This window comes from Crocodylus siamensis, chromosome 4 (genome assembly GCF_052110815.1).
Source record: "Crocodylus siamensis isolate JL-2025a chromosome 4, ASM5211081v1, whole genome shotgun sequence".
NCBI classification, from domain to species: Eukaryota; Metazoa; Chordata; order Crocodylia; family Crocodylidae; genus Crocodylus; species Crocodylus siamensis.
Window position 1 is genome coordinate 50,840,897 of NC_143398.1, and position 286,143 is coordinate 51,127,039.

The following is a 286,143-nucleotide window of genomic DNA, read 5'->3' on the forward strand; positions in this document are numbered from 1 at the left end:
AGGTCTTCCTGATGTCTAACTCGAATCGGCTCTCTGTCAGTTTGTGGTCATTATTTCTAGTTACAAAAGTCATTATTTCTAGTTACAAGAGTGTCCTTTGGAGTAACTAAAAACACTCTTGTCTGGACAGGGCAATCCAGGAAAGCCTAGGGGGGAAAAATAGAGGCATACAGGCTGTGGAAGCAGGGGGTAGCTACCTACTTGGCTCGCACTTGCCATACCAAAAATTTCAAAAAAGGGTAAACCAATGAGCCATACTGAATAGGAGCTACCTTCACTTGTCCTATGGTCATACATTGAGCATACTCCATAGAAACACTGCAACCATAACCTCTTTAGTTTTATGCACAATGCCATCTACCGCTACACTTTAATTTACCCTTCATTAAATCTACAGACCACACTCATCTCCAAACTACCTGCTGACAACCCCTGTGGTAAGGGAGTCCTTGCGTCTCATTACTGACACAATTTTACATGATATAGTGCTGAAATGAAGGATCCTGTCTTGTGGGGGAGGGAGGGAAGTGAATCTTCTGCCTAATCCACATCCTCCCTGCAGCTCTACCAAGATGCTCCATATAATCCCTCCACCATTCAATACAGCTGAACTTAATACAATGAACACAGCACTTGCAGATATTTTTTATTGGCTGTTACAAGCTCCAGGGAGGGAATTAATCAGGCATGGATATACATAAAGTGACAGGCCCTGTGGATTGGGGGAGAGCAGTGGACATGATGTACTTTAACATTAGTAAGGCTTTTGTTTCCCATTATATTCTCATTAGCCAACTAAGGAAATACAAGCTAGACAAAAGTGCTGTAAGGTGGATACAAAATTGGTTGGAACATGATGCTTAATGAGTAGTCATCAGTTGTTCAATGTCTAGTTGAAAGGAGGTATCAAGTGGAGCTCCCCTGGGGTCTGTCCGGGGTCCAGTATTAACATCTTAATTAATAAAGTGGATTATGGAATTCAGTGCATACTTAGCAAATTTGCTGATGACACAAAGTTTGGTGGAATTACAGACACTCCAGGGGGTAGAGCTACGATCCAAAATGACCTGGATAGCCTGGAGAAATGGTCTGCAATCAATTAGATGGAATTCAGCAAGGATAAGTGCTAAATCCTGTACTTGGGACACAATAATTGCATGTGCAAACACTGACAGGGAAATGACTGGCTAAGCTACAGCTCTGCAAAGAAGGACCTGAGGGTTACAGTAGACCACAAGCTGAATATGAGCCAACAGCATGCTCTTGTTGCAGAAAATGCCAACAGCCCCCTGGTTCAATTAACAGGAGTGCCACTTGCAAATCAAAGGAAGGAATTCTTCCCCCACATTTCAAGACATTGAATGTCTTGCATTCAAAAGCTTGTTAATTCTATCTATCCCAACTTTACAGTTGGTCCAGTAAAAGAGATAACCCTGAGAAATCCTTGTCTCTCACATAACTTCTGCACTACCACACCTACAATAACCCTCTTTTGCTAAATAATACAGGCTTTCAGTTTTAACTCCGGGGCGCTGGCACTGCCTTATGACCAAAACTATCTGAATATGTTCCCACTGATTCTTAACCACTCTGTCTTATGGACTGCCACATACCTGTAATAAACTTAATTGATTCAATGTACTCTTGATGAGTCCAAATTTATGGTTAGTTTTTCCATCGTTCTATACATTTCCAAACAAATGTTCCAGAACACTTTTGTATTATTTTCCTCTATGTTAAAACAACATGGTACATACAGTCCCTCATCTATACCACAGGGTAAATGCTATCAGATCAGCCTAAGAACTATGATCCATATTTATAAGCCATATAAAGGATATAATCCACCATAGCAATAGGAGATTATAGAACTGTAGGAAGAGGTGTAGTGTACAGAATACTAAATCCATACTATCCCTATCACTGTTTTTAGTGGATGTTCCAGAGGCAAAAACAGAAACTACTCTAAAAGAATATACAAGCTAATGTAACTCTCTGGTACAGTTATAGGAAAACTAGTGACCCTCTACTTGCAGCATACAGCCTATGCCCCTGAAGCAACACTTATATTTTCTGTTTATATTTGTCCCACCATTCTACTGCACCTTCAGTAGTCTAACTTCCAGCCCCTCAAGTATATGACAAGAATAATAATCCTCCCATTGACCATCATTATGTCACTCTTAACAGTTGTAATATTAGTGTAAGGGCCTGATTTATCCATCCCTAAAAAATGTAACCACAATATCCTTTGCCTTCTGGAATTGCTCTACATATTGAGCACAATATTTACATGTTAAGTAAAGCAGCATTTCCACTATCTTTTTTTCCAAAATGTATTATTCTCCACGTTCATCAAATAGCCCCTGTTCTGATGTTTTATGAATACAGTAGCCTTTGCTCTTCTCCCTTCACCTTTTGGGGATTAACAGGAAACCTTTAACTTCACTTGAGTTCAGAGCACCAACATTCAGCAGCATACAAAAAAAGAAAGATACTCTCAAGCTTACTCAATTATTTCAGTAGGAAGGGACCACACAAGAAAACAGTTAGTGCATATCCATATCATGCATGTCATATGCAACTCATCTGTAATGTACATCAAAAATATTTTCATATGCCCATTTAAGACTCTAGGAAGACACAATGGAGCCAAACACCTAAGCATTCCACAGTCTGACTTATGCCACATTTTTCTGTAAGTACTAATATATTGAAAGTCATTTGAGACAGAAAAATTACACATTTCTCATGGTGCTTTATGCACCTTCTGTTTCCTTCTAACATGTGCAACTCCATCCAGTATGTGAGGTCAAACTATTCTCTGAGTCAACCTATTAGAGCTGCTACAGTATAATGCTATAGAGACTCTGCAGTGTCTTCCAAACTACAATGAAACTGGTCTTGTCAGTAGTTGTAAATTGGTAACAGCCAAAAGTATGTGACTTCATTTCTATATTTCATAGATTTCATAGACATTAGGGCTGGAAGGGACCTCAGGAGATCACCGAGTCCAGCCCCCTGCCCAAAGGGCAGGAAGTCAGCTGAGGTCATAGGATCCCAGCAAGATAAGCATCCAATTTACTCTTGAAGGTGTTCAATGTAGGTGCTTGAACCACCTCCAATGGCAGACTGTTCTAGACCTTGGGGGCTCAGACAGTAAAGAAATTCTTCCTTATGTCCAGCCTGAAACGGTCTTGCAGGAGTTTGTGACCGTTCGACCTCGTCATCCCTTGGGGCGCTCTGGTGAACAGACGTTCCCCCAGATCCTGGTGGTCACCCCTGATAAACTTATAGGTGGCCATCAGATCACCCCTGAGCCTGCGCTTTTCCAGGCTAAAGAGTCCCGTAGCTCTCAGCCTGTCATTGTAAGATCTGTTTTCCTGACCTCTGATCATGCGTGTGGCTCTCCTCTGGACTCTCTCAAGCTTCTCCACATCCTTTTTGAATTGTGGAGCCCAAAACTGGACGCAGTACTCCAGCTGCGGCCTCACCAAGGCCGAGTACAAGGGGAGAATGACGTCCCGGGATTTGCTCAAGAAGCATCTATGGATGCACGCCAGCATTTTGGTCGCTTTACTAGCTGCAGCATCGCATTGGAGGCTCATGTTCATCTTGTGGTCAATGATGACCCCTAAGTCTTTTTCTTCTGTAGTGCTAACCAACGTAGCACTGCCGAGCCTATAAGGGTGCTGCAGGTTTTTCCTCCCAAGGTGGAGAACCTTGCATTTTTCGGTGTTAAACACCATCAGGTTCTAGTCTGCCCATTTGCTGAGCTTGTCCAGGTCAGCCTGGATCACCCGCCTATCTTCTGGCGTGGATGCTTTGCCCCAAAGTTTCGTGTCATCAGCGAACTTGGCCAGTCCACTCCTAACTCCAATGTCCACATCATTAATGAAGATGTTGAACAGGATGGGTCCCAGGACAGAGCCTTGAGGGACCCCACTGGTCACAGGGCACCATGATGATTGACTGCCATCAATCACAACTCTCTGGGTCCGACCACGAAGCCAATTTCCCAGCCAGCGGATCGTGGTGGAGCCAAGGCCACAACTGGGCAGTTTGGCCAAGAGGTGATCATGGGATACCAGATCAAAAGCTTTTTTGAAGTCAAGATATATGACATCAATCTCGTCTCCCTTGTCCAGGTGATAGATCACCTGGTCATAGAAGGAAATGAGATTGGTCAAACAAGACCTACCCACAACAAACCCGTGCTGGCTGTCCCTTAGAATGTTAGCCTGGGCCAGTCCCTCAAGGATGGCCTCCTTAATAAACTTTTCTAAGATCTTCCCCAGGATAGAAGTCAGGATAATGGGCCTGTAGTTAGCCGCATCCACTCTCCTCCCTTTCTTGAAGATCGGCACCACACTGGCCTTCTTCCAGTCTTCAGGCACTACGCCAGAGCGCCAGGAGTTTTCAAAGACCCGTGCCAGGGGCTGGGCTATGACGCTCGCCAGCTCCTTGAGTACCCTGGGGTGCAGGTTGTCAGGGCCGGCTGACTTGAAGGTATCCAACTTCTCAAGGTGTTCCTTCACGAGGTCAGCATTGATGGAGGGTAGGGGATCCCCCTCACCCAGATTTCCCTGTCCCATAGCAGGCATGGGCATCCCGTGTGACTGATGAAAGACTGACGCAAAGTACCTATTTAATAGGTTGGCTTTTTCCTGGGCGTCAGTTGCCCCATCTGGTTTAGCAGGGGTCCAACATATGAGTTGCAACCAGTGGCAACACATACAGGGTGCGCATGCACAACCCTGAGAGCGCTGACACACACCGCTGAGAGCGCTGGTGCACCCACTGACAGCCAGCGCTTCGGGGCAGGGAGCAGGTGTGTGCCAGCCAGAGAGTGAGGGTGCCAGAAGAAGTGCCACTGGCACTTCTGGGTCAGTGCGATCAGCTGCTGGGGGTGGGGGGACCTCCCACCCTACCTCCCCCAGTCAGTGCAATAGGCCAAGGGAGGGATCCCTCCCCACCAGTCACTGACTGGCCGCTGACTCAGGAGGCACCAGTCACCTGTAGCTGAAACTTTTACATATCTGAACTATACAAGATACCTATAGGAAAAGATGCTCAGTTCTTGGGATACTGATGCTGTCAACTTCATTAGATAAGATAAACAGAAAAAAATAGCAGAAGAGTTTTTTTCCAGCATTACTGATTTTTTAAAAAGATGCTACATTTAAATTGATTAGTTGGCAAGTTTATGCATAAAAGGTGACAGAAATATGAATCAATGTTAAACCACATACTTTTTTGACTGACATGGAGAGAAAAAAAATCAGTTAGACTTTCTGGATGTTTTGACAACCCTTCCTAAATCAAAATGGTTTTATAAGTTAATCTCATATAGCAGCAAGAATGCAATACAGAAGAAACTCAATCTGAGGTAGAGAATAAGCAGCTGTGTGTTAAAGCAATCTTTTTATGTTCTCTCCTTGTTAAATAAGTAATATACAAAAAAAATTCTCAGATGAAAATAGAATTATACAGACTGATCAAGAGCCAGATCTCTAAAGGGATTCTAGGTTAGTGATCAATCAAGCAACATTTATTGTATTATGAGAATTTTTAATAGTTGCCTCATCAGAAACACTGGTCATTTAAAAGCAACCCTAATTCATTGCAACACAAGTGAATAATATCCTATTAACATGAAAAAGCTTTGGGCTTTTATTACAATTGCCCAAAGACAAAATGTTTCAGAAGTATCAAAATAAATGGGTTTTGGCTGTTCCAAAACAGCAATTTTTGGCAAATAAATGATTCACCAAAATGTTCACCTAGGTCCACTTACAAATTCATTGTTTTTAACACACAGCCCTCAAAAAAGCATTATTTTTTGTCAGCAAATAGGATTATAGGAAAAGTAAGGCTGAAAGGGACCCTCATGAGTTCATCTAATCCAGGCCCCATGTTATATCTGACCAAACATGACAAATTCATTATTACTTTTCTGAGTTTGATTTACTCAAGAGGCTTTCATTCGAGTTACTGGTTAAAATATCAAGTGATGTTACTATATTTGCACATAAACATTTTACTAACAATGTAGCAATGGCATTGTTAACTGGGGAATTGCAGAACCAGAGTTGGTATCAAGGAGGGGTGTGAAGCCATCTGACTTTTGTGTACCTCTGAGGCCTGCACTAGGGATGGAGAAGTGGCAGGATTGGTCTTCTTTGAGGGATAGAGTAGTCATCATAGAGGACTGCCAGGTTGTCCTCTATTAATACAAAACTGGACGCCTTCTATTTTTCTCTTCAAGAGAAAAATTGAGGACATAAAAGGTGTTCAGTTTCATATCAATAGAGAACAGAGGACAACCAGACTGTCCTCTGCGATGGCCACCCTAATGAGGGAACATCACCACAGGGAGTGTACCGAGCACAGATGTAACTGCTGAATATGTGGTGCCATGTGAAATACTACTATAAAAAGAATTTGACCTCAGAGTTGGGGGTCTGTGGGTGTTACTGCCTGGGAGGGTAGTTGCCTGGGACATAGAAGAAGAATGCCCTAAAAGGGTGGGAGAGAGCGTGCTTTGGAAAGCTGGGTCACCCAATATCAGTGCCATAGCAGAGGAGTTTGGTGCCTGGGGCAAAGCCTGCAGCAGCAGCCTGCCCTTGCCCCATGTACAGATCCAGGAGGCATATGCCCCACCCCCACGCTTGCCCAGGAGTGCACGCAGCAGCAGGAGCCGGCCCCTCAAGTGAGCCACTTGCGGCTCTACCCACACCCCACCCCAGCTGGGCAGTGCCTGTTGGCAACCCTTTGCTTCGGTGCCCAGGCTGGTCACCTCGCTCCCTCCCCCACCCTTGCTCCAGCACTTCCCAATATTCTCTAAAGTATTGTGGTGTCGCCCTAGGGTGGTAGCTGGCTGCCATAGTCTGGGTAGCATGCTTGTAACATCTATGTGCTTGGATGAGAAGCCAGCTTTTGATCTTTATTTTGTCTGTGATTCAACCTGGTGTACATAATTCTACTGCTCTTCATTTGTATTTGTACTGGTGTTTGTTCTACATACCTGCTTGCCATTATTTTGTGTTTTACATATACATGCCGGGTCTGTAGTTTGAGCACTAATGAAATACTGGGTCAGTTCGAGTTGGGCAATAGACTTACAACCCATGCTTAGAAGAGGCCCCCCCCGCCCCACTGGTTCTGGCAGTGTACCTGTAGGTGTGATTAGTTTGTTTTGGATAATTAGTTCTGCTGCTAACAGCATCAGATAGTTACCTTTGATATGCAAGAGGAAGAATATTTTGTATTCATTAGCAAGAGTGAAGTGTCTTTCTTTGTGAGGAGACACTGATGATTTGCCTTTTTAGCAATCTACAGTAGCTATGTCCATATTCACAACAAAACCTTGCCAGAAATATTCTATGAACAAACAAATTGCAATAATTAATATAGAATTATCTAACATTACACAAAATAAGTTCTACAGAATATTATAACAAAATAAAAAAAAAAGTTACAAAAATCCAAGAGTTTATAATTAAGCCTGGAGAGGATAAGTACAGTTTTGTGAGTAAGGAGGAGATATGGGCACATTTGTTCTCCTCATTTACTGTAATAATTACAGAAACTACTAGGAAATTTCTGCTTCATCTTGAATATTTAATAAGTAATAAAAACATACAGATGTGAACTGTTATTTGTCAAGTGCCACTTGTCTGAGAGTAATTATAAATATCTTCTAAAATTCAATAAAGAGAAAAAAAAAAATCAGAATTACAGTTCAAAATTGCTATTATAAATTCTCTCTTACTAAGTAAAACTCCTTTTACATAACTATAGAATTCCCCCCACATGAAAAAAAAAGTCTCCACAACTTAAAATCTAGGAAGATTTATTACATGGAAAAATAGCCTCCTACCAACAGCCTGTCATGCAATAATAAAAAAAAAGGCAGGGATTTGCTACCCATTAGTTGCTCAGGGTACCAGCCGATTTCCACGTTCTTGCCCCCACAGTTAGTGAAAGCTAAATCAAAGCAGCTTTTACCTTCTGTGAAAGGCACCATCTACCACAGTGTAAATGTGGACACAGAGGCTATTACTGTAGAGCAGCTGACATGCAGTTAAGCCTTACACTCTTTTATGAAATGGTAAGTTGTTCATATGCCTATACCCCAAGTTGTACCCAGACAGGGAGAAACAAGGGCTGAGTGTAGACAGGCTCACTATTTTCTAAACCATGTTAATTGATTCACATCACATAGTTTGAATTAAATTTCAATTCAAATTGAGAGTTAATAGATGATCATTGACCATCAAGGGAGCTTTTGTGCTTTTCTGCACTTCTGCAGTAGAGATGGCAGGGAGCACTGGACACCGGAAGCAAAAATACCACTCTGTCAGGGACATAAAGTTACACCCACTAGATGGCTGCTGCAGCTGGAGTGGAGAGTGGAACCTGGCATCACCTCCCGTAAATGGCAGCCAGGGCTCAGACACTGCTGGGAGGAAGGGATAGAGGGCTGCAGGCCATGGCCACATAGCTGTGGCAGCTGGGGGCAGGAAATGAGGGGCCATGCTGAGGAAAAGGTTGGGAAACACAGCCCTAGATACCTGCCCTCATGTTCCTCAATGTGTTGCTCAATACAATTTAAATTGCTTAGTTCAGACTGCCATAGTCTGCATTAGCTTTAATACTCATTCAATGAGGATTAGTTCATTCAGACTACAGATGCCCACATGTAGCCCAGATTAAACCTAGACAGGGGTGACATGAAGGGGGTGTATGTGCACCCCATAAATGTGCTGATGCACCCCCTACAAAAAGGAACTGCCGACACTGTCGCCAGTGTCTGTGGGCAGTTGCTGCTTGCCGTCCTGCTTCCGACACTGCTGGTGGCATCTGCAGGTGGTCTGTGATCGCTGCTGGCCACCACCTCTGCTGCCAATAGTGCCTGCAGATGATCACTGACCCCTGGTCAGCACTCACCACTCCCCCCAAGCACCAGTGATGTCTGCAGGAGTGCCATGCTTACCACTGCCGCGCTCCCACCACAACACTCCTGCTGCCACCAGCACAGCCATACCCCACTGAGCCACTGGGGGCACGCATTTTTCATGAACCTAGAAAAACATAACGTCTGTAAATGTCCAAGGTGCTCACACAGACAAATATCTTTGCACTCGTGCTAGGAATGGTGCATAAACAGAGAATAGTTCCTGTTTAGATCCTTTTTGTCTCATATATTGTAGAACTAAGGAAAATCAGCTCTGAAGCAAGATTGTTTCAACTTGTACTATCTTATTTGTATACAGCCTGCATGGAATCATAAAACAGGCCATAACGATGCAGCCCACTGCCACTGAAGGCAACATGCATGCAAGCAGGGATGGGATTCGTCATGACAGCAATTTGAACAGGAAGCAAAACTACCGCAAAATGCCCATTTGATTAGCCACAAATAATTTTATTCAGATACTGAGGCACTCAAGTTTTCAAACACAAGAACACAGAAAGTTTCAAGGAGTATTAATATGCAACGCCTTTTGTGACCTAGTGGGAAGATGTAAACATTCAAGTAAGTGCCAAGTAGGGACTTGTAAAGTCTGAAGAAAATTCACTATACTTTAAATTACAACAGCATTTCTCCCAATTTACAAGACAGCTGTCAATTTTTAGGTCAGACCAATTTTCCAAACTGATGTTACTAGAAAGATATCCTGGGGCTTTTCAATAGAATAAACAACAAAAATCCATGAGCCCAGAGAGGGAGAAAGCAAGCAAGACCAACTACAGCCAAGTGATTAGGGTCACTGCCCAATGCCTGTTCAATGTAAAATACAGAAACAGATCCAGAGACCACAAGCCAGGACTAACCTTACCACATAAAGTGCCATTTCCAACAAGGATAGTCAGGCTCCTCCTTGCTCTACCCAAATGAATCCTGCATTCTTTTCTACAGAGCAGTACAGTTTCAACAGGAGGCACAGAAAATGCCTACACCCAAACTCACCATTGTTAGGCATCTACCAAATTTGAGGAAGTGACTAACCAATTTTATAGACAGATCACACAGTCAGTGGCCATTTTCATGGGCTGAGCACGGCAGGGCCTCCCTATGCCTCTGATTGGCTAAGGGGCCCTGGCAAGCCCACCCCACCTCACAGATTTACAGATGGCCTGAAACCATGGCTTAATTACCCTGATTAAACCCAGGGAGGCCATAAATCCATGCATTATTAAGCATGGATTAATGGCTTTTGCCAGGCTTAATCAAAGTAATTAAGCTATGGTTCAGGCTATCCCCAAGCAGGGAGGCTGCAAGCAGCTGTACCAAGGTCCTGGGCCAGCTGTGGCAGGCAGTCAGGAGGCTGCAAGTGGCTGCACTGGGGTTCGCAGAGCCCTGACTGCTCGTGGCTGGCAGCAGAGCCCCAGCCCCTTCCCCACTGTCCACCTCCCACCAGCAACAAATGGAACCAGGGCTCTGCAGCTGCTGGTGCAGCTGCTTGCAGCTTTCTCACTGCCTGCCACAGCCAGTCAGGGCTCCATGGCCAGTGCCAGGGGCTTACCCAGAGCCGGGCCTCCCGCTTCCTGCATGAGTGCATAAGCCCTGGAAAGGAGTGAATTTCAAAGCCTCCTCTCCCCCTGCCCATCCACTGTTGGTTGTTGTGAATCCCACCCAGAGGTGCCTAACTCTCTCTGTGTTGTATAGACCCCTTAACTCAGGGCTACGGATTCCCATTATGGATCCAGTCTCTATGAATCTCCCTCACAATTACTACTGTGTTACCAATATCTTTGTGATACAGTTGGAATGCTCTCATCTTCGAGGTATTCTTTAGCCTCAGACATCTCCCCACCTTCTACTGCCTGACCACTGAGAAAAAGCTGAGATTTGCCAATAGGCCATCTTAACGCACTGCACCTCAGCTCCACCCATCTTATCTAGGCCTTATCACCTCTAACAAAGAAAATTTTGACAGCTTGCCCTTGTCTGGCTTGTGTAAAATATGTGTTCTTGTAGGAGCAACTCACCTCAAATTGCCAATTGCTCTGAAATTATATGTAGCACAGGTAGTCAGTAAGGTAAAAAGATTGCAAAAAACTATTATTACATATACAAGAGAATTCATAAAAACAATGACCATATGTTGAAAGAGACAGAAACATATGGAAAATGAACATAAGAACTAGATTATGATTTTACCCTGCAGTATAATTGTAAATCCAGCTTCTACCTCTGACCCTTTGTTGGAATTACCCAAAAGCAGCTTGTACTACTCAGGTTCTGCCAGCTGAGGGGCTAAATCACCCAATGCACAGGGATCCTTAAGGTGCCTACAGATGTTTAGGGGTTGTGCTCTAATTCATGCTGCTTTACGTAAGCCCAAAGAGGCTGCCAAACCACCCATCTCCCCAGTCCCACTTCCCCACCCAGCAATGTCAGTGGGGAAGGGAAGGGGAGGGAGCTAGCTGGGCTTTGCCTGGCTGAAGATGGAAGTGGGGGCACAGAGTGGAACAGAGTCCTGTCATCTTGTGCCCCCCCCAGCTACGCCAACTGGGGTATTGGAGGGACCCAGGCCAGGTCCATGAGGTGAGGGGGCTCCATTCTACCCTGCCCCAACCCCAGATCTAGCCACAGCAAAGCCAAGCTGGCAGCTGTGGTTGAGAAAGGAGAAAGGGTAGGAAAGGGAGCCTCTCCCCCAGCTGAGCTTTGCCTAGCCAGAGCTGGGGGAAAGAGGGCGGAGGGCTGGAATGCAGCTCCCTTGCCTCACAGGGCCTCCCCCAGCTACCCCACCTGGGGCACTGGGGGCATCCAGGCTGGGCTGACAAAGTGAGGAGATTCCTTCCTCCCAGCCCCCATCTGGGCCTCTTGACAATGGCAGCAGCAGCAGCTGCTGGCAGTTTAGGGCTACCATATATCTGGGTTTTCTTGGACAAATCCTCTTTTTCAGCCCCTTGAACTTTTCTGGGCAGGTTTTTAAAATGCCAGCAAATGTCCAAGTTTTTGCTCTGTCTCTGCTTTCCCGGGCTGGCTGCTTGGGGCTGGGAACAGTGGGCAAGGCATTTGGCTACCGGGGATCACATGCTCGGCTGGCAAGCCGCTCCATGTAAAGAGGGGTGTGTGGTGGGGGTGTGTGTGCACACTCATAGCAGGACTGGGGACACAGGGTGCTGTTAGAATTGCCCACCTTGCATCTTGCTCTTGATAAGAAAAGAACGCTGCCCAAGGTTCCTCCCTCATCCTCCTTACTCTTTCACATGCTGATTACAGAAACTGGAATTTAACTGCATAGCCTTGGGGAATGAACTGTTGAGGAACTCTTGTGGTATTGAGCATGCTTAATTAGCTGTTGCATATTTACCTCTCCGCCCCCCCTACTCAAATAACTAATTATACTATACATGTGATGTATGTGATGATGTAGTTACATGTATGTTTGTATGAAACGGAAGTAAGCTGCAAGAACTTCTGTGTCTGCACACGTGCCCAGGAGATTTGAGAAGATAAATGCCGCTTGCAAACACAATCAAGGGTCGGAGTTGATTTGAGCATCTAGCTCTGCTCTGACCTTTGCTTGCAAGCAAATAGACCCTTAAGTGCCAACTGATGTCTGTGTGTCTGTGATCTCTGCGCGCCTCCAGGGAACGAACCGCTGTTTGTGCAACAGTGCTACAGGTCAGGAGTGAGAGGCACCAGCAAGGCTGGGAGAGTAGAGGGCTACAGATCGGGAGTGAGGGGCACTGGTGGGGGTGGGGGCAGGGGGCTCTGGGTCAGAAGTGAGGGGCACCAGCAGTGCTGGGGGACACCGAGCTGCTGGTTGCAAGTGAGGGGCACCAGCAGCACTGGGGGGGAGGGAGGCAGAGGCTTAGGAGTGAGGGGCAGAGGCAGGGCACATCACTGCCCCCCCAGTCATGTGCCCCACCCCTCCACCTCACATGTGCCCTCTTTTTTGATACTGGAAATACAGTAACCCTATCTGGCTCAGTTTTGCCATGGCCAGAGCTGGGGAAGGTTGGGGTAGGGGGAAACAGAGCCCCCTCACTTCATGGGCCTGGCCCAGCTCCCCCTCAATACCTTAGCCAGGGTAGTTGGAGGAGGCCCCTTAAGACAAGGAGGATCCATTCCACCCTGCCCCCACCACCCCAGGCAAAACCCAGCCAGCAGCTGCCTACTGCAGCCTCCCCACCACCCCAACTGACAGCCCTGCCAAGGCAAGAAAAATGAACTCAGGTGGGAACATGAGTTTCCTAAGGTGCTTGGTTCTATAGTGCCTTCAGCTAATACCCGATTTAATCAAGGTGTAGTGTTTTATGCAACTGCCTTGCCATTTTAATAGCACTCTTGTATCAGTGTACATGTGTTATGCCATGGCTATAGATCACTTTCAGGGGCCTGAAAGAGGTAACTTGTGTAAGCAAGCGCCTTTAGATAACTATTTGCCTTTCAAAGCAGGTCTTGAGCACCCAACCTTATTCATTCATCTACATTCTATTATTCAGTTCTTGGGAAGCATGCATGTTAAGCAGATAACATCCTCCCTTAGATATGCATCTGGAAGGTGTCTTTCCTGATCCAATTTTATATAGGAAATATTTACATAGCTTTAGACATACAGGTCACTAATCCCATATCCTTTGAAATGTACACCACTGTGTCAGGTCTGAGCTGACTGTATCCAGGTCATGCTGCAGAGATGGTTGTGCAGCCTCCTGGTGACCAAAAGTGGATTGCAAGAAGATTTTAAAGAGTGACGGAGAGGTCTGAGATGCAAAGCTGCATGGAGCCAGCAAGGGGTGGGGGAAGGGGAAGGTAAGCAAGCCACAGAGCAGTGTAAAGGAGCTCAAGAGAGCATGGGACTCTGTAGGTCAGGGACTGGGAAAGTGTGGGTCACAGCAAGCCAATAGTTATGCTAATGGGTCCCTGTGTGAAAAAGGTTGAGAACTGCTGCTCTAGTATACCCTTCCCTTTTTGTCACCAGTCACACTCCACGTACTCATTAGATTCAAAGGGAGGCTGTCTAAGGGTCTTAGTGAGACTCAATCCGTCTTAACAGCTATCAGGTCCTTCCTGGACTCTGCTGGTCTCAATCCTACCCTTAGGCCCTCAGCTCATCCATGAGCTCATCTCAGCTCATCCCCAGGGCACCTGTAGCTTTAAAGGCTAATCACATGACTCTGGTCATCCCTTACACCATACCCATGCCTGCATATGTCACTGTACCAACATTTCCTTGCCAGGGCCTCAGCCTTTTCAGCCTCCACCCCTTTTTTCTAGGGGGACCTTCCAGCCCAGGCCCACTGTACCGGGCCTGGCTTCTAGGCACCAGCTTTTATTTTATTTTAATTCTGGGCCCCGCAGCCCAGCCTCAGCCCTGCTCTAGTTCTGTCTGGGCCCTGCAGCCCTATATAGCTTGAGTTGCAGTCCTTTCCTAGGCTGCCTGCCTATAAGACTAAAGCCCTGTATATGTCTCAAGCCCCCAACCCCTGGCAGAGCTCCAAATCCTCTCATGCCTCAAGACTGGCTGGGAACTCCATACCACCCCTACTAGTCCCAATCCCAGACCACCAGTAAACTAAAACAAAAAAATAAGCCCTCTGGCTATAACATCAACTAATCTATTCTGGATCCAAACAAACAGTAGCTACCTGTCTGTTCAACCAGGCTTCCCCTTACCCTGGTTCACGTTCCTCTGCCAGGCAGTACTATTTCATTTGCCTCTCTCAAGAAAGCACTAGCCCTGACTCAGGCATTTAAGCTCTGAGTTCTAACCAAGAAGGGGAGAGTATACCATAGCCAGTCTCCTGCTCTACAACTCCATCCCCAAGACCAGACCAACTGCTCTGGCTCAGGCCCAGGGGGGTTATATTGCTGGAATCCACACCCCAGTTTGTCATGTGGCTCCCTGAGCTGCCACAGCTGTTTCCTGAGGAGGCTTGCTGACTAATCTCCAGTGCAGTTTACTGCTGCTGGTCTAGCTGCTGCAGCAGGGCTTGTTCTTCCCGAACAGGGTTCTCCCCTGCTGGATTAGTGCAGAGTAATCAGCTCTGTGGTAGCTTTTGCCTCTTCGCCTGGCTGGATATTTTCCTTGTAGCCAGCTCCACCTGCTACACTTTTCTCCTCAAGAGAAAAGAGTAGCTTCCTGGCCCTCTGTTACACTGACATATGCACCTTCCTGTTTGACTAGTATGCACAGCCACCCAAAATGCAAATTTTCAGTGATTGCTCCTGGGATGTATGAACAGTATTGTCTGGAGATGAGCACTTAACTATTATTACATTGCCCCAAACCAGTTATATTATAAAAGTACACAATACAGTCACATCAAATACTGCAGTTCATAGAAACATAAACTTAGTAAAAATAAACATACTTAACATTAGCTACAAATAGAGACTATGTTAGCAAAATTAAGTCAGGAAAATATCTGTGCATAACATCCCATTGACACCCCAAAATATTCCTGTTTTTGGGGTGGATTTATGACAGCCCTTAACAGATGTGTCTGTTTAACTTCTGGGTTCGGTTCCTCTTTTCTTGCCTGCCATTGCCCAGTTCCTTGTTAAAACACTCATTCAAAATCCTATTAATTTTAAATGCCAGCAATCCAGTTCCATTTTGACTAAGGTCAAGTCCATTCTGAACTTGCAGGCTGTCAAGTCCCCCAAATGTTCCTAAATCACTTTAAGCCACAGTTTTATCACCTTCTCACCCCACTAGTAAAACCATGACTTTCCCTCTGATTAATTAAATTCTATGTAAAACTGGAAGAATGTCATATAAAGTTACCACAGAGACCCTGGGGCTAAGCCACATTCCTAGTTATCTAAATTTAGTTGCCAAGACTGTTTTCATGATCTGGAGTAATACAGCCTACAGTGGAAGCTGTTTGCCCTCCCAGATTACATTTGTAATTAGCACACACTGATTTTATTGGCACGTGTGACAGGGACAGCTCCAGTATTTGAAGAAAGGCATAACTAAAACAATAAACAAACCAGCAGACATGCTTACATTCTTTGTCTTCATGTCAGAAGCAGGGAGTTAATTTACGTCTTGTTCCATTTTTTTTGTTATTGTGTTTTGAGGAAAATATAACTGAAAATGAGAGAGTCTGACATACCATAGACAATATAAATTAGCAGTGGAAGATCTGTACTATCCTATATAAAATATCTGAAATTGAAGCTTTTTAGAAATTTCTGGTCAGGTTTAAATCAAACTTGCTCCTAAGTATCACAACACCAAAAATTTAGACACCCTACTCCAGAAGAGTGATCCAAAATGACAGAGCTGTGTGTCTAGTATCCCTGTGCTATGAAGGGGGAGAGCTAATCATATCCCAAGGGCATCTGCAGCTGAGCAAAAAGGTGTGCAGAACTAAACAACAGGAAAAACCAAGCCTAAGGTTGTCTCATCTCCTGCTCATGCTCAGAGCTTAAATGCCTGACTCAGGCCTACAAGTTAGGTGCCTTCGTCTTCTCAGGCTCCAGAGTGGCCAGATGACATTTAACTGACGGTAGCAATCAATTCAGCTTAAAGCACACCATGATCATTTATTTAACAGAACTGATAGTGGTGGTGACCAAAAGCTTAGATCTTTCACAACTTGCCAAGGAAATGGGAGACCTGGGTTTTGGATCCTTCTCAGGCTGAGGAGACCTAAATTTATAGTTTTACTTTTCTAGAAACATGAGCTATTCACCAGACTACAGACTAGTTTGGGTAAGGGGAGCTGGAATGCTGCCAAGAGGACATTCATCGAACAAAAGGAAAGCAAGAGGATACAATGATGGGTGAGCACTCCCAAGGCAAAGATAAATCATAGCTTCTAGTCCTGGCTTGTCCAACATATGGCCCGCAGGCCACCGTGCAGCCTGCCAAGCCGTTTTCTGAGGCTCAAGGTGCTGCATTAGTTTCGTTCCCACCCCTTGTCCCTGCCCCAGCCCCTCAGCGGGTCACTGGCGAACACGGACTATGAGGCAGTTGGCTGCACAGTGACTGCTGACCCTCTCCCTGGGGGGAGCAGGGCCCCTCTCTCAGCTCCCCCAACCGCAGCCATGGAGGCTGGGGTGGGAGCGCTTGCACCAGGAGGGTCTCAGGGCCTGGGCCGAGGCACCCCTCCCCCCTCCCCTCCCCCTGCCATGCCCATAACACAGCTCCTTTAAGCTCCACACCGGGGGCGGTCCACACTGCATCAGCGGGGAAAGGGCAGCGTGGGGCGGCACAGTCCAGTGTGGGGATGAGCATGTGAGTGTGAAACATGGCTGCCCAGCTGTCAGTGGGGCCGCATCTCCGGGCAGGATGCTGAGGAGCCCGCGTGGGGGTGCCACACGCATGTGTGTGCTTGTGAGGAGGAACCACAAGGTCACACTCGCGCCTTCCTCCTCTTCCTCCTCCATGGGAGCTGGGGGCAAGGAGGGAGGTGGGCTGCACACGCATGGCTATGTGTGAAGACCAGGCTCCTCATCCCCAGTGGAGCCAGGTAGCGTCCTGAGGCACTGCTTCTCCTCCTCCTCCTCCTCCTCGCTGCTGCTCCTGGAAGCCAACAGCCGGCTGCTCCTCCATGGCTTCCTCTACCTGGCGCTGTATGTCCCAGGGCAAGCCTGCATTATGCTTCTTTCATTCATTGAGAAGTGACTAGAAGTGAAAGTGTTTATTTTAGTCAAATGTTTGGTATTATTCCATTGTTGCTTTGATATTGTTTTTATTTTGGATTTTAAACCACATTTCCAGACCCATTTCATTGTCACTTCTTGCAACTTCATTGGTGTCAAAGGTCACATGACATCACTTCCTGATGTGATACCGCTTTCTGTGAGGTCTTTGAATATGGCTCGCCGGCCCCTAAACAGTTTATAATCCGGCCCCACATTCAAAAAGTTTGGACACCCCTGTTCTAGTCCCTCTTGCCAAAGTTCATAGAATCATAGAAGTCAGGTCGGAAGGGACCTTGTAGATCTTCAAGTCTGACCCCCTGCCTCGGCAGGAGAAAAACTGGGCTCAAATGACCCCAGCCAGGTAGGCTTCAAGCCTCCTTTTAAAGACCCCCAGGTAGGAGCCAGCACCACATCCCTTGGTGTTGTTATTCCTGTTTTTTTCTGTTTTCTTTCTAATGCAAGAGTGTCAAACTAATCACGTCTCTCAAAGGGGCATGGGGTTGGTCTGTAGGCTGCATTGGACCCACAGACCAGCCCCATGCACTAGAGCCAGTGCACAGAGCCAATTTAGCATGGGCAGCTTGTGCAGCATGTATGCCAAGACAGTGCTCAGTGCAGTGGACCAGCACTAGCTCAGGGGTTGTGCGTGGAGTCAGCATGACGCATGGGCAAGGGAGATACCATGAGGTGGTTTTTGGCCCAGGTAGTTTTGTTTGCCTGGCAGGGGAGATACCCTTCTCCTTGGCTTGAATGCCTTGGCATAGTTAGTGGGTGAAGGCAAGCTGTCCCCCTCTGAGTGTCTACAAATGCCCTCAAATGCGAGGATCGTGGCTACACAATTTATAGCGATGAGGGATTGCTGTCAGGTTTGCCTTCTAGCTTGCTCCTTTTGGCTAGGGCAGGGATGTTCAACCTTTTTTAATAAGTGTACCCCCAGCAGCTGGACGTGGAGCCGGAGGTGGTGGAGGGGCGTGGCACGTGGCCAGACTCAGAGCAGTGGCAGCACTGGGTGGTGTGTGGTGGGTGGTGGTGGTGGCCATCGCATGCAAGCTTCCCCTCCCACCGCCATGTCTATTCGGCCAGGCAGTGCCAGTGCAGCCTGCAGAGAGACATTGCTGCCCTTCCACCCTCCCCCCCGGCCCTGCTCCCAGGAGGTTGTGGCGCAGGGTGGTGCGTGGGGGGTACCCTAGGACCTTCCCAAGTACCCCCGGAGGTATGAATACCCCCAGTTGACAACCCCTGGGCTAGGGGCAAGTGAGACTAGGGGGCATCTGAACTCCAAGGCCTCTGAGTTTGGGGCTTGCATGTAGGATGCCTACCATGGATTTAGGAGTATCTGAAGTCACAGACTGAAGTCTGGGAGGTAGGATAGTTGATAGTGGTAGCGCTACACAGACTTGAATGACTAAGCTCTGCTTTGCTGATAAAATTGGGAACTGATTTGACAGTTTTGGCCTGAGACACATTTCCAAAAAAAAAAAAAGAGGCATGTGCTTCATCAGGTGCCTGTGCGCTGCTTGTGATGTGTGGGACTGTTCTACCTGTCTGATCCATTCCAGCTGCGGCGCCAGAACACAGGGTCTGTCTGGTGTGGGCACTGCATGCCATGCATGCCCTGGGTTGGCCCTCTAGGCTGCATGCAGCATATGTGCTGGGTCTAGCCCCATGCGCTGGCCCCAGTCCAGGGGTCCAGTTTGCAAGGACAGTCTGTGGGCTCTGCTGCAGGCGAATTGAGCTGTGTTAAGGCTCTTAGCCACAGTCCAGGCCTTCTGGGAACTAAGCAATAAAACTGAACAGAGCACCTTCTGTGGCACCGGGAGACGTGAATGCTGTGATTAGTGCATGAGGTGAGCAAGGCACAACAGTTTCCTTTTAAGGAATGTGCCTGGAACAGTGCCAGGGGATTGGACAATTTGGAATGATAAAATTACAAAAGTAATGAACGAACAAAGCAATAGGTGTGTTAACATGCAGTGATTCTGAGAGGACAGACACAGCTGCTGCATCCCTGCTCAAACAATGGAGAAGCCAGAAACAAACATCACACACACCCAATGGAGGATCCCTGAAGGATGCCACTGAAAGTCCAAGCAGCCACTTGCCAGATTGCATTATGGGGAGAAAACCTGTAATATTGCATAGCAGTTACTATTGAAGTTCACTTGGTAGCACATCAGACAAGTTGCTGTGTCAGTCCCTGGGGGGCTCTGGCAAAAAGAAATCCTATTGGTAATAGGCCCGTTCTGGCATGACATCAGAACAGCTTTGCATGCTGCATGCCATGTGCAGGACTGGGGCTGGCACATGTCGCATGTGGAATGCTGGGTCAGTCCGAGACCCATGGTCCAGAATCTTGGACTCCATGGCCCACGTCTTTGACACCCTGGTCTAACGTAGAATTCTGGCCCCATGAATCTGGTATTGTTGGCTATACAGTGGCTCGGTTTCAACAAAACCAATGGAAGGGACTTAGACACACACTAAGCCCTGGCCCAATAGTTAGGCTATTTTTGGAAACAGGAAATGTGGGTTTGAATCCTTCAAGGGCTTAGATCCTAGGTCTCCCATTTTGTGAGCAAGCCCTCTAATCTCTAGGCCAGGGTTATCAACAGACTGCTGCCACCCACCACCCCACACTGCCACCTCCCAGAAGCAGGGCGGGGGGGAATGAGGGCAGTGGCATCCCTCTGCAGCCCACATAGGTGCCACCTGGATGTGGGAGGGGAGGGGAGGGAAGCTTGCACACAGTTACCAGATGTTCTGTGTGTGCTTCAGAAATCACAAACCTCGAAGGACTAGTAAGTTCTCCACACTGACGTGCATCACAGCAGAGCTGAGGCATAGGGCAGCAGTCTGGATGGACGCTTCTGAGCAAGCACCATAGCCAAACTGAACCATCTAGATATCCTCTTTGGCTAATATGGAGGTGTTTAACCATTCTGGGTGTATATACGTTTTGTGGTCTATACGGTGCATCTGGCACAGCTGCAGTTATTTCTCCAACGACCCTAAAGGCGCTAGGACCTGGAGGCCTGGACTGGTCTGGACGGGGGAGGCTCTTCGACTCCGACACTTCAGTGTCTCCCGCCCCTTGCTGAGTACTCGGGGTCTGCCTCAGGCACCGACCGAGTAACGTCAGGCTTGGATTTGCACATCTGCACGCAGCTGCCTGAGGCCTGGGCTGAGGTGCAGGGCCCAAGCCGAAAGTATGGGAGGCCAGGCCGGGCCCAGGCAGCGAGAGGACCCCACCCCTCAGAGGCAGCTCCTCAGAGGCAGCCCCGCCGCGATTCGGCTCAGTGTCCCAGCGTTGTGGGCGCAGGGGGCGGCCAGGCCGCGGGGGAGGAGCCTAACCCAGCTCAGGCCCCGCCCCGCCCCCGGGACCCGTCCCCCGCGTCGGCGGCTTCGGACTGCGTCTCCCAGCGGCCGGCGCGCGTCACGTGACGGCGCATGCGCCGTGGGAGCAAGGGGGGCGGTGCTGCTATCAGCCCGGTGCGCGCGGCGGAGCCGGGGACTATGGAGCCACAGCCGCAGCCTCCGGCCGCCGCCGCCGGCGCGCCCCTTGCGGCGCTGGCTGAGCCCCGCGAGCAGGCGCGGAAGCTGGAGCAGGAGAAGCTGTCGGGGGTGGTGAAGAGCGTGCATCGGCGGCTGCGCAGGAAGTACCGAGAAGGTAGCGGCGGCGCGCGGGGGTCGGGCCCGGGGAAGCGGAGCGCGGGCCTCCCCGGCCTGTCCCGCCCCGCCCCTTGGCGGGGGAGCTGGCAGGGCCGGGCCGGAGGAGGAGCCGGCTGAGCAGTAGGGTCGGCCGCGCCCACCCTCGGCCCAAGCCCCCGCGGGCCCCGGCGCAGCGCCGCACTGGAGCGGGGTTGCCGCGGACAGCTGGGATCCGGGGGGGAGTGGCACTGAAGGCAGGTTTGGCACTCGGGGGCCGGCCTGCTGGCAAGGGCGGCCCTCCCTGCTGTAGCCTGCCCTGCGTAGCTCCCTGCTGGAGGGTCTCGCTCAAACTCCCGCATTGAGCTGCCAGGGGATATTTTCCCAGACGACTCACATACAACGGAAATTGGTCACATCCCAAGGACTGTTTCTTTTTTCTTCTTCCTTCCTGCCTGCTTGGCAGCGTTTCACTGGGCAGTGTCCACTGGCTCCTTGGACTCATTGTGGGGCCCGTGGGTGCTGTTGGGCATGCTACGTCCGCTTGCTGTCCTTTCTTGGCATGCTAGTTCCTGCCCTTTGGCCTCCACTCCTGTTCCTGTTTTCATTATTTTTTGTCCCAAGTACTCAGTAACACATCACTAGTGCCCCCCAAGTATTAAAGGGGGCTTATAGCTTCCTTGATGGGCACCCTGGCCCGTGTTTTGCCCTGATGTGCTAAAAGTCCTTCCTGGCTGCTTGGCTGAGTTTCACTGGACAGTGCCCACTGGCTCCTTGAACTCATTGGAGGGCCACAGGGCTCTGACTGGTGTGCTCTGATCAGTGTCCGCTTTTGGACCACTTGCTATTTATTAACTTCACTGCTCCTACCCTCATCCTTGCTTTTACTTTTTTCCCTCATAATCTGTTGATGCAGTCTTAGTGACCCTCTCTGATAACAGCCAGGGCTCACAGCTTCATGTGGGCTCATGCACATGTTCCCTGTGTGCATTAGATAGGCCTTCCTGGCTGCTGAAGATCATCTGGAACTGATACTAGATTGCAGTCTGGGCTTGAGGAACTCTTACAGCAGGGGCACTTAATCCTAACCCAGCTCTGCTTGGTTATCTGTTCATGGTGCTCTTGTCTACTGGCCTATTGTTAGTCACGGGGGAGAGCCATTATGTACTGGAGAGCAAGGAAGATTGAGTATTGATTCATCCAACCCTAAGATGACCACAGAAGCTTGAAAAGAAGGCTCCTCAATTCAGGCATCGTTCACAGCACACATTACCATTTGAGCAGTTGGGTTGAAAGCTTAAATTCCCCAGGAATCTAGGTGAAATTCTCTCTTGCCAGCACAATCTTGCTTGCCAATAGCAGGTAAACATGTTTAACAGATACTAATATAATTGTTTTTAATTCAGAAAAAACAGTTATTAGAGCAAGGTAGATATGTGATGTATGATAATGGTTTGCCTTTCTTTGTGTGCCAAATATTGCGTGTTAGCAAGAACTTCATAGTGAGTCTTCTCCCAGTCGGTGCAAATTAGCAGAGTTTACTGTACTGTACTGGGGAAAGTAACAAAACAGTTTAACAGCTCATACTTATGCAGTAAGGGTATTTCTCATTATATATATAATCAGTTGTAGTTCCTATAAATTATTCATTAGTTGGTATGATGAGGAAATGGTTATCTTCTTTCTAGAGTTTCATTTGTAGGTTGGAGCTGAGTTTTATTTTCTTCACTCTCCTCCCCCTTCTTAAGACAGGCGGAGACTCTTAGGAATCTCCCACCGTAGTGTTTGATCATATTCAGATCATACCTAAAATGTTTTGGTTTTGTTTTCATCAGAGCTTTGCAGTACCTTAATGTATATGTAACTATGTTGATAAAACCTAAGATGGTATTTACTGAACAAAAATCTGTGGTCACATTAGTATGCTGGGGTTACATTTTCCATGTAAGCATGGAAAATTCAGAAAATATGGTAGAATACACAGTTAAGAATTTTAACTTAAGGCACTGGACCCAGCAGGCTACGTGTAGAATAGAATCAAGCTGTTTATGTTATTTCAAAATCTTCAGTTGCTCTAAGATTTTATTGCTTTTGTAAGTGTTGTGGGTTTTTTCTTCTGTATTTCTTCCTTCCTCATTTGCCAAGGCTTGTTCTGTGAACTAGTCAGCAAGTTCCTCATCTCATTTGAATGGTATCTAATAAACAACACCAGACTTGCTGTTGCATGGATTCTTCAGCAGCACTTTGCCATCTTATTTTAAAATTTAAGTGGCAGGTTAGTTGCAACAAAAGAGAATAGGGATATGCTCAGTTTCATTAAGGAACATATTTCTCACATTGTGCAGATGATTGAGGTGCACTTTCATACTGTTACTGGGATCTTAAGTTACTCTGGTCTGATGAAAGTATTGAAGTAGACACTTACTTAAGACATTTAGATGTGTTTTCCCATAAAATGTGCACAGACTTTCATTCTGTTATTTTGGAAATTGATGCAGGAGTGAGAACAGAACTGTAGTGAGTTAATTAAAAAGGCAAGTTCATGCTTTACTTGATTTGATTACAGTTGGCATCACTGGACTGGCTTTATTTTTTAGCTCCCCCATGACTCCTTTTTTTCCTAAAATGAGTCGGTGAAAAAATGACATTGGCATGCTTCAGAACTGCATTAGCTAGCGGTATTTAAAGCATTGTAGATGTTTGTTGAAGTGAGAGCCAAGTTTATTTTTAATGTGATGTTTCTAATTTAAAAAAATAAAAGCAAAATCTTCCCTAGTAAAATGTAACTTTTGAGAAGGGGCAAAAGGTTTGTTTTGCATCAGGTTGCTTACAAGTCTAAGCAATTCTTTCAAAAGTTGATGCTTTCCCATAAAATAGCTTTCTTCAGAGTTGCATCTTGGCTGACTTGCATATTTGTCTAATTCTTCCCTTCCATTTTTGTCCTCAATTGCATATTAGATTGTTGGTCCACTTATTTGCTTCATTTTCGATTTGTCACAATACAAATATGGAGGTTGTTTGGGGGTATTTTGATTTATATGTGGAAAACATATACCATATTTAAACACCTGTCATTTAAATTTGGAAGAGAAACTGGAAAATAAGCTTGTTTTTTTTTTTTCCGCACTTATTAAACTTGTCACAGAAATGCATATTTTTAGTTCTTTCCCAGTTTTACTTTAAATTTTCACACCAATATTCCCTTTTCTGTTTGTAAAACGTAGTTGGGCTGGCCCCGTTTCTAATGCAAGTGATGGTTTTTCCTTTAGATTTCAGTTGGTAAATAGAAGGGAGAAAAAGTTTTCTCTAGAGAAACTGTTAGGAGTCTACAATATGGTAATGAAATCGTCAGTGCAAACTTTGAGTTATGAGGGGTATTGGCCACCTTAACACACACTGGCACACACATACACATACTTACACATGCAGTTGCTGCAGTAGTGTAGCACTGATGTTGGTTTATATCCGGGGCACTGGAGGAAGCTGACCTTCAATAGCAGACTCCAAGATGATATCTTCTCCAGAAGGAGGTTGCCTGCTTATCCTTCTTTCTCAGAAGGTAGGGTGCTAGATGAGAGGGTGCCACTGAGGGGATCACACACATCTGCCAGAAAGGGATAAACATGCTTCGCTGTGTTTATCCTTTCTGGCAGATGTGTGTGGTCCCCTAGCATCATCTTGGCTGCCCAGTCTGGAGGTTGCTGTGCCGCAAGTCTTGAGTAGTGCATGACAGCTGTCAGTCACAGTCACTGAAGGTTCCACCTGATGGTGCGTTGCAGTGCAGTTTCGGTCATCCACCCTTGAATTGATTGACTCAATGGCTATGTGGTTGCAGGTTCCAGGTGGCTCGACTAGCTTAAAATGGCTTTTAGAGTAGAGTTTTGTAATGGTAAGTTCCTCTGGCTAGGCTGTTGTTAATTAACAGCCAGAGGCTCTTGCTTTGTCATTCAGTTATTTACTGACTCCTACATACTCCATTCACGCAGGGGACCAGCCCAATACAGCAATATAATTCCAGTGATTGCAATTTCAGTGTATTCTTATAATAATAATTTTAGTAATACAAGGTATGGTTTACTCTAAAGAATGCATTTGTTAAAAGGTATAAAACACAAAATACAGAATGCCAGGGCAAAGATGAGACGGATGAAATATAAAAATGCATTGCGAGACAGTGAGGATCAAAGTCCACTGGGGACAGTACGTGAGTTAGGATAGATGCAGTCGTGTAGACTGATTTAACATAAAACTTTAGACAGCTATGGGAAGTTGCTTTGGGAAATAGGTTTTAATTAAAGAGGAAATGTATTCACTGGGAGATATTTACAGTCATGCTTTCAATGCACCTTGGCTTTTTTTTTGTCTCTTACAGACTTTGCTTTGAAGTGGATATTTTTGTTTCTTTGTCATGTTTAGTAACACTTAGCTCAGTTGATATGTAGATGTAGTTTGTAGGTTTCTCCTACAGAAAGCCACTGCAGCTTTCTGGCTTGCTCCAAGCCTTGCCACACGCATGCAATGAGTGTGTGAGGTCTGTGCCAATACCTAGAAGGAAAAAGAAATGCAAAAATGGGTGGGGGTGTACAGGCAAGAAGGGTCTTCTGTTGTATCAGTGCCCACGAGGGGAGTGTACAAAGGAGGATCTCTGTTACAATATCTGTCCTGAACCTATAATGTTTTAATGGGTTCATGGGATGCCATGCATGTTTGCTTGAGTTTGTTGTGCTGATATGGCTTGTTTGGTCTCAACAGATAGGTGGAATTAAGATGCATCATTCTTATATTTATGCATTGTAGTATTGATATAAAATGTCTTTCCTACAATATAACAAGGCCAAGATTGCATAATATGAAATAATTCTCAACTGTCACTCCCAATGCTGTGACCAGGAGCATGTTTACCCATCAAACAGGTCATTGCAGATGTGGCTGAGGCACTTGAGCCAGGCCTTTCCAGACAACCATGAATTTGTATTTTAGAAGAGGAGACCCATAAGAATTAGCACCTGCTGAGGCTGTTCAAGGAAGGACATTCTTCCAGCGGGGAAATTAAGTGAGACACAGAATCTTTGTCTCTGACGGACCTTTCTTACACTTAAGACGTGATTAACTAGTTAATCATATCTTAAGTAGTGACTTGGCCACTCCATTAAATCAATGATTGGTGTGATGAAAGGAAGAATAAGCCACAAAGTTATTACACAAAATATGTGTAGTAATGTGTGGCTGGTTCCTATCATATGTTTGTGACCAGGGCTCCCAGCCTTCAAGACTGCATTATGCTACAGAGGCTGGAGTGCATGATGTGTTCCACTAGCTGGGTGTGCCTGTCAGCTGGTGGGTGCTCAGAGTTGAAGGAGCATAGGGAGCCAAGGTTACTACTTTCCAGTGAAAGGGAAACCTGGGATCGTGATCCTGGGCTCTGCCTGCACTGGCAACATGGCATGATGGGGTATGCTACACGATTCCCTGCAACCGTGCCTCCAGCATGCATGGCACAGCAGGAAGTGTGGTTGTTGGGATCAGGCATGAGATCCCATTGTACCTTTATTTTAACCTCTGTCAGGGGTGTTTGGGATATGTTTGAAAGGATACAAATATTCTCCTGATCATTATAAGTCTTTGTAACAAGTCAAGCTTTTTGACTGAAGCAGAAACGGCAATAAGTAACAACAATAACAACTTGGGGTAACCTAAAGTATTCCTACAGAAGTCAAACATGATTAAATTTCAGATTGTGCTTCAAGTCTGAACTAACATCTCATTTTTAAGATTTCCAATTCCAATTAAAATGGTCATTTTTTCTTCCTAACTCACTGAAGCCATGTTTGCTTTGCACAACTTGGCAGACGAGGTTCTTTGCGTGACTCTGTTATCTTTTATTAGACCAACTGAAATAGTTGAATATTTAAGTTAGTCTAATAAAAGATATCAGATTCACGCAAAGAACCTCATCTGCCTATGTCCTTACACCACCACGGCTACAATGTTACACCCCTTTGCACACCATGACATCTTATTGACATACTTTGTGATCAAACTTTAAAAGGATTTCACGGATACTTGTGAAAAAGAATACAAGCAACCTTTCCTGTAGGTCAAGGGTGTCAAAGGTCTTGCTAATAGGCAGAATCTGGCCCAGAGAGCAGCTCCATCTAGCCTGCTAGGTTACCAGCAGGCTGGGGAAGTTGTGGCTAGGGTGAGAGCATGGTATACCGGAGAATTCAGGGACTCTGGTCCCCCATGGACATGGCTCTCAACAGCCACTTGGCCTATTGCTAGTGCTGCAACAAGTGGCTGCTTGCCCTACTGCCTCTCCTGCCAGCCCCACCACCGCTACCGCCCCACCGCAGCCAACTCATGGCTAGATTTGACTCAGGACATGGGGCAAGTTTCATATCTTTGCTGTAAATGCACATTCCCCTCTGCCAGCCACGATAAATTTCTTCTGTGTATAAGCAGTGTAAACTGGGGTCAATGCTGTGAATTTTCTTGCAGAATCTGAGCCAATCACTTCATTAGTTATCCCCCCCCAGCCCTTCAAGTCAACCTGCAGTAAAAGTTATTTTAAAATTAATTCAATCTTCATGAAAATGAACTCAAATTGCAGGACCATATAGTTCTCAGAATATACAAATAACTCTGCTACTGCTGAGACAATGTTAATAAAACAACTTTGCACAACCTATGACCCAAAGCTGGTGCTTATGCTAGTTGATTTCATCCCATAGATATTCAGTACTTTTAGACTATTTATACAGAATTTAATAACATGTTTTAACAAGAGATATAATCAGACTACTTTATATGAGAGAGAATACAATCAGAGCTCTAACTACATACTCAGCATGATTACACAGATCAAAGTACAAAACTAAGAATATTAATAAAACCCCCCAAAACAAAAAAACCCAGTTGTTAAATCAAATACATTGATTTGCAATACCAGTTTGAAAATCCGATGAGCAGCACCAGATATATGCCATATTTTTCTAGTACATAGGATGCAACCTCAAAAAGATACAATTATAGAAAAGTTGAACATAAATATGTTTGAATTTTGGTCAGCTTTTATTATAATGACAATTATTTTGTTATATAAAACTTTGCACATAAAAAACACATTACATTTTAGAACTTTTTCAGGAAAGAAACCAGGTCTAATGCCATGAAAAGATACAATAAGCCAAAAATGCAAGTCTAAGAATAGCTTTCTAAAGTAAACCTAGGACCACAGATTCACTTATGGCCTATCATTAGTTTGAGACTACAGGAGGTTTGTGATATTTTTTACAACTGCTTGACTCCATAACATGCCTTTCAACAGTTCCAGATGTTCTTTTCTTGCGATACAGATGAAGCTTTTGTTTGGTTTCTCTTGTCTGCGTGATAGGTTCACCTGTGATGTTCCTGCTCATGATTGGCAAAGCAGCCCCCTACCCCTACAAACGTCATTTAACTTGTGCTCCCTCTTTGTGATTTGCATGCAGAGCACAAATCACAGCAGATCACAGAAAAATGAATGCTCTTCAGAAGACAATTCTAGAATATTTAGAAATGTAAGGTCTCGTGTTTTGGAGGTGGACAATTAAAAGCATTACCAAACTTTCAGTAAGTACTTCATTAAAATTATTAAATCTGATAGCTGTGTTGGAAATACTTGATAATGATTAGATTTTCAATCTTTTGGAACAGGATTAATGAAAATGGAACAGGAAGAATGGAAATGGCCCTGTAGTGAGATTTTATTAAATAAACAAAAATAATTTTGGAAGATGGAAGCAGCAATGCTTGCTGGGTTGATGTGATGTATAAGAGTCAAAAGGAGGAAATGGTTTTTATGTCCTTTGAATATTTTCACTATTTTTATAATTTGGCATTAGGAAGAACTTGAGATCTTTCAAGGCCTCCCATGAAATAGACAAAGAGGGACAACCGAGTATAGCAGACTAGGGTACTCAGCAGGATTAAACGTGTATCTCTCCTACATCCTAGGTGTGTGCTGGATCTCTCTCTTTCTCAAAGTTTCTTCAGGGACCTGAGAAACCCTTCCTTATACAAGTTTCACCAAAGCTTATATTTTTGGAAGAGCTAAAAAAAAAAAAAAATCCATATCCCTAACTTAAGACCCTTCCTTCTTTTCTACATTTATTCAGGAAACTCCCAACCAGCTTTTGTGAGGTGTTACATTAAGAAATTAAACCGTTTTAGTACTGATAATCTCTATATTTATATTTTTGTAAATCAGAGCCCCCCCTCCATGCGTTAGTGCAATTTGCTGTTCATTTTACCTGTTGCACCTTCCTGTTTTTTTAAAAACTTAGTAAGATACTTTAATAAGGTACCTAGGGGAAGCTTTTCATAATCTGCTGAAGTTCAGGATAGTGTCTTGTGGAGTGAGATCACGTCTCATTGCCTATGACAACCAATGTTCCCTCTAGGGAGTAGCGGTCCATGAGCGTGCTGCTTGGGACCCACCTCCCATTTCAGCACTGTCTGCCAGTAAGTATCTCACAGTAAGTGTTCAGGTGGGAGCAGGCAGAGTTTGGCCACCTCCCTTCTCCATGCTAACCGCTGCCCAGAGCAGCATAGTGGAGTGCTTTGGGGCAGCCATAGGCTGGACACAATCAACTGATAGATGGCAGTACAACCTTTGTCCTAGCGCTGAGCTTGCCAAACTTGTGATCCCTTCCCAGTGCAAGGGAGACGCACCCTAATGCAGCCAAGAGCCATGGGACGCACGGCTTGCAAGACGCCTGCGTGTTCCCTAGGGCAGCAACCTGGGCGCAAAGCCACTGCTCCAACAGTCACTTGCTGTTTAATGCCTTCTTGGGATAAATCATCAGTAAGAACAGAAGAAACCAGAAAAATCACCCAGCAGAGACAAAGTGTGCTCACTCTCTTTAACAACACTTTTTTGCAAAAATCTTGTTGGTTTAATAAAAGGTATCATCTCCAATTGATTGAACTGAAAGGGCCGCCATGGGACACTTAACAAAGGTAAGCTCCTTGCTTCTCATGTGGGGTAGGCAGCGGCTCTTCCCCAAGGTGAGGTAAGGCAGGGATTGGGGCTGGCATGAGCTGGGGCTGGCATGGGCTCTGCCAGCTCTGGGGAACTGCTCCATTCCCCAGCCCTGACACCATGTGCCTCTTTGCTCCCCAAGGCGATACGGGGGAGCAGAAGGAAACTTGATGAGCACTCTGCCAGTCACCTGTAACCTGCAGTACAATCTGCAGGACACCCAATAAAACCAAGCTCTTAATACAGTACATCAGTGGTTTTCAAACTGTTTCACAAGGGTTCCACCAAGAGACTGGGGGTAACAGTGGCCACCAATGCAATGATGGGTCACCTAACTCCACATTTGCTCACACAGGGCCCAGGCACAGGGTTTCCACAGCAGAAGTGATATGAAAGAGTTCTGTGACTTGGGGGGAGTAGTAGATATGGTGGAAGATAGGGCTAGTATTCAGAAATACCTAGACAGATTGGAGGATCACACCAAAAGAAATCTTATGACGTCCAAAAAAGACAAGTGCCAAGTCCTGCACTTGGAATGGTATAGGCTGGGGATCAACTGGCTAAGCAGCAGTTCTGCAGAAGAGAACCTGGGTGTTACAGTAGACATTAAGCTGAATATAAGCCAACACTGTGCCCTTGCAGCCCAGTATACTGTTAGCCTTCTTGGCAACATTAGCAGGAGAGTTGCCAACAGATCAAGTGAAGTGATTCTTCCTCTCTGTTTGGCACTGGTGAGGCCACATCTTGGAGTCCAGTGTCCAGTTTTGGGCCCCCCATTACAGAAAGGATGTGGGTAAATTGGAGGTAGTCCAGGAAATGGCAGTGCAAATTGTAAGGGGCCTCAGGAATGATTTACAAGAAGTGGCAGAGGAAACTGGGCTTATTTAATCTGGAGAAGAGAAGACTGATGGGATTTAAAAGTAGACTTCACCTACCTGAAGCATGGTTACAAAGAGGATGGAGCTAGACTGTTCTCAGTGGTGGCAGATGACAGAACAAGGAGCAGTGGTTTCAAGCTGCAGTAAGGGAAGTTTAGGTTAGCTATTAAGAAAAACTCTCTCACTAGGAGGGTAGTAAGCACTAGAACAGGTTACCCAGACAGTCTGTGGAATGTCTATCCTTGGAAGTTTTTAAGCCTGGCTGGAATAATACAGCTTGGGATGGTCTTGCTTTGAGCAGGGTGTTGGACTAAATGACCTCCTGAGGTCCCTTTCAACCCTAATTTTCTATGATTACAAATCCTGGGCAAAAGTTAGTTATCCAACTACTAATTTTCCAAGAGTAAAAAGTTGCATAGCTGCTTAAATAACTGTATTTTCCCATCCTAGTTAAAAAGAAAGTCATACCAAATCTGGTGGAAAAATTGCTTAATTCTAAACCTACATGTTTTAGCTATTTTATCAACGGCAGATAAAACTACTGAAATATATAAACCATTTAAAATAAATTATTTAAACAAAGACTTTCCATTTGATTATTTAAACTGCCCGATTTTAAAAATCAATTTACCCTGTTATAGAAAATCTGCATGACTAGGGATGAAAATGTACAGCACGCATTTGATAATATGTTTTACTTCTACAAAAAAATGAGTTCACCTAAAGGAGATCTGTCAAGAGTTTTTTGTGAGGGAAAGTTTGGAACAAACTGTGGGCACGGCAGAAGTATTGGGAAGGGACAAGGAAATGTCTGAGCACGTGTACTGAACTCTTCCTTCCCATTATTATTCCTAAAAAAGAACTGACAAAACATATAGAAAGAATGTTATTTTCAAAGATTTACAATGATTGAGGAATGAATCTATTTTAAAAAAAGAGGAAAATTATTTGGACTTTGACAAGTCAAACAATTCAAACAGGGAATTTAGCACAGGCAAGGGAACTCAGAAGAGCTGAGCAGTGCTGGGTTAAGTAGTTATTAGAGGGAATGCAGGAAATGCTGCCTGTATTTAGGGTTGACATTTCATTATGACACACTTTTGGCAAATAAATAAAGCAACTGAAAATAAACCATTTGAGCTTCTATTTTTTATTCTGGGTATCTGTTACAGTCTGATCCTTTTTTTGCTTTTAGGGTTTCAGGTTTCTGAGAATGAGGATACAGAAAACAAGTTAAAATTGTTATAGTAAATTAACTGAGAAGCTTGATCACCACCCACGTTGAAGCTAGGATTTGAAATTTGACAGAAGGGTCACCCCAGGACCAGAAATATACATTCTGCCACACCTGTGAAAATTTACCCAATCTGACAAATTAACAAACCCCTGAAAAAAGACAGTATAAAAGCCCTAACTTTGCACATGTACAAGAAACTTTCTCCCACCTACACTGACCATGCTTCACCCCTACAAAGCCTTGTCCCACCATCCCTATAGTGACCAAGCATGCTCCAACATACAACTGCCAGTGATAAGCAGGCCTGTTCTTACCACTACTCTTCCTAGCTGCTGTGATGCTAGATACAGTTAAGCACAGTAAACCTTTGCCAATTCACATTGCCTCATTGTGAAGTTCTTGCTAATAACAATACCTAGTACGTAGAGGCAAACCAGTATCATACATCACAAAATGGACTTTGCTTTAATAGCCACGAATAAGGAGAATATCCAAGAATAAGGAGATTCTTTTGTGTTCCTCTCTAGAATAACATAAGGACATAAGAAGTGCCATGATGGGCCAGGCCAATGGTTTATCTAACCCAGTATCCTGTCTCTAATAGCTAAAAAGAAGGAAAGAAATGTATGGGAGGTGGAGGAAGGGAGAGGGAAAAATGTAAATAAAAACCATCATGATATGCAACTACAAGGAGACCACAGTAAGGTTTTCAAGGGTAATGTTAATTTTCTGCTTTTTAAAGTTTTCAGTGCTACCCTTGTAAATTCAATCCCAAAGTAATTTACAACAATGTCATACTTTGAGAACTATGGGTGCTCTTAGCATACTCCATTTAACTAAATAGCCTTGTGACTGAAAAGAAAACAAAGCGTTTGGCGCCAATTCAGTATCATCAGCTGTCATTAAATATAACTTACTGTGTTTTGGAGAGGGCCTATGTCTTTAATAGCAGCACTGATACCGATAGGAACCAGTCGTTTCATGGCTACTTCAGCAGACTTGAAATTAACAGTTTCTAGACAGTTTTATCCAAAAAAAAAAAAAAATTATGTAGTTGTACCAAATACAAATAAATTGAAGCAGAAAGTGGGGCTGAGAGTTATTATGTAATTAAGCATCACTTAACAGCTAACGAGTGTTTGTTACAATGTAAATAATATATAAGCTTACATTTATTTGTTAGGGACTGGCATGATGCAATGTAGTTAAGTAAATGGTGTGCCTGTCTAATATGTATATAAAAGTAGAGTGCACTGTATTTTCCTTGTTAATTTAGCTAAATTTGTATTGCTGATTGTCTGTGATAATTAAAGATATTTAATGGAGGTAGGACCTAACCATTTTATATCATCTAAAAAACAAAGCTTTTAATCACATACTGGTTAACTATGCCATAGTAAAATATTTTAATTTAAAGTGGTTTTAAACTAGCTTTAACATGGCTTTATGACAACGTGTAGATAGCTGGATGGTATTGTGATGCACCCTGACCTCAGATGAGGCTGGGTACACTGCAGGAATGCATCTCAAGAGGTGTTCTCACACCTTCAGGAGTGCCTTTCAGCTCCAAACTCCTCCCTGCTGTCTGCTGCTTGACTACTGAGAACAAGACTGAGATGTGACAGGCGCCAACTCTTTTCCCATCCCACCTAAGTCTTGCCAGCCCTTAGCAGAGATTTTGCCAGGCAGAAGGATCGTATCCTCATTTGGTCATGCCCTCTTCCATGGAAGAGGCCTGCCCATATGGTCAAATGTTTTGAGTTATTCAGGGTGGATAAATATCAACAATTTAAAAAAGAATTAAAAATCAAATTTTTAAAATTTAAATCAAAGGGTTTTTTTTTTATTTAATCATAGTTTTTGTTAAGATGCTTTAAAAATAACCTATATAAAGATAGTTTTAAGATATGTTAAAGATCAAATATATCATCATGGAATGGGGATTATAACTCCTAATTATATACTATTTGAAATAATATATTCATGTAAACTTTTTAAAAAAGGTCACAACCACAATTTTATAGGCCATGGACTATATTAGGGGCCCAATCTTATGGGGTTCCTAGAGATTAGTAGAGATTAAAGAAAACCACTCTACCCAATGGGACTCGGTGCTCAATCTAGAAGATTCCATCTGTGGACAAGGCAAGAGCCCCACAAGAGGACACTTGCCTGCCTGTACACAAATGCCAGGAGCTTAGCAAATAAGCAGGAGGAACTCGTCCTCCTGCTTAATGCAAATAATTATGACTTCATAGGGATAACGGAGACCTGGTGGGACTCCACCCATGACTGGACCTCGGGTATAGATGGCTATATCCTGTACAAGAGGGACTGAGTAGATAAAAGGGGCGGGGGTGTAGCTGTCTATGTCAAGGAAAGCTACATGTCCCTGCAAGCTAATATTGGTGACCAGGGTGGATGACTGGAGACCCTCTGGGTTAAAATCCGTGGGGAACACGGCACAGGGGACACAACGGTGGGAGTCTACTGCAGACCTCCCACCCAAAGTCCTGAGCTTGACCAGGAGTTCGCCCGGGAACTGGCTGGGGCTGCATGCCCCAGGACAATGGTGGTCATGGGTGACTTCAAATTACCAAGACATCTCGTGGGAGGATCACTCAGCAAAATCCAAGTGGTCGCGAAGCTTCCTCTTGTGTGTGGATGACCTCTACCTGACTCGAGAAGTCTATGGGCCAACAAGAGGCAAAGCGCTGCTTGACCTGGTACTGGCTACTGGGGATGACCCAATCAGCGATCTAGTGATCAATGGGAAGCTGGGTGACAGCGACCACAAGCTGATCACCTTCACCATCCGCCATAAAGCTCGCAAGTCACTCAGCAACACCGAAGCCCTTGACTTCAGGAAAGCCAATTTTGATGAGCTCAGGAGGCTCAGGCCCTAAGGGACTGTGACCCCAGGAGGAGTGGAGTCCAGGAAGAGTGGTTGCTCTTCAAGGGAGTGATCCTCAGTGCACAAGCTAAGTCTATTCCATCTCGGAGGAAAGGCAGCAAAAGGACACGACAGCCCCCCTGGCTCTCCAGGAACCTAGCAGACCTCCTGAGGCTAAAAAGAAAGGCCTACAAAGGATGGAGGACGGGATTCACCTCCAAGGAGGATTATTCTGCACTGGTCTGGTCCTGCAGGGATCAAACCAGGAAAGCCAAGGCTGCAACTGAACTCCAACTAGCTTCAGGCATCAAGGACAATAAAAAGTCCTTTTTCAGATGTGTGGGGAGCTGGAGGAAAAGCAAGGGCAACATAGGACCCCTGCTGAACCAGATGGGGCAACTGATGCCAAGAAAAAAAGCCCACCTATTAAATGGGTACTTTGCATTGGTCTTTCATCAGTCCCATGGGACGCTCATGCCTGCTACAGAACAGGGAGGTCCGGGCGAGGGAAATCCCCTGCCCTCCATTAATGCTGACCTCATGAAGGAACATCTTGAGAAGCTGGATACCTTCAAGTCAGCCGTCCCAGACAATCTACACTCCACGGTACTCAAGGAGCTGGTGAGCTTCATAGCCCAGTCTCTGGCACGGATCTTTGAAAACTCCTGGCGCTCTGGTGTAGTGCCCAAACACTGCAAGAAGGCCAATGTGGTACGTATCTTCAAGAAAGGGAGGAAAGTGGATCTGGCTAACTCTAGGCCCATTAGCCTGACTTCTATCCCAGGGAAGGTCTTAGAAGAGTTTATTAAAGAGGCCATCCTTAATGGACTGGCCAACCCCAACATCCTGGGGGATAGCCAGCTTGGGTTTGTTGTGGGTAGGTCTTGCTTGACCAATCTCATTTCCTTCTATGACCAGGTGACCTATCACCTGGACAAGGGAGAAGAAATTGATGTCATATGTCTTGCCCTCAAAAAAGCCTTCGATCTGGTATCCCATGATCACCTCTTGGCCAAACTGGCCAGTTGTGGCCTTGGTCCACCATGATCCACTGGCTGGGAAACTGGCTCCGTGGTTGGACCCAGAGGGTTGTAATTGATGGAAGTCACTCATCATGGTGTCCTGTGACCAGTGGGGTCCCCCAAGGCTCTGTCCTTGGACCCATACTGTTCAACATCTTCATTAACAATGTGGACATTGGAGTCAGGAGTGGACTGGCCAAGTTTACCGATGACACCAAACTTTGGGGCAAAGCATTCACGCCAGAAGACAGGCAGGTGATCCAGGCTGACCTGGACAGGCTCAGCAAATGGGCGGATGAGAACCTGATGGTGTTTAACACTGAAAAATGCAAGGTTCTCCACCTTGAGGGAAAAAACCCCCTACAGCATCCTTATTGGCTCGGCAGTGCTATGCTGGCTAGCACTACAGAAGAAAGAGACTTGGGGGTCATCATTGACCACAAGATGAACATAAGTCTGCAATGCAATGCTGTGGCTAGTAGAGCGACCAAAACGCTGGCTTGCATCCATAGATGCTTCTCAAGAAAATCCCGGGATGTCCTTCTCCCCCTGTATTTGGCCTTGGTGAGGCTGCAGCTGGAGTACTGCGTCCAGTTTTGGGCTCCACAATTCAAAAAAGGATGCGGAGAAGCTTGAGAGTCCAGCGAAGAGCCATGTGCATGATCAGAGGTCAGGAAAGCAGACCTTACGATGACAGGCAGACCGAGAGCTATGTGGCTCTTTAGCCTGGAAAAGTGCAAGCTCAGGGGTGATCTGATGGCCACCTATAAGTTTATCGGGGGTGACCATGAGTATCTGGGGGAACATTTGTGCACCAGAGCGCCCCAAGGGATGACGAGGTCGAACGGTCATAAACTTCTGCAAGACCGTTTCAGGCTGGACATAAGGAAGAATTTCTTTACTGTCTGAGCCCCCAAGGTCTGAAACAGCCTGCCATCAGAGGTGGTTCAAACACCTACATTGAACACCTTCAAGAGCAAATTGGATGCTTATCTCGCTGGGATCCTATGACCCCAGCTGACTTCCTGGGGGGCTGGACTCAATGATCTTCCGAGGTCCCTTCCAGCCCTAATGTCTATGAAAGCAGCTCTATGATTCTTAGTTTCAGTTATCAAAATGTGGATTTGCATCTCCAGAGATAACATGCTTGTTAACAGCAGTATAGGGAGATGTGAGAGAGCAGACCTGATTACAGACTCATCAGCTCTCTTGACTGTGTACACAAAAGTGCAGAGACAAGCCCTTTCCTGTCTCTAAAAGTGCAAAGTTTCAAGAAGTTAAATGAATAGAGAATATCAAACAACAAGAGTGTACTTTTTGTAGAAAACAATGATTAAATCAAGGCTTCCTGCTCGGTGATTTAAATCAAATTTACCCTGCAATTATCACTGACAATATGTATGCTATAAAAGATAACAAAACAATTTATTATAAAAATGACATCAAACATAAGGTATCAGTAACCAGATGAGGAGATGCAGACAGAGATAAGGAACAAAGAAACAAAACTAAAAAAATACCAGAACAATTACCTGATTTTATCCTGCATCTTAAATATAAGAATTCAATTTCTACTCAGCCCATAGCTGAAGAACTCTAGTTTTTCTAGGCACAGAAACATAGTGAAGACTAAGACTTACTCTGCTGGCAAGGCTTAAATATAATTTAATTTCTTACTTGGCTCTTTCCACATTATCCACTGGGTTCTTGAGGAGCCCACATAACATAATACTCTGCCCCTGCCAAGGTGCATGCTTACCAGACTAAAAGCCTTTCAGGATCTAATAATGATCAGGAGAATATTTGTATCCCTTCAAACATATCCCAAACACCCCTGACAGAGGTTAAAATAAAGGTACAATTTAACCTGATCCCAACAACCACACTTCCTGCTGTGCCATGCATGCTGGAGGCACGGTTGCAGGGAATTGTGTAGCATACCCCATCATGCCATGTTGCCAGTGCAGGCAGAGCCCAGGATCACGATCCCAGGTTTCCCTTTCACTGGAAAGTAGTAACCTTGGCTCCCTATGCTCCTTCAACTCTGAGCACCCACCAGCTGACAGGCACACCCAGCTAGTGGAACACATCATGCACTCCAGCCTCTGTAGCATAATGCAGTCTTGAAGGCTGGGAGCCCTGGTCACAAACATATGATAGGAACCAGCCACACATTACTACACATATTTTGTGTAATAACTTTGTGGCTTATTCTTCCTTTCATCACACCAATCATTGATTTAATGGAGTGGCCAAGTCACTACTTAAGATATGATTAACTAGTTAATCATGTCTTAAGTGTAAGAAAGGTCTGTCAGAGACAAAGATTCTGTGTCTCACTTAATTTCCCCGCTGGAAGAATGTCCTTCCTTGAACAGCCTCAGCAGGTGCTAATTCTTATGGGTCTCCTCTTCTAAAATACAAATTCATGGTTGTCTGGAAAGGCCTGGCTCAAGTGCCTCAGCCACATCTGCAATGACCTGTTTGATGGGTACCCAAAGTTTTCCTTTCTTGGGCTGGATGAACAGTGCTCAGTTCATCTGCTAGACTGATCCAGCACTTGGGGCAAGACCCAAACCAGCCATATGGGAGGTTAGCCCAGTACCTACTGGTACCTACCAAATAGCCCAGTACCTACTGGTCTCCATGGTGGGTAGGGATGTAGTCTGGTCTGCATCCAACACCACATGTGGGATCATGGCCTGGCTCTGATCTGATACTCTGCAAGGGGAAAGAGGGGTTGGCCTGGCCCCATTATGGCCTCACAGGGTTTGGGAATTTGGTAGCAGGACGGGGTGGCAATATCTCTTGCCACTGCTCCCCCACCAGCAAATATTTCAACCTGTGTGGAGCCCCAAAGGCTGAATGCTATGGCTCCATAGGCTGTGTTCAGCCTATGGGCTGGAGGTTGAACACCCCTGGTTTATGAGATGTGTTGGTTTTATATACGAAGGCATCAGGGAAGTCCCCCCTTTTTTTGATGTTGTCATGATTTGAATTAGACTTTATGTGGCTGGTATAATAGTATATCTTTGTTAACCTAACATATCACAAAACACACTTAAATGGGGAATAAATAGTTTATACCTGAAATAGCAAACACATGAACACTCAAACATTACAAGGGTAATATGTAAATAGATTATCTTTTTCTTTCATCGAAAGTTTTAATTCTTGTATTCTTTTTTTTTAAGTCCTACTGGCTTCTTAGTGTTGATTTTTTTTAAATAACTTTCAGTGTATTTCATATTTCTTGCATTTTACTACTATGTTCTGAGAACTAGTTTTTATGGTCTCTTATTGGTTTACAGTATTTACCTGAATGCAAGATGACTTTGAATTTAAGATGAACCCCAATAATTAGCTTCTATGCATAGAAATTTGTTGCAATTGTGTATAGAATTAAATTACTGGAAAGTTGTGTTAAATTTGTGTGGGTCTCCCTTCCCCCCTCTGCTACAGTGGAGATGCAGGTGATGGGGAAGTGAAGCAGTGTGATCCTCACCTCTTCCTCTCCTCCAGCTTGGTCTCTTCTCAGCTGCTGTTTACCCCAAGTCCAGCTCTGACCCTGCTCTGGCCTGGGGCGCAGAGCACCTACTGGCTCTGGCCTCTACAGCCACGTCCACACGTGCAAGCACGTGTGCTTGCAGCAGCTCAAATAGAAGCGGTGCAAATCTTTGAGCCAGGGCTTTTTGCCTCAGCGCACATGCTCAGACATGCACTTTGTCTCTGGAGCAAAGTGCTGGGCAGCACGAGTAGCCCCAGGACTGGCTGGACACGGCTCGGCTCTGCAGTCCCTATGTGCCAGGCCAGGCAGCATGAGCAGCCTAGGGCCAGCAGGATCCAGCTTGGCTCCACATGGTCCCCAGCCAGAGCTGCAATTGGGGAGGAGTATGGGAGGGCAGTGGCTAGAGCTGCAGCAACCACTTGCCCCCCTCTGCCATTTTATACTTCAATTCAGAATGAGGGGCTTTCCCCTGATGTAGAATGGGGGAACCTAGTCTTAGTATTGAGTAACTATGGTATCTGTGTTTGTAATCAACACTCAAACCAACATAAGAAAATTAATGGCAGGCTTGTAACTGCACAACAAATAAGAACACAAACAAAATAATGGAAGTCTTTGTCCAGATACTTCTAGTTGTTTTAAAATTCAGAATAAAAATAAAACCTGGGTATTTCATATTGTAACAGTCCAGTAGGTAAAGTAAAACCTATTGGGAAAATTAAGCAGTTAAGGTCAAGAACTGAGATGGGGGGCAGGGGAGAGTCATGTTTCCTTGTTAGTGGAAAGCAAGCCAACATATATGTTTTTTAAAATAAAGTCTCTTCAGGGGCTTGCTGAGCTTGTAAAATCATGTTGTAAGCAGTCAGTATAAATCAGAATCTTTTGTTTTTTACACTTCCACCACTGGTTCCTTTTATTTGAGGAATGGGATATAGAACAGCTTTTCTTAGTTGCAGCATCAATGCTCATTTAAGATTTAAGTTGCAAGAAAGGGAAATGGTAAACAGGAAAGGCTAGTTGGCATCTTGTGAATAAACTTAAAGAAGCTTTCCTTTAAAGGTGAAGTAGTTGCCATGACTATTTCAGGTGAAAAGGTTTAATGAAAGGAGCAAACAGTCAAGGTAGCCCTTCCAAATTTTAAACAGAAATTCTGGAAGCTAACTCTTTTAAATTAGTCTTGAATATAAACTCAGACCCATCACAGCTGTAATCTTCAGGTGTTTCAGAAAAACATACTGTACTAGTGAGACACCTTTCTTTTTGAAGTTAGGAAGTCCAGCATTTCTCCGCAGAATTTTTCCTGTATATTTTCTACGTCTATGTTTGCCTAAATTCTGAGTCATAAATAAGTTTCTAAACAATCCAGCTTTGGCTGTACATTAGCTTATGCTCAGCAGTCAGTGCTGCCATCTGAAGACAATGCAAAACTTGGCCTATGAAGTCAGAGCATATTCATTTAGTGCTACGGCCACCTTGAAATCCAGATATTACAAATACCTCTTGCAGTTCCCAACTTGAAATTCACAAATGATGGATCTTCTCCAACCATTATTACCTATTCAGAATGCATTGGGTGTTTGTTCTGATGCTTTACACGTCACAATTTAATGTTATTTAAGGATGCTTTTGAATGTAGAATCCTACAGATGTAGGGATGGAAGGGACTATCCCCTGACTGTCTGAGAGAGAAACAAGTATTTCTAGATCATCCGCGAAGGATGTTAGTCTAATTTGTTGTATCACACTAGAGGCTTTTAAGATTTTGCTAATTCCCTAGCTAAGCACTAAAAAACCCTATCTGTCCTCGTAGTTAATTAGGAAAAAAGTCATAATTTAGGTATTTGTTGCAGATTGGTCTCATTTCTTCTTTCCCTACTCAAAGTGGGCAGGGAAGTTTGTCACTGTCTACTTCGTAAGTCATTCATGAAATTGGAAGATTGTTCTGTGTCTGTCCCTCTTCCTGATCTGAACAAACTCATTTACTTCAGCTTTTTTTGTGGATTCTAAGCCTTTTATATCTTCTTCTGTTCTTTTTTTAGGTTCTTTTCAATTTGACTATGCCTTTCTTAAAATGTGTCGTCCAAAACTGGACATATTGTTTTAGCTGAGGCTGCCTGACTGCTAAGTAGAGCAGAATAATTAGGGTGATGTTTGCTGCTTTGGTTAATACTTCTCCAGAATGAAATTTGCTCCTCTTTCCCCCCCCCCCCACCCCATACCCCATTTTTTGCTACATCACCACATCGACTCAATGCATCTATTATATTGCCTTTTATGCTTTTCTAGTGTACTGTTCCCTAATCAGTTTTCCACTTTAGCTATGCATTTGACTTCACCTTACTAAGTGTAGTATTTACCAGTTATCTTTACTGAATTTCATTGTTTATTTCAGACAATTTCTCCAAATGATCTTGCTGCATTTGAATTCTGGTCTTGCCACCAAAGTGGTGTAACCTCTGGTATCATCTGGAAGTCTCTATTCCATAGTCAAGTCGCAATGGATATTTACCTTATTTACTTATCGCATGCATCATTCCTGTCCCAAAAAGTCATCCAAAGTTGGGGTTTGTCTTTTAAGGAAGGTAGTTGATTTCTAATGGAGATGAGGATGCTGTAATGGCTTCTGAGGGATGTGTTGGCTTCTGAGGGTTGTGTTACCTTTCATGAGGGACAGGTTAGTCAGAGGGTGTGAAAATGATTAGTAGCTATTAGGCACTGTGCAACTAGAGATAATATACTAAACTGAGAGTGATACCATTAAGCTAATTCAATATCTCAGTGGGTTTTTTAATCTTTCCATCATTAATCCCCCTTACCCCCTTTTTTGTCTTGACTCATCATGTCTGCTAGGATTTTGTGTGTATTAAGGAAAGGATTGTGTTCTGTGTATCTACATGATGTGTACACCTTTCTCAGTTCTCAGACAATATGATCTTGTTGTTTGACTTCTGTTGTTAACATCAACACAATTTAGATTCAGAGTATTATGGCAAATTAGTTGGTAGAACATATTGGCACTTGCATAAAACTGCTAGCTACTGAGGCTATGCTTCAACCTTATGTTGCGAGTGTCTGGCTTTTTCCCAAATTGATGCTTTATAACCACCAACACATTTGTACTAATCCAGGGAGGAAAAAATTACAAGTTTTATGCTAGTGTCTTATAACACAGGGGAAGGCAAAATAGTTTTATATCATGTTTCATTCTTCCTTTATCAGGGTCTGTTCTGTTCTAAATGAACTGCTGTTGCAGGAAAGCCTGCTGGAAGAAACAAACCTTTTTTACCAAAAAACTTTTTCATGGGCTTACTCTGCTCCAGACATGCTCCCAATTTAATCTTCTGATCATCAAATCTAATTGGTCTGCTCATTGGTCTTAAAGCATGAATTATGACTCAGATGAGAGAGGCAACTGCCCACTTAAAATGCAGTGCATTCTGTTCATGTTGGCACCCATACCTTCTAGAGCTTTTCCAAGTGAAAGATGTGGTTCATGAACTTTAAGCCAAATTGAACAGATAGTCAAGGAGTCTGCTGCTTGCCCTAAATTTTCAGCTACACAGGTTATCAAAGTTGCCTGTGTACTACCCATACTTACTGTAATTGGAGATTAAGCTAGAGTGGGAGTATTAGCATTTCTTTACATATGACACCAAAGTAAATTGCTGTTCAAAGTAGATTATGCTAATTGTTTGATTTGATCAGCAGTAAAATGAACAGTTCAGATATCAGCATGCTTATACTGTATGTAGGTTTCATCAATTCCTAATTATGCAAATTGGAGCAAATTTGAGTCTCCTGTTTTAAGTTGCCTTCAGGTTTGGGCTGATACTGTTTTATTAGCTTATGCTTGGTCCACATGTTTAATGATTTAATCAGAACCATTAGTTTTAAACAGTGGGAGGGGAGTGGCAGCTTACCAGAAACTAAGATTCATGAACATGACAGTACTGTCCATGAAATGTACTGATTTGCTAAGCCACTGAATTTAACCATTCAGTGACAGTTCAGATCTATCCATAGAATAACAGAAGCAGGGTTGGAAGGGACCTTATAGATCTTCAAATCTGACCCCCTGCCAGGGCAGGAGAAAAAACTGGGCTCAAATGATCCCAGCTAGGTAGGCATCAAGCCTCCTCTTAAAGACCTCCAGGGTAGGAGCCAGCACCACTTCCCTTGGAAGTTGGTTCCAGATGCTAGCCACCCTAACTGTGAAGTAGCTCTTACGGATGTCTAATCTAAACCTACTCTCCAACAACTTGTGGCCATTATTCCTTGTTATGCCAGGGGGCACTAGGGGAAACAAGGTCTCTCCCAAACCCTTCTGGTCCCCCCTAGTGAGTTTATAGATGGTCACCAGGTCCCCCCTCAGCCTTCTCTTGTGAAGGCTGAACAGGTTCAGGTCCCGCAGTCTCATTGTAGGATCTGCCCTGTTGTCCCTGGATCATGTGGGTGGCCCTGCTCTGGACCCTCTCAATGTTGTCCACATCCCTCCTGAAGTGGTGCGCACAGAACTGGACACAGTGCTCCAGCTGTGGCCTGACCAGTGTCGCGTAGTGGGGGAGGATCACCTCCTTGTCCCTGCTAGAGATGCACCTGTGGATGCACGACAAGGTCCAGTTAGTCCTGCCAGCCGTGACCTCGCATTGTCAGCCCATGTTCATCTTGGAGTCAGTAATGACTCCAAGATCCCTTTCTGCCTCCGTGTTCTCAAGAAGGGAGTTTCCCATCTTATAAGTGTGCTGCTGGTTACTACTGCCCAAGTGCAGCACCCTGCGCTTGTCAGTATTGAAACGCATCCTGTTTTTGCTAGCCCACCCCTGTAACCTATCCAAGTCTTGCTGCAGTCTTTCCCTCCCTACTGGCGTGTTCACCTCACCCCAAATTTTGGTATCATCAGTGAATTTAAACAGCATCCAAATGCTGTTTAATTAAGGAATTACCAGACATGTGCTGGTGTCTCAATACAGCATGCTAATAGAGAATAGAGCTACCGAAAAACCCTTTTTCTTTTGTTTCCCTTTTTGGCTGTTTAAAAGAAGGAGCGTTCCTTGCTCTCCTTCTTTGCTTTCAGAAGCTCCATCAGTTCTTTTTCACATACCTCTTCAACAGTATGAAGAAAGAAAGAAAAGAACGCTTCTATTTCTTTATCTCTTTTTACTTTATTGATTCAATAGCTCAGCTGTAGCAAGATATTTAGATGCATACTTTTTTAGTAGGGCAATAACAAGAAAGGTGCTGTCATCTACTTTATCATTGCAAGTTGAGATCTGCTGCTGTTTTAGACACTCTAAACCAGTGGTTCTCAATCAGGATGCTAGGGCAGCCTGGGGTGCTGCTAGATCTCTTGAAGGGTGCCCTGTGCAGGCTCACGCTTGTTCCTGCTGGCTGATTCCCAATTCCTACTGCCAGGACCTCTTTTCAGGCACACAAACTGTGATCTGTAAATTAGTTTTTGAAGTGGGATGCACTCAGTTCACAGAAGTTGTAGAGCGATATCTCAAGTGTAGTGGGGGGTCTCAAGTTCAAAACGGTTAACAACCGCTGCTTGTAGAGATGCAGAAACTTGAAGCATAGCAACTCCTCTGAGTGTCTTTCTTCTACCGTTTTACTAATCAAGTGGGCTAGCATAGAACTTGTCTGGTGCTCTTGCACCGTAACGAATATAAATCTAATAAAAAGCATCTAGCTGAAGTAGGAAAATAAGATATTTGAAATAAATGTTATGCAACTAATATGGTCCAGTGTATTTTAGCCTTTTTTTGTCAACTGGGACTCTTTCTGTCTCTGTGAAGCAGTGCCTAGTGCTCTGGGGGGGCCCTAACTAGTGTTTGTAGTTACCTAGCTCTAATGGAATTAATCTTGTTTCTGTTTGGGAAGTAGTAGTATGTAAAGCAGCAGGAAAAGATCAGATACTATTTATTATGCTTATATGAATACAGTAAAAGCTGCATTAACCGGCATGAGTGGGGAATGCAGCGTGCTGGTTATATAAAAATCCCGATTGCCTGAGGCAGGAGTTTTTGGCTGGATGCTGTGGGAGGAGTGGTGGCCAGACGCAGGGTGGTGGGTGGCAGCAGCAGCCATGTGCAAGCTTTTGCCCCCTGCTGCCCCCTCCCCCCCCACTGGGCGTCTGACCGACCAACCAGCTGGCTGGAAATTCCAGTTAATAGAAATGCCGATTACTAAAATGCTGGTTAACAAAGGCTTTTACTGTACCTATTTGAATGTCCTATTTGGTGGCCCCCCCCCAACCCCTCCACTGGCCATGCTGGTGCCCCTCACTTTCCACCCACAGGGCCCTGGCCATCCTTATGCCTCTCACCCCCTGCCCCCACAGCCTTGCCTGATGCCTCTCGCCCCCTACCCATAGCCCCTGCTCCCCCATCCCTGCTGGAAGGGGCTCCCAGCTGCCAGGGCTACAGACCCTGGTCCTTGGCCTCCTGCCCCTACTCTCCCCTGCTGTGGGCTCAGGCGAGGCAACTCCCTGCCACCGCGTGCACTCCCTGGGGGTAGGGGGGACCTGTGCCCCCAGATCTGTATGCAGGGCAGCTCAAGCTCCCGCTCTGCTTCCCTCCCCCCAGGGCCTCTGCAGCCCTGCAAGCACGACCCGATGCAGCTGGGGACAGCAGGGCCATGCAGGGATCTCGTCGCTGCTGCAAGCTCCATTTCCCCCCTCCCACCCCCCTGCCATTACCTTGGTGACATGCCCCCTGCACATCTTGCTGCTTTGAGGGATGCATCCCCATGCTGCTGCCCTCACTGCAGCCCCATGCACAAGAGGCATGTCACCAGGGCAGCGCAGGACAAGAAGCAGTGAGCAGCTTCTCCGCGTGGCTCCTTTGCTTCCTGCCATGCTGGGTGATGCCTGGTGGGTTGCGAAGGCCCTGGGAGAGGGAATGGTGTGGGGGTATGGGTGTGGAGTAAGGGAGCATGTGGATGTGTGGGGGGAGGGTGGCTGGAGTGTGAGGGCCTGCATGTATGGCAATGTGAGGGGTGGTGTGGGTGCATGTGTATGGTGGGGGGAAGGGGAGGACTTGCCCTATGAACACATACACCTGCTCCTGGCCCTGGAATTCCAGTACTGGTCTTGTGGTCCCATGGTCCAGCCATGCAGCTGGCAGCCACGCGGTGCTGGAGCAGCTAGCAGGAAAGCAGGGAAATGGCAAGTACAGGCAGGGGAGAGTGGGAGGGAGCGGGTCCACAGGAGTGCAGGGCCTGTGCCAATTGTCCTGGGGCCAGTGGCAGTGGGCGCTCTGCACACCCACTCACCCCCACTCCACTGTGCCTGTAGCTGCCATTTCCCTCCTTTCCTGCTGGCCGCTCCAGCACCATGTGGCTCCCGGCTGCACGGCCTGACAGCGAGACGCAGCAGGAGCTGGCTTGGCCCAGCCCCGAGTGCATGCAAACCTGAAATTTTCATAGATTTCATAGACATTAGGGCTGGAAGGGACCTCGGGAGATCATCGAGTCCAGCCCCCTGCCCAAAGGGCAGGAAGTCAGCTGGGGTCATAGGATCCCAGCAAGATAAGCATCCAATTTACTCTTGAAGGTGTTCAATGTAGGTGCTTGAACCACCTCCGCTGGCAGACTGTTCCAGACCTTGGGGGCTCAGACAGTAAAGAAATTCTTCCTTATGTCCAGCCTGAAACGGTCTTGCAGGAGTTTGTGACCGTTCGACCTCGTCATCCCTTGGGGCGCTCTGGTGAACAGATGTTCCCCCAGATCCTGGTGGTCACCCCTGATAAACTTATAGGTGGCCATCAGATCACCCTGAGCCTGCGCTTTTCCAGGCTAAAGAGTCCCATGGCTCTCAGCCTGTCATCGTAAGATCCGTTTTCCTGAGACCAGCTAGAAAATGACACCTTAATGTTGTTGTCCATGCTAGTAAAAATGTATTCTATAAATGGCAAAAACCCTGGGCTTTATTAATCCAGGCCAGTGGTGCTCAACCCTTTTCACCTAGCAGGCTAGATGGGCAGTGCCTGGTCTGTCCATTGACTAGATTTGGCTGGTGGTCCCAACCTAGTTCCTAAGACGGGCACAGCAGGTACCATCTGGCTGCGTAGAGGGGGGCAGGGGAAGACTGGTCCCAATGTGACCCTGCAGAGGAAAAGGGGGTCACTTCCACAGGGAGGAGAGGGGGCCATCGTCCACCTTGATCCAGCCCAGCCCCGCAGGACTTGGTGCTGGGAAATGTGGCAGCAGGGGAGGGAGGGTGGTCATATTAATGGCCAGTTTCCCCCCTCTGCTAAACTTCCAGACCGGATGGCTACATTTGGCTGGTAGGCTGAAGGCTGACTATCCCAATCTAAACTGTTGTAACAGGAAAACTTACTAACTTTTTATCTGACTGCATGCCAGCTGAGGAAATTTCTTTTGTTCTATATTCAAAATGTTAAGTTTGTAATATTACTATAATACATATAATTCACACTGTGTCTTTTGGGATTTTTTTAGTGGGAGACTTTGAAAAGATCTGGCGAGAACACTGTGAGGATGAAGAAACGCTCTGTGAATATGCTGTAGCTATGAAAAACCTTGCAGATAAACACTGGGCAAAAACTTACGAAGGGGAAGGCCGAATTGAATGGTGTTGCAGGTAAATCCTTATCTGGACTTTTAAGATAGGTTTTAAGCTTTCTCTGTCTCAAAATTCTTTAGTCTATGCATAGTATAGGAGTAGCTTCCTACCTACTATACTTATCTCCAAAATATATGTTTTAATATGTGGTTATGTTTTAGTAGATGTCAAATTTTCTATGAGGTTGTCTTGCATTTAAAATTAGCATGTGATATCCCCCCCCCCTTCCTCCCTGCCCCACTGTAAATCAAGATTTAAGTTCTAAACCATTCTTAGGTAACTAATCAGGTTTTTTCCTAAGATACTGAGATTTGTTTTCAGGTAAATGTGCTATTGAGCAGAAAGCATAATTCATTCTAAATCTGTCCATAAGACCTAGAGGTAGTATACTGTTACAACATTTCAGGTTTAATTTGTATAGGCTTTTAAAGGACTGGTTTGTAGCATATTGATTTATTAAATATGCTAATTTTTGTATATTTGTCATATATTCTGATCACTTTCCAAGGTATTTTTAAATAATGTGTAAATTTTTGTAAGAGTATTTGGCCCCGAGAGATTTAGATGTTGTCTGACTCCGTTTATATTACAGATTGCGTAATCTTCTCCAGTTACCCCTAATTAGAGCATAGTAACTGTGGTTTGATGAAAGAACTTCAGTCCTCAGTTCCTGAAGTGTGTTCCACAAGCAGAAAGTAGGAGACACTAAGGTGTCACAAAGGCACGTGAATCTGCAGTTGTATGGAATTTCTTGGATGACCAGATTATTTTATCCGGCCACGCCACAGGAGGTGACACCTTCTCTCCCATGAAAAACTGTTACTCCCATTTAGGGCGTATTCATCTGAATCCCAGTTTAACAATGAGTTTGAATATGTGAACAAGATGCCCCAGACAAGCATCTGAGGACAGAAGTTTTTCTGTACCACCTTGGAGCACTTGCTTCCTGACTTCTGCAGGTGACTGGCTTAAAGCCCTGAAGCATAAGGCTTGATTATAGTTGTCTTAAAGCACAGTCACATTTGCTTTTACAGATAAATATTAACATCCTGTTCCCAGTGACTTATGAATTAACAAGAGGATTCATAAATTCAGAGGCCAAAAGGGACAGCTGTGACCATCTAGTTCTTTACACAATTCCCTGCGACCCTAGATTTTAACACACTTTTTTCAGAGATTTAATCTAATCCTCAGGACTCGTAGTAATGGTGCATTTATCATTGCTTCTGATAAACCTATTATAATAGTTACTTATTAATATAGCTAGAATATTGCATCTTAATTCAGATTTGAATTTCTTTGACTTCAAACATTTTATCTTTATCCACAGGGCTGAAATCCATCCGGCCCCATTTTAGAAATACCTCTTCCAAATATTAGTACCTATGCCCAGCAATCAGATCATCTTGCATCTTCTTTTAGTTTAGCCAATTCAGCCTCACATTATGAAACAAGCTTTACAGTCCCTAAATTTTTCTGGGACACTCCTTTGAACTTTCTCCTATTTGCTAAATGTATCTCCAATGTCTATACTGCAAGAAATTTCCAGTAGTGGTTTTAACAATGCTTTGTACACTCAGGATCAAAATCTACTTGTATAAAAAGATTAAATATATCCATGATGCCATAATCTTTCACCGAGAATGATGTCAAGGTGGCTATCAGTAAATTCCCAAGTCCTTCTTTGAATCGCTGCTTTCAAAGAAGTTTTCCCATTTTCAGGTGTAGTCTATATTCAGTGTTCCAAGGTATCTTATTTTGACTTTGACTTTGGACATATTCTGTTGAATTTTGACCATTTAAATGGATGATTTCCAATTATTCTGTAATGGCAACTTGTCCTCCTTTACTGCCCCCCTTGCAGATGATACCAAGATCAGACTTGTTAGCAAAGATGTAATGTCAAGTTTTGCATCTGGTTTAATCAGGTTTAAGGCTTGCTTCACAATGTGAGGGTGAAAAGAGGTAGGTGAAGTGGATTTGGAGTTCTGTAGAGGTGGAATTCCATGTTCATTGTTCTTTTTAAATCCAGTCTGGATGTTTTCATAGTGATGGTTGGAGGGCTGCAGATTCTTCCATCTAAAATTACTTTGATTTTGCAAGTTGTAAATTGCATAAACAAAATTGGAGCAATTGTGTGTGGCATCTGAGTCTCAAAATGAATTTGTTTTTCTAGAACAGTACTTGGAATTTGCAGGTAGTAGAAGAAACTGCATCCCATAGTTGTTTCTCAAAAATCTGGTATTTGTCATAGTTGAAACTTGATTATAATGCTTAAAAGCAGTGACTGAAGACTTGAAGTTAGATCCAGCATCAAACATATATGTCCTGTCTACATGGAGATGCAGTGCCTTTAATGTATGGAAAAATAGGTTGTATAAAGATTTTTCTCAGCTTGAATATTTTTCTGTTAATTAGATCCCTGAGTTTGTTAGTAAATAAATCAGAGGTGCCCAAGAATAAAATGTAGTCTATAGTGTCCTTATTTAATCTCCCCCCTCCCCGCTGCCACACCCCTCAAAAAGTACAGTGAAGGTAAAAACTAATCGAGGATTAGATTTACTGTTATATAATATGTAACAACCATAAACTTCTAAAATATCAAGGAATGTGCTACAAACATACTAGCTGTCAGATTAGTTTTGTTTATGCATAGGGATTCATCGTTCTGCTTCCTAGAAGAGTACAGCAGTCCTAGAGCCTATTGAAAACGTAGGTATTTCATGGAAATTTGGCTAATCCCTTTGTTCAGCCTCAGTGAAGAGAAATTAGAGATGCTTGAATACTACTGATATCTGGTTCTCTAACAGGCCTTAGGCTTCATTATCAAAATGGTTATAGAGCCAAGTGATTGTACAGCAAGTTTTGTGCCTTTGTAAAGGGAAGAAATAAAAATTGAATTGAAAAACAGATATCAAGAAATGGGTGCAATGCCATTCCTACACTATAAGGTTTATTTTATTAAGTGGTGTAGTCAGCACTAGATATATGCAGTAAAAGAGGCAGAATTAACCTGAGGCAAACAGCTCTTATGTTCTAGTTAAGCATTCACATGCCAACTTCTGCCAAAAATGATCAGTGTGAAATGAAGGCAGATATTTTACTCTTGTTCCTTAGATGTACCTTAACTGAGTAAGTTGATATCAATGGGAGTTTCTGTATGACTGCTAATTTTTTTTTCATGTGAACTTCTATTTTTCTAGAAAAAAATTGAAAAACTCAGGTTAGAATGAAGATGAAAACATCTTCAGGATGATGGCTAAGGTAGCTGAAACAATCAGGAAGGAATTTTTTTGAAACGTTAACTTTTTTAATACAGACTGGATTTGGCAGTTATGAAAGGCATAATCTTTGAACTGTTAATAAGCATATTAACCAGCTGCCACATAGCCAATATAGTGTAATATTCAACCCTTCTCATTACCGTTTCAGCAGTAACTCGCTGGGTGTTTTCCCTTGCCTTATTGCAAAAGTTAAATGATTGGTCAAAATGGAAGGTACTATTTTTATTAATTATGGTATTGCTACCATAAAATCTGAATAATGCATCCTTTGTATTAAGGTTAAAATGACTTGTGTTTGCCAAGAAAGTACAAATAAGAACTCGATACCAGTTGATTCGGCAAAATAGTATATTCGTGGTATCTCATCTGGCTTTAGTAAGAGAACAAATTAAGCTGGAAATCTAAACTTTACTTCTCTTTTTTTCTGTTTTGCCTGATGGAGAGATTAGCTTTTTAGTTTATGCGTGGGGAATCACTGTTAAGAAAACAAGGCATGTTTATATTGGAGATGCCTGTGTTGTTTCTGTTATTGGTATGACACTTCATGCAAGTCACCTTGTCTGTTTTTTTTCTGATTTGCAGTTGTGTGGCATTCATAGATAATGGAACTGCTATGCTATCATGCTTTCCTACTTTATGTATGGACTTGTTGAAAAATACTTTGAACATATTCTACCACACTGAGTTTCTTAAAACTGTCAAATTTGTGCAACTTTATTTTGGAAAGAATAGTAGATATTGAGCTACAAGTAAGTTGCGTTATAAACTCTGAGTTCTGAAAACAGTGCTCAGATACCTGTATTTGTTAAACCTCTAAGTACATTAACTGTATTTAATCAGACCAAACATTTAATTAATTGTACAACACAACTTTTTTTAAGACCATCACATCAACTATAGCCGTGCAGTTACAGAAACACATCCCCATTTCAACTGATTGTAAAATTAATTTACCTATACTGGTCCAATGTGTCAGGGTTAGCCAATACATTTACGCACACAATATGTCCCCAAGTAAAACCTGCAACTTCTATTTAGAAGGTAGAACATAAGGAATTTTTTTCTGGAGTCATGGCTGACTGTGACCTTAGAGTAGGTCATCCTGGAAACAGAGTGTTAAGGAAGTGTGGCATCAGGAACTTCCTGATATGTCAGTCTCTCCTGGGATGCCACACTTCATGGACACTATGTTCCTGCGAGGACTGACTTAGTCTGTCATTGCAAGGGCAGTTCCAAGACTGTTAACTCTCTTTGTATAAGTACCTTTAAAAAAAGAATTGTTTTCACATCATGAGCATCATCAAGACCCTACCAAGAACTCACTTGCTGCTTTGGACAAAGCTACCATGCTCAGCCAAGCTTTGGCACTGACAGGGTTAATGCTGCATCATTTTGCTGAGCAGACACCAGCAGTAGCCATCTTGGCATTTGCATGGCATGCCTGGTGTCTCCAGATGTGCTGCTTTTCTAGTGAAGAAAACAGCTGGCCCACTTAAAATGCACATCTTTATTTTTTGGGGGGGGGGAGGGTGTTGTGAGAAATATGACATTTCTCCTTTGTGTTAAGTGTCTTACCTGGCACTTACCATGCCTCTTTGGTTCTGGAGATGATAAAGCATGTGGGTATGTGGTGTGTGTATGTGCTTGCTGGTTTGGAGCAAGATGCAGGGAAGGTTTGAATTCACTTCAGTTGTAATCCTGATAAAGGTATACTAATTAGATGCATGGTCCTTCTCCCTTGAAAGTTAGCCTTTATTTATGTGTAGCCAACTTGGAATTTACCCATATACCTCACTTTGTCCGGCATTTAATGACTTCCTTTATCAAATCATTTAGAAAAAAGGTTGCCATTTCATCTGTGCACCATGTGGAAAATGCACAGACATTAAAAATATAAGTAGCTTTTGAAAACTAGTAGAAATAATGCATTTTATATGTTAGGCTGGTTTCTAGCATTATGCATTTTTCTCTCAGTATGTACTGTCATTTTAATGGAGAACTTTGTTACAGAACTTCAGTGCTTTTATTTTTGTTTTGTATAGTAAAGCAGATTACATTTAAAACCATTTGTCATCCATATTTAATATGGCGTTGTCCTGCTGATACAAATTAATGATGTTTTATGGAAGTATTAATTGTATGAATTCTTGGTGTAATCAGGGTTTTTTTTAAAAGCAAATCATAGTCTTATTGTAATTCTTAAGTAATATGGAAATTCAAGTACCTTTTAGTCTCAATTATAGCTGTTTCATCAAATTGCATCAAATACACTAAAATAACTTCTGGGAGTTTTTTTTGTTTTTAGCGTGTGCAGAGAATATTTTCAAAATGGTGGAAAAAAGAAGGCACTTGAAAAAGATGAGAAAAGAGCACTTCTTGCCTCTAAGACCCCAGCAGCCTTTAATGTTCACCAGACTCCTAAAACTGAAGATCCATTGCCCAACTTCAGCTTCACAAATCATGAAGCCATAACAGAAGAGTAAGTTGTAACTTTCTTTTTACTATAAAAATATTTTTTTTCAATTTTATGGATTTGCAATGCCTTACTATATAAAATCAGTCTAATCCAACTTTTCTAGGAAAGAAGTTCGTGAAAGAAGGAAATATATGCACTGCTATAGTATTTGTCATTAGGTGATGATTTAAACTAGGGGTTTGTTTGTTTTTTAAATATAGCCTGATATTGACAGTTCAGTCTATTTAATTTAACAACCATTTCCTCAAGTGTAAAGCTGTTTAACTTCATTAGTGTTCTTATGTACAGACAGAAGAAACATTGGGGGGGAAAAAAAGGTAATTCATTTGGAAACTGAGGAAACCAGTCCACTTATTTTAAGAAATATAATATGGATGGTAGGTACTTCTTCATGGACAAGGATTTTTTTATCTTAATTGTTTACTGTTAATGAACTATTTGATATGTAACCTTAACTTTGAATTACTTAACTTTCTGTAATATTTATCTTTTTAAAAATGCAACATTTTTCTAAGGTATCTTTCCGAACTGTTCTGCTTCTATTCTGCCTTGTCACTGCTCTGCAATCCCAGACCTGCCCACCAATCCTGCTGGATGTCACTCCCCGCCTGCCCATGGCCCCATCCCATCCAACCCGCTGCATGACCGGCCTGTGCAGGCCTCAGCCAGTTTCCATGGTGTCCCTGTCTGCCTGCCCCATCCAGTGTCCCCAGCAGTGGCTATGGAGTAAATTGGCTGAAGTGAGTGGGCAGCAGCAGCTGTGGGGACTGGTAGCAGGGGGTCTGGCAGTGGCAAAGACTGGCAGCAGCACCAGGAAGGAGCTGCCACCGCTGGGCTGCTGGGAAGTGAGTATGGCTGCTGCAGTGCCCCAACCCTGCTGCATGCTCAGGGATGCTAGGACTGGCTGCATGTACCATAGCCTGGGCTGCCTCCTGCACCTGGGTTGGGCAAGGCTAAGGGTTTCACCACAGGCTACACAAAATCCCTTGGTGGTATTATAACCTCATTATGTATTTCTTTACCTCTCTGCAAAAGTTGTCTACTCTGTGGCACTACTCAGGTGACCTTATGAATTCCCTTCCAGCCCTACTTTCCTATAATCCTAAGAAAGGAGGGAGAACTGGGTCAACTTGTGTCCCACAGGATTTTTTATCATGATGAAACTGAGACCACGTGACATTTCTACCCAAAATAGCCTTGCGGTTCCATTTTAATCAAGCTATTTACTTAACTGCATATTTTCCTAAACAGCATAACATTAACTGGAATTATTTATTAGCTATTAAGAGGACTGTGTCTTTTATCTTTGGCAAAATGAAAGGTGGTGCAGTCTGCACCCAAATATTCCCAGAAATGGATCTCTCTTTGTATTATACTTATTTCTGATTTTTAAGAATTAAAGCTAAGGCCTATGCAGCTTCAGTTGCTTTCTTTTAAAAAGCCTCCTGTCACTGACATGCAAGGCAGTAGCCTGGTATTCTGTGCATTATGCTTTAATACATTTCCATTGGATGCCTCTTTTGGCAGGGTATTTCTTCAATCTACATGACAAGATTGCAAACACCTGTCTACTTCTTTAGCTTTCTGCTCAGGAATCTCCTGCAGTTAAATGCACACAAGGACAAACATTTGAAGAAGAAAAATTGTGTCTTTTAATTAACTGGAATTTTTAAGCATGATCGCTTTGTGTGTGTTCCACTACCTCACCTCCTTCAACACTGTCATGTTCTACTTGATTCAGGAGTTCAGGAGAGAAGAAACTGGATATAGAGTTGATTCTCAAAACACCTTTTCTAGCCACAATGATAAACAAGGGGGTTGGAGCCCCATGCACAAACCAAGTGATACATTTGGCAACATTTTCTGGTTCTAGCTGTGCACAACCTATATGATAAGAATCTTTTCTATCCTTTGAAAAAGGAGGCAAAGTACCACTCATGGTATAGCTACGGTAACTAGCCAGAGCTGTGGACATTCTAGAGGGAGGTTTAAGAAGGAAGGCTAGGTAGATCTTGCAATGAGAAATATGTTGTGGATTAATTATGGTTCTTGACCATAACAAAAACGTTGTCTATTCATTAAACATGCTTGTGTATTAAGTTAAACCTGCTGACTTTAGTGACAAAAAGGATTGCACTGCTTGCTTTCTGGCTGCTAGTGTTGCAGACCTAATATGGCTGTAGAAGAGTGAGATGATAAATTCAGGTCTGATTTATGATACAACAGGGTTCTTTACTGCAAAATTTCTATTTTTTGATTTATATAGAAATTGAAAAGAACTTGGCTAAGGTTCCAAGTTGAGTTTACAGGGTTGGCAGCTAAAAACATAGTGGTCTAGAAGATATGCAACTGCAAATAATAATAAAATAGAAAACTTATGTTGTTATGACTAGATCTTTATTTCAAGAGTAAATAGATTTCTGTGTTTAACTCATTTTACAAGTAAATGAGCTGATATTCAGATAATGCTACTTCACAGTATTTGCTCTGTTTTTGAGATGTACAGTTTATAGTGGCAGTTTATGGATTCTTAGCATTATTATGAATCTTAACTACAGTGATCTCGTCTAAACCTTGTCAAAAGTGGAGCCATATTCTTAATATGCCTTATCTTTTTAATTGCTAGCTTAGGTTTGGTCCAAGTCCAAAGCTACTATTGGTCTTGCTGTATTATGGCTTTGCCATTTTGTTCCAAACAAACCAGAAACTGCCTATTTCTTAATGGGGAATTTTTCTACATCAAATAATACATCATAGTTTACACTAATTTGACTCTCAAGAATATGTATTACTGATAATAGAGATTGCCTTAATGCCATTTTATAGGTGACCCTTCTTTGACAGAATTCAGGGAAACTTACAGTAATTTAAGAACTGCATACCAGTGCTTATGCTGTCCCTGGTTTGACAATAGCATGTTAAATAACCCTTTTAATGAACAGGGATACAGGTTTTCCCTGTAAAAATGGGGGGGAAAAAACCCTGAGAATTTCCCCCTTTTGACGGGGGGCCCGCATACCCTGCTGCTGGGCAGGTAGGGAGTACCTCACCAGGGTGGTGCAGAGCTCCCAGCAGTGGCATTGAGCTTCCCTGCCCAGCTCCTCTCTGCTCTGCTGCACTGGGCCCACTCGCTGTCATGGAAGCCCCCAGGGAAGGGCAGCAGGGTGGAGAGCCTGAGCCTGCAGTGGGCATCTTACACAGCCTCCTCCTTCCCCCCTGCTCCCATGAGCTCTGTTCTAGCCATACTACCCTCAAGTATGGGGAAGCTGGGCTCTGCACTCTGCTCTACCGCAGTAGCTACCACCTCCTGCAGGTGACAGCCAGGACTCAGGCACTGGTGGAAGGGGTGGGGGCAGAGGGCTGTGAACCTGGGTCTCTGACTCCATAGCCCTGGCAGCTGGGAGCTCCCTCTGGCAGGGGGGAGGGAGTGAGGGGGCACTGAAAGGGATGGGGGGGCTGTAGCTTGGGAGTGAGGGGCCTGGACCTGCATCCTGGTGAGTGAAGGGGGCAGGGGGAGCTCTGATTTTTTTTTTCTCCCCCCCCCATGATAAAAGTCCCAAAATCAAATACCAGAATTTATAGGTATTTAGAATTTGTTTTATTATAGTGTTTGAGGCACTGGTATTTTTCCAAATTGCTTTAGAATTGTAAATATATCTGTAAAACATTGTGTTCAATTGATAGGGAGAGGGAGAGATTTCACTTTGCAGATTTGGGGTTTTTTATCAGAGAATTTGCAATTTTTAAACAGAAAAACAGGATCCCTGTTAATGACTTTGTATGTCTCTTGCTATATGAACTGTAATAGCTTCATATTTTTGATTATATACTCCATGGTAACTATGTTGTTTTTGTCACTTTGTAATGTGTATTTATGCTGGATTCAAGATCAGAGACTACTGCCAAAACCAGTTTGGTAGCATTAGAATGAATACAATTAGGAGGCTGCTTTGAGCTACACCTCAGATGCATAAAATATGTTTTTGTATAAACAAAAGCCTCCTTCATTTTCCTGCCTAGTATTTAAAAGAATGTGAACATACGTCTGCAGGAATGCAAGGACTATGGTGAACAAGCAAGAGAAGCTCGGACTACTAACACACAGATGTTGAGTTGTGGTTGCATTTGGAATATAAAAGAAATACTTGTAACTGTGATATGAAAGTAGGTGGGTTTGATCTCTGCCAGAGAGCTTAGCAATGCTGGACCCTCCCTGTTGGTAAAAGTGGGGAAAAATAAATCAGTAGTGGAGTGTGATAACATCTTCAAAGTGCTCCTGAGTGAATAAATGTGTAAAACTGAAAAGGTACCTGTAGGAAGTGACTGGAAAATATGGTAATGAGAAACTTTATCCCAATGGCAAGAAGTTAATTGAATTCAGCATAGAGGGTTCACAAAATACAGAAATAGTTATTAAAATTCAAGAAACTGAGTTGAGAGGGAATTGAAGTACCTAGGAAATATGATGCACTGGAAGGGTTCATCCATGAATGTGGAACAAAGCAGCATATTTATGGGGCAAGAGACTACTGTTCCTCTGGGAGAGAACGGTCACTTCCTGCAGAGTGGCTTCCTGAAAGACTTTTCCAAGTACCCAAGACTTAAAAAGTCCTAACAAAAAGCTGTTAAAGACTTGGATGGAAATGGGAACAAGCAGAATCTTAGATAAGTTAATTACCATCTGAAGCATGTAAGAGAAGTTTTTAAAAAATATTTGGTGAGAAAGGTAGTACTGAAGGAGACTGTTCTAAATTGAGATGTAGGTAAAATTAATTATTTAAGTAGTTGATATACAAACAACCCCTCCCTGTAAAAATCTTCAAGAAAAAGTGAAACCTGCTAAAAAGAATTGAAAGAAGACCTTTTAAGGGAGTAGTGACATTTTAATTAAATAATCCATTTTATGACATTCTTAATTTCATACCATGTAGGACAAAGCATTAAAGGAATTACAGGCATACCTTGGAGATATTGCGAGTTCGGTTCCAGACCACTGCAATAAAGCAAATATCACAATAAAGCGAGTCACACGAATTTTTTGGTTTCCCCGTGCATGTAAAAGTTATGTTTACACTATACTGTAGTCTATTAAGTGTGCAATAGCATTATGTCTAAAAAAAAAATGTACATACCTTAATTAAAAAATACTTTATTGCTAAAAAATGCTAACCGATGGAAAAATGGTGCTGATAGACTTGCTTGACGCAGGGTTGCCACAAACCTTCAATTTGTAAAAAAAAAAAAAAAACAATATCTGTGAAGCGCAATAAAACAAGGTATGCCTGTAGATGAAATTTTGGTGGTCTTAGTGGAACACTGTATGATTGGAGGAAAGTAATATGGAATGGATGTTGAAGATAGATCCTGGAGGGAAACATCCAGGCTACTTGCCAATCAGTAAATCTTGGTTCAGTGCCTTGTAAGATAATGACACAAATATTTTAAGAGAAACTATTGCTTAAATAATGAGATTATGAACAAGAAATAGTCAAGTAGATTGATTTCTTTTGACTACCAGGCTGGTAGATTAAAGGAGTAGAACAGTACTAGGCAGGAACTTTAGTAAAATATTTCATTTCTACTACAATTTTGATCTTAAAGTTCTGCGAACTGTCTCCATGCTGACTGGTCTGAGTATTTGCAAATGGCTGAAGGAAATAAATGCTAGCGTATTGCATGTGGAAGATGCGTCTCTAGCTTGACCATGGAGTAGATGGCATACCAATAACATTTGGAGCTATGTGTTCATGTGTCCCTTTGTATGTTTTTTTTTCTTTAATTGTGTAGTACTTTGAATACCAGTAAGGAGGCTAGCTATTTACAAAGCTAGCTTAAAAAACAGCAAATAGAAGCAGGAAAATAAACAGAATTATAATTTTTGCTGGTTGTGGGTGAGGGAGAGAAATGTGAAACCATAGATTGAGTAAAAGGGAGAAATCTAGAAGCCAATATTGCTGGAGAAAGTCATTCTCTATAATAGTAGTCGGCAACCTTTTTTAGGCTGCCAGCTGGAGTGACCCAGTTTGGGTCAGGGGTGGGCAGGTGCTTGGACCCAGCTGCTGCTGCTGCTTCCCATGGCAGCACAGGAAAGCCCTGGCAACCGTGTGGCTGTTCCCCAGTGCACTCTCATGTGAGAGTTGAAATTTAAATAAGAATGGGCAGGGGAAGAGCGCTGGGGATTGCCCCAGTCCATGGGGCTTGTAGGACTCTGGCTCTTTGCCTCCGTGTGCTGCTCCTGGCAAGAGTGCCAGGATAACCAAGTGGAGGCACGCAGCTGGCCCAGCCTGATGGCATGGGACCTACCGTTACTCTAGTGTGCAGCCAGGAACCATGTGTTGCTAGGAAGGGATGAACCTGGCCGGTTCTGTGCTGTGCCATGTGGGTCCCAGCCATGCAGTGGGGCTGTGGTGGAGGGGTGGGAACTTGTGGTGGGGGCTGTGGAAGGGTGTGGGTGTGTGTTGGGGGTATGGTTGGAAGTGGGGAGCCAGCCCCATCCATTCTGTCCCATCTTGGATGCAGCATGCAGTTCCTTGCTGCAAGGTTGGGTTGCATATGGCATGGCAGGGGCCATCCTGGCCTGTCCCAGTACCACGGCGTTCTGGCTGTAAGGCCAGGACCTGCACAGTACAGCATAGAGCCAGCCTGGCCCAGCCCCTCTGTGCCATACTGCATGGGTCCCTGCCATGCAGTAGGATACCATATGTGCTAGGATAGACTGAGGAAGGCCAGGTCGGCTCCTTGTGGGTCCTGGCCTTGTAGCCAGGAACCATGTGTCAGCGCCAGGCTAGGTCAGCTCCACACTGTGCCATGTGGGTCCCAGCCTTGCAGTCGGGAACCTCACGCTGCAGCCAAGATGGGATGGGCAGGGCTGGCTCCTCACTTCTCACCCCACCACCATAACCCCGCACACACTCCCACTCCCCACCATAACTCCCCACCATATCCACATGCACACCAACACCCTCCCACGCCCCCACCATACCCCAAACACACCCTCCCACAGCTCCCACACACTCCCACCCCACCATACCCACACTCGCATCTTCCGACACATGCCAACCACATATCCCCAACCACATATACTCCTTTATCCCTCACACCCAGTAAGAGTAAGAATGTATTCTGAGCTGTTATTCAATTGCTTCTAGATATGCTATGCAAACACAAACCATGACAAAAATATTTTTTAAATAAAGTTAAAATAAGTTATAGCAGATGGAGTGGGTATTATAATAACACCTACTGAAAGCAGGTACATCCAGATTTCCAAACAGAGTACTTCTGGGGCAAGGGGAGAGACTTAGGGCAGCAAAGGTCAGTGGTTAGGGGTGGGACTTCTGATCCCAAGATGGGAACCAGTGGGCGGAGCATCTGTGGGGCTACCCTTGCGGCCCTTGACAACTCACCAAAACTTGTTAAGCAGCCTTCCAGCCAAAATAATTACTCTCACCTGTGCTAAACTGAACTGTCTTGTGGTCTGCTAGACTCAAAAGCATGGTAGCATCAGTAATTCCCCTCCCTCCGAAATACGGGGTTAAAGACCTTAAGCATTCAAGGTCCTGTTTCTGAATTATTAGCAACTAAAACTGGGTAATTGCATTTTTATATATTCTTTTATTACCCTGTTACTCCTAAATAGCCAGTAACCAGTACTGTGTTTTGAGGTTTTAAATTTTAAGTTAAACCTTCAAGTTTAGCACTTTTTTCTTTGGTGGGGGTGCAGTGGGGAATATTTACATAGTCATAGAGAAGTAGGGCTGGAAAGGACCTCTAGAGGTCATTTCCAACTCCTTGCCTGAGGCAAGATCATCCCTATATAAACCCATTGTCTCACATTCTACCAAAAGTAGACCGTCAACTTGGACATAACACCCTAATCTGCCCTAGGTTAAGCAGGGGAACCATGGGGATCATCCTGTGGCTGCAGAGGTGGTTAAAATATGCTAAAGAAATCCTGGGAAGAGGGCCAAACCCCCTGCTATAGAAGGCAAAAACTCCCACAGTTCATACCAGTCTGACCATGAGGTAAAATTTCTTCCTGATCCCAAATATGGCATTTGGTCTGACCCCCTGAACAGAGGTGAGACCTGCCAGAAACCTCTGGATTTGAGTCCTAAGAGGACCGTTGGTGCACACCTGTCAAAATCCCCAGCCTGGGCTGCAGCCAACAACACCCAGTGCTTCCTCAGTGCATCTGAGGAAGGCTTAAAAAACTCCCTAACCTATATAGTAACAGGAAGGGAAAATATTTCTTCCTGGCCCTAACCAGCAAAGCCCAGAAACATGAGAAATACCCATACTAGAACATAGACACGGCTATGACTATGTCATCCCTGATCAATGCCTATCCAGCCTCTTCTTGAACACCTCCAATGATGGAGATTCAACAACTTCCTTAAGCAGATTGTTCCACTTACTCACTGTTCTAACAGTGAAGAAGTTTTTTCTGATGGCCAATCTAAACCTGCTTTGCTGCAATTTCAAGCCATGGGTTCATGTCCTACCCTGCACAAGAAAAGAAAAGGTATTTGCTCTTTCCTTTAGGGCAGCCTTTCAGGTAGTTGAAGACTGCTATCATGTCCCCTCTTATGAACCTATTCTGCAAGATAAACACAACTTGCTTTTGTCTCCTCATATGGCTTGCCTTTCAAGCCCTAATTACTGTTTCCAGCCTTATATAAGAACAGTCGTTTATTGGATCAGAACATAGGTCTTTTTTGCCCAGTATTGTGGCACACTAGCAGAGTGGATGCTAAAAAGGAAAATGAGCAGGGTATGACTGGGGTTTTTTATACTGTTTCTCTTCTAGGTTCAGCCTCCAGCATTTAAGGCAGGGGTGGGCAAAATCTGGCCCATGGGCCAGGTGCAGTCCATGAGGCTATTAAAATATAGAAAATCAGTATTTCTCTGCCCTTGGTTCCTGTCAAAAATGGACAGCCCCACGTGAGCTGCGAGCACCTGCAGTGTGGGGTACCGGGCGTGGGGCAAGGGAGGGGCATACACTCAGCTTTTCCCTGGGATGCACTCAGATTTTTTCCCTGCTTGGAGAAAGGCAGCCCCTTGTCCGCCCCAAGGTTTTGTCTCTGCTTGGAGAAAGGCAGCCCCTTGTCCGCCCCGTGCCTGGTGCCCGACACTGCAAGCACTCGCAGCCTGTGCCGGGCTATCCAGAACAGGCAGCTCCAGGCAGGCTGTGAGTGGCTGCAGCATGGGGCGCTGGGCATAGGGCGCGCGAGGGACTGCTTTCTCACACCTGCCCCCACCCGTGCTCAGCACCAGCTTGTAACCCAGCCCTGCTGGCAGTGGGGTGGGTTACAAGCTGGTACTGAGTGCACTTGCGTGCCCCATGGCCAGTGCCCTGGGGTGCAGCCACCTGCAGCTTGCATGAGGCTGCCTGTGCCTGCTCCAGACAGCCCTGCGTGGGCTGCAAGCGCCTGCAGTGCGGGGCACCAGCCATGGGGCAGACAAGGGGCCGCTTTTCCCCATGCTCAGCACCAGCTTCTTCCCTGCTGGCAAGCAGGGGGTTGGGGTTGAGTGCTGCCCCCAACCTGTACCATGGGTCTGGGGGGTCCTGGGTGTGAGTGGACGGGTAGCCAATGGGAGCACAGGGCCTGCACCAGTGTCCTGGGGCCAGTGCCGGTGGGGCCCAGAGCAGGGTGGCAGGAACACGGGGTCCCAGCTGGCAGCGGCTCTGTGGAGCTGGACCAGTTCACCCCTCCCTGCTGGTGCAGCCCAGCCCGGCCCCACAGACCCCTGCTGGCCTGTGCCCCACTCTGGGCCCCACCAGTGCTAGCCCTGGGACATTAGTCCCAAGATGGTGACCAGGGGGTGGGGTACCCATGCGGCCCTCGACAGCCTGCCAAAATTGGGTAAGCAGCCCTCTGCCCAAAATAATTGCCCACCACCAATTTAAGGTCTAGGAAGTTCTAATTCAAAGACTGTATCTATAACTCCCATTCTCAGTGGTTGCTAATATACCTTTCCTCAAAAAAATTGTCTGATCCCTTTTGGGATCAGCAAAAGGTTTCTGTTGCTGCATCCCAGAACCACATTCATCTTCTGTATGGCTGCATCACACTGCAGACTCGGAGTCTGTCATCTACCAAGACTCTTAGATCCTTCTCAGTAGAGCTGCCATCCAGACAGGTGTCACCCATTGTGTTTGTATTTTTGATTATTCCTCCAGCAGTATAGCACCTTGCGTTTGTCAACACTGAACGTCACCTTGTTAGCTCCAAGCCAGTTTTCCAGTTGAGGTCCTTCTAAATTGCATTCACAACCTTCAGTGTGTTGCAGTTTTTCCCAGTTTCATGTCATCTGCAAACTTGTTTAAGCTTTCTATGCCAGCATTGAAATCTGGCATAGAAAGCTTAATATAAACATGTTGAAAAGCCCTGGGCCCAAAATAAACCCGCTTGGAACCTCCTGCTATTCTGACATGGGTCCATTTATAATTACCCTTTGCATAGAGCTATTGAGCCAGTTGTCTAGCCACTTAATAGTGGTTTTGTCTAGCCCACATTTTTCCATATTGCTTTTGAGATGGTCTTGTGGGACTTTGTCAGAAACCTTAGTCCAACTATACTATATCCACAGCATTTCCTTCATCCACCCAGGTGTAGTTACTTTGTCAAAGGACATCAAGTTTGTTTGAAACTACTTGCTCCTGGTAAATCTCACAGTGGATGTTTGTGATAAGCATTTCCATTTCCAGATGCTTGGAAATGGACTTCCTTGGGATATAGTCCAGTAACTTACCAGATATTCCAGTCTGTAGCTCCTTAGGTCTTCCTTTTTTTGCCTTTTTTAAGGAAGGTGGTTACTATGTTAGCCTTTTTCCAGTCCACTGATATCTCGCCCATCTTCTACTGTTTCATGAGTATTATTGCCAAGGGCTCTGAGATCTCCTCTGGCAGTTTCTTTGGTACGCTGGAGTACTACGTCCAGTTCTGGATGCCACACTTGAAGAAGGATGTGGAGAAGCTTGAGAAAGTCCAGAGAAGAGCCACTCATATGATTATAGGCCTGAAGAGCAAACCATATGAGGAAAGGCCTGTTCAGCCTAGAAAAGAGAAGAAGGCTTTGGGGGGGATTTGGTGGCAGCTTACACATGTATATCAGGGGCTAGGTGAACAATTATTCACCAAAATGCCCCGGGGAAAACCAGGAGCAACAGTCATAAACTCCTAGAAAGAGGTTTCAGACTGGATATCAAGAAAAATTTCTTTACAGTTTGTGTGACCAGACTCCCAGTGGGGGTGGTGCAGGCACCTACCCTAGAGATCTTCAAAAGGAGACTGGACACACACCTTGCTGGGGTTATTTGACCCCAGCAGGCTTTCCTGCCCAGAGCAGGAGGGCTGGACCCGATGATCTCACACGGTCCCTTCCAGCCCTAAACTGTGAATATGTGAAGTTCATCAGGCCCTGGTGACTTCTCGTAACTTAGACCCATCAAAAGCTCTCTAACTGTCTCTTGTTATCTCATCCCTGAGTATGTCCTCTTCCTTATCCAGATAATTCTTATTAGGTGTCTGGTTACAGTTTGTTTTTGTTTTTTGTGAAGACAGGCGAAGTAGCAGTTGAGTAGTTCTGTCTTCTTTGTATCTTCTGTTAAGAGTTTGCCCTGGACCTGCAGTTTTCTTAGCTTTTTTTTCTGGCATACTTCTAGAACATCTTGTTGTCTTTAACCTCCCCTGCCAGGTGCAGCTCATTCTTTCTTTGCATTTCTGATTTTGCCCCTTGCAGGTTCTTGCTATTTTCTGGTATGCTTCCTTGGTAACCTGTGCATTTTTCCATTTCCTGTACAATTCTACTTAAACATTTATCCATGCTGCTAATGATGGTATGTAAGTAGTAAAAAATTATTTCTTTAAGTTATTACATTATTAGTCCTGCTAAAAGACAAAATCTAATGTGAAGCATGTGTTAGTACAGGATACAGACCTTACTTTATGTTAATTTATATATATTTTATATATGTAATTTATATATTTATAATATATATTTCATGCCCTTGTGGTTAAAGACTTTATTCACTGAAATACAAGACAACAAAATAGAACCTGTAATTTTCTTGAATACCAAGTGAACTACTTTGTGGTTATTAAACTTGATTGTTTATTATTTTAAAAAGGTTGCAAGCTTATTATTCTGGTCTTTACTGGTCTTATTAAATTGTTCAGCATATAAACAAGTCTTCTAGACCCATGTGAAGTTTCTTCATCTGACCCTGCACAGGGGACAGGCATCTCAAGGGACATAGACATATGTAACACCTAGACTGGTTTAAGCATGGTTTAAACCAGCATGTTAAACCAATCTAAAGCTGCCTGAAATGGTTCAGATGTATACTTGGAAAATCTAGTTCTCTTTTTAAACTGGTTCACAGTGCACCAGTTCAGTGTCGGACACAAAGCATTCTATGATACAGATCTGATCAGTACTTCAGGCAACCCATGCTACATCACTCCCTGCCCTTCCCTATTCCTCCCCTCCCCTCCCCTCCAGCTGGTGGCTCCACTACTTTCCTGTTCCCTTTTGTTGGCACTTTTTACTAAGGAGCCCCCTTGCACTGCATGTTCAATAAAAACTATCTTTTTCTAATGACCAGCTGAATCCTCACTCTCTACTTGACTACAGCTGTTCACCACGCCCTCCCAGCCTCTCAGAACCCAAAAGTATGGAGCCAAGTATTCCCCTTCCCCTTCTCAACCCCACCTTCTTCCGGGCTGCCCCAAGTCAGGAAAGCGTGGACTTTGGCCGTTTGCATGCTATTGAAGTATTTAAGTTCCTCAATCATTTGCATGCTATTAAACTTGTATTTAGGAAAGATGGAAAAGCTGAAAAATGAAAATGCCCAGCCACAGGCCACCTCCACTCCCCCATAAGCCCCAAAGCATGGGTATAAGCACTGTTCCCACCTCCCCCCCACCCTCTTACTCACCCACAGAGAGACATGGGTTGCATCACCACTCCCACTCCCTGGTGTCAGAGCGCCATAGGACTTCAGTGCTTAACAGGTGACCATTCCAGCAGGAACACATGGGTGAGAGAGACTGGAGGTCTCTAATTTTTCATTAGTGCAATCACTAGCCTGACCTGGTTATATTAATGACTTTTTGAAAGGAAGAATATATTTTTGTTAGGCAGTATTGTGTAAGTATATTGTGAGATCATCACTACCTGTATACGGAGGGAAGAGAGAAGAATGCTCATTAGAGCAAAACTTTGAGTGTCAACATATTTTGCAATAGGTAAGAGGAAGAGGATTATGAAAGATCACTTGATTTTGATTTTCCAGCCTGACTTTTGAGGGGGGAAAAAAGGAAGGTGTATGCTTCCATCAGGCCTCTGCTCTATGTGAAAATCTAGAAAAGTAGTTCATGGAATGAAAGGTTGAGAATTTCTCTGCAGTCTTGCGAAAGGTCTCATCATGTTTTACTTGAAAACGCAACAAAATCACAGTACTTCTGTTTCAGTCTACAGTGTCAAATGTGAGCAAATATGTAGGATAATAGGGTAGGGCTAGAAGAGTTCTTGCAAGTGAGGATCATACCTGACGACATTCCTGACATGTCTGTCCAACCTGCTCTTGAAAACATCCAAGGCACAAATTTCTGTAGGTAGTCTGTTCAGATGCTTGACCACCCTCATAGTCAGAAAGGTACTCCCAATCTCCTACCTAAGTTCCCTGTGCTGAAGCTTGAGGCTGTTGCTCTTAGTCCTGCTCCTGTGGCCACAGAAAAAAAGCAGTCTCCATAGTCCTTGTGATCACCCTTCAGGTGTCTTAAGACTTTCAAATCCCCACTTAGTCTTCTCTTCTCCAGGCTAAGTAACTCTAGTTCTTTCATTCTTTCCTCCTAAGTTGCGTCTTCCAGGCCCCTAATCATTTGTATTGCTTTGCACTTGACTCCTTCCAAACTGTCCACAAGCTGTATAAAACAAAGATGACAGGATCACTGCTAGGCTTAAGTGGGGAAAAGAATTTTATATCTTCAAATTTTGTGATGAAGTCAATTGTTACTGACCAGTACTAATGTGAATGTGTATAACGAGGATAAAATGTGGAGTCCTTAATACAATATCTGTTGACTATGGTATTACAGTTTCTATTAAGGTAATTTTAATCAAATACACATTGTTTGCTTAATATAAAACAATTGGAGCATATTAACATAATTTAGTATTTATGGGCTTTAACATTTGACCTGCTTATACCAGTTTAAGCAAACACAAGGCAAAAGATGTGAATGTCTTCACTAGTATTAAGTGCCACAGTTTCAATACATTTTTACCTTGGAGAGAAATGTGTAGTAAAAGTAACATCATCCTAAGTTATATCAGTGTAGATCACTCTCCACTTCCGGCTTGTGGTAGTAGTCTGGTTATTGCAAACAAGTTATTGCATGTTCCTTGCCTGGTAAGAAGGCAGGGGAGTGTGGTACCTTATAGACTTATGCTTTGAGGGGCATGATGAGCTTTTGTAGGCTACAGCTTGCTTCATCAGATGCTTAGCAGGCAGCTTATGGCTGTCTGAATAAATTAGTTTCTTAGGGGCCACACTGCCCTGCCTTCTGCCTAACTTCACACTAACATGGCTAACTACCTCACTTGGCTAGTGCTGAGCTCATTATAACAACACCTACTGTAAGCAGCTACTTTCAGATCTCTGCTTGTCTGTTTGCTTTGCATCCCGGTGTAACTGGAATTAATGTACAAGAGGCATGATTTTTTGTGATACCGTTATATTGGCCCAGCAGTATAGTTGGGAGAGCCGTTGGACAAATTTCCAGGCATCAAGTGCTTGTGGTGCACAAAAGCTTGTCCAACTATACTGTTGGTCCAATAAAAAAATCACAAAAAAAATCTGTATTTCTCAGACACTTTCTGGACCATTGTGGCTACAAGAACATTGTAGGCTCCAATCCTACTTAAATTCAAAGCATATAAATGATGCTGATGCAAATATGCTGTGTGTCCAGCCCTTTTTTTCCACAAAATTGTCTCCCAATTTGAGGATCTGTAATTTCCATCTCAGGGTGAAACTTTTATCTCCTAGTTCTGTAAACTAATGAAAACTCCTAGAACCATAACTGATGAAGTTATAGTCATATATTCTGTCTTTAAATGTTGCTCTATGGGATTTTGTGCTAATCATACAGGCAACATTTGCAGTAATAGAAAGGTCTAGAAACTCAAGCTCATAGTTCTGTAGAACCAAATAACTGAAGCACTGGTTTGACATGACTAAAACTGCTGCTGTTATGCAATCAAACACATCTTTTATTGCAGAAGCTTGCATGGAAAAAGGCTGCCAGCTCCTTTAGTGGTTCTTATCAACATCTAGGACTTTTAAATGGCACAGAATTCATCATCATTTTGGTCCATTGGGATGCTACCAATATTAAAACATGGTTTGTTGTATGTCATTTCTAAGAACTTCTAAAGTGTGTGTGAATAGCTTAGAAATAACACTAGCTAAATTGAGTTTAAACTGGTGCCTTTTATGTCTACCTTACGTCTTCCTATATTTTCTGACTAGTTCAGAAATAAGCATATGTGCCAGTGCTCTGGAAGCTTATTTTAGTGCTAGAAAAAATATTGAACTTAATAAAATGTTTGCCTTTTAAAAACAATTTGCATTCTATAGCGTCTTATCCAAAGGAATCTCAAATCATGCACTTACTGAAGTTTAGTCATGTCTGAAGTGAATACTTGCAGGAATAAAAACTTCTAATGCATGTTGCTTGCATTTAAAGACAGGAAATAAATTATGTTTATTAAGATTTCTTTTGCATCTTCACCTCTGTAGCATGTGAACACTCAGAGGGAAACTTGAATCTAAATCCATTGCATCACAGTGGCACATACAAGTTCTCTTGTGCTTCACATGGGCGAAGAGGGGAAACTGAGGACTCCTAGTCCTGAGGAGTTAGGTTGAAGAGCAGGAGGCTGGACTAGAAGGCCTTGCAAGAACCTTCTAGTTCTACTCTATTATCCTACATATTTGCTCACATTTGACACTTACATATATTTTAAGAATTCTAGGGTTAGAGTTTAAGCTTCGGTCTGGATTTGTGATAAAGGCTGCCCCCACTTAACTCATCTGTAAATGATTATCACAGCTTTCAGCAGACCATTCAGCCTGTGGGAAGTCAAAGGCAGCCAGATGTGATGCTAGCCACAAAGCCTAGATGTACCCTGCAGAAAATTTACTGAAAAGTCATATTGCGTGAGCTTATTGCCTGTTTCCAAAATATATTTTATTTTAACACATTGAGGCGACATTTCATTGAAAAAATAAGTACAATTGAACCCAATTTTTCCATATTCAGGTGGTCACAACTTGCTTAATTCATAGTGGGTTGCTGAATATAAAGAGGAACCATTCAGCTGATTGCTGACTCTTACTTCAAAAGATGCTGCTCCTCCACTCAGCTGGAGTTCATCAGCAATCTGATGCAGCTGATTGGAAGAGTGGTACCCTTGGAAATAAAAGCTGTAGTAATCAGCTGGAGAACCTTGGTGATCCCAAACTGCAGCTGTAATACAAATACATCTCTCAGTAGTTCATGTACCCCCATCTTCCCTGGGGGATAAGGAAGAATCCTGGGTTTACTGTATATGTAAAGCTTACCTTTTAGAATCTTAAAAGTTTTGGTTCAGATACTAAAAAATTGTCTTAATATTCATGTTCTTACCACCCTCAGAATGATTAAATGGATTTTGCCATGCTTTCTGAACAATATAATTTACCGTGGGGCCAGGAATTGAGCAGAATTCTTATTTTTAAGAGTGTTTGCAAATTTTTGCATCTTCTTTCTCTTCTCTCCCCCCTCCCAACTAAATAAATTAAGTCACTGTGGCATTCATTGATGCCTGCACAGTTGGATGGGTAAAAAATTGGCTGATGGGGCGCACCCAGAGAGTAGTGGTGGAGGAGTTGTATTCAACCTGGCGAGATGTGAGCAGTGGGGTACCCCAGGGCTCAGTCCTCAGGCCCGCACTATTTAACATCTTCATCGGCAACTTGGACGAGAGGGTAGAAAGCATGCTGTCCAAGTTTGCTGATGACACTAAGATGCAGGGCGAGGTGGACACACTTGAAGGGAGAGAGAGGCTGCAAACAGATTTAGACAGACTACAAAAGTGGGCAGATGAGAATAGGATGGGGTTCAACATAGACAAATGCAGGGTGCTGCACCTTGGGAGAAGGAATCCACAGCATACATACAGGCTGGGGAGTTCCCCTCTTGAAAGCACAGAGGCAGAAAGGGATCTTGGAGTCATTATTGACTCTAAGATGAACATGAGCCGCCAATGCCTGACCGCAGCCAGCAAGGCCAGCCATACCTTGTTATGCATCCAAAGATGCATCTCAAGCCAGTCCAGGGAGGTGATACTCCCCCTCTATGTGACTTGGGTCGGGCCGTGCTTCAAGAGGGATGTGGCCAGCCTGGAGAGGGTTAAGAGGAGGGCCACCTGCTTGGTGAGAGGGCAGCAGGACAGGCCCTATGAGGAGAGACTGATAGACCTGAACGTGTTCAGCCTCAGCAAGAGGAGGCTAAGGGGGGACTTGGTGGCTGCCTACAAACTCATTGTGGGGAGATCAACAGCAAATAGGTAGAGCCCTTTTCTCCCCAGCACCACCTGGGGTGATGAGGAACAATGGTAATAAGCTGATGGAGAATAGGTTTAGGTTAGAGATCAGAAGGTAATATTTTACAGTTAGGTTGGCCAAAATCTGGAATGAATTTCCCAGGGAAGTGGTCCTTGCCCCTACCTTGGGCAAATTCAAGAGGAGGTTGGATGATCACCTGTCTGGGGTCTTGTGAACCCAGCATTCATTCCTGCCTGTGGCAGGGGGTCAGGCTAGATGAGCTGTTCAGGTCCCTCCTGACCTTAGCTACTATGAAACTATGCTACTGTGTGCTAGTGATGCAGCAGGCAGTCCCTGTCCACCCAAATGTTGGACAACCCTGTTCAGAACATTAACTGGAGACTTGATTTTCAGGACTTAAGGTTTCGGTACTTTATTTCTTTCCATGCTACACACTTGGAAATATGTATGTATGTTAGTACAAGTTTTAATTCTTACAGTTTATTAGAGAGACTTTTAGTGTTAGTTTTTATTTTTAGTATACCCTGTATAAAAGGACACTCGCTGAGCAAACAGGGACAATAAACAAGGCAGTTTGCAAACAGTTTGCAGGTCAATTCCACTGTGTCTCTCTTAGATTCTTCTGTCATGTCATTCAAAATTCGCAGTATCTTGGACTTGATAAGCCTTCTGAGAGCTGATCATTTCTAGCAGCTATTTTAATGAAGTTATTTCCATTTTGCAAAGTGCACCTCTTTATTGTACTCAGAACCTTGGAGGCTTAACTTATTTTAGATTTAGTTAACAAATATTTCCCCTTGATTGGTTCCATTATTTCTTTTAAGTGAAAAATGTCTATCTAGTCTTCCCTCTTGTTTCTCATTTCACAAAACAATTGCATATATTTCATTACAGTGGCATATACCAGAAAAATGGAGTTCAAAACCTGTCAGTTCAAAACCTGGCGGGTTCAAGCATGCTCCCTTTATACTATCTCCCTTCATGAAAGCATGGAATCTGTGTTAGTCTTGTAATCCTTTGAGTCCTGTTTCTTCCCTTTTTCATTTTTTCCTTTATTTGCTTGTTAGAAATACTGATGAAAAGGGAACAGCCCTTAACAATACTTTTTAAAAGGAAACTTCATGGTGGACCCTTTGCAGGTGGATAACTACTGTCTTTTAGTGCACCACCTGTCATTCCTTCTCTCCATCTGCATTCAATAAGCTGGTCTCTTCTATGAGCTGTCTTTTGTAATGGGGATATCACTAAAAGTCTAAAATAGGCCAGCTGTTCACCTGCTGCATAGAGAGCCGTTAGCTGAATTCAGCTTCTCAGACAGTATGATACAGTTTAGATTTTCTGCTCCCTCTCTGCCCCACAATTATTGCTTAAGTAATTACTGGATCCTAGAACTAGAAGTGTTGGCTTTCATTATATTGTTTGTTCTACCACTAAGCAGCTGTGTGACCTTTGGAGTGGGGGCAGGAGAGTACATGTTTAACCCCTTTTTTGTGCTTCTGTTTTGTTTTTCTTCTGTTTTACCTACTTACAATATTTTGGTGTTATCTACTACAATCTAGTTGGTTCTGTAATGCAGCTAGTAAGGAACTGTATTCTAGTTAGGGAAGTTGTCAAGAAGGAAGTTAATGTCCTTCATCCAGCTAAATAATTATAGTATAGGACTTGAGCAATTTACAGAGTGAAAGTGTGCATTTGAAATGGTCAGGGCTTAGATCAGGAGTGGGCAAAATGCAGCCCGGGGGCCAGATGTGACCTGCGAAGCCATTTTATCTGGCCTGTGGGGCCCCTAAAAAATTTAGGAAATTAATATTAATCTGCTCTGGGCTGCCTGTCACGCGGCCCTCAATGGCTTGCCAAAACTCAGTAAGCGGCCCCCTGCCCAAAATAATTGCCCGCCCCAGCTTAGATTATCTTTCTTCTCAGTGCTAAAAAGATAAATCTTAGGAATTGGAAGTTAAATCTGTTTTTGTGTTCAAATCCCATGGGTAACTTTGAAAACTGCCAATATGGTGTGTTTCATAATGCATACAGTATACTTGGAAGTACTTGGTTTTATCTTCTGGATGTTAGGACAAGGTATATCTGTATATATATTTATATCTAGAGCTCTGTATCTAGTGGTTTTACTTTTTTTGCTTTCCTCAACAAAAACGTAGATTTTAAGAAGGGTCCACACAAAGCAGTTCATACTAAGGTAACGGTTAGCATGTGTTGCATACAGCATAATCCCTACAGGAGAGTAGAACAAAGCTATGCTGTTTTTCAGTAATGCAAGTTTTAATACAGATGTCAGGGTAGGGCCCCACCATTAACACTAAAACATTTTTTAACTAAAATACATTGACCAATGCAAGAGCTTGTAACCAACAGAGTCCTTCATAAGCTGGGCCTTAAAACTAGTAAAACCTGTCTGGCAGAGAAAAGAGGAAGCTCAGTGCTCAGGATAACATATCTAGTTTCTCAAGGCTGTAGAGCATACACAGATCTTTAGGGCTCAGTTTATGGGGTTGACCAGCCACGTAGAGCAGGGGTTGGCAACATTTTTTGGCCGGAATGCCAAAAACACCTAAACCCTGACTGATGCCTTGACTCGGTGTGCAAGGGACCTGATCCTTGTTGCTGGTGGTAGCTGCACACGTGCCTCCAGGTGGATGGTGGGAAGGGGGCTGGGGTTGCATTGCCCCGGCCCTTTTCCCGCCCTGCAGCCTAGGCCAGCTGTGGCAAGCAGCTGGAAGGCTGCAAACAGTTGCACTGGGCTCTACAGTGCTGGCAATGGCTCTGTGGTGGCAGCAGGTACATGTGTGCCTCCAGGCAGATGGCAGGGAGGGGCCTGGGGCAGTGCCTTTCCCCTGCCATCTACCTGTAGGCGCATGTACAGCTGCGCCACTGCCAAGCTCAGTCAAGGGCTCCAAAGCTCAGTGTAGCTGTCTGCAGCCTCCTGGCTGCCTGCCACAGCTGGCCCAGGCTCTGGGCAGGTGGAGCAGGTGGCCAGCAGGTTGCAAACAGCTACACTGGGCTCAGGAGCACTGGCACCAGTTCTGTGGCAGCATGCATGCCTCTGGGCAGATGGCAGGGGCGGGGCCTGGGGCAGGGTAACCTCAGCCCCTCTCCCATAGTCCACCCAGAGGCATGCGTGGAGCTGTGGCTGCCATGGAGTCCAGCTGCTGCTGGCCCAGGCTCTGGGCAACTGCTGCCTGATCTTGAGGCTGGGTTGCTTGCAGCCTCCTGGCCACCTGCTGCAAGAGCTCAGGCTTCGCGGCCGGTGGCAGCTGCCCAGAACCCAGGCTGGCTGTGGTGTGCCAAGTAAAATGACCTTGCATGACACACTCTGGCATGCATGGTGGGGGGTGCCAACCCCTGATCTAGAGCAAAAGAAAAGCAGAACTGATGTTTTTTTCAAGAGGTCATTCATGCTCCACCTTGTTCTAGTCATTGCTTCTCATAGCTTTTATTGTACAAATGTTGTCAGGTAGACTACACCAGTAAACTAGTCTCTAAAAGGAATCTCCTGTGTGCTTTTCAATCTGTGTTTTAAAGTGATGATTTTTTTAATAACTTGGAAGGAAGCACCGCATATCTTCTCTACAGTTTCATTAAATCCTAACTTTTTTTTTATTCCCTAAAGAGAACCTACTGGAAAAATTTCATAGATTTCATAGACGTTATGGCTGGAAAATGAATTCTTATTTTTCTGCCTTAAGCTAGATGGCAAAATAATTTTGTTTTGGCCCTTGAATAATCTTCTGTGAACTTCTTGCATTTGTGAAGAATTAATTTAGCACAACTACCAGCTGCCAAAGACCTTGGAACCATTAAGATTTTCCTCTAAAAGAATTAGGTTAGAAACTGGTGTGTGCTGCTGATTTTTTTTCTCTTAATGTTTTATCCTCTTATAAAGTGCTTTTCATTATAACAAGGAAAAACAGGCCAAAGCTAAATACATTTCTGAATAATGGCATCTTTTATGTCGCCTTTGATCTGCTGTTGAAATAGCCAAGTCCTCCTATATCTAAAACTGCCCTGTAAGAAAAATAGGATGTGAACCTTCTTCTTGCATCTTATCTAATGTGTTTTAAAAGCATCAAAGGTAGGATTTGTACAGACCTCTATTACTGTTTTTTAATACTACAGGTTCAGGATTGGGCTCCATAATGAAAATAAAGAATATGTGGTCCTATGCCCAAGAAATTCACCTTTTAAATAGATTTTTAAAAATGTGGTAAAAACTAGAATATGTCAGTAATTAGGGTGTCCAGTATGTATTCTGTTAGTTTGTTTTATTTCAAAATTTTCCAAGCAGTTCCTACTCAACAGTAGATAATTGTTTGTAGCTGAGAATAATAACTCTGACTGGAGAAGGGTAGTTCTTGTCTTTTCCCTATCGTTTGTATTTAAATTACTTTAATGCTTTTAGTTTAGTACTTCTGCCCTGTGCAAGTCTGTTCATAGTGTCTGACAAAGTAGACCAGGGTTGCTCAGCTTCTTGCTAATGGGCCAGATCTTCCCTGCAGAGCCATGTCATTTCAGCCCACAGGTCTCCCCAGAGGCTGTACATTTGGTGGGGGGGGAAGTGGTGCCTGTTACCACTGTCACTGCTTCCCTGCCATATTTCCATACCCTACAGGCCAGGTGGCATGGCCCTGAGCACAGGCCCCAGGGCCCCAGGTGCAATCTGGCACACAAGGCTGTCAGGGCTGGGGCCTGATCTGGCATGCAGGTCTGGGACCACATGCCAGACCAACCCTGTTTGCTGGATCAGGACACATGCCAGGTCAGGCCCATGGACCAGATCTGGCCCACAGATCAACTCCACCCCACTTACCTGGCCTGTGGGACCAAAAGGCCGGATACCACTGAAATAGGCTATAGCCTACAAAAACTAAGGCCTTCTTGAATGAGATGCCACCCTGTCTGCCCTGCCTTCATTTCTGACTAGTGAAGTATTAGTTTTAGCTATTACTACTTTGTAGCCTGTATCCAAGAAAATTAATTCAACAATACATTGAATTGTCCTTTTTGAAAATGGAGTCTTTCAAAGATGATATATTTCTCTCATCTACAGTAAACTCAAATGCAGTATGCAAAATGCTGTCATACAATAGATGTTTCAAAATCCAAAATTTAAGAGCCGTTCATTTCTAGTGCACATTGGATGATCTATTCAAATGATGTAAAAACAAATCCTGCAGTACAGATAAATTATTGTTATACATACAATACTGATAATTGGAAGTTAGCATTGATCTTAGATTCATTTTAATAGGATTTCTGCCTTCAAACATTACTATGGCACAAATTTAATATGTAAGGAACTTCCAGAAAAGTGTGTGTGTGTGTATAATATAATTTACATTAAATGCTTATTGTAAAATCATATGTGTTTGTAGTGCTTCATAGAAAGCAAAAATAATGTATGTGAAATATAAATCCTTACGTATTTAGAGATTTATTTTTCTTCATTATTTTCTTTGTATCTACTTGTTCATTTGGAAACATTTGAACTATAATATGAAACTAGCTCAATTTTACTTTTAAAATATGATCATGAAAATAACAAATTAAGGCAATCAAAGTGTGGACTGATGCCATTCATTATCTTTAGTCTGTTTTAGCAAACTGGTGCAGTCTCATCCTTTTTCATACTTTGTACTAGTTAAGCCAGAATTGTTTATATAAAAAAGTACTATATTTAATCAAATATAAGATGACCCTGAATATAAAACTACTCCTCCAATAATTAAATTATACATGTGGAAGATTTATAAATCCTTTTTTAATAAAAATTCCAATCATCACCTAGATTGGAACTGCATGAGGGCTTGAACCCCCTTCAGGGTCAGCACTAAGGTGGGTTTGAGCCCTGGTGTAGTCCCAGATTCAGTTGATGATCAGCTGATTTTTCAACCAGCTTCCGGGACTTCAACAGTGTTAGTTCAGTGTTGGTGCACTCCTGATCCAGCCAACAGATAGCTGATTTTTTAGCCAGTAGGGACCATGCCAGGGGCCAGTGGAAGCTACCGATGCTCTCCTCATCCTGCCATATGTTCAGTTTAAGGCATGACAGAAACCAGCAAAAAAATATTGCACAGTATTTTGGGGGGCTGGTTTCCCTTTTTTTGCAAAGCCAGTAGTTTCCTTAATGTATGGCCAGGTTACTATTCAGGGCTTGGTTAACATGTCTTAAGTGTAACATGTGCCAGGGGTCTGAAATTCTAGAAGCTGTGTTCTGAAGTAGTATTTGATCAAACTGGATTTCTGCTTCTTTTTAGATTGCTCTACCCCTCAGGAAAGATCAGATTGCTTGACGTTGGCAGCTGCTTTAATCCATTTCTAAAGTTTGAAGAATTTTTGACTGTTGGTATAGACATTGTCCCAGCTGTTGAGGTATGTAATATTTTTCTGAGTTTATCTTAAATTTTGATTGTTATGTATTTTACAGCTATTACATTTGGTAAAAATTCTGCATAGCTTAAGGTGTAGAAGGGGTTGTTTGTGATGAAAGTTAGAAGAATAAGATGGCTACCAGCAGGACCAAATTGAGGAAAATCCTAAGATAAATGTCTTTTTAAAACTGCTAGTGTATTGCAACCCCCTAGTGTGCTCCCTTAAAAGAAATGAGAGGAGAAAACTGGAAACCCTTGGCTGTCACTTTTTTTTTTTTTTTTTTTTTTAAGATTATTAGGTTGGTGAGTCCAGGTGTCTAAATGGTAAGGTTAATTTATTTTAAGAAGGGTCATGTCTAGGCATGAATGGTGGGGGTTGCTCTTTGGAGGCTGTTTTACACTGACAACTTAAGAGCAGGAGAGAAAATGAACAGATGACTTCATCATTTTCTATAACAAGATGATGCATTAGAATGAGACATTTAGCTGGATTCAACAAATACTGCTCAACTTGCCACTTGATCTCCACATAGTTGCACTGCTTTCATTAACCTTGTGCAACATGTACTACCCATAGTTAAAACTGTTCATATTCAGTGTTTGGACAAGTTCTTAAATGCTTTAAACCTGCTGGAGTTGTGTGCTCTCTTTGGCTCACACATCTGGACAGTTAACTTTGGGTGCTGACAGGTATGCAGGTCCATGCTCTAACGGCATGTCACTTAAAGCACTATATGTTAGAGCACCATCCCCCCCCCCAACCCAACAAACATTCACCTGTTGGGTTAGAGGGGTGGGGGAGGATTAAGCTCCACTTTGGAGCCTAGTCTGCCATAGCCCTGCCCCCTCATTTCAGTGCTGTCTGCAGGAAGGGAGGGGGAGCAAGCTGCAGGTTGGGATTTGTGCAGCCTGAGCTTGAGGGTTGTGGGTAGGGGCTATGAAGCAGGGTGGGGGGCTCCAATCCACCTGCCAGCTGTCCAGCTCAGGCTGGGCAAACCTCAGCCTACAGCTCACTCCCCCTCCCCCATCCCTTCCTGCAGACAGCACCAGGGGTGGGGCTGGGCTGGGCTGCGCTGCATCAACCCAACCCTGACTGCAGCACAAATTAATCCCAGAAAACAGAAGTTCCCTAACACACTCTGAAGTGGAGATCCTTCCTCTTACCCTTCATGTGATGTTGGTTAATTTATTTGTCACACAGTTGGCTACTTTTAAAGCACTCTGCAGCCATGCACATCACAGCACACCTGTAGGGTGCTTTCGGAGGGCTAATCATATGTCAAATGTCACTTCTGTTAGCACCGTCTGTTAATTTTGATTAGTGCTCATTGACAGGGTAATAAGTGCTTTCAAAAGAAGAACTAAGGATAGAGTAGGAGGAAGATGAGAAGATTCAGAAAGGAATGGTATTTTTAAAGACTTTAACCACATCTACAGTGAAGAACAAGTTTTTTTTGTTGTTGTTCTGTTTTTTTTAGGTATGATTAGAAGCTAAAGATTACCAAAAAAAACCCCTTTGACTGCCAAAACAAAAATGTAAAACCAGCCCTATAAAAACAGTCCATAATGTGAAAAAAAAAAACAAACACTGGGTTTTTTCCTCCCCTTTTTCCTATACATCCTTTGACATTCCTCAGTGTGAAAACCCTTTTTTTACAAGGAAGGATTCAGAAGTTTTCTAAGCTTCAGTGGCACACCAGGATGACAGACATAAAACAACCAGCCTGATAGTCTTAAAAACATAGCTAGAGAACGTTATTGCATTTTATCTGCAAGAAAGCTGTCTCTCTGGGATGTATTATGATGATAGTCTTTAATTGAGTTTTTAATGAGTAGGGTTTGAACGCAGGGTATCATAGAAGAGCTTTTCTCTAACGTGTTAAAGATGTTAGTATGAACAGTTTTTAAACAGTCTGACAAAACAGTTTGGTATGTCTTATCATAAGCCTACAAGCTTATGAATCTTATGCAGTCTTTCAGGGTAGTAAAAAACTGAATTTTTTCTTTTAAAAAAAGAAGGGAAGGGGAGGCATTTTCAAAGGGACATGTTCCCAGACTTTCTTTTTAACAATGCATACTTTATTTTTAATAATATTTTTGTCATAAAAAAACAAGGATCATTTTGAAATGAGTGAAGAAATATGGTTTCCTACCACATCATGGGTTACTGTGCCATAGTCTGAGATCTTGTCATGTGATGCTTTTGACTCATTTTCCCTAGTGTAAACTTTCTCGTATCATTAATTTTAGGCCATGGACAGATGTTGCATTTGTAACTCTACAAGCAGCCCTCCCACCCCCTGGGAGTGCTGACAGGCTCCCATTCTCCCCTTTTCCCCCCCTCACCCCTCCTGCCAGGGAGGATGGAGGAGCAGAGCCACAGGGCTGAGTAACTGTGTCACATCTTCTTTTGGAAAGCACACTGCAGCATGCGTTCAGTTATTTCATAGCGCTTTGGCCTGGAGGCTCAGAAGGGTCACATCACATCTATTCACACCTGTAATGGTACATTTTTTGTAGCACTTTGAAGTGCAGCAGCACTGCATATGTAACATCTGTCCATAACTAATTATTTACACAAGTGGAACTAAGTCACTAGTGTGACTATTGTAGCTGAAGGGTTTGTAGAATTTGCCAAGTGATGGGGTGGGGGATGTTCCTCTGTTTTCAGGCCTTTGGATGCTATTTCTCAGCAAAAAAATTTTTTGCCTGCATGTTTTTCCAAGTTCATGAAGTTCCAGGCTCTGAACCCTAGCTACTGAATTGTGACTTAATGACTTTGTTACCTGGTATTAAGATACATTAATCTTGTTAAATGAGAGAGTGAGGAGAACAGAGTAGATTTCCTCTTGACCTTGTGCTTTAGTTTCTCTGAAATGTGAGGATTGATAACCCTTGTAACACATCTTCCCAATGTGACTGTAGGTTATTAGTTTCCCAAGTGGAGGCTGATCAAGAAGAAAGCCAGATCAAGGGAGGGAGAAGTCTCTTCCTGTATATGGGGGGACAGTGTTGGTTAAATCTATCAAAATAACCTGGCATTTAAGAAAATAACATGTTGAAGAGACAAGTTATATTATCAGCAAATATAATATATCACTGAGATAGGGAAAGAGTTTAAGAATATTGAAGTGAAAAATGGAAACCTAAATTGGATGAAGGCTCAATGACAACAGCTTCCTTGGTTGTATGACTACTTCCTTAGTAAACTATTTGTGACCAGTCAGTAGGAGGCTCAAGCATCACTGAGTTCAGCAGTGGATAGGCTTTGTATGGGTTGTCTACACCTGAAGGAGCTTTTTGTCCTTACAATGTTGCATGGTGGCCAGGCAGTTATGACTTTTTATCAAGTGCAGTAATGTTAAGAACTCTGACTTAGACATGCAATCTAGCAGGTAGCATAAGGAGAACTACGGTAGTTCTTGACTTAATTTTCAGTACCTAAAAAGTAGTTTATCAAACTAATTTTTTGAAAGTAGCGCATTTTGAAATTGTTTTAAATCCCTCATTTTTTCCTATATTCTGTTCATATTGAAGAGGTCTATCTCCTCACAATCATTAAATTAACCGGAGAAATATTGGCAAAGGTGACCTACATACAGTGCTTCTTTGGTGTGTGTATATATAGTTTTATTAGTTTTAGTAATGTTTAAATATTAAAACTGAAGTATGCACAATTGGCAGATAGAAACAGTGTTTTCAGAGTTGCCACACTCCTTTTAAAATTCACCAATTACAGTAAGCAACATTTTGTTTTGGATTATCTCTTACTGGACCACCTTTAATTGGCAGGAGTGCTGAGAGGCACAAAAAGTCTTCGGTCAGACCTAACATCTTTCCCATTATAAAATTGGTCCAGTAAAAGATGCTATAAAACATAATATTTGGGGTGTGTTTTGCATTTTCCCTGAACTGTCCTGGATGCAACAAAACTACAAGGGATGTGAATTTTTTTTTAAAAAAATTATCTGTTTTTAATCTCTTCGAATTATATCAGTTAACCATTTAACCCAGGGGTAGGCAAAGCCCATCATGTATGCCAGTATGTGGTAAGTGAAGGCATTTTGCTTGGGATGCATGCCTTGAGGAAGGGGCTGGGGCTGTGGTGCCACAAGGATTGGGCCCCTTGCATCTCCCCTTCCATCTGCCCTGGCACGCAGACAACTTACAGGTTGAGGTTGCAGGTGTTTCTGGTACTCTGCCCAAAAATGTTGCCAACCCCTGGTTTGACCAGTAAGTCAGCAGCTCAGACATAGCTGCTACCGGGAGCCCTTCCTCAGGCCCTTTGGCCCTGTGGTGGTGGCAGGAGCAGTGGCAAGCCCTGCCAGACAACACAGCTCAGGTGAAGCCCATGTGCTGGGAGGGAGCAGCTAATTGTTTAATTGAGGAGTCATTAGGCTGCCCACTGTTTTCTTCTTTAACCTCAAAGACTATTGTCCCTTCCTTCTGCCTGCCTGCCCTGCCACCTTGTGGTTCCTCCTAGGGTACCATGTGGCTTCCCTCCTCCGCCCCTTCCCTGTAGGACTGGGTCCAGCCCCGCACTAAACAATAACCAGTAAGCTAACCAGTTATCATTGAGCTGATCAGTTAACCAATTAATTGTTTAACCTTTCATATCCCTAAAAACTACAGGACTACCACCAGGAACTGCAATATAACCACAATGGTCAATTCCCTATTTAAAACAAAAGAATAGGGAATGTGATACTACAGGGTCTTCATAAAGTCCTTGTGCACTTTTAAACTTTAATTTGCTTTTAAATGTCGTTTCCAGATTATTTCCATCATACCTACAACATAAGTTATTAAAGTTTAAAAGTGCACAAAGACTTTATGAAGATCCTGTATATGGACACTGCTATGTGGCTACTGCTAATTTTAATTAAACTTCTGTAAACCTTTCAGTTGGTTTCTGACAACAGGATACCACATCTTACGCCAGTGTGAAGCAATTGAAAGATTTGTGGAGCACTGATTAAATCTTAATTCTTTGCACATTCTCTGAGAAGGAAATGGTTATATACATGCAAATGCTTTCTTTCTCCTTTCGACTGCTGAAAAGTCCCTTGCAAGGAATTTGTCAAAAAATACGCTACAGAAGGTTTTGTTATATTGTGAAAGATATCAGATTACACTCCACTTGTCCTACTTCTTCACAAAATAAGTTTCTATGTTTAATTACCAATTTGCAACTCAGACATTTATAATTGGCCAAAGCAAATTAATGAGACTGTTAAGGAATTGTGTTTTAAGGAGTATATTTTCTTGAAATAAGTCAACTAATGAATCTTTGTGAATATGAAGTGCCATTAAACTAAAACATATTGCACTGCATATTTTAACTTCTAAAATACTTTTATAGCATTTAATATTTTGACGGAAGTATGAATTGGATTCCCTGGTTTGTCATTTTCATGCTCTACCTCATGTATTGAATAATGCTTTGTAATAATAGGTTTATTCATATCCTTCAGTAATTTGGACCTAATGACTTTTGTGAATTTCATTAATTCTTTAACCAACTTCTGGAAAACTTTAGGCATCTTAAATTTAAAAGGTTTGAAAAATGTAAATAGTCTGGGTAGTAGCCCAGTGATTGTGTTAGTCTTGGCTGCTACCATGTTTTTTAAATGCATAACTACCAGTACATTGGAAGGAATATAGAAGAATTTTGCAGTTAGGTATAAAATGTTTGGCTTGAGCATTTGGAGAAATGTGGAAGACTGTTCAGTTTTCTTATTGGGTGACTATATTAACTAGTTTTTTTCCTACCAAATTAAAATAGTTTCTTGGCTCTTTAAATATGAGTTAACTCTGTTTTGCTAAAAATATTTAGTTCTGTGCCTCAGTCCACATTTTGAACATTTTCTTTGTAACTGAGAACTGGAAATACAAATACTTTTAAAAGCTGAAGTTCAGACTCTACAGCACAATTTGGTAGCATTAGGTATGCCCCACAATGGCTGATTATCAAGGTGTTTAGCTATTCATGATCATCTTGTGAGTTTACATGACATCTTTAGTAAAAGTATTTTTTTTCCTTCTCACTAGAGTGTATACAAATGTGACTTCCTAAATCTTCAGATTCAGCAACCTCTCCAGTTGGCACAAGATGCTATAGATGCCTTTCTTAAACAGCTGAAAAATCCCATTGATTCTCTACCTGGAGAACTCTTCCATGTGGTGGTTTTCTCACTTCTCCTTTCATACTTTCCATCACCTTATCAACGATGGATATGCTGCAAGAAGGCCCATGAACTTCTGGTGCTGAATGGCTTGTTGCTTATTATCACTCCTGACTCCTCCCACCAGAATCGCCATGCTATGATGATGAAAAGCTGGAAAATTGCCATAGAATCACTGGGTTTTAAACGTCTCAAGTATTCAAAGTTTTCTCATATGCACCTAATGGCATTTAGGAAAACTTCCCTGCAAACAACAAGTGACTTAGTTAGCAGGAACTATCCAGGGATGCTGTATATTCCACAGGATTTCAACAGTGTAGAGGAGGAAGAATATTCTAACACTTCCTGTTATGTCCGATCAGACACAGAAGATGAACAAATAGCTTACGGTTTCATGGAGCTTCCTGAAGCCCCTTATGACTCAGACTCTGGAGAAAGCCAGGCTAGTTCTATCCCTTTCTATGAGCTAGAAGATCCTATATTACTTCTAAGTTAATATAACATCTGAAATGCCCTTTAAGTCAAAACTTTATCATTTAACTAATTTCGCTATACTAACATGGGCTCAGTACATAAAAATGGTTTGCATAGAGAAAATGCAACGGTTTACAGAGTTTGCTATTTTTTTCTATCTTGAATTTTAAAATTTATTCTTGTATAAAGGTGAAGAATACAAGTTTTATGCAGATGACTTGTCATAGCATAAATTCTTGTTACGTTCTTTAGGATTTGTATCACCAAATTTTTCCAGAAAGGTACCATTCTTTTCTTCAGTGCTGTGAAGTGTGTGAATTCTATTTAATTTGCTAAATGTCTTGTATCGCTATTTTAAATGCTTATTACAGTTGAAACTTAAGACACTGGAGTTGGTGGACTCAGTGTACGTAGGAAGGAAATAATTTGCACTTTGATAGTTAAATGTGCAGATAGTTTGGAGTAAGATGTTGGGTGAAATTTGTCCTTTTTTCTCTTTAACTGAACAAAGCATTTGCAGAAAGCTATTTCATTCCGGTTAAGCTTGGGCTGAAGAAACTAATACTTATACATCTGGCTTTACTTATGTTGCACTTCCTACAACAGTTTGAGGTAATGGCAAAATGCAGGGGGACATTTTCTTCTCGATATGCATTGTAATGTCTAATTGCATAAAGAGACGTTAGGCAGACATGCTGACTAGAAACTACCCCAACAGAAAACTATGGTAGATCTAGACAATCTTTTTATCACTTCATTTGGAAAGTTTAGGTAATTTTATGGTTTTGGTAGCACTAACATAGCAGTATTGCCCATATTGCATATTCCACTCCCCACCCCACCCCCTTGGAAATCATCTTTTGCATAATATTTTAGAGTAAAAAATTGAAGGTGAAAAAGATCAGTTGTATTATTTTTTTTTACATCTTTTACAGATCTTATTTGCAGAATTCCCATATTGCAGTTATGACAGCTGGCTGACTTTTATAAATGGTGAGGCCTAATTCTACAGCTACCTAAGGAAATATGCACACTTATTTGAGTAGTCACTGTGACCACTCATTTGAGTTCCGTTATACATAGCCTTAAGTGTTTGCAAGATCGAGGCTTTATGTAGTGAATATAGCATTTTGTTAAAAAAATTTAATTAGAGTTGTCAAAAAGTTGCTTTCAAATTAAGCAGCTGAGAGAAAAATCTGCTCTGTAAACATGCTGAAATAATCTGTATAAATCCATAAGAAATACCTTGCAGACAAATAGTATTTAGAGGTGGAAACATGCTCAATTTATAAGTACTGGGGGGAGGGGTATTTTGTTTTGTTTTTCCCTTCAATTTTTTTGTTTTGCTTTTTTAACTTTCTTCCTCTTGGCAAAACTTAGACCTGGATGCCCAAAGTTTGGGTCTTCAGTATTTTGGGGTACCTAAAAAAGCGACACAAATTAGATGTCAAAATATGGATTTAATATCCTAAGAAAGAACACGCATTGAAAAATGTGGTCCAGAAGTCCTAGGTAGGAAAATACTAGTTTCCTAATGATTACAATAAAAACTTCATAGGTCATGTTATCAAACTGTAGTCTTGTATTCATCGGCCAGAAATTAGCGGGTAAACCTTTTCTAATATGGATTCTTCAAGTGGTTCTTTTAAGGACAATACTTAAGTTTCCACTGGAATTTCACAATTTGCTGTAGTTGTTTTTCTTTTTAAAGACTGTATATTCTAGATAGCTGATCCTATTTACACTAATATTTTCACAAACTATATTAAGTTTGTTTAACATAAGCTTGTTGTACCTTTTGCACATCACATAAGGAAAATCCCCTACTCAACCAAACTTGATTGCTCTTAAATGGGAGTGATAGGTAGTTGGAAACTAAAGAAAGTTATAATTAAAAATGGAAAAATGTTAAGACTAGATGTAAGCATTATGAATTAAAGCTCATGCTGTTTTAAGATATAAGAATTTAATAGGAAGCTACTGATTTAAATGAAATTAATGGTATATTTTCAAATTAAGTTACATTACATAAATTAAGTACAACTTAATGTTCACATCTAGTGCTTAAAATACACTTTCACTAAATTTAAGATGCCTAGCAGTCAAAATCCCCTTCTTCCCAGTTGAGCCCTGCTGGAGTCAGTGGTTATATTAAAGCTAAAATGTTGGTGCTATAAATTCTTAAGTGTTTACACAAATTACTGATTCTGCTCATGCTCAAGTGTTCATGGCATATTTCAATTGGTATTTTTAAAAAGCTATATAAAACGTATTTATTGTTTAGCATTAATGTATTGATATAAACCTGGACAAGTGGTTTGATTCATTCGAAGAGTATAGCTAAAAATTCAGACCAAGACCACCTCAGTAGAAATAGCTTAATCTTTGAATGTAAGAATTCAGCCTGTCTGGCAGCTTGTGACAACGTTTTGTGGTTCAGGGACTTCAAATGATCATAAAAACTCTGTTCTTTTGCTGCCCAATCTAAGTATCTTAATTGCTTTCCGGATGTGGGCGAGTGTGTGTGCGCATGTGTTTTTGGGTGAAAAAAAGGGGCTTCCTGCTATTTCTTCAACCACCCATGATGGGAGAGAAATATCAGAAACTTCTAGACAAACAGCTTTGGTTCAGGAAGAATGTATATATTTTGAAACTCCTCAGAATCATGACTGGATGAAAGATGAGGAAGATGATCCCCATACTCTAGGTGTCAGGAAAACAGACATACCATAATGTTTTGTTTGCATTTTGTTGTCTTTATTTCACTCCTTTTTGTGAACAAAGCACATTTATTAAAAAATATTTTTAAAGCGTTTTGTGAATTGTGTTTCTTGGGGGATAATGAGGGTAAATATCAACATTTTATAAACCCAACAATTGTAGTAAAAATACAAAATTTAGTTCTCTATTTCATTTTTATAGAACTGTTGTTCTGTCAAGAATCCTTTTCCATACCTCCAAAATAATCGAGCTGAAATCAACATAAAACCCTTCCTTTTGTGTATCTGTCTATTTAGCATGTCTCCTCCCATGGTTGTTCCTTTTGCCACTGCAAGCTGGGATATGTTCTGCACCCTCCCCACTCTGGTGCCCTCCCTCTGAAGCACATTGGCTATACTTATACAGAAAACTGGGCTTTGAATTAACATCTTCCTTCTTCATACTTGGAATAGCTTTCATAACCCATTGGGAATATCCCATAAAGACTGATTACGTTTTCCTGTCAACTGCTCCAGAGGCTGAGACATTTTGCACTGGAATTCGTTGTGCAGAAGGTAAAGAACAAGAATGAAGCTTGTGGTAACTATGAGTCTTCACTTCTACTGGTAAGGTTCTCCTCTTTCAAACAGAAGCAGTTGTAATTCCCAGTCTCACACTACTAAAAGCTAAATCCAGAAAAGGATGTGGTAAATCCCGAATTGCAATCCAAAAGTGTAGATGGGGCAACTTCCTACACCAGTATGTATATTTGTTACAGTATAAAATGTTTACAACGTAACTTGCATGCTACAGCAATACAGCAGTGTTGCTACTAAGTTAAAGTTGCTGTGCCTTTTTTGCTCACTTTCTCACCAGAAAATTGTGCAAATTTAACAATTGTAATAGCTGACATAAGCTCCCAAATGGCCACTCCTCTTTTCCCTTTTAAAGTAATTTAAAATGTCTGTCTACAGTGAGAGTCCCTGCTTACCAGTTTTGTCATTCTGGAAGTACCTAAACTCACAAACTCACTCTGCTTGATAGAGGAGTTCTCAGAGTACCTCAAAAAAATGCTCCTGGAAAAAAGTACCCAAATCTGAACAAGGAGCAAGTGCTTTGTTTGGACGTAGGGTAGCCAAGTACTTACACCAGGGGCTGACAATTATTTTGAGTGGAGGGCCACTTACAAAGTTTTAGCAAGCTGTTGAAGGCTGCATGGGCAGCCTCTTGATAGGTGCCTCACCCCCTGGTTGCCATCTTGTGACCAGAAGTCCCACCACCTGATCTTAGCCACCTTTCAGCAAGGGGTTTTGCCATCTCAGAACCAGAAAAATACCAAATTATATTCTAAAAAGTGAACACCTACATAATTAATTTGGTTTTACAAAATATTTTTGTCCTGATTTACATGCTTTTGTGTAGCATACACAGAAGCAATTCCACAATTGCTTAAAATGAAGTCTTACTCTTGTATATTGTGGGGTGTGCATATAGGTTTGTGGGGGAGGGTATGGGGTGTGTGGGTGGATGGTGGCTGGGGTGCATGGGAGGGTGTAGGTGTCTACATAGATGGCAATGCTGTGGGGGGTACATGTGGATGCTGGGGTGTGCAAGTGGGATTCACCCTATGAACACACACATAGGGCAGGAAGACAGTGAAATGGCTGGGAGTGGAGTGGGGCAGGGCTGGGCTGCTCAGTTTTGCTGAGGGCTCCCCCTGGGTCCTACTGCCCTTGTCTCCTGTTAGCTTTGACAGGTAGCCAGGAAAAAATAAATATTAATTTACTAATATGTTTAGGGGCCCCATGGGCTGGATCTGGCCTGCGGGCAGTATTTTACCTGCTCCTGGCTTAAAACAAGCCAGCTTCCCTACCCTTCTCACCCTTCACTAGCCAGCAGCCTACAGGCAAAACTGGGAGGTGGCTTTTGCTCATCCTGCTGAGGCTTGTTTAAGAGGAGAAAAGGTCCAGAATGAGGACAGATTCTGTAATCTAGTGACTTAGGTCATTGCTGAGAAAACAAAAACCAGGTCTCCCTCCTAGATGAATACAGTAGTCATTGGAAAAGGCTCCTGCTCCATCTTCTGTTCCTTTCTGCAAAGTAACAGTTTAAACTGAAATTTGCAGCAGTTGCAGTATCCCAGAATTATGGAAAATGAGGGTTGGGAGGAACCTCAGGAGTCCGTCTAGTCCACCACCTGCTCAAAGCAGGACCATCCCCAACCAAAGCTTTTGTCTACCCTGGGCTTAAAAAACCCCCAAGGATAGGTAACCTGTTCCAGTGCTTCCCCACCCTCCCAGTGAGAGAGTTTATCCTACTACTTCACCTCAACTTCCCTTGTTGCAACTTGAGACCATGGCTCCTTGTTCTGCCACTGCTGAGAAAAGTCCAGCTCCCTCCTTGCCGGAACCGCCCTGGCTGCTGTTCGACCCCCTTAGTCTTCTCTTGTCCCGGCTCGATAAGCCAGTTCCTTCGGCCTTTCCTCACAGGTCACGTTCCCCACCACCCTAACCCTTTTCATTTCCCTGCACTGGACTCCCCAGTGGGTCCGTATCCTTTCTGTAGCGACGCTCCCGATGTGACCTCACCAGCGTGGACCCGAGGAGCAGAATCGCTTCCCCTGACCTGGGGGCAACACTCCTACCCCTGCGGCCCAAGAAGGCTAAGGATGCCCTTATCCTTCTTGGCAACAAAGGCACATGGCCGGGCCATACCCAGCTTACTGTCCACTGTAACCCCTGTCCTTTCTGCAAAGCTGCTGCTCATCCCTCCAGCCTGGCTTTCGAGTTGGGCCTCCTCAGGCTGCAGAAAGCAGCGCAGGCAGATTTCCAGGCCGGAGGGACCGAGCCCGTAAGAAAGGGGCAGGGCAGGTGCGCCCCCAAGGCAACATGCTAATAAGAAACGAATACTGAGGAGCTGCTCCGCTCCCCGCCCCGGGAGCAGGCCCGTCTCTTCCCCCTCCCGGCCGAGCGCCTGCGCTTGTGAGCACCCTGGGACCCACGTGGCGCGGCCGTTGCTTCCGCGCTCGCGTCACGGGACGGGGCTTCCCCGCCTCCACACCCCTGCCCGCCTGAGCCCTCGCGCGCCCCGTAGCCGGGATGCTCCGGGGGGGGGCCCAACATGGCGGCGCCGCTGCCGCTCGTGGGGCCGGGGCTTGGCGGGGCTGCGTGGGGTGAGTCTGGGGGCGCGGGGGAAACTCGCGGGGCGGCCTGGATGCAGGGCTGAGCCCGCCCGGGAGGAGGGGGATCTTGAGCGGCTCCTCCGCTCCGGGATACCCACCCACCCTGTCCCCTCGGTCCCATCGGCTCCTTTGGGCGTGAGGCGGCGGGCAGCGCCGAGCCAGGCCCCGCGGGCCCACCCGTGGGCAGAGTCGCTGGCTCCGGCCCTGCTCTCTGCCCGGCGCCGGGCTGCAGCTCGCGGGTCGGCACACGCTGCGCTGCCGGGTCTACCATAACTGCCCTGTTTGTACGAGCGTTTCAACCCTTTGCGACCAACAGGAGTAGAAGTGTCCAAAATGTAGGATCGTTCTTGACGCAGCAGGTGCCAAACCCAAGTCGCTCTCCGGGAGCCTGCGCTGATTTCGGGGTTTGCTGTCAGACCTTCCTTACTGCTTGCCTCAAAATGAAAAAGTGCTTCAACTTCGATGACTCAATCCTGGCTTACTCAAGTTACAGTGAGCAATAGAAAGTAAATAAGAAGGTTTATTTGCCTACTTATTTGCATATATTTTCAGTGTACGATAGTTTTTCAGTAAATGCAATAATTTTGAGCTTCCCATACGATGATTTCCTTTTTAAGACCTGGCAACACTGCTTGCATTGCATCAGTTGTGCAGGTGAGCCGTGGGGGAAGTGCTCCATGAGCTGAGGCTGGTGCCACCTGTGCAAAGTAATCGGGGCAAGGGAAAAACATCCATCCAGCAATAGGAGCTAGCTATGAAGGTAGTGCTTGGAAATGTGCGGCCGCTGTAAAGCAGGTTTCTAGCAGGTTTCCTTTGAAGGTGTAGCAGGATCGTCGGGTTTCAAATGGATCCTTAGCTAGTTTGGGTCCCAAATTTCAATTTAGATTCCCCCGCATGTTGTGGACTTGCACAGCTTGATTATAACAGAGGTGTTTTTCCTGGATGCAGGTATTCTATATATTTTTTTCATTTTAAATATTATCACATGTGCACCTCAGATGTGTCAGCAGTGCCTCAGGAAATGAGAACTTGAAAGCTGACCTGAAGGAGCTACAGCTCTACATAAATAAATGACATTTGATTAGTCCAGTTTCACTGCCTAGGCATAATGAAATGCAAAAAGTAACAGAAGAGTGGGCATGTTCATGGAGAAGTTAGATTTTGCGACACTCTTAATTTATTACAATATAAGCTGATACAGGTTATCTTGATGGTGCCTTTTTAATCATGAGTCCAGTTGTTGTTTATCTGTCCTTCTTAGGGAAAAGAGTGAACCTACTTCTCTACTACTTTAATCTTGCCTGATTATCTGTATGCAGATAATAATAAATGAGAGAGAATCACATTTAGGTGTACTGGGTATCCATAATGATTTAGCAGTGCGTACAGAGGTACACAGCTGTCTTAGCCTGAAGTCAAGCAGAAAATAAGGAAGGGTAGATATGGATCTCATAGACTAACTAAATAAGATTATATAGAGAGCGTAAGCTTTTGTGAACTCTAGCTTACTTCACCAGATGATGCCAAGGAAGCTCAAGTACACAAAAATTTGTGCTTTCCATATATTTACTTAGTTTGTAAGTAGAGACCTGAATTTGAGGAGGCTTCCCCCCAATTTTGCAGGCAGAATGTGGGGTGGGGGCCATGAACGACTCATGCCCCCAGCAACTGATTATCTGTCATACTGAGGCAAGAAAAACTACATAGTATCCAGTGCTTGGTGGATATCACCTGGTTTGTTGGCTGCTATGAAAGGCAAATTATATGTGGAGGGCTAATTATAAGGGGCAAATTGCATTGTGATTTAGTATGCATGTACATTTGGGAATGAATAATTACACTTTAAAGATGACAAATTAGTCAAAGTGTTTTGTGTATAAATCAGTGAGACTGACAGAGATTCAGTGCACCAAGTAATAATACCCTAGTGATGAGTTATCCCTGTGGCTAATTAATCAGATTTCACCAGATTCTTTTTAAAAAGGTAATTTATCAGCAGGGATCCTGGTTTTAAATCCCCAATTTTTGTTTTTAAAAAAATTAACCCCAAATCCAGTTTTCCATGATTAAAATGAAACACCACTATCTATAGATCTAGATCTATAGAACTTCTTTATCCGTCTATTATATATTATATTCACAGCCCCCACACCACTACTATATATCTATGTATAGCTATATAGCAGTGGCATTTTGTTTAAATCATGGAAAAATGTGGATTTTGGGTTACTGTTTTTAAATCGAAAATTGGGGATTTTTTTAAATCGGAGAAAGCCAGAATCACTGTTCTTCATTCACCAAAGTATCTGGAATGCACTGACTGGTTAAGATGTGTTTACAATGGTTTTACTTTTGCCAAAGTAACTAAAGTTTATGGGTAAATCTGCCCTTTAATTTACACTGTTTTATTGATATGAAGGACTGTATTCTGAAAGTGGCTTTGTGTGCGAGGAGATATTGGGAAGTCCAGTTTTTGAGACCCAGTATCTTTATGCTTTAAACGTGATCTCTTATGCCTATGCCTATACCCAGGCAGTGCTGCCAGTTTAAGTGCTGGTGGCCAAAGTAATGGTAGCATGGAAACCTCTAAGACGTAGTGACAGTTGAGCCAACAAGTCTTCCAATGAGAACCTTTGACACAGTCTCTCTCATACAAATAACTCATGATAAGCGGGGATCCTGGTTTTCTTTGTTTAAAAATCACAAATTCTCTGATAAAAATCAGCAGACACAGTTGTTTGAGTAAATAGTTAGAAAAATTGTTCTTTGCAAGCTTTCGGGTGCCTGAAGGAGAGTGTTTGTACCCAAAAGCTTGCAAAGAACAATTTTTCCAACTATTTGATTGGTCTAATAAAATATATCACATCTGCCCAAAGAACATTGTCTGCCTATGTCCTTAAACCAACATGACTACAACCAACAAAAAAATCACAAATTCTCTGATTAAAACCCCCTAAATCCATGTTTTTCTGTGATTTAAAATGAAACATCACTATATATATATGTAGGTATCACTTGAACACAATGTTTTACTGATATATATACAATTTTAAAGCAGTTTGGAAGCCTATCAGTGCCTCAATCACTATAATGAAATACATTCTGAATACCTCTAAATTTTTGTGTTTCATTTTGGGGTTTTTATTATGGAAAATCAGTTTCCCCTGCACCTTTCCCTCACCTGGACATGGGTCCAGCTTCAGCTGTCCCCCCTCACTGCTTTGTGGTGCTGAGCAGCCCTGATATGCTGGTGCCCTTCCCCTGCTGTTGCCCCTCACTCCTGACCCGCAGCTCCCTGGCCCTGTTGGTGCCCTTCACTCCCCACTCACAGCCCACCCACCCCCAAACCCTGCTGGAGGGGCCCCCAGTTGTCAGGGCTATGGGGCCAGGAACCTAGGTCTGCAGCCTGCTGCCCCCCTGCAGAAGTACCTGAACCGCAGCTGCTGCATGTGGGAGGCGGCAGATGTTGCGGTGGAGCGGCACACAAAGCGTGACTCCCCCTCCCCCACAGATAGCACAACCAGAGCAGAGGTCGTCGAGAGGTAGGGGCAGGCTTGGGCTCCCCTCCCTGCTACCTCCCACTGGGGCCTCCATGGCCCTGTGGACAGGACCCTGCACAGCCACAGTGAAGCACCCCTTGCCTGTCTGGCAGCAGTGGGCGTGACAAGGCAGAGTTGTGCCCCTTGCTGCTGTCAGCTGGGCAGGGAGCACTTCGCCAGGGCTTGTGGCCACAGCACCGAGCTTCCCTGCCCTGCTCTGCCTTGCCATGCTGGGTCCCACCCACTGGGCCATGGAGGCCCCAGGGAGAGGACAGCAGGCTGGGCAGCCTGAGTCTGCAGCAGGCAGCGTACATCATCCCATTGCATGCACGATCTGGGGTGGGGGGCATGTATCCCCCATCCCCCATTGTAGCGGCAGTGAGCTGCCTCTCTGCGGGCCCTGTCCTGCTCCCCAGTTGGGCCCTGCAGCCATGCACTCTAGCCCCAGCCCGGTCTAGCTCCCTTCCTCCCTCACTATGGGCGCCTCAATGTTCCCCTACTCGCCCCTGCACCAAACTTGCATGTGGGAGCTGCTCTCCAGGCTGCCCTGTGCACGTGTACATACACAGATGCATATGGTGCCCCCTGCCTGACTGGCTCCTCCTGCTCCCCACTCCCCCTAGAAGGCTGGAACTCTGCCAGCCTCCAATGGGAAACCCACTGTTTGTCACAGTTTTCTCCTTAAAAGGAGAAAATATAGGTTTTACTGCATTTTTCAGTCATGGACAGAAAACCCAGATCCCTGATGATGAGCAATTGAATTATTGCTAAGTAGCTGTAGCAGAAAGGCAGTAATTTGTTGAGTTGTCTTAGATGATATAAGGCCCCAGGTAAGACTTTATTTTTAACTGATCTAGCTTGTAGCCTACATACATCTGGATAAAACAGTTATTACTAACTTTGTTTAGGCATGGCCTAATTTCTTTATATTCAGGATTTCAGTGCATTTTAACTATGAGAATTTGGAAGAGTTTGAAACAGTTGCAGATTTGTTTAAAGGCCAGATTTCTAAGTTTGAATCCACTTACTATCTTAGACTTCGGAAATTCTAAAGTATGGACTTCTTTTTCTTTGTTTGAGCACAGTTGGATTGTGCTTCATGACTGGAGTTTCCAGGCACAACAGTGATAATAATTATTCCCCCATCTTGGTCTTTCTTGACATATGTTAATCCTAAGCAAGGGGTCAGCAACCACCGGCACGTGTGCTAAGCATGGCACGCGAGGCCATTTTGATTGGCACGCCACGACCAGTCCCGGCTCTGGGTAGCTGTTGGAGCCCAGGCTGCTCCCAGCAGGGCTCGCAGCATCCCAACTGCCTGCTGGGAGCAGTCCAGGCTCTGTGGCTGGCAGCAGCTACCCAGAGCTGAGGCTTACTGCAGCCAGGAAGCTGCAAACAGCTGTGCCGGGCTCCGGAGCCCTGGCATCAGTTCCGTACTGGCGCATGCACCCATGCGTCAGAGCAGGTGGGGTTATGAGGGGCCTGAGACAGCACAACCCCAGTCTCTCCCCTACTCCCAGCACAGAGCTGGTGACTGGGCCCCGGAGCCTTGTGTAGCTGGCTGTAGCCACTCTGGGCAGCTGCAAGCAGCAGGCAGGCTGCAAACAGCTGAGTTGGGCTCCACAGCTCTGGCATCAGCTCCATGCTGCGGTGACTGCGTGCACACCTCGGGTGGGCTGCACTGCCCTACTGTCTGCCCTGAGCTGCACGTGCAGTTGCCACCAGCATGGAACTTATGCTGGAGCTGTGGAGCCCAGCACAGCTGTTTGCAGCCCGCCTGCTACTTGCTGCAGCTGCCCAGAGTCCAGGCTGGCTACAAATAGCTGTGCCGGGCTCAGAAGCCCAGTCATCAGCTCCGTGCCAGAAGCGGGGGAGAGACCAGGGTTGCGCTGCCTCAGGCCCCTCCCCCACTGCCTGCTCCAACACGCGGGTGCACACTCTAGTACAGAGCTGATGCCAAGCCTGGCTGCAGCCGGCCCTGGCTCTGGGTAGCTGCTGCCAGCCAGGAGCCCAGGCTAGGGGGCAGGGGCTTTGTGTGGGGGACACAGGGCAGCAGGGCTGGCGGGCAGGGGTTTGGGTGGGGGGCAAGGAGCACAAGCAGGGCATCCTGCCCTGTACCCCCTGCCCTCATTTTGTTTTTCTGGCATGCCGGCGCTCTAGCAGCTTCCAAGGTAGGTATTGTGGGGGGTTTTGGCACTCCAGCCAAAAAACGTTGCCTACCCATATCCTAAGCTAATTACTTAAGTTCTTAGAATACATACTATAAATCTAGGGAATGTACACTCCATTTTTCAAACATGGCATGGTTTCAGCTTCTCCAGTATAAAATGAAAATCATCCTTAGCTATGGAGCTGTAACCTGTGCCTCAGTCAAAGTTTTGTAACAGGCAAAAGGATATTAGTAAATGTAATAAAATCAAGGCTTTTTAAAAAAATACACAGTGAAATACAAATTTACTCTATATAAGTAACTTGACAGATTTTGGGGAAGATAGTTCTGTTAGCCATAATTAAGACATTAGATATTTCTTGTACACAAATAATATAGCCTATTAGGTAAACTAGCTATGATTAAACATATAAAGTGTTACACCAGTCATCTCATTTCAAGCTAGAGATGGGGTTATAAGAAATTGACCCCAGAAAATACTACCTGAATCTATTAGAAGTAGGATACTGTAGTTCAGTTCTACATGCAGCTTTTATAAATCTACATGTACCAAAAATATTTTACTCTTAAAAAAATAACAGCATCCTATTTTCTGTTCACCTACCATTTCTAAAAACGATAATTGAACATGCAGGCTAAAAATTAATGTACTTAGTGGTTTAGGAAATTGTGGAATGTTTGTCATGTTTTAAGGGAAGGTAGGTTTGCACCTTATAAACTAACTAAATCAGAGATGAATAATAAGCTTTTGTGAGCCTTAAGTTCACTTCACCACATGCTGTTAAGGGATATGAACAAAACAGTGTGTCAGATGGAGAGAGTTGAGTACAAAGACAGAGAAGGCGGGAGGGGAAGCAGTGCAGGCAGAGGCAAGCAATAAACTCATGGAGACAAAGGGGTCACAGGAACTAATCCAGGTAATGGATTATGTCACATTCCAAACATAATATTTATTCTTTCCCAGTGGATGGCAAGTATTAATTTTTGTAATATCCATCAGCTTAAAAACATTTTATAGTTATTGGCCTTTTAGGCAAGAGTTTAATTGTTAGGAAAGGTGGCTTTGTGATTAAGATGCCGGTGTTGGATATGGGTTTTCTTTTGTGATACTGGTCAAAACAGTTTGTTTCCTCTGTTCATCTCTTCTCCCCCTCTGCAAAATCAGATCAATAATATTTACATATTTTGCAGTTTGAGATGATAACCAGCAATAACTGAGAAGTGTTCAGACACTTTAGTAATCTAATAGATATAAGTGTCTTGATAACTCTCATGGAGGATAGTGAAAAGAGTTAGCATAAAGCAGGTTCTTCATTTTGTTAAATGAAAGAAGATGGAGGAAGGGTAATGATAACAGATCTGACTTAAGGAGTTAAGATGTTTCACATAACTTTTTTCATATTTTCATTGAGTTGGATTACAAAATATGTTGAAAGACAAGACATAAAAAATGTACATATATGTTACAGGAATGTTTGGAACCCCTGGTAGATGCTTCATAACAATTACATGTTTAGCATTTGATTAAACACCATTCCTTGTTTATCCAAATATGAAGTAAAAATATGAGAGAACCAATCAATAATGGATGATCTTCTCCTTATAAAATATGTATTAAAGAAACCTTCAAACCATGCGTTGTATTTATTTAATCAATATTTTATGTTTTAGATTTTAAACTTTGGGAACAAAGCACATGTCGTTATCTGTGTTTGTAAGTAAATTCAACATGTATGACTTAGAACTAACATTTCTATTCATTCTTCTTTCAGGACTTCAGTAATCCAGGCCAGTTGCTGATGAAATGACACTGCAGGAGGTTATTGCATTGGTGCATTTTTGAATGAAATCCAAACAGTTACTTTTTGTGGAGTGGGTTAAAGCCCCTAATTACCAGTTTACATGTGTAGGTCACTGCGTTACTGTGTTAGTCATTGTCTCTATGCAGCAATGACAAGCCTGGAAGAAGCAAACAGAGAAGTGAACATGCATTCGTCAGTCAGATACCTTGGCTATTTAGCCAGAATCAATCTATTGGTTGCTATCTGCATGGGCCTTTATGTCAGATGGGAGAAAACTGCAGATGCATTAATACTGGTAATTTTTATCCTGGGACTTTTTGTTCTTGGAATTGCCAGCATACTTTACTACTATTTTTCAATGGAAGCAGCAAGTCTGAGTCTCTCCAATCTTTGGTTTGGTTTTTTGCTCGGTCTCCTCTGCTTTCTTAATAACTCTTCTTTTAAAAATGAAGTGAAAGAAGAAGCAACCAAGTATTTGCTCCTTTCCTCCATTGTTTTAAGGATATTGTGTGCTTTGGTTGAGAGGATTTGCGGCTGTATCCATCATCGACCAACTCTGCTGACAACAGTTGAATCTCTGGAGCTGGTTGGATTTGCAATTGCCAGTACAACTATGCTGGTAGAAAAATCCATGAGTATCATCCTATTGGTTGTGGCTTTAGCCATGTTGATTATTGACTTACGTATGAAGTCTTTCCTGGCAATTCCAAATTTGGCAATTTTTGGAGCCCTTGCTTCTTTGTTGTTTTTTCCTTCACTGAACATCCCTACAAATCCATTTGCCTTGGCATGTTTCTTTAGCTGCCTCATTTCAGACCCTCTTCTTGATGTCTACTTCAGCGGACTTTCAGTTACTGAAAGATGGAAGCCCTATTTGTACCGTGGTAGAATTTGCAGAAGACTTTCCGTCATTTCTGTTGGAGTCATTGAACTTATTTTTTTCATTCTAGCTGCTTTTAAACTACGTGACTTGCATCTCTGGTACTTTGTAATACCTGGTTTTTCCATTTTCGGAATTTTCTGGATGATTTGCCACATTATTTTTTTAATAACTCTTTGGGGATTTCATACCAAATTAAATGACTGTCACAAAATCTACTATACCCACAGGGCAGAGAACAACTGCCTTGATAGAGTCATGGCTTCTAAAGGAGTACGTCATTTTTGTTTAATTTCAGAGCAATTAGTTTTTTTCAGCCTCCTTTCAACTGCTGTTTTGGGTGCAGTGTCATGGCAGGTAAATTAAAATGTATTTGTCTCATTTCCTCTTCTAATATTTGAGAGCATTGTTTTTCTAACTTCATGGTATTTAACAGTGTGCTGTGACCAGGGCATCCAATTGAGAAATTCTGTGCTGACCAGAAGCTGCCAGCTTCTAAAACAGATTCTTGTAGTCTGTCACTTTGGGCTGTTTGACTGGCTTAGAGAGGCCACTGAATCGATCTAAATGTGCAAGATCAAACTGGCAAGAGGTGCTCCTTCCAGCTCAAAGAAAGACTTAAATGCTTCAGATTTTACATTATTTCAGTGTCTGAAACAACTGGCCATGTGACCAGAATCTTTCAAAGCAAACATACTTTGCTGCAATGCCATAATACATATAAAAATGAATCAGTGTACAGGTCTGTGGACATCTCTGTGGGTAATGTTAATGAAAACAAGAAAAGCTAACATGGAAGAGTACATTTTTCAAGAATGTAGCTGTGGGGCTGCTATTAATATCAGGAGAGGTCAAGCAGTCAAATTCTTATAGACTCGTATGAAAATGTGTCTCTTACATTTTATCTTTAAATACATTTGCAAGTGGAAAGGTACATGATGTAATAAAATTAATTCCCAAAAGGACCCACAGTCATCTTTCCCATGTTCAGCTTGTCTTCTTGCATGAGGATTTTAATGAAGGAGCATGAGTTTTCTTTTTCAGTCTGCCAGTGTATGTTTCTTTAAAAATATTTTGTGAGGCCCCAAACTGAGGCACAGTATGTACTGCTAGTTTCACAGCACTGTGGGATGAGTTTAAGGTAGATTTTATCAAAGCAAACCTAAAATAGCAGTAGTATTTTTATTTTTTTTTAATATCTTACCTTCCACCATCCCCAGTGTTCATGTCTGGCAGACCCTGTTGGCAAAAATGCTTGTTTCAAGCTTCCAAATTACTGCCACCTACTCAAATAGATCTTGTGATCCTTGACAGCCCACTGTAAATGACTCATGAAAAATTCTTGATGGGAAGGGAAACTTAATTTCTCTCTACAAGTAAGTTTTTCTCTGTATCAGGCATGTTAGTGGTTAGTAAAGGGAAGATGGCCGGAAGTTTGGTTATTTTCCTTCTGCAGTCCTTCCCCTTGTAAAACACTGGTATATATGACTATGGCTTCTGATTTTGCAGAAGGCAGAGAAAAAAATACAACAAAAATAAATACACAGAGGAAAAGCAAAATCCAAAAAGGGATTCTTTAAAAAATAGAAAAAGGCTTCAGAAAAGAGGAGGCATTAATTCAGTGACAAAGATGGCACAATAGTTAGTAAGAGAAACTAAAAAGAAATTATATTAATAGCATTCATAGGAATGACTTGCATAATTTTTTCACTGAGAATTATGTGAGGCCCAAAGTTTAAAGGTAACCAACTGAAATTTGAATTTCTGCAGTCTGTCATACAATAAACAAGATATTCATTACTGCTAAATAACACCAGTTCTTGTCACCCAACTATCATTGAAATATTTCCTTTTTAAAATTCTGGGGAGCAATAAATGATGAAATACAATGCCGTTCCCATTGGGGATGTGGGTGGGGGGGAGGGGTGTAGAAAACTGAATCTCAGAAAGCATTACTGTATTCCTGAAAACATGCAACACTTCTGCCTTTGGGTATTTTAAAATAACTTTGATTCTGAAAACACTTTTTTACTTGTATTCTGGTATGCCTTCCTTGAAGGTTTGAGAAAAGCGAACTGGCTATTCACTTGTGTTCTTTCTTTGCTTTTGAGGAGTTTCAGTAGAAAGTATAAAGTCCTTATTCAGTTTGGATCAGATAAGGAGATGCACATCACTTCTTTTAACAGGGGAAAGGCGCATTTCTCTGCTCAGCTGGAGATGGAATAATTGCTGTGTCAAAATGAAAAACTGTAAAAGGGGAAATATTCTTCTCATTTGGAAAATCCAGTTTATTATTTGTATCTGTAAATTTGATCAAGGAGAAATTGTCAGTCATTTATTTACAGTGAAATTATGAGTCTAAGATCATAAATATAGTTGTCTCTTACTAATAGTATTTCTATCCTGATATGCAGTAGCGGCTTGATCAGTCAGTTATGTGCTTGTTTCATCTGCGCTTTCACCAGTGGTCAAATACTTACTTGTGTTGACTAATTTATGTCTGATAAAGGTCTGATAATCACTTGTTACAACTGTCTCAAGAAGTTTGTTATCTTTTCTGCAGTATTCCAGATTGTTTACCTTTTTAGAGTCATCTAAAAGCAGAAAATTAAACCTATCAAAGCATACCACTATATTTTTCCCAGGGTATCCATTTTATTTCTAAGCTCCTAAGAAAACTGATTTGCTTTTATTTTTATATATGGAGTTCTGTGCCTTAGACTGCTGTTTGGGATTCTTTGCTGAAATACAACCTTTTCATGAGTCTGATATTTCATATGGTTTCATCAGGCTCAGAAGTAATGCAGCAAATGAGCTCCTGTAGCAGATAAGTACTTTTTCTCTGGTAGATTGTGTCTTTAGCCTGCATGGTAAATAAACCTGACATTCAAATATCACTGCAGTTCAGTTATATAAAATAGTAATCACTGCTAAATATTTAATTAAGGGAATATGTCCTGCAGTTAGCAGCAAAGTATAATTTATGAATCTTAATATTATAGAGGCCCTTATTTTTTACTTTTATTTAAAAAATTCTACTTGTTTTCTAAGAATTCTGTGCTTTAGAAAAACAAGAAGTGCTGCCAATATGTATGTTCTTTTTAGTTATTTTTTCAATTTCTGCTTAGGTTCTCCTTCCATCCTTGCTTATTCAAATTTTCCTTTAAGTGTATAATACTTTAAAGATCCAAACAATTTAAGCAACTTGCATATAAAAATTAATGACTAGGTGTAGGGTCATCTTCCAATTAAAATAATTTAAGGTCAATTTTGTAAGTCTCAGAACATAAACACTGACTGTTCTGTTTGAAATCTGATTAAGCTAGAAAATTCTTCATGTTTACTCCTAGAACTATCTTTGTTCCATAGACACTGAAATTTTGTAGGATCTGATATAGATGTAGGTCCGTATGTCTGACATTCTACCATTTTGGTCTGTTGTGTAATTAATAGTACTGGTTAAAAACCAGTATTGGAGAGGTGTTGTACAATACTCTGTTGTAGATAATTAGCCTTAGCCTATGAAAGATTTCTTTTGATTATACATGGTTGTAAAAATGTTCAGTGATGGTGTTTCTAATTAACTGCTAAAGTCTCTGTCTCTCTAGTAGCAGTGTACTCCAGCGTATACTGCACATATCCCATGATCACCTCTTGGCCAAACTGCCCAGTTGTGGCCTTGGCTCCACCACGATCCGCTGGCTGGGAAACTGGCTCCGTGGTCACACCCAGAGGGTTGTAATCAATGGCAGTCAGTCATCATGGTGCCCTGTGACCAGTGGGGTCCCTCAAGGCTCTGTCCTGGGACCCATCCTCTTCAACATCTTCATTAATGATGTGGACATTGGAGTCAGGAGTGGACTGGCCAAGTTCGCCGATGACACCAAACTTTGGGGCAAAGCATCCACGCCAGAAGATAGGCGGGTGATCCAGGCTGACCTGGACAAGCTCAGCAAATGGGCAGACGAGAACCTGATGGTGTTTAACACCGAAAAATGCAAGGTTCTCCACCTTGGGAGGAAAAACCTGCAGCATCCTTATAGGCTCGGCAGTGCTACGTTGGATAGCACTACAGAAGAAAGAGACTTAGGGGTCATCATTGACCACAAGATGAACATGAGCCTGCAATGCGATGCTGCGGCTAGTAAAGCGACCAAAACGCTGGCTTGCATCCATAGATGCTTCTCGAGCAAATCCCGGGACGTCATTCTCCCCCTGTATTTGGCCTTGGTGAGGCCGCAGCTGGAGTACTGCGTCCAGTTTTGGGCTCCACAATTCAAAAAGGATGTGGAGAAGCTTGAGAGAGTCCAGAGGAGAGCCACGTGCATGATCAGAGGTCAGGAAAACAGATCTTACGATGACAGGCTGAGAGACATGGGACTCTTTAGCCTGGAAAAGCGTAGGCTCAGGGGTGATCTGATGGCCACCTATAAGTTTATCGGGGTGACCGCCAGGATCTGGGGGAACGTTTGTTCACCAGAGCGCCCCAAGGGATGACGAGGTCGAACGGTCACAAACTCCTGCAAGACCGTTTCAGGCTGGACATAAGGAAGAATTTCTTTACTGTCCGAGCCCCCAAGGTCTGGAACAGTCTGCCAGCGGAGGTGGTTCAAGCACCTACATTGAACACTTTCAAGAGTAAATTGGATGCTTATCTTGCTGGGATCCTATGACCCCGACTGACTTCCTGCCCTTTGGGCAGGGGGCTGGACTCGATGATCTCCCGAGGTCCCTTCCAGCCCTAATGTCTATGAAATCTATGAAATATAGTGTACTCCACTTGTACATATTGGTTAACTGCATAATTTCTTTAATTGCATAACATGAAGCAGGTTTCGGGGGGGTTTTGTCCATTGCTTATAATGCACCAAGCATTGTTTATGTATGTAAAGAATTTGGCCAAATAGCAGAGTTCAAAAGAGATTTAACAACAATTTTGAAAAACAGCATACAAGAAGAGGTTGGAAGACTTGGGGTTGTGTTTGTGATAATAGAAGAAGTAAGTCTTCAAATACAAAGGTTTTTATGAAGAGATGGATCAATTATTTTCTTTGTCTGCAAAGAACAGAAGAAGAAGTAATGGGTTTAAATTATAACAAGGGAGATTGGGTTGGATACTGGGAAGAACGTTCTAATTATGAGAGTAGTTTAAATATTGGAATAAATTATCTGGAGAGGTTACTGAATCACTATCATTTTTTTAAAGGATCTTAAGTGCAATCTGAACAGCTAGTTGTTTGGCATGGTTTGCGTGGTGATGTTCCTAGGCTGAGCAGGGGCTTGGATTAGATGACCTCTTAAGATCCAGCCCTATTTTGCTATGTTTCTGTATGATTAGGTGCATAAACTGCTTAAGTGCATAGCATCTTTCAACTGCAATGCCTACTTTGTAATTTAATTGTACTAACTGTCCCCAAAACAGTGCAGGAGAAGCAGGCATCCAAAGGCTTATTAGAAGCCATGAAGGTGAAAGGAGCTACGGTTTCATTGCTTTCTTCTGTCTTGATGCTAAGGGCTTCTAATATTTTAACAGGAGTCTCAAAACTATTAGAAGCATTGAAAATGGTGATTATTTCATAGCTACTAATACCACAGCCCTGTGTAGTTAATAAGCCATGTGAACATTAATCTTGGCACAGCCTTTGGAAGGGACAGGGGTTATCTTCCTTTGTAGTAAAGCAGGGCAGGGAGAGATGGGCATGCTCCTCTTTGTTGGATTTCTCAAGTGTTTTTTAACAAACTTCCTGCCCTTGCAGTGGCTAGATACTGATAATGCCGTCATTTTCCTGTTTTCCCTGTAGCAATAAAAAGGGTGCTTTTGATGTTTTTGGCATTATGCCTTGTAGTTGTACATGAAAGTTGTTCAAGTTTTTAGGAACAGGTTAGACAAGTACTTGCCTAGAATGGCTCAGATAAGGATAATCCTACCTTGCTCAGGGCTAGATCAGGGGATGGAAATGTTTTCCAGCAGTAGGCCAGAATGACCAAGATTGCATTTGAGGCAGATGGGCACTAGACCCTAGCTGCCTCTCACTTCTCCCTACTGCCTGATTGTGGCATGGTGCAGAGAGAGCTCCCCATCTGCTAAAGTCCTGAATTTTCAACAGCAGAGTGTTGTAGTGCTGGGAGAGCTGCCCATTGCTGAATGCTGCAGCTCTGTGGGCTGGATCCAAAGTCTCTGTGGGCCATAAATTGCCAATTTCTGGAAAAGTTGAGCTCCTGAAGTTCCTTTGAGTCCTACTTTTCTATGCTTCTATGATTTCTGTATTTCTGGAATAAATATAGAAGTCCCTGAGGCTATGCACTCAGGCAGAGTATACATCATGTATATAAAGACCCTGCTACACATTCAAATTAAAGCTGAATGGAAACCAGCTAGAGTTATTGCATATTTTCAAGCACTAACTTTATAGGTGGTTGGCTCTTTATAGCTGCATAGTTATTTTTATCATGTGATAATTACTTTGTGTCTGTGGCTGCTCTAAATTGATTGTGCAATTAACCAGTTATTTGCATAATATATGTAACATAGCAGGATTCATAATCACAATGGTGTGTGCAGGATCAAGTCCTAAAGACCAACAAACATGAAAACAGTAATTATTGTTTTCCCACCTTCAGGCTTTCCTGAGTATCATCCAATCTGAGAGATTTCTAAAAATCCAATACTGGATTGACCTTCCTATTATTAAAAGAAATTTGATACAGTTTTAGGAGAGGAGTTTGGCTCTGTGCCATCAAAGCAGAAAAGTTCTGACTTATTGTGATCTCTGGAGAATAGACTTTTTTTTTAATTTAGGACCTTACATTTGGAATTTCTAGCCCTGACGTGTGTCCTAAGGATTGTCAGTCTCTAAATTTCTTTTGGTTATTGCATACAGAGTAAAATGGAGTCCAACACACATTCCTCTTAATTCTGCCTTGGAACTGCAAGTAGATCTAAAATTGGATTGAGAATAGTGCAGAATATAGACATAACATATTTACTTTTCATCCCAGTTCAGTGGTAAGCTGATATGTGATGCACAAGCTACAGCTTTACAGGTAGCATTTGAAAAGAGTTCCCTGTTGTTTGGGAAGCAGGGCAGAAAGGATATGTTGAAGCTTTTTGGAAAATGTTTTAAGGCTTGGGCTTTCACACAATCTTACATGCTCGGGTAACTTTACTTGCATTCAGTAGTCTCCCTGATTTCAGTAGTACTAGTTCATGCAAGAAAAGCTACTCAGCCTGTGTGTCCAAATTAAGACCTTGGTTATGATCCGGATATTTATTCTGGCACTCGCATAACATGATGAGGATTTTGCGAATTTCAAGCCATTTGGTAGGCCCTAGAGAATCTTCTCTCAGAACTTCTTGAAAGCCTACACCAGACGTTGGCAGGCAAGGTTCTTTGGATAAATCCAGTATCTTTTATCAGACCAACTAAAGTAGTTGGAAAAATTCTTCCAGCTATTTTAGTTGGTCTAATAAAAGATATCGGATTTACCCAAAGAAACTTGCCTGCCTATGTCCTTACAGGGGTGGCCAACCTGCAACTCCAGAACCAAATGCAGCACTTCAGAAGTTAATATGCATCTCCTTTAGTCTTTGTACAAACACATGACATGACGCAACAGCTATGGAAGCTGATCACTGTGATTGTGCAAAGATTTGAGGAGACATATATTAACTTCTGAAGAGCTGCAGGTTGGCCACCCCTGCCTTAGACCAGCATGGCTGCAACCTATAGCCCTACACCAGACATTGATAACTAGTCTGTCTAGAAAGGAAGAGTTTTTCAGCATTTTATGAACATTAGAGGTGCACCGATACATCAATCTGATACCGGATTGGTACCAATATAAAGAAAATTGGCTGTATCAGAAATAGGCCTGAAGTGGCCAGTAATTTGGCTGATAAATGCCTGTGTGCACATGCAGCTGCAGTGCAGCACACAGGCAACAAGAAGCACAGCCCAGCAGTGTGGAGAGCTGTGTGCAGCTGGTAGTCTGTTGTGGTGAGAGGGGATGGGGTGTGGGGGGCGGGCAGTTCAATACCCGCCTGGCGCAGCCCCAGCTCAATCCCCGCCTCCCCCCATGTGCCAGGAAGAGCCAGGGTTGCGGCAAAAATTGGGGTGGCTGCAGAAAGAGACTATAAAAGCAATGAATTTTATATTAATCAAAAAAAAAATTAAGTTAACTTCTTCAAAGATAGGAAATCTTTGCATCAGCCAAGGAAGCTGAACTATAGACTTTCAAGTCCATGTGCAAAAATGCCTCTCCCAAAAGATTTGATAGAAGAATGCTTTAGTAAAGTCTCATATTACTAAGATTTCATTACTTTTACAAGATGTTCCACAAGGGCTTTGGAAGTAATTACTACATATTTTGCAAACTGCAGTTTAGTTTTATTTACAATAATGAAACAAAGTACATTCTGATACATGATGCTTGTTTTTAAGGGTTTACTGAGTTTTGTGAGTTAGTAAATTTAATAACTTAGTGTCTAATGTGAATTAGCAAGGCTGAAGTGTTAGTGCATGTGTTTGTGCCCCCTGCAACCACGCCTGCAAAATTGTCTTGAAAGATTTAAACAAAATCTTCTTGTACTCCTTCACCTTGATGATGGTAATATAGATACATTATACTTATCCTTTGAAATAAATTACTCTCTTCAGCTAACTTGGTGAGTAGAGCTTTCCAAAGCTAGTCTATACAAGTATTAACATGTATTTTGTTAACATTCTGGCATTAATCTTTCTATTTAATAATTACATGCAACTTACGACTTTCCTTCCTACCATTTGTAACTAACCATTTTTTTCTAATTTATAATTTATTATAATCTTAACCCTTAGTTATTTCAGTGGCATTGTTTTCTTATTCTCTTATCTGTTTTTTATTACCAGGTTCCTTTTGTGTAGCAGTCTCCCCTGCATATCTTGCCAAATTCCTGCTACTCACTCCAGAATCCAGTCTCTCTCCTTTTTTCTTGTTTCCTCTTCCTCCTGTCCATTTTTTTCTTTCCCACCTTCTCTTTCTCATCTTCATTCTTTGTTTCTCCTTTCCCCCTAACTAGACTTTCATGTTCTCTGTCTCTAAGCTATCCAGTCTCATTCAAGTTCTTTCTCACCTTACTTATCACCATCCCTAAATCCATGTACTTTCTCCATTCTATGTAATTTATTTTGTGACACCCCCACTCCCCCAATCTTTCCCAGTCTTGATCCTACCTTTCCCAGACTATCTGCTTATCGCTCCCCATACCCACTCACTACCCACTCTTTCTGTCTTTTACCCTTTTCAGGTGCAGCCCATTCCATTTTTTCCTTTTAAAGAAACAAAAAACAATGAAAAGGGATTTATTAGCACAGGGGGGACCAACCCATGGTACACATGTCACAAGTGACATAGGCAGCCTCTATGTGTGGCGCATGGCAGATAAGGGAGGAGACAGCACAGGGCCAGATGGAGCAGAGAGGAGAAAGCAAAGCAGCAGATTAAGCGGGGGAAGAGGTTAATAATGGGACCTGGGGAGGGTCTGGGGCTAATTCATGGCACTCTTGCCAGAAAGGTTGCCCCCACACTGCATTAGCACTTGGTAGAATTGATTCTAGCTGGTATATTGTCCTCAGGCACAAAAGAAGTGATAGCAGATCCTGTCGTCTTTGCCACCACCTCAGTCAGAGGTCAGAGTTTAGGTTCTGGCAGGGGCCTGAGTTAAGGAACCTTAGTCTCAACCCTAGCAAGAGAAGCAAGAAACAACTGTACATCCTTTGATCTTGTCAGAGACTGGTGAGAGTGTGAATTTAGTATTTACGTGGACTTTAGGTATGTGGGGTAATGATGGATGGAGTCCAGTGGCTGTTCCGGTGCTACTTTTGTAACGCAGATGGAGCTGATGCTTTGATTTGAATTATGTTTACTCTGTCCATCTTGAATATACAGCAGGCAGGGAAACCAGAAGGCAGAGAAATGCTCCGCCCTGGTCCCTGCAGGGCATGCCAGAGATCTGCTCATTGTGCAAAAGTTGCCTCTTCAGCAAAATAGTAAGGAGAAAACATTGATTGCTACATTAAAAGTCATGTAAATTTAAAGTGTAAATATTTTGTGATATCACAGGCCCATTCATAGTGCAGTATTTCTTTATATGTAGTCAAAACCTAGTGTTTTAGTCCTGTCTTTGCATCAAGATAACCATTTCCCTTTTTGTTGTTTCTGAGGCACAAAGGCCCATTACAGTTGCCATGGGATTAAAAACAGTTAGATATCGGAAATACCCGCTGGTTTATCCAGTCCATCTTTTTGCCAGTGCAGGGATGGGGTTTTTCACAGTAAGCTTTCCAGTCCTTGCGTAATGTAGTATTGAAAGCCCTAAGTTATGAAATTTCCAGTGGTCTTGGGGGATTATTCCTCGGTTAAATGTTTTCATTATAAAGATGTTCTCCATATATTCAACCTTGAGTGTATCTTTCTGAATTTACTTATTTCAGCTTAGTACCTCATGCTACAGTATCCCAGTCCCTCCTTGGATTGGAACATGACATCCATCAGGTATTTGTAGATTACTGTATTTTCTCACATATCACACACCCCAAAGTAAGATGCACCTCGTTTTGGGGAAGGAAGAAAAGAAAATTTTTCCAGAGATATGGTTGCATAGAGCAGGGACAGACCCTAACCTTCAGCTTGCTCACCCTCCTTTTCCTACTCAAGCAAAAGCTAGTTTTAACCCTTTCACAGCTAACTTGTCAGCAGCTCTTGGCTGTTAAGATAATGTAGTGGCTGCTGAAGACTGGACTCCAGGGGCAGATCTAGGATTTTGAAAAGAGCTAAAAACAGTCTGCCAGGCTCTGAAAGATGAAGAGAGAGACTAGGAGTAACTAACAAACAGCAACACTGCCAAACAAGGGATGGCTTATTCATGGAACATGAAGAGATTTCAGAGCAGAGAGGGTCATTTTTGTGATGTGAAGAGCAGTTAACAAGAATCAGGTATATTATAATGAACCATGAAATCAATCAACTACAACCATACTGCCTGGACAGAAATGCCACTGCTGCTGCTGGGCAGTTGGTTTTAAAGTTTAGGGGAAGCAGGAATCAGTCCCAGCTGGACTGTGCTCTTCCTCTTTGCAGCTATTGCAGGGAAGAGAAGGAAAGGCAGCAGCAGCCATCTTACAGCAGCCATCCTATTCTGGGCAGAAAATTGGCTTCCCCATTAAAGACACAGACTCCTGTAATGGAAAGCTACATTTTTTGGGAATGGTGCATGTAGTATGTGAGTAAATATAGCATCTTGTCTCATCCTGTCTTCACAAAAATCTTTCTGATCCTTTACCTTCTTCCTATTTGAAGAGTCCATAGCAGTTTTTCTTTTGCTTTGGTATTTTATTGTTTCTGCTAATTTACATTGAGATTGTGCCAAACAACATTTTTTGCAGCTGTTGGAGCCAAAAATTGTTTTTAGGGTTGCCTAAGAGTAGACAAGGACAGAATTTGGCTTCTGCATCTTTCTAAATCACCTGCATTGTTAATGTTCTGTTACGGTGTTCTTATTTTTAATCTGGGTGTGTATTTCTTGAATTGTAATTTTTTTCAATTGCTTTTGGAGACGTACTTCCCATTTAACTTGTATTCATCAGGATTGCTTTATCATTTTCTTCCTTTTTCTCCTTTTATCAACCTTCTGCTAGTGCTCCATTATCAAATACTTCTCTAGAGTTACTTCTGTGGCGCTTACGGTAATTGCTGCCTAGAACTAAACATGTCTTATTCATCAATATCAACTTTGCATATAAAACTGTCTCTGAAGTGCTATATTAAGAAATAATTTAACTTTAGCAGTGGTACTTGAAAAGTTCTACAATGATGTGAAGAAAGAAAACACATTATTACAAAATCTAACCAATGTTTTATTGTTTATTATCTCAAGCGTAATTCAGGCCAAGGGCAAGTGGTGAGTTTACCCATTTGCCACATTTCCTTGAAATGAGAAGGCATGAAATATGCATCTCCTAAAAGAGACTGTAAAGGTCAAAAACAGAGAAAGAGAGAAGGCAACTGTTGATCCTTTGGATCATGGTGTACACATAAGAGGTCTAGTGAGATGCCTGATTAATACATTTGTAGCTGACAAGCCCAATTCAAGAGCAACACAGCTTGTTAAAAGTTTCACAGATCCATATGTTGTCTGAGTTGGAGTCCAAGTTTACAGCATGCTTCTTTCTTCTTTCTTGCTTTGCTTCCATGCTCTGGATCAAAGCCACTTCATGTTGAGTTGTGGAGGGAACATCTGGCACTGGGTACATCAGGCAGGATTCTGTGTGCCCCTCCTAGCATTCTACATTGACATTGAATGACTTCATATTATTGTTGCACACATTATGGTACTGCCATAAAGGGCAACCCTGCTTTCTAGAGCCATCTCGAATCTTGCTATACAAAATCTTTTTGAAGATACAGTCTCCTCCCTTTCTCCTGACATGGGCGATCCATTGCAACCTTTTCCTCTTGATAGTGGTTTCTAAGTGTATCAGTCCTGTGTGCTCCAGTACCTCTGTGTTTGGTATTCTGTCTTCCCACTTTATTTTCAGGATCTTACGCAGACATCTCATGTGGAAGCTGTTCAGTCTCATGATATGCCTAGCATATGTAGTCCACATTTCTGAACCATAAAGCAGGTATAACAGCACGCAAGTCTTGTAGATTCATATCTTCACCTTGGCTGATAGCTTGCTGTTATTCCATGCATGTTTCTGTAACAGCCTGAAATTCTTAGCTGCTTTTCTGATTCTGTTAGTTCGATTTGAAGGTCAAGATTCCTGCTGATCATAGGACCCAAGTACCATGAACCATCAATAACACTAAGAGATTTATCCTCCATAGTGATGTCAAATACTGGTTCTTCCACCCCTTTGGTACACGATCATAGTCTTCTTGAGACTAATTGCCATCATACAGCTCTTGCGTGACTCAGAAGATCGGCCCAAGAGATTTTGCAGGGAAGATTCACTGTGGACAACCAGGGCCATGTAATCTGCAAACAGGAAGGCTCTCAGTACCAATTCTTTCACCTTGGTTTTCACTCTGAACCCTGCTATGTTGAGCGAGAATGGCCACTGATAAGCCACAGCTGGTTCTTCTCCTGTTTGTTTGATTCCTGGGAGGATACCCCAAAAAATGAGCACTTGAAGGTTACAGATGTACTGCAGGACCAGGCTGCAGGGTTTTATTTGCCCAAACAACTGAAAACCTAGGGGAAATGGCTAGAGCACTTGAGAAAACATAAACCCTTTCTGGATCCGCCTATTTGTGCTTGCCATCTGTTTTATTAAAGGTCACAGTCATCAAGTCTTTAGGATTTAGTTATGCAGTACTTCTCCAACTGACATATTAACTGTTATCTTAATAGAACATATTCCTATGATTTTTACTGTAACTATTAAGCTAATTAATTATTTTATGTTCTTTCAAATTCCCACAATTTAGATGTACTAAAATATCATCAGTTATTTAGTTTGCAACATTGTGATATTTATAGTCTCTTATCAGGCATCTGGGTTTTCCATCTGCTGCAGAAAAATGCAGATTTTCTCCTTCAAAGGAGAAAAACATGCAAAACCATGCATTTCCTCTTGCAGGCTGGCAGAGTTCCTGCCTACAAGGGGCTGCTTAGGTCTGGGAGGAACAGGACACAGGGGGCAGCACATGCATGTGTGCATGCACACACTTGCATGTGGCCAGCAATACAACCAGGCAGCAATAGAAAGCAGTTCCCCCACCTGCCTGCAGTTAAGTCTATGGGGGGGGCATATAGGTGACCAGTACAAAATAGGGGGCAGTCATAGGTAATATGTGTGGGGTGCAGATTGAGGCAGCCATGGTGAGGAAGGGAGCGGGGCAGGGTTGGTGGCTAGGACTGGAGGCACTGCCCAGCTGGGGCAAAAATGCACAGTTATGGGGCCTGGCTGGGGGAGCAGGAAAGAATCATGGACCGCTCATCTGGGGGCTGGCTCTCCACTACTGGATACACTCCTGGGAAGGGAAGCATGGCGGGCCTCGTGTCCCACCCAGATTTGTGCACAGAGTTGGGGAGGATGGGGGCTGCATGCTGTAGGGCTCAGGGCTCCCTGCTTGCTGCCCTCCCCCTGGGGACCTTCATGGCCCAGCCAGTGAGACCGTGCACAGCAGGACAGAGCAGGGCAGACTCAGTGCTGCTGCCACCAAGGTGAGATGCCCCCTGCTCACCCATTAGCAGCAGGGGGGGGAAACTCCATGGCCCTGCCCCCGCTGCTGCCAGGTGTACAGAGGGCACCTTGTCATGACAGTACAGCTGGTGCAGTGCTTCCGGTGCCAGTACCAGCAGCACCAAGCCTCTCTGCCCCACTCCACACTCCTGTACTGGGTCCCGCACACTTGCCCTTGGAGGCCTCTGGGGAGAGGGTAGGGGGAACAGGGCAGGGAGCCTCAACCACCCAGCAGGCAGCCCACATCCTCCCCTTTCCTCCACAGGCTCCACTCGGTTCTACTCTGGCCATCTTACTGGCAGGGCAAGCGGTGGGGCTTCAAGCTCCACTCTGGCTGCAGCTGCCACTGGGTCCCGCAGCCCTGGCAACTGGGGTTGTCTTCTGGTAGGGCTCAGAGGTGGGAGGTGTTAGGGGGCTGTGGGGCACTAGCAGGGCTGGAGGCCTGTGAGTTCGGATTGTGGGGCAGGGCACTGGCATATCAGGGCTGCTCAGTGCCACAAAGGAGTGGGTGGAGAGGGGGAATGGGGGACAATACGGCTGCAGCTGGACCCGCATCTTGGTGAGTGAAGGGGGCACTCTGATTTTTCTATGATAACCAAAATCAAATGCCAATATATAGGTATTTACAATTTATTTTAATGATTGAAGCACTGGTATGCTTCTAAATTGCTTTAACGTTGTCAATATAGCTATAAAACATTATGTTTAACTGATACATATATATGCCCTGCACTCACCAGCTGCAGCAGCAGTGATTGGGGCCTCTGAGGGCTTGTGGCAGAGCTCCCACGCACAGTGGGGGCAGCAGGAATCGCCCCTCTCCCCTCCCCCACACCTGGCACCCATGTGGCAGCTGCACCATGGCACAGGTGCAGCATGACTTGGCAGGGCACTGCATGCTGTCTGGGAGCTGTGGCCACTGATGCTGAGCAGTGCTGGGCTCTGGCTAACTGCCAGAGCCTCCCCCTCTCCCAGACAGTGTGCGGCATCCTGTCGAGCCACACTGGACCCATGCGATGCGACAGCTGCCACAGGGGTGCCAGACCGGGGGGGGGGGGTGGGGGGATGGCAATCCTCACTACACCGTGCTGTGTGGAGGGGGCTCTGCCATGAGCCCTCAGAGGCCCTGGTCACCACTCCTGCAACCAATGAGTGCTGGGCTTTTTTGAGTGCCTGTAGGCTGGGGCTGGGGCTGGGCAGGACAGCTATGAAGGCTTCCCCCGTGGCTCCCCCTGCTGGGGCAGAGGCAGGCACAGCTGGAGGAACCGTGGGAGAACTGCAGCCACCCAGCTGTGCCTGCCTCTCCCCTACCCAGTCTGAAACTCCAAAACATATTCAGCCAAATCTAAACGAATCACTCTCCCTCCGAAATGGCCAAATCAGAAACCGAAACAAAACATAGCCATTTCACACAGCCCTACTAGCCATATGTCCAAAGGTTTACAGGATTAAAGTTTTAGGAACATACTCTGCTACCCAGAGTGGGTACCGATGTATTTGTATTAGTTCAGTTACTCTTGCTTATATCAGGAGTGAAATGGGCCAATAATTTGTGTTTAGAATGCTGCACCAAGTAAAAAGATTTTCCCTCAAACTCCTATGGCAATAATACATTTATATTTCATGCTTCAGTGTCAAACCACTAAACTAGTTTTAAGGAATATTATAACTTAAACATGAATGTGTCTTTTTATGTAATACCTGTAGCGTGTAACTATATCTATTTTCTTTTTAGTCAACCAATGGGATCTTCATGAGTGTGTTTCTGATTGTTTTACCTCTGGAATCCATGGCTCATGGACTTTTCCACGAACTGGGGAATTGTTTGGGAGGAACATGTGTTGGATATGCTGTTGTGATTCCCACCAACTTCTGCAGGTAGAGTAACCATACATTGCAACTTTATGCTGCCAGGACTGCAGCTGTACAAAAAAGAATGATCCAGTTCTATCGTTTGAGAAACCAGGAACTTTTGGGAAACCCAAAAATTGCTTAGGAAACCCAAAATTTTTGGTCCCAATACTGCAGCTTCCAATATCTGGGCAGACTACTGAACAGGGTTGTTACATGCTGCTGAATGATGACTTATACCTATGTCACTATTTTGTATAAAGGGATTTAATAACCTAAGCAGGCCATTAAACTCAAGTTCAAAACACCTTTATCAGCTTTGAATTATCATCTGAGTTGGTGTACTGAAATATGTAGCAGTGAGAATTTTTTGGATTATTTAAATTATAGCTGATGTCTGGGAATTTACAGCAATTCACATTTCCAAAATATGACAACTTTTTCTTGTATAGTATTAATCTTATCTGTCCATCATGTATAAGAACACCTCTAATTTTAATGTTAAAATATCCTATTTTACATCATGTTAGTCCTATGATTTATATCCCATATTATTGTAAATGGCAGAAAAGAACTCCTGAAAAGTTTATCTTTCTGAGTTACCATGAAAATGGGACGGCAAATCAAAATATAGTAAACCTAAATATTGACCTTTTATGGATATGGATTTAATAGGCAAGAAAAATATTTGGTGTTTTGTTTGTTTGTTTCCAAGGAGTCAGAGGAAATGGAAGATCAAGTGCAACACTGCTTGGTTGTTAGGTGTATAATAAAAAATAATTAAAATGCTTTAATTCTATTCTTGAAACTTTTTTTCAAGTTCAGCTGGTTACTTCTATTACTTCTGTTGGTTACTTCTGCTGGTTGGTTACTTCTGTACTTCTGTTACTTCTGCCTGTTTAATGGAAATGTCACCCCCATACAAAATTTAATCTCTGTAAAGCCTGATAGTCAACATGTTCTGGTTCCGCATTGTGAGGAACATAAGAGCTGTTCAGCAGTCAGTGGAAGGCCACTGACACACCTGTGCAGAATCAAGGTATGCCCATGAGAGATGCATGCAGGTCTAGGGCTTAGTAATGAAACTACTGTGGGGTAAATAGCAATTGTTCTGCATTCTGGAGGAGCAACTATCCAGCACATTAGGTCTCTGCACTCAAGTGCATAGTCTACCAACAGAAAAAATTACCAGGACATTCTAACTGACTGACCTGTACTGAAGCCAGCATGTGAACAAGCTGATTGGGTATCTTTGCACAGGGTATGCTTTTGTAGTACAATGCACTGCTAACACAGTGATTCTCAGCCAGGGTATCATAAAATTCTATTAAAGGTGATTCAGGCTCATGCTCCATATAAATGCTGTTAGGTGTGCAGACATCTAAATATGATTCACAAGATAAACACAGAGATTTCAAATAGCAATCCATGCTGTCAAAAGCTTTCTGACCTGGTGTGGTCTTTCTGAGTTGTTTGCAACAGAGTAATTGCTCTACTATTTTTCCATAGTCAAAAAAGTGAAAGTAGCATCTTGAGTCTAAAAAGTTTGAGAGCCACTGCTCTAAGGGAGTTAAAAATGTATAGACCAATTTTCCTGTGGAAAAATAATCCTTGGAAAAGCAAATTTCTCCCCTAATGTATTGGACAATCACTGAAAATGCAGACTGTTAATTTTATCCACAATGAACTGTCATCAACTTCCTGAACTTCCTAATATCCTCATCTGCCCAGACTCCCCAGGAACCAAACTGAATAGACAATATTCCCCCGTAGTCTGTGATTGTTAGGGATTAGTATATGGGTTTACTAAATTTACATTACAATAAATATAATAGTCTCTCTTTTCCTTGGCAATAATCCAGTTCCTGAATACACTAAATAGTTCTGTTACTATTAGTATAACTTTAACTTATCCATCTAGATATTGGAGTAATGTCTTGAAAACAGTGTGGTGCATAGATGGTGTTATAATTTATAATAAAATTTCATTGTTTGAATAATGGTCCTATTTTCTAATTACTTTAATGATGATTATATTATTGAACTATAAACCTCTTAAACTTACAAATCGATGACTAGGTATCAAATTTATTGGAAGATATTGCTGGAAAGGAGGACAGATACTTTTTTCTTATTCACAAGCTGAAAGTGTTGCATCTACAACAGAGTGCTTCCAAAGCTATTGCTGGCTTGGGAAACAAAATCTGATTCTGTTACTTGGCATGTTATTGAGGCCCTTATAAGTCCAGATATTTACAAAATTATTTTATATGAAGTTTGCAAGCTGTATTAAGTGATGCTGCAAACTAGTTAATTTGTTCTGTATTGGTTCAAAAATAGTTGATAAGATAAAGGTATTTAGAAAATTATGTATTGTCTTATCTGAATCATATTTGGAGTCCCAACTGTAAGTACAAATAAGAATTACTTTGGTTATGTTTATGTGTAATCTGAAAATACACAGATAAAACTGATTTCATTCATTGCTAGAAGAACATGAAGTATAAAAGAAAAAATATTTATGATTGTATATTTCCTTCACTTTAGTCCTGATGGTCAACCAACTCTTCTTCCACCTGAGCATGTGCAAGAGTTAAATTTGAGGTCTACTGGCATGCTCAATGCCATCCAGCGATTTTTTGCATATCACATGGTTGAGACGTATGGTTGTGACTATTCTACAAGTGGACTTTCTTTTGATACGCTTCATTCCAAGATCAAAGCATTTCTTGAGCTTCGGACAGCAGACGGACCCAGACATGACACTTATATTTTGTATTACAGTGGTCACTCACATGGCACTGGTGAATGGGCACTAGCAGGTAATCATTGCGAGGACTGGTTAATAGTAATTTTTTCATTAATAAAGGCTATTTGTTGATAATTATTGCTTTAATCTTATGAAATAGTATCTTACTGTTGTTGAAACCTCACTAGGCTTGTAAATCGCACAGTTTGAGAATTGGTGAAGTGCAAATGACTCCTATTATGGGCCGGAGTGGATGCTGGGACTTGGCACAGGAGTGGGGCAGGAATGGGGGATACAAAGACATACGTCCCTGGCATGCGAGGTACTGTGGGGTGTTAAAGTGAAGGCTTGAAAGAGGTTGGATTGTGAGGTGGTATGCTAAGACTTCTGGAGGAAAAGAAAGAAATCTAGGTATGTCTAAAGAAGCAACAAAGACTCTGTCCCTCAAAATGATGGTCAGGTTTGTGATCATGTGAAATAATTTCATAATTCATTTCTGCTTTGTAATTCTTTTTTAAAAATTCTCTTTTTGCAGGTAATGTTCATCATAAGAGGTCTTGTTCTCAAACATACTAAAATATTATTAACCTCAAATACATGCTTATCAGTTTAATGATATTTTTAATTCTGTATAAAAGTCAACATTTAGATGAATGACTAATTAGCCATAGTATATTTCTGCTCTGAAAAGTGATTGTATGGAATGACACTTTCTTAAACTTCCTTTTGTGCATAATATGTGCCTGTTTTAATGGTTACTCTTCTATCTTTCTTCACTCCTTTTAGCAATGCAGAGCCAACATGCCTCTCATGGGTTAAACTTAATGGTACCCCATCTCATTCTGTGAAGAGTCTGTTCTTCACCCAACCCTGTGCTTAGCCTAGCCTGCTCTCTTTCCTATCCTTGTTTCATTCCGTTGTTCCATTTATAGCTTGCAAGTCTGTCTCCATTGTATCAAGACTAAGGGTATGCAGTTAATGAGTTTTGGTGACCCGTTGAGGGCCACATTCATCTCACTCTCTCACTCTCCTCCCCCTTTTCCCCCTTCAGCTGGAGCTGTAGTTTGCCAGGAGCCCCAGTGCTTAGATGTGGATGTGGACACAGAGGTAGACTTCCACTAACAGCAGACTCAACATCAACGGTGGGCGCAGCCAGCAGGTTCCAGAGCTCTGACACGAAACCTGCTGGCAGCATCCACGGCTGATGCTGCTAGCCTGGTGCAGAAGAAGCTCCTGTCTGGATTCACAGGTGACACCACTGGCAGGTTCCAGGCTGGGGCTCTGGGTAGAAGCTTCTGCCAAATTGGGCAGACAGTAGCATCAGCTGTGGGTGCTGCTGGCAGGTTCTGTACTGGGGGCTTCTGAACCTGCTGCCACATCCACAGCTGACATCTCTGCCCATCCACTGAAGCACAAGCTCCTACCTGGGTCCACAGCTGATGCTGCTGTGTCAAGAGTTGATGCTGATGGGCAGAAGCAGCCCTGCATACCCACCCCACACCATGTGGCAGCCAGAGCTGCTGGCCAGATCCAGTGAGTTGGCAGTCACCCACAGGTGGGCCAAATCAAATTTGTTGGCAGGCCAGATCCGCCCAGTAGACCTATTTTACCTACTCTGATCAAGACTCTTTTTTTAATAAACCTAAAGACATTCAGGACCCTTTTGCAGTCATTAGGTAGGATATGACTTGTTCGTTTGCTGTTATGGAAATGGGCATCTGAATTTGCTGTGTTAACATGGGGGAGAAGGTTTGGTGTAGAATGTAGATTTCTGAGTTAAAAAGTAAATATATTTCATGTCTCACTTTGCCCATCAATTTGTGTCATACAGTTGTACATCCTTGGTTATCTGAACTCTCAGTTGCGCAGACTGCTATTTTGTTTTACTAACAGTTGGTCTGGTATAACAAACTGCTCTCTTTAAAGCTTTATTTAATACAGTGCTGCATGGCTACTCTTGAGTTTGATACAGTACCTTGTAACTCTTACATTGTATAGCAATGGCTTAAGTTTTACTGTATTTAATATCTGTTATGTTAAGTTTGTTATAGTTCTACATAATCCATCACATGTGAGCCTGTATAACTACAAGCATAGCTGTAGCTGGCATGCATAACTTCTTAAAGGATGCTTTGGTTTCACTGTTCCAGATGAATTCAGCTATTTGAATGGCTCCTTAGAAGGTACAGATAACCAAGGATGCCCCCTTAAAAAAGCTGTTTTCACTTCAGAAAAAGGCCAAGGTAATGACAGTCCTGCTAAAAACAAAAAAAAAAAGAGAGAGATAAAATATATAAAGAATATATCTAAGAGCCATGGCAAAACATTTCAATGAATATGAATTTTCTTGAAAGAAATTCCTTCTCAGATACCTGTGAATGGTTTACATATGGACACATATCCAGTTTCTACTTGAAGGTAGTGCAAAGCTACACAGAGAAGAGGGCCAGAGTTAGTATTTGTCATGAATCATTTTGCTGATCCATTTCCTATTAGATCTAGGTGTACTGTGATGCACAGCTTGATATTCCTGCTTCTGAATGCAATAAACAATATAATCTGAAAAGCTAAAGGGTATTTGGGGATATAATTGTACATAGTTTATTGGACAGTGATGTTTTGTGACAGACAGAACAGTCAGTCATTAGCTGCTTTACTCTACTCTGTACCATCCTCTGACCTCAGGAGAAGATTAATAGAGATGCCAACAATGAAATGTTAATATTCAGATGCAATAGAAGACGTACTATCTTCTGGGGGCTTAAAGAGGGATGTAGCACAGCAGTGGTACTGTAGTCTTTGTTCTGTAATAACATCTTTAACGGAGGTCTGCTGTATGTATTATTTCACTAATGATGTTTCTTTATTGTTGGAAGCTTGGAAGTAGCACAGTGGTGCACAAAAGAAAATGCTAACTGGTCATGCATAAAGTATGAGGAGTAAAACAGCCTGGGAGGTCATGTTCCCTGACTGGATGTGAAAGGCAAGAGTTAAGCAATGAAGCTTTGTCTGTATTAGTGGAGCTGTCAGCTTAACTATGTAGGAAACCTGCCAGAAGAAAAAGATACTGCTGCAAAAACAGATCTCTTCCACAGCATGGTATCTAGGTCTTGTATTACCTGATCCTACCAGTCATGTTAGCACTTTTATGTGTATGTATGTGAGGGTCAGGACGATTTAAATGGTGTTCCTTTACTCGGTTCTACATTACTGCCTCTTCTAAATTGTCTGTGCACCCCTGTTATCATGCTAACGTCAGAAAATGATTCATGACACTTTAAACATATGTTTGTTCTTGGGGCTTGTCTAGATTAGGACATTTTACACAGTTCAAATACCATATACTGAACAGGAGTAAGGTAAGGCTAAGTATTAAAGCTTCACTATAAAAGTGGGGGGTTACTTTATTTTTATAAGATTAACCTTGATACTGTGTTTCCTTGGTTACCCTGCCTGCTTTGGAAATAATTATATCATAATATTTTAAAATTATAATATGTATTCTCAAGTTTAACTCCAGTTTAATGTAGTTTTTTCTCTGGAAGAAACGGGTATGTTACAAACTGCAAATATATTTTTTGTATTATCTGAAGCCTGCAAACAAAGATGATGTTCCCTATATCTCTGAGTGTCTAGTCTTAGAGAAACACCTCTTCTAATTACGTGCTTTCATGGCTGCTGGTAGATGTTGCCCCGTTCCCCTTACACTGTCTCACAAGGCAAGTTAGAATCTCCTTGCTTTAAAAATCTGGAAGATGTAAGAACTGCTCCCATAGCTATACCATTAGGCAAAGCAGACTCATCTTATAGTGTCTGAAATAAATACGTAGGTGGGTGAAAAAAATATTTGTAATGAAATTTCACTAAAATTGTTCTCAATAAAGTATCTTTTTCAGGAAAATAATTTGATCTCTTTCTGTGAAGATGGTAAGAAATCTAAAGTAGTAGTTGGCAACCTTTTCAAGCTATGGGCTGGGTGGTTTCCGCAGCCCTTGGGGGGGATTTTCTTGGCCTTGGTACAGGGAGCTGCACCCATGCTGCTGTTGTTTCTCTCAGCTCCCCAGTCCTCATCCTTGGTTATCTGTACCTTCTAAGGAGCCATTCAAATAGCTGAATTCATCTGGAACAGTGAAACCAAAGCATCCTCTAAGAAGTTATGCATGCCAGCTACAGCTATGCTTGTAGTTATACAGGCTCACATGTGATGGATTATGTAGAACTATAACAAACTTAACATAACAGATATTAAATACAGTAAAACTTAAGCCATTGCTATACAATGTAAGAGTTACAAGGTACTGTATCAAACTCAAGAGTAGCCATGCAGCACTGTATTAAATAAAGCTTTAAAGAGAGCAGTTTGTTATACCAGATCAACTGTTAGTAAAACAAAATAGCAGTCTGCGCAACTGAGAGTTCAGATAACCAAGGATGTACAACTGTATGACACAAATTGATGGGCAAAGTGAGACATGAAATATATTTACTTCTTAACTCAGAAATCTACATTCTACACCAAACCTTCTCCCCCATGTTAACACTCTGGTCTCAGGAAAGCGCAAAGAGAAGGACAGAGGGGGCAGTTGCAGAGTGAATGTCTGTACTTCTTCCTCTCCCCAAATCATTTCTAGAGGCGGAAAGTATCTACCACTATAACTTAATGTTCATACGTGGTCAGTGTTACCACCTGTTCAACACATTTGACTGTCCGCTTTGAGTTAGTCCACAATAGTGGTGCTCAACCTGTTGCTGGCATGGGCTGGATAAGTGGCTCAGGGCTGGTCTGCAAGGTAGATCAGACCCTGCATCACCTCTCACAGTCCTGTGCGATCTCCAGCCAGCCCTTGTGTCCCTAGATTGGCCCTGGGCAACCTCTATGTATAGATCCGGCTTGCTATCCAGCCCACAGGGCTCCCCATTGATCCAAAAATTTGGCAGCAGGGAAGTGGCAGTTGCTGTCACCATTCCCCCACACCCAATTTTCAGACCTGCAGGCCAAATGGCAAGGCTCTGCTGGCCTTTTCCAGCTCATGGGCCAGGGGTTAAGCACACCTAGTCTAGACATGTATTGAAAAACTACAGTAAAAAAGTTACCGGTCTTTTTTCTTGTCTTGAAATTTAATTGCCTAACCAATTGCTGGGTTGTGAGTGGGTTCATCTATAAAAGATTACTTGCATCCTTACTGTAAAACTTGAATGAAAAATCAATGTATGAACAAAGAAGGATGCCATCTTTTCCATCTGAAACATACTTGTAAACAGAGAGCAGATTAAACTATTTCAAGAGCTTTGATCACATTTAACAAAGCATTAACTAGAGCCTAGTTAGTCTAGTTTTGTTTAAATTGCTGTATGTTTTCACACAACAAACATGAATATACTGTCAGGGAAGCACTATCTACAGAACAATATTTAGCTTTCATGTGTCAGCCCTTGGGAATTGTATATGCAAATGTGTCACCTGTTTAACATACAGATATCTGCTCTTCTAGTTGAGATATCTTGGTTTATAGTTTATTAACAGATCCAGATGTCCATACGTAAACCTTCCAGAATTTTAAAACACTACCAAATGTACTTTGACACCCTCCTGAAAATTGTCTCTAAACACCATTGGGTTAAGATTCATATCCCTTTTAAAAATCAGATTTCCATACCCAAACTGCAGAATATTTCAAATTGTTTAGAAAAAAAGGAATACTAGGCTAAAATTTTCAAATTTGGATCCTTAACATTGTGCATCTCAGTCGACATAACTTGAGTCTGCTAGTGTTTGCACATCTCAGTTCCTTACTGAAGTAGTCTTACTATAGCTGATAGTTTTACTCGTGTTTGTGTCTGCAGGGTTGCTTCCTTAGGCTCCTACACATGTATTCAGATTTTCGGTTATTGAGAACCGCAGCATCCATGACTATTAATGACCAGGAAACAATCCAGAGTATTAGTAACTTCCCTTAATTCTAATTTATTTTCTTCATGGAAAGCTGGTGCATGAACTGAGATTGAATTATATTTAAAAGTTGAAGCAGTAGTAAGAAGTGTTTTTTAAGTTAGAAAGAGAGACTTGAAACCTTGACTTCTGTGTTGCTTCTTTCACAGTAAATTTTTAATGACCTTTACCTGAACATGCATTTCAGGGGAGCCAGGTTTGGGTTGGGTTTTTTTGTTTAACTTTTCAGAAACACTCTCCTCTGCATTCAGAGTAAATTTCAAACCAAGCTACCAGGGATATGGTGGTATACATTAAGTTGCTTTCCCATTCTTCTCCAAAATTGCCTGTGCTATATATGTTTAAAACTATTCCCTCTTCCTGGGGTGTGGACTTCTTAAGAAGTTAACACAGAACAAACTTTGGTTCAAACTTTTTCCACTTGCTTATCTCTTCTCAGGCTTTTAGAGTTTTTTCACTATCAGGAGCCATTCCTATCTCTCTAACTTACAGGGTGGCTTAATCACTAGATCGACCACAGTAAGTCAGTTGGCAACTCCCTGCAAAGTTTCCAGTGCCTGCTAATGGGGTTGGTCAAGTGAAGAATGCCATCACCTTTATACAGGATGCTATAATGCAGCTTGCTAATTGAACCTGGAACTGTAATATACGGAGGTTACTGCTTCTCCATACTAATGTGTCTATTTTCCTGTCTTCCTATAGGTGGTGATGCATTACAGCTAGACACGCTTTTGGAATGGTGGAGAGAGAAGAACAGCTCTTTTTGTTCACGACTCATAATAGTGTTAGACTGTGAGAATTCTTGGCCCTGGGTTAAAGAAGTGAGAAAAGTGAATGACCAATATGTTGCAATACAAGGGGCAGAAATGGCCAGAGTCGTAGACATTGAGGAAGCAGACCCTCCCCAGCTGGGTGACTTTACCAGAGAATGGGTCGAATACAACTGTAATCCTGACAGTAGCATCAGCTGGTCTGAAAATGGACGTACAGTAAAAGCAGTGTACGGCGTGTCAAAACATTGGAGCGACTACACTCTGCATTTGCCAACAGGAAGTGATGTTGCCAAACACTGGATGATGTACTTTCCCCGTGTTACCTATCCGCTAGTGCATTTGGCAAACTGGTTTTGTGGTCTCAATCTGTTCTGGTTTTGTAAGGCATGTTTTAGATGCTTGAAAAGATTAAAAATGCGTTGGTTTCTTCCCGCAGTGCTGGACACAGGACAGGGTTTCAAACTTGTGAAATCATAATTATGAACCAAAGATAAGTCAAAGTAGGAGCTCTGGTAACTTTATGACTTCAGAATCTGATTGACTTGAAACTTTTTATACGTAACAGATTTTGCTTAAGAAATCTGCTACTTCAGTAGCTATCTTCACTTCGTTCATCTTTTTGAGCAGCTACCGTATATGCAAGGGTTAGAAACTGGTCTATAAAGCAGGTGAGGCTAGAAGTATTTGAATTTTGTTACTGAGTTGTATATAAACATATAAAAGATATATTAAATATGACCATGCACTTTGAAGACAGCTTGCATGCTCATAGGTATTAAACAAAAAACCGCCTATGCTTTAAATCAACAAAAAACATTTTTGATGGGCGTAAAGAATATGGAAATTCTCTCCCCATCCCACTCCTTGTCATGTAAAACTTTCAGTTTGAATTGTTCCACTGTAGAAAAAACAAAACAGAGAGAGTTACAATATTGCTTTTTGGGTTAAAAACAAAATGGGAAGAAAATTCAGAGGTAATCTTACCCTCAAGGTTCTTATCTAAAACTTCTACTGTGCCTAAGAGCTGAATCCTGTGAAAAACTGAATGCAAACTTAGGTTTAGTGAGGGGATTCTTTTTAAACTGAAACCAATTTAGCAGAAAGGCCAAGTTGGGATTTTTCCTCTCAGTCCTAAGCATACCCTATTCTATCCTAGTCTCAATACTTCCAACTACAGAGGATTGGAAGGGACTGAAGGTCTTCTCCTCAAGTCAAGGAAATTATTTTCTTCTTATAAGGTAACAACCTCCAAGCAGAGATCCTTCTCCATATTACTGTGGGCTCTGTCCACCTAGAGCACAGGCGATCAGGAGCTGAACTCATAGCTCTTAGACCAGTCCTTTTTACAGTCTTTTAAAATTGATTTGAATATGCAAATAATCTGTAAAACCTAGATGTTCTTAAAATATTTTTCACTAACTTCTAAGCCAGAATGCTAGTCACTTCAGAAATGAAGACAAACTGAAATGCCGTTCAGGAATTTAAACAAAAAATTCTAAAATTTTTTGCCTTCTCAGATTTTCTAGCTGTTGAGTTTTTAACTACCTGGTCAGCTAATTTAGACGATATGGTAATACTGATGCATATTCATGGATAACTCCCTAAGGAGACAAAATGTTCTGTGAGTGATTGTTTGACACACCAACAATCAAAGGGGTTTATACTGCTAGCACTAAGGTCCTTTACAATGGCAATTCCTGAATTCCAACATGATTTACATTCACTGATAACTCATTACTCCTTTTCACTGATAAGTTATTAGTCCTTTCTTAAATGTCCTTTATTGTCCCGCAGTATAGAAAATTACTTTACCAAGAAAATCATCCCCCTCACTGCTCCAAAAACAACAAAAAAGGGATGAGATAGGAGTAGGTAGAATCATATATGCAGTCAAGTTTTATTCTACTTGACTTCAAAATATTACTCACCATTAACTCAGAAGTTCTGAAGAGGAAACAACATGGAGACAGAACACAGTTCCAAAGAGGAAGCCTCATCCTACAGACAAATTGCAGACAAACCAGGAATATGGATGGGGGAGAAAGCATCTTCAGAGGCAGTTGTTTGGTTTTGTGAAATCACTGTTATTTTGGTTACAGTTTTTCTAAGGATTCATTTGATTGCAATAACGGACTACTAATCTGCCTGACATCAACACCAGCCTTAACTCTGCACTTTGCTCACCCACGAATCGTGTGGGAGAACCTTATGCTCTAAGTACTCTTGGAAATGCTCTTGTGTTTCATGAAGATTATCAATATATTCTTCTGTTCCTCTTAATCAGCTAAGTGCAAAAAGATCCTATCTTCTGGAAGATATCCGAGAGGCCTGTGCTTATAAAAATGTTGATACCTTGCATGTATCTGGATGTGTGATACTTCTGACCCATGTTGGGAGTGTCAATAGGCTAGTGTGGGGTATCTAGCATAATACGATGATGGGCAGGAGTACCAGAAAAGAACGAGGAAGAAGCTGGTTTCCAGCCTTTTCTAATGCAGGGGTGGCCAAGAACCCTGTCATCCAGCTCGTGTGGTTCCTCATGGGTCCAGAAATTTGTCAATGGGGGACTGGTTGTTAGCATTCATCACCGTCTTACCCAAAGCCACAACCATTCATCCTGCTGTCAAATTTCCAGACCTGTGGGGAACCCTACGGATCAGAGATATAGCTCCATGCTACTTATTCAGCCCATGGGTCTAGATGAGTTCGGCACCGCTGGTTTAATGGATGGCTTTACAGTTTGTCTGCTAGCTGCATGAGTAGTGTAAGGGACAGTCCTTAACATGTTTAAAGTCAGACTAGAAATTGGTTAAGGAGGCAGAGGTAAGGAGGATGATTGGAAAATTGACCGTGCATTTCTAGCTTTTCCTGTGGGTGTGGATTTTTTTAATGGCAATATTTTAGTTTCCTGAGTTTTTGTTTAAACTTGCTTTTTAACCTTAATGTTAGAATCTCTCACTTCTAGATTTTTAAAATAAAAACATTTTTATAGTGGTGTTTTAAATAGGAATCTACAACCAACCATCAAAACTGTGTGGCATTTTTGTGTGTTTTGTATTGGAGCCGTTCTTCCACTGTTGTCCAAAAGAAGATCCTATCCTATTGGTTTCATTTAAAGGAAAGGACCCTGGAGGCTGGGAATCTAAGAACTCAGACTGTTAATTCCTAACTTCCACTCCAGCCACCGATAGCAATAGAGCTTTTTAATGACCTGTGCCGTTCCTGGGCTCTTTCACAAGATCAGTGGAGACAGAAGTGGAATTCCCAAGTGTCCTAGCATCCACAGGGTTATAGGGCTATTACCCCCATGTCATGTGGTTGCAAGCTCTTATGGAGGCAATGTTCTGTCCCTAAACTTGTAAATATCACATAGGGATAAACAACATGGAATGGCCCCTGAAGCTGTTGATTCTGTTGATAGAGGAAACTAAGCCACCTGTAACAATCCTGTAGCACAATGACCTGCTAGTGCTAAGTGGAAATGATTTTTAGAAGCCTTAGCAAATGGGAACTCCAACCCTGTGATAAGAACTATCCAGGCAAACCTTACTGGGACTCCGACTGCAGCAGAAATCTACCAAAAGTGGTCTCAATCCAAAAGTCTTGGTGTCAGAAAATGCCAATTGAATCCAGTTCCAAAGAGTATTATAACATGGCATTATTTCCAGACTACTGTGCTGGGGTGAATGCTTCAGGATGAACTGTGTGGAGAGAGAACGTTGACTCTAGGTTTAAACTGATTGTTCTGATGTTTGATTTCTCGGCTGTCTACTCTGCAACTTCATTATAAAAGTATATATCTCTATTATAGCAGTGAAGTTACTTTATGGTGGCTTTTTTTACATTTTAGTTACCTCCTGAGTAGCACATGCCTTGCAGAAACATAAATGCACTGATTATGGTAAAGACCTATCGTAAAACAAAATGCAAATTGCAGATACTCACTGGTGGGGGGTTTTAATTAATATAGGAGGAAGCCATTTCTTTAATTTTGCACTATTGCTGTTTCATATTTTCACTTCAATTTTTGTCTTTGCCCAATCTTCACCTAAAACTTTTCCTCAGAAGATTTTCTTTAGGCTTCTGAATTTCCTTCCCCTATAAGGCACTTTTTGTTTGTTGCTCACATTGCATAATGTAATTATGTCAAATTCTTGTTTATAAATAATTTGTCAGAATTTTTCTCTGGGAAGGTTTTGTATTAGGCATATCTGATTTTAGCATCTGTAAATGGACTTTTGTGCATTTGTAACATGACAAATATACTTGTTGTTTTGGATGCTCATCTCCATTTCATATTTTTTGTTCATGATTTGCTCCTTTGTTTTTGCTGTCATAGAAGCAGTAAATGTGTCCAGTTTTCTGTGTTGTTTCTTGGTTTACATCAGTGGTTCCTAATCTCTTCCTCAGTATGACCTCATTTCCTCAGCATGGCCCCTCACTCCTAACTCTCAGCCCTGCTGGCCTTCTGCCCCCTCCTCCTCCGTCAGCGTCCAAGCCTTGGCTGCCGCCCACGGGAGGCAGCAGCTGCTGCGGCCAGAGCAGAGCCCATGTGATGAGGGGGAGGATGCAGGCTTGGGGCTCCCCACCTTGCTGCCCTCCCCCTGGGGGCCTCCATGGCCCAGTGGGTGGGACCAGCCTGGGAGGGTGAGGAGGCTCAGTGCCACTGCTGGGAGCCCCACACTGCCACAGTGCGGTGCCCCCTTGCCTGCCCAGCAGCAGCAGCAGCACAGAGTTATGCCCCCTGCTGCTGCCGCCGCCAGGTGGGCAAGGTATGCCTCACTGTGGCAGTGCAGCCAATGTGGAGCTCCCAACAGCAGCACCAAGCCTTCCCTCCTCACAGCTGTAGAGGCCATGGGAAGAGGGCAGCAGGGGAGCAGGCAGCCTATATCCAGAAAGTGTGTTACCCTATGAGACTTTGGGTGAGGTCAGCAGGAACTTCTAGGTTGGCAAACAGGGACAGGCCTCCGCAGGACCCTTGCAAGGACTGCGGTCAAATTATTTCCTCAAACTAAATATCTGCTCTGTATGTAATAAACTAAATATATAAGCTCGGTATGTAATAAAGAGCTGTTCACATTATAAGCCTCCAGCTACTAGAAGACCTACGTGCCTAAATGCTAAGTGCTGTAATAGCCAAATTTTAGGTGCCTGGCACCCAGTTGGAATCTCGAGGCCTATCAGGTATATACTCTCTTCACCATCTGTGGGGAGAATCGGGCACCTCGCAACAGGATCCAGAACAGCCAGTGCGCTGGCAGGAAACTGCCTAACACCAACATGCAGCTGCCCTGTGAGCCAGCAGGGAAATGTCAAGTACAGGGGCAAGTCTAAAATTCCAGCCCTCAGCCAGTCAGGGCTGCAGAGGTCTTCCATCCACAGTCCTCTCCTACAGATTGTCGGGGAAAACCGAAGGATCGGGCCCCAAGGTCACGGTGGGCCGGGGTGGCAATTAGATACGGACAGGTGGGATTAGCGGCGTAGAGGCTGGAGTTAGGGACTCGGAGCGGATTGAGAAAGACAGGTGAATTTATTTGACTTACGCTTCAGGCGTAGGCAGAAAGGTCTTCAGTTACAGTTGGAACACAAACAAACAATTAACAACAAAGGGGTCTGTTGGCCCACGAGGTTCAGTCCGAAGACCTAGTCCCAGGGCTGGTCAACAGCTCATAAATGGGGATTACAAACAACAAAACAAACAATAAAACGAACTGTAACACGGTGATGGTGAACCGCGTGACGCCAGTCCACAGCAATGGACGAATCGGGTGGTCGTATACGAAAAGCCGAGGTCAGTAGCCAGAAGGTGATGCAGCGGAGACGTCAGTTGGAGGGATGAGCAGAGTCGTAGGTGGTGAAGGAAAGCCGAGGTCGGTGATCCGGAACCGAGTTAAACAAAGTTCATAGGGTGATCCGAAATCGTAAGCCGTTAATCAGTTCGAAAGGTAAGTCAGGAAGCCAGATGATCGTAGTCAAAACCGAAATACAACGAGTAATACGAAATACTAAGCGAAGGAGGCAAAGGAGGAGATCAATAGGCCCTAAAGCCTGACTCAGAGAGCAGTCCCTGCAGCAGCAGCCTCTGTCTCTGGTCCGCGCGATCTCCCCTCACACACCACCACACACACACCACCCCGAGGGAGGGGCTCACAGAACTTTTATATCAATTTAGTAGCCAATCAGCGTGCTCTCCGCAGAGAAATTTCTAGTCCGATTACCTCATGTCAGGTTCTGACTGAGCATGCTCTCAGTCAGGAGCTGACACAATCTGAGCATGCGTCTGTGGGGAAAGTAGGTCAACAATGATTGACAGCTCCGCAGGTCACCCAGGGGGCAAGGACTGGGTGAGCCTTGGAAATTTCCACTCACAGCTTCAAACCGCGCATGTCAGTTTAACCTCTTCTGTACTGGCAACACATACTCAAAAATTTCCATGACACAGATATGCACCCATGTACTATCTACAAAAAGTGGAGCAGAAATCAATCTGTTTTCTAAAATGGGGCAAGCAGAGGAGGTAGTGGTTGTGCCCACTTCTATAATAGCCTAGTGGCTACAGCATTTGTCCACATGAACAGTGTGTGTCCCTGGTGCCTGGGAGGGCATGGCTGCACCAGTGGTGGTGAGTGGGGAGCTCCTGCAGATGCCGCCAGCACTGTCAGCAGAGGGGGGAGGGGTGGGGTGGCAAGCGCCAACCAGGCCTTAGCGGCCACCCACAGGCACTGGTGGCAGCCAGGGGCAATCATGGACCACCCACAGATGCCACAGGCGGCAGAGTGGCAAGCAGTAACTGCCCACAGGCACCACTGACAGTGTCGGCGGTACCTTTTTCCAGGGGTGCACCGCCACATGGCATATGTTTTTTTGAAGACTGTTTCACATTTAAGTTCTCGCTGGCTTCTCTCCAGCCAGCTGCTGCTCTTTCCACAGACTAACATGAAAGTGGCTACAAGGACCCCAGGACTTGTTCTTCAAAATCTAAATTGACTGCTGGGTATTAGCAGGGTTGGATTGGGGGGGGGGCTCTATTCAGACTTTAAGATAATACTAGTCTACAGGAAGAAATGTTTCCCTCAAGGTGCAACACTGCCTCTACATTCAGCAGTGAATCTCCTTGAAGATCCTGAAGCTACTATTTAAAGTAGGGGTGGGCAAAATGGTGGATCTGGCTGTCAGCTGGACTCCATTTCCCAGCATCCGCTGTAGACATGGCTGGGGCCAGTCTCTATAGAGACCCCAGCTGCTGCACTGTGATAGCACAGAGCTGGGGTTGCCATGGAGACCAGCCCCAGCCATGCAGCAGGGCAGGGCAAGGGCTTGCTCCAGAGCCACTGGGATCGTGTGGTGGAGGCAGCTTTGTCTGGGGCTAGGGCAGAGCCATGATCTGCTGCCTGCCTGCTCTGGGCAGCAGTGTACAGGCAGTGGATCATGGTTCGACTCCTGCTTGGGACCGTGCTGTCATCACTGCAAGGAGCTGAGGCAGAGCCATGATCCGCTACCAAAGCACCCCACCTGGAGCAAGCAGGTGGCAGATCATGGCTCTGTCCTAGCCCCGGACAAACTGCTCCCCACTGCAAGATCCTAGCGGCTCCAAAGCAGCCCCCTGCCATACCCTGATGCACACCCTGCCAGCACAGCTGGAGCCAGTCTCCAGGGCAACCCCAGCCTTGCGTTATCACAGCACAGCAGCTGGGGGTCACCATAGAGACCAGCCTCAGCCATGTGGGCAGGGGCTGCTTGGACGTGGAGTCCACTGCTGGCCGGATCCAGCTCACTAGCTGGACCTTGCCTGCCCCTGCTTTAAAGATATCAAGTGTCCTGATTTCTTAATTCCAAGAAAATATCACTAAGCTTGCCTAGGTAGTTGCGATCCAGAACAATACTAAAGCTGACAAAGCTCACAGTAGAACCATTGGGAGAAATGGGTCAAACCGGGTGCATCTACATGAGACGCTCCTGAACAGTAGCGTAGGTAGGCACTAGCCATGATGCAATGCTACTGCACAGTAGTAACAAGCTACTGTGCAATAGCTCATTGCTGCACAGTCATTTAGTACTTGGTTATGCAAGTACTAAATGATTGCTCAGTAACAACTGCGCAGTCTGCTGCTTGTGTAGACACCACCACTATGCAGATGGCAAAGCTGTGAACAAACCACTGGAAGTCTGACTTCTTCAATCTTAGAGAGACACTTTGCACAAACTTTCTGGTAACAGAGGCAATGATAGACCAACAGTTCTGCATCTCCTGAAAATGTTCTTACTTAGAGACTGGCAACTTCCGTAACAGTGTTAGAAATATTATTAAAAATGCATTATCAATAGCAGATTTAGAAAAACACAGCTGCTTAGCTCTCCTTGTCTTCTTGGTGGGAGAAGGGGGGTTGGAAATTGAAGGGAAAAAACTACTAAGGGCTCTTTGTACTAAGGTATCACTCTCTCTTTGTTCTGCAAATTTGCTATCTCTTTGTTACACTAAATCACACTTTCTTTCATGGCTCCCACATTTCTTAGGCTAAGATAAGAGTAATTGCCATCTTAGCCTTGGGCTTAAACCTTGTATAACCCTAAGTTCCTTCTAAGCACGCGCAATAAGCTAATACATATTAAGCCTATCCGCCCCGCATACTTAAGTAGTTAATTATAATACACATGCGATGTATGATGTGATGTATTCACATGCATGTTTGTATGAACTGAAAATAAGTTGTAAGAGTTCCTGCTTCTGTACACGTGCTCAGAAGAGAGGGGATAAAAGCCTGCTGATGGGTGTTCTCCGCGGGCAGAGCGTTTGATCTTTTGTCTCTCTCTCTGACCCTATTTGCAAATATATACCCTTTTGTATCACCAACAATGTGTGCCTAAAGAATCATTAATATTCATTGAGCCTCCAAAGAAACGAACCAAGAGATTTTTTACTTCAACAGGATGAAGAGAACAAACTTTTTAGAAAACTGCTACTTTATAAATTGTGTATATGGTTCCTGGATGCTACGGTGCTGGGTGCATTATAAATGCGTAAGAGACATGAGTGGAAAAAAAATCACTGACAAACTAGGTTTATGTGGCTGAAAGCCCAAAAGAGTTATTCTGCTTTCCAAAAGCAGCTAAAGATGTTATCCTTATACAAAGGTTACTTTTTTTTTTTTATAGCTGGAAGGAAGAAGAAACATAGGAGAAAGAAATAGGAAAACAAATATTAGAGGGTCATATCTTGAGCTGTGGCTGAGAAAAGCTTTACACAGCTCAGAAGTGGGGATTCACTTAAGCAACCTAAGACCTCTCCTCGAACACAACTTGGGGGCAGTGAAGAAGGTATTTCCTCCCAACACATCAGAAGATGGGTAAATGATTTGTTTTACAGAAGGGGAAATTGAAGCAGAGATTGGGTAAGGGACTTTCCAAAGTCCTACAGTGATGTCAGCATAATTTAGGAAGACATCGATGGCAATATTCCAACTCTAGAGCTGAGTTCATATACTACAGTCTCTTAGAGTTATGTAGATTAAAACTATGCTGAATTGTCTTGCAGCTTCTTGATTTTACATTAGTCTACATGATCAACAGCATCAGATCTTAACACTTAATGGGACTGATGTATAATTACGTTCCCATATGTCATTGGCTTTAATCACATATCTTCTCTAACTTAAAATATTTTTAAGGATCTGACAGCTCTCTTTGCATATTGCCTCCTCTATCAACTAACATTTATCTCTATCTGCTGATTCACCAACTTCTGAAGTACATTTCTCTACTAGTCTTTCTATGGGCAGAGATAGCTTCAGCAGCATTTTTTTGTGAATGTTACCTTCTGCTTCTGAACCTCCTTCTGCTTCTTTTCCCATTTTCTGTATAAATTGGAAAGGGGGCACAAAGGCCTGGGTCCTTAAATGTGCTTAGGTACCCTTTGTGCACTTAAATCCACTATTTAGACACTTTCAATACCTTCAGAGTCACTGCTCTAACATCATCAAACCTTGTAAGCACCCGAGTTTCACTGGTGACTATAATACAAAATACCCAAACGCTGACACTGCTCCTCAGTGAGGGTGCTGCTTAAGCCAAAGGCCAGGAGGTTTCAGTCTGGATCTTCTAGTGCTTTAACTGATGCTTTAAAACTTGGGCTGTGTGTAAAAAGACATTGTGAGCACCATCATCTCTTCTGGCCATGTTTGGTGCAGGGAATAAGGCCTGTTCTGAAAATGGCTCATAGACCAAGCCCCACAGGTGGGAGAATGCCAAGTTTGTAACATTTGTTGAGGCTTGGGTATGAACTTGGTACTATCACAATTTAAGATGTTGTAATCATGCCCAGTTGGAGAAACCTACTGTGTTAAAGACACTGGCCATGCCTACACGTGATTTTAGTGTGAAATCATGAATAAACTCTGGTGCGGTTTGGGCGAGAGTTTATTGCTCTTGAGCACCACATTTACATATGAGCCTGGGACTGCAGCACACTGAGCTGGGTTAGAGCAGCCCTGACTGTCAGTCCGGAGCTGCTCCAACCCTACTCAACATGCTTCAGGGGAGCTGGCTGGGGCGTAAGGGTGCCCTAGTGTGGAGCTAGCTGGCAGGCAGCTCTAGTTTGGGGCTTGCTGGTAGGCCCCCCACACTGAAGCACCCTCATGCCCCAGCCAGCCAGGTCAGCATCTACACGTGTGTTGCATTGCACTAAATAACTTGTGTTTACAAGTACTAACCTACGGCAGTATTTATGAGCTTACTGTGGCCTCAGGTCTCCGTGTAGATGCTGAGACTTTACTATGAAACTAATTAGGCAGCTCTACAGTAAACATCTTATGTAGTCTCACCCAGTGGAGCCTAAATGTTGGACTAAAAATGCAAGTAGGCACCCAGGGCCCCTTGGTAAATCTAGCTATGAAGTTGCTTAGAATATTTGTTGGGCTGTAGCTATACCTGCAGTTAACTGTGCAAAGATGGGTCTATGCAAGACACAAAGCAAGGTCTAGGCAAGACACAAAAGTAAGAGACAAGATGTGGGTATCCGCCCCTTTGACGATGTGGAGCTAGGTAGAAGGCAGGGTACATGTGCTCTTTATAAACTAACTAAGCTTACAAAAGCTTATGTATCTCTGATTTAGCCAGTCTGAACAGTACACACCTAACCTGTCTTGGGTGTCTTGCCTGACTTCAGGCTCATATAGCTAACTGCCTCTGTTTGCTCAATATGGAACTAGCCAGCATTACTTTCTGCCTATTCAAAACTGAAGCTATTAAGAAAAATGGTATGTGCACAAAGTTCCTGTCGCTAGTAGTCATATGGGATTCTGGTCTGCTCAGCAACACCTCAGGTTTTGAGAAAGCAAGATCTCATGTGGCTATGATCTCAGACAGTCCACAACAACACAGCATGCTGTTACCATCACAGACTTTCCAGCAGTCATCCAAGCTAACCCTAGCAGGTTGGGGTGCTCAGTAATCTTTTTGTGCTGCGGGTCAGAGCAGTGGTAGCACCAATGAGGAGGAGGCTGTAATTCGGGGAGTATCATTTCGATTATCTTTTTTCCTAATTCTTTTATCCACTCCTTGCCAACGGATACAATTGGAGACAGGGTATCCAATACGTCACCTTTTCAGCTGAAGAGATCTGCATGCTAATCCTCTGCCCAGAAAAACTTCATCTACAGGTAATGATTCTTTCCGGACTTCTGAATCATGTTGCATCAAAGTGGGGAATGCCATGTGGCAAGATGCTGACTCACCAGCATCTCTTGTCTTTGCCTTCAGAGCTGAAAGAATATCAAGAAGGATATTATTTCCTCTGCATATGAAGATCCCAGAGCAAATTCATCTAACGTACTACCAACAGCTGAGAACCATAGGCTGTCAAATTATTATTGAAGATACCTTTATTTTGCCTGATGGGAAAATAAACATTTTAAGACGCACATTAGTTTTTAAAACACAGTAATTTTACTGCCACAGAAATTATTATATTTGCATCATTATGCTGGTTCAATCTACTGCATCATAACTGCAGGGAGTAGCCAAGAACATATTTCTCTCCAATGATTCAGGACTCAGCACCTCAAATCATACTAGCTATCACTCCTTTTCTTTGCTTTTGCCCTTTATGACTTCAGAAAAGTCTTAGGAAGTTTACAAGCATAAAACAGCTACTGTTTCTGCATCTAAAATTTATATGGGACTCAACCTTAAACCACAATGGGGAAAATCATTTTGTCGCTAGTCATTAAACTTTCAGGACAACATGTCAGGTTTCACATAAAGATGCAGCCCCTGGTTCTGGCTGTTATACCTTGTACTGGGAAAGCTTACAGAATGACAGTCTCATAGGATATATGGGACTGCTGACATGGACACATGGTTGACATTCAACTCCCTGAAATCATGAAGAGGATAATCTGTAGGAAGTGCATAAGGCACAATGAATGATAGCTTTCATTCTATGGCAAGGAAATTCAAGATAGTAGTTTTGATAGAGTAGAAGGCATATGTCATCCAACCTAGTCCTAGATCTCAGCCACTGTTTAAATACCATATGTTTTGGCCCAACACAAACAGTCCACCAAAGGACATCCATCTGGAGATGGAGATACAGCACTTCTTCCTGCCACACGTTCTATCACCACTTCTATCACCAGCATAACTTAAAAATCACTGTACTTTCCATTAGACAGAAATGCCATCTTCATCTCCCCCAAATCAAACATGCTTTGCAGTGTGCAGGCTGCCAACAAATTCAGGCTTGCCTGGCCCTGATGGAGGTAGCCTTCTAAATGGAAAAGACTGCTCCAAAGTGGTCTCTGCTGCTCTGCTCACTGCTTCCTTCTTTTTTGTAGCTAGAGGAATGATGATCTGGGACCCTGAAGGCAACAGCTGTATGGTATGGCATAAGTGCAGAGATGCCATCTTGAGTAGGTAGAACTAAGCTGGTTATGGATAGACTTTCTAACGCATATAGGTACCTAAAACTGCATACAGGCACTTATATGAGATTCTCAAAGGTGCTGCAACACCTAACTCCTACACAACTTGCTGCCTAGTGGATAGAATCCCTAGCACCCAGCTAGGTGCCCAGGGGAGAGTTACATATTCAGAAGGATCCTTTGAAGCCAATTTTGAAGGTAGCTCTATGCTTACCAGTAAAAGGCATAAACAGGAAATGGATTTAGGCACCCAAGTGACCGACAGACAGCCAGAGAAGCCTGTCTCTTGTGAATTTGAGCTGTGAATTTTCTCCTTGCTTGACCCGTGAACTGAAGGAGATGACTCTTTCCCTTTTGTACAGCTTGGCTCCTGTGGTCAGTCAAAAGCAGCAGCTGGGAGCAGGTGGGTTCTCTGTCCTGAATGTCCTTTGCTGTTAGCCGGTGTATGTAAAAAGGAAAGTGTACTTTGCTGCCTCCCATCGAAGGAAACCATGCATGTGTACAAGAGTGGGATGCGAAGGTTTGAAAGGCACAGCTTGTTTTATTAAGAACTTCTTCATGAGGCTGTCCCGAGCCAGCAATTTCAAGATATCATTTCAGAAGATGTTAAATTAAATTCCAGCTGCTATTTCTTTCTTCCTTTTATAAGCCCTGCACTCCTGAATCAAACACCAAAATACGAATGCTTTCCTCACCACTGGCATTTTGAATATTATAAACAGCCCCTAAATTTAATTTGAATTGCCATTTCCATTTTAAATTAGTCAAATGAATTTCAGCTTGTGATTAATAGAACAATACAACTGATGCTCATCTTCCCCTCTAGTGTGACACAGCATGTGACTAAGGGCCTGCCTACGAGGGAACACTTAGCAAAGTTGAAGCAAATCAGCTAAATGTGTCAAGGCGATACAGATAAATTTAAGTGCATAAAACCCTGCGGTGGATTCTATCATTCAGGTGTGATGTGGGTTCAGCCCTCCTTAGAGAACTAGCTGATATCCTTGGCAACTAGGCTAAGGAGCCACAAAGGGAATGTATGTGCTATTTCTCCACCACCTGTAAAAGCTGCCCTTTCTTGTCAGAAGAAAGTATAATTTGGGGGCAGGCTGAGAAGCTCACACTTCTATTGCTGTGCTATAACTGTTCAGTGAAGCTCTACACAGCACTCTGGCCCCCAAGGCTCATGGTCCTCTCTGTTAAGAAAACATTCATTCTGGAAAAGAAGATGAATCCAGTCTGGGTGAATTTACTTCAGCAAATGCACTGTTTAAGTCAGTGTGTGGAAAGTGCATTTTAACTGGAATCCTGCAATGCACTTCATCAAACATTTAGAGGAGAAGCCCACCATCTTCCAACATGAGAATCTTGTTCCATCTAAACTGCACTTCTCTACTATATCCTAATGTAGGACTGAGCCCATGGCAAGTATGAATTTTTAACATTAAGCTATTTGAGATATCCAAATGAAGAAGAAATGTGTTAAAAAATAATTAAATCTGGGGAAAAAACAACTTCGCAAGTTCAAATGACTGTAAAACCAGACAATAGAAGATGTAAGCACCTGAAAAAAGCTTAGAATGTAATGTCTCCATAGTCCTCAGTACAGCATGGCCCCTGCCCTCTTGTTGTGTCCACGTTGCGCTTCATGTGTATGTATACCTGTGCTGCTCTCCGAGCGTCGCTCTCAACATGTTGCTCAGCTCCTGTTTAATAAGCCTTCATTCCTTATTCAAATCAGTGTTTCAATTTCTAAAATGATTCATATTACAAGGCAATGTAATTACACTACAAGACAGTTTAATTTGCAAGTTCATTTCTTGCCAAGAGCGGTGCAGTTTCTAATTCTAAAAAAAAATCCAGTTTGTGCCAAATACTATCACCAAAGCTCTCTAATCAGTTAATATGGTATGACTGCAAGGGAACATCCTGTGACAGGCAGTGCTCCTCCAGACAGTATCATTACCTAGTGACTGTGTTACTTTTAAATCATAATCCCTACAACTTTTTTTTTTTTTAAGTAGAAAAGACTGCTTCAATTTCCTCTCTTAACATGCAAGCACATAACCACTGTTATAGAGCTGTGGTCCTCCCTGTGTACTTTTCTTCAGTTCTGTTATTATTATACTGTTACTACTAAATATTTATGTTACACTTGCTAGGCACGGTAGGCTTAATTGGACACTCAAACTTGCATTACAGAAGTCACTGGCAGAATACCCTTTCACTTCACTGGTATGAGGTTAAGTCCATAAAGAGAAGAGGGAAAATCCAACAGGGTTGAGGGTGAAACCCAAAATTATGTGAGCTTGTAGCTTCATGGTGCAGGCCCCTACAACTCCCCTACAACTCCCAGCAACGCGCTGGCCAAACCCTGAAGTCCCCAGTCACTGTTTAGTCAGCCAGACTCCCCTCGTTTGAGGAAAAGCTGAGGAGACCATGAATCACTGGAAGTTGTGGGTTTTCACCTCTTTGAAGAGAACAAGTTGAGAAAAGTATATTCCCATGAGGTAGTACCAAAAAAATTATAAACCCCAGGACCACCTTTGTCACACACATCTTTAGACTAGACTGGCAAATCCTAAAACTATTCAGCGAGAAAATTCCTGTAAAAGGAGGCTTCCCCAAGGACAGACTTAAGTAACCAAAGCAAAAACCTCTAGTATTTTCTGCTGTCTATACACATGCAATGGGTTGTGGCAAACCTTACTCTCTTTCTGATTTAAATGCTGACCGTATACCAATCACATAATGTTATTACATATAATTTTACCAATTGAAGTAATTAGTACTATACTGCCCTGTGCAAACTCCATGACCAAGTAATGCTGTAGCATTAAACAACAGATAACATTAAAACCAAAATAATTCTCAGAGAAAATAACTTAAGAGGATACAGTTTAGCTGATGGTTTGTCTACCTAGGCATTTAGCCTACCCTGAATTGTGCCACACTAGTTCTTGTGTGTTCAGTGGTCCACAATAGCCCTGTCCACACATGTTCAGCTCTTCTTGTAGTTCGGATTATTATTCCCACATGATGGGGACTTTCTTCATACTAAATTTGGCATTCTAGACGGGTAGCTCCTGGCCTTTTGACCCTTATTCACCAACATCACCAACTTTAGGCAGAAGGCAGGGCAGAGTGGCATATTACAGACTAATTCAGAGAGTTTTCTGCTGTTACTTGCAAAATCTTACACCCCTTTGAGTTAGTCCAGGGACTGGCAACCCATGACCCATGGGCTAAATCCATCCTATAAAGAGCAAGGCATTTTAGCTTTATGTAAATTTAGGACAGCTGGTAATGCTGATAAGGTGCCCTGACTTTTGCCTGACTTCAGACTACTATGGTTAACTACCTGTCTCATCAAAATTAATTTAGGGCCTGCTGGAAAAGCTCCCAGTGTCAGGAGCTCTTGGAACGTGCACTTCTTTTACTTAATGGAGGGGGGCAGGGTATAGATTTGCTTTTACAATCACCAGAAGGCTTGTTAACCAATTAATCATGCTGAAAGTCCCCCAGCTTGCCCTTGCTAATGAAGCTTTTTACTGGGCCTTTGCATCACAGAAAATAACTATTTCCCTATGACCAGAGCAACTGCAGGATGACAATGGAGCATGCCTCTGAGAACTGAGGAAGTGCTGTCTCAACAAAGCTAGAGGTGGCCAAGCAATAGCTCCTATGTCGCAGAACTGGGTGCAGTGTGCTATACAGTGGGAAGGTTTACACATGCATTAATGTGCTGTTGCTACTGCACATAGTTTAGTACCTCTATTATGAGGTACTACATAAATGCATAGTAGCCGGCACCAATGCACAGTAGCAATGGCGCATGGGCTTTTTGTGATGCTTAATGTGCAGTAGACTAATTCTACTGTGCATTAGCATGGTTTTTAGCTGTGATACGCTAATGCACAGTAGAATTAGTTTATTTCACACTAAGCATCTCATGGAGACACGCAATAACTATAAGAGCAAGGGAACGAGCTGCACTGAGGGTTGGGAGGTAGAGATTCAAAGTCCTTTCAAAATGCTGAAGGTCTAAGCTGGCAGTCTCCTGCAGCATGTGATCAGGGGCAGCTTATCTTCCCACTGTGAGGATAGAGACTGACTTCTCAGTTTTAAACTTAAATTTCACTGAGCTTGTGGTTATGTTTTTCTTGCACTGAATACTTTTTCATGAATAGTTCATGAATATTTCAGGGAATATTTCATGAATTTAACATGAAATGTTCCCTGAGTTTTTTATGAAAACTGTGAGGTATTATATTCTCATGAGTGGAAATTCTCTTCATGGAACATTTTTTTACATATAAAGGTTACCTTTTATTTAATTTATTGAACTTGTGACTGTAATTTTTTATGCTTGGTTTAATATTGCATGAGTATTGCTATTATATGTCATAAACATTATTGCTATGAAATTTAATGAACTTTTATGATGGATAGAGACTGCACATTTCATTAAATGTGCGTGCAATTTCATGAAAATTGCATGTGCACTGTAAAAGTGCTCTTATTTAAAGCTTACATTTTTCTCTAACTTCTGTGTAATTTTTCCTTTTGGATTTCATGAATATTACAAGAAGTATTACCTAAAATATTTTATCATGATTATTATAAAATTGCATAAAAATAAAGGTAAGAACAGTACTTTTCTGTTTGGAGATGGTTCTTTATTTTTATAAAATTTCTGAAACTGCAAATATTCTACAGCTTTATAGGCAAGTGTTGCCACATTCTTGCTTTTTGGTCACTCCTCTAGTAACATAAGAGCTAAAATGCCATGAGAGAAAGCCCTCAGGTAAATATGATGTGTTCTTCCACTTGCCCTGCTCTTGATGCCTTATGCCAGGGGCGGGCAAAATACAGCCCATGGGCCGCATCCGGCCTGCTAGGCCTTTCTATCCAGCCCACGGGGCCCCTTTAAAAATTTTAGAAAAGTAATATTCATCTGTCCTTGGTTCCTGTCAAAGATGACAGGAACCAGGAACAGTAGGACCCAGGGGAAGCCCTGGCAGGCTCCTACAACAGCAGGGCCCACCTGGCCCTGGCAGCCAGAAGCCCCAGCAGGGGCTTCTGGCCTGGTACCATGTGGCTCCTTGGCTGCACGGGCATAAAAAACTCAGGTGGGGGGGGGAAGGGCAGGGGAGGACCACAGGCAGGACACAAGCTGGTGCTGAGCCTGGTAAAAAGCTGCCCCTCCCCCACCCCATGGCCAACACTCCCTGCTGCAGCCGGCTGTCCTGAGCAGGCACAGGCAGCCCCACATCGGCTGCAAGCAGCTGCAGCACTGGGTGCTGGCCACAGGGCAGGGGAAGCACCGCTTTTCCCCACTAGCTTGTACCAGCTTGCAACTCAGCCCCGCTGCCAGCCTGGGTCCTGCACCGGCTCTGGGCTTACTCATGGGTGCTGTGCTGCAGCAGCATTAGCTGCTCAGCACAGAGGAAAGCAGCCCCCTTGCTAGCCATGGCAGGCAGTGTTTGCTGCTGCTGCCTGCCTGGACCTCACACGCTAGGCAGCACAGAGGCAGCGGTGGCAGCTGCACGCTGCCCAGCATAGCAAGCAGGTGGGCCATAGCTGGTCCCGCCACAGCGCAGCCCCAATGGATGAGTCCAGAGCCAGTGCAGGGCCCAGACTGATGGTGGGGGCGTGTTACAAGCTGGTGCTGAGCATGGGGAAAAAGTGGCCCCTACCAACCCCGTGGCTGGCGCCCTGCACTGCAGCTGTTTACAGCCCATGTGGGGCTGCCTATGCCTGCTCAGGACAGTCCCACACAGGCTACAAGTGGCTGCAGCAGGGAGCGCCGGCCACGGGACAGCAAAGGAGCTGCTTTTCCCCCCACACTTAGCACCAGCTCCTTTCCTGCTGGCAAGCGCAGGGTCGGGGCTGCACACTGCCCCCCCGCCTGTACCGTGGGGCTGGGGGGGCACTGGGTCTGAACAGGTGTGGGAGTCCGTAGGACCACGGGGCCCACACCAGTGTCCCGGGGCCAACGCTGGCAGAGTCCAGAGCAGAGCAGCAGGCGTACAGGGTCCTGGCTGGCAGGGGCTCTATGGAGCTGAACCAACTCCCTCCTCTTCCTGCTGGTGCTGCCCAGCCTGGCTTCACAGACCCCTGCCAGTCTGCACCCCGCTCTGGGCCCCACCTGTTCTGGCCCTGAGATATTGGTTCCAAGACATTAGGGGACTGGTCCCAAGACACTGACCAAGGGACAGGGCTACCCATGCAGCCCTCAACAGCTTGCCAAAACTGGGTAAGCGGCCCTCCACCCAAAATAACTGTCCACCCTGCCTTATGCTATGGCTTGTGAAGGTGTCTGGTTGGATATCTGAAGTGAACTGCTGCTCCCAGTATGCAGTTCTCCACGGCCTGTAGCACAAGAAATACTGGAAGGCATTGTGTGGTGCCAAAATAGGAGAAGAACTTGCTGCAGTGTGTTTTTCAGTGAAGCCATTTGTATCTTCCTGGTATCCAGGAGCTGCCTCTGTATCAAGGTCACTGCAAGGCTTCACCCAGTTATAGCAAAACCAAACTAACTGAGTTAGCTCCCTTTCCTTCTTCTCAGACTTGGGGAATCCCTCTGAGTCCTGAGTGGCCTGCCTTTACTTTGACACTGCTAGGAGCATTCCAGACATACCCGCTCCCCTCCTTTTTTGTGTGCTTGTTTCCTTTCTAACTTGTCAAGTGATGGGAGGTTGATAAGGGTCCTGTCCTTGAGGGCTGCATCATCAGTTCAGGTGCACTTTCTGACCAAAGCAGTTGTTGTTCTTTCTTCAGTTTCTATGGCACTGAAATTAACTTCTGCCTGAGTTTCACAGATTTCATAGACATTAGGGCTGGAAGGGACCTCGGGAGATCATCGCGTCCAGCCCCCTGCCCAAAGGGCAGGAAGTCAGCTGGGGACATAGGATCCCAGCAAGATAAGCATCCAATTTACTCTTGAAGGTGTTCAATGTAGGTGCTTGAACCACCTCCGCTGGCAGACTGTTCCAGACCTTGGGGGCTCAGACAGTAAAGAAATTCTTCCTTATGTCCAGCCTGAAACAGTCTTGCAGGAGTTTGTGACCGTTCGACCTCGTCATCCCTTGGGGTGCTCTGGTGAACAAACGTTCCCCCAGATCCTGTTGGTCACCCTTCATAAACTTATAGGTGGCCATCAGATCACCCCTAAGCCTACGCTTTTCCAGGCTAAAGAGTCCCGTGGCTCTCAGCCTGTCATCGTAAGATCTGTTTTCCTGACCTCTGATCATGCGCGTGGCTCTCCTCTGGATTCTCTCAAGCTTCTCCACATCCTTTTTGAATTGTGGAGCCCAAAACTGGACGCAGTACTCCAGCTGTGGCCTCACCAAGGCCGAGTACAAGGGGAGAATGACGTCCCGGGATTTGCTCGAGAAGCATCTATGGATGCACGCCAGCATTTTGGTCACTTTATTAGCCGCAGCATCGCATTGCAGGCTCATGTTCATCTTGTGGTCAATGATGACCCCCAAGTCTTTTTCTTCTGTAGTGCTATCCAACGTAGCACTGCCGAGCCTATAAGGGTGCTGCAGGTTTTTCCTCCCAAGGTGGAGAACCTTGCATTTTTCGGTGTTAAACACCATGAGGTTCTCGTCCGCCCATTTGCTGAGCTTGTCCAGGTCAGCTTGGATCACCCACCAATCTTCTGGCGTGGATGCTTTGCCCCAAAGATTGGTGTCATCGGTGAACTTGGCCAGTCCACTCCTGACTTCAATGTCCACATCATTAATGAAGATGTTGAACAGGATGGGTCCCAGGACAGAGCCTTGAGGGACCCCACTGGTCACAGGGCACCACGATGAGTGACTGCCATCAATCACAACCCTCTGGGTCCAACCATGGAGCCAATTTCCCAGCCAGCGGATCGTGGTGGAGCCAAGGCCACAACTGGGCAGTTTGGCCAAGAGGTGATCATGGGATACCAGATCAAAAGCTTTTTTGAAGTCAAGATATATGACATCAATCTCTTCTCCCTTGTCCAGATGATAGGTCACCTGGTCATAGAAGGAAATGAGATTGGTCAAACAAGACCTACCCGCAACAAACCCGTGCTGGCTATCCCTTAGAATGTTAGCCTGGGCCAGTCCCTCAAGGATGGCCTCCTTAATAAACTTTTCTAAGATCTTCCCCAGGATAGAAGTCAGGCTAATGGGCCTGTAGTTAGCCGGATCCACTCTCCTCCCTTTCTTGAAGATCGGCACCACATTGGCCTTCTTCCAGTCTTCAGGTGCTACACCAGAGCGCCAGGAGTTTTCAAAGATCCGTGCCAGGAGCTGGGCTATGACGCTCGCCAGCTCCTTGAGTACCCTGGGGTTCACATTGTCAGGGCCGGCTGACTTGAAGGTATCCATCTTCTCAAGATGTTCCTTCATGAGGTCAGCATTTATGGAGGGTAGGGGATCCCTGTCCCATAGCAGGCATGGGCGTCCCATGGGACTGATGAAAGACTGACACAAAGTACCTATTTAATAGGTTGGCTTTTTCCTGGGCGTCAGTTGCCAGTTGCCCCATCTGGTTTAGCAGGGGTCCAACGTTGCCCTTGCTTTTCCTCCGGCTCCCCACATATCTGAAAAAGGACTTTTTGTTGTCCTTGATGCCTGAAGCACATAGAAGAAGATATAGAAAGCAGATAGAAGAATATAGCAAGCAGACAGAACAGGGGCGGGCAAAATACACGGGCCAGATCTGACCTGCCAGAAAATTTTATCAGGTCTGCCGAGCCCCTAAAAAAATTAGTAAATTCATATTTATTTGTTTCTGGATGCCTGTCAAAGATGACAGGAGCCAGGGGCAGTAGGACCCAAGGGGAGCCAGCTGGACCGAGCAGCCCAGCCCCACTACACTCCCAGCCATTTCCCTGCCTTCCTGCCCCTGCACTGCTCCAGCACCATGTGGCCCTGGGCTGTATCACTGGACTGGGGAGTATGAGCCATGGCAGGATCAAGGCCAGGAGCAGGAGGGGTGTGCGTGGAGGCAGGGACAGAGAGTATGTGCATGTGTGTAGACAGAGGTAAAGGGTGTGTGTGTGTTCATAGGGTGAGTCCCACATGCACACCGCATCATACACATGTGCCCACACCCCCCCTCACACATGCAGATCCCCACACCCCTTCACACACCCCAGACGCTGTCCTTCCCACAAAGCCCGCAACAAACCCAATACCCACCCACACCCCACATCCCCATACCTATCCATCCCCACAGACACACCCATGCCCTCTCTCACACCCCACATACCCTCCCACCACAAACCTATAACCATCCCCCATAACATACAAAAGTAAGATTTCATTTTAAGCTATTGTGCAATCATCTCTGCATACACTACACAAACACATGTAAATCAGGACAAATTTTTTTTTAAAATCAAATTAAAGAATGTTGTAGATGTTTTCTTTTAGAATATAAATTGGTATTTTTCTGGTTCTGAGACAGCAAAACCTCTTGCTGAAAGGAGTACTTCCAGGGGTAAGGAGAGGGACTTCTGGTGGCAAAGATCAGGGGTTGGGGGGCAGGACTTCCAGTCACAAAATGGTGACCAGGGGGTGGGACACCTGTCAAAAAGCAGAGCTACCTGAGCCCTTGACAGCTTGCCCAAACTCGGTAAGTGGCCCTCTGCCCTAAATAATTGCCTGCCCCCAAAATAGAAGGTATAATAAGCAGATAGAAAAAGATATAGTAAACACACACATATATTAAACACATACAAGATAGAAGAGTAAATGTTTTCGATCTGAGCCTTCAAGAGGCCGAGAAGATTTTCCAGCACAGCAAACATTATGAAGCATGCTGGAAAGGCAGGTGCCAGGTCTTCTGGGAGGGGAGTGAGAGGGGCTAGAGAGGGTAGGGCGAGAGCTGCAAGTTCCATCCCCCACAAACTTGGATACACCCTCTTCCCTAGCAGCCATGAGGCTTCTGCTGCTAGTGGGAGCAAGGAGCTGGAAGCAGTACCTGTCCCTGCACCTGCACCACCTCCACTAACACCTGAAATACCCACCAGCACCAGCATGACAATCTCCTCCACCCCAATTTCTGTTCCCAGCATAAGCCTCCCAGTGCCAGAGAAGCTGGATTTGGAACCAGGGGACCTCAGTGCCATAGCCAAGGACGTTCTGGGGAAGGAGGGGGATTCTGAGTTTGTGCTCCACACACTTCAAAGTTCCCCTACAGGCAGGTCTTCTTCTCTGGAAGGCATTTTGGAGGAGGTTGTGGGGGCAGGTGGCTCAGTTTCCCCTGTTGTTGTGCCTCTATCTGCTGAGGAAGGGAATAAGGCAGGATCCCCACCCTCAACCCTGAAGCAGGAGGGTAGTGTAGTGTGGGATCATTTCGAGATGGCAGATGATCCCAAGTATGCTACCTGTCAGCACTGCCAAAGGCAGATCAGCCGGGGCAAGGAGGTGAAACACTTCACCACCATGGTGATGCTGCTGCATCTCAGGAGGCAGCACCCCCTTGCCCTTGCTCCTCTTCAGCCTGGCACCAGTGGGGGTGTGCCCAAAGGGAAGTCCCCCTCTTGCTCCAAAGCCCCCATCCCTATGAAACAGAGGCAGGCCATCCTGGACCAGTGGGGAAAAGCTACAGACAAAGTGGGGTGCATTGCAAGGGTGAGCAAGGTCACCCAGAGCACTGGGGAGATGCTTGCTCTAGTTGGCCAGCCCTTCTCCTTAGTTGAGCGGCCAGGGTTCAGGCAGCTCGAGGTGGAGATCATGCCTACCTCTCCCTCACAGGGCACTGGTGCAATCAGTCAGGCCATTGGTAGGTTCTCCTTCAAGCAGAGGTGATGGATACATGGCAAGGGAGTTCATGGTGGCCATTAACCACATGGTACAGGAGTGACTCATTGGGCAGGGCAAGCTCACCCATGGATTTGTGATCACCAACAATGGGGCCAATATGGTCACAGCGATCTGTGATGCCAACATTGTTGGCATCCACTGTGTGGCAACAAGTTCCACCTCACAGTCAGGGATACCTTGCAGGGGGACAGGGATGCCAGTGATGGCACCATCACTACCACTACCAGCCAGCTCATTTCAAGATGCAGGAAGCTGATGGACTAGTTCCACCAGAGCGCCAAAGGGACCAAGATGCTGCAGGACAAACAGGCGGAGCTGAGCATCCCACAGCACTAAATCATGCAGGATGTGGAGACTCAGTGGAACTCCACATACTTGATGCTCGAAAGGCTGGTCAAGCAACGGAAGGCCATCCATGAGATGACCTTGCTCAGGGAGACTGGGATCAGCAGGCCCCTTAACAAAACAAAGTGGGATACTATCTCCCAAAATTGGTGGTCCTCAAGTCATTCCTCGAGGCCACCGAGACCCTCAGCGCTAGCAATGCCCTCCTTAGTCAGGTGATTACTGTAGTGAGGAGCTTGAGAACCAAAGAAGTTCCAGGGGATCAATGTCCCTGGCTGAGGCAAGCCACTGTCACCAGAGGTGCAGGTGCTGGTGAAGCGGCCAAAGAAGGGCATAAAAAAAATGGCTGGATCGATTGCGATCCAGTATGGTCTAAGTGCTGGCAGCCACATACGACCTGAGGGTGAAGGGGAGTGTGTGCGCCAGCAAAACCCTCCATCACTGGACAGAGGTGCTGGTGAACAGAGTTAGGGAGGCAGAAGGGCAGAGGCAGGGGGACATGGAAGAGGGGGATCCACTTCACAGCACTCCCAGCACCAGCAAGTCTCCTCCATGACAGCTGCTGCCAATGTGAGTCAAGGGTATGGCTTCAATAGTGGGGTCCAGAGGCACCAGAACCCAGCCTCAGGCAGGTAGCGCATAGGCTTCAGTGGCTACCTATCTTGCCGAGGACATGGAGCCACTGCAATGCAACTCCCTGACCTATTGGGCAAGCCACAGGCCATAGTTGTCTGAGAACACCTGCCCTGTCTACTGACCAGTGTTCCAAGCAAGAGGAAAAACCTGCAGCATCCTTATAGGCTCGGCAGTGCTACGCTGGCTAGCACTACAGAAGAAAGAGACTTGGGGGTCATCATTGACCACAAGATGAACATGAGCCTGCAATGTGATGCTGCGGCTAATAAAGCGACCAAAACGCTGGCTTGCATCTATAGATGCTTCTCGAGCAAATCCCGGGACATCATTCTCCCCTTGTACTCGGCCTTGGTGAGGCCGCAGCTGGAGTACTGTGTCCAGTTTTGGGCTCCACAATTCAAAAAGGATGTGGAGAAGCTTAAGAGAGTCCAGAGGAGAGCCACGCGCATGATCAGAGGTCAGGAAAACAGATCTTACGATGACAGGCTGAGAGCCATGGGACTCTTTAGCATGGAAAAGCGTAGGCTCAGGGGTGATCTGATGGCCACCTATAAGTTTATCAGGGGTGACCACCAGGATCTGGGGGAATGTTTGTTCACCAGAGCGCCCCAAGGGATGACGAGGTCGAACGGTCACAAACTCCTGCAAGACCGTTTCAGGCTGGACATAAGGAAGAATTTCTTTACTGTCCGAGCCCCCAAGGTCTGGAACAGTCTGCCAGCGGAGGTGGTTCAAGCACCTACATTGAACACCTTCAAGAGCAAATTGGATGCTTATCTTGCTGGGATCCTATGACCCCAGCTGACTTCCTGCCCTTTGGGCAGGGGGTTGGACTTGATGATCTCCCGAGGTCCCTTCCAGCCCTGATGTCTATGAAATTGTAGCATCACCAGTGCCCCTTCATCCTGCAAGAGTCGGAGAAATGCCAAGGACCAAACCTTTCCTGTGCAAACAGCATGCCTGGTTTCCATTGAGATGCCACCATGCTACTCCTTGTTCCAGATCTTTGCACAAATTCTGGGAATTAATAAAGCTACACTGCATTATTATTTCAACTATAAAAAGCTTAAAATACATGTCTAATAGAGGCAAAGCAAAACAAGCAAAAAACCAAAGGATGACAATAAAAACAAATGGTTAATTCAGCCTTATTGATCTTTGGCATGGCTGAACTGTTTGAGGTTCTGGGGTGATGCTCCACATGATACATTTCCTGTAGCCACTCTGCAGATATTCCATAGCCTATCACGAAGTTATGCTTTACATTTGATTGTCTAGCATAATTAATATCACAATTGCTTATCATTACACAAACACAGCTAATGCATAACACATTAAGCTGGACTCTTCTCTGTACCAAGCAAACTTTTTGATGCTTTAGCAGTGGTCCACATCCTTCAACACACAAAGACAAAAGGGAGGGGCTCAACCCCCTTTAGGTTAGTTCTGGTCATCGAATCACTTCTGACACTGTGGCTGGCTTTGTTTACAATGGGCCCTGGCCCTTGCCATTTAGGCCTCCATCCTTTCCTTAGCGGTGGGGTACATCATCTTATCTTCTACTTGCCATGCTTGAGGATACAATACACACCCCAAATGTCCTTTCATTTTTCTGTTAACACTCTAAGCTGGAGCTCATCTGGAAATTCCCCTCCAAGTTCCTTGCAGAGGCTGCTGCTTCAGCAGTCCTTTCTTCTCAAAGTGACAAGTAGTCCAAGCACCCTGCCACACATCTTCTTTCCCTGGCCTCCACTAAGGATTTTTCTGTCATGGTATGCTCCTCCCAGCCTTCTCCCATCAAAGGTTGACCCACCTTTCCCTGGGGTGGCACCATGTGGCATTTTGTAGAGACTACCCTGCCACAAGTTGCTCCACCACATTAACCAGCCCCAGGAGAGTGCAGTTTTCTGGTCTTATCCAGGATCAATCTCCAGGCTCTCCTCTCTTGGTCATCTTCACCCCTCATAGGCACAATCTCTCACTTCTGGGCTTCCTGGCCCCTTTACACTAGGGCTGTGGCTACACAAGGATCTTTGGCCTATCTATTCCAAGACCATGGCCCTGCCTTGGTGGAGTTGAAATCTCAGGCTCTGGCAGTCTTAGCAGGGGTCACTTTCAACCTTTTGATCTCTCTAGGGCCCCACCTCTAGATTGCCAGATCCTTTGATTTCTCAGGGGTTCTTTAGACCCCTTTGGGCTTTGATCTCTAGCTGCCTCCCCCAGATCTCAACTCCTCTCTGGGTCCTGGTCCCATTCCTAGGCCAGTGTGACCTTGGCACCTGGCCCTGGTAACACTTGCCTCTCCTGGGCTGCAGATTTCTGGCTTTCTAGATCCACTGATACTTAGCCCCTCTCAAAATATCAGACCTCTCATCAGGTACATCTCTGGGCTCCACTCTGAGCCTCTGGATCCATTTGGTCCCACTCTCTCCTGGCCCTTGGCTACAAGTCACTGACTCTGCCTCACACACCTTCTAATCTGAGTTCTTGGCTTTCCATGCTCTCTCAACCTTTGGCTGGGCCCTACTCTTGAGCCCCCACTTTTAGTCCCTCTCTGGACTCCATCAGTCAGTCCTCTCGAGTGCTTCCATAGATCCCTTACTCTGTCTCTCTCTCCAACAGTTCTCTGAAGCCCCCACACTTTCCTCTGGGTCTTAACATTTATTCTATGGGTCTTGCTTAACTTCCAGCCTTTCTTTCTCTCTTGACAGACCTTTTTATAACTCTAATGGCACTGCTTTAACCATATCCTTCCTGGGCAAACCACATACAATCTTTCAGGAACCCTTCCAGTCCTAAAAAGAACTTCAAAGCCATATGTCTTCAAAAGCAGACAACCTACTGATAAAGACCCTTTGCTTGTACTGCTACAGTCTGAGTTTCTGTAAACACCTTCCTGTCTTAACAAGCTGTTAATGCTTTCCCTTCTAGGATGTTCCTGGAGAGGGGCAGGAAGCAAAGACATCCCTCAGTTCCATTACCAATGCACAAATCCTCTGCTACTGCCTCTTTTCCATTCATACAAACAGATGGTAGCACAATGAACCAAAGCAACAAAAAGAATGTGCAGGTGTCCAAGTCTCCCCCAAGCCCCTTCCTATCACACTAGGCACAGGGACACACAGGATCACAAGGTATGTTTCACATCCCCCATCCCTGATTTTGGGGTGGGGCTGGACCCTTCCTGCTCTTCATTTACTCCATGTTCAAGCTCCCTTGAGCTGCATTGCCTGGATAACGTTCTGGCTTGCCATAGCCTGTACCTGTAACTTCCACTTCAGTTTCCAGAGCAAACACACAACACTATTCCTGACACCCTGTCTCGCACAAACACATGCATGTTAACAATCTCTGCAAAACAGTCCTCTCCTTAGCCTCTGCTGCTGTCACAAACACAGGCTTGCTTACAAATGCCTCAAGAGTTTCAAGGAGTCTTTCCTGCTCATTCACACAGTTTACCAGCAGAGAAATCAATTTTCTGTGCTCCTGGCCTTCTATTGTACCCATGATAGAAGGTTACCTTACTTAACCCAAGCGGACCACAGTCTATACTCTTGTCCAAACCACGGACCTCAGGCACACCCCAAGATCAGGTTGAGACCCTGTCTTCCTCCAAGTTACTGCTCCTACCACCAATACACCTGTACCTCTGTACACTACTCTTGACTGACCTGGACAAATAACTGTCCCCCTGGTCAGCAGTGCAACAAACCAACCTCCTGTACAAAAGACTCTGATACAAACATGGTTACTTAGCTTACAACCCTAGTTGGAACTACCATACGGTTTCTCCTTAAAAACAGGCCTCCACCCACAATTCCACAGCCTTACTCCACTTCGAGTCTTGGCTGACCCCTCTACAGATGTTCACTCTGTATCAACAAATTCCCTGATCAGTCAGGTTACTGCCCTTGAGTCCCAGTCCTCAATTGTTGGCACTGGACCTGGTCCCAGTTCCAAAGTCACAGGTTCACAGGGTCCCCATCCTGGTAGAGTCACAAGTTGTTGGCACTGGACTTATGACCCAGATGCTTTGTTCCGCACAGACCCAAACCCTCTGACTGACCACAATTCCTCCATTCAATAATAGGCAAATTTTACTGATATACAGTGATAGCAGATAACACTAATGCAGGCAAGACAAACAAAATAATCTCCCCAATTCTATATCTACCAATCCTAGGGCTGTCACAGAGGGAAGGTATCTGGCCAGTATGCAAGCTTCACCCTGAGGTTCTTTCGTGAATGTCAGATGTCAGCAGCCTGCAGGTCAAGGGCCAAGACCCCCCCGACCAATAGGGTGGGTGAGACAGGCTGGTATTGTGCCCTCAGTTCATGGTGGCCTTAGGTTCCCCTCTCAGGGACCCTTTGCTGCTCTGAAATCCCTCCTTTTCTATCCTTTCTTCCTTCTAATAACTCTTCATTCCTGGCCATTGTTGACTGGTCTTCCTGTGGTCATCATACTGTCCATGTTCTGTCCTGTCCATAGTTTAAAAGGGCCCGCCAAACAGGGCGGGGAAAAAAAACCCCCCAAAAAAACCAAAAAAAACCCACCACACACTCAGGTAGGCTCTGGAGCGGTGAGAGACGCGTGGGTGAAGCCCGCTGCGCCCCCACTCCCCCGAAGCCCCCCAGACACCCCCTCAGCAGCCGCCGAGCCCCCTGCCAACCCCCAGCACAGCCGGAGGTGAGCGGGCTCGTGGTGGGAAGGTGTTAACTCCTCGCTTGCTGGGAGGAGGCTGCTGCCTGGTGCCGGGCCGGGTCAAGCCCCCGCCCAGGCCCCTACTTGGCCCAGCCCCCCAGGGAGCCATGCGACCGGAGCCGCGCAAACAGGCACTCGAGTTAGCACAGAGTTCATGTGGGAGAGGGTGTGGGAGGGCACGAGACCCTGCCTGCGACCCCCCCAGCCATAGCCAGCCCCAGCCGTAGCCAGCCTACCAGAAGCATGACACGGATGGGCACGCGCTGCACCCCGAGGGTCCCCTTGGGCTCTGCGGCCCCCCCATTGGGCACCTCAGAGATGGCCACCCAGACGGAGCCCATGGTTCCGGGCTCCACGCAGATGGAGCCCCTGGCTCTTGGCTGCGGGGGCTGCCTGTCCCTTTTTCAGGCTCTGGGGCCCGGGAGCATGGCCACCTCCTCTTGCGGGGTCTGCTCCCTACTGGGGTCTCTGGCACACCAGCTGGAGGAACTCCAGGCCACAGTCCAGAGACTGCGTGCCATCAGGGACTGTGAGCAGGAGATAGACTCCTACTGCCAGGCCCTTCTCCCCCGGGAGCCACAGGGGAGAGCTCCGACTCCCTCCGCGACTAAGGAGGACTCTGGGACCTCCCGCTCTGCCCAGTCAGGGGCATGGACCAGGGTGGTCAAGGGCCCCAAGGCCCGCCGCACCAAGGCCCCTGCCCCGCCGGAGCTTAGCAACAGGTTCGCACCTCTTGCAGCCCCAGCAGAGCCCACGCAGTTGCCAGCTCCTGCAGGCAACCCAGGCTCGACCACAGCTACTGGCCCCGCTCTCCCCAAGACAAAGCAAAAGGTGTTTGTTGTGGGAGACTCCATCCTGCAGGGCACTGAGGGGGCGATCTGTCGCCCCGACCCCTTAGCCCGGGAAGTCTGCTGTTCCCGGGGGCCCGCATCCGAGACATTGCGGAGAGGATCCCGCAGCTCCTCCGGCCCACAGACCACTACCCCATGCTCCTTATTCACGTGGGCACCAATGACACAGCTCGGAGCACCCCCAGCCAGGTCATGAGCCGCTACAGGGAATTGGGAGCGGGGCTTAGGGGTCTGGAAGCTCAGGTGGTGTTTTCGTCGATCCTCCCATTCTCGGGCTATGGGCTGAGGAGGGAGAGGAGGATCCATGCGGTGAACCAAAGACTGTGGCGCTGGTGTTATCAGGAAGGCTTTGGCTTCCATGACCACAGCCCGCTCTTTGGAGAGAGAGGCAGCAAGCTGCTGGGAAGAGTGGCCTCCACCTCTCTCCCCTGGGGAGGAGGCTCTTCTCAGCCAGGCTGGCTGACCTGCTCCACCGGGCTTTAAACTAAGCCCACTGGGGGATGGCGGGACTGTTGCCCCTGCTGGCCCGCTGAGCGACCCTTGCAAAGCCAACGGACCAGGGCACTTAAGGGAGCCCACCCCTGCCCCAGCCCTGGCACAATCTGTGGGCAAGGCAAGAGCCCTCAAGGGCACACTTGCCTGCTTGTACACTAATGCCAGGAGCCTGGGCAACAAGCAGGAGGAGCTTGTCCTCCTGCTCAGTGCAAAGAATTATGACGTCGTTGGGATAACGGAGACCTGGTGGGACTCCACCCATGACTGGACCACGGGTATAGAGGGCTATACCCTGTACAGGAGGGATCGTGTTGACAAAAGGGGTGGGAGTGTAGCTCTCTATGTGAAGGAAAGCTACATGTCCCTGCAAGATGATGTTGGCGACCGGCATGGACAGCTAGAGACCCTCTGGGTAAAAATTCATGGGAAAAATGGCACAGGGGACACAACAGTGGGAGTCTACTACAGACCTCCCACTCAAAGTCCTGAGCTTGACCAGGAGTTCGCCTGGGAACTGACTGAGGCCGCTTGCTCCAGGACCTTGGTTGTCATGGGTGACTTCAATTACCCGGACATCTTGTGGGAAGATCACTCAGCGCAAAGCTTTCTCTCGTGCGTGGATGACCTCTACCTGACTCAAGAAGTCTATGGGCCAACGAGAGGCAAAGCGCTGCTTGACCTGGTACTGGCTACGGGGGACGACCTAATCGGCAACCTAGGGATTGATGGGAAGTTGGGTGACAGTGACCACGAGCTGATCACCTTCACCATCCGCCGTAAAGCTGGCAAGTCAATCAGCAACACAGAAGTCCTTGACTTCAGAAAAGCCGACTTTGACAAGCTCAAGAGCCTAGTCGGTCAGGCCCTCAGGGACCATGACCCCAGGGAGATGGGAGTTCAAGAAGAGTGGTTGCTTCTCAAGGAAGCGATCCTCAATGCACAAGCTAAATCTATTCCAACACGGAGGAAAGGAAGCAAGAAGGCACAGCAGCCCCCCTGGCTCTCCAGAGACCTAGCGGACCTACTGTGGCTAAAAAGGAAAGCCTACAAAAGATGGAGGACGGGATTCACCTCCAAGGAGGATTACTCCGCGCTGGTCCGGTCCTGCAGGGAGCAAACCAGGAAAGCCAAGGCTGCAACTGAACTCCAACTAGCTTCAAGCATCAAGGACAACAAAAAGTCCTTTTTCAGATATGTGGGGAGCCGGAGGAAAAGCAACGGCAACATTGGACCCCTGCTAAACCAGATGGGTCAACTGGCAACTGATGCCCAGGAAAAAGCCAACCTATTAAATAGGTACTTTGCGTCAGTCTTTCATCAGTCCCGTGGGACGCCCATGCCTGCTATGGGACAGGGAAATCTGGGTGAGGGGGATCCCCTACCATCAATGCTGACCTCGTGAAGGAACACCTTGAGAAGCTGGATACCTTCAAGTCAGCCGGCCCTGACAATCTGCACCCCAGGGTACTCAAGGAGCTGGCGAGCGTCATAGCCCAGCCCCTGGCACGGATCTTTGAAAACTCCTGGCGCTTTGGTGTAGTGCCCGAAGACTGGAAGACCAATGTGGTGCCGATCTTCAAGAAAGGGAGGAGAGTGGATGCGGCTAACTACAGGCCCATTAGCCTGACTTCTATCCTGGGGAAGATCTTAGAAAAGTTTATTAAGGAGGCCATCCTTGAGGGACTGGCCCAGGCTAACACCCTAAGGGATAACCAGCACAGGTTTGTTGCGGGTAGGTCTTGTTTGACCAATCTCATTTCCTTCTATGACCAGGTGACCTATCACCTGGACAAGGGAGAAGAGATTGATGTCATATATCTTGACTTCAATAAAGCTTTTGATCTGGTATCCCATGATCACACCTCTTGGCCAAACTGCCCAGTTGTGGCCTTGGCTCCACCACGATCCGCTGGCTGGGAAATTGGCTTCGTGGTCGGACCCAGAGGGTTGTGATTGATGGCAGTCACTCATCGTGGTGCCCTGTGACCAGTTGGGTCCCTCAAGGCTCTGTCCTGGGACCCATCCTGTTCAACATCTTCATTAACGATGTGGACATTGGAGTCAGGAGTGGACTGGCCAAGTTCGCCGATGACACCAAACTTTGGGGCAAAGCATCCACGCCGGAAGATAGGCGGGTGATCCAAGCTGACCTGGACAAGCTCAGCAAATGGGCAGACGAGAATCTGATGGTGTTTAACACCAAAAAATGCAAAGTTCTCCACCTTGGAAGGAAAAACCTGCAGCACTCTTATAGGCTCAGCAGTGCTACGTTGGTTAGCACTACAGAAGAAAAAGACTTGGGGGTCATCATTGACCACAAGATGAACATGAGCCTGCAATGCGATGCTGCGGCTAGTAAAGCGACCAAAATGCTGGTGTGCATCCATAGATGCTTCTCGAGCAAATCCCGGGACATCATTCTCCCCTTGTACTCGGCCTTGGTGAGGCCACAGCTGGAGTACTGCATCCAGTTTTGGGCTCCACAATTCAAAAAGGATGTGGAGAAGCTTGAGAGAGTCTAGAGGAGAGCCACGTGCATGATCAGAGGTCAGGAAAACAGATCTTATGATGATAGGCTGAGAGCCATGGGACTCTTTAGCCTGGAAAAGCGCAGGCTTAGGGGTGATCTGATGGCCACCTATAAGTTTATCAGGGGTGACCACCAGGATCTGGGGGAATGTTTGTTCACCAGAGCGCCCCAAGGGATGACGAGGTCGAACGGTCACAAACTCCTGCAAGACCATTTCAGGCTGGACATAAGGAAGAATTTCTTTACTGTCCGAGCCCCCAAGGTCTGGAACAGTCTGCCATTGGAGGTGGTTCAAGCACCTACATTGAACACCTTCAAGAGTAAATTGGATGCTTAATCTTGCTGGGATCCTATGACCCCAGCTGACTTCCTGCCCTTTGGGCAGGGGGCTGGACTCGATGATCTCCCGAGGTCCCTTCCAGCCCTAATGTCTATGAAATCTATGAAATCTGTCAACATATTCCTTTATTCCAGCAAACCCAGCATGTGCGCACATTTTAATTTGGTCATTTACCGGGCCTCCTAATTCGGTCTGTCCACCAAAACCAGAAATCCCAAAGGCCCTGCAGTTGGACACTGTGACCTAATGCCACCTTATCTCATGTTATAGAAGAGCGTTCATGTTTCTCAGCCTGTGTATGCCTGCTTGTCCACTGGCCTCAGACATGGGTGTCTGCTACTTCCAGACACCAGTAGGCCCTGAAGGAAACTGTCATAAACAGGCGTTTAGAAACCAGTTAACCCTTGCCATTGCCCTGGACCATTGTTTTAATGCATATCTACTTTAACTACAAATCAGTTCCTAAAAGCAAACCTCTAAATACCATTCTCTATCCATCACTAACCACAGTAAAGATGTACGTGGATATTAAGTGAGCACTAAACTTAATACCATTTCAGAAAGGAACATCAAACACACATTACTGTGCCAGTTAACATGCCCTTAACCAAGGGTGGCCAACCTCCATCACAGGTGCTACAAGTGACATGGGCAGCCTTTGTACATGTCTCATGTGGCAGACTGAGGAGGGGACAGGTGGTACAGTGGTAGATAGGGCAGGGAGGAGAAAGCAAAGCACCAGACCAGACAGGGAGTACATGGCAGGGAGCAGAAAGCAGAGCAGCAGATCATCAAGTAAGGGAAAGGAAGCAGAGCAGCAGATCAAGTAAGGGAAAGGAAGCAGAGTGGAATTCAGAGAGGGTGCAGGACTAATCTGAAGCATGCCTGCCAGAAAAGGTTGGCCTCCACTGCCCTAAACAATTATATCATGTAGTTGCAGGTCATTTAATTGTATACATAAATTAAGCTTAGTGTGAAATAAACACCCCCAGAGTGTCAGAGTTGTCATATCATCTACATTATTGCTGCCTTGCAGTAAATTAGTTATTTTTAAATGATAATCTAAATGGTACTTCCAAGTCTTATATAAAGCACTACATGTTTGAAGTGTTTTGCAAAGTAATCCTCTCAATTCTCTTGTGGGTTAGGTAATCTAAACCAGAAGTGACTCAGCCAAAACAAAGCAGGTGCTGTCAGCTAAGGATTTTCTGCAGTGCCTAGTATAGTACCAGAAATAAAAATCTTGCTTAACACAAGTAAAAAGAACAAACCCTCCAGCCTGACTGCATCCCTACTTGCCCACAGCCATTCCACCCATTCTGTGTCCCATAGCCTGTATATCTTTCTTCTGCTGAGCTCCACAAAGGGATTGGGAATCTGCATCTTACCTTAGCATTATAATCTGCTAACCAAAAATCTCGGTCAGCACAGAGCTAAGGTTACTCTGTGATGTCTAAACCCCTATGCCTCCTGCTAAAATAAGAGTCAGGAAAAAAGACTACCAAATCCTAAGTCATACTGGTAAGGTGGGGAAGGGCTTCAGACACTCCCAGAGGGATAAGACCCCCAAGATATTAGCTCACAGAAAGAAGGGCAGGGAGAGAGAGGCTCAGATCCCATCAAAAGGGCAGGGACACCTCAGAGCCCTACATACACACTAGTATATGAGGAAGTTCATCACTACCTATATTTACCATCACACTGTTAAGATCCTGAAATAGGATTCAGGACTAGTGTATCAAGGACTGACATGACAACCTGTTTGATGAATGACAGAAAGGCTTTATTTACTACAAGTATTCACTGTTAAATGAGCCTAAAGTGAAGCAAAGTCCAGTATTTAGCTGTGAAGTGATAGTTTCTCACCAATTACAGACAAAAGAGGCAGTTTCAATCTTGTCAGCTTCTCTAAGGCATAGATCCATTCGCCTAGAAGATCAGTAGCAGTTCTTGTCAGAATGATTTCTCATTCTTAAAGTGCACCCTGTTAGCAGTTCATTCCTCTTTTATACCCTTTAGCTCAGTGCCTTCAAAGCATTCTTGTAGTTGTATAAATCAAGAGAGAATCCCAAGCAGTAATTAACAGAAAAATCATGATGAAGACTATTTCCACACTTATGATCAAAAGTCCCAGAGGCAAAAAAACCAAGAAAAGGAAAAGGGAAGCTCATTAAAACAGCAAATTTAAATTAAAAAAATAAAGGTAGACCCCTCCTCCAAAGATACCTTAGCAATAGTCTTGAACCCACCCCTCTTTGAATGGCTTGATGAAGGAGCTAGACACTATGATCTTTCCGTTGTTATACCTCACTTACAATTCATTGTCCTGGCTTGAAGGAAAATCAATCTCTTACCCATATAAGACATACAGTTTCCAGGGGCGTTATTCATCAGTCCATATGAAACAATGATTGCTCTAGGGGAGGCAGGGGCAGATTAACACATGGGCCCCCGGGGCCCAGATCCAGGGGCCCCTGGCAATCAGGGGCTCCCTGGGGTGCCAGGGGCAGCATGGCCCAGGGAGGCATCTCGGCCATGGGCATCCCAGGGCAGGCAGCATGAACCTTCTCCCCTCCGGCCAGCTCAGGGCCAGGGGTGAGCGCAGGGCTCCCTGAGAGTGGTGGCAGCTTCCTCAGACTGTCTGCTGCCAGGAGGCCCCATGAGCAACACTGGTCCCACTCCCTCCCGCTCAGCTGCCAGCATCAGCACCTCTGGGAGAGGATGGGACAGCCAAGCAGTGGGGGCAGAGCTCAGGGCTGCTGCCACCCTCCCCCTTGCCCCCCTCCCCCCCCACTGCTGGCCCCAGCCCTGGCTCTGGCCCATCCTGCCAGGCAAAGGAGCTGGGGCCACCTTCACCTAAGCAGTCCTTGTGCCCCCTGGCTTGCCCTGGACACACAAAGGAGGCTGGGTGGGCCTAGCCACAGCCCCCTGGCAGATATAGAGGGAACCTGCCCTCCTCTGGTGGGGAGCCTCCAATTTTCTTTCTGCTCAGGGCCCCACTAAATCTTAAGTTGCCATTGAACAGGCTGCACTAGTTATGTTCTCACTGGAGTCCCTTGTCTAAACTGTTTCTTTTAATGCCTTTAGCCCAAGCAGTGCCAGTCTCAATCATCATCGCTATCATGATTCCTCATTGTCACCAGTGGCACTCTCCTCATCTTGCTGCACCTCAGCTCTATGTGCTTCCTCAGCAACCAGTGCAGCCCTTCAGAGAAAAATCAGTTAGATACAGGATCATAAGAGGCTTTAAGTGTCCACAAAAGACACTTCCAGATAGACTTTTTCTTGTTTCTTATCTTGGCATAGCTTTGTCTGGGACACATTCACTCCAGCACCTCAGGCTGTAGAACATAATGGGGTGATCCCTGATCCCAAGCACTTTTAATAGAGTTCCTACGTCTACTAATTAAGAAGCAAAATTTACTGTGTTTTATTTAGAATTTGAGATTTTAAGCAAATTGTCCCAAACTTTCACATAAAAAACATGTAAATCAGATGTGCTAATGAGCCCTGCCCTCCCTAGTAACCTCGCTTACCCATAGATACCAACAGAGCAGGGGCAGACTGTAGCTGGACTGACCCACCCCAAGTTACATGTGGGCAGGAAGGCATTAGACCTGGCTGCTGCTACTCGTCTCCCCAATGGTATGGGAAAAACTCCTGCAGCCAGCACTTGTCCCCACGGTAGCACAGGAAGAGCACCAGAGCCGAATGCCTCTGATGCTTTAAACATGGGCCCGATCCAGTGGTTCTGCAGGCCAAACCTGGCCCATTGGCCATAGGCTGTTGACTCTGCAGCAGAGGTCTCCCCTGGAGTTTTCAGGCCATGTTCGGTTACCCATGGTCAGCTGCCTACTCTTGGGACTTCAGGCCACAGGCTGAGAGGAAGAGGAGCCAAGTCCCACAAACTCCACTCCCATGTTTAATCCACTAAACTACCTGGCTTCATTACCCGAACAAGTTTTAAATTGCCTTCCAAGCCTGTATCTTCTTTGTCCATTAGACACAAAACATAGACATTTAACATATAGTGCAAACTAGTACATTATATATTGGACTAAAGATAATATGTTGACAATTGCTTGATGTTACAAGGAAAGGCAGACTAGACTCCCTGAAACAACGCATGTGTTTCAAAGAGGTGATCTAGTCAAGCTGGTGCAATGTATCAAAAGAGAACCTGCTTGTCAATAACATTCTGCGCTTTTCTCTTCAAAGGTGCAACAATTCAGTGCAGCAAGGTAAATAAAGCTCAGTCACAGTTACAGACCTTTCTGAAGTAAACAACACTGTCTGGCAAAGTTGATAAGGTAAATTGCCCCGCTATTAAGTCTTCAATACCTTGGCTTAAAATGTTTTTTTTAAGTAATTGCACTGAGTCAAAGCTGATCTTGAATTCATTAGTCACAAGGGTGTCTGTTTATCTCTTCCTGCCATGACAGCCTAAATGGGATTTTGCTGTTTTCTTCTGTACATTCTCTAAATAGATTTTGCCACCAGCAAGATCCCCTAACCTTTCTACACAAGACTTTCTTGTTAGGTCTCAATCGCATGTGTATAGGAGTGTAGGAAGGCTAGTTTTATGGCTAAATAGGTCGTCTGCATTTGTCTAAGTTCAGACAGATGTTTTGCAGCAAGGTGAATGAGTGAAATACTGAAAACCATTAAATATTCCTTCAAATTTCTTCTTCACTTTACAAATACAATCAATTCCACCTTAATCAAAAGCCACTGGGCACTGCACAACCTCTGAAAATCCCATCACATAGTTCAGTACTTAAATTTTAGGGCACAAGAGTGATAATTTTGTTTTAAATTGGTTATGAAGTTTTACCTCACCATACTAGACAGTCGTAATACTGACTAGCTGTGATAGATTCCCTCATGCTAAGATCTGCATAGACAGTAGTTCCAGTAATGTTCTACCCTTTTTTAAAAACACAGTGTAGAGAAACTTCTCAAGGTTATCAATTTATCAACTGTTTACTCTGTTCATTCTTAAATGAAACTAAAGCACAAAAATGTATGCCTTTTCTTTTAGAAGTAAACTATCATCCTATTGGGTGTGTGTACATGTAACCCCCACAGTGCAGTTGTTACTGCGCCATCATTTAGTACCTTGCTTTAGGACGAACTAAATAATGGCACGGTAACAGCTGTTACTGCACCGTCCAGGCAGTGCACACTTATTTTTAGCAGCTATGTTGCCGTAACAACATGCTGTGGTGAGGTAGCTCATTGCTGTGGCAATGTAGCATCAGTGTCATGGCTTGTGCCTGCCAACACTATGCCACCATAGCGACAAGCTACATCATCATAGTGCATTGCTATGGTGATGTAGCATCACGTGTAGATGTGTCCACTGTGCGTGAGAAGCGAACAGTTACAACAGAGGACCTGATGCATGCAGAAGCAGTAAGTCCACCCTCCACTCTTAAAATGGCATAAGTGTACATCTGTCCATGTTACCTGACTGCTCAAACTCTCAAACACAGGAAGTTTCTAAACTTGAATTCGTTTTCTTTTTTTGTAGAATGAGCTCAACTATGATGCAAAGCCTCTTGAAATGTCTTCATCTGATAAGTCTGTTAAACTTCTGGACACTGAAACATATGGGTGTGGTTACACATTACATTCAGCACATACTAACTATAAGGAATATTAGGTGCCAATGAAGTTGCTGTGAACAGACACATGTTAACAGTTAATACCCTAACTGTGCAAAGATCTAATTTACCAGAGGGCTGAAACAGGGGCATGGCTGCAGCTGCCAAGTTTACTCCATGCCTGCTCAGTTTTTTGGCTCTCCAGCAACAATATTGGCTCTTCTGCTCCAAGATCAAGACCTGCCCATCCAGATCAGGTCTATACCATATGCCAGGACTGGATTCACACTACCTCCTGTACACTATAAGGCTCATCTGCTCAAATCAAGATTGCACTGCTCCTGCTGGGCTCCACAGCTGCCCAGCAACTCCTTTCCCTGGCTCCCCCTCACCCTCTCTCTCTCCTCATAGCTGCCTGACACCTCCACACCTATCCCTCTTCCCCCCTCCACTGCATCCCCACTCACAGGTAGCTGCCTGACTGTCAGTCTGGGGCAGTAGAGTGCTGGATAGTAGCTAGTCCACATGCATAGGGAGCCAAGGAGGGGGGAAGACGGAGGACAGGGCTGGAGGTGGTACTTCTGGAAGGAACGTATATTGCTGGTGTAAACCTTGTGGAGGACACTGAAGTTACTGAAACACAAGGTGCCTAACACCAGCTGGAGATAATCCTCATCTGAAGAAAATTATACGCAGTGAACCAAAGACTGCGGAGCTGGTGTCATCGGGAAGGCTTTGGCTTCCATTACCACAGCCTGCTCTTTGGCGAGAGAGGCAGCGAGCTCCTGGGAAAAGATGGCCACCACCTCTCCCCCCTGGGGAGGAGGCTCTTCTCAGCCAGGCTGGCTGACCTGCTCCACCGGGCTTTAAACTAAGCCCACTGGGGGATGGGCGGACTACTCCCACTGCTGGCCCGCTGAGCGACCCTTGCAAAGCCAGCAGACCAAGGCACTTAAGGAAGCCCACCCCTGCCCCAGCCCTGGCACAATCTGTGGGCAAGGCAAGAGCCCTCAAGGGCACACTTGCCTGCCTGTACACTAATGCCAGGAGCCTGGGTAACAAGCAGGAGGAGCTTGTCCTCCTGCTCAGTGCAAAGAATTATGACGTCGTTGGGATAACGGAGACCTGGTGGGACTCCACCCATGACTGGACCACGGGTATAGAGGGCTATACCCTGTACAGGAGGGATCGTGTTGACAAAAGGGGTGGGGGTGTAGCTCTCTATGTGAAGGAAAGCTACATGTCCCTGCAAGATGATGTTGGCGACCAGCATGGACAGCTAGAGACCCTCTGGGTAAAAATTCGTGGGAAAAACGGCACAGGGGACACAACAGTGGGAGTCTACTACAGACCTCCCACTCAAAGTCCTGAGCTTGATCAGGAGTTCGCCCGGGAACTGACTGAGGCCGCTTGCTCCAGGACCTTGGTTGTCATGGGTGACTTCAATTACCCGGACATCTTGTGGGAAGATCACTCAGCAAAATCCGAGCAGTCGCAAAGCTTTCTCTCGTGCGTGGATGACCTCTACCTGACTCAAGAAGTCTATGGGCCAACGAGAGGCAAAGCGCTGCTCGACCTGGTACTGGCTACGGGGGACGACCTAATCGGCGACCTAGTGATCGATGGGAAGCTGAGTGACAGCGACCACGAGCTGATCACCTTCACCATCCGCCGTAAAGCTGGCAAGTCAGTCAGCAACACAGAAGTCCTTGACTTCAGAAAAGCCAACTTTGACAAGCCCAAGAGGCTTGTCGGTCAGGTCCTTAAGGCCCATGACCCCAGGGAGATGGGAGTTCACGAAGAGTGGTTGCTTCTCAAGGAAGCGATCCTCAATGCACAAGCTAAATCTATTCCTACATGGAGGAAAGGCAGCAAGAAGGCACAGCAGCCCTCCTGGCTCTCTAGGGACCTAGTGGACCTCCTGCGGCTAAAAAGGAAAGCCTACAAAGGATGGGATTCACCTCCAAGGAGGATTATTCTGCGCTGGTCCGGTCCTGCAGGGAGCAAACCAGGAAAGCCAAGGCTGCAACTGAACTCCAACTAGCTTCAAGCATCAAGGACAACAAAAAGTCCTTTTTCAGATATGTGGGGAGCCGGAGGAAAAGCAAGGGCAATGTTGGACCCCTGCTAAACCAGATGGGGCAACTGACAACTGAGGCCCAGGAAAAAGCCAACCTATTAAATAGGTACTTTGCGTCAGTCTTTCATCAGTCCCGTGGGACGCCCACGCCTGCTATGGGACAGGGAGATCCGGGTGATGGGGATCCCCTACCCTCCATCAATGCTGACCTCGTGAAGGAACACCTTGAGAAGCTGGACACCTTCAAGTCAGCCGGCCCTGACAATCTGCACCCCAGGGTACTCAAGGAGCTGGCGAGCGTCATAGCCCAGCCCCTAGCACGGATCTTTGAAAACTCCTGGCGCTTTGGTGTAGTGCCCGAAGACTGGAAGGCCAATGTGGTGCCGATCTTCAAGAAAGGGAGGAGAGTGGATGCGGCTAACTACAGGCCCATTAGCCTGACTTCTATCCTGGGGAAGATCTTAGAAAAGTTTATTAAGGAGGCCATCCTTGAGGGACTGGCCCAGGCTAACACCCTAAGGGATAACCAGCACAGGTTTGTTGCGGGTAGGTCTTGTTTGACCAATCTCATTTCCTTCTATGACCAGGTGACCTATCACCTGGACAAGGGAGAAGAGATTGATGTCATATATCTTGACTTCAATAAAGCCTTTGATCTGGTATCCCATGATCACCTCTTGGCCAAACTGCCCAGTTGTGGCCTTGGCTCCACCACAATCCGCTGGCTGGGAAACTGGCTCCGTGGTCAGACCCAGAGGGCTGTAATCAATGGCAGTCAATCAATCGTGGTGCCCTGTGACGAGTGGGGTCCCTCAAGGCTCTGTCCTGGGACCCATCCTGTTCAACATCTTCATTAATGATGTGGACATTGGAGTCAGGAGTGGACTGGCCAAGTTCACCGATGACACCAAACTTTGGGGCAAAGCATCCACGCCAGAAGATAGGCAGGTGATCCAGGCTGACCTGGACAAGCTCAGCAAATGGGCGGACGAGAACCTGATGGTGTTTAACACCGAAAAATGCAAGGTTCTCCAACTTGGGAGGAAAAACCTGCAGCATCCTTATAGGCTCGGCAGTGCTACGTTGGATAGCACTACAGAAGAAAGAGACTTGGGGGTCATCATTGACCACAAGATGAACATGAGCCTGCAATGCGATGCTGCGGCTAGTAAAGCGACCAAAACGCTGGCTTGCATCCATAGATGCTTCTCGAGCAAATCCCGGGACGTCATTCTCCCCTTGTACTCGGCCTTGGTGAGGCCGCAGCTGGAGTACTGCGTCCAGTTTTGGGCTCCACAATTCAAAAAGGATGTGGAGAAGCTTGAGAGAGTCCAGAGGAGAGCCACGCGCGTGATCAGAGGTCAGGAAAACAGATCTTATGATGATAGGCTGAGAGACATGGGACTCTTTAGCCTGGAAAAGCGTAGGCTCAGGGGTGATCTGATGGCCACCTATAAGTTTATCAGGGGTAACCACCAGGATCTGGGGGAACGTTTGTTCACCAGAGCGCCCCAAGGGATGACGAGGTCGAACGGTCACAAACTCCTGCAAGACCGTTTCAGGCTGGACATAAGGAAGAATTTCTTTACTGGCTGAGCCCCCAAGGTCTGGAACAGTCTGCCAGCAGAGGTGGTTCAAGCACCTACATCGAACACCTTCAAGAGTAAATTGGATGCTTATCTTGCTTGGATCCTATGACCCCAGTTGACTTCCTGCCCTTTGGGCAGGGGGCTGGACTCGATGATCTCCCAAGGTCCCTTACAGCCCTAATGTCTATGAAATCTATCTCTGAGATGCTCAGAGGATTCTTAGCTTGTCTTTTCCTACCTTAACATGCAGACACTGCCGTCCTAAGAGGATTTAACTCTTTTAAAAGGCAACTGTAACTATACCCAAATATTGTAGTCCTGGCTGGGGATGAGCACTGCCAGTGCCCCAGACCTTTGGGAATCAGATCATTTACTAAAGTGTCCATCTTCATATAAACACGGGTTTAAAAAATGGGCATTACAGTCTGAATAACATCATTAACAGATAAAGAGATTTTTATTATATGTAAGGGGCTTCTGAGAATACTGTTATGATACAAATGATTATGATTAGAATGAGTCTCCTTTAGAAAAATCAAAAGTGTCCAACATAAATTTCTCCAGCTGCCAACCCCCCCCCACTAAATACTAAAAAAAAAAAAAAAAAAAAAAAAAAAAAAAATCAATTTTATTGATATTGTGGGTCTGCCAGTGTTGAGGTACTTACAAAGGCCTCTCAGACCTACAGTTAATTATACCATACCTTCATCACCACCCTGTTTCTTTTACCTTTTATGGTTCTGCAATGTTACATATGCTGGAATGAGGGAAAGTAGTGATAAAACAAAATTCAATAACCAAGTCTCCTCTGAACCAGTAAAACAGGTGAAGCACATATAAAAATACAAAGAAAGATCACTTTACTTGTATGGGGCTGATTTTCCATCCTCCATCTCATATTATCTTTCACTAATGATTTTCTGCAGGTGCATACTTGATCACCACTGGATTTTATTGCTTATACTGCCAATGTGTCTACTAAAACAAGATGTGTATGCTCAGGTACTGACAAAAGTTATCTGTTGTTTTTCCTCTTTTCTTTCATCATAGATGGATATACTATCCCAGATACATCAAAAACATACCTGCCCAGTTTGTTTAAACATAAGCATAATAATTTCTTTTTTTTCTAGTCAAAAACCTTAATTTCTTTACTCAAAGGTAGAAGTTGCAAAGTCTTTTCCTTCTTTTGAAAAGTAGCAGTAATTCTATATGTTCTCTACTGAGCCACACTGGGAACTGAGTTTAAAATGGGGGTGTAAAATGTAGAGCATTTATAATGGACCAATTCTGTTCCATCCTGCAGATGCTCAGTTCTTAGTGGGCTTTACTGCATAGTAGAGCTAATTACTGCACAGTAAGCGTCACCATCTACACGTGTGATGACACTTTCTGTGCAGTAATTTCCTCTACTAAGCAGTTAATTTGCTACTTGCATTTGTGGGTAGAAAATTAACTGCTGAGTACTGTATTTCACAATGTACAGATCGATGCAGAGAATAAGTTGACCCCAAACTTATTCTGTTCCAGAAAGTTAGGAATTTCAGAGATCTGGTGTACAAGTCAACCTAACTTTTTGGATCAGAAAAACAGGGCAACTTATACCAGCCCCTACACGCTCTTGTTGCAGGCCAGGCACCCAAGGGTGGACAAGTGCCACAGTGCTGCCTGCAGGGGATGGAGCCAGGCTTGGCACTTGGCTGGCGCTCCCTCATCCCCGGCAAGTGGCACTACCTGGGCTATGCCAGCTGAGCGTCGAGCCCAGCACCACTTGTAGGGGATGGAGCCATGCCAGCCAAACATCAATCCCATCTCTGTCACTTGCGAGCAGCACCAGGCTTGGCACTCAGCTGACAAACCTCCATCCCCTGCGAGTAGCGCTGCCTTGGCCACACCAGCTCAGCATCGAGCCCAGCGCTGCTCACAGGGGACAGTGATATGGAGTATAAGTCAAGGTTAAATTTTAAAAGGTAAAAATTGGGCTTCAAAACTCAACTTATCTACCACAAAATACAGTAATTACTATGCAGTACAGCACGTGTAGATGGCCAACCAAGAGAATTTGCTCCTGTCCAGCTGGGCAACAGTGGGCAAGAGATTGCTCCCATTGCCAGAGCAGGCCTGCCACCAGAGCCCAGATGGGGACAATGTCTCCCTGCCTCAGCAACAGGGAGCTTCACAATTATGGAGCATAGGCTAGTAATAGGGTGGGAGGCTTGCTCTCAGTCCCTGCTCCATGATTGCAGAGCAGGGGCTAGGAAGAAGCTCCCAGCCCCTCCTCTGTGACCACAGAGCAGGGCCTGGGCACTCCTTGCATGGGGGAGTTCCCTACCCAGCCTGAAACTGTCTCAGACCTGCACCTGACTGGGACAGTTCCTAGTCAGCCCAGGACTGTGCAGAGAAGTCCTCACGTGAAACCTGGAGGTGGCTAAAGACTGTCCCATTTCAGGCAGTCCTCAATCAACTCCTGGCTGCACGTGCAAACTTCCCCACGCAGCCCAGGGCTGGCTGGGAATTGTCTTAGTCAGGGGCAGGTCCCAGCCCCATGCCCCAATCAGGCAATCAAGGCACGGAGCTTGGAAAGAGCTGCAGGGCAGAGGCAGGTCCTAGGCCCCTACCCTGATCTGCTAGTGGGGCAGATAGCAGAAGCCCCCAACTGGGCAGGGAATCCTGCACTGGAATTCCCACCCAGCCAGGGGCTCACTGTTAGCTACCCCACCAGCAGAATAGGGCAGAGAGCTTGGACCTGTCCCTCCACTGCAACTCTTTCTAAGACCCTTGCCTCCGATCAGGGAGTCAGGGCCAAGAGCTCCCTGCTGCCGGGGCAGGGGACAACGTCCCTACCTGTGCTCTGCTACCAGAGCTGGCCGGGCAGCAAGCAGCTCCTGAGGACAGTGAGCAATCTCCTAGCCCCTGCCAGAAGACAGCCGTCTCCTCTGTTACCAGACTTGTCCGCTACTTTGGGATGTCTCATTTATTAGGGCTAGGGTCTTGGCAATTCTATTAATGTGCTGCTTGTGTTACAGCTCTGTATAGAAATGCCAGTATCTCTCCCTTCTGCAAGCCCTCACCCCCAGTGGAGCTATCTTGCGGGACTCAGTTCAGTGGGGCTGGGTTCCTCCAGTCCCCAAACTAGTCATACACACAAACACACACAGAATAAAAGTGACACGCCTGACCTGGTCAAGTTGATCAGCATGGATAGGCTGACACTCTCATATGCCAAGAATCAGTTCATCAAAGCAACACTAACTACAGTCAGACACAAGCACACAGTTAAAACAGAATACCTCTGAATCTGGCTGGGTGTCTAGATGACACCCTCATGGGCCAGCATTCAGTTCATTAGGGCACATGTCTGAGCCAAACTGGGTCAATCAGCCTGTACAAGCTGATCCCCTTATGTGTTTCAAACCCAGCATGTCCCAATCTTTTAGCCTCTTGATGAGCAGACCCCACAGTACTTTTGGGCTTCACTGGGATCTTTAGCTTAGGTAAAAGAAGCGTTGCTGCAGAGCAACTGGGGAAGGAGAAGTAAAGAAGGAAAAATATACCCAGTTATCACCAGTTTGACTATAAAAGTTATTTATTGCTAAGTATATGAAATATATAATGACATTAGTAGTAATAGACATGCAAAGAAAAAACAAACGCAAACAGTTACAGTATTACCCTGGTTTCGCCAAGTATTTGGGGAAACTTAGCTCAAGCTTAATTAATACAGTTCAGATTCAAAAATCTATGTTTAGAGAGAGGGAAAAAAAAAGAGAGCGAGCTGGCATCTCACCAGTCCAAGGCACTGGGGTTGCAAAGCTGACAGGTTAAAGTTCACAGCATGATCCTTGAAGGGAGATGATCTGCCTCCTTCAGCCTCTCCAGAAGAAAGCGGGTGGTGTCAGCACACACACTGCTGCTTCTTTTACAGATTTTTATACCCTCAGTTCAGCTTCTTTCAAGCATTCTCAACAGTGTAAATCAAATTGTCTTTTCTATTGACAAAGGGTTATCTGGTTGAAACATCTCAGGAAACTGATTGATACTCAGGAAGCACTTACTTAGGAGCCAGCTTGACATTCCTATGGATAGCAGATATACTGATGGGATATCTCCTTGCTTCTTCAGAAACAGATAGCTTGCAGCATCAGGGTTTTGGATTTTTACTTGCTGTGAACAAGCCTCAGCTTAGCATGACTGTCACGGAGTGGGGCCTAGGGGCGGCCATGATCCCTCTAGCATCCCCTACCATGTCAATTAGGCGATCCAGTACCCTCTTATCTCACCCGCCATGTCTTGTTGTTATATGGTTCTATAAGGGAGGCTGCCTTTGATCCCCTTATACACGGTGTTATGTTGAACTATCCCCCATTCCATATGAGGTGACTCGGTGCACCCTAGCCTTATGGGGAATGCGTGCCTCCTACCTCCCCTTTAGCATGCCCCAAGCCTCACAGCTCTTCCAGACGTTACCAGGTCCTTTTCTTTTCTGCGCCCTGCCCGGCACCCCCGGGCTTGTCACGCAACCGGCGCCCCTTTCTCTGGCGCCCCTCTATCCGTTAGCCCTCTTGGGCTGACTGACAGTACTCTTTCCAGTTGGGCTCAGGCGGCCGGAACCTTACCTGGCCCGTTTGACCCTTTGGAGTCCCCACCACTGTGGAGCCCCTCTGGGATCCTTTTCAGTCCACACCCCTACTGGGGTTTCTATTAATTCCCAATTGGGCTCAGGCAGCCGGAGCCTTACCTGGCCCCTTTGACCCTTCGGGGTCCCCAACACTGGGAGCCCCTCTGGGATCCTTTTCAGTCCACACCCCTACTGGGGTTTCTATCAATAGTATATGCCCACTCCTGGGGCTTTGCTTAAAACCTGCCCCCACCAGGGCTTCTCTCTGTACTCACCCCCTTGTGGGGCTTCCCTCAAGTACGCACCCGCTCCTGGGGCTTCTCTCTGTTCCCTCCGGGCTCTCTATAATCATGGACTCACCCTCTCCGGGCTCGTCTCTCTAGTAGCACCCACCCTAGGCTTCTCCTCGTGTGGCTCTCCCCTTGGAGCCTAACACGAGCCCCTCAGGCTTCTCACTGGTGCTCTTTGCAGTGGGGCTCAGGTGGCCTTAGCCATGCCTGGCCCCCAAAATCCTCTTTGCCCTTCTCAGGGCTGGGGTCTTATATCCCAACTACAGTGCCCTCACTAGCACTGTGCCCCTCCCCAGGGCTGGGGTAGTACACCCCACAGTGCAGCACCACACTTCAACACTGGGAGCACCCCCCCCACTCTACTGGGGTGCTCCTAAGTGAGGCCTCCTCCATCCCCTTATAGCCTCACCCGGTCCTCCGGTATAACAGTAATGAAACCAAACCAGAAACCAAACGGCTGAAACACAACAATCAGCCTCCTGGCTATAACATAAGATCTGAGCTCGCTTGGTCCTCTAGCAATGGCCTCCCAGCCAGGGTTCTCTCCACCCTTACCATGCTGTAGCCACTTGGGTGGTCAGGCTGCAACAATCAGCTTTACTCTACCCAGCTCTCCTGCACCCCAGGCTGCCAGAAGGAAAATGCCAGCTAGGCTCTGGCCTGGGCTGTTTATAAAGGTCCGGCCCTGCCCCCTTCTGGTCATGTGACCAGCCTGGTTGCTCCAGCAACCAACACCTGTGCTGTCTCAGGGAGCTTCAGCAGCCCTTATTCCTTCATAGGAACAGGGCACCTGCATGACCCTGTGACAATGACTTTTCCAGATCTTACTTTTAACAGACTTAAGGCAATTATTGGAGTGTTCATAACCTTTTGTGGAGAGGACTTCCACCAGTCGTCCCGGGAAAAGTGTGACAACACTTGTGGTCAGGGCTCCAACAGGCTGCACGCCGCAATGAACCCTTTACCATTGTTCAAATGTTGCCCACACCCCCAACTCGGTGTATTGCCTCAGCATTCCCTAACCCAGCAACCGAGTTTTAGCCAATTAAATTTAAATAGGCCTCCCACAGTAGGACTGGGGAATGTATGGCTCGAGATGCCTATTAAACTTACTTCTACTTAGAGGTGTGTGTGTGTGTGTATGTGTGTGTGTGTGGGAGGGGGGAGGGGGAGTCCTTTGTAAATCCAGATTAGAACTGGTCTGATAAATGCTGAGCTGGGTGTGTGGGTTGATTAGCATTTGGAGCACAGACTCTCCATCATGCAGTGCTCCCCTGCTTCTCTGATCCCAGAATTCACTGTGGTCTCTGCTTCAGCCTTTCTGCTCTCCATCTCTCATGTAAATGAATGGTAATCTGGTTCCATCTCAGATGCACATGAGACCTAGGGCAGTTGTTTCACTCTCGTCACCCTTATCTGGAGGGTTTTAGGTACGTCTCTCACTGCATCTTAATCAGTTTGTTTAGGTGGGGGGGAGGGAATTCTTTGCGAGTCAGTCTGTGTCCTGTGTCAGGGTTCCCCAAGAACATGGAGCTGAGAGGTAACACCTGGAATACTCCCTGCCAGCACCAGGGGTAGCACCCAGGGGGAGCACAGAGCTCCACACGGCTGCTGCAGGGGGCCAGTGCAAGGCCAGAAGGGATGGGAGCAGCAAATCTGCTCCTGAATCCCTACATGTATAGAGACCTTCTGGGCACCCCACAACATTTGCACATGTAGGTGTGCCCAGTGAGTTCAGCAGTAGCTAAAGGTATCCAGTACCTTACTAAGAACCTGAATCTTATCAGGAAAGCTAGGGACTGACCCTATGAAATACCAATGCCCTCTACAATGAGACCAGACACTCTTTAAGTGTCAGGCCTGTTTACAGGTAATATATTAATTATTTTGGTTGACCTAAAGCAGTCAAATTCATCTGGCTCTGCAGGTCCACCCCAGCCAGTCCAGAGCAGGTGCTGCATGCAGCATAGGTCCTTGATTGGCTGTAGCAGGCACTGCATGCAGAAACCAGCCACAGTGGGCACTGGATCCAGCACATGGGGAATCCACAGAACCCTTCTTACTTCCCCCATGTGGTGACTGCTCTGAGATGTATGCTGCATGCAGCACCCACCCCAAATGAGCTGGACTGGGCACCATATGCAGCTCATGTCTCAGACTGGCTAGAGCAGGCACCGGATTCAGTATGTAGGAGGGGCCCCTTGAAAAAGAAAATACTAAATAAGTGTGTAGTAGGCTGCACTACTCTGCATTAGTGTGATCACATACTTTTTTGTAACAGTTAATGCACAGCAGACTGATACTGCCATGCACCAGCATAATGGCATGTTTTTTGCCACAATTCTGTAATGCACAGTTGATCAATCTACTGCTCATTAAGAGTCTCATGTAGACACACCCATTCTGTTCAGGATAAAACTATACAAAACATTACAGTACTCATCATGCTACAAAAGCTATTACAAACAGACCAGCATCAGGTCTTCCAAAGGGATCTCAGACAAACTTTTTTTGTGGAAAAGCAGTCTATTTAGAAAGGCTTAATGTGATGACAAATTCCCCTTGAGGTGCCCTTTGATTCCTCTGAAATGAGAGGGCCCTGTCACTACTATCACACTGATGATTAGATGAGCTTTGATATCAAGCATTGCAAGACACTTTAGATTAATCTGCAGCGAGAATGACCTGTATGAGTATCACCAAAACTAATAACTACAAGAGATATAAATCTGCTAGAACTCTTGAAGATGCATGCTGCCTTTTTTAGCCTGTTTCCATCTCCCAGGTGTAATGCAACTCTTCTGCTGATGACTACTCTGGAATGTACGACTGTCTGAGGTTATAAATGAAATTTCTGTCAAGAAAGAGACGGCCTAAGCCACCCACACTATTAGATTAGACTGAAGAGGAGACATATTTCTACTCTTAATGAAAGAGAAGTTGTAGGGCTCTACAGAAATTACAATGATACCCACTTCAGCTTTACAGCAAAGCTCTATATCATAAGCAGGGAAACCTGATCTCTAAACACATGAAGAAAACTTAGGCCCAATTCTGCAAGATACTGAGTGTCTTCAGCTGTTACAATTTGTAGTTTTTGGTGTTCCACAAAGTTCAGCTCCTAACTCCTACTACGTTTGAATGCATCAAGATCCATGCTTTGGATTCTGCTCAGTATAAAAGATAGGGACCTATACTAAACCCCTTAACACATTTTACCATGTCAAATCATACAATATCCTCAACTGATTTAAAGGAAATAAACTAATAAGTATGGGTTAACACAGGAAAACTAGTTTATCTTAATGGAAGTGTTAGTAGATGTTTCAATATAACAATATATCATTTTACAGAAGGCAGAATAGAACCATTTCTGCACCAAATAACTTGTAATGTCATGCTACAGTTACACTGCTGATTAATTAACATCACTTTTGTTGGTTATTGAACTGGTTTCTCACGTGTTGACACGTTTCGTTCTTCACCTACAAAACAAATCAGATTTATCTAAATCAAAGACAAATACAGTTAATGAGTTCCCAAGAGAACTATTCAGATCAAAATTCACTGCAAAATCTATGCAAAAATAAGGGAAGAAATATTTCCTCTTAGACAGTAACATTTCCTCCATTATAAGTCTATTGACTTCTACATGAGGACTTTGCACCATAATTTGGAAGGCTATCAAAAATAGGCAGCAGGCAGGGGGTGGCACTTTACAGACACACTTGTTCAGAGAGGCATGAGCTTTAATAGACTACAGCCTACTTCATCAGTTGCTATAACAAGTCAGTCATCAGCTGTCTTCATTTGCTCTCAACACAAAAGGCACAAACTTTTTTCCCCCTTGTTTGGCCCAAATACAGAACATTTGGGCCAAACCTTACTGAAGTCAAATTGAGGTTGATCTCTTGATTTCAAGAGGAGCAAACCTGGGCCTGCATGTGGAGTATATCCAAGTTCTTGGATTTTCTATACCCTCTAAACAAAACAAAACACAATTTATTTTAAAATTTAATGAAGCAAGCAACATTTCTAATGCTGATTACATGCACACTTGAGCTGAACAAGAAAATAACTGAAAACACATCAGATCCATGGAACTTAAGTCTATGCAAACCCGTGACATCTTCAAAGAAAGATGGTAAATGAGCAAGTTGCTAGGGAGTGCACAGTGACACCATCGCTATGTATAACAGTTAATAGTGGTGCTGTGCTGTGGAACTTAATCCAAGTGTCAGTCATGTAGGTAAGGAGGATGCCTCCCCTCTCTGTCCCTCTGAGTCCCAAAATGATGGTGCTGCTGATCTTCAGCCCTGAGTCAGACATACAGGCAAAAACTCCTGTGCCTAGCATTTCCTACTGGCTAGCTTTAAGTGTCTCCCCAGTTAACACCCAGGATCATACTGTGAAGGCTCTTATGCCTTACCAGTCACAAGGAAGGGGTACTAGATGCCTAACCCTGTCCACCTGGATCAGAATCCTGGGGCAGCAGGGCTACATTGCAATGACTAAGTAGAGGACCCTACAAGACTGATCTGGATCTGGCCTTTTGTGTATGTGCAGGCATATGCCTTTGAGAACAGTCTGCAACATATTCTTTTATCATATTTCTTGTGTTAAGGAGAAGAAGAGGGGCACATGGGCATGTCAGACTCTGACTCATCACAAAGGAAAAATAACTGAAAACACCTTGCCTATCAATACAATGATATGCTGCTGATGAGATAAAACCAGTTTTCTCCAGGTTTATCTGCAGAGAATGAAATATAGGAAGGAAATACCTAGGAACAAAAACAAAGTTACAAGTGTTAGCTTCTAAAGCACAAAGAATTGGAGGGTCAGAAACTAAAAGGGAGCTTGGACAGGAAAGACAAAAGACCCCATGCTCTGAAGAGAAACCTGAGATGGAGAAGTAAAAGGGACCTGGAACCATGACCAGATCTCAAAGAGGACTCGAGTTGTGAGGAAACTTATGTAGGGAATTACACAGAGATGTTCTCTATTTTGCATGGGTCTGTATACCTCTCAAGACTTCTATAAATAAAGTGCGACTGGCTTAGACTGCCTTTTGACAAACCCTATGTCTAATCTGCCTCAACCATCATGTCACTGAAAGTGCCCAAAAGAAACCAACTCTGTAGAGGGTGTGATATTGGGATTACTGAAGGAATCAGCACTAGTCCTGAGAGTCCAGACAAGTTGGATTACTGGGTTCTATTTGCTATAAGTGCAACAAGAGATTTAGTCAGAAGTCAGAGAAAGAGATCATACCTGGCACCTGCTCAGATCCAACAGAGATAAAAGAAGCATATCTAGAATTTGGATACAAACACCAAAGTCTGGTGAGCATTCAGTAAGGGAGACCTTGGCCAGGTCTATGACATATTAACCACAAAGCATGCGAATACGAAGACAATGAAGGTGCTTTATCTTGCTGAAACAGGTAATAAAAAGCGAGGGCTGTTTCATCCTTTGTACTCTCAAATATAGAGATACAAGAGCATCAATGGCATGGCTGTGGCGAGAACAGACAAAATAATCTGATTTACTAAGCAGTGGACAATCACACACCAGAAAATTAATCTCTGTGGCAATCACTGAAGAAGTAGGGAACATTCTGGTTGGGATTTTCACATTAATTTTAATAAAAATTAATTTGCAATCTGAACTTCTTAAGCAGTTCAATGATCCTTAGGCTCACCTGAACTGGAGGGCAACTGATTGGAACTGATAATTAAACTGCAGTACTTATTGTCACAAGATCCTACTTTAAAGAGTTCAAAGAAGGATTATACCTGTATATGGCTCATGAGAACATTTACAGTTACTCTAGATAAGATAAAATGTATAGGAATTATAAACCCTGCTAGTATGGGGAAAAAAAATAACCAATGACTGATAAGGAAGAGGAAGTTTCCCCTGCAGATTCTACCACTCTCCAGTGAGAGCAGTTCAAAGTGTAGTTTGAGAATCCCAGCTCAGGATCTGTTTTACCTTTCTGTGGGTGTGTCTACACAAGATGCTTTCCTGCACAGTAGAGTTAATTACTGAACAGTTAAGTATCCTCATCTACACATGCAGACACTTACTGTGCAGTAACTGGCTCTAATTGCAAGTGAATTTGCCACCTGCAAATGCAAGTAGCAAATTTACTCAACATTACTTACTGCACTGTACTGCACGTGTAGATGCCTGAGCGGGAGCAAACGGCTTCATGGTCAGCCGGGCGTGGGAGACTGTTCCCTGCCCTCGAAAGCTGCCTGCTGCTGGGGCGGGCTCCGCCACTAGAACCTGGGTAGGGACAATATCTCCCTGTCCCAGCAGTAGGGGGATCCCAGCCCTTGCTCTGTGGTCCTAGGACCCATCCTGGGAAATCTTTATCTCATGGCCCAAGCCCTGTGGTTATGGGGCCAGTGCTGGGAGATTCTTCTCTCCCAATGCCATTTCCATGACTGCAGAGCTGGGCCTGGAAGATAAGGAGCTCCCAGCCCCAGTCCTGCAACCACAGGGCTCAGGCTGGGTGATAAGAATTTCCCAGCCCAGGTCCTGCAACTGTGGAGAAGAGACTGGGAGCTCCCTGCTGCTGGGACAGGGGGGCATTATCCCCGCCTAGGCTCTGGTGGCAGAGCCCATCCCAGCAGCAGGCAGCTCCCAGAGGCAGGGAGCAATGCCCCAGCCCCTGCCAAGAGACAGCCCCTCTCCTGGCTCCTGGGCTAGCACCTAGGGGGAGCCTAGAGCTCCCCCTAGCTGCTGCAGGCACCCATTGCAGGGTCACAGGAAACAGGAGCAGTCTGCTGCTAGGAGCAGCAAATTTTCTTCCATGTCCCTGCACATGTAGACACGTGCCCAGGAAAGTTTACTCTTGAATAGTTGGCTTGAGAGTAAACTGGTCCTGGATTATTTGCACATATAGACACACCCTGTAAGTATGATGCTTAAGTGATCAAGATCAGCTGAGGTGCCCAAGCCAACACAGCTTTCCTTTACATGTCATGGTAAAGTTGGAGTGATGTTGTAGCCATGATAGTCTAGGATGTGAAAAGACAGGGATTTCTGTGGGTAATATTTTTTATTAGACAAACTATATGACTGGGATAGACTCAGACAATCTTCCAAATGAAGCACACTCTTCTTCAGGTTTTCTTCAGTGAGTTGAAGAATGATCTGCATTCAAAAGTTTGTCCAAGACTATCCTAACTATGCAGTTGGTCCAATAAAAGATATCATCCACAAAAATCTTTTTCTTTACAAGGACATTTTTGGTGAGCAACCCCATGTATTGGGATTTGCTCCTCCCAGAATTGGACTATGTTTTCTTTGCAAGACCTGTTGTATCTATTTTCCCAAGCTCAGAGAGTATAATATGAATTTGTCATAATGTAGGAAATGAAACTCATATAAATATTGCTGTCCATGTAAGTGGAAGAAGGGCTAGGGACCCACCTGATCTGTACATCTGCCAGTTACCACTGTAACTATTTCCATCACCATAACTATGTTCAGATGAATGCCTAAGAGAAAAACCTAATCTGATAAACATTTTGTTCACGACTTTCATCATATCGTTTTGGGCTCTTTTAGGGCCAACATGGTCTGGGAAACATGACGTTGATATTCTTTTGTTTTTAATATGGTAGATCTAGAAAAGCCGAGTGCACTAAAAAAAATTTAAACTATCATGAAAGATGACTATGTCTAATTTGTGCTGTAGATGTGTTGGGACGATTCTGCCTGTGATGTTTAAACTTTGAGCCCAGACTCAAAGTGAGGTGTCAGTTACAGTTGAGTTTATATAAAAAAAATTAATTTACTACCAACTAAGATCATATTCAATGATTACCAGACAGTGAAGAAACTGGATTAAAATGCAAACAATAATTGCCCAAAATTTTTAAGAGGAAGAAATGTCTACCAATGTAAAGTCTGGTCAGCTTTCTTTTTCCAAGCAAGTCAGAATATTTAAATTCACGAATAATGGACACATTTCTTTTTATGATGTCTCATTGCTTTTCACAGGATAAAAATGTAACTATTAGGCAAATATAATTTCTTTAAAATGGTCTCTTGTCAAATAGGCATTGTTTTCTGTTTCTCTGTTGTTAATGTAATTGACAAAATACTTAATACTACTGATTACGCCTTTTCTTGTAAACCACTTGTTTTATGGGCATAAACAGCTGTGTTTATGCCTCTCTGAATTTCTGATTTCATTATGAAGTTGTAACCATGCTGTGAAAAAGCAATCGTCAGAGTCCTAGACACTCAGCTTACCAGCTGGCAAAACAAGTTCTTTGAGAATAAAGGTATAGTTCCACCAACTTTGGTACATTTCTAATAGAGCTAAGGGTTTCTATGGTTTGCTTTTGGTCTAAAGTGGACAAGGTTAAAAGTTATTCTGGGTGCTTGCGTTCCTGCTATACACACACACACATACACACACACACACAAGAGATGCCTTAATTAGAGCACCTGCAGAGTCGCATGTATTCATCATCCCACACTTCAAAATGGCAGTGGGGGCACTTTAACTAAAACTTGTTCAATGAGCTTTAACTAAAGCTCTTTAACTAAAGTGCCTCCAGTGCCATTTTGAAGTGCAGGGAGGCTGAATACATGTGATGCAGAGGTTACTGAAGTGTGCTAATTAGCATATTCCAGCAGTCTCAATTAATCAAAACTGGAATTAACATTCCAGAATAGGTGCTTTTACCACCAAGCTGCTGGAATGCATCTTTCACAATCTCTTTTACCACAGATCATAGAATCATAGAAAATTAGGGTTGGAAAGGACCTCAGTAGATAATCTAGTCCAGGGATTTTTAACCAGGGGTACCCATACCACTGGGGATACTTTGAAAGGCCCCAAGAGGTAAGCAGCAGTGGCATGGAGAAGCTGGTGGCACTTCCAGCTTCACTGCCATGCAGGGGCCCCTTGCCCTGCTCATTGACCGGCCACCAAGGGACCCTCTCCCCCCACTCATTGACCAGCTGCCAGGGGTCCCCCTCTCCCCTGCTCATCGACCGGGGAACTCCCCACTTCTCAACCAGTTGTCAGGGGTACCTCAACCAAAACAAGCTGAAAACCCCTGAACTAGTTCAACCCCATTCAAAGAAGGACCACTCCCAACCAAATCATCCCAGCTAAGGCTCTGTCTACCAGGGGGTTATAAACCTCTAAGGATGGAGATTCCACAACCTCTCTGGGTAGCCTGTTCCTGTGCTTTATTATACTTCTGGTGAGAAAGTTTTTCCTAGTAGCTAACCTAAACTCCCTTGCTGCAATATGAGACCATTGCTTCTTGTTCTGTTATCTGCCAGTACTGAGAAGTCTAGCTCCATCTTCTTTGCAACCGTTCAAGTAATTAAAGGCTGTTATTAAATCTCCTCTCAGTCTTCTCTTCTCTAGACTAAATAAGCCCAGTTCCTTCAGCCTCTCCTCAGAAATCATGTGCCCCAGCCCCCTCACCATTTTTGTTGCCCTCCACTGGACTCCCTCCAATTTGTCCACATCCTTTCTGTAATGGAGGGCCAAAAACTGGATACTGGACTCCAGATGTGGCCTCACCAGTGCTGAATAGAGAGGAAAAATCACTTCCCTCGATCTGCTGGCAACACTCCTACTAATTCAACCCAGTATGCTGTTAGCCTTTTTCACAACCAGGGCACACTGTTCGTTCATATTTAGTCTATTGTCCACTGTAACCCCTAGGTCCTTTTCTTCAGAGCTGCTACTTAGCCAGTCAGTTCCCAGACTGTACCAGTACATGGGATTGTTCTGTCCTAAGTGCAGGACTTAGTACTTGTGCTTGTTTAACTTCACAAGATTTCTTTTTGGTTCAATACTCCAATATGTCTAGGTGTCCCTGAATGCTAGACCAACCCTCCACCAAATCTACAATTTCCCACAGTTCGGTGTCACCTGCAAACTTGTATAGGTGCAAACTCCATGTCATCTTCCAGATCATTGATGAAGATATAGAACAAAACTGGCCCTAGGACTGACCCCTGCAGCACTCCACTTGATACCAACTACCAATTAGACATGGAGCCATTGATTCCTACCCTTTGAGCCTGATGATCCAGCCAGGCTTCTATCCACCTTACAGTCCATTCACCTAACCTATACTTCCTTAGCTTGCTTGTGAGAATGTTGAGGGAAACTGCATCAAAAGCCTTGCTAAAGTCAAGGTATTTCACATCTACTGTTGTTTCTGCATCCACTGAAGCAGTTATCTCATCATAGAAGGCAATCAAATTGGTCAGGCATGACTTGGTGAATTCATGCTGACTGTTCCTAATCACCTTCTCCACCAAGTGATTAGAAACAGATTTCTTGAGGAACTGCTCCATGATTTTTCCAGGGACTGAAGTGAGGCTGACCAGTCTGTAGTTCCCCAGATCCTCTTCCCTTTCTTCAAGATGGGCACTTTATTTGCTCTTTTCCAATCACCAGGAACCTGTCCTGATCACAAGTTTTCAAAGATATTGACCAGCAGCTCTGCAATCATATCAGCCAACTCTCTCAGCACCTCAGATGTACTACATCCAGCTCTATGGACTTATATATGTCCAGTTTTTCTCAATAGTCCCTAACCTGTTCTTTTGCCACTGTCAGCTGACCACCTCCTTCCCAAACTGTGGTGCCACATGCAGCAGTCTAGGAGCTGACCTTGCTCATGAAAACTGAAGTAAAAAAAGGCATCAAGTACTTCAGCCTTTTCTGCATCATCTATCACTAGGTTGCCTCCCCTATTCAATAAGGGACTGACACTTTCCCTGATCTCCCTTGTGTTGCTGACATATTTGTAGAAACCCTTCTTTTTACCCTTCATGTCCTTTGCTAGCTGCAACTCCAGTTGTACATTGGCCTTCTTTATTTCATCCCTGCATGTCCAAACAATACTTTTATACTCCTCCCTAGTCATTTGTCCAAGTTTCCACTTGTAAGCTTCCTTCTTGTGTTTTAACTCATTGAAGAGTTTCCTGCTAAGCCAACCTGGCCCTCTGCTATACTTGCTAGTCTTCCTGTGCATCAGAAGGGTTCATTCCTACCCCCTCAAAAGCTTTCTTGAAAGCACAACCAATTTTCCTGGATTCCTTTCCCTCTCGACTGGCCTCCCAGGAATTCCTGCCCACAAGTTCCCTGAGCGAGTCAAAGTCTGCTTTTCTGAATTCCAGAGTCCTTTCTCTGCTGCTCTCCTTCCTCCTTTCCTCAGGATCCTGAACTCAATCATCTTATTGTGTTTCACTGTGAGCATGTTTACATATGATTCTACATTGCCATAGCAATGCACTATGGTAATGTAGCATCCACAGGCATCTACACGTGACCAGCAGCTACTTCACCATAGTGACACACTCCCCTATGGTGAAGTAGCTGCTAAAAATAACCATGCTTACAGCGCAGTACAGGCTGTTACTGCACTGTAATTTAGTACTTCAAAAAGGAAGTACTAAATTATGGTGCAGTAACAACATCTCCATAGCAACACACGTAGATATGCCCTGTCTGTGTGAATGGTAGTATTCACTGAGATAGGAAGGTAGGAAAAATGAGAAAGTGATTCTATAGGCCAGTGTATATGGGACTCATCTGGGATATAGGAGAATCATGTTCAAATCTCCACTTTAATAACTACTGCATTATTTATGCAGAGTGGAACTGCTTCAGCCAGAGATATTAAAACTAATTCTACCACACTTAATGGTTTGGTGGTTAGGACACTTTCCTGGGTGTGAGAGATTTAAATCCTACCCCAGGAAAAGTCAAAATCTCCAGGTCTCTCACTTAAACTGTTCACTCCCCTCCCCTCCCCCTCCAAGGAGCTAACTTTATACACCTAACTCGTGATGAGAGTTCACAGAGGAAAATCCCAAGCACAAATAAGTGAGTCCCTCTGCTTTGGAGTTAGCTGCCTGACTACCTTTAAGGAGTGGGCCTTAGACCCTTACCCTTTCCTCAGCATTTCCCATTGACTATTTCTGATTATTCCCTGCTCAGCTTCCTGGCTTTTGTGAAACCCATTCTTAAGCATCTGACTCTCCTCCCGCATTGAGCTGGGCTCCTGGGGGCCTAAATCAGGGCCAAGGATTCCACTGGGGGAGACAGCATGTCAAAGGCATGTATTGCAATAGCTAGGTCCCTTTGTAGATGTAGTCTATAGCTTTGCTTCTATACCTTCTGTAGTAATTTTTTAAGAGAGGACTAGCTGAGCTGGAGGTAGGAAAGGAAAGACTTCTCTGTATTGCTATTTTGTAAATACATAGAAAGCAAAGTGGTATAAGCTACACATCTGGGAGCTACTGAGTTATATTCAAAATAGCAGTAACTCAGTAAACAGATTTCATGTAACATATACTGTAATTATCAGGGGGACCTTTTCATTTATTTTAGTTCATTACAGAACTAATTCCACTCCACCAGGAGTCCATATATACAAGGTATATCAGAGTTGACTTCTATGCATCTAGGCAGGTGGGGGACAGTGACCTAAGGACTTGAGAGGATGAGGTTTTTGCCCAAAAAATTTCATGAAAAGCTGGTGTTTTCCATGTAACTGGAATGACCAAATAATCAAACATCCAACAGTTTTATTTTGGAATGAAAATAAAATAAAATATACAGGCACGGGAAAGCTTCCATACACACAGATTAAAATTTTAAAAAATAAAAACAAAAAACATCTTATACAGTTAGCACTCAGCCAAGTTTGAGAAAGGGGAAAAAAACTGTGCATTTCTGTCCCATGGAAAATGGGTTTAATTGAGTAGAAAAGGCAGCTTAGCCACTGTTTGCCACTGTACTTATAAAGAAACCTTACTTTTGACTTTGTTCTTGCTGGCTTCATATTTATTTGGCTTTGGATTCTTCTTGCTAGAGAAATTAAGTAAAAAGTGCTGTAGATAATTTTCATCCATTTATTATTAACTCAGTATATTTTAATATTAAAACTGCAAGGAAGCATTGTTCTACCTGAAGTGTCATGTGTTGAACTTTATTACTTAGTTTCACTCTTACAGTGGAATGCAAAGGAAAAAGTTGAAGTGGAAGCCTAAGTTTATGAATTCCAATATCTCGCCTTTAGCAAAATGAGGCTTTTTCTTTTCTATTCCATCCAGGAAGAGCACAGACCAACTGCAGATGCTTTCTCACTCTGATGAAGGGTGTTCATATTTGAAAGCTTACAAAGAAGAATTTTTCCAACTATTTTAGTTGGTCTAATAAAAGAGATCTGATTTCCCAAGGAAAAGGTTAATTTTAAAAAAGCAAAAAGAAAAAGAGGTATAGGTTGTAGCTGTGTTGGTCTAAGGCTATAGGCAGGAAAGGCTCTTTTCAGCTCTGCAACTGTGTGTAGGTGGTGACACTTACTGTGCAATTATTTTTTGCCTGTATCACAGGGCACAATTTGTTCCAAGGGCCAGTTTAGTTAGTGAATAAAGCAATGGGCAGAAGCAAGAGATTCTATTCTTGCTTGTGTAGTGTGACCTTGGGCAAGTCACAGCACCTCTGCCTCATTTTCCCTCTAGAAACTTCGACTGATGAAACCAGCGGTGTTTTGTAAAGCACTTGAGATTTTTGCATAAGATCTCTCAACCAGATCCTATTCCACTTACTGGGCACCTGTGAGGACCACCTTGCTCAAGTCCATGAAAAATCAGTAATAGGTCTACTTTTGTAACATACCATCATCTTCACCTCAAGACCAAAATCACAAAACAGCAATCAGGATGAGGCTCCATACACCTTTGTGCTATTTCCCAGGGATGGCCAATTGGTGGAATAGGTTCTTATAAAAAAGGAAAGTAGCAATACAATTAAGCTTCAGTTATCTCTAAAGGCATTTAACCTCACTTCATATTCACAAACAAGGGATTATTACCGTGCAAGGACAATGGATTTTGATGCTGCTTCTGGTGTTGCTGCTTCTTCAGCTGCTGCCATACTTAGTCTTTTTTTCAAAGAGCTATGGGATTCCTGATTTTCTGACCATTCTGAAGCTGCCTTTGTGAGTCTTAGGATCCTCTCTGAGATCTTGCTATCTAGGGAATATATAGCCATGTGCTAGATTCACTTTCACACCTCAATATTAGTTCAACAAGGGTGAAATAGTAATCATATTGCATATTTTCTCATAGAATTCTGAATGCGTTCAATTGTTGCACTAAACTAAGACTTTTTCCCATTGCTAATTTCATAGTATTAATTAAAGCGCCATTTGTATTTATATGAATGTGTTTTCTAATCTAATCTAAATGTAAGCACAATGACACCTACTGGTGATGATTAGATTATTACACAAAAAGCTATGAAGTTTAGCTTGCCTTTGCCACTGCATGAGGCATGCACTGATACATCAAAATCTTTAGCATATACTCCAGCTGAAACTGTAATCTAAAGAACCTGATACGCTAATTTTAAGTCTTACTTCTTACAGGTCTTGCTAAAAAACTGAGGCATTTTAATCTCATGAGCTGCATGTAAATCAAGGCAGGTCACATCAGAAGTTTAGAATCTGAACCCAGAAAAGACCATTTACATACAGATCTCTTACTTTCCATATAGAAAATTCAGGTGCTGCCAGAACAGCATTTTCCAACATTACCTAACTATGACAAAGGGCAATCTGGAAGAGAAACTGAAGGACAACTGAGCTGGAGGGTTGGGACCAGGATGGTGGTGTATGTTCATGCACACACACTCTGGCTCCCAAGCACTTAGCATCAAAAGGTTATTTTATTTAAGTCAAAACCTCACGCTGAAGAATTTTTTTATAACATGGGGAGTGAGAAGCCAACCACAGAATCATTTTCTTTCACCAAAAGAAACAATTAAAAAGAGCCATTTTTTAACATTTACACTGAAATAACAACAAATTTTCCTTGGCCTCATCCTGCTAAAAAAAAATTCTTGGGTATGTTTTAAGCATAAAACAAGTTATATTAACTTGATATCTGCAAAAAGGTAAGAGTCCTCACCAGTTCTATTTTGTATATAGGACCTCTACCCTTTCTGGTCCCTCACTCTGAAAGGATTATGGTGTTTAGGTGGATATAGATGTTTCTAGCAAGAAACAGAGCATGGGCTTTAAGGTGCTGAATTAAAAAAAAAGGTAAAAATCAGTCATTCGTCTAGCATTTGCAGCTATGCTAGCTGCAAAATACTGCAGCAATCACCTTTTACAGATTACTCCCAAATTCAATCTACATCTCTGCCCCCAAACTCCGCATATTGTATTTTTTTTTCCTTTTTCACCTTCCCATTCCTTCCTCACCTCTCTCTAACCTATTAAAAACCTGAGAGGACAGGAACCAAGGCTTTTCTGTTTTGTGTTCCATAAAAATCCCATAAACCTCTATAATTCCATCTAAATGCTGCATAATAAAAATAAGAAAGCAGAATATTCAAAAGGAAGAAGAATGTAGGTATATTTTTGGCAAGTAAGAACATACATAATTATTACCATCTGATTTTGCAGCCATACTATCCATTTCTTTCAGTGTCTTTGCATAAGATGTTCTCCTCAAAAAGGAAGCGTTGTCAGGATAAGTGGTCAAAGTGCCACAGTTGAATGACCCCAGTGTCTGGTGGCGAAATGATTCAATTTCCTTCCCTCTGTTTGATACTGTATTGGAAAAAATAGACTTTCTGAGAAGAATGGAATTATATCATTCAAAAATTTAGGAGAAAATGTTTTGTGGGTTTCTTGAAAAAAGGGCATAAGCTGCCTTACAAAATCCACAGTGAATTTAGAACAAAGATTTGAATTTAAGTATCTTTGAATGTACCTTATAACTTTCTCAATATTTTCTCTTAAACAAGCTGTATACGTAATGTGGTTTTATAATGGTGCTGGAGGACTTAAAGGTTACATTGCATAAAATACTGACACTGGAAATAAAAATGATTTAACACAGCCTGCATTTAAAATAGTGATGGGATGTCTTTTGGGAAAAGAAAGAGAGATGGGGTTTTATCTCCAAAGGGAGGAAGTTATTCTTTGGAAAATTCTCAGTGTTGTGAGGCCTAAAGATCTTCATTACAACACAATGTAAGGGGTGATAGGATATGTTTGCCTGCAATAGCAAGGGACTAAACTGAATAACCCAGGAGACCCCTTCCAGTTCTGTGATTTTATCTTTTATCATTTGAACATGGTTTTCAATGCTCAGAGTGTAGACATACATTGAAAGAAAAAAATGACACTGAAAGGTATATTCAACTGGCCCTTATATCAGAATTTTATAATACCATGGTTAGGAATTGTAAGGTAGGTATATTAAATTCTAGCCTCTGACAGAACACCTCCAAGAACATTGAGAAGGCTGTCAAAGAAAAATACCAAAAAAAGAAAGAGAAAGAAAGTAAACAAGCTCTATGATATAACCCTATTACTACTGTCCCAGTATGATAACCTGGGCACATCTACACATGCAATTAATGTGAAGCAATAAATTCTGGAGTTTATTGCTCCAGAATTTATTGCTCCTGGGTGTGCTGTTTGAACATGTACCTGGGAGCAATAAACTCTGGAATTCACTGCCATTTGAATGCGCACCCAAGAGTGCAGCACGTTGAGCCAAGTCAGAGCAGCCCTGGTTGGCAAAGAGGGGCCTGGGTGGTCAGCCAGCCAAACTGTGGCTGCTCCCCCCTGTTCAACATTTTAAAAAATATATATATAATTTCTATAAATAGTTATTAAGGGTGTGCGAAGCTTCAGTCGTCTATTCGTTTCAGAAAAGATTTGGCCAGCTTTGGCGGCCAAATCATCGAATCCGAATCAAATTGGGAGACCCATAAAAAGCTCTGAATCGATTTGAAGCATCCAAATTGATTTGGAAAAGATTTGGAAAAATATTTGGCGATTCGGAAAAGGAGGTCTTGTCGGGAAACAGAAACTGAGAAGCAGGGGGGGAGGACAGGAGGAAGGGAAAGACTGCTCTGATATTGACATCTGTAGCTGGCCAGTGACTGTGATCTTTCCCCGAGTTCCCTTCTAATCACAGTGCTCTGGGGGAGGGATGTAGAAACAGCATATAAGACTCTGTGTGAGGCCTTTCTGTCCCTTTTGTGAGCTGTGTGTCTGGAAGCAACAGCGTGTGAAAGGTACTGGCTGCAGCAGCTGGCTTCCTAGTTAGCCTCTTAACTGTTTTGCTAGTCTCTATCTAATTTCTCTACCTAGTCTCTTCTATCTAGTAAACAAATAGAAGATATAGTAAGCACATAGAAGAAGATATAGAAAGCAGATAGAAGAATATAGCAAGCAGACAGAACAGGGGCGGGCAAAATACACGGGCCAGATCTGACCTGCCAGAAAATTCTATCAGGCCTGCCGAGCCCCTAAAAAATTTAGTAAATTCATATTTATTTGTTTCTGGATGCCTGTCAAAGATGACAGGAGCCAGGGGCAGTAGGACCCAAGGGGAGCCAGCTGGACCGAGCAGCCCAGCCCCACTACACTCCCAGCCATTTCCCTGCCTTCCTGCCCCTGCACCATGTGGCCCTGGGCTGCATCACTGGACTGGGGAGTATGAGCCGTGGCAGGATCAAGACCAGGAGCAGGAGGGGTGTGCATGGAGGCAGGGACAGAGAGTATGTGCATGTGTGTAGACAGAGGTAAAGGGTGTGTGTGTGTGTGTTCATAGGGTGAGTCCCACATGCACACTGCATCATACACATGTGCCCACACCCCCCCTCACACATGCAGATCCCCACACCCCTTCACACACCCCAGACGCTGTCCTTCCCACAAAGCCCGCAACAAACCCAATACCCACCCACACCCCACATCCCCATACCTATCCATCCCCACAGACACACCCATGCCCTCTCTCACACCCCACATACCCTCCCACCACAAACCTATAACCATCCCCCATAACATACAAAAGTAAGATTTCATTTTAAGCTATTGTGCAATCATCTCTGCATACACTACACAAACACATGTAAATCAGGACAAATTTTTTTTTAAAATCAAATTAAAGAATGTTGTAGATGTTTTCTTTTAGAATATAAATTGGTATTTTTCTGGTTCTGAGACAGCAAAACCTCTTGCTGAAAGGAGTACTTCCAGGGGTAAGGAGAGGGACTTCTGGTGGCAAAGATCAGGGGTTGGGGGGCAGGACTTCCAGTCACAAAATGGTGACCAGGGGGTGGGACACCTGTCAAAAAGCAGAGCTACCTGAGCCCTTGACAGCTTGCCCAAACTCGGTAAGTGGCCCTCTGCCCTAAATAATTGCCTGCCCCCAAAATAGAAGGTATAATAAGCAGATAGAAAAAGATATAGTAAACACACACATATATTAAACACATACAAGATAGAAGAGTAAATGTTTTCGATCTGAGCCTTCAAGAGGCCGAGAAGATTTTCCAGCACAGCAAACATTATGAAGCATGCTGGAAAGGCAGGTGCCAGGTCTTCTGGGAGGGGAGTGAGAGGGGCTAGAGAGGGTAGGGCGAGAGCTGCAAGTTCCATCCCCCACAAACTTAGATACACCCTCTTCCCTAGCAGCCATGAGGCTTCTGCTGCTAGTGGGAGCAAGGAGCTGGAAGCAGTACCTGTCCCTGCACCTGCACCACCTCCACTAACACCTGAAATACCCACCAGCACCAGCATGACAATCTCCTCCACCCCAATTTCTGTTCCCAGCATAAGCCTCCCAGTGCCAGAGAAGCTGGATTTGGAACCAGGGGACCTCAGTGCCATAGCCAAGGACGTTCTGGGGAAGGAGGGGGATTCTGAGTTTGTGCTCCACACACTTCAAAGTTCCCCTACAGGCAGGTCTTCTTCTCTGGAAGGCATTTTGGAGGAGGTTGTGGGGGCAGGTGGCTCAGTTTCCCCTGTTGTTGTGCCTCTATCTGCTGAGGAAGGGAATAAGGCAGGATCCCCACCCTCAACCCTGAAGCAGGAGGGTAGTGTAGTGTGGGATCATTTCGAGATGGCAGATGATCCCAAGTATGCTACCTGTCAGCACTGCCAAAGGCAGATCAGCCGGGGCAAGGAGGTGAAACACTTCACCACCATGGTGATGCTGCTGCATCTCAGGAGGCAGCACCCCCTTGCCCTTGCTCCTCTTCAGCCTGGCACCAGTGGGGGTGTGCCCAAAGGGAAGCCCCCCTCTTGCTCCAAAGCCCCCATCCCTATGAAACAGAGGCAGGCCATCCTGGACCAGTGGGGAAAAGCTACAGACAAAGTGGGGTGCATTGCAAGGGTGAGCAAGGTCACCCAAAGCACTGGGGAGATGCTTGCTCTAGTTGGCCAGCCCTTCTCCTTAGTTGAGCGGCCAGGGTTCAGGCAGCTCGAGGTGGAGATCATGCCTACCTCTCCCTCACAGGGCACTGGTGCAATCAGTCAGGCCATTGGTAGGTTCTCCTTCAAGCAGAGGTGATGGATACATGGCAAGGGAGTTCATGGTGGCCATTAACCACATGGTACAGGAGTGACTCATTGGGCAGGGCAAGCTCACCCATGGATTTGTGATCACCAACAATGGGGCCAATATGGTCACAGCGATCTGTGATGCCAACATTGTTGGCATCCACTGTGTGGCAACAAGTTCCACCTCACAGTCAGGGATACCTTGCAGGGGGACAGGGATGCCAGTGATGGCACCATCACTACCACTACCAGCCAGCTCATTTCAAGATGCAGGAAGCTGATGGACTAGTTCCACCAGAGCGCCAAAGGGACCAAGATGCTGCAGGACAAACAGGCGGAGCTGAGCATCCCACAGCACTAAATCATGCAGGATGTGGAGACTCGGTGGAACTCCACATACTTGATGCTCGAAAGGCTGGTCAAGCAACGGAAGGCCATCCATGAGATGACCTTGCTCAGGGAGACTGGGATCAGCAGGCCCCTTAACAAAACAAAGTGGGATACTATCTCCCAAATTTGGTGGTCCTCAAGTCATTCCTCGAGGCCACCGAGACCCTCAGCGCTAGCAATGCCCTCCTTAGTCAGGTGATTACTGTAGTGAGGAGCTTGAGAACCAAAGAAGTTCCAGGGGATCAATGTCCCTGGCTGAGGCAAGCCACTGTCACCAGAGGTGCAGGTGCTGGTGAAGCGGCTAAAGAAGGGCATAAAAAAAATGGCTGGATCGATTGTGATCCAGTATGGTCTAAGCGCTGGCAGCCACATATACCTGAGGGTGAAGGGGAGTGTGTGCGCCAGCAAAACCCTTGATCACTGGATAGAGGTGCTGGTGAACAGAGTTAGGGAGGCAGAAGGGCAGAGGCAGGGGGACATGGAAGAGGGGGATCCACTTCACAGCACTCCCAGCACCAGCAAGTCTCCTCCATGACAGCTGCTGCCAATGTGAGTCAAGGGTATGGCTTCAATAGTGGGGTCCAGAGGCACCAGAACCCAGCCTCAGGCAGGTAGTGCATAGGCTTCAGTGGCTACCTATCTTGCCGAGGACATGGAGCCACTGCAATGCAACTCCCTGACCTACTGGGCAAGCCACAGGCCATAGTTGTCTGGGAACACCTGCCCTGTCTACTGACCAGTGTTCCAAGCAAGAAGGTGTTCAGCATTGCTAGGGATGTTGCGATACGCAACCGCATCTGCTTGGATCCTGGTTTGGTGAAGCAGCTGGTGCTCTTCAAAGTGAACCTCCTGCTGCTGGGGTTCCCCAAGATCCACTGTAGATGGAGTGCCACCCTCCTCACTCTGTCTGCACCTGTTTCCCCTTTTAAATTTTTAAAAAAAAACCATTTAATGTCCCGCTCTCAGAGCTGGAGGCGGCACTCACTATATCACCATCCAGCAAGGGAAGAACATCTCCCTGCTGAGCTCCCTTGCCAGGTTGAACTTGAAGGTGTGGGCTGGAGTTAGGGGGAAGGAGGAGACCCCAGGTCCTGGGCATAACCTAAAACTGCACCTTGCCAGGGCCAGGAGGCCTGGTGGGACTGCTGGTGGTGCAGCAGCCCCCACGAAATGCCAGGACTGCAAGCCTCCCTGGTGAAAGGTGGGTAGGAGGCACCTTACAACCTCCAGCCACCACTCACACCACATCACACGCACCAGTCCTGGCTAGGAAAAGCCTAGACCTGTAAGATCTTTGAGAGGCCTGAGGCTTGTTGGTTGCAGTGGAGCTGTGAAGCTTCAGGTAAGCTTAGCTGCCTGGGATGCCATCTGCGAGGCATGGACCACAGGGTTATGAGAGGTATGGAGCTGCAGAATGGACATATGTCACCCCTAGACATCAGGGACCTAAATGGGCAGCCTCCTGCCTGGGAAACATCTGAATTGGTTTTCCATCAAGGCAGGCAGGTGAAAGATGGGTGGGCAGTTGGCCCAGAAACAGGTGGGTGGGCCAAGATCTCATCCACACTGGGAAGGCCCCCTGCTCTTCCTGGATGCCAGCCTCTGGCTTCTTCACTATTCATTACATCCAGGAAGAGTGCACACACACCAACTAGATGCTTCCCCAGCCTGACAAAGGGTTTTTAAACCCAAAAGCTTGCTAAGTTCTTTTTCTTCAACTATTCAGTTGTTCTAATAAAAGATATCAGAGGTACCCTCAACTGGTCCATGCTGGGGCCAGGACCCAAAGAGGGATCAAAGGGTCAGGGACCCACCATGAGGGATGCCCAGAACAAGAGGCTCTGGATTCCAACCGGCCTGAAGGCAGGGCCAGGGCCTAAGGGGGAGCCAAAGAGAGGGGATCACAGCTGGAAGGGGTGAAGGATGCAATGTGTGAGGCATGGGCCTCAGTGCTAGGGGAGGTACAGAGCTGCAGAATAGATGTCACCTCAAGACACCTATATGGGCAGCCTCCCACCTGGGAAACATCTGAATCAGTTTTCCATCAAGACGTGGCCTCTGTGGTCCTTTCATAAGTCCTTGTGGACAATCTACTCCCAGATGGCTTAGCAGTTGTCATCAAGAAGCAGCTCCACGGTTGACAGCCTGACTCTGGGTCTGAGTGCCTTCTGTATCTTCCTGTGGTTTGACATAGTCATTGAGCCTTCCTTCTATAGCCAATACTCACTCTGGAACTTGTCCCGGACCTTGTAGAATCAGGGTGTTCCATGGTCCACAATCTCCCACTGGTTGGTGCATATACCTTCCATAATCTCAGGAGATGTCCTGCAAAATACCTGACAAGCCAGGCTGTTTTGATCTCTGTGCCAGTCACCAACTTGCAGATCTGGCTCGTGTACGTTGCTTGCAGGAAGGATGTCTGGCATTTCCTGCCCCCAGTCTGTTTCATCTTGTAAAGGGTGTTCCTTGCCACCTTCTCCCCTCTGGATCCCCAGAAAAAAACCACACATGGCTCTCTGGATTCTGTGGGCACCATGTTTGGGTGGGAGGATGACTAGTGCAGTGTACAGAACCATCGGTAGCAACACTGACTTCATGCGCGCCACACGCCCCTGCCCATGGAGAGGTAATGCGCGTGCCACAGACCCAACCTCTGCTTAGCTTTGGCCTCCTTCTTTTCCCAGGCTTTCCTTCCACTCAACTCGGGGTCAAACTCCATCCTGAGAATCTTGACCCCCTCGTAAAGAACTGAGACCCCCAGGGACTGCAGGTCCCAGAGCCCACCCAAAGCCAGACATATGTTGCTGCTCACATTGAACTTGGGCCTTGCTGCTGCTTCGTAGACCTGTGTGCACCACAGGGGTTTTTCTACAGAACACTTATTATGGCACAGAATGTTCATGTCATCCATGTAGGCCAGGACCCTGGTTTCTTCCATGCTTCAGCTCAGGATCTGAACTCTACTCATCACGAGGTCCTACCTGATGTGCTCCCCCCAGTTCAACCTGGTGCAAAGAGGCTGGCTGGGGCATGAGGGTGCTTCAGTGTGGGGCTAGCCAACAGGCAGCCCCCACACTGAACCACCCTCATGCCCCAGCCAGCCAGGGCAGCATCTCTATGTGTGCTACTGTGAAGCTTTTTACTCTGTAGCAAGATAGTACTTGTATTTAGAAGTACTATCCTGCTGTGGAGTAAATTAGTTTACTCCAGCCTAATACAGGTGCATATGTAGATGCCAAGATGTTTATTAGGCAGCTAATTAGTCTACTGTGCAGTAAATATCTTGTGTAGCTGCGCTCCCTCTCTGTGGGGCTTATCTGCATACTGCCATTGGCATGCAAGGTTAGGTTATCAGGACTGTGTCTCTTATCTGCATATTCACCTATTGGCATGTATAGATGAGGGGCTGAAAATCTCTTCTGTGCTTGTTTTCACTGCAATAACATGTTTTAATTGCTTTTAACATTTTGAATATAAGAGTCCAGGGAAATTAGGTTTGGGTAAACTGGCCCTGCCTTCTAAAACTATGAAGTTACTAAGGGGGTTGATACTGTAAGAGAAAATTGAGTAAATAATGCTGATAGGTCAATGCTGTCACCATGACTGTGTGAGTCTAAGGTGAAGGGACCCCCAGCTCAGGAACCACAAGGGGAAGAGGAAAGGCTCTAGACTGAAGCTTTGGGGCATTTGAGATACCACAGTTGTTTTACTTACCTGGTAGGAAAGATACCCTTCCTCTTGGCCTTGAATGACTCAAATATAGTTAGAGAGTGAAGGCCTATCTGTTGCACTGCAGGTAGGCTCGCCTCCAGATGCAAGGATCTTGGCTACACAATTTATAGCAATGGGGGATTGCTTTTAGGCCTTCCCCCAAGTTGCTCCTTTTGGCTAGGGACAAGCAAGATTAGGGGACATCTGAACTCCAAGGTGTCTGGGCTTGGGGCTTACACACAGGATACCTGCCACAGATTTAGGAGCATCTAAAGTGCCAAATTGATGAGTCTGGGTGGAAGAATACTTGCTGGTGGTAGTACCACACAGATTTGAATGACTGAGCTCTGCTCTGTCAATTTTTGGAACTTAATTCAGAAGTGGTTTGGCCCCAGGACAAAATTTCAAAAACCAAGGTGTTTTTCCCAGGGTGAGGCTGTCCCTTGCACTCCAGGCAGGCTGACCCCTGCAAGTTTCTCCAAATGCAGGAAACTCGATTGTACAATTTTGTGGCAATGGGGGACTGCTTCCCTGCTTTCCCCCTGGTCTGCTCCCAGCCTTTTGGCTAGGAGCAAGCAAGACCAGAGGGCATCCAAAATCCAGCATCTCTGGACCCTGAGCTTGCATGTAGGATGTTTGTCACAGACTTAGGGAGTACCTGAAGCCCCAAAATGATAGGTCAGGGAAGGTGGATACTTGCCAAGTAGTAGAGCCACTCAGACTTGCACAATTAAGCTCTGCTCAGTTGAAATTTGGAACCTGACTACTGGCCTCTGCCCAATAGAAATTGAAATTGATTTGGCCCTTGAAACATTTTTTTAACAGGGCATGGTATTCAACCAAAGGGGAAATGAGCGCTGGTGACAAACAAATCCTAGTCTGAGCCCGTTACATACTAGGTCCTAATGAGCTGAAATCCATAAGGTACTAGCAAGTTAGGTAGGAGCTTGTACTTACCAGACCCTGAAAGAGGAGAGCCTGCATCTAAGAAAGGTGGGTTGCCTCTGCAACCAGAGGACAAGCCGTGCCCCCCCACCAGTGGTAGGCAGTGATAAGGAGCAGCAGCAATGCTGGCCCTCCCTCTGACAGCAGTGAAGAGCAGTGCCCCACCGGTGGTGGTGAGAAGCAGTGCCCCAGCAGCAATGAGTTGTGGTGCACCCCCAGCAATGGTGAGCAGCAACAAGGAGCAGTGACCCCACCTCCAGCATCAGTGGGCAGTGATGAGGAGCAGTGCCCCACAACAGTGGTGAGTAGCAATGGGGAACAGCATCCCCCAGCAGTGGCAAGGAATAGAGCAGTGCCCCAGCAGTGCTGAGACAAGGGAAACCTTGGACTAAGAGCTGCACTAGCTCTACTGAATACTTTGTCCACCTTGTGTGGGACTAAGTGAGAATTATGAACCTCCTGACTATGCTAAACTGTTAGTCATAGGTTGAGAAGGGCTTCTTGGCAACCATCGACCCTCTGGAACATAGTGTATGTGCAAGAGTTCTATGTGACCCTCACACCAAAACCTTCAGCACGTACACACAGGCAAGAGAATGAAGGAGTGAGCGCTGCCCTAGACCTACCATCCCTCCTCTAGATTATCAAGACATAGTCCAAAGGCCAGACCCAGTCCAGATGTTCAGTGCCTTGATAGTTGTAGCCTCTTCCAAAGAGCAACAGAACAGACCTGTGACAGCACGTTCCTGTCAGGATGATGTCTGTTAGTCTTTCTCCAACCAAGGAGTACCCACAAGGCAGTGGGAGCTAGGGTTTGGAGGCACCCTATACTCACCTTACTCTGAAGGTTGCAACATAGTGGTATTTTATAGGAGCAACCCCGCCATGACTAGCCCCACCACGTTACCATCAAGCCTTCCAGTCTGATGCAGTCTACAGTCATACCAATTGATTATTAAGGGGTTATTAAACCTGTTTGTCAGCCTACCTCCCTATCCTGCATTAATAAACCCTGTTATAGTTTGATACTGCTTGCAATGTGAAGTTTGTTCACATTGGAATAACCAGGAAGAAATTATTTTCCCAGGCTTCTGGGTGAAGGCTTGAGCCAAGATAATTTGTATAAAACCCCTAAAGTGAACTCATCCTTTGTTGCTGCCATCTGATGCCTGGCAGAAGGGTTACAATAGTATTAACAAAATGGGGTTTTCTGTTTTTGAACTAGGACACTTCAGTAACTCTTTCTTCATCTTTACTCAGTTTGAAAAAGTTTACTTATTTATAGAAATACCCTCTAGAAACCAAGGCTACCAGAGTCCTTTGCAATATAGGCACTGTCTCTCATCTTTCTCAGTACCATCTCTTTCATCGTTCTCAGTACCTGTACATCTGTAAGAGGGTGACACAGAAGCTAGGTCTATCATATACCAGGGCAGTGTAATGAAAGGGCTCTGGTCCCTATGCACTAAGTGTGGGGCCCAGAGGGTACAGAGTGGATGAAAGACTCTGAACCAGAGTCTTTTAATAAAAAACTAAGAGATGACTTATTAGCATAAATCTGAATTTTAACTTGGGTGCCTTCTTTGTAGTTAGTCATTATACTGAAAAAAATTGTAAAGTAAACAATCTGTGCTAAAAGTAACCAAAAATATTTTGTGATAAAAGTCATAGCCTACTGTATTTAACAATACATTGCATTCTTAGGTTGCAGACCATAGTTTGATCCCAGATTTCACAAAAACTGACCAGCAGAGTCTCAGAGCACCCTGAGCTCTGGTAAGGAAGGTTTCATGTTTCTCCACAGAGAACCTTCTGGTTATAGAGGCTTCATCCACTCAAACATGGTAAGGGGGAGGGGAAAAAAAAAAAAATCAATGAATAACTGGCAACAAGTAATTATCTATAATAATAGTAGGATTATTTTGTCTGTCCAGAGCACTCTGATTGGTTGTCTCAGCATCCAATCACAATGCTTATTGAAACAACCAATCAGAGTCGTCTGGATAGACGGAATAAGCATGTTATTATTATAGATCCTGAGGCATTTCAAACAGATACACAGGCAAGTCGGAACTAGAATGAAGCGTGCCCCCACTGCAGAGTGGGCAGGCTCCACTGAAGAAAAAAACAAAACAAAACAGCGAGGGGCTCCAATCCTTCCCACCCCTGAGCCAGCCAAGAGCCACAGCCAGGGGGCAAGCTGCCAGCGGGCCTGGAGCTGCACAGGGCCCTGGTGCTATCCTCTGCAGTGGCGACAACCCCGGGACTGCATGCCAGCAGGTGGGTCCTGCAGAAGGGGTGCCACTGCCATGGAGGGAAGCACCATGGTTCCCCACTGCTCAGGGGCTGCATGACCCACCAGCAGCTCACTCCCTGGCCATGGGAGATGCAAGCAGGCTTCAGGAAAAAATAAAAGATCAGGCCCCTCAACACTTTTTTTTTCCCCTCAGCAGAGCCTACCCATGCAAGCTACCACCGGGTTGCATAACCCCTGAGCTGTGGCGTGGCCAGTGCTTCCCTCTGCAGCGGTGGTGCCCCCTGAGGCTGCCCAGGCAGGGTGCTAGCTGCACAGGTACAGCCCCAGCTCGCAGGCAGCACCCACCAGATCCAGCGGTGCACAGGGCACTGGAAGCCAGGGTGTGCTCAGGGAAGCTCAGCCTTGGCGGCCTTCCAGCATCCTGTGCACTGTCCCCACCAGTACCAGACCACAGTAAATGATAGATTCTTGGCAGCCAATCACAATGATTACTGCCAGACAGAATAAGCTGTCATAATAGAAAAATTTAGAATTTTGGAATAAGATTTCTAGAAAAAAAGATGTCTAAAAGACTACAAAGTCCATCTACCAAATGTGAATATGATAGAATCCCAAGCCTGTGTTTACACACAGACAGCTTTATGTAGTCTTTTCAAGGGTGAGAAGTTTTGATTCCGTTATAGTATTCAGTCAAGGAATAACTAAAAATCCTGTATTTAAAGAAATACCTTTGCAATAAAAAAAAAATCTAAAATGTTTCGTGGGTTTCAGCTAGTAATGTTATATTACAACAACAATTAATTAAATATAGTGATTTCTGTTGCAGTTGGGTTTTACTGCTTTAACTTTTACTGTTTTAGAAATATACTGCTTTATCAGTATAGTTATCTCCCACAGTATGGGTGCAGGAAGGGAAATAAGCTACAGTGGTACAAGGTAACTTTGTAATGGTGTAATTGCATCCACATCAGGTACTATGCTGGTATAAATAAATGGATAAAAAACAGCATCTCTCATGGGGAGTTTTGCTCAAACAAAACTGAGTGTAGACCAGGCCTTCAACAATCAGACCAACTCACAAAAGGAAAATTTTCCATTATGACTGACTGCATATTATATAGTTTAACAATCATACACAGATGTTCAAGCAGCAAATAAATGCTCCTTTGCCCTAGTCATAGCAGCTGTTAAGTCTCTGCAAGCAGATTTATTTTGAGTACTGGCCACCCGACTTGACCTGTTGTCACTTAATGACTGACATGAGCTTGTTCTGATGTGAGGAAATTTCATGCTCTCTTGCACAGAAAATTGAAAGTTTGAACCATCCACTTCTGTGGATACCAAACAGTATCTGAAGGGGAAAACTTTTCATGGCTTAGGGTGAAGGAGTTAATGGCAGCATTACCTTTTATAGCAATGCGCTTTCACTAATGTCAATGTTACCTGTAACTAAGCGTAGAATCACAGAAAAAATCAGGGTTTGATTTAGGGACCTCAGGAGGTCATCTAGTCCAACCCCCTGCTCAAAGCAGGACCAGCCCCAACTAGATCATTCCAGACAGGGCTTTGTCAAGCCAGGTCTTAAAAACCTACAAGAATTGAGATTTTGCCACCTCTCTAGGTAACCTGTTCCAGTGCTTCACCACCCTCCTAGTGAGAAATTTTTTTTTTAATATCCAACTTAAGTCTCCCTTGCTGCAACTTGAGTTCATTGCTCCTTGTTGTGTCATCTGTCACCACTGAGAACAATCTAGCTCCATCCTCTTTAGAACTACCCTTCAGGTAGTTAAAGACTGCTGTCAAATCCCCTGTAATGATATGTACCGGATTATAAATCATTATAAATAATAAATTGGTAATAGTATTACATATTTTTGGACAAGCTAAAGAACAGTTCTTAGAAGATGTTTCTAGACACAGCTATTCTATCATATAGGCTTCACTAGAAGCAAATGCTTACAAGGTGGTTAATTTAAAGTACACAAGACACAATAAGTCATTGCACAGAAACAATTAAAAAAAGCTTTCAGAGTTCTTACAATAGGATGTTAACCGTGAGCTTGTTAAACTTCCAGGCAACAAGTTGACTTCCATCACTGTATGGGAAACAGTTAGGGACCACAGAAATCTGAAAAAATGAATGGAGGAACTCAATAACAAAGGATCAAGTCACTTGAATTTTCTCTTAAGAATTACTGTTATTACATTGGTTCAATTCCTTCCTGTTCTTCCCAAAAAACTGTCCCCAAACCAAACAATGCATTTAAAATGGAAGAAGAAAAGCTAACTCAGCTATTCTGAATCCAACTCAAAAACAGCAAAGTTGTCTTGCAAGACACTGATAATTATTCTCATTATTTATATTAGTATTTATTTTGATTTAATTCACATGCAGAATTTTATTTATAAGTTTCTTGCAGAAGTTAGTAGGAATTAGCTTACCATGCACTCTAGGTACCTGTCATGCTTTGTAATTTGATATTTATATTTTCAGTTGTTTTCTAACTAACAAAGGATAGTTCTACAATGTATATTTTTAAAAGAAATTTGCGTGTACTTCAAATTCACTTTACTGGAGACAAACTGAGTTATCAATGACATGAATAGCAATGTCCCAGTTTAATAGGGAAAATGATAGTTAAATAAAATGAGAAAGGCAATTATGTGTTAGTCTGATGTCAGACAGAAGGCAGGGTAGATTTGCACCTTACAGACTAACTAAATCAGAGACGTGCGTGCAGGGTGCAGCAGTTTCAGGGTGGGGTAGGAAAAAATTACACTCACACAGGTGCACTTTGCAGCGGTGGTGGGAACTGTGCTAATGCAGGTGCATGTTACAGTGCACATTACACTGAGGGGGCACCTGATGCAGTGATAGAAGGAGGGAGCACTCGCATGTCCCTGTCCCCTCACCTCTCACCTCCCCTCAGTGGTGGAGTTTCTGGGGATGTGACCTGCAGCAGCTTAGAAGTTGGACAGCCCTGCTGTAAGAGAAAAATTGGGAAAAGGTTGCTGAAGGGTGAGCACTCACCATGACTTGTGTAGCAGTCTAAGTTGGAGGGACCTTTAGTGTAACAGAAGAGACTTGGAGAAGTTCCCTCCAGGATCTACTAAGCTTCATGTGGCAGAGTACTTGTGATGTGCAAACTCCTGTAAGGGATTCAGTTGAGGCCTGTTACCCATGTGTCTGTAAAAGAGGTGAAACGGCTGGAGTACAAACGATGGGGTCAGGGTGAGACCTGTATCTGCAGTATTCCAAAAGAGCTGAAATCCTTGAGCTTAAGGTCTAAAAGAGCTGGGTTGCATTAGCAACTGGCAGAGGGTCAGCACCCCTTGGCGGCAGTGTGGAGCAGTCACCCCCAGTGATTATGAGGAGCACTGACAGCAACAGCAGAGCAGCATTCCCCCATGGCAGTGAGGCAAAGGGAATGCTTGGGCTAGTGCTACCAAGTTCACCCTGTGTGGGGCTAAGACAGAACTCTGCATTCACTGACTGTGATAAATTATTAAGTTGGCTGAGGTGAGATACTATTAACAGTTTCCCTGAGATAGTTAGTTTCTTTTATTTTCCCAGGTTCCGGGTGGATAATCAATCAAGCCGATTTGTATAAAATCCCTAAATTGAATTCACAGCACCTGATGAAGTGAGCTTGGGCTCACAAAAGCTCATGCAGTACGTCTCTGATTTAGTCTATAAGGTACTGTTAAATAAATTCACATCATAGGAGCTAGAAAAGGAAAAGACCTACTAGTATCAAGCCTCTTTTCATGCCAAAGCAGGACTGTCCCTGCAGTTTATTCAACAAATTACTTTTTAGAGGGAAATCGGGGTCAAACTGTAATATGTATACCCAACTGTAAATACGCTTTTTGCTTTACTCCATCAAGGAATTCTACCTGCTGTGCTTTCTATCCTACCTATTCATTTTAATTAATTTCATTGTTTAAAGAGATTAATTAAATATATGTTTTACCATATGGACGATAAACTCTGTTCCCCCCCCCAAACCAGATAGTTTTCCCTAAACTAGATAGAAGACAGTATACATTATGCTATTTTTATATCCCATATAAACAACATTCTTAAACTGGAATCAAGGTTGGCAAACATGAGAACTGAGAAAAACAAACTTTTTATATTTAAAAAAGACAAAACCAGGAAATTTAAAGTTATGGTTAAACTTAAAAGAAATCCAGCCATTTGAAAGTATGGACATGCACCATTAGAATAACCCAGACTCTTTAAAAAGCTGTCTTATCAATGCTTGCCTTAGATCTTGTTCCTTTCTTACTTTCTTTGAAATATGTATAGATTTTGAACAAAGGATTATTTTAAAAAAAGAAAAGGTAAAGGAACAGTGACTGTAACATCAAAATCTTTCTTAATCATTTTCTATAAAGAAGTCTGGTACTGAAGACTTCTTCAAATTAAAGAAGCCATACTTGTAAAACTTGTGGGTAGCTTATCAGAAATACGTGCTACATACCATTGTTTTTTAAGCAGTTACCTAATACAAATGTCCTATATTAGTTATGAAGTTGTATCATCACAAGCTTTTTCATGCAACTGCTATAATTTCATAATTGGTACCTAAGTGGCCTATCTGCATAAAATTATGTTTAATGACACTTGCATAATTCATGATGTGTAGACAGGTCCTGTGTGCTTGGTATTGCTGTGAACAAACAACAGAATTGGTGAATTGTTGGACTTCTATTACTCAGTGTTTATCTAGGCATGTTTTGGCTATTTTCACTATTTTTGAATGATTCACATGCACTGGAAAATTGAGAGCAGGATACTGTGCAGAACTCCTAAGCTCTATGGTTCACTGCAACTCGGGTAGCAGGAAATTCCACAGGAACTGGCTTCCCAGGGCCCAAAACAACTTCCATTAATAATTTGCTCCCTGTTCTCCAGGCTGTCCCAAACTCTGCCAGCTCTGTATTTTAAATCTTGCTCATGTCTCTTACCTTTGGCTCTATCAGACCAGCCATGTCTTGTCAGTGTGTAGAGCCATGCCATCTGGCCCACAGAGGATCCCACAGGTCCAAAAATTTGGCAACAGGGTAGCAATGACAGCAATGGCTGGATAGTATGCTAGGTCAGCTGGCTGGAGGTGGTGGGGACCTGATCCTGTAGCGCAAGGCCCAAGCAAAGGCAGAGTGGGGCCCTCATCTGGCAGTGTAGGGCTGAGGAAGATGGCTTGGGTCCCTGATCAGGGGCACAGGGCCAGGGGAGACAGTGAAGGGCCCCAATCAGATGGCACTATGCCCCAATCCAGGGGCAGAGGTTCTGATCCAGCCTTTGGACCAGCCCCCTGCACCACATATTTGCAGTAAAGGAGGCAGGCCCCTGAAATCAAGAAACACTAAGGTTTCAGGAAGCACCATAAACTCAAATCTGTCAGGTGCTGCTGCTGCTGTCTATGGCTTCCTCACTATTTTCCTGTACTTGTACTAGACTATCATCCTGAAGGCCCACACTTTTGCAACACTTCTCTTCATACTGTCAGAGTCCTTCCATAGTTCCTACAGTGATGCTATGGGGTCCTTCCAATGAAGCATCAGATCCTAGCAACTCTTGCAGGGTTCAGTGGGATTGAGTGAAACCTGCTTTTAGCCCTTTATATGTCCCTCTGAAGCAAGAATCTGGATGCAACATCAATGAGTTTTCCAGATCCTCTGTTCCTTTCCGTGGGATGTCACCAAGGGAACGTCTCTTGGTCTCAATCAATGGCTAGGGTCACAGTGTATTAGGCACTATACAAATAAATTGTAATTTCATAGATTTCATAGACATCAGGGCTGGAAGGGACCTCGAGAGATCATCGAGTCCAGCCCCCTGCCCAAAGGGCAGGAAGTCAGCTGGGGTCATAGGATTCCAGCAAGATAAGCATCCAATTTACTCTTGAAGGTGTTCAATGTAGGTGCTTGAACCACCTCTGCTGGCAGACTGTTCCAGACCTTGGGGGTTCGGACAGTAAAGAAATTCTGCCTTATGTCCAGCCTGAAACGGTCTTGCAGGAGTTTGTGACCGTTGGACCTTGTCATCCCTTGGGGCGCTCTGGTGAACAAACATTCCCCCAGATCCTGGTGGTCACCTCTGATAAACTTATAGGTGGCCATCAGATCACCCCTGAGCCTGCGCTTTTCCAGGCTAAAGAGTCTCATGTCTCTCAGCCTATCATCATAAGATCTGTTTTCCTGACCTCTGATCATGCGCGTGGCTCTCCTCTGGACTCTCTCAAGCTTCTCCACATCCTTTTTGAATTGTGGAGCCCAAAACTGGACGCAGTACTCCAGCTGCGGCCTCACCAAGGCCGAGTACAAGGGGAGAATGACGTCCCGGGATTTGCTCGAGAAGCATCTATGGATGCAAGCCAGCGTTTTGGTCGCTTTATTAGCCGCAGCATCAAATTGCAGGCTCATGTTCATCTTGTGGTCAATGATGACCCCTAAGTCTCTTTCTTCTGTAGTGCTATCCAACGTAGCACTGCCAAGCCTATAAGGATGCTATAAGGGGTGGGCTGCAGGTTTTTCCTCCCAAGTTGGAGAACCTTGCATTTTTCGGTGTTAAACACCATCAGGTTCTCGTCTGCCCATTTGCTGAGCTTGTCCAGGTCAGCCTGGATCACCCGCCTATCTTCTGGCGTGGATGCTTTGCCCCAAAGTTTGGTGTCATCGGCGAACTTGGCCAGTCCACTCCTGACTCCAATGTCCACAGCATTAATGAAGATGTTGAACAGGATGGGTCCAAGGACAGAGCCTTGAGGGACCCCACTGGTCACAGGGCACCACGATGAGTGACTGCCATCAATTACAACCCTCCGGGTCCGACCATGGAGCCAATTTCCCAGCCAGCGAATCGTGGTGGAGCCAAGGCCACAACTGGGCAGTTTGGCCAAGAGGTGATCATGGGATACCAGATCAAAAGCTTTTTTGAAGTCAAGATATATGACATCAATATCTTCTCCCTGGTCCAGGTGATAGGTCACCTGGTCATAGAAGGAAATGAGATTGGTCAAACAAGACCAACAAACCCGTGCTGGCAAACCTGTGCTGGCTATCCCTTAGGATGTTAGCCTGGGCCAGTCCATCAAGGATGGCCTCCTTAATAAACTTTTCTAAGATCTTCTCCAAGATAGAAGTCAGGCTAATGAGCCTGTAGTTAGCCGCATCCACTCTCCTCCCTTTCTTAAAGATCGGCACCACATTGGCCTTCTTCCAGTCTTCGGGCACTACACCAGAGCGCCAGGAGTTTTCAAAGATCCATGCCAGGGGCTGGGCTATGACGCTCGCCAGCTCCTTGAGTACCCTGGGGTGCAGATTGTCAGGGCCGGCTGACTTGAAGGTATCCAGCTCCTCAAGGTGTTCCTTCACGAAGTCAGCATTTATGGAGGGTAGGGGATCCCCATCACCCGGATCTCCCTGTCCCATAGCAGGCATGGGTGTCCCATGGGACTGATGAAAGACTGACGCAAAGTACCTATTTAATAGGTTGGCTTTTTCCTGGGTGTCAGTTGTCAGTTGCCCCATCTGGTTTAGCAGGGGTCCAACGTTGCCCTTGCTTTTCCTCCGGCTCCCCACATATCTGAAAAAGGACTTTTTGTTGTCCTTGATGCTTGAAGCTAGTTGGAGTTTAGTTGCAGCCTTGGCTTTCCTGGTTTGCTCCCTGCAGGACCGGACCAGCGCAGAATAATCCTCCTTGGAGGTGAATCCCGTCCTCCATCCTTTGTAGGCTTTCCTTTTTAGCCGCAGGAGGTCTGCTAGGTCCCTGGAGAGCCAGAAGGGCTGCTGTGCCTTCTTGCTGCCTTTCCTCCGTGTTGGAATAGATTTAGCTTGTGCATTGAGGATCGCTTCCTTGAGGAGCAACCACTCTTCGTGAACTCCCATCTCCCTGGGGTCATGGTCTGTAAGGACCTGACCAACAAGCCTCTTGAGCTTGTCAAAGTCGGCTTTTCTGAAGTCAAGGACTTCTGTTTTGCTGACTGACTTGCCAGCTTTACAGCGGATGGTGAAGGTGATCAGCTCGTGGTCGCTGTCACCCAGCTTCCCATCGATCACTAGGTTGCCGATTAGGTCATCCCCTGTAGCCAGTACCAGGTCAAGCAGCGCTTTGCCTCTCGTTGGCCCATAGACTTCTTGAGTCAGGTAGAGGTCATCCACGCACGAGAGAAAGCTTTGCGACTGCTCGGATTTTGCTGAGTGATCTTCCCACGAGATGTCCGGGTAATTGAAGTCACCCATGACAACCAAGGTCCTGGAGCAAGCGGCCTCAGTCAGTTCCTGGGCGAACACCTGGTCAAGCTCAGGACTTTGAGTGGGAGGTCTGTAGTAGACTCCCACCGTTGTGTCCCCTGTGCCGTATTCCCCACGAATTTTTACCCAGAGGGTCTCTAGCTGTCCATGCTGGTCGCCAACATCATCTTGCAGGGACATGTAGCTTTCCTTCACATAGAGAGCTACACTCCCACCCCTTTTGTCAACACGATCCCTCCTGTACAGGGTATAGCCCTCTATACCCGTGGTCCAGTCATGGGTGGAGTCCCACCAGGTCTCCGTTATCCCAATGACGTCATAATTCTTTGCACTGAGCAGGAGGACGAGTTCCTCCTGCTTGTTGCCCAGGCTCCTGGCATTAGTGTACAGGCAGGCAAGTGTCCCCTTGGGGGCTCTTGCCTTGCCCACAGATTGTGCCAGGGCTGGGGCAGGGGTGGGCTCCCTTAAGTGCCTTGGTCTGCTGGCTTTGCAAGGGTTGCTCAGCGGGCCAGCAGTGGCAGTAGTCCTCCCATCCCCCAGCGGGCTTAGTTTAAAGCCCGGTGGAGCAGGTCAGCCAGCCTGGCTGAGAAGAGCCTCCTCCCCAGGGGGGAGAGGTGGAGGCCATCTCTTCCCAGCAGCTCGCTGCCTCTCTCGCCAAAGAGCGGGGTGTGGTCATGGAAGCCAAAGCCTTCCCGATGACACCAGCTCCGCAGTCTTTGGTTCACTGCGTGGATCCTCCTCTCCCTCCTCAGCCCATAGCCCGAGACTGGGAGGATTGATGAAAACACCACCTGAGCTCCCAGACCCCTAAGCCCCGCTCCCAATTCCCTGTAGCGGCTCATGACCTGGCTGGGGGTGCTCCGAGCCATGTCATTGGTGCCCACGTGAATAAGGAGCATGGGATAGTGGTCTGTGGGCCGGAGGAGCTCTGGGATCCTCTCTGCAATGTCTCGGATGTGAGCCCCCGGGAAGCAGCAGACTTCCCGGGCTAAGGGGTCAGGGCGGCAGATTGACCCCTCAGTGCCCCGCAGGATGGAGTCTCCCACAACAAACACCTTTCATTTTGTCTTGGGGAGAGCGGGAGCAGTAGCTGTGGTTGAGCCTGGGTTGCCCGCAGGAGCTGGCAACTGAGCAGGCTCTGCTGGGGCTGCAAGAGGTGCGAGCCTGTTGCTAAGCTCTGGCGAGGGAGGGGCCTTGGTGCGGCGGGCCTTAGGGCCCTCGACCACCTTGGTCCATGCCCCTGACTGGGCAGAGCGGGAGGTCCCAGAGTCCTCCTTAGTCCTGGAGGGAGACGGTGCTCTACCCTGCGGCTCCCAGGGGAAAAGGGCCTGGCAGTAGGAGTCTATCTCCTGCTCACAGTCCCTGATGGCACGCTGTCTCTGGACTGTGACCTGGAGCTCCTCCAGCTGGTGTGCCAGAGACCCCAGTAGGGAGCAGACCCCGCAAGGGGAGGTGGCCATGCTCCCGGGCCCCAGAGCCTGAAAAAGAGACAGGCAGCCCCTGCAGCCAAGAGCCAGGGGCTCCGTCTGCGTGGAGCCCGGGACCATGGGCTCCGTCTGGGTGGCCATCTCTGAGGTGCCCAATGGGGGGGGCCGCAGAGCCCAAGGGGACCCTCGGGGTGTGGCGCGTGCCCATCCGTGTCATGCTTCTGGTAGGCTGGCTACGGCTGGGACTGACTACTCTGGGGGGGTCGCAGGCAGGGTCTCGTGCCCTCCCACACCCTCTCCTGCGCGAACTCCGCGCTAACTCGAGCATCTGTTTACGCAGCCTGTTCGCGTGGCTCCCTGGGGGGCTGGGCCAAGTAGGGGCCTGGGGGGGGGCTTGACCCGGCCCGGCTCCACACAGCCGCCTCCTCCCAGGGAGCAAGGAGTTAACCCCTTCCCACCACGAGCCCGCTTACCTCCGGCTGTGCTGGAGGTCGGCAGGGGGCTCTGCGGCTGCTGAGGGGGTGTCTGGGGGGGGTTCGGGGGAGTGGGGGCACAGCGGGCTTCACCCGTGCATCTCTCACCGCTCCGGAGCCTGGTCTAATCCTTTCCTCAAAGAGCTTTGATTTTGTAATTGTAGAGATACCTTACAAACTACCTTGTAGCAAAATAAATTTCTGCCATAATCATAGAAAGATACTGAAATATTGCAATATGATATGTATGAGACACACCTGAGAGAGCGATCATGAGGAAAGAGAATTAAAAAATCTAGTAAGGGAATCATTAGATCAAAATCCAAACAATAAAGGGAGAAAACTGAATAATAAAAGGAGAAATCTGACATATCTATATCTATTGGAAAAGAGAAAGTTTTGCTTTTTGGTTTCTCTTTTATTCTTAGACTACAATGTTATGTGACATATTACAAAATATTGGTTTTTAAAAGGTTTGTTCACCAAAAAGTGACTTCATGCCATTGTATTATCATAGCAGCCTCACTGCTATGGAAAACAGTTGTACTCCCTATTCAAATATGGACAGAAACAAATGTAGTTGTTTAAATTAATGTTAAATCTGCATATTATTCATTCCCTAATTTAACTCTACTGTAATTGTTCACAAAATTACTATAGTTTTTAGATACAGCAGTAACCATAGCAACTAGGCATCATAATTTAGATAGCAATCAGAATCAAGTCCACTAGTCATAAGCAAAATGAAGTATTTGTGCCTCAACATAGTTATATCCAGAAGCTGAATTCATGTACATTGAATGTGAAGTTTGTATTGTGCATACAAAAAATGTTGAAATATGACACTATAATGATTGCAAATCAGGCCTGCAAATAACTGTTAAAAGTAATAAGTAACAACAACAAAAATGTAATGCAGCATTGTTCTTAAGGACTAAAGATTGGCTGGGTAGTGTTCCTGAGCAAAGAAGTATTTCTCATCCTATTATTTGTTAAAAATATCACTTTATTTAGGACTCTGGCAGTGTAGTGGATACATAAGAAGTTCCACCTGACCACTGCTTTACTAATTCAATATTCTGCTTAAATATGAAACATGAAGCACCCAGTGCCACTCGCAAGAAATAAAAACAGCAACGGCATTCCATGAAAATCATGTCTATGAGTCCAAGGCCAGAACTGAACCCTACTGCTTTCTTCTGACTGGTAAATATGTTACCTTGTGGGGTCGTTCTAGTAAGATGTGAGGATCATTCTATGAGCAAACGTTCCATCGCTGCCCGTCTCTCTTTCAGGGCTATGCAACTCCTCCTATATCCATCTGCTACCAGGGCTATAGCTTCTTACCCTGACAGCTACTCTCCCCCAAAACTGCAGGCAGCTTCCCAACCACTCTCCAATGTCACTAGCTAGCTCTTTCCTCTTCTCCCTCTGTGTAACTCCAGGAACCACCCACATTCAGTCTACTTCTGTCCTAATGCTCTTTGCTTCCCTTCAGCTTTGCTCTTCTTCCCCCCACCACAACCCTACATCAACTTCTGCCATGACTATCCACGTAAACCCTTCTAGAATATTCTTTTTGACCACTTCCTACTTCTGTGCTGTTTCTGAATGTGCAAAACTGGGCGGCTGGTGTTTCTAGATATATAGGTGTCCTTCACCTCCAAGCCTCTCCACCAACCTGCTGCTTACGTTCCAAAATAGGGTTGCCAACTGTTCTTAAATTTATGGATGGTTAGAAAAAAAAAAAACCAGCCTACAATTACCTGTATGTGAAGTCTGTAAAAAACAATCAAACAAACAAACTGATCTGTCCATAAAAATGAAGAAGCTCTGAGCTTGTTTCAAGATCTGTGTCAAGATGAAGCTATGTTCACACATCAATACTGGACAGAGAGAGCAAGAGCAGTACCACTTGTTGTCTAAGTGGGAGCACTGCTCAGAGCCCTGCAATGTACTGTCTGCCAGTAACAGTCTTACTGACAGGCAAACTTGTTTACTACGATCGATGTTAAACCTCTGAATGTGAACCCTGCTCGTGTCACTGCTGTCCAGGTCAAGCAGAAGGGTTACATTTACATTAGGTAAAACTCACGTCAGTAAAATATATTACTGACATGAGTTCTACCTAATGTAAATGTAACCCTTCTGCTTGACCTGGACCGCAGTCCAGCAGCATATATGTCAATAAAAAGTTTGTACAGTCAGTAAAAAGTTTGCAGATTGTCAGTGAAACAAATTTTGGGAGGTTAGTAACCCTATGCTGAAAACAAACTGAGATTTGTCACTGGACCAACCTCCTAGTTCAGCATTCCTCAGTGCCAGCTGCGTCAATTCAGGCCTCTTCAGCCCTAGCAGAAGAGATTTTGCTATCCTAAGGTTTATACCATCTTTCTGTTTGTGTAAAATATTAAGGTGCCCTCCTCTGGAGAAGAGACAAGCCTGTAGTTATGAACTGCTCTGAAATCACTTTAACCCCAGACAATCAGTAAAGCATAAGAATAGCAAAAATATTTATTACACAAGGAAGAAAAATTATAACTATAACTGTATGTTGAAACAGTGAGAGAAATTAGAAAATAACCATAAAGAAAGAGAGTAGAAGTCACCCTGCTGTACTCCTGCCATTTGAGTCAAAGTTCCTTAAAGCAGCTTGCCATCCCAGTTATCCCAGCTGGGGGACTCAATGACCCAAAGCCCCTGGGTCATACACCAGTAGTTCAACCTTATTAGGTTCAAGCCACCCCTCAGAAAACACCAGCTCTTAGTTTTCACTCTTTTTTTATTTGGAAAAATAATATAGCAATTTTTCTATTGAGAGGAACTCTGAAAGACCACAACAGATCAAAATGGATTCCTATATGAAATCTCTGAGTTTACCTTGTGAATCACGTTTGCCCACCGAACATTGTATGACATCCCGCAGCATCCTAAAAGGATGTCTAGGCACCCTGGTAGAGAAATACTGCACTAGACAAAAAACTTACTCTCATGGAAACCCATCTAAACTAATCCATTCGTCTACTGTATTTACCCAAATCCAAGACGACTTTGAATTTACAATGACCCCCAATAATTAAGATACTATGCATAAAAATGTATACCTTTGTTACAATATCCCATGTATAAAATCTATTTATTGAGGGTTGTCTTATATTTGCTCCCCCCACCACTGCAATAGGAAAAGCAGCAGCAGCGAGGCAAGCAGTGAGGAGGCACGAGCAGCAGATGAGTCAAACAGCCTGGCCCCCATCCTTTGACCCCCTGCTGCCTGCCCCCCATGCCTACCCTGCTGCAGTACCTGTACCCCCTGGAACCTGCCCCCTCCCATGTCTGCCCTATCCCCTGCAGTGCCTGCACACCCTGGTGCCTACCCTTTCCCACCACTTGCCCACCCCACCACTGCTGCTGCAATTTACCCTGAGTCATGGCTCTCAGTGTGATCCCAGCTCCAACTTCTCTCTGGCCCAGGGCATAGAACATGTACTAGCTCCAGCCCCAACCTGGCCAGATATCTACAGTTGCACCAGTGGCAGCTCCAGCCCTGTCCCCAGGGTCAAAGCTAGTGCTAGAGCTGGAGCTGCTACTGCTGCCTGTCCAGGCCAGCATGTGCTCCATGCCCCAGGCTGAAGCAAAGCCAGATCTGGAGCTACAACTCAGAGTAAGGGGCAGCAGCAGAGGTGGCAGAGCAGAAGGCAGGAGCAAGGGTATCACAGAGAAGCAGTGGGAGGGTTAGGCAGGGTGTCAGAGATGGCAGAAGCAGGCAGGGGGTCAGGGTGTTGCAGGGCAGAGGTGGGGGGCAGATGTAGGCTGGCAAAGATGATACAGGGCAGAGGTGAAGGGGGCAGAACAGCAGCTCCAATTACAAGCCCATGTTGAGGCCAGAGCAGCTACCAATGCCTGTCCCCCTAGCCCCTCCCCTGCCTTCTACTCAAATCCTAGATGAGGGGTTCCTCACCCCCGTGCTAAATGGTTGGAACAAACTCATCTTGGATTCAAGAGAAGATGGTCTATCCTGTTTCTTTAGTAGAACTGTTCTACTTTGGAATATGTTCAAGACCTTGGATTCAATGTCTGGTTACTAGTTATAATAATAAACCCATTCCATTATACGCTTCACCGACTTGTTTTGTAGGGGCTTGGTTTAAGTTACTATATACGATCCAGCTAAAAGCTGTTTTATACTTGCTGAAACAAGATATGAACTCTTTTATAAACCATTTGACCCAGAGAAGATGATACACAAAAGATTTCTCCAGAAAAACATTCAGCTCTTGAAGCACTGAAAATATTGAGTCTAACGTGTGAGCACTGCAGAACTCAAGAAGCTCACAGCTTTACTTCACTTACGACAGTATGTCTATCTAGAAGTACTTGGACTCTGAGAACAGTTACCTTGAAAAAGAAGCAAACTACTGGCAGGGTCACAAGTTACTTAGATTGTAATTTTTCCTCTGTCTCTTGTTTACGTGTTTGTGTACATTTTTATTCATGTTACTTATATATAATGGGGGACACTGCTTACAAAACAGTTTCCTAAAACAGGGTATGTATGTGTCCTCATCTCAGTCTAAGCAGACACCTATTTGTAAAGCTTACCACACCAACAGACAGTGTGTATTCTGAGATCAAAACAAAGGCCCTTAGAATTAAACAACAAGAATTGAAATGAAATGAAAGATTATTTAAGCTTGGTTTCAGTTTGTTTTTTTATTCCTAAATGTAAACAGTGACATTTTACTAGTTTGGGAGAAGAAATGAATCTTTTCTTGCAAGAGGAATTTTGAGAGTTTCTGCATATCAGGTAGAGCAGTAATTTTTTCCTTCACTCAAGTCATGGCATAATAGCAGAGATCTGAGTCTCTTGGAACCAAGGTTTCTGTTTAATTGCAACTGTCACCCACACTCAAAAATGAAAAAAACATTTAAACCATCCCAACCAACCCCAACCCTGGGGTTCCGAAGGGCTCGGTCCTCAGGCCCACGCCGTTCAGTATCTTCATCAGTGACTTGGATGAGGGGGTAAATAGCATCCTGTTCAAATTTGCTGATGACACTAAGATGTGGGGGGATGTGGGCACTCTAGAGGGGAGCAATAAGCTAGTCGGACCTAGACAGGTTACAGGGGTGGGCGGATGAGAACACTGACAACAATGACAGTGGATTCAACACTGACAAGTGCAAAGTGATGCACTTAGGGAGGAACAACCAGCACCATACCTACAGGTTGGGGAACTCTCTTCTTGTTAGTACAGAGGCAGAAAAGGATCTTAGAGTCATCATCAACTCCAAGATGAACATGGGTCGGCAGTGTGGGGAAGCAGTCAGGAAGGCCAACACGCCTTGTCATGCATCCACAGATGCATCTTGAGCGGGTCCAAGGAGGTGATCCTCCCCCTCTATGCGGCGCTGGACAGGCTGCAGCTGGAGTCCAGTTCTGGGCGCCGCACTTCAAGAGGGATGTAGACAACATGAAGAGGGTCCAGGGGGCAGCAGGGCAAGCCTTATGAGGAGAGGCTACGGGACCTGAACCTGTTCAGCCTCCACAAGAGAAGGCTGAGGGGGCATCTAGTGGCCTGTTAACAAACTAGTCAGGGGGGATCAGCAGGCATTGAGGAAGTCCCTGTTCTCCCAAGCACTGCCAGGAGTGACCAGGAATAATGGTCACAAGCTGGCAGAGGGTAGATTTAGGCTAGATATCAGAAGGCACTACTTCACTGTCAGGGCAGCTAGGGTCTGGAACCAACTTCCAAGAGAAGTGGTGCTGGCCCCTACCCTGGGAGTCTTTAACAGGAGGTTAGACGAACACCCCAGTACTCTTTCCTGCCATGGCAGGGGGTCAGACTAGATGATCTACTCAAGTCCCTTCTGACCCTAGAAACTATGAAACTATGAAACCACAGTTGATTTCTCCAACCATTTCCCCACAGGAGTAACCTTACCCATGGCAAGATCTGTATTGGAGTGTTTGGTTCAGGAAAGAGTACATCCAAATGAGGATCCTAAGGAAAAAAAATTACTCCTAAGTGATCCCATTAGGACTTCATGCTAGCTATGGATTCCAATGATACAGCTCCCAGGAGAAAATTGTAACTATCTTATAGTTTTTAGCAAAGACTTTATATTATTTTCCCTTTTCTGTATAACTGACGCGCGGCACTCTCACATTTATGTAACCTTGAAGTCTTGACTGTTAATCAAAATGAACGCTTTGTACTTTTCTCCAATGGCATTAAGCTACACATGCGCATTCTGTAAATTTCATTTCTTATCTAGAAGTGTCATTTCTGCAGAAATGAAACTTATGTAGAAAATCTGCCTAGCAGTAATTATGTAAAAGAAAATTATCCTATCTAGTTAGTGTCATACAGGCAGTCCAACAAACATCTATAAAAGAGGCAAAAAAGCAGGAAGCAGCAGAGACAACAACTGGAAAACTCTGTGGGCCTGATCACCCCGCAGACCGGTTCTCAGCCTCCCCACCTGGGCGTATCCCAGCGAACACAAAGGCCTCAGAAATCCGACAACTGACAACGATTCACCGTGTTACAGTATTGCTTTGTATTTCCCATTCATGAGCCGTTGACCAGTTCTGGGACTTAAGGAGCCGGCAGCCGCACCTAGCTTTGGACTAGCTCCACTGTTGGAACGCAAGGGCTGGCTCTGGAACCTCGTGAACCAACGGACACCCTATAGATTAAGAGACACTAACTACTTACTTTAAGTCGTCTACTTGTGCCAACTCGGCGAACCTCGAGGGCGGCTAAAAAGCTACCTCAATTCCGCCCCACAAGCCGCGCGCTCATATAACTCCGCAAAGCCCGCGGCTCCCCTAAGCGGTGCCGGAGCCGCTAGCCCGGCATTTCGCCACAAAAATCAGGGATAGTTTCAAAGAAAAAGGCAACCAACAGAAAAATGATTTGAGAGAGTCTGTCCATCCAACTTCTGCAGCATTCAAGAGCATCACCACGAAGACTGGCCTCTTTGTCCCTCCCATTCTACCTGTCCCAAACTGAGACACTGAAATGAGGCACTGAAGCTACTCTAAGAGAAATCCCCTGCCACTCTCAAGAATGCTGGAGACAGATCTTGAGAGTGGGGCAGTAGGTGCTCTCAGGGCAGCTCCACTCTGCCAATCCCAGGGCTGGTGTATAAAAAGCAGGTGGACACAGATTTCTGAACAACACCTATCAAAGCACTAAGGATATGCCTTTTGTTACCAAAAAACAATAATAAGGAAAGAAAACAACTTATCCTCATTTCAGCCACAATGTAAATAAGATATTTACTTCTGCTTGCAGTAACTGTGCCAGTACTTACTTATCATAAAAATCTGTCATTTTAGGACTGAGGAAATCTTCTACATCAAAAAACTGTGGACTATCTCTGGAAAGGTCCAAAGCCTATTAAAAAGAAAAAAAAGTTATAGATATCTTATCAGCAACAGTGTTGAAATAAATATAAAATGCTATAAATCACTGAAAATTGGGGAAATGGGGAAATGAACAAGTCTGCATGGGCAAGGAAGTTAAGGATATCAGGATTTCAAAAAATTCCTTGGGGAATCAGTAACATTTAGGTTGCCATTTTTAAAACAGCCCCTTCTATAGTAATGAAAAGTTGTTAACCTGTGGAGACAGTTTAATGACCTATGGACGTTAAGGTGGTGATTTCAACCACATATCACAAAAATCATCACATATAGCTATTATTGTCAGTCTGAGCAGAGACACCAAAAATCAAATGGATCAGATATTTAAAGATGTGAAAGAGGAAAATTGATATTTTTCTCTCTTCCCCACCTCCCCTAGGCATGTTTTTTTTTTCAGATAGGAATGTTATGGTTCAGATGTCAAAGATGAGGACTAAGGCTCTGATGACCCACAAAAGTTTAGCATATAATTAAATCTTAAGCACGTGAGTAATCATACTGAAGTCAATGGGATTATATATGTGCTTAAATTACATACATGCTTCCATGCTTTAATGAACCATAGCTTTATCTTATAGTCTAATGAAGTTTGTGTGTCAAGATTTCTTGGAACCACTATGCTCATTCAGTATGGTGACTTCAATCCTTTAACTTTCCAAGTGGAATTAATTAAATTTCATGCCATTTATTATACAAAGGTCATGCAGGCAACATAAAAGCTGATGTCTTGTCTGCTGATTTTGGATGTTAAAAAACCCAAAGTACTATTTTAAGGTAATGATTTATCTTACTATTCAGTAACATGTCATAAACTACTTTCTAACAGTTTGTTTAGAAAACATTTAAACTATTTTATTATGCAAATAGCAAAAAAGTATAAACTTTAATAATCTAGCACACTAAACTAGGGACAAAATTTTCAAAATTGCTTATGCATCTTCTTAGATGTTCTCAAAATTAATCATACCTGTTTTGCACACAGACCCATTTTTTTATCATTCAACTAACCACTCTCCCTCACAAAATCTTAAAATACAATCCATCTCCAAAGAACATATATCTAATACAAATTATATTGACAGTATATACTATGATTTTATCCAAAGAACAAAATAGAAGCAAATCAAATGAGGATTCATCCGTTGCTATCAAGTAAACAAAGAGTACTTTCTTTAAAGCTATCCAGATAAGCCAGCTTGTGGTGCAAGTCATCCAGGTTTGATACTTTGATATGGAATATCTCCTCTAACCTGTCAGCTTGAGTATAATCTCTAACTTCCCTTTTAGCTGTTTTGCTAAATAGGTACATGCACTGACCAATAAAAAAAGAAGTCTATATATTAAAAAGTCAATCATTTTGGTGCATATGCACTGCTTGTTAAATTTTATTTTCTTTTTTTCTCCTTTTTTAAAATAGTTCATTCTCCTGGCCTGCTCTCCAATATTTCATCTCCTATGTTCATCTCCCTTCTGAATTCAAGTTTGAAGGAAGGGGATTATACAATGTAGATCATTTTTACTTTGTCTCAACTTCATCATTCCATCACTATTTGCATGCTACTTACTTCTAGCAAAGCTACACCAATAAGCACTCCATTTATTCAAAAATCACCCTAAACTCTTATGCCACTTGTTCACATGACAAGGATTTTGTTCTCCCTAAACCAAAACAGTGCATTTTCAATTGGTGGGTTTTTAGTACTGACATTTTGATTTAGGGGCTCCATCACTGTTTTCTTATCCTGGCAGAGCCTGCCTGCAGCCGGGGGACGAGAAGCCAGCAGGCCAAATGGTCCCCGAGCTGCAAGGGACCCTGGTTCTTCCCTCCATGTTGGTGGCACCCCTGAGGCCACCTGGGCGGAGTGACAGCAAGCCAGGTGCTGGCTTCAAGCTGAGGCAGCATCTGGCCCACTGTCAGCCTGCCTGGGTGGCCCCATGGGGCACTGCCACCACAGAGGGAAGGATCAGGCCCCCTGAAACTCAGACACTGCCGACAGCTCATCCTCTATCCACAGAAGAGATGGGCAGTTTCCACTAGTGGGGAAAGCAGGTCCCTTTTCACCCTTTTTTCCCCCTGCCGGGGCTTCCAGCACCCCATACACACTGTCCCCACCACCCTCCTGCTGCCTGAGATTACCCAGGAACAGGCTGGGTTGCCCCTGGGGCAGTGTAGGAAGGTGGCAGGAAGACAGCTGGGTGTGCTCTAAGAGCCTGTCTGGGCTTTTAGCATCCCGTGCACCGTCCCTGCCGCCTTCTCCAGTCACCAGCATACCCAGTCACCTTCCTGCTGCCTTCCCTCACCACCCCATGGGCAAGCCAACACATTCCCAGGCAGTCCCACACATCAGGAACAGTGTACAGGCTGCTGGAAGCCCACCAAGCCTCTTGTCACCTTTTTTTTTACCCTGTGGAGCTGGCCAGGGAACAAGCTGCCGATGGGCCAAGTAGCCCCTGAGTTGCAGCCCCGGGAATGGATGTATCACTGCAATTTGTTACATAGCAAACTAAAATACATTGAAATATGTTTTAATGTGCTCCATAACAAAGTCATTTAAATCACAATACACTACGGCATGTGTACAATGTGACAAAATTAAATCATTAAAAAATGGGCAATTAAACCACTAAAAAGGGCAATTTCATCACATGTACAAGAGACCTTAGGGTTTTAGGTACAGTTTTCCTACTTCCCTTCTCTGTTTCTGAAGTCGCAAATATTCCTCTCATCTTTGAAACAACCTCCACATCTGAAAATATTTTGACAATTTCTTGAGTAAGACTCGCATTCAGGCATTTATCTCTTGTTTTTCCTGATATCATTTCAGCTCTTTGCTATTTCCCCTTGACTTTCCAGGTTTTAAAGATCTCAAACTACATTCACCAGATAGGAAGGAAGGAAGGAAGCCAGTGTAGACTGTCATAGAAAACAAATCAGCTATGGAGCATAGCTGAAGTAGCAGAAAAACTGGAAACCATTCTCAAAAAGTAATTAAAAAAGTAGATTGTGCTGCCCAAAAGAAACAAATTGATACTAGCCAATTGCTCATCAAGAATGACCGGGGCAGAGGAGCAGGCAGGGATGGAGCCCCAGGCCCCCGCCCCATCTGGGTCCGCTCCCCCTTCCCTCCTGCTGCTTGGGGTCTGGGCCCACTCCCACCCTCCCCGCTGCAGCAGTGGGGGGAAGACAGGAACAGGCCCAGGCCCAATGTGGGGAAAAGCTGGGCCATGGCAGCAGGGGGATGGAGTGGGGAGAAGCGGGAGTGGGCCCAGGCCTGATAGGGGGGAGGAGGCTCACTCCTCTCCTTCCTCCCACAACTGCCATGTTGGGCTGGGCTGGGCCTGCTGTTCCCCACTCTCCCCCTCCCCGCGGCAGGCTGGCTTTCCCCCCCGCTTGGGCCCGGGCCCACTTTCCCCACGCCCCACACTACCTGCAGGCAACGGGAGGGCGAGGCCAGCACCCACCCACCTCCATCCGCTCTGTTGCCACTGCCTCCAGGAAGCGGGGGCGGGGGCTGGTGGTGAATAAAGCATTACAGACAGACAGACAGACTTAGGCTTTTATAATATTAGAATTTATTCTGTGGATGTACTTATACCATACACCAATTAAGTAGGTGAGTGACTTACAGTAGAACATTTATGTGTACAACTATTATGTGCTGCTTGTTCCCAGGGCAGAATGGCACATGCGGTTAAATATTTTGTTATGTAATTTTGAAGGGGCTTTTAAACCAAACACTATTAGTTGCTGTTGGGATATAAAAATAAGAATGGGAAGATGGGAGAGGTAATCCAGAATCACAGCTCTATCTTTAAGCAGTAAACAATTAGAAAAAACAAAAATCACTGATATTCAGGAAAAGTCAGGTCAAATTTAAAACCCCGTAACCAAAAGTACTGGAGGACAAATTCAGTCTTAGCATTAGCACTGACATGAAAAGGAGCTGCCTCTGCTTAAAACAAAACTGCTTTTCATCCTGTATCAAAGTCACATTTTTTATAAACATAATATGAAATGGGCAAATTAAACCAGACACTGTGAAAGAATATTATTTACCTTTTTGTGGTCTTTATTATTCTCTATAGATTTCACACACTTTTTTGCCATAAGAGAATTTGTAATGGCTCCCCTGATAATCAAAGCGCAAGTATGAGACGATTTTAACTTGAGGCTACTGTTTAAGTCAGTAATGGCTCTATTCTTTTCTTTTGCTGCGCTCCAAACAAGAGCCCTGACACAGTACACATCCTGGAAAATGAAAAGCATAACAGAGAATTTGGTTAGTTTTACCTCAAAGGCAATTCAGGACATTTTCTGGCAATCTCTCGATGGATTTGCTAAACAGAGAATAGGCACAAGAAGCTTCTCATACCAACTTGATATAATAGGCATCTCAGAACACAGGGGTGCAAAGGGAGATGGGGAGGGAGCAGATATCAGTGGAACACTGTAACATCAGGATACAAGTTATACAGGAATGACAGAGTAGTTTCCACTGACAGGAAATAAGCAATCTATATTAAGGACTGTATTACCATATTTACTTGCATACCACATTCACTTTCTCTCCAAAACCAGCCCTCCCAAATTGGGGTGTATGTCTTAAGTGAGGATGGTGATTTTTCTTCACTGGAATAGAAGTATGGTGATGCTATCTCTAATCACTGCCAAAATGGCTGCTACTTCTTTTTCACCTAGCAAGCAGCAAAGTCAGGATCCATCGTTAACCATCTCACAGCCACTAAGAAATGTACAGTAACTATTAGCTCAGCAATACAGCTTGTGCCTGAAGCTGCAATTGAACTAGCTCAGGGCAAGTGAGATACTCAGTGCGAACTGTAATACCTTGATGACACTTATCACATGGAAATGATCCCTTTACTATTTATAGGAATTAACGTAAAAGAACAAGTTATAGTAAAAAAGGCTTGCTACTGTTCTTGCAAGCATCTTGGCCTACCCTTATTGCTGTCCTGCCAATCATCCATATTGAAGTGCCTGTTGCCTCACCCACACTATCACCTGGGATGCCATGCTTCCTGAACACACTATTTGTCCAGAAGGACTTATTCTGTGCACACAATCAGCCATGACTAGAAAAAAAAATTTCCTATACTTTCTGCCTTCCAAAAAAAAGTGCATGTGGTATATGAGTAAATATGATAACTAAAAATAGAGTATACATCTTAACTGCTAAAGAGGTAGAAAAATTCAGTGTATAAATAGAAAGAATGTACATCTAGGGACATCAGCCACTTGATTGCTGCCATCGTGGTAAGCTTGAAATGTTAAGGGAGCTGAGAGAGGTTACAAAAGAAAAAGAAGACAATAACTAGAGGTGTACCAATGTCAGTCCGATACCCGATCGGTACTGATATAAAGAAAACTGGCTGTATTGGATATCAGCTGGATGGGGCCGATAATTTGGCTGATAAATGCCCGTGCTGTGTGCAGCCACAGAGCAGCACTCAGACAGCAAGGAGCACAGCTGTCAGTGTGGAGAGCTGCCTCCAGCTGGTAAGTATGGTGTGGTGGAAAGGGAGGAGGGAGGGAAGGGTCATGAGGGGGCAGATCAATGGTGCCCATGGTGAGGGAGGTGGCAGGGCAGGTGCTGTCCGGGCACGGAGGGGAGGCAGAGCCGCAGCTTGTGGGGGGGTAGGGAGGTGGCTCCCGCCACTGCTTGCACCCTGGGAGGGCTTGTTGGGGGGCGGGGGGGCAGCATGTGTCTCCCGGATCTGTGCAGGGTGGGGCAAGCTACAGCTGGGGCTCTTCTCAGCAAGGGCCGGGCACGGAGCAGGCACCAGCAGCACTGGGAGGATGTTGCATCCACCCCAAATTTCGCCACCGCTCTGCTCCCAGTGCCACCACCACCAGCCACCCGGGCGGAGCCCCAGCTCAACGCCTTGCCTCCACCCATGTGCCAGGAAGAGCCAGGGTTCTGCTGGGCAGCTGGCAGCAGCATTGGGAGCAGAGTGGCGGTGAAATCTGGGGTGGATGCAACATCCTCCCAGTGCCACCAGTGCCTGTGAAGCCCAGCCCCTGCTGAGAAGAGGCCCATGTAGCCCCACCTGCAGCCTACCCTGCCCTGTGCAGATTTGAGGAGCACATACTCTCCCCCACTTCCACCATATTGGTCTTACCAGCCAGAGGCAGCTGTATCAGAAATCAGATCAGTATTGGTCAATATGCCTCCTTGTAATAATGATCACAGTGCACTTAAGTTTGATACGCTTGTAGGAGGTGGGAGGGAAACAACAACAAAAAAACTAACACAGTAGCTTTTAATTTTAAGAAATGACTTACACAAATATGAGGATACAATGAAATTAAAAGAGGCACCAAAAAGGTCAAACACTTGCATGCAGCATGGGAACTGTTCAAGGACATCATATCAGAGACAAAGTAAGTATATATTGCAAATCAATCAATAGATAAATAAATAAAAAGCAAGCAGATAAATAAAAAGCCAGATGGTTAAATGGTAAAGGAGGCTATTACAGAAAAAATACTTCATTTAAACAGTGGAAGTCAAGTCCAAACAAGGAAAATAAAAAAGAATATAAGCTCTGGCAAGTCAGATGCAAAACTAATAAGGCAGGCAAACAAAAAAAAAAGGAAAAAGGATTTGGGGGAAAACTGCTAGTGGCATAGAACACAATAATGGAAATATCTTTAAATATGTTAGAAGAATAAAACTGATCATGGAGTCTTTACTAATGAAGGTGATAGGGAGATTCCCTCACCAGGGGACAAATTCATCCTTTCCCTCCCCCACAACTCCCAGGAGACCTAGCAGTAGAACTGACTGATACTGATGTGTCAGTAAATGTGGTTTTAGAGGAAATCAATACACTGAAGAACGACAAATCTCTAGGACCTGAAGACAATCATCTTACAGTCCTGTAAGAGCTCAAATCTGAAATTACAGTCCTATTTACTGTAGTATCCAACCTATCACTAAAAATAGCTTTGGTACCAGAGGACTGCCATTGTAACTCCAATCTTTAAAAAGGACTCCAAAGAACTATAGGCCAATAAGTCTAACTTTGGTTCATAGTAAACTGGTAGAAACCATAATAAAAAAATAAAGTGTTCAACAAAGGGATTCACAGGACATACTGGGGAGAAATCAGCAACAAAGTGAATGGGCAACAAAATGAGAAATAAAATTAAATGTTTATAAGTGCAAAATAATGCACATGGGAAAAAATTACTCAAAATATGCACACAATGAAAGACTCTATATTAACTGTTACCACACAGGATACAGATTTTGGAGTCACTGTGGACAGTTCACAAAAAACATCAGCTCATTGTTCAGCAGCAATCAAAAAGGGAAATAAAACGTTAGGAGTTATGAAAAAGGGAACTCTAAAGATACTTTGTTTTAGTTATGCCCCTTTATACATCTTTGGCTTGCCCACACCTGGAATATTGTAACCCCACCTCTAAAAAAACCTAGAACAGGCACAGAGAAGGGCAACAACGATGATCAGGGGTATGGAGGGGCTTCCACATGAGAAGAGACTAAGCAGGCTTTAAAAAAAAAAAAAGGGTGATTGAGAGGGGACAGACAGAGGTTTACAAAACACTCAATGATGCACAGAATGCAAATAGAGATTTATTATTTATTGTCTCTCACAACACTAGAACTAGGAAACATAACATTAAACTATTAGATAGCAGTTTAAAATTAACAAGTAATCTCGATGTTGTTCCAGTTCAGTTTTAAAATACGTATCTACAAATATTCCTCTTCCAAATTACCACTAATTTTGTTTTAACAATATTGTAGTATTTCACAGAAATATGTATATGTTTACTGCTACTCCAGGGCCATTATTTAAAAGGTAGCAGATGCAGCTCTGCCATACAACAAAAAAACAGAAAGGAAAATTAAATACACACTAGACAGAGAATAAAATTCCAAAAAACTAAAACCAAGTAAAATGAGCATTTCAGGTACCAAAAAATGCAGTTCATTTTACTATTACTTACAGGGTTGGAAGGATCCAGCTCAACGGCTCTGTTAGCATCAACTATTGCTTCTTTCATATTATCTAGAAACAAAGCAGAAAAAAAGCAGAGTGAAAAAAGTAACCATTTTTTCAATGTCAGACATATTTCACATTGAAATTCAAGCAATAAACATTATTTTCTAATAATGACTCTTTGGTTAGTCATTTTTCTGACAAGATTCTTTACAACGCTTCTTTCATGTCCTTCCAAAAACACAGTGCAACTGACTTGGCTCTATGTGGTGGATCTTCCATGGTCTATCCAAAGCCACCCTTTCATACAACCACAGTGGAGAATGATGCGAGATATCTGCCCTTCCACAAAGCCCAACAAACACCTGCTCCATCTGTCTTTGCTTGACTAAGCACTCGCAAACTGATTCAAGAGACATCTCAGATTCTCTGCAACAACTCTAATACAACAATGACCCCTTGGTCACAATTTGTGCACATCTGTGCACCTAAGCCCTATTATGTGCGGCAGGGCTGTCCAACTGGAGATGCACAGGCCACACCTGGCCCCCGAGGTGTTAATGAGCAGACCCATGGTTCACAGTTGGTAGCAGCAACAGGAAAGTAATGTGGAAAGTGGCACCCAAAGTCTCCCGGCTCTCTCTGCCTCCTCCAGCTTCTGCTGCCTGCCTCCCTGACAGGAAGCGCACAGCTGGGGGATACAAGGGCACCTATATAATGCAGCAGGAGTCACCCATGCAGCATGGCACAGATGGGAAGGAGCCTACACAACACAGCAGATGGCCTGGGAGGCTTGTGGCTGGGGGTCCTGCGGTATGGGAAGTGGTGATTATTCAGTAATGAAAATCAAAATGACTAGCAGGAATTTTTTTGTAAAGTTTAGCCTCAGGGTTTTAACAGTTTGGTAAATGACATTTTCCTTACTACTGAGCACAGATACATCCTATCTAGTTTTGAAAGATTTAACTACATTAACTTGCAAAGTCATGATTAACATTATCAAATGGTCCTTTGGATCAAATGGATACCATGGGTCTAGTTATTAGAGCAAAGATCTAATGGGTCAAAACTACTGAATGCAATGAAAAGCTCTCCAAATTACTCAAATATTACTCAGTAAGAATCTCAAAAGTACTGTGGATTAAGAAAAAACAAACTGAAATATATAAGGATAAGATGTCTGGGTGGGCAGAAATCCTGATATACAAGCACACCTGAGTACAAGCAAAAGCTGTTTAGGTACAAGACTTTCAAAGTGGATGAGTGGGTATGCAAAGTATCTGCATAGTAAACAACAGGTTAAGGTAAAGGGCACAGTCAAATATGCTCATTTTTAGAACTGTGAAAGTATAACAAATGAAAGCTGTGACTTCATTATCTAAAGCTATTATCTTCTAATGGAACATCCTGTAATGGAGAAGATGCAGACTCTGCCAGTGTCTTAGAAACACAAGTGGAGAGGTCATGGTAGAGAAGTAAACCAAGGCCAAGAAAACTGCTTCAGCCACACAGCAAATAAAAGCAGAGCTGGGCACAGAACTCAGGTCTCCAGTTTAGTGACCAATCAACAAGTCTTCACTGCCCTTTCACTTCATTCAGACCACACCTGAGTACCAATTGTCCATATTTTCTTTAAAAGGCTATTCAACTGCTTTTGAAAGGACTTATGAACAATGGATTCACATCAAGAGAGAATAGGATATTTACCTAAGGACTCCATCTGTAGGTATCTGAATGTGTGTTACTGTGTTGGTATACTATTTGCCTTCATATAGACTAGGTGGGCCCCAAATCCTACTGCCATTAATAGCTTGTTTGAGCATATTTCACTGTGAACTAAATATACATTAGGGCAGTGGTCACCAACCAGTGGATCTCCACTGGTAGATCTCGGAGCCTCTTGGAATCAATCTGAGGCTGGGGTGGGGGGCCGAGTGCCCATGTGCATGCATGCACGTGCCCCAGCCCAGCAGGTCAATCCACCGGGGAGGGGAGGGGTGGAGGCTAGATTGAGGCTCCTGTGCTGAGGGACAATGCTGCAGAGGCAGGAGCAGGGGTAAGTTGAGTGGGGCCCTGGCCAGATGGGACTTAACTGCTGGGGAGGCACAGCCCCAAATAATTTTTTCTCCCTCTGCCTCGATCTGCCCCCCTTTCCCTCCCCACAGACTTACCTGTTGGGCAGGGGAGAAAAGGGGGTGGTGGCAGCACATAGTAGATCTTGGGTTGCTTTTAAATGCCAAATGTGATCCCCTACTTTAAAAGGCTAGAGGCCACTGAACTGGGTGATAAGTTTTCAAAATAATGCCTATGCTCTGCTTAAGTAGACCAGTCAAGTACTAGCCTAACTGTGCATGCAGTTGGAGCAATGCAGCAGAAGGAAGGGTTGAACTGCCAGAGAGAACTAAGTATTGGTGGGAGAACCACTGACTGTGCTAGGCAAGGCAGTTAAGAGGCAAACAACCAACTGGACACCCCTGCCCTTTCTGTCTTTGTCACGTAGTACTCAGGGACAGAAAACTGGTATTAGCACTCCTGCTGGACCCCAAATTCCCTCACACAATGTATAAATCTCTCCTACTCATTTAGCTACTAAGCTAAACTTGAGTATGTTTTATCACCACATTTCCCCACTATTTCCCAATTCTGGTAATGCTAACAAAATAACACAGCAAACACAACCTCATAATAGTCTTTAAAGAAGCAAAATTCAATATCCTGCTTGCCATCAGACACCTTTGAGGTAAACAGATTGCTTCAACTTTTATCCAAGCCTAACTGGCACAAAATGAATTTTTCCACCCAGGAGAACTTATACCATCCTCCAGCTCTCTTGTGCAATATGAAGTTTAATTTCTACCTGGGAGAAATTTTACAATCTTTGCATTATCCTTTGCCTGAGGAAGGATACATGAGCCTGACAGCTTGCAAATAAAGAAACTTTTTTTTGCAACTATCTAGTTGGTCTAATAAAATATATAGTCATTACCACACTGACTGCACTTGCTTTTAGACCAACATGGCTACAACCTTCATCCTTCTTTCTGGGTTTGAAAGTCCAATGTTTATTCACAAAAATCATGAGTCAGCAACCATGAGTCAGCAATCTGGTCTGCAGGCCAGATCCAGGCAACAAAGCAACTGGAGCTGGCCCATGGATCCAAGGGTCTTCAGCAGTGTCCCAGCAGCAGGGAGGTTTCAGGGGTGTTGACAACCAGGGACTTGGCCTATGCCATGCCATGCCATGCCACAGCTGTGTAGTAGGGAGCTTCTCCCATGCTGCAGCTGGGTGGCAGAGAGAAGCAGTAGTACAGAGAGTGGAAAGGTCCTAGTGCCAGCCCACCTTGGACCCAAACTAGATAATTCTGGCCCACCACTGCAAAAAAGGATGCCAGCCACTGACTAAGACCACCTAGAGTTCCAAAACATCTTACCACATTTTACATGTGCATATGCTCTTCTAGCAAACACTGGCGTTTGAAGGAAAGACTTGGAGGTACAGCCAACCTGACAGACACCCTGAAGAAAAGGGGACAGTATCATAAATAGTAATATCATTGTTTAAAAAGCAGCATCACAGTACATCTAACATTGTTACACCAAATAAACACTGTCATTATGAATTTAATGATATTCTTGAGCCATCCACATTAGCAGCATTGGTCTTTTATTTATTTCAAATTGCTGTTCTTATTTACCTCAGCAGGGCTCTATATGATAACTCCCCAGACTGCTCAGACTCCTACGGGGATGATTTATGTCATCATTCCAGTATAATGTTTCCCATAATTGTACTGAGTTTAAAAAGCATTAGGACCCAAGGGTCTAGACAAGGAGCTATAACATTAGCAGCATGCTCATATAAATCAATTTACACCCCTGGAGGAAAAAAAATGAAAAAGGAATTTAATGAGATTGCACAAGAACCACACAGCCAATGTGCAGTTACATTAACTGCATTTAATCAAAAAGTACAAATGTATTAGAAAAATAAATACTAGAAACAAAAAAAAAAAAGCCAGGATTTGTTTCAATTCAATATAATTTGAACAAAGAGCAAGTGAGTTTACAGCCCATCGCATGAAGGACCTGAATGATCTAACTTTCAGTTTGCTCACTGTTTTATTATTGTTTTTAACGCTTACTATCCATACTGCTTTTCAGTTACAAAAATCACTTATTATTCTTTAAAATATAATTATTGAATTGCTGTAAATGCCAGGAGCAAAAATGTATGACTAACGTAGTAAGATTGTTTCCAATGATCTTAGATTCCATTTATCCTGCCAGTCAAAACTTTCTACATTGGAAAGATTTTGGAGTATGCACGAAATCCCAGCCATTCATCTAAATTATTGCCTTTTCAGCCAGACACTAACCTGGAACAGATATTAGTCAACTATTTTATGGAAAAAATTTTACCAAGTATTTTTAAAACTTAAAACTTATACATTCTTACAAATTCATACAATATTTAAGGTTAACTCTAATAAATGATGAGTTTCCAGGCAATTATAACAAGGCTCTGAAAATGGCATAAAATATGAGGTCAAAAACACAGCTCTGATCCTGGTAAGCTTGGAGAGCTTCCTCCAAGATGTTGAGCAGCTGCAAGTTCCAGCAGCATTAACCTGAGGATATTCAGCACCTCACTGAACCCCAACAGTCTAATTAATTTAGAAACATATTAGGGTTTAGACAGGCATTCATTTGCAGTGCACCAAAGCAACTGAACACTTTGTAACGCTACAAAAATACAGCACTATGGGGTCATATATGTTCATGCCCCTGGCTAGAAAGCTTTAGTCACCTCAAAGGTGAGCTCACTAGCTAAAGGGCAATGGGACACTGCTCCCTGGATTCCCACCACCCTCGCCCTCAGCCTGCCTGCTTACAACAGTTTGCCTGCTCCCCTGCCAAGAAAGGGGGCAGGATGTCAATGATCAGCTGGCAGCTGCTGAGAAGCAGCAGATGCAAAGGCAGCTCTTTGCCAGCAGCTTATAGGGAGAGATGGACAGATGCGTAGCCACTGCAGCCATGATAAAGCTCCTGAGGGAATTGACACTGCCACTTTAAGAACCTGCAGCAGTTCTTAAAGCTGTGGAGGTGGTAGCAGCAGGACCCAAGCAGGGTTCCCCCACATCTCGCTACTTGATGGGCTATCTGGAAGCCTCCCTCTCTCCCCTTCGGAGAGGGCAGGAAGGTAGAGTGGAGGATTGTGGGTCACTGGGAATCCTGGAGACCCCTGTAGCACATATCCAACTTTTAAAAGTTAAAGGTGCAATGCATCTCACAAGAGCATTCAGTCCCTCCTAAGATAAACTTCTTAATTGGCATTAGACATAGATATGACTTCACTTACTGGTCATTTTAAAAATTACATACAAGTATAGAGGTCTAGAGACATCCTATCATTTCAAGTATACTGACCACTTAAGATAAAATGGTTTGGGTTTGTGTGTGGAGGAAATAGACAATTTCATCTTCTCCCTCCTATTACCTAAACAAATCTCTAATTTTATTCAAACATCTCACAGGTCAATTTCTAATATGCTTAACGCAAGGTGCAGGTATAAGATAACCTAATATATTCAGAAGATGAATTATTTGTAGCTCTGTCTGATCCCAGTCCCTAAATGCAGTACTGTTTTTTTTATACTGGATGGTTTTACTTGATGTACAGTAACTGTAATTCTAAGGCACAGCTGTCAATCATTTTAAAATAACTATGGCATAACAAAAATCACAAGGTTCAAACAGGAATGTATATCTTCGAGCACATTCCTTTTATTTACTCATTGATTTAAAATGTAATAGTCCAATAAACTTAAGATATTCTTCTCTAATAAAAAGGTTGTTCAGAATGCAATGAACATACTATAAATACTACTACAGATTTACCTTACGGATGAATCCAATTTCTATTGCCTTGGTAAATGCTTCCACAGCTTCCTTATGCTGATTCTGTTTTTGGAAAGCTACAGCTAAATGATAATAGGTTTCAAAGAGCTGAAACACAATCAGAATCACAAATCATTTTTAAAGTTTTAATATTGTATAGAACCTGTTTTTAATTATTTTCAGACTAATGAAAACCACTATTCACCATTTTCCTGTTCAATCATTGCTTTAAATATTTGCATACAAAAATACTGTATCTGTTATACACCATATGCATACTAAAACAAGTATATTTCATCAGATACTCCCCAGATATTGTTTACTTCGGGCCAGGTTCTCAGATGATGTAACATGGTAGAATCCACTGAATAAAATACTACTTTACACTAGCTGAAGATATGGCTCTTCAGTGACTACTAGGAACATTAAAATACACCGCCCAGAGGAAGAGTATATTATTAATATTTTACATTATAAAGTCTGTAGCCTCTCTAATAAGGTACAGCAGAGATGTTTCATAGATCATTTAAATTAATTTTAATGCAATACTAAGGTTCCATCTTAATAAAACGATGTATTCTGCAGAGATGAGAATATACACTGAAATTCCTCTGTCTGAAAATTCTATCACATGCAGATATCTCAGAACACAGAATGAGCAACAGCACAGCCTATATCCTAACCCTTAGCTGAATTATACAATTAATGTTAATTTGTTTCAGGTTTATAAAGACATGAAACATAGAACTGCCAAGAGAACTGCAATGTATAAGGATACCAAGGCTGCATACTGAGACTAATGTTATAGATAATATCTGGTCCCACTAAAATAACGGGGTAAAGTTGGTCAGACATCTAATGGGAGCATTTAATCAGAAAATGCCTGTTTATTAAGCCTGACACATTATATATGAAACATCTCAAGTTTAATAAATTTCTGCTAAATCTAAGGCATGGATTCACTGCCTCAGAAGCTCTGGCTTGTGGTTTGGGGCAGTCCACATGGTAGCCTGTGGTTCCAGGTCAGTCCGCTATTGTGTCTAACTTAAAGCCAGGTACCTTGTATGCTCCATATCAAGACCAATATGAAACCCCTTTTTAGCCAGATCTAATCTGGAGTTTTACCATTAAATTAAATAGGATCATAATTAAATTATGTGCCTTGAAGCAGAGTAATTTGCGCAGAGGGATCTAAACCTGCGGAGGGAAAATTTGAGGGAGTGTTGTGACGTGTCTTTCCACACATTTTAAAAAGGTGCAGTTCAACACTGCCTCCCCCTCTCCCCCACACTGCCCCTTCCATCTATTCCCAAAGCAATCTATTTACCAGTAAGCTAAAACTATGCACCTCATTTCCACCTGGCCTATATAATGTGCTCTCTCAACACCCCTGGCACCCACACAGGCAAAGTGAATCAAAAGTACAGTTGAGTTATGTGTTCTTCAACTAATATGTCTGGATATTGGCCATCAAGATAAGGTTCCAGTTTTGCAACCAGTTCCTACTGGACCCTTCCAAACATGAAGAACCCCACAGAAGCACAGGGTCCATCCATACAGATATGACATTGTGTAATTTTATGCAGCAAAACTTGTTCACTACATTCAGTCCTAAGTATTTAAAAACAATGAGCACGCTTCCCAAAAATCAGATGACTGACCTAAACATTAGACAACATCAGAAGGAAAACTAGGGTTCTTTTTATGTGCTTTCTGGTGTTTTTGGAGCCCTTAATATTCATATTGGCAAGCTTTGCCTATATCCCCAAAAGGGTCAGAAATTCTTTTTTTTTTTTAATGAAAGCTGAGTCATAACCACATGACTCCAGGAGCTGGGGCATTATAAGAAATACCAAGTATCATGAGACCTGCCATAAACCTGCTAGAGTCACAATCCTGTTTTTCTGCTGCGAAACTGCTTTAAAATTACCAGTTGTAAATAGTGAAAGCCCGGCTCAAAGTCTTTGGGAAGTTCCTCTCTGCTCAGAGTTCTCAGGAGCACGGTATAGTGTTCAACAACCTGCAAGCAAACTGTAAGTGGCCGAAGGAACTGAAGGCAACCTCATAGGCCCCCTCCCCTCCATGCTCATACACAGAAAGACGGTTTCACTCCCAGGCTGAGATGCTGCAGAATGAGAAAATAAAACAAGTCCTCCCCAGGACATGAAAGGGCATGAGCTGGACAAGCCACCATGAACAGCAGAAGGGGTGGTGGGATTTATCATAACTGGGCCAAAATCATTTATTTGGGATAAGCAACAAGTTTGTGCCATCAGGGAAAAGATCCAGGATCCCACGAGTCAGAGCAGAATAGCCCGAGCCAGTCCTCAGCATGGGGGTTTCCCATCACAAGGTCTCCCATCCAAGCCCCAACCCAGATGGTTCCTGCTTAGCCCACAGGTCTCCCATCCAAGCCCCAACCCAGATGCCCCCTGCTTAGCCCGCAGACCCATCCAAACCCCAAGCGGCGGAGGGAGGCACTACCTCCGGCCAGCGCATGGCGCGCTCGCAGGCCACCGCGGAGAGCAGGTGCGCCTGAGCCTTGGCCTGCGCCTGGGCGAGCAGCGAGGACCCGCAGCGGAGCGCTGCGGCGGAGGGCGAGAGCTCAGCCAGCAGCCCCCCACGCAACCTTGACCCGGCCACCCCCAACATGGCACCTCCCGCAGGCCCGAAGCCGCCGCCGCCGCCGCCGCCGCCGCCGGGCGTCAACAGACCTCGTTTCCATAACAACGGGAGGGGCTGTGTCACGTGGGCGGGTGGCCCCGCGCCTGCTGCTGCCGCCTCCGCCTCCGCCCGGCCCGCCTCGCCTCGCCTGAGGGGAAGGGATCGCTCCAGCTCACCTCTGCAGACCGGAAGCGGCCTCCAGCGGGCACTTCTAGGACGAGTCCCTGCGGGGGTGGCGGCAGTCCAGTGCAAAGCGTCTTATGCGCGGCTGTTAGTAACACGCCGTCAGCTGTTACGCCACGCGGGATATCGCCGTCCTTCGCCTGCCGCCGCTCCAGGGGGCACAGGCAGCGCCCTTGGACCTCTGGAGCCTGTAACAGGTTGTGAATTACACGGGCTCGGGGAGAGGGCCGGGCCCGGCCTACAGCACAAGGCAAGCCTCCCCCTCCCCCCCCAGTCTGTACAGCCTGACTGACCCCAGACAGCAGGGTGGGTCTGACCCTGAGCAAGGGAAGAAGACAAGACACAACATTAAATTATAATCCTATTTAAATTAATGGCAAAACTCCCAAGTTCTAAGGAGTTTCAAATCCCTTTGTCTTCATCCCTCAGGGGTGAAACCTCTGTGAGAAACACTGCCCTGCTCTGGGCTTTCTGAGACCCTTGCAACAGAAGAGCTGCTTCACCATCTTTCTGGAGTCAAAAAACCAAGTGACAGCTATAAGCCACTGTTTTCCAGAAGGTCCCTCAAATCAAACAAGGGCTTCAGGGTCTGCAGCACCACATACCGCATGTACCACATGTGCGGGCATTTTCTGCGGGGGGGGGGGGGGTTCCCAGGGAAATGCATGTTCCTGCTCATGGGGATACGTGGAAAGAGAGCAGTGATAAAGTCTCCCTCTTTAGGAAAAGGATTCTGCTTAGCCATGCAGGATTTTCCTTTTCAGATTTTTTAGATTATGCTGCCATGTTTTCTCTCATACGATGTACGCTTTTTCCCCAAAAGTCAACTCTGCAAAAGTGGAGTGAATGTATTAGGGGGAAGCTGGTTTTCTGGCCAGGATAGAAGTACCCTGCTTTGATTTCTGCTTCACAGTGCAGCAGCTGTTGCATTACTATTCAGGCAGCTGAGGAAGTTGATTAAGTGACTCAGTGTTCTGCACTCCAAAGGATCTCTCCTTTTTAATGATTTAATGTTCCACTAATCAAGCTAACCTTTCTAAGGGCAATTTTGTTGTTCATAACCTTCCATAACTAAAAAACTTTTTCTTTGCTCTGCCTTTCAATAACAGGACATGTATTCTATTCCAGGGTATGCCATATTCAAGAAAATGCGATGATTTAGTTTTTCTAGTAGGCAGTGATTTACTGTGTAGAAGAGTATGCCAGTGTTGAGTATGTTACTCTCATGGTGGCACGGCCTTTTCAAAGAAAATCTAATTTTATATGACCTTCTCTGAAAGTTTGCTTCATAGCCAGTCCCCTCACAGCAGAAAACTTTTCCCCCAGAATTCTGATGTGCTTTTTCCCGGGCTTTTGGATCTGAATTATCCACCTAATGGGTAAAATATCCATTTTTATTGCTAAAGAAAAACACAAAAATAACCCCTCTTCAAGGGCATGATAGTTTTGTAGAATAAGGAGGACGAAGCTGTGATGTGTATTCTTAAAATATCATGGATATTATAAGTTGTTTTGCAATAATGTGTACCCATATATAATCCATTGTCATTCACACTAAATGTATAATTTGCCAAAAACAGTAATTTCTTAGAATATAATTAATAACACTCCTTGCTATCATAATTTATCAATATACTTTGGTGTAGGTCTTTTCCTAAGTTCCAATGATGACTGTGTTCAACAGAAAAGGGAATAATTAAGCTTATCCTTTGTTAGTCTGAAGGGGTACTTCTTCATCATTAGTTCTCTACCTAGTAATAAATAACAAAAATGAACAGAATAAAAAAAAATCTTTAAAAGAATTTCCAGTAGGTTACAGCTCCATCTATCATCTTGGTTTATTACAGAAATAATTTTATATGTGCTTATTTTAATTTATGAAGTCTGGAATATTGGAGAGAGAGTCTTTTTTGTCTAGTTTGTTCTGTTACATAAGCAATAGGTGTAAATACTCTATTTCTTGGCTGCCTCATATCTCCCTATTGTTTGAAGCATTTTAGAATGAGTCTCACCTGTCACTATAGTCCTGTTATACATGTTTGTCTTGTAATATTAAAAGATCAGTAACATGATCCAGAACACATTCAGGACATCATCAAGCATGATGATGACTCGCTCACTCGGTTCAGCACATAAGGAGTTTTCCACACATTTGCACATTATCCTCACACCTGTACAGGTATTTAAATATGAGGAATACAGTTGGTTATGACAAAGCTTTTGAAGAACACCACAGTTCTTTAACACCTATAGTCTTGACAGCTGTTAGCATGACTCTTTCAGATCACTGGCTCACAAAATCTGTAGTCTAGATATGCCCCAGAGACAGAAAACAAAATGTGGAGCAGCACAGAAACATATGCTTCATTAGATAAATGAAGCAATGGAAATATTTCAGGGGTTTCTTCATTATCATTTCCATGTCACCCTAGGTTATTGTTCACAATGAAACTCTGGCATACAATATCCATGCCTTCTACCAAGTTAATTGGAATAGGTGCTTTTTTGAAAATCCCATTAGATTTCTGTGCACCTGTCTACCTGTAAATCAGCCCTGAAGAGCATACATCTGTAGATGCCTTATAACTTACAAGTGCTTATTGCAAAAGACTATGTCTAGCCCTTGAATTTATGTTTATAGGAACATAACAAAACTGTTCCTTGAAAACCACAAAAAACAATGCACTCTTTAATGTCCTTCCCCCAAAAGCTTCATTAATACAGTAATTGACCCACATCTCTATAAAACATCAATATTTTACATCTAAATGTACTGATATATTCTCTCATTTGGACCTATTTTCTCCAGCAGGTTTACTGCTAAGCCACCATTTAGTCACCTGCTGGGTGACTAAGGGAAAAGAACAGGGAAAGGTGGCCAAACTGGTTACATAGGCTTAGTTAGGGACCATGTCCACATTACAAACAACAAAACAAAACATGCAGAACTGATTACTGAAAAACAATGTTATGTTAGACAGGGGTACTATCACAATTACTTGCTCCAGTTAATGAGCAAACGTTAACTATATTGTGCATGGACAAAAAAACAATATAGAGCCAATTAGGGCCTGACCAGTTACAAGTGTAGGCCCTAAACTTAGCTCCTTAACCTTCATCATATAACAACTTTAGTTAGTCAGGCCCACAACTGTAATAAGCATCAAGCCATTATTAAATTAATAATCCACTGAAGTTACTAAACTTGAAGCCAAACTAGCCAAATGTTAAAATACCTGTCCTTTCAAATGCACAGTAACGTATGTGGCAATTTTTAACTCATAACAAGGTGTCATTGTGTGAAAAATAACCTTTATGTTAGGTGTAATTTTCTTGTCCATAGGAACTAAAATTATCTACAAAAGGCACAATTCATATGGAGTTAATCAAAAACTGAGCAGTTAAGTATTGCAGCTACCTCTAAGCGTAAAATTGTGATGCCAGTACCAAAGATGCAGGAGAGTCACCTTGCCCCAAATTATAATGTAGGTCTTCAGAGCACATAGGCAGCTGGCTGTAAAACATAGAAGCAATTTGCCCTGGAGCCAAGATGGTAGACAGTAATGACAGTCCATTTTATGCCCCAGTGACTGGAGAAGTGATTAAGTAAAAAAAAATAAATTATGGTATGGTTAACAGAGACTCAAAGGCCTGAACTATAATTTAGGATACTGAAAAAAGTTATTACTAAGTGCTGTGAATTATGCTTTGAAACAGTACACTCAAGTTGTTCCAATAGGGAATGTAGGGAAACAAGCAAAAGCAAAATGGTTTATGCTTCCTTGCAAGATTTTGTGACTGACATTCCAAGTACCTGAGCAAAGGAATGAATTAATTGAAACAACTGTTCCAGAATCATCTTAGCAAGGGAAGGTGATACGTTTTAGATGCGAATTTCTGTCCCTGACAATAGGAACTTTTTTTTAAAGTTAGCCTAAAATAAATTATGGAGGAGATAAATTTGACTGCATTTTAAAACTTTGAACCTAGAGAGGTGTTGATTGACAAAATGCTTGAATCATGTAAGTAAACTTCTAGCTAAAGATTTTTGCTGAGATGTGAGTTAGGGGCCAGATCCAAATTAAAAAAAAGGATTTAGGTGCCTACAACAGAACTTTAGATACATATGCCCAAATTGCAATCCACGCACTCTCTCAGAGATCACTTAACTCTAGAAGCACCTCACTAGTTATCTCTATTTGGCCTGAAAGTTCTCTAGGCACTTGCCTTTTTCGCCATGTGCCCAGAAGTATCCCTACCTGAGAAACTAGACAATGGCTTCCAACTGGGATGCAGAAACAAGTTGAAATGTCCCAGTGTGGCAGGTTGTTTTTGGGACTAGCAAGACAAAGTTTGGCTGGGATGATCTAGTTGGGGATGGTCCTGCTTTGAGCAGGGGGTTAGACTAGATGACCTGCTGAGGTCCCTTCAGACCCTCATTTTCTGTGATTCTGTGACATCTCCCACAACAGTTTATCCATTTCATTCAATTAATATTAAATGCGAAGTGCAGAAAAGCCACTGAAACCAGAAAACAGTGTGCCATCCAGATGAGACCTCACCAATCTTACACCAATCTTACAATTTCTTAGGACTTGCACAGGATAATACTGTTTATATATTTCCCTACTATTATTTTTTTTGTGACGATAGTACAGTTTTCCCAGATTCAGCTTGGAATTCACTATATTCTTGCAGATCCTTTTCTGCAGTATTACATCCTAACTAATCATTCCCAATTTTGTATTTCTGTATTTGGTTGTTTCTTCCTAAATATAATATTTTGTATTTGTCCTTACCAAATTTCATACTATTTATTTCAGACCATTTTTTTCAATATTTTTAAAATCTTTATCTTGACCTCCAAGGTAAATGCTGTCTCATCCAGGTTAATGCCACCTGGAAATTTTCTAAGTGCTCCATCTTCCTAGTCATTAATGAAGCTGTTGAATGGTGCTGGATTCAGGACAGATATCTGATTTCCATTAGATACCACCTTTCAGTTTGACACTGAGCCATTGATGGCTATTGTGCACAATTTTCCAACTAGTAATGGACCCACTCTAGAGTAGTTTCCTTTAGTTCATGCATTATTTCACATTTAAGACTTGCAGCTCACCTACAGTTAACTTTGCCATTTATGTACAGTCATGCAGACTTGTTCTCTTCATCCAATAGAATGCAAATAGCAAGACACTGGGACTGATCAAGTCACTCAGTGATCCTCAGTGGATTGTCAAAGAATCACAGAATGCACAAAAAATATTCAGTAATATTCTACCAACAAAGCAGCATTGTGATGTCTGTAGTCATGCTCTTTAAATACAGCATCTTGTTCTCCTAATAAATAGTCATTAAAAGGGTTTGTACCACACAAACTGGAATTTAAAAACTCATAAGGAAAGGGTACAATTAAAAAACCCCCCAAAACTGTAAACATTTACCAACGTCATTTAAAAATGTAAAAGTTTTTGATGCCTCCTTACCAGTTATACAACACAATGTGTCTCTCCTTTCTTCTTCTTCCCTCACTTGTCCCTTCTAACTGGGGTCGCTGTTGTAGATGCTGGCTCTACACCAGCTTCAGTCACATGTATCCTCTCCAAACTCCTTCTCTCATGTTCCTCTCTTCAGCTGATCTTTAGTCTTCCTCTTCCCCTTCTCCCTGGTAGTGTCACATTCCATCTCCTTTCTTGAGTTTTCTTCAGCGTCTCTCCTTTAAAAAACATAAATACTGTATGCCTTTCCCTATGTCATAAGATTTTGTTCATTTCCTCACCAGTTTTCAAAATACAGGCAACCCCTGCTTAACACTGTTTTGCTTAATGCTATTTTGCTATAACACTCATTTTAAATTGATACCGTAGTTCACTTAGTGCTCAGCAAGTTTCATTGTAACACTCGAAGTCGCCATCTTGAGTCATTAAAAACAACTGCAGTCACCGTCTTGGGTCATCAAATACTTTTGGTTTTGCTTAACGCTCATTTCGCTTAACGCTTGGTTTTTCAGGAACCAATTAAGAGCTCTAAGTGGGGGTTGCGTGTATATTTGTACAATATGTACCACTGATGTAGTGGTGTCTGGTCAAGGATCTGGCAAGCATGACATCTGTGAATCCTCTAGGTGACTTACAATTCTTCAAGAGCAAGGAAACTATTCTCACTGGATTTCTTCTAAGTCCTTTACTGGTAGCTGATGCAAAGTTTTCTCTCCCTTTCCCCCTCACAGAGTTCACAGAGGGATTTTAGCTGATGGATATCCATGTATGTCTTTGGAAAGCTACCACAAACAAGGGCCATTATGCAGAGAGCTTGTGCTTTCACAGCGCTGCCAGAGACTTTGAAAATATTTATTCATTATAAAACACAAAGAACAGTCTACTGTAAGCTCTAGGTTCCTTTGCCATACATGCTAAATAACTACATACAAAGACGGCGCCAGCAGCTAAGACAACAAAAATCCCCCCAAATGTCCCCCACTTTCCAGAAACTGAGTATTCAGGCCATTCACTGAATGATTAATGGGTTCTGGCAATTTTGATCTGAGAGGGAAAGGAATTGGAAAAATAGGTCTTCATAGACAATATTCAGCTGGCCATTCTTTTTCTTTTGGAGCCTTGTGGCTGCATCCTGCTGTCACAGATCCCAAGAAAACAGGTCCCAAACCACTCAGGACTTTATAGATCAGAACCAATACCTTAATTCCACACGGAAATGAGCAGGCAGTCACAAAGCACTGTTCTTATGTGCCCATGGCAGCATACAAAATTTAGTGGGTAAGTTGCACCAGCTTCGGTTCTGCTTCAGTGTAAGGTGTATAAACAAAATAAACAGCATAATGTATATCTCATCTCAAGGTAACAAAGGCACAGATAACAACATAGGCAGCATCCTCCTCTCAAAAAAACTTTCACAAACTCTTGACTAGATGATGACCAAATCAGCTTTCAAGGTGCAGGACTGTAGTAGCAGCTGGGAGTACCTGAAAATGGTGACATTGTTGAAGGCAAGTAATAGTCACACATCCGCAGCAACACAGGGGAATATGCATTATTCTCTATATCTTCCAGTTGCTTTGCTTGTCTTATAAAATTACATCAGTCTTGTATTTTTCATCCAGTAAGTTCTTATCTATCCCCCAGTCACAACTAGATAATGGAAAAGGTGTCAAACAGCAGCCTTAACACAACAGTTCTGCCTGCCCACTTTTAGTAGTCACCATTCTCCACTGAAGATATAACACAACTTTGAAAGAGAAAGAAACTATTAACCCAAAACAAACTTTTCCCTCCAAAAACACAGCAGAAGTTACTGGCAACTGAAATAAATTCAGCACCATTAGATGGTGACACTGGAGAGGCTGTACAGATTTAACAGTTAGAGGCAAACACAAATGTCAAATTAACATTCCGACCAGAGACCCCTCAGAAACATTCATATAGCAATTATTGGCCATCAAATAACTATAATACTGGCTATGATGTCCGAACAATTGTATAATAGTGTTTCTGAATAACAGCTGACCTGAAAAATTCTAGTACCCAGATAATCTTTGAAAAAATAGGCATGGCAGAGTTGGCAAATTATTCACAAGCTGATGGGATTTGAAACCGTTAAACTAAAGTGTCTCACCCCTCAAAAACATTTCATAATGGAAGTTCTAATCAGTTTCTGACCCTAATGGTCCACTGATGAGTATTTCATGGCTTCTTTAAAGTTAAACTTACTACAGTACACAAGATTACAAGGTTGTCACACAGTTCTTCCTGGTGGTCTATAGAAAACTGTCTACTCACTTGGTTCTGGTTTCTCCTTGCTGCTGAACTGATAAATTGAATTAAAAGACTGCTAAGCACTCACCAGTTTCTATGTAAGCAATTGCTGTGATTGCCATAGGGATCTTGCACCATCAGATAATCTCTGTCCTCAAACATTATGACTATTTTGAGATCTTTACCTCCCATAATTTATGTTAATTTTTAGTTGGTCCTTTAGTTTTTGTGTTTTCCTTTAGATTAACAGATTTTAAATTCAGGGAAGTCACCCCCGTAAAGTGTCTGTGGTTTAGAAATCCCCTTGAAAATATTTTTGACACCCTGGCAGGCAGAGTTTCAACAGAATTTCTTCGTTATGTAAAGGCTTCATTGAAGGATTGCTGTTCTCTATGCATTCACAACAATGCATTGTGCATTCCTTCACAACTAAAATAGTCCATTTTGTCAAGGTAGACTGCAGATTAACATGGCTAACTACCTCTCTAGGGTTTTTTTTCCATCCAAACTAATATTCTCTGTCCCTTTGATATTAAAGTTTCAAAGTAGAGAGTTTGGTGGCAGCCTTTTATTTTGGGATCATACAGCTATTGTGCACCCTCCCCCCCACACCTTACCCTGGCTTTGATTAAAGTTAAAGTCTGGGACAATCAATCCCAAGATAAACCAGTCTGTTTTTAGCCCTGGTCATTCAAAATTCAGCTCAGCCCAGAATTTCTTTCCTTGTTTATAATTGACACTGTCTTTAGAAATGATCTCTGTAAATAAGAAGATCAAGGCTCTGTGCCCAAGAAATCTTATCATACAGCACCAGAGCTGGGGCTATGTGCAATGTTTACCAGCTGCTTCTGCTGCAGATCAGTCTTTGTGCCTGTGGAAGGAGATCAGTTCCATTCCTTTGAGACTGGGATAGCAAGAGAAGATCCACCCTTTATTAACTTGTTCATGTTTGGATCCAAAAAGAAGAAAAAAATTGAGCCTGCATCTACAGCACAAGGCAACAATCAATGTCCAGTGTTTCAATAAATGTATTTCATAAACATTTATAATCTAAAACAAAGCTTTTTCCCATTTATTCTCTTACAACAAAATTGATTTCCTTGTATTGTTGACCTTCAGATCAATTTGGACTGCTTGAACTATCCAAAACAAATTAGTCTTTTATATGTATATATACTTTCAGCTTCAGTTGTTTTAATTTTGCCAGTTAAGGGGCACGTCTACACAAGACACTTTAGTGCATAGTAGACTAATTGCACAGTGAAGTGTCACTGTCTACACATGCAGAGTGGCTCTGTTGTTGGGGAGGGAGTGGGGTAGGGGGCCTGTGTTTGTGGAGAGGAATAAAGTGCTTTTCTGAAAACTGTCTGCAGTGAACATGGTGCTAGGAGTGCACAGTGGGGTTGACTGTTCAGGTGGCCTACAGCAGAGAATGCAGGAGAAGGTGGTCAGCTAGTGCCTCTTGCACTAGGTGCCCTGGCTCCCACTGGTGCATGTGCAGCTTGCCCGGGGCCTTGGTGGCAGAGCCAGCTTGGTCTGGCTGGCTGGTGTAGGGCCCCATGAGCCAGGGTGGGGAGCAATTAGGTGGGGCCCTCAATAAGGAGAGGTGGGACTGCTGCCACATCCAGCTGAAGGTCTGGCACCCTGGTGCAAAGCACCCACTTTTCACCAGGGTTGGCAGGGTGGAGTTGCAGAAGGCATGGGCATTGTGGGCACTGCCTGCCCAGGTGGTGCTCACATTGGTGAAGGTGCTGTGGTAATTGATAACAGCCTGGAGCACCCCCACTGGCTGTAGTAGGGGTGGGCAGGTGATGGGGATGTAGGTCCCATCCGGGGCCCTGATGCGCTGGGGGAAGCCCAGGACACTGAACCCCACCATCACCTTCAGAGGGTCATGCACTTAAAGCACACTGTCCCAGCATGTCCTAGAGGGCGCGGCAGATCTCCTGGACAGCCTCCCCAGTAGTCACACCTTGCCCACACTAAAGAGGTGACTGACATCAAGAATGTAAAGAGCATCTAATTAAAAGGAGCCCTAGAACAGGCTGCGTTAATTAGCTACAGGATTATCTTCATTAGCAAGGGGTGGGACTCCAATGCTCTGTAGCCCTGTGCAGGCACAAAAGCATCACCTTTAATGTCAGAGCAGCAATTAAACCTGAAGATGTACAGCCATTCTTAATAGTGGGCTTTTAGCCAGGAGTGGGGCTGTCTGTATAGGACACTGAAGGAAAGAAAAGGGAAAAGGCTTTGAGATGTATTCTCTGCCTCTCTTACAAGGCTCAAGAAGTGCTCAACATTGAGATCATGTTCTACTAGCAGCCCAGGGTTAGGGTTCAGATCCTTCAGGACCCCAAATCTGTTGCCATTAGTTAGGTATAATAGTAGATGCATAGCAAGGTCATTAATATGTGAGTAGACCAGGTAATCTACCACATACCTGGGTGGGTTTCCAAAAGCAGGCACTAAATCTGCTCTGTATCTTATATCATGAGTTATGAGTGCCTGTGTTTAGAGGCAGCTGTGTTAAGTCAGGTCGTTTATTCAGTTGCCATTTGGAGAAGACAAGGCACTTCCCCAAGGGGATGCAGGATGAGTTAACCAATCTAATGCTTGCCCTGATACAACTCTAGTCATCAGCTTTGGTGCATCCCTGGTATTACTTCAGTGACGTCAGTGAAGTCACATCAGGGTTGGCTTTGGCTCCAGGATTTCACTTAAAACCATATAAATATAGGATATGAGGCATCGTGGTACTCTTGTTGCAAAAAGAGCCAACAGTATGCTGGGTTGTATTAACAGGGGTGTCACCTGAAGATCAAGAGAAGTGATTCCTCCACTCCATCCAGTGCTGGAGAGGATTTGCTTGGAGTACTGCATCTAGTTTTGGGTCCCACACTTCAAAAAGAATGTGGACAGGTTGGAGAGTCCAGCTAAGATCCACAGAAATGAAAATGTGACCGGAAAACTTGACTTATAAGGAAAAACTGAAATTAAACTAGAGTTTTTTAGTCTAGACAAGAGAAGATTGAGGTTGATGTCTGTAACAGGGCAAAGACAGCCCTGTTCCTTTGATGTTACAAAGTTGCAAGGGGGGGAAGTCAGGTCAAGGACAGGGCAAAGTTAATTGCTTAGCAAACACAGTTGGGTAGGGGATCCCAGGGAGGGTGAATGTTAACTGATTAGGAGCCAGCAGGTACTTACCTCTACAGCAAAGGGTTTTCCTTTGCCCCCTGGGGCACAGCCTGGAGAGATTCAGTGAGGACACCAGGAGCAGCAGACCCAGCACTGGAGCAGCTTTTATCCTGCTTCTGGGGTGATATACTACACCCTCTCACTGGGGAATTAACTTCTTATTCTTCCATCATTCCAAAGCGTGGCAGGCAAGCCCCAGGGAGAGAGATTATTTACCCCCACCAAGCCACAAAGTCATATGCTTAGACTTCAAAAAGGCCTGTGATCTAGTCTCCCACAATGTCCTCAAGGTAAAATTGGGAAAATGTGGTCTCAACTACTTTACTGTCCAGTGGCTAGGTAACTGGCTCCAAGGTAGGACCCAGACAGTATTGATTATGGCCGAAGGTGACCAGTGGCATCCCTCAGGGGCAGTACTCAGACCAGTGCTTTTCAATATGTTCATCAACGATTTGGATTCAGGTATTAAAAGCGAACTGGCAAAGTTCACAGACTAAGGGGAAGTGTTGTCATGCTTGGGGACAGGCTGGCAATACAAGCTGACCTGGACAGGCTTGTAAGTTGGGTACACCTCAACCAAATGTCATTTAATATGGAGAAATGTAAAGTGCTCCATCTGGGGAGAAATAATCCACAACACACTTACAGGTGCGGCAGTGCTATGCTTGCAAGCACCACAACTGAATGAGACCTGGGTATCATGATAGACCACAAAATGAACATAAGCCACCAATGTGATGCTGTAGCTGGCAGAGCAAATCAAATACTGGCATGCCTCTACTGAGGCATCTCAAGCAAGGCTAAGGATGTTATCCTCATGCTCTACTCAGCCTTGGTGAGGCTGGAATACTGTGTCCAGTTCTGGGGGCTGCACTTTAGGAAGGATGTGGAGAAACTCTAGAGAGTCCAAAGGAGGGCTGCACACATGATTAGAGGCCTAGAGACCAAGTCATATGAGGAGAGGTTGAAAGACTTAGGACTGGTCAGCCTGGAGAAGAGAAGACTCAGAGGGGACTTGGGTGGCAGCCTATAAGCATATTAGGTGCGTACATCAGGGCATGGGGGAGCAGCTGTTCACCAAGGCATCCCAAGGAAGGGCAAGAAACAATGGGCACAAACTGATTGAAGATTGTTTCAGACTGGACATAAGGAAAAACTTCTTTACAAGTTGAATGCTGAGATTTTGGAACAGGCTCCCCTAGAGGTGGTACAGTCACCTGACCCCGGCAGTCTTTCCTGCCCAAGTGCAGGGAGGCTGGGCCCGATGATCTGTAAAGTCTCTTCGAGCTCCTAACAACTATGAAATTATAGCGCAGGCTGGTGGGTGTAGCCAGCTTGAGCAGGGCACTGGCCAGTCAGATGTCCATGGGGAGGTGCCCCTGCATGGTGGTGGCCTACTACTCAGGTGCAGACAGCTCTCGAGGAGCTCCTGGAAGGAGGATCAGGTCATCGAGAATGACTCCAGCCACTACTCATTATCCCATGTGTGCTGGACAACATGGAGCTAGCAGTCCTGGTTGGCTCAGTGGGCCCACAGGCAGCAAGGCTGGATCCCGAGGAGCTTGTGGACAGCACCGGTGTTAGTGTCCAGGTGTGTATCATTGGCATCCAGGCAGCAGCATGTGGTCCTGAAGCCCCAGGGCACAGGTCATCACTGCCAGGGCCTGGCGGTGGAGCAGCCATCATGCAGTGGGCACAGGTTCTGGCAGTAGAGTCACAGAGGGCTCTGCCAGCACACTGCAGGCTGTTCCAGACCAGAAACACAGGTGGCCAGGGTGCAGCACACGGGGCTGGCTTTTAAAGATGGTCTCCAGCTGCAGGCAGCTGTGGCTGGAGCCTCCAGCTCCCCCTGGCTGCTGCAAGGGGGCAGTGCAGGGCCGGAGGAGACAGCAAATCTGCTCCCAAATGCATGCACGTGTAGATGCCTGTGCAGGGTGGGTTTACTCCACAGTAAATTACTGTGGAGTAAACCCATACAAGATTGTATATATAGATGTCCCCAAGAAGTAGCAGATATTGGTTCCTATAGATGTAATGTCCATCAGAAGTGACACTGAGGATGCAAATTAATGGTACTACTTTAGTGTAATTTGTTTATTTATTAAATGTACACAAGTCCTGTATACTTGAAGATCACAAAGCCAACATGAGCAACTTCTTTTCCAGAAACCTTGAATATAAGCCAACTTTGGGGCATCCTGATTTTGAGTTGCTTTTACAGCTCCTAACACATGTTATGCTCTAAATTAGAGCAGCTCAGTTTGGTCTGCTTGTTGGTGCAATATAATGCAGACGGCCTATTATACTATGCTTGCATTTATTTCAAAGAACAATTCTGCCTAATACAATGCCAAGATTTATCTATATTGGACAAGCAAATTAGTATAGTATGATGATCAGCAGTAAATTATTAAAAATATAATTACTTTCATTTCAAAACATTATTAAGATGCATGGTGAAAGCTAACTCAGTCTCCATGGAGCTAATTTTTCTCATTCCAGCTTTTCATTGATGAAATGCCATTAGCTTCACTGGAACAGCAGAGAGAGATAGTTGTATTAGTTTGAATTTAGGCAGTGCGGTATTTGATAGACTAACTCATACAGAGATGCATGAGCTTTTCTGTCATTCTGGAATTGGTGTCCATTCATTCTTTCATGAAGCAATTGCCTCATCTGTCCAATGCAGACTGTAAGCAGCTGATGGTATATATGACTCTGATAAAGGAGCAGATAAATGAACCCCAGATATTATAATCCATGGAATAGTGGATGTGAAACAAGAATCAGACTTATTATGTGCAGGGCATAGTAGTTAACATTGGGAATTTTGTGTTTTTTACCCCTTACACAGAGGGATGATGGCATCTGAATAACTGTGTTTACTAAGCATAGGTAATGTCTGAGGTGTGCATATACATATCTATCTGAGTGGCTAACACAAGATTTCTTTTTTACTAACAATTTATGAACTTTTTACTGACAGTCAAATTTTTTTACTGACATGTTTTACCTAATGTAAATGTAACCCTTCTGCCAGGCCCCTTATAGAAGTAACAAGGACCAGGTTCAAATGCAGGGATTAACACCAAACTTCAAAATCTGGCTCAAGCCCCACCCACAAACCTGGGAAAATAAATTTTAATTGGGTATGCTAAATTGAATAAACTTTCCTATTCACAACCTATGTTCAACTAAAACAGGGTTTATTACAGGGAAAAAAGAGATAAACATCCAACCTTAGAAAAAAACATAACCATTAAATATTAAGTATATTAAACTATTGACTTTCATTCATTAGCCAGCCAATCCTGGGGAGCTACCATTTGGCCCAGTCTATTGAGAAGGGAGACTCATTCACCACTGCCATCCAGGGTCTTTACCAGTCGTGCTTGACTGCAGCAATCGTTTTACACTATTGGGGTGCTCCCCCATGGCAAGGGTCCCCTACTTATCCCCACACCCTGATATCCCTGACTGCACCCTGCACCAGCCCATTCCCCAACCTTACCCCTCCAAGTCCCATTGCCTCATGTCCGAATAAGCCCCAACCCACCACCTCTCCCCTCTCTTAGCCCAACAGGTCCTTCCTGTCTTCGCTACTACTTCCTCCCTGGTCTGTCCAGTCTCAAATTGCCTGGGGCACATAGCTCTGTCCCTTCAAGGTGAGCAGCTGTTACAGGCAGGCAATGACCAACAGAGTGCAACAGCAGCAAGTGGATGGGGACAAGAAAGGGGACTATGAAGGTGGGCCACAAAGCCCTGAGAGAGCTCTGTGAAGGCCACTGAGCTGCACTTCCACTCAGACATAAGGTGATGCTGCTCTGCTCTATCTATCCAACAATACTTTCATCCAGCCTCATTCTGACACTTGATTTTCAATCAGGTTCACAGTTTCTTAGTCTTTTACAAGCAGCTCAATTTTTAAAGGACTTTACAGTTTTCAGCATTTTTTATGGATTGTAAATTAATGGGCATTTGGCGACATTGATATCTATACCTACATGATATATATCTGATTTCTACCATATTCTGATGATGGTAGTGGTATCAGCTGATGTTTTAAAGAAAAAGACAAGCACATGCAGAGGGAGCAACATGGAGAGTCTGGGATTCTGAAACCCCATAATTCCAATAGCATCTGGAAATAATATTATGGGATGAAATGTTGATTAAGTGGCATAGGAAAACTTACATGTGCATTCTTATAGAAAGGGGCAAATTAACCATTGCTTGTATAATTTCTACTATAGTAACTTATCCAGAAATGATTTTGATTGTTAAAGTTTTCTTGTTCAGCTATCCTGTGATCAAAATCACTACCTGAAAAACCCCACAAAATATGATCCTCTAAGTCTATATACAACTTTATATAGTTATGAGTGAAATCCTGGGCCTAATGAAGTCTATAACAAAACCTATACTGATATCAGTGAAGCCAAAATGTCATTCTCTACATGCTGTATTTACTCATGTACCTATCCCCAAAAAACTAGCCTTCCAAAATTAGAGTTCATGTCTTAAGTAGGTAAATTGATTTTCTGCCCAGAACAAAGCATCAAGATACTGTAAAACAGTTACTGCTGCTTTTCTTTCTCTTCTCTTAGCAGCTGCCTGAACATAGGGGCAGAGTCCAGCAGAGGCAGATCCAAGGGGGATGATGCAGTGGTGCAGTCACAGCCTGGTTTTATTCCTGCTTCACCCAAATATTGAAACCCACCACCTAGCAGCAGCAGTGGCATTTTTACTCAGGGAGCCAATTGACTTCATTGCTCATTAGAATCTACCTGATTCCTGCTAACTGTTCTGCACTCCACAGGTGTTAATGACCTTCTTTCCTTTCTAATGGTCTTGATGTTCCACTAATCAATTTATCCTTTATCAGCAATTTTGGTGCCTGACAGCTACTCCTGATCACTCTTCTCCTATTTTACAGACCCGAAGACTGTTTTTAGCTCTTTTCACCAGCTATCAGGTACAGCTTCAGTTTTTGACTGAACAGCCAAGAACTGCTGACAGTTCAGCTGTGAAGGGGTTAAAACTGTAGGGTTTGCCTAACTGGAAAAGGAAGGGGTAGTGAGCTGAAGACTAGGTTCTGTTGTATGCAGCCATAGTTCTAGGGAAAAAATTCTTTCATTCTGCCTTCCCAAAAACAAGGTGCATGTCTTATTTTGGGATATGTAATATGAGAAAAATATTGTTATTTTGTGTGCGTGTATACCTGTACACACATGCAAACATGTTAAAAAAGCAAGAATGTTGCAGTATCAAGCACCCAGTGGCATAGTGGACTTGATCACACTGGATCAGGCCCACAGACTGGATTTGGCCCATGGTCCCATTCCATACCAGTCATCTAGCCTGCAGGGCCAAAAGATTGGGCACCACTATTATAAGTGACTGGAAACCAGATTTTTTTTAATCTAACCTCAGACAACCTTATTCTTAGGAGGTGCTACCAACCCTCTTATAATTGGCACATGAAACCAACTCCGTCAGGACTGCTTGTAATTTTTTTTAAATGAGGAGAAATTCAAACAGCCATAAAAAAATGCTGCCATATTAATATTTCTTTTTTGCCCCCAAATTTGAAATGTCATCCTTCAGTGTAAACAGCAAATTGCAATGTGATACAGGTAAAATTCAGACCTGGCCATTATTTCGTGGGTTGGTTGAAATATCTCAACCAGGTTATTTTACTCCTATCAACCTGGTGCTGGAAAATTATTTTAAGAAAGCAGTTCCCTCAGATGAACCACAGGGTTTTGTTTTTCCAGTATGCTTGTGATTTCACTGTACACTTATTGACCTGTATCACTGTTGTTTTTAGTGCTAGGTTTATGTTTAGAATCTTATATTTCACTGAACTGGTGTATTCTCATAAATAACAGAATCTGTTGTCAAACTGCAATATCAGAGATGTTCTGGAAAATCTGAAAGTAGAGTTACATTTTTCAACCAGCAAACTATAAAACTAAAGCCCTATATTCTCTTTGATGAGCTGTCTACAAGAAACATAGTTTGATTAAAGTATTTTACTGAAACGCTGCTTTCTCTCTGCTCTTTGTATACAAAGAGTAGTATCATGTCCAATGCTAAAAAATGTAACAGAAATACATTAAGATGTATATTGTATTTCATGTAAAATGAAAAAACAAAACAACCGAAAAATATTTTTAAGCAAAAACTGGGCACATATTTGTTTTGGCTATTTGTATTTATGCTGTCCTTTAAGCAATAATCAAACAAGAAACAGGCATTTGTGCCAGGCTGACTGACAATTCACATCCATGCCCCCAGTGAACTAGAAGGATATGTGGGTATTTCTTCTGCACCCATCCAGTCAGAACTTACATTTAGTGCTCCCTAGTGCTAGCCAATATGCCGAGTTTAGATATCTTAGCACAGGAAGAATCACCATCTGGTGATTAACTGCCTTAATCCAAAGCCATATGAGAATTTGGAACAGATTTTGCAGACCAGCTAGGCTTACACAGAGAAGACTTCTCTCTAGCTAAAATCTTGGAACCCTGCCCTCTTGTGAAGACTGCTGTTTTGCTCACTGTTGCTTCTGATAAAGTTAAAGAGTTACAGCTGAGTGCAGTTGGATGAAATAATGAGGAATGTGTCACACCAAAAGAAACAGATGCATAAATTGTCGAATTACTGATACTCAATTTCTGAAGAAGGCAAAGGATTCTGCTGAGGATTTAAAAATATTGCATGAAAGGCCAGATCCAAAAAAGAACCACAGGTTAGACACTTGTAGGTATCTTTTAGGTTCCTGGACCCTGCAAAGGAATCCAAAACCCAGATGTAGGAGTTTTGTCTTCCTACACAATAGATCAGGAGAGTTAGACACTTCAGAATAAGATCCAAAAACCTGTATGTTGAGTGTGGACCTGCCTAGAACTAGCTAATAGGAAATACTCAACTGAGAGTTTGGTCTAAAATCTTATCCCTTCTCCAAAGCTCAGGTGCCTAATCCAGAGCTGCAGGGAAGTGATTCAATCCATTAAGGCTGCATCCAGATTTGTGTGGACATTTGGTTCCCCAGGATCGACTAACAATGGCACACTTTGCACCACTGCTAGTTTTCCCCAGGGAATGTCCATGCCACACATGCTCTGGTGCATGGCAAGTTACCCCGGATAGGGTAGGGAAGGCTGGGGCCAGCACTGGGTTGGCCCCAGAAACATTACCTGGGGTCTTGGGGATCACTTGGAGCTGCAGCTGCATTGCCCCTGCCGCACAAAGCCTGGCTGGCAGCAGAGAGCAGTTCCAGCCAGACAGTCTCCTTTGTGCAGCACACACTGGCACTGTGTGCTCCACTCCACCTTTTCCCACAAAAGGAGAGAGAAAAAAAATCAAAGACAGGACTGATTCTGATTCTGGCTTGGCTTCTAGACAAAGACAGGTACAATGCAAAAACTTCTTGTCAGTTTGAAAAAGCTAGTAGCAGGATTGGACAGGTTATGACAGTGCTTTTAGTTGCCTTGGTCACAGGCTCACATCAGGTAGCAAAAGATGCAGTCTCAGCCAGCTAAGGCAGACTCTTTTTAACAAAGGCAAAATAAGAGAAATAGAAAAGAGAAGAAATGAAGAAAAAAAGAGAAATGAGGGAGCATAAGAGGGCAGGAACACAAGTCTTGCATTCCAGTTGATGTTGAAGGTGCAGCTAAAGCAGGTGTAAACGGTGATCTCATCTGGATCCCTCTCTCACTTAGTCTAGTCTGATCATCTCTCATGATCAGAGTAATGAAGGCCCAGTGGTGTTACAGTAGATTATGGGGTCCCTGGAGACAGTGGGGTTAAAATCCACAATAATTAGTCTTGTTACTTTCAGTTCACATGTCCTTTCTAGCATCTGAGTCAAATTACAAACCCCAAAAAGGGGCGATGAATGTAGTAGTACATCTATTAATTTTGCCTACCAATTAGGCCAAACTTCCAGCATAACAATTCTGGTTTATTGATCTCCAGTCCCACACTTCTCTTGTTTTGCAGATACGATTTCATCACAGTCCTTGTATTGTATCAATAGGCATTTTTATTTACATTAATTCATTTTTTTTTTTTATTTAATTTTTGCCAAATTTTATGTAACACTTCTGCCAGGCACTGGACAGCAGTAACAAAAGCCAGGTTCAACTGTAGTGACTTAACACCAACTTTTCAAACCTGGTACAAATCCCAAAACTTTAGAAAGCAATTTTTAATTGAGTGTTCTGAATTGAATGCACTTCCCCACTCACAAGAACATTAAACTAAAACAGGGTTTATTACAAGGGGAAATGGAGCAAACAAACAACCTTAAAAATGAATATTAAACGAATCCTGAAACAGTTAACAATCTCAGTCATGAGGGGGCTACTACCTATGGGAGCTACCACCTACCCCACTCATTTGGAAAGGGAGACTAACCCAGGGAGCTCTACCGCCTATGACAGCCAAAGTAGCAAGCGCTGGGTAGGGAGACCCACCCCAGAGGATGCTGTTGCTCCTCACTACCAGGGGGTTCCTCTTTGCTCTGGGGGCCGTAACATCTGTGTCCACAAAGGTAGAAGGTACTGAGTAGAGAGGCCTGCACCAGAGTTTCTGCCACTCTCTTGCTGGGAAGCACTGCTCTGGCACTACCACCAAGAATCATCACTGCTCACCCCTGCTCCTTTATGCTGCCACCAGTCCTCTTCAGGTTGACCTACTTCCACAAGTTCAGGGGCTCTTAGGTTTTTTAGCTGCAGGGAGTACGGGGCTTCCCCTTGAGCTCACTGTAGAGATTTGCACTCAGACTATTTTCCTTTTAGACGCTGATAGAATACAAGATCTTCCAGGGAGTAATCCTTACTCACAATCTTATCTGTAATTCCCACACACCCTTTCTGTACTGAGGGCCACCTTAATTCAGATCTCTGCACAGCTCTCAGTGAATGCTGACCTTTGTATAACTTTTAATTAGCAACATTTATATTCCTACACACTTCACAGTTGTGGCAGGGAGGGCTTGTGAAAACAAAATCTGATTCACCTGCCTGTTAAAATTGCACACTTTAACCTTAACCAGTAAAAGCCAGGCCCACAAGATGTCTGACACAGCCAGAGAGGAGTTAGGAGTAACAAGTCTCCCAATGCCCCTTTCCCCCCCAGATACTAAAGTTCTGTTAGGGCTCCTTGCACTGAGCTTGGGCACAGCAGCAGAACAGAAATAGGTCCATAAAAATTACTGTCCCACTAGTAGCTGGCCACAAAGAGGATGCAGTTTTCAACTCTGCCTTATTGTATCAGCCAGAAGACACGATCTAGTACTGCAACTGCTCCAACATAGATAGATATTCCTTGTCAGATACAAGTGGGGGGAAAAAGAGAATCTTAATTACCATATTCATTGAATTTTGTCCCTTACAAGAGCAAGGCATAGACATTTTGATGAATGTTTTAATTTTGACATGCTGTTATGGTCAGGAGGGGCACAATGTAACTTGGCAGGGAAGATATAATCTTTACCCCATGATTCTGGGTGAGGCATGTACCAGACTGAACTGGGCCCACTTCATAATATCCCGCTGACTCACTGATGAGGCCATTACAGCTGGGATACCTGGAAGACCTGATCTTACCTACTGTTTTGAAACAAAGTCCCCTATATGGGTACTGATTCTATACCACCAGTGCATCCTACATATATAACCCTTTCACATCTGACTAAATAATATTTAAAGCTGCTTTGTTCCAACAGTGTGACACAAAAGGAAGGTAAAAAAGGTTTGAATAAAAACTGAATAGTGTATTCCTTTATAATAACATCAGTAGGATATCTCTGTCCTATAAGTAATAATAGGACCCCCCAAAGTAATAATAATCATTTGCCCATATCCTTAATTAAATGTTTTTTTCTAACTATTAAAAGTTTTCTTGCTGCTAGAAGTTTTGCTTTCTCTGTAGCACATCGCTGATTTGCACATTAAAAGCAAATTAGTAAATAGATTTAGTTCTTCATGAACTAACAAGTGTAGAAATACTTAATTTGATATGCACACTTCAATGCCATATAATTTAGCTTTGGTAGATAAAAATATAACAAAGGGCTTCAAAACTGTACCGGTTTCTAAAGCATTCTTGATGTTTTATAGCAAAAGCTAATCAACCATCTGAAATGTAAAATACTGCTGTTATGTGTTATACTATATATGTCCAAGAAAAAACTATTTAGAACTCAGACAAAATTTTGTCATTGACTTCAGAGCAAAACCTAAATATGGGTATAGAAAAAGTCAGTATAACTATCATATGCTACCAACTAAACTGCTCCTTTCCCAGCTGAGATGTAAGTAGTATGTTGGACAGTAATTGATTGTGTTATCAGTACATGAAGTTTAATGCATTTCCCCATATGATTAGATACAAAGATGTCTAGGGAAAAAATACTGAGTATCTACTTCTTCTCTATCTACCCTTGCCCACTGAATAGGAGGATATAAAAGATACTGTAATATTAAAATACCCAGCTTTTAGCTCCCAGAAATTAAGCTTACAGGTAGGTCTAAACCAGGGGTGGGCAATTATTTTGGGTGGAGGGCCACTTACCCAGTTTTGATGGCCGCATGAGTAGCCTCACCCCTTGACAGGTGCTCCGTCCCCTGGTCAGCATCTTGGGACCAACATCCCAATGTCTTGGGACCAATGTACCAAAGCCAGCATCGGTGGGCCTAAAGCAGGGCACAGACTGGAGGGGTCTGTGGAGCTGGGCTGGGCTGCACCAGCAGGGAGAGTGGGGAGCTGGCCTGGTTCCATGCAGGCCCCGTGCTCCCACTGGCTCCCTGCCCCACGGTACAGGTGGGGGGCAGCGCACAGCCCCAACCCCCTGCTCCATGGCAGGGAAGAAGCTGGTGCTGAGCGTAGGGAAAAGCGGCCCCTCACCCGCCCCATGGCCGGCGCTCCTTTCTGCAGCCGCTCGCAGCCCATGTGGGGATGTCCTGAGCAAGCACAGGTAGTCCCAGGTGGGCTGGAAGTGGCTGCAGTGTGGGGCACTGGCCACACGCCAAGCAAGGGGCCGCTCTTCCCTGCAATCAGCACCAGCTTGTAACCCGGCCTCGCTGCCAGCCTGGCAATGGGGCCAGGTTACAAGGTGGTGCTGAGTGCGGGGTGGGGGTGGGAAGCAGCCCCTTGCCTGCCCCATGCCCAGTGCCCCGTGCTGCAGCCACTCGCAGCCTGCCTAGGGCTGCCTGTGCCTGCTCTGGACAGCCCCACGTGGGCTGCGAGCAGCTTCAGCAGGGAGCACCAGCCATGGAGTGGGTGAGGGGCTGCTTTTCTCCACGCAGGGAAGGAGCCGGGGGAAAAGCTGAGCATGGGGGGAAAAGTGGCCCCTCCCCCACCCCATGCCAGCACTCCCTGCTGCAGCTGCTTGCAGCCCGAACAGGACTGTCCGGAGCAGGCAGAGGCAGCCCCACACAGGCCACAGGGCAGGGAAAAGGCCACTTCCCCCCACCCCCATGCTCCTTCCCTGCTCTGGGTCCCCTCCACCCTTCCCTCCCCAGCTTATCTGTGGTTCCAGCACAGGGCAGCCACATGCTCCCAGGCCAGAAGCTCGGCTTCCCCTGGGTCCTACTGCCCTTGGTTCCTGCCATTTTTGACAGGAATGAAAGGCAGAGAAATATTAATTTTCTACATTTTTTAGGGGCCCTGCAGGCTGAATAGAATGGCCTTGTGAGCCACATCTGGCCCGCAGGCCGTATTTTGCCCACCCCAGATCTAAACTGTGACAGCAGCCTGTCCTAGCCTGTCCTTTCCCAATAATTCCCCACCAGCCACATCCACTTGCTGCATTCTCTAAGCCAGGGTGACCAACCAACAGCACAGGTGGCACAGGCAGTCTCTGTGTGTGGCACGTGGCAGATTAGGGAGGAGACAGGCAGCACAGTGGCAGGTAGGGCACTGAGCAGAAAGCAGAGCAGCAGAGCAGGCAGGGAGAAGGGATATAGGGAAAATGGCATTCTGGGAGAGTACAGAGCTAATTTGTAGTACACCTGCCAAAAATGTTTGGCCCCTACTACTCCAAACCTCAGTGAAACCACTCTGAGGTCATCCCCAGCTGTCCCTCTCAAACATGGCAGAGACCAAGATCTCAAAAACAGCTGCAAAGCGATGCCCCAGAATGCATTCACCAGCATATGCCCAGGTTTGGCACACTTGAGTGGGAGCATGTAGGTGGGCCCAGCTCTGACATGCTGCTGCCACCAAGGCCAATCAGTCTTACCTCTATCTCTGGGAAAATACTAGAAAAAAACATCAAAGAGCACATTTGTGAAGGGCCAGTAGGGGAAACAATGCTGAAAGGAAACCAGCACAGGTTCGTCACAGATAGATCCTGCCTGACAAAACTTATAGCCTTTTATGACCAGGTCACACACTGCCTTGACAAAGGGGCGGAGGCCAATGTCATCTACGTGGATTTTAGGAAGGCCTTCGACACAATTTTGCATCCTATTCTCATATGGAAGCTAATGGGCTGTGGAGTGGATGCCTACACAGTGAGGTGGGTGGCTAACTGACTTAGGGACCCACTCAGAGAGTGGTGGTTGATGGGTCATTCTTGGCCTGGAATGAGGTGGGCAGTGGGGTCCTTCAGGGTTCAGTCCTTGGGCCACTGTTATTTAATATCTTCATCAGTGATTTGGATGAGGGTGTGGTGAGCACCGTCTACGAGTTTGTGGATGATACCAAATTATGGGGCAAAGTTAATAGACCAGAGGGCAGGGAGCAGATACAGGCCAACCTGGACAGGTTGAATCAATGGGCAGGACATAATAGGATGCAGTTCAACAAAGATAAATGTAAGGTACTCCACCTAGGTAGGAGGAATCCCCAGGACACCTACAGGTTGGGGGATGTCCTCCTCAGCAGCTCAAAGGCTGAGAGAGATCTTGGAGTCGTAGTTGATTCCAAGATGAACATGAGGCGGCAGTGTAATGAGGTCATCAGCAAAGCCAATCGCACCTTGTCGCGTATGAGCAGATGCATGACCAACAGATTGAGGGAGGTGATGCTCCCCCTCTATGCAGCATTAGTCAGGCCACAGTTGGAGTACTGTGTCCAGTTTTGGGCGCCGCACTTCAAGAGGGACACAGAGGATCTGGAGAGGGTTCAGAGGAGGGCCACCCGCATGATTAGCAGACAGCAGTGGCAGTGGCAGCTGCAGCAAGCGGGGACAGCCTGTAGCTGCTGGCAGTGGTGTTGGCAGTGGTGAGTAGGGACCACCCACAGAAGCTGGCAGCTTCTTCGAAAGCAACCAGTCTTAGGGGGGGCACATGCTCCTCTGTGGCCCCCTATGCATCGCCTGTGTTTTTAAGGATACAGAGATGTTTGATTTCCCTCATTTTAATCCTTTCCCTTCTTCTAACTACATGTGTGCTTATACTAACCCGCATAATTCAAAATTTATTAAAATGTAGGCCTGATTTGCACTGGTGTGTACCTGATGTAAGCCCAAATGCAACTAAATCAAGTAAATCCACTTTTCCCTGGTGTGAATGACTGCACAATAAGTAGGGGAATGAAGAATTTGGCCCTCTACGTGTGTAACAGCCCTTTTATACATAGTTAAACCCTTTCAAAATCTTTTAAAATTAAAACCAGCTGGAGAACTAGATAGTTGATTAACAGGCTCTGAAATCTTTTGCCTCTAGGCTCCCTACTGAAATCCAATCCTAATCTGTAACAACAGTGTGCTGTTACAATCTAAATTGTACATATATATCAGACAAAGTGGTGGCCTCAATCCGTATCTGAATAGACAAGTGATTTATAAAAGATGTGCTCTAGTTCAAACAAAAATTAATTCAGAGAAGTCCTATGGCCTGTCAGGGGTGTGAAAGATATGGTCTGTGGGCCAGGTTTGGCCCATGGACCCTTATGATCTAGCTCTGGGTCTTGGACTGCCCCTGTGTCATATACAGCATATACCATCCCCACCCACATGCACTGCATATGGCATGTGGAGCCAGCCTTGTGTGTACTGTAGGTGGCATGCAGGGCTGGAGCCAGTAGTGTGCACGTTACATGCAGCATATAGGGCCAGTCCAGGGCACATTCTGCATAAGCACATACCCTGCATGAGCCCTGCACACTGCATGCAGCGCATGCTGTGGACTAGCTCCATGCTCTTAGTGGAGCATGTGTCCCAGCCCCTGTCCTGCATGCTGAATACAGCATGTGCCAAACCAGGTCATGTAGCATGCAGTGCTGGACAATGCTCATGCCATGTAGAGCTATTCCAGAATGCACAGTGGACCATTCCTGTATGCTGGATCTGGTGTATGGGGCCAGTTTGTGGTCCTAATCTGACCTGTGGACCAGCCCTGCACCCCTTACTGGCCTGTGCGTCCAGTGACTTTGATACTCCTGGCCTATATTATGAAAAAGGGCAGGCTACATGATCATACTGGTCCTATCTGGCTGGCATTATAATCTTTCAACTACAGGCAATTCTACTGTATTTGGCTCATATTGCATAGAGGACAAGGATTGAAAGTGCATTAGAAATCAGCTGTTTTGTTGTCCCAATAGGTGGTGACATTTGTGTTGTACCTTAATGCACCCATTCTGTGGGTAAAAGGAGGACTTTTTTTTCCCAAAACTGTAGCCCAAATACCTTTCCCAGACACCAGAAATACCAGGTACGAGGCCTGGTCCCTTCTATGATACTCCAGTTTTATGTACCATATTCATCTCATATCAATGGATGTATGCCTGGGTAAAGTTCACGCAATGCAGTTATGAATAATGCCCACTGTTTTATAGTAGATCAGATACACCAGAATGCTCCAGTTGTTTAGTGCCAATCTGACAACGCAAAGCAGCAGTAAACATAATTTAACTGTATAGTTAAGCTGGATTTATGACTACTTTGTCTTTTCAGAGTGGCCCAGAACAGTCACAACATACCAATGAATAAGATTTTCTATGTACATAACAGCTTTCATCATGAATGAACTTTTAGAATTTAACAGACTTCACCACAGGACCACTGTGCACCAATTACACTGCATGACAAATCTGTGGGAGAATAAATCTTGGCTAAGGACACTTACTGCATTGTTGTCAACTGAAGTCAGAAAGAAAGATAGTAGCTCCAGCTTTTCCTTTCAGTGACTCTAAAGTGATGGGAAGATATAATTCCCATTAGATTCTGCCGTTTGAGTCTAAAAACATCCATCCTGAAAGGAATCAGGACATTGTAAATTAATGAATTCCTCGGTATGCACAGTGTGAATCTTTCAAAACTGACACTTTAGAAATAGTTGGCATGGATAAATAAAGAAAAGATCAGAGCAGCTGTATTGGCTATTTTTATTTATTTTATTGTTCTTTTTAACTGTAAAGGTTTTTCTTGGCTGATCAGAAGATTAGCTCCTTGGTCATCTTTACAGGCATATATGGAAAAGCACCATTATGCAATATTTTATACCAAAGCTGGTTTTAGTGTGCTCATGTTCTCTCTTTTGCAACAGTTCACAAATTGTGGCTGATTCCACTATAAATGTATTTTATCATTTGTAACAAGTAATTAATGATAATTATTTAAATGGAAATCCTATAAGATAAAATTGCCATGATATTGAAAAGAAGACTTAGTCTCCAACCAGTATTAGCTACTTCTGTTTGGGTTTAACTAACAGCACTTCAAATTATTTAAAGGGGTTTTTTTGCAACATGTTCACTTTCTTTTATAAATGTGGGTATTTTGAACATTTTAGAAACCTTTATGAAATAATTTTTCATAGCATTAAACATTTTAACAGATTTTTTAGTAGTCTCTCAATTTCAAAATAGTAGAAAAAGGGCAAAGATTTCAAACTTCAGATAGGAAAACTATTTTTACAACTATTAAATCTTTTCACAAAGTAGTTTTTGAAGAAACCTGGAGTTCTTACAGAAAGTTAAGGCATTACAAAAAAAATTTTTTAATTAATCGGGTGCACTGAATAGTACTGGAAGGTATATTTTACTATCACATCTCATGATAAAATTTTTTGCTTTCCCCAAAACTTGTGAAAAGTGAGGGATATTGGTATCATATATTAGAGTCTCACATAAGCCCAGCAATGCCCAAAATCATTGTGGGTTTGATTTACTTTGGTCTGTCCTCTTCCCACCTGCTACTTCTGCTTTAGTCATCTACCAAATTCATCATATTCATCATTTAACCTTTTCTACATTTACTAACACATTTTCTGCCTCCAACTTTGGTTACTGCACATTTATTTAGTACTTGCTTATACAAGTACTAAATAAAATGTGCAGTAACAACTGTGCAGTAGTGGCTCATGTAGACATGCTCACTGAACCCAAAGGTGTTATGATCTGATCTAGCTAGTTTAAGCTCACTTGCGTATGTCTACCTTACATTGAGGTTACTGCATTTTAGACATAAACTAATTCGCAATTGTTGAAAGCACCTAAAACGACTTGGGGTTTGATTTTTGAAAGTATTTAACCTCCTAAAGATGCAGATAAATGCCTAGGAGTCTGTCACCTAACTCCCAGCCCCAAACTCAAACTCCCTGAATTGGAAATAATTTCTGAGCAATCATATTAGGTGCCTACTTGCATTATTAGATACCTAAATATTTTTTAAAAATCTGCCCCTTTAGACTCTAGACCCCACTGATTTTGAATTAATGATTGATTTAATTGATTTTCAGAGGATAATCTTTTATGAGCCCACATCTTATTTTCAAAAGTGCCAAAGCAATTTCAGCGTCTAAGCCCCATTGACAATCAGTGGGCTTTCCTAAGTTACTACCCTGCTTTGGAAAAATCAGACTTAGGTTCCTAAATCACTAGATATTTTTGAAAATATCTCCCTTTAACTCTTCCTGCAAGGAAACACCCAGAAGTGAACAAAACTAAGGGCTCGTTGGCATGGGAGTTTATTGCGCAGCAAACCAGGGTGTGAATTTATTGCACATTAGCTACTTGGTCCTAGCTACTTACTTCTTACAGTATAGACACACTTACAGTGCACTATGAGATAGCTTACTCTACTTGATAGGAATTTAGTAGCTAGATCTAGAAAAATACTTAGATATTGCAGTGCTGAGCTTCAAAGTATTTAACTTTTAGGCACCTTGCCACTTAGTAGAATCCACAGCCCTGAGTGAGGTGCCCAGGTGCCTAGCTCTCAGGAGCTGCTCTAATTAAAGCACCCACAGTGTCCCATGTTTCAAAATGGTGGCAGGGGCGCTCTAACTAAAGCTTATTCAGTGAGCTTTAGTTAAAAGCACCCCCCACCACCATTTTGAAGCAAGGAGGCACTGAGTACACAAGACACTGAGGCTGTTGGAGCATACTAATTAGCATGCTCAATTAGATGGTAATTAGCACACACTGGAGCAGGCCTCTGACATGTGTATAGGTACTCTCAGAGCCCAAGAGGGGATCCATAAAAGCCAGGATGCTAAGCAGGGGGAGCTGCCTAAGCTAGCCAGTAGAAAAGTGCTGAGGAAGAGGGCAGGGGCTGAGCCCCATCTCACAAAGGTTTAGGTGCATAAGATTCTTAGCCATGAACCATCTTCTGAAGGTAAACCAGGTTTGCCCTTTACGAGAAAAACCCCATTGCCCCATTATGGCCAATAGCCCTTTCTTTTTGGTATTCACATGGGAATCTTTCTTCAAATCCCCATTCTGTCTGCTTCCATGATTTGAACCAAACATTGGCATCCAACATTGTAAGAGTGTACCCAGATGACTGAACTAGGAGGTACTTTCAGGAAAACATCTTTGAGTCAATCCTATTAAAGCTGATCTAGTTACTGATTTGCACAAAGAATAGAGTCAGATTCTCACATCCCTGATGAATGCCCTAACCACTGGTCTGCAGAATCAGTCCGTTATACTACCTTTGTTCTCTCTGGCCCAGTGAACAACTAATTAGTCATGCAAAATGAAACAATTAACAGTAAGAAAATTAGTCCTAAAATCTGCACAAGCATGGTGGCTAACACCACCTACCTGGGATGTGACAGACCCAGGTATAGGCCCCTGTTCCAAATCAGGTAGACAATTTGGAATTACCTGACAATTCCAAATTGTCAATAGGTCTTCCACCTGACAGTTGGTCTTCTACCTGACAATAGGTCTTCCACCTGACAAGTGAATTACTGGGTAAAACATACTCAGCCAAGTCTTGTGCCAGCCCTGTAGGGATCCTGTAGGTGTGTACTGTAAGATCTCCTACTGGTGAGGTCCTTTGGACAAGCTAGGCAGGAGAATGTTCAACTCAAGAATCCTGTGTTCTCCCTTAGTGCCAAGCCACTCTACAGTGCAAGGATTTAAGAGGTTTTGCATGTGGCAACCACAGAAATCTAAAAGTGCTTAAGGATTGTAGGCACCTGCTGGCTTAGGTGGCAGCTAAGAATAAGTTTTGAAGATAGTAGTGATTCATGTGTGTTGGACTCAAGTACGTGAAGTGGTAGCTTATTTGCAGCAGTGGGGCAGCTAGCACCAAGCCCCAGGCTAGGCAGAGACCTGCCCCTCCCCTGCAGCTCTTTCCAAGCCCCACGCCTCGATCGCTCATTTGAGGCATGGGGCTAGGACCTGCCTCTGACTGGGACAGTTCCCAGCCCCAACTCCATGATCAGAGTCAGGGCTGGAAAGCTTGTCCTCTGCTCAGCTCCATGATCATGGAACTTGGTAGGTAACAGGCTCCCCAGGCCCTGGCAGTGGGGAGCTCCCAGAACTAGCTCTGGGGCTGTGTGGGGACCCTTATCTCTGGCCCTGTGACCATAAACCCGGCACTGGAAGATAAGAATCTCCTAGTCCCCACCTTCCTCCCACCCCACCCCCCACTCCATGATCACAATGGCAAAGTGGGGGCTTGGAGATAAGGCTGTCCCAGTCCCTGCTGTCCCATTGCAATCTCGGAGTTGGGGGCGTGAAACTTCCTGCTGCCAGGGCCAAGGAACATAGACCTCACCTGGGCTCTGGTGGTAGAGCCTGCCCCAGCAGCAGGCAGGTCAGGGGTGGGGGGGCAGAGAGCAATCTCCCACTCCTTGGTGGCCGGCTGACTGGGAGCAGATTTGCCCCTGGTCAGGCGTCTACATGAACACTACTGCACAATTAGTAATTGCAAGTAAATTTGCTACTTGCATTTGCAAATAGCAAATTTACTTGCAATCAGCAAGGTTTACTGTGCCGTAAGCATGTGCATGTGCAGACACACATACTTACTGCCCAGTAAACTATGCTACTTCACAGTAAAGCGTCTTAGGTAGACACACCTGCTGAGAAGCTTAATGGAACATATAAGATCTCCTCCTTCTTTTGACTCCTAAACACATTATTCAGTGTGCTTTTTTCCTATTCTTTACACCACTGATTTCAAGGGTGCTTAGTGGTATAGAGCACTTTATGTGTAGTTTTTGCAAGATAGTTACAATGGAGGTTCTACTCACCAGCCGCCAATGTGATAGAGGGGATATCTTTATTGGGCCAACTAGACAGTTGCAAGATTTTGCAACTATCTAGTTGGTCTAATAAAAGATATCGCCTCTTTGAACTGACTGCTTGTGCTTTTAGACTAACACAGCTACAACCTTTATCCCTGAAGTCTTACTCACCTGTGTTAATTTAGATTAAAATGTTATTTGCTAATTACTCCATTTATACTGTTAATTAATTAGATAGGATATCTTTTTGAACTTCTCAGTCTAAACCAGATCAACAGCAATGCAAACAAGATAATCAGATCTAATATCATTAACCTGTCAGCTTAGAGCTGTCAGGGAATAGTATTCCTACCCATCTCATATTCATAATGTGTGCATGCATGAAATAAAAGATGCATGCACTTAAAAAAGCTGCAAAAGATTAAAGAAGTTCCCTATAAATCAAAACAACGAAGAAATATTTTATTGTAAAGATCATCTTCAAACCCTTCCTCCCAGTGCATTCCTATGTAATATTCAGCAGTTAACAAATGGATCACACCAGGTACATGTAAATTCTCCAAAAATACAGTGGAAACCCAGTTTTTACAATTTTCGTTTGGTGGGTGCATTCCCTCATGCACCAGGAGAGCTCCCTAGATATTCTGCAGGCAGCATTATATTGCTGTTGGTTGAAACCTTTTGGATAGAAACTTAATTCCAATGAAGTCAAAAGCAAAACTCCAATGACATCCCTGGAGCCAGAATTTCATCAATGAAGGACTTAGATTTACATGAGTACTGGATTCTAATTCTGATAAATCCCACTAGAGGGATACAAGGGAAGGTCCTACCACCTTTCTGAATTCACATAGGAATGGACACAAGCTGGCTCTAGACATTTAAGTTATTGGCATTACTGATAAGAATCTTCATTCTGGCTTTACATTAGGGTGGTTATCATCTTATACATGCTGGGAGCCTGTCCAAAAAGTTTTATGCAGGCAGTAGTCCACAATTACTAGAGCAACCTGCCCCGAATTGAAATCTATTGACTTATTTAAGTCAAACTCACCTGGTCCCATGGGTCAGATGAATGGCACAGGGCCAGTCCATAGGCTAGATTGGACCCACAGACCAGCTTTGGATGCCAGTTCTGCTTTAACTGCTCTGGGGCTGTGCTGTGTGGCAGCTGCTCTGGAGCTGCATGGCTATGCTGCATGTGGTGGCCTCTCTGGAGTGGACCGCTAGAGGTGGCTTGGAGCTGATGTGCATTGGAGCAGGGAACATGGGGGCATCCACCATGCCCCACATGCTGCCTGTAGGTCATCTCTGAAACCCACAGTCACCACTGGGGGCCAGATGATAGGCCTCCAAAGGCTGGATCTGGCCTGGGGGCCATACCTTTGACATCCCTGACTCATATGGAGATACAACAGGGATGGCTTATATGGGTAAACTGGTTGTTTTTCCTCCTTCACTTGCATGGTAGGATTGAGAGCAGAAGAGCTATTAAATTGCAAAAAATTGATTATTCAGATGGGCTTCATGCTAGCACGAAAGCTAATAAGGAGAAATTGGAGGAGTGCAGAAGATGTTTTCATTACAAGAACAAGTGACTCCACTTCTTATAATCATTCATTTAGGAGGCATGGTAAGAGATTATGGGATTCTAAAGCTTGAAATATAGATATCAGAAAGAAAATTGTTCAGAGAATATGTGCAGTCTGCAGTTTCTCCCAGTATATTAAATTCAGTGTTAGACATCGTGGTTAACGCTTAGAATCTGCTTCATGCTTACTAAGCCATCTCTCAGACTGTGAAGTTGTTACTACAGAATAGAAGCTGTATTTTTAGTAAAAGTAGAATGTGATGTTTTCTGCTAGAATACTACATGTTAGGTTTAAATGTTATGTGCATGGTGAATTGCAGTTCCGTTTTTTATTATTCTGTGTTTGCTGACATTGCTGGAAGGTAAGAGAAGTTGTAGAGTGCATAGTGTAGACAGTCTCCATATCCCTCCTGCAACCAGAACCTTTTTCTTCAGTTGTATTCATCAGTAGCAAATGGAACCTTATTGCATTAGGATAATCTCGCAGGAATTTGATGGCCTGAAAGTTTAAGATTGAAAGATTCTATGTGGGCATTTGCACCTGGCAAGGTACAACATTGAAGAACACATGTTGACAATAGGCAATCCTTATGGCCTAGAAAGACTACCTCTCATTTCAAATTACAACTCATGGTGCTCTCCCACCTCATTATTTTAGGGGTATCTGTTCACCACTGGGATGGAGGACAGAAACTGTTTACCTGTGTATATCAGTGGTGCTCGCAGTTTTGGCCTCTACCCACCAGGATCAGGCCCTGAGGCCCTGGGCTGCCTCCATCTGGCTAGGATTGGGCCCTGAGACCCCCCTGGCCATCTCTGCCTGGCTGGGATTGGGTTCTGGGGAGGTCTCGTGCCAACCCTGCATGTCAGAATCAGGCCCCAGGGCCCCATGCTGCCTCTGCCCAACTGGAATCAGGGTCCAGGGGCCTTGTGCCACTTCTGCCCAGCCAGAATCAGGCACTGGGGGCCCTGCACTGCTTCTACCCAGCTGGAAGCAGGCTCTGGGGCCCCGTGCCACCTCTGCCTGGTCCCTACATCCCAGGATCAGGCCCCATGCTGCCCTGCACACCCTATCTAAGACTCAGGGCCATGGTTCATGGAGCTCCCTATGGACCCCTGTAGAACAGAAGATACAGCTCCAGGGGCTGGATCTGGCCCATGAGCCAGGGATTGAGTACCCCTAGTATACAGCAACACAACAGTATAGGGCAGTAAGTAAACTTGACCATTGCATCTAATTGAACTCCTTCATGTAAAAGGCTTGTAAGAGGGTGCCATCCCCAGGGTGTCTGCATGTCCCTGGAGGCCCCCAAAATCTCCCTTTTCCTTGTTTACTCTGGGAGCAGTTTCTCTCCTGCCATATCTTGATTTTCTTTCCGGTTCTCAAGGGGAAGCTGCCCCAGGGCTTCCCAGGTCTGGTCTCACTGGAACACCTGGAAGTGTGCATCTCTTGCCTTGAGGGCTAATTGAATGGCTCCATACCTCCCCTACACCATGCCCCATGCCTCACAGATTTCAAATCTTCAATTGGCTGGGACCCTTGTTCCAGGATCTCCAGGCCATCCCAGGCCTTTCTTTTCCCTTTTTGTTGGGGTTTTAGCCTTTCTGTCCCTCTACTCTAGCTGGTTTCACAGCCCAGGCCCACTGCTCTAGGCCTGGCTTCTGGGCCTCTAAAAACGGCCCCTTACAGTCCCAGTCCAAAACACCAGTTTAAACTGCAATATAAAAACTAAGCCCCTGAGGTATAATATAAGAAGAAAAACAGAGGCTGCACGCTTGCTTATCAAGCATCTCTTTCTTTCTCTGAGTTGCTCTGTCTTGTTCCCCTGGCCTGCAGAGCTATTTTCTTCCAGTCTCCTTGGGGATTCAGGAGCCCCATACTCTGCAACTCTCAGGGCTGACCCCTTCTCCCCAGCTGGCTCAACCCTAGGGCTTATATAGCTCTGGCCTGAGCCCTCTCCCAGTCATGTGACACCCCAGTCAGCTGCCTGTCTCCAGGTCCTTTAACCCCACTCAACCAGTTGGCCATGCTCTAAAAACTCTGCCCTTATAGCGGCCACACTGCCTTCTAGTAACAAGGTCAGGCAGTAGTGGCCTTAGGGCAGGGCAAACTGGGTGACCTCCTGGAGCCCCACACTTTATAGAAATAAAAATTGATTACACTGAATATTTGTATTATCAATATTGTATTAAGATACTTTAATTGCAGTTTCATGGATAGGGAAAAGTGAAATTGAAATAAAAAATGTCCAACTTGCTTATACGTCATCAAAATTAAACCTCTAAGGGGCTCCAAATGACTCTCTTGCCCAGAGACCCAACAACCCTAAGGCCACCACTGGGCCAGGGTTCCTTGTTACAGAGCTATATAGAGGAGGCTAGTGTGTACACACACACACACACACACACACATTACTCATTCATTCTTTAATAAACCATAAAATAGCTAATTGTTCGTGCTTGTGTACACTGAAAATAAGAACGCTAATATGGCAAACAGTTTTGTAGACTTTGGTGCTCAGCACTTTGGTCTAATAAAGTGGTTCTCAACCTTTTTAGACTCAAGGCACCCCTCATTAGACTTAAGCCCTCCTTCCATAAATTTTGTGAATGAGCAGAATCCCATTTCAAAAACTAACTTACTTATTATAGAGCTTACCTCTTTACAGAGGGCCAGCCAGTGGTGGTGAACCAGGCAGGGGCAAGTCTGAGATTGCTCTTATCTGTTTATCTCCTCTTATCTCGCAACACCCTTCAAAGAATTTCAGGGTGTCCCAGAAGCCTGGCTGAGAATCACTGGTCTTGTATCTTACCTGATAGACAGCAACTCTGTTAACATAGTGCCCATCTTAACCCTGTTCTGGGAGGGTTAAGAGAACAAGGTCTCTTTTTGAATGCCAACACAAACTCAGAAGAAAGGCAGATACCTCCTGCAACACCAAAACCCCTTTTTGCAGTTCTCATGGATTTCCCGGAAGACCTCCCCTCCAAGGAGGGGAGCAAACTCAAGGGTCTTTCCTGTGTGAGATCACAGCCTGACAAGACATACACATAGACTAAACCAACTAACCAACCATCAGCAATAAACTAGACTAAAGGTGTTTTTGTGTTGCTACAGCCCAAGGCATCCTAAAGTGTGGTTCATGGGCCAGATGTGGACCATCAGCCCCTTTCATGCTGTCTGCCACCTAGGACTGCCCTTTTGAAATGGCTCTTCAAGGGTGAAACTTTGGGAACCCTTACTATAGCTCATCTTCGTGACAGAAACATTTAGAAATAAAATACTATCTCACCTGGAAAGTAATCATGGATAAATAAAGCTAAAGAATATGGTAACTTCTGTATGTTAATAATATTGCCGTGGCTGGAACCCTGTGTTAAATGGTTTGGATTGCTAATACAATTGTATGTAATAGGAGTCACTAAAATAACCTCTGTGTAAGTGATACTGAGTTTCTGAGGGTGAAGTATAACATGGTAAAATGAGAGACCTAAAATTAGGTGTAATACCTAATGAATTATGGATGGCTAGAAGTTAGAGAGTGTCTACAAAATGCAGTTTCTGTTATTTTCTGTTTAGTCAGAAGAAAAGGAAGCTGCCTTTAGTTCTTCAAACAGTTTTAACTACATTAATGACACTTCAGAAATCAAATATAAATGGAAAATTATCTGAGTTCTGATCTGAACTTGCCACTATAATGCATTTACTAGAATTTGGAATCAGCTAAGTATACCTACTTGTTTATATTTCAAGTGAATAATTATCATTTATTCAGTTCAAGTAGCCAGAAAATATATAAAGCTAATTCTGCTATTAGCCACATCTATACACACCTGGAAATGATTTGCAGAGGAATTTCATACTCATTTTAGAACAAACACTGCACAGTGCTTTAGTTGTTGGTGACTAGGGAGGGGACACCTGAACTGTAACCACATTTCCTGTCATGATATAATTTCCATGTTAGACAGTGCTTAAAAGAGCTTCTCTATGCTCCTACTTCTGACAATTAAGCTAAACCATTTTCAGTGGCACTGGGTGCATCTACATGAGACACTAACTGCACAGTAGCCTAATAACACTATGCAGTAGCGTGCTAGGCAAAAAACATGCTAATACGCTACTGTGCAGTAGTATTAGGCTACTGCACAGTTAGCGTCACTGCAAACCCGTGTGCTAGAGCTACTGTGCAGTAGCATGAGTTACTGTGCATTGATTTAGTACTTGGTCATCCAAGTACTAAACATAATGTGCAGTAACATGGTGCATTAATGAATGAGCAGATGTGCCCACTGAGTCCAAGACCACTTTCTAACAAGTGTTAAGATGTTCTTGAACCCAGCTGGAACTCCCTTTTTAAAACTCCACTGAAGATACAGATCATGTAAGTCACTTGGTACAGTTCTGAACTCACTGAGAAGCAGCAAAACAATAATGGAGCATTCTGTAGAAAAACGCTTTAAATGTGTTATTTCAATCATGTGTTATACATTTAAGAAAAAAAGAATATGTATTTTACAGCTGTCATTAATGTGTACAACCTACCTACTTGGAATTTCGTGGAGAAAAGGAGGGTAGAATTCACATTCTTCTCCTTCCCAAAGATACATCTCTACTACAAGAACTGAAGCAGAAGCCCAATTAACTGTTAGCATAGAATGATATAGAGTTTCGTAGTGCTGTCCAGTAAAAGTCAGTGGTACATAAACTAGTTTGTTCATTACAGTACTCTTAATTGCCATTTTGTGACAGAGCATCTTTGATGCCTGCCACTTTAAGGGCTAGGGCAGGGAGAGGGCAGGTACCTGATTGGATGGCCATTTTAATGCCCAGCTCTCTGGGCTGAGGGAAGACAGTTTGTGACAGCCAGCAGGGGAAAAACATCTCCCCAGGAACAATGTGAAGGTAAAGGAGAGGCTGTGGGGAAGGAGGAGGCCTCAGTGGTCCTGGGTACAACCTAAAACTGCACCCTGCTGGTGAAGGATGGCCTGGTGGGACTCCTGGTGGCATGGGAGTCCCCAAGAAATGCCAGGCCAATTGCCTCCCCAGGGAAAGGCAGGGAAGTGTGCCTAAATCCTAGCCTCCACCATGTGGTGAATGTTGTAGTTAGAACTGGTAGGCCAGGCACCTCAGCCTATGAGGGCGATGGGGATGGAGGATCCTAGAGAGCCCCATCCCCAGTGAGGGGGTGAGGTGGAGCCCTGGCGAGGCATGGGGTGGAGCCCTAGAGAGATAGGGGCATAGAAATGGCCCAGAGATGAGCCTGGGGCAAAGTCAGCCTCAGTTTGGTAAATTGCCTGGCAGCCACTCAAATGAGGGCATAAGAGAGGCCCAAAAGGCTGCATATCTGCTGGCCAAAGACTGAAGGGAATTAAGCCCAGTGGCCTGAAGGGGTTGCTCAGGGAGCAAGAGAAGCAGTATGAATGGGACCCTGGTGAGAGCAGGGGGAGGGAATGAGCCCCCTGTGAGAGGGGGGCTATCTGCACATGGCCCATAATTGAACAGTATGGAACAGCGCTATCTATGGCCAAGTTTGGCCCGGCCTTGATCCAGAGCCAGTTAGAACTTATGATGACATCTGCGAGGCATGGGCCACAGTGTAGGGAAAGGTATGGAGCTGCGGATATCACCCCTAGACATCAGGGTCTTAAATGGGCATCCTCCCACCTAGTTAAGATTATAATCTAATCACACCAAGGCATAGCAGGTGAGATGGGCAGGCAGAGTGCCCATGGACAGGAGGCACCCTAATAGCAACATCAGGACAATGAGCTTGCTCCTGTCACACATTTATTCATTAACAGCAATGTTGAAAATAAGTTTAAAATAAATGTGATATCTGTAGAAGACTGAAAGAAGCTGAGACTAAGGAAAAACAAACAATCCCATGACCAGGAAGCTATCTAATGATAATAAGTACTGGGAAAAAGACCTGCTTATTATGTATGTATTAGTAAAGCTATTCACCCAACAGTTATGTACATTTAAGGTGTGTCTACACATGCATTTGATCCAACCTAAGTTTATTCTAGTGTAAACTACTCTAGAGTAAGTTTCAGGCAGGCATCTATACATGAAGGGATTAGGGAGCAGATTGTTGTTCTTTGCACCAAGTGTCTTGCAGCCCTGCAATGGGCCCCTGCTGCCACCGAGGGAGCTCTAGGCTCTGGTTGTTAGCCCAGGGGCTGGCAGGGAGCATCAGGCCAGGAGACAGCAGTCTCCTGATCCTGGGGGGATGGCTGCTACTGGAGTGGAAATAATGTCCCCCTGCCCCAGTAGCAGGGAGCTGCTAGCTGCCCCCCTGGTGGATCAGGGCAGGGGGCTGGGATCTACCCCACCCCTGCAGCTCCTTCCAAGCTCCATTCCTTGAACACCAAATCTGGGCACAGGGCTGGAACCTGTCCCTGACCAAGACAGTTCCCAGCCCCCACCCTGCATGCCTGGCAGAGGCTGGGCAGCTTGTTCCTTACTCAGCTCTGTGAGCCCAGAGCTGGGGGGGGCAGGGGCAGAACAGGCTGGGGAGCTTGTTTCCTGCCAAGCTCTGTGAGTCCATTGACGGAGGTGGGCAGGGAACAGGTTTCCTTGCCCCCACCAGCAAGGAGCTCACAGCACTGCCTCCACGATCATGGAGCCAGAGCTTGGAGACCCTTATCTCCCAGTGCTGGCTCCACAACCATGGGGATGGCACTGGGAAACCCTTATCTCCCAGCACCAGATCTGTGGAGCTGGCACTGGGAGGTAAGGGTCTCCCAGCCCCACACTTTCCAATTGTGAAGGTGGAGCAGGGATGGAGAGATGAGGATCTCCTTGCCCCCACTCAGCAATCATGATCACAGAGCAGGGGGTTTGGAGCTCCTGCTGCTGGGGCAGGGGGATATAGTCCCCACCCAGGCTCCTGTGGTGGAGCCTGCCTCGGCAGCAGGCAGCTCCTGGCAGCAGGGAGCTATCTCCTGCCCCAGCTGGATGGCTGACCAGGAACAAACCCAGTCAGACATCTACACAAGTGCTACTGCACTTTTACTAATCTAGAGTAAATTTGCTACTTGCTCTGCCTGGCAGCAGCCCCCACTGCCAGAGGTAGAGGGTGCAGGGAATTTTCAGAGCTGCTTTAGCAGTACAGCTGGCACAAGGGTGTCCCCAGGTACCAATTGGCTGGGCCCCAGAAGCTCCTGAAAGCGAGTAGCCTGACAGGGCAGGTTTTTGTACTTAGGGGTCCAGGACAGGGCAGCTTTTTATACTGCTGGGGACAGCACAGGTGCTGGCCCTGAGCTTTAGCTCCCCCTGGCTGCAGATCCAGGAGGAGCCAGGCAGGGTTATTTTGCCTCAAGTGGCACAATTTGCCCCATACCAAAGTGCATGTCTGGGCATGCTGAGGCAAAAAGCCCCAGCTCAGATTTGCACTGCTTCTATTTGAGCTGCTGCAAGCGCACGTGCTTGCATGTGTGGACGTGCCCTTAATGTGCATTATCTTAGGCTAATGCACATTAAAGTGTCACATGTAGATGCACCCAGTGTGCCATATAATTTGTTCCATTCCAGTAGCAGCTGTGAATGAATTCTGCCAGTGATACCAGAAAGCTCTGTAATTTACAAATCTGCTGTTGTGTTAAATAACTGGTAGGTTTGCTGCCACCATCGGGAGACCTCTGGAAACAATATTCATATGCCACTGGGTCTTGGGCTGTGGGAGATCTATGAAACAAATGTTAATTAAAAACTCTATCAATTTAGAATATATATTTTGTCAGTTGGAGATAAATAAATGCATGAGAGATTTGTTTCCTGAGTTCCTATGGTTTGAAATTATAGATGACAGTCCTCTGTAGAGGGTGAGAGAATTCATTTAGATGAAATTATCCCTTCATTTCCCTTTCTAAAACATCAGAAAACCTCCCTAAGTGACATTTTTGCCTTTGTGTCAGGGATAGTATTAAGAATAATTTTCTATGATTGTCTCTTCTACAGGCAGAGAACTCATTTTAATCGATACACAGTAAGCTGTTATTACAGCTATTTTCTATCTTAATTCAGCCTGCCCTTCATAATTAAGTGAATTTTTCTGGTTTTTTAGGAGCTATGGTTGGTGGCAGATTTCCACCACCTAGTGGACAAAGTCTACATTTTTTACTGAAAATCCTTGTTCAGTATTTCTCTTCTTTGGTGACTGTTTTAGACTTTCCTTCCCCAAAGCCTGGGAGTTCCCACTCCAGCACTATAATCAGATAAGTGTTCCTTTTAAAGGGTTATTTTTCTCTTTACAACAAAATATATAAAGCTGGCCCTGGAAATGCCAGAATATTATCTATTAACTAGGATGTGCATTTGTATGAAAAGAATTGCATTTCCATGCTTTCTCAAAATCAGTGGTTTTGAAACTAAGACATAAATAATGAAGGCTACAGCACAGTGTGTGCTTACATGGGACAAACCTCATTACATAGCTGTATCAATGAACTTCACTGCTGGCTGGCAGAATTCGGCTCTACTATGAGTCGTGGGTCTCTTCTGAGTGCTGGCAACTGTACAAAGCATACCATTTGGTGATTCTTCTGGGTGGTCAGAGTGAGCTGGTATCTCTAGAAGGGGCACTACCACTTTGCTGCAAAGAGTGGAGTAGCCAAATGGAGTCAGGGGAAAAATAGGAACTGCTGGATATGAGGGACTTAAAAGGGGAATGGCTGCTCTCTCCTTCTTAGTTCTCAGTTCCCACAGTCACACCATTCCTTCTCACTTATCAAGAGTGTCTTCCCCAAACATACCCCTCCGAAGAGAGTTTCTACCTTCCTTGGCCAAGGAGTAGAAAAGCCACTTCCAGATGTATTAGAGAGCAAGGTGTCACAAGGAAAAATGGTAGCAATTGAATCATTTTCCTCTCCTTCGTTCTGTCCCAATTAGATGTTATAATAAATTCCAGGCAACCCATTTTGGGAACTCTCAGTTCAAGAACCCTCAACTCAAGAAAATTTTGCTGTGGTCTTCAATGGGGACAGGACTCCCCCCCGCCCCCGCCTCAACTCTAGAACTTAATCGTCTGTGCCTTTACTAGCCAACTCACATTCTCTAACAAATCCATGCAATACCCCCATGAGGTAAGGAAAGGATACTAGCACCTCCACTTTACAGCTCAAGACCTGTGGCCCAGAGACACCTAGAGCTAGAAGCATTGGCAGTGACAGGTAAACCCAATGTTTAGGTGCTACTAATATCCTTGACCCCCATATTCACTTGCTGCCTAACCCCAGAATTGCTTGAAGGCCCTAAGGCAGGGGTGGCCAACCCATGGCATTGACAGCTTTAGTGTGTGGCAGGCAAGCCTTGGGTGCTCACTGAAGGGAGGAGCACGAATGGAGTAAAGAGGATTCAGAATGGAGGAGAGGCCTTAAGCCCCTGGTGAAGTACGGAAGGACACAATGCCACGAGCTAGATTAACTCTTCCCAGGCCCTGCAGTCTATGCTGAATTTGGGGTTTTGGATCCTCACCTGCCATAAAAAACTACAGTAGCTACAAGGCCAGAGAAGGGTTAACCTGGCTCTTTGCAGTGACATCTCGTCTCACAGAAGAGTTCTGTCTCAGTCCCCTCCAAGCCCCTTAAGTCCCCTGCTTTCATTCTGGCACCCTGGGGGGCAAACTCTATCAAGTACACCCTGGGGCAGGGGGTCGGGAATAAGAGCAGCCACTGGGGAGGGGACTGAGCTGAAGTTGTGGCAGGGTATAGACCTACAGAAGGCCTCAGGCATCTAAGTCCTACCTAATTGCCACTTCTAGCATCTCAGTCCAAACTTTATACCCTCACAATAGGTGTACTCTGAGAAGCTTCCTGGTTTTCTTCCTTCAGGAGGAAGATATGGTCAAATACCTTATTTGTATATATAGACCCTCAAAATTCCTACTTAATGAATATTTAATAATGTCATGCTAAATGAAACAGCTGTAGCAGAAGAAATTGAGAGAGACCTCCCCCTACCCCAAATATCCAGTATCCTGCTGTTTAGTGATTTTCAGCCAGGTTACCATAATACACTTTTAAGGGTGCAGCTCAGTCAGGTGGAACTGTCCTGCTTTGCCTCCATTCCCAGAAAATGCCATACAGGTCTGAACTGGGAAGCAGCTGCATCAGAAGCGGGGTGCCTCACTGCAACCCAGTCTGACTGCTGCTCCTAGTCCACCTGAGAGCCCAGTCTGGCAGTGCTACCACCAGACAGGATACTGCATTGCAGTGAAGGGTGCATCCTGGGCTTCATGAATCAAGGCAAAGGTTAGGGGGCATGCCTGCATGGGGAAGGGAAAAGGAGGGGCTTCCTCTGTCTCCATCTACAAAGGCGACCGCTAAACTCAAAATTTAGCTTTGAGTTTAAAAAAGTTTGTGAATCACTGGTTTAGAGCATCCACACAAGAGATGTGGGTTTAAATCTCATCAGACAAAGGGGAGGGGATTCAATTAAAGCTGTATCCTGGAGAAATGCTCTAAGTACTGAGCTACTGAGGAAAGGAGGATACTTTCCATTACCACATTTTGTGGGATGGCATAGACACCTTAATTCCCAGAGGATGTTAGAAGTTGTATATCCCAAAGCCATTCGCAAAGAAAGAGACCTTGAGTCCCAACACTTCCAAGGACGTGCACTAAACACTAGGGCATCTGTCTTAATTAGAGGTGCTAATGCATAATAGTCAGGACAGCATAAAGCAGAAGTCGCATTGCAAGGTGTCAATAGCAAGAAAAAAGTATATTTTGGTTAAATATACTTAGGAAGAAAACACTGAACTTTCATTATTTTATCAGGCATGGTATTGCATAACAAAGGCATGGGGTGGAAAATATGCACCTAGGGTATTCCTGTCTCACCTTTTCCCCCACTCCTTCCTTCATACCTCCTGGTTTGCAGAGTGCAGGAACAGTAGCAAGCAGCAGCTGGGTAGTGTCATGGAGTGCAAGGTATTCTAGGAATTGTGGTTCTCTAGAGTGCCACCAAAGCCCATATCCAGAATGCAAAAATATTGCTGATTTTAGCAAAAAATGGGGTCAGTTCTCCCCCCAGCAGCAGTAAATGCCATAGCCACTTTACAAAACTACAATTCCCAGAATGCCTTGCATTCTGTGATGCATGGCATGTATCTACATGAGATGCCTTAATGCACAGTGGACTGTTCTACTGCACATTAGTGTGACACAGCAAAACCAGGCTAATGAGTTAATACACAGTATTATTCTACTGCATATTAAGCATCACAAAAAGTTTGCCTTTGCTACTGTGCATTAGCACAGCTCCTGTGCCTTTATCTAGTACCTCGTATGAGAGGTACTAAACTTAATGTACAGTAGCAAAAGCACAGTCATGAACATGTAGATGCACCCACAATGCCTATGCTAGCTGCTTCCTGCAGCTGGGAAGTGCAGGCAGAGCAAGGCAGGCAGGGTAAGGTATTCCTGCTGTCTTTCTGGCACCCCTCCCCTGAAGTGGCGCCAGGGGCGTGTACCCCACTTGCCTACCCCACATTAAGAAGCTGTTGCATACTACTAAACTTGCCATCATCCTTCTCAGTTAAACTACTCTAAGGTGTATAGCAGCCTCTACTGAAGAGCCTCCAAGGAAGAATTGTTAGTGACACCTGGAATTGGAAAGGGAAAATTGAATGGGATGTTTCTAATTGCACGTGTGAGACATTGACATTGATTCTGTTTTCTTTCAGTATCATTATTCTTAAATTTTTTGCTTGCAATGGATTACTTTTTTCTTAAAAGTGCTCTCACTGCTGTGCCCTGGTCCTGGCCCTATGCTGTCACCATCTTACAATCCTGCCCTGTGATCCTGATCCCAGTCGCGGCCCTACCTGCCTATCCCACTCCCAGACACCACTTCCTGCTCACCTTTGACCCCATCCTATCCACCTGGGTGCACGCCCTGCCCATGTGGGTCCCAGACGGTCTCCATTGAGACCCCAGGATTGCTGGGCAGTGACAGTACATGGCCTGGGACAAAGCTGCAATCCACTCCCTACATCTCCTGCCAGCAGAACTGGTGCCTGTCACAGGGGCACATGGGGAGCAGATTGTAGCTCTGCCCCAGGCCCTGGCCCTGCACTGTCATGACCCTCCATTCCCAATCCCAGCCCTGGCCCTGCCTGCCCATTCTGCTCCTGGATGCTGCTCCCACATTCCCACAGCCCCATCCCAACTACCTGACAAAGCGTGAACCACTTAGGGAGTTTTGGTGAGTTGTTGTGGGGGAGAGGAGTCTGACCTGGCCCACAACAGCTCACCAAAACTCCATAAGTGGCCATCCAGCCCAAATAATTGCCCACTCCCATGTTAAGGTGTTACAACAAGTCAGGATCATGCAGGACAGATAAGCCAAATCAGACTACAGTTATCTTGAGAGAACTAAACCTAGGCACAAGTCACCCAGGAATGAGAATGAACATTGAAATCTCCAGGAAACAGAACAGACCAGACCCCCCTCACCCTCTGAAAAAGATCGCTCTGTGTTATATATAGATTCCTAGCAAGAACAGGAGGAACCAGTTTGCCTTGGACACCTGTAGCATGACCCATGTTTTAGGGGAACATTTATTGGGAAACATTACCTTAGATAATACATTAGGGTGACACAGAACACCAACCCACATTTCACAAGAACCTGATAAATTGAGAAGTGTTGCTTTCTAAAGAATAAATAAACATACTAAAGCTATATATAAGAATATTAATCAAATGATCCGTTCTTTACTAACACTGTGTAGTGGTGACAAGTGTTCTCAAGAGTGGCTTAAGTAATTTTCACTCTTTAAAGGAGTAGGATAGATCACTGATGGAAAATTGCTCCTTGCATTATAATTAATTTCAAGTGGCCCTTTGTCACCCACATCAATGAATATGACTAACCCCTGTCAGAATAATGACTTAAGTATGTACGTCCATGTCAATGATTGTCTAATAAGTTCGGTTGTGTATCCTTCCATCAATATCAGCAACCACTCTAGTGACTGCCAAAATGGCACTGTTTCACAGACCTGAAAACAAAAGATGAAAAGCCAGAAATAGAGATCCCAGAATTGTGGATACAACTATCCTTTATAGAAAGATCCATGGTGGTACCATGGATGTAGCAATAGTACCCATGGTGTAGCCAGTGGGGAAAGGACCAAAGGGTACCTGTAAATCCATGACAACTCTTTATCCCTGAAAGGCTGCAACATCCTAGGATAAGCCAGTTCATAAAGTTAAAATGAAATGAAATATTTTAAAGCTAGGAGTTTTTAAAAAACAATAATATTGTTTAATTTCTTTTTAGACTTCACTCATTTGACATGGTGATTTTTTAATCTGAACTCCTGGACATGTAGTTGTATTATATCAGTATGTGTTATATTATATTATTATCACTAGATTATATTATCAAAATGTATTGTACTATATTAATATATTATAATATAGTAGATTGTGGGGCCTAGTTTAAGGAATTCCTCAGTACTTTGCTTGAAAAAAAATTTCATTTTTGCTATTTTTGAATTACAAACACTTCTAGTAAGGCAACATTTTGTAATGCCACTCTCAGTCTGTATATCTTGTATACATTTGGAAACCAATTTACTAGACAAAATGGCATAAAGATATAAACAAATGTCTAAAACTAGATATAGTCATTTTATTACTGCCTGTGGAAAATTATTCTTAAAAGTAAACTGTAAAAGCCAAACCATGATCTGCCTGATAGAGTAGCAGCTTTTAGGAAGGGCTGTTCCTTTTATACTAAGCTCAAGAACATCAAGAGCCTTGATTTATATTGACACTCTAATATTTTTATCGTACCTGTCTAATCTATCTGCTGTCTATATGTGTTCCCCATCCCCCTAGAGTTTGGCTCTTTGCAGGGATTGTGTGAGGAGAAAATATCACACTATAGATTGAAGTGGAGACTACACATTTCCAATTTTCAGTGTTTCCACTAATTAGGATTTTGACTGCTGGAAGTTTTCATATTACTAAAAGATTAGGTTCTACACTATCTTTATTTTAGTTTACTTTACTTTCTGCCCTTTTCATTGCTCCTTTCTTCCACTCATTTTATTTCATTCTTTCCTCACTGCTTCATGGCTCTTTGCGGCAGCACACTTTGTTTTTATCTGGATCACCTTATTTTCGTCACCCCCTTCCTCTTTTCCCTTCAGATCTCTCCCTCCCTTCCTGCAGTTAGCTTTCATAAAACAGGCCCTGTGTTAAGTCAGAAGCAACTCTATCAGAGTTAAGGCAATTGCAGTGATGTAAAACATGAGGAAAATCAGAGCCTGTGCCTCCTGATAATGAATTACTTGGGCTACCACCAGGTGTCCCTCCTACCCTAATAGTGATCCTTGCTGGAGATCCATACCAACATTTTTAACCGTATGCTGTTGGGAAATGGCCCTGGGATGTCAAGCCTATCACAGTAAAAATGGAAAGTTTTCTTCAGCTCTGAAGCATAGCAACAGGGAAAGAAAGAAAATGCTTGAATAACACCTAGCAACAGAAAATGACAGAAACACTTCTTTATGTAGTGGATGCCTGTCATTTTCTACCAGGGTTTTGGGGAATATGCAGTTTGACTACCTGCACAGGAGGCTGTCTGCCATCCATTTTTAAAGGCATGGGGTTTTTTTACCTTCTCTTTTAAGTGTTAGGTGTTCTAGGTCCATGAGTACCAGTTAACACATATCCTATCCATGCAGTTTTGCAATTATTATACCCCTCTCCCTGTCTTCCTCCTGTTCCTTTCCACATCACTTGCATCCATCGCTATTCTATATGACTCTTACCATTTATGGGACTTGCTCGGCCACAAGGCAAAAACTGATCCAGCCTAATTGATCAGCCAACACAGGGATTCTATAGGAACAGAGAGGTTCTTTCCTCTAACCATAGATCACATAGATCTCATATGGAATTAACCCTTATAAGGCAACCGCAAAGCTGTTGTCAATTTTACAATAAGAAGGAGAATCCGCCAAAGCTCTCAAAAAGAATGTCTGTATCACTAAATAAAATTATTGGGGCATATAATACATCTAATCTTCTTTTGTCTGATCTCTTTAAAGAGCCTTTTCCATAGCTATTCATCTTATCTGGCAGCAGAATCTTTGCTGAATTTTAATAAGAGGAAGGGGGTTGATTATTAATAGCAACAAAAATACCTCCCACTCCTAGGGCCAATTCTTATGTCTATAGGCAGTTGGGTAGGAAGTTGATCAGCAAGTACAGGGGGCAAGCCTTCCATTAATTAATGACAATTCTAGTTTCCTGATTTCACCTACACTTATTTTATATATAAATTGATTGCTTAGATGAAGGTGGATGCAGATTGCATTAGGGAAGAGAGAATGACACAAACAAGAAAAGAGGAGTGCTTTGAAATTTGCATTATAGGGTTTTGCTTCTTTTTTTGCTTGTCATCTATTCTGGTTCTTGTTATAGTATTATTCCTCTAACAGACTGCGATTATATATGTTTATTTCTTCCAGGTCATTTTACCAGATTTATTCATTCTTTAAACCTTTTAACTAACTGACTCCCTTTTTGTCAGTAACTCAGTGCCTCATCATGCCCATTGCTCATACTCCCATCAGTCTGGGTTCAGCAGTTACTCTGTTTTTTCTGTACCGGCAAGAACCACATCAGTGCAGCCAAGTGTAGACCAGCCTTCTCTCAATATTTGAATTGCTCCACTTGCAGCATCCATTGTAAAACAACACTCACATGCAGCCCAGTGTCTGGTTAAGGGCAGGGCTTCACCTGAGAGGATCTATTCAGTGAAAAGTTCTTAATGGATAATTTTACAATTAGCTTTCTAAAGCAATATCTCTTTTCAGTCCATCTCCACCTATTTGTAACTTTTTAAATCCTTTCAGCTACATGGAAAACGCCATAAAAAACAACATTGTGAGGTTCAAGGTTTGTGATTCCATGTCAGTTCACCCATGTTTACAAATAGAAAACGTTTGCTCTAAATTCCAGCCCTGGGAACTCTTCTTGGAATCTGAGAATCATCCTGGGTTCTTTGTTTCTCACTCATCATCACCATAAATTAAACTTATAAAGGACAAATTATACCCTCCATTACAGTGGTTCAACTCTTTGTTCAAGCCTTTGGACTGAATTTAGTATATAACTGCATAGAAGTGAATAAAAACTGGAACCCATCTGACTCACCCAGAACTAAGTCTATAAAAATACAATATAAAAACCTCACTTATTTCTTACCACATACATAGGCAGATATGATGTGACATGTATGTGTACAGACATGATATTGACAGCACACAGGGAGGTCTTTTGGATAAGAAGGTGGCATTTTCACAGTCACTTTTCAAAACTAAGTCAAACTTTAGATAATTTTTGGCAATTTGTAGATAAAAAGCTTATAATGCTTCTTAGAACTCAGAAAAGGTCATAGCGCCCTTCAGGTATTCAGTGATTTTTCATGATGAAAAAGACATTAAGATTAAATGGGCAATGTAGAACTTGAAGCATTATAATCATTAATAGATTTTTAAATAGTCCTTCCACCCATCTGTATTATCCTGTTTGCTTCAAATTATAAATTAGCAGCAACACACTACTGATACTATTTCTACTACAATTCTCTCATTACCATGCAGAGCTTTTTGCTGCCTTATCGGTGAATCATGAAGTACGTTTCAGTTGTTAACAAGTAGCTCAGAAACCAGCAGAAGGGTAGGAAATGGAGCCCTAAATTTAGGACTCAAACTGCTTCTGATCTCACATCAACAAAAACTCATTGATTTCAGGGCAGGTATTCCTGCTTTATGCCAATGTAAGTGATAATAGATTTAGCCCCTAGTTCCTTGCTCTGAATCCTAATATTGCAGCTAGATTACCAGAAATATAAAGACTTTCAGATGTAATGGCTTGACATTCATCTGACAAGAACAGTTAGCTGTAAGCTTTGCAGAACTTGGCTACAGTCTAAGCACCTAAGAGTGCTGAACTTTCACAGTTCGCCAAAACTTCAATAAAGACTGAAGTCATGAACAACGCGTGCCCTGGAGGCTGGGGGGGCATAGTGACTGCCCATGGGCGGTGGCCACAGCGGTGTTGGCAGCAAGGGGGTGGTGAGCATCAGCAGCACTTCTTTCAGGGGGAGCACCGCCAATCTCAGGGGGTACACATGCACCCGCATGCATCCGCTACACATCACCAATGACTGAAGTTACTTAGCACCTTCCATGATAGGGTACATCAGACATCAAAATGGTGATCAAGTGAAAGGGCTTTTTCCCATGGTTCTGATAAGGACTACATGTTTCTCAAAAAATAGCCAAGAGCCTAAATTCCATGTTTAGTTGCTGGTGTGTGCATCTTTGTTTTAGGCATTTTTATCCAGCTTTTGTTTAGGTCTAATGAGGGTAGGCTGGAAAATTTTCAACAGAATATTTTTCATCAATAAAAGCTATTTTGTTTAAACCAAAATATTTTGTGGAGGCATATCAATTCTGATGAAATTTTCAATAGAAATCTTTCTAAGATACAGAATGGAAAATCTGATAGGAGAGTGAGAAAAAAATTAAAACCTGACATATCAGATCTGGAAATAGATATACCACAGTTCCAGTTCATGGAAATATATTAAAGCTTTCATTTTGTTTCAGAGAGAATGAAAACAAATATAAAACATTAAGAATTGTCATGAAATGGAATTGTTGTTTCCAGCTAAATCTAGTTCTAGTCATACTCCAGTGCTATATGAGAGCATCAGTTTCCTGTGTTTATGACAATGAGTACCTTAATGCTATATTTACTATTTAGGGTTTCTTGAATAGTTTCAATTAGTCAGTTCTCACTTTACTCATGAATTCATGAGGGCCATTGAGGTACAGAAATACTACAGCTTTTAAGCTAGCATCAAAGTCTTTCATCTACTTTTTCCTCTATCCCTCTCAAATTCAGAGAACATACTTTGTTATGCCCTATGTATTTTAGCTTTTATACTGTTTCCTAGTGATGATCAGACTGATTGTTCAACAGCAGTTTCAACTACAGAAAATGTTTTCCCTCTATTTGTAACAAGATTACATGACTGTGGAATCCACATTGTTCCAGAGAAGTGCAGATTTCACTTAGGGCCCCTGGTAGATGTTATTTCAGGCAATGTTGCTTGATAGAAACTGTTACGCTATGGGTGTATCTAGCATGAGACGCGTTCATGCGCATTAGCCTAAGCTACTGTGTGTGCCCTTAATGCGCATTAACTTAGGTTAATCACACTTAAATCTGATACTCGCAAATGCACATTAATGCACATCTAGACATGACCCAGCACTAGGGGACTGGCCTGAGCCAAGCCCCAGGGAACATCCAGGGGCCTGGGGGCAGGGGGTCCCTGGGGAGCCCTGGCACATAGGCCCCACCACGTCCCCCCACTCTGGGCTTGAAGACCCAAAATATTGTATATAGTTTTCCCCTTGTATATAGGTTCCCACTTGTAAGCTGGTTTTTTATTGTTGCTGGGTGGGGAAGGTGAGGGAGGGGCTCTGCCAGTGTAGTGGGGAGGGGGTTCTGCTTGTTGAGGAGGGAGGGATGGGGGTGGGTGTTGTGAGGGTAATAAAGTTCTTTTGTTTCATCCATGTGTGTATCCTGAGAGTGGTGTGTTGGCAACCAGAGGCCTAAAGGCCTGGATTTGACCTTTGTGCTTAGCTCAAGCTTCATGCTTAGCTTGAATAGTGGTCAAGACATACACCCAGTGAAAGGAGCAGATGGAAAAATACTGTCCATGACTTAACATGAATTGGGAAGTTGGCTAACTAAATTGAATAAATATAGTCCGGGCAAAAAAGGAACAGTCAGGGCAAAACCTACCCCCATCTATGAATGAGAATAAAAAATTCCAGTTAAAGGTAACCATATTTGGCAAACAGAAGCAAGATTATTAATATACATTAGGCAGAAGGCTTAAATTAATTTTACGTATTAAGAAATGCAAGCTATGTGGTGTGTTATTGGGTTAGCGGGATACCGCCCATTCCTCTGGTTCTTGCCTGCCATGACTTCAATTGCAGCGGCTGGAGTTCCTCAGTAAGTAATTAACCATGTTGCTGACCTGCGGTCCTCATGGTCCATCAGTCTCAGCATCTCTCTGGGCCTCAGGTCCCTCTACCAGGGTCCTCCTTCTTTGGGGTCTCAAACAACCCCCTCTTCCATCTGCTGGTGCCTGAAGACCTTTTCTCCAGGACCTCCCCCACCCCTGGAAGCAGAATCCCTTTGGCTGGCCTTGAGTAATGTGGGGAATCCTGCCCTACCTGCCTGGGTATCGTCAAGACCCATATTAATGATATGGACATTGGAGTCAGAAGCAGACTGGCCAAGTTCACCGGTGACACCAAACTTTGAGGCAAAGCATCCAGACCAAAAGACAGGAGGGCAATCCAGGCTGACCTAGACAGGCTCAGCAAATGAGCGAATGAGAACCTGATGGTGTTCAACACTGAAAAATGCAAGGTTCTCCACCTTGGGAGGAAAAACCTGCAGCATCCTTATAGGCTCAGCAGTGTTATGCTGGCTAGCACTACGGAAGAAAGAGACTTGGGAGTCGTCAATGACCACAAGATGAACATGAGCCTGCAATGTGATGCTGCAGCTAGTAAAACAACCAAAACACTGGCTTGCATCCATAGATGCTTCTCAAGCAAATCCCGGGACGTCATTCCCCCCTTCTACTTGGCCTTGGTGAGGTCACAGCTGGAGTACTGCATCCAGTTTTGGGCTCCACAATTCAAAAAGGATGTGGAGAAGCTTGAGAGAGTCCAGAGAAGAGCCATGCGCATGATCAGAGGTCAGGAAAACAGACCTTACGATGACAGGCTGAGAGCCATGGGGCTCTTTAGACTGGAAAAATGCAGGCTCAGGGGTGATCTGTTGGCCACCTATAAGTTTATCAGGGGTGATCACCAGTACCTGGGGGAACATTTGTTCACCAAAGCACCCCAAGGGATGATGAGGTCAAATGGTTATAAACTACTGCAAGACCATTTCAAGCTGGACATAAGGAAGTATTTCTTTACTGTCCGAGCCCACAAGGTCTGGAACAGCCTGCCATCAGAGGTGGTTCAAGCACCTACATTGAATACCTTCAAGAGCAAATTGGATGCTTATCTTGCTGGTCTCCTATGACCCCAGCTGACTTCCTGCCCTTTGCTCGGTGGGCTGGACTTGATCTTCCGAGGTCCCTTCCAGCCCTAATGTCTATGAAATCTATGAAATTAACAGCCACTGGGAGTTTCTTCAAATAACAGGGCTCCCAACTGGGAACCTGTTACATGGTGTATAACAAGAGGTGTGAGAGAGTGTACCCTTCACAACACTCCTGAAGAAAGCCTGAAGAGATCCTGTCACCAGTCCAAGATCCTGTCTCAACCTCAGACGTGGGAACCAGGAGCCCCGGACAAGACTACATGGCCTGATCAAGCAGTGAAGTTGCATTCACAACGTTACAGGGTGGTGAGCATCTGCTTTGACTAGCTACAAGCCTCAAATGTTTAACTGCTAATGCTGCTTCAATTCTACTTAGAGTACATCTGGTAAGGTTCAATAACTTGCTTTTAGTTTAGGACAACCATGTCTTAGTCTCCTTGCCTGGTATAAGACCTATTATA

The 286,143-nt window shown here is 44.2% G+C and overlaps 3 protein-coding genes across 6 annotated transcripts; 2 read left to right on the forward strand and 1 right to left on the reverse strand.

The window, feature by feature from the left end:
* The first annotated feature begins 21,073 nt into the window (after window positions 1–21,073).
* On the forward strand, window positions 21,074–87,647 carry SAMTOR (S-adenosylmethionine sensor upstream of mTORC1). The gene is made up of 5 exons (XM_090042280.1): window positions 21,074–21,293; window positions 48,292–48,433; window positions 54,005–54,178; window positions 78,065–78,179; window positions 84,230–87,647. Exons 1-5 carry the CDS (start codon window positions 21,074–21,076, stop codon window positions 84,857–84,859), a joined length of 1,281 nt encoding a protein of 426 aa, XP_089898406.1. The 3' UTR covers window positions 84,860–87,647.
* Window positions 87,648–90,555: 2,908 nt separating this feature from the next.
* On the forward strand, window positions 90,556–128,939 carry TMEM168 (transmembrane protein 168). 2 transcript variants are annotated; one of them, XM_090042278.1, is made up of 5 exons: window positions 90,556–90,709; window positions 98,200–99,466; window positions 115,073–115,215; window positions 117,736–118,010; window positions 124,590–128,939. In XM_090042278.1, exons 2-5 carry the CDS (start codon window positions 98,330–98,332, stop codon window positions 125,135–125,137), a joined length of 2,103 nt encoding a protein of 700 aa, XP_089898404.1. In that variant the 5' UTR covers window positions 90,556–90,709; window positions 98,200–98,329; the 3' UTR covers window positions 125,138–128,939. The 2 variants fall into 2 exon arrangements, with proteins under 2 accessions (XP_089898404.1, XP_089898405.1); XM_090042279.1 differs by lacking the exon at window positions 90,556–90,709 and adding an exon at window positions 91,034–91,224.
* Window positions 128,940–135,579: 6,640 nt separating this feature from the next.
* On the reverse strand, window positions 135,580–233,352 carry LOC149865715 (uncharacterized). Of its 3 annotated transcripts, XM_090042281.1 has the most exons (12): window positions 233,133–233,352; window positions 232,579–232,668; window positions 230,649–230,756; window positions 228,182–228,266; window positions 224,758–224,819; window positions 220,816–221,007; window positions 216,647–216,729; window positions 201,204–201,292; window positions 187,944–188,105; window positions 186,363–186,522; window positions 185,304–185,356; window positions 173,607–175,964 (listed from the first exon to the last, which is right to left on the reverse strand). In XM_090042281.1, the coding sequence occupies exons 1-12, from the start codon at window positions 233,298–233,300 to the stop codon at window positions 175,921–175,923; spliced, it is 1,296 nt and encodes a 431-aa protein (XP_089898407.1). In that variant the 5' UTR covers window positions 233,301–233,352; the 3' UTR covers window positions 173,607–175,920. The 3 variants fall into 3 exon arrangements, with proteins under 3 accessions (XP_089898408.1, XP_089898407.1, XP_089898409.1); XM_090042282.1 differs by lacking the exons at window positions 173,607–175,964; window positions 185,304–185,356; window positions 186,363–186,522 and adding an exon at window positions 135,580–136,416; XM_090042283.1 differs by lacking the exons at window positions 185,304–185,356; window positions 186,363–186,522.
* Window positions 233,353–286,143: the final 52,791 nt, after the last annotated feature.

Coding starts and splice junctions, on each gene's coding strand:
- SAMTOR (XM_090042280.1), top strand. CDS start 21,074: ATGCGCCGTGGGAGCAAGGGGGGCGGTGCTGCTATCAGCCCGGTGCGC. Junction 54,179..78,064: donor CATGAAGCCATAACAGAAGA/GTAAGTTGTAAC, acceptor GCTTCTTTTTAG/ATTGCTCTACCCCTCAGGAA. Junction 78,180..84,229: donor ACATTGTCCCAGCTGTTGAG/GTATGTAATATT, acceptor CCTTCTCACTAG/AGTGTATACAAATGTGACTT.
- TMEM168 (XM_090042278.1), top strand. CDS start 98,330: ATGTGTAGGTCACTGCGTTACTGTGTTAGTCATTGTCTCTATGCAGCA. Junction 99,467..115,072: donor TGGGTGCAGTGTCATGGCAG/GTAAATTAAAAT, acceptor TTTTCTTTTTAG/TCAACCAATGGGATCTTCAT. Junction 115,216..117,735: donor ATTCCCACCAACTTCTGCAG/GTAGAGTAACCA, acceptor CCTTCACTTTAG/TCCTGATGGTCAACCAACTC.
- LOC149865715 (XM_090042281.1), bottom strand. CDS start 233,300: ATGTTGGGGGTGGCCGGGTCAAGGTTGCGTGGGGGGCTGCTGGCTGAG. Junction 188,106..201,203: donor CTCACGGTTAACATCCTATT/GTAAGAACTCTG, acceptor TTTCCAATACAG/TATCAAACAGAGGGAAGGAA. Junction 175,965..185,303: donor CAGCAAGAACAAAGTCAAAA/GTAAGGTTTCTT, acceptor TTTGTTTTGTAG/GTGAAGAACGAAACGTGTCA.